Consider the following 220,000-nt stretch of genomic DNA (forward strand, 5'->3'; position numbering starts at 1 on the left):
AACAAAGTACAAATTTTCAAATCATACAGTAGCCATGCTGTTAAAGCTTTTAAACACTTTTAGGGTCAAACTTATAAAGATATATTCCAAGCTCAGCATGACAGACAATGAATAGGTTTGCATCGTGTTATTATTTGGATCTTACCCATTGTGCCAGTGAGTGATGCTGCTGAGGTCAAAGCTTGAAGAGGGGGTTCAGGTTTAAATAACACCATACGGTAGGCAGTAGCGACCAGTCCTGCAGACAACAGCAATATATAAATCAGGAAAGAGGTAAAGTTGATTTTATTTTCACACATTCAGACTTTCCTCTTAATAATATAATTTCATGAAAGTATTATTTGCAAACTATAAATAGCGAAATCAGGTTGGCAGCAAATGACTATCAAAGTACAACATTGTTTACAGTCAAATAAACAGTGTTAATGTTGTTTTCAATGCACACATGCATGGAAATTCCGCTTGAATATTTAAAGTAACATGGTAAACAATATAGAGACTTCTAAATAAACGAATGTGCGAATATAAAATCAACTTTACCTCTATTAAATCAGGCAAAATCTAATGACACCTCGAGAACCAGGACACAAACAACCGGTAAATTCATTAGCACAGGGGAATAGCCTGTAACCAATAAACCCGCACGATATAAAAAAACAAACACCTAATATATTTAAATAATGTGGGAAATATATAATTACCACATAACAGTACAGTAACATTACACTGTTATTTACTAAAGGGCTAATGCACATGCTAACAACATAGCATTTATACTGCATAAGCAACGCGCAGGTTCAAAACTAAGCTCAAATGATCCATCACAGTTTAGATATCTTTCAGACTAACCTACAACGGTGGCCACTTTCGTGGTGACCCATGTTTTGGCAACGCAGTCTTTGCCCTCTTCTAGATCCCAGTAGCCCATCTCTGCTAGCGCATCAAGGACACGAATGAGATGTCGCGAGAGTCTCTTCTCGACCTCTTCCTTCTCGCACTTCCTCTTCTTCTTTTGAGATTTGCGGCACACTAGACAGCTACATGTGTGATGTTGCCCTCCTCAGTTCATTTGAGGATTTACACATAATCATATTTAGCATTCCTTTAAAATGTAATACTTAGATAACATTAGGGAATCTTGTAGAAGCTCAGTGAACACGGGTGTCCACACTCCACACAACACATCAGTGTGTTTAATTTAAAGCTGAAGCTGTGTGAAATAGTGATGATATCTGTTTTTACTGAACAACACCTTTGAGTTAACAAATTCAAAAGTCCTTAATATTTATACAACAAAACAAATATACTTAAATATGCAGACAAAATCTTATATATAGGCCTATAAGAGCATGTGAATAAAATAAAAAACAAGTTTATATAATAAAACATATTCTTGGCGAAGCAGTGGCGCGGTAGGTAGTGCTGTCGCCTCACAGCAGGAAGGTCGCTGGTTCGAGCCTCGGCTCAGTCAGCGTTTCTGTGTGGAGTTTGCATGTTCTCCCTGCGTTCGCGTGGGTTTCCTCCGGGTGCTCCGGTTTCCCCCACAGTCCAAAGACATGCGGTACAGGTGAATTGGGTAGGTTAAATTGTCCGTAGTGTATGAGTGTGTGTGTGAATGTGTGTGTGGATGTTTCCCAGAGATGGGTTGCGGCTGGAAGGGCATCCGCTGCATAAAAACTTTTGGATGGCCACAGTCCTCCACTGTACCTTGCTCCCGCATTCATTTCAAAGGAGCGCTACCCTGTACCAAGATGGCGGCGCTATTGACGCATTCCGTCCAATAGACAACAATAGGCCAGGCGACATCTAATGTATATATCTATGAGCAAGAGAAACAGAGTTGAGACAATGTTGAGATTTTTTACAGTCATTGGTTGAGACATGATAGAAATTAGCAATCAAGAAACAAACAAATGAAATAAACAAAACAAAAATTTGTTTACTGTCTTAAATGGTATATTAACTACACAGTCAAATGAAGCTCATTTATTTTGGTACCTAAAGTGCAGTTTGATCAATGCTGTCTATCGTCTACTCTGATTGGTCAGTTGCTGTAAATATCATTTCCGGGTCAGCAGCTACAGGTTGCTATGAAGTTGGTGCAAATGACACGTCAGCTGGACGGAAAAACATACACAAACTGCATAACCCACGTTTATACGACACAATCATAAATGTACGAGCTGCGCCAAGCCCGCGTTGTCGACTGTCACTGTGTTGCAGACAGAGAATTACCGAAGACTACATCCATCCACGCATGCTGTAGCATAACGCATGCTGAGACTGAGGGAGAGTTCAGCCTCCGAGACGACCCGCAGAAGATGATCAGCCCGTACCGTGGATGAGAGTGTTTTTATCTTCCGCATCCCGGACATCATGTCGTCCCCGTCTCCGGTGCAGATCCGAGAGGCGAACGCGCATCTGGCCGCGCTGCACCGCCGGGTGTCGGAGCTGGAGCAGCGGCTGCGAGAGGCGGAGAGGACCGTGCGGGAGCAGGCGGAGAGTCTCATCCGCAAAGACGAGCAGCTCAGAGCCGCCACGCAGGAGATCACGGAGGCCAAGGACAAGTGAGGGAAAGAGGGTGTTACTTGCTCGTACTCAGCTGCGTCCTTCTGTAGATGCTCTATAGATTTGTTTGTTGACATTTGTGCTAAATCGAAAAGCTCCGGGCTGTAATAGACTCTTAAAAATAAGTAAAATGGGTTACGATTTGGTGGTTTACGAAGTCATTGTTTTTTTTATATATCTTTTGATGGTTTAAAGAGAAACGGTGACCACACTGCCAAGGAAAATATATATGAAGAGTTTAGATGCAAAACCCTCTAAATCCATCAGACCTCTTTTCTTGTAAATGACCATTTTCTAACAGGCTCATATAATTAGGTTTAGTAGTGTCATATTATATGTAATGAAAATGTTATTAGCTAGTAAATAAAATATTTTTTCCCAAAAATGTCACTTTAGACAATTCTTTGTTTTTTAACGAGGTAAATTTTGCGTCAAAATTCATCAGTGCTTTTATGCAAAGCCCTCTAAATCCACCTATTGGGACAAGTCAGTGTAATTAGTTGAAAATCACTAAAGATGTAATTAGAAATTATTTTAACAAACATAAAACACATATTACACAAACCACCAAAAATTATTACATAAATCTGTCAAGTAAGTGGCGGTTCATTCCACTGGGATAAACCAGGAAAAAAGCTGAAGGAAAATGAATGAATGAAATCTGTCAAATAAGTGCATTAATCAAGAACATTAAAACCTAACAATCTGTTGTCATTTCTGATATTTGGGATTTAGATTTATTGTAAGTAGAGCAATGTAAACATTGTAAACGAAGCTTGGTGAATTCAAATAATGTAGTGTAAAAACTGAAACGACAATATCTGTGCATTGTCCATGAATATAAAAAGCTTAGCAGACGTATAGGTATTATGAAGTAATATAATAATGTATAATTTTATACATTATATTTATCTTTTAAAAATAGCTTACATTAGCAAATAAAACACAAGGTAAGCCTACTGGGCAAAAGGGATGTCTCTCAGACAATTTTTGAAGCTGTCATTCATTCATTCATTCATTCATTCATTCAATCATTCATTCATTCATTCATTCAATCATTCATTCATTCATTCATTCATTCATTCATTCTCAACATACTTAAGGTCTTGGTCTCCTGTTTATCCTCATAGCATTCATGTGGGATAAAAGAACGGCATCTTAACTCGGTCTTTCGTGAAATGGAGTTGCTGTTCAATGTATGGTAAATCGGACTCATTCAAAGTAGCGCCGCTGCACAAAAAATTATTGTGAATGCATGCTACACTTCCGACTGTACATTGTTTTCTTTTTCTTATAATGCACAGAGTTTTGACTCCATCTTTTAAAATCGAAATCGCCTTCTGATTGGTTTTCAAGATATAGAGGCTTTTGCTGTCAAAGGCAGGTGGCATTTAGCAGCTTTTGCCAACAAACTGTTATTTCTGAAAGCATTCACTTAATGTCATTATTTCATTTTTGGCGGAAGTGGCATTTAGCAGCTTTTGCGTCTGAACTCAATATAACTATATATATATATATATATATATATATATATATATATATATATATATATATATATATATATATATATATATAACTATATATATATATATATATATATATATATATATATATATATATATATATATATATATATATAATAAAGAGTTCAGACGCAAAAGCTGCTAAACACCACTTCCGCCAAAAATAAAATAATGACATTAAGTGAATGCTTTCAGAAATAACAGTTTGTTATTTAAAATTTTATATATATATATATATATATATATATATATATATATATATATATATATATATATATATATATATATATATAATAGAGTTCAGACGCAAAAGCTGCTAAACACCACTTCCGCCAAAAATGAAATAATGACATTAAGTGAATGCTTTCAGAAATAACAGTTTGTTATTTAAAATTTTATATATATATATATATATATATATATATATATATATATATATATATATATATATATATATATATATATATATATATAATTTTATATATATATATATTTATTGGTGGGCAGTTATCGCGTTAACGTGCTGCGTTAGAAAATTACGTAGAAATTTACATTAGATGTCACCTACGCTGTTGTTTTCTATTGGAAGAAATGCGAATGGAATAGAGCTGCCATATTAGTACAGGGTAGCGCTCCTTTTAAATAAATGTGGAACCAAGGTGCAGCGGAGGACTGGCCATCTAGAGCCAGAGATATATACATATACATCTGATGTTTTCCCGGTGGTCAGTATGCAAAAACTTTTTTAAATTCCGAAAATTATCGTTTTACATCACATTTATACATCGATGGATAATTGACCACATTGCTGATAAAGATAAGAGCCAGTGTTTGTGTGCATGGAAATGTATTATTCACCCTACCGGTTAAGTTTGATGTAGTCCATGTCCTGAAACACAACCCCTCTCCTGCTTTTACTTCTAACTCTAACGAAGGGGAGCGATTCGTTTGTGAATGAATCCCCGTTATGATCGACTTGTTCACTTAGCCGACAGTAATACAAGTTTCTGACACCGCAGCGTCTCGTTGTCATATTTCACTCGCATTGTTTGGTTATTTTATTCAACAAAACTAGCATAAGCCAAGTATTTTGTGCAGTGGCGTAGCGCAAAATGCGGAGGCCCCCCTGCAGGGATCACTGAAGGGGCCCCCAGTGTCGGGTGAGGGGGAGGTGGTGGTGGTCAACGGGGGGAAGCGATCACAAACTGAGGAACGATCACAAACTGAGGAGCGGGAAAGGGGGCGGGGTGGAGCAACAACGCGGGAAATCCTTCAAAAACTGACGAGCGATCACAAACCGAAAGCAGCGAGAGCGTCAAAGTAGCCAGAAGTCATTAATTTTTAACGAGAACCTGCGGCGAGGAAGAGCGCGGCGCGTCTTCTCCTGTGTGGGCGTCGAGGAGAGTTAAAATCAAGTCAACTTTATGGTATGAGCTGAGAGGAATTTAGACTACACAGACCTGTGAACTTTGGTTCTGACCACAGTTGTTCCCAAGAGTTTGATTATTGCGGTTGCCGGATTTCAATTATTGAAAATCGCGACGACGTGGGGCCCCCTAATCACGCGGGGGTTCGATTCTTGTTTAGCACAAATTCGTAACGTACAAAAACATTAAAAAAAATCTCACCCATGTAATATTCTGCCTTTGTGCTTTGTTTTCTTTGTTTGCTCGTTACTACACCAGTACACAGTGCTGAAGTCCAGCATCTTCAGATTGGCCTTAGTCTTGACTAGTGCAGTTGAATGACATTTGTCCTGGAAGCACTGTACAAATATGGCGCACAGTAAGCTGATTAAAAATGTCATCTTTCTTTTTCATTTAGAGAGATCTTCTTCCTCCACGAGAAGCTCTGCCAATCAGAGGAATCCATTCATAAACTCAACCAAACCATTAAAGAGAAAGACTCTCTGATTGGACAGTTACAACACAGATGTCAACTACTGGACAACATTTGCAAAAGCCGTCCGCTGCTAGACAGCATGCTGGCCCAGATGGCTGAGGCAGAGAGAATGGGGCCGGTCAGTGACTTGGGGAAGCCCACCACCAACAGCTCGCTCACGGACGGAGAGTCCAACTGCAGCCCCAGCCGCCTCTCCAACCACAAAGACTTCTCACTCAGCGAGGACGACTCTGACGATCAGGAATTAGATGGGGTTGTGTTCGGGACCACTGTATGAGAGTCTCAGTTCAACTGCTCCTCGTCTCAGGTTTAGAAAAGCCTGTGTGTTGTTTCGATGGTAACAGCGTCTGGTCATCCTTTGATAAAATATCAATTGTATCATTAATATAAGTTGCTAAAGTGTGAATGGGAAATGGAAAGAGATTCTAGTGTGGTGTCTCTGGTCAGTTCTGGCTGAATCTGTGTGCAGAATCATACAAGTATGCCTCATCTCTTCTAAATTTGTCTCTATTTCAGTTAATAAGTGGATTAAAGCAGTGTTTCTCAACCATGTTCCTGTAGTACCACCAACACTGCATGTTTTGGAGGTCTGCTTTGTCTGTCACACTCATCACAGGTCTTTCAGTCTCTGCTAATGAGCTGATGATCTGAGCATGAACAATTTGCAGAGCTGTTGGTTCTCCAGAAACATGGTTGAGAAACACTGAATTAAACAGTACTTTTTAAAGGTCAGTTTAAATTGTAAGGATTTGTTATGGATAGTTATTTATTCACGCTCGCCTCACTCCAATCCCCTGAGACCTTCATCTTCGGAACACATATTAGGATATTTTGAAAACCCTTTCCTGCATAGACAGTGAGGGTGTCACGATTCCAATTCATGCTCAATGTCGATTATCGAATCAGAAATGGAATCGTCGGTGCTGCCACACCCTCATGTCATGTCAGCTTGGCTGAAAGACAGCATGGCAACTGCAGACGCAGGAAGTCACCGGTGTGGAAGTATTTTGGATTTCCAGTGAGTTATGTTGACAATAGGGTTGGGCCGATAGACGATGCCATTATCCATCGCCGATGGCCAATAGACAACACGATGCTGAGCTGACTTTGCAGATCCCCCGCCCCCGTCGCAAACCCGCTCGCGAAAAGTACTCACTTAGGCCCTGTTTACACTAATAAGTCTTAGGGCTCTATTTTGACGGTCCATGCACAGAGCGCAAACGCTTTCAGGGCATGTCAGAACGCGTTTTTGCTAATTTAAGGACGGAAAAACCTGCTTTGCTCCGTGGCGCATGGTCTAAAAGGGTTGAGTTTATTTTCTTAATGAGTTATAGGTGTGTTTTGAGACTAAACCAATTAGAGTCTCATCTCCCATTCCCTTTAAGAGCAGCTGCGTCGCACCATAATCGCATTTGCTATTTACAGGATGCAAAGTAAGTCTAAGTGGAAAAACTGAGCATTTCACTAGCAAACAGTTCACAGTTTTTTAACAGAAAACTGTTAAACAGAGCATCTACTGCGTGAGAATGAGAGATAATGGATCTACTTTCACTATCGCTCTTGGATAAAGAAACCTTTACGCACAGACATCAATTAGTCTATAAATAAATACTTTTGTTTGTTAAGCGCAAATATTCATTTCAAAACTATTTCTAATTTCAGTTCTAATTTCCAGCAAACGAATAAATGAATAATAATAACAACAAAATGTGCTCAAAAACCTGAGTTATATCCTAAAACACATGCTTTGCCCCATATGGTCTAAAACCTGACAGGTGGGCAAATTTAAGCTTGTTTTTAATAAAACAAATATAAATATGGATATAATAAATAATACTGCTAATAATAATAACATTATACAAAAGCAAATTGTTATGAATGAACTGAAAAAGCCTCCGAGATGAAGAAGACATAAAAGCAGTGATTTTTCATATTTATGTTGGCTAGAAAATAATATGTTTTGTAATATTTTAATCCTTTATATTTATATTCTATATCTATTCTTATTATATCCTATATATATCCTTAATATTTAAATTTTTTCATATGTAAAGATATTTGCCTATTGCTCTCTTGCTAGTATTAAGCAGTGCGTAAGCGAGGCGCAACTTTGCGCCGGAGTTTAGACCGGGTTTGTTTTGGTCTAATGAAAAATCTATTATAGTTTATCAAAATAGCAACGCGCCAGCGGTCCGCCTCAGAACGCCTTCCTTTTTAGACCAGAACATCTGAGCGCTAATGCATTTGCTATTTAAACAGCGTAGCGCAACGCCTCAAAACGACTCTTGCGCCAAGCTGAAACTAGCAAAAGACTATTGCGCCGCGCCGTGCACCACATTGCGCCGGGTGTATGATAGGGCCCTTAGTGTTAAAATGCCATTTTAGAACGAAAATGACCAACACACATTGTGTTTTATCTAGCATTTCTGAAAAGCCCTCTGTCCGCTGAAAGCACATCACGTGACCACACATACACACAGCCACACACTGTCATGAGCTCCTCTGAGCTCCAGAGCAGTGCACGTCAGAAAGTTTATCAAGGATGTACCGCTGGATCGCGTCTCACTATAGTTGTTGACTGTGATACTCGATTCAAACTCGATTCAAATCATGCCGTGTGAAATGAGTTTTGACTGAAAATAACATCCGCGATCGCCTACAGCTGATGAGAGAGCAGCATCCACGAGTGTGGGTACTTGCAGGCCAGCGAGAGGTTGGGGGAGAAGTTAAAAGCGTTCATTTTCAGTTTATTTGGACTCAAGAAATGGAGGAAAAACTAGTGGAAGTTTGGCAGGAGCAGCTGTGTCTGTTTGACGTGTGATCTGAGCAACCAGGTCAAAAAAAGAAAAACGTTGAGGAGAAATTGCAAATTCCCTTCAAACCCAGGTGAGTAAATATGTACATTTTTTACCCATCAAAGGGTTCTTTCTCGTTTTGTAGTTAATAATAAACGATATACTACATGTTTTTGGTTGTGAGATGTAGTTTGAACAAAGTTGTTGGCGATTCTTCCTATTGTAAAGTCATGCAATGTGAAACTCCCTGTTGCCGATCCAACTTGCAGTGTACATAAAGCAGCGACAAAACGTTAGCCCAGATAGTCATGCAGTGTGAAAACATCTGCGACACGACTACTTTGAAAATCATGCAGTCTGAACTCGGCATTACAGTAAGTCACATGGAATGTTTTGACAGTATTTTTATATTTGTCTGAACATCTCGAGATCATTGCGTCATTTGGAGGTTGAGGGAGCTCTCCAATTTCATCTAAAATATCCTTATTTGTGTTCTGAAGATGACTGAAGGTTCCTGGGTGTTGCAACTAGATGACGTTGAGTAATAACAACATTTTTTTTTTTTGGGCGAACTAACCCTGACACGCTGTTTTCAGTTGGTTCTTCTTTTTTATCTTTATATTTGCTTATACTGTGATATTTTGTTGGAATATCTATACCTGTATTTCAAAGTTTACATGAATATCATAATGTTTTTAAAAGTTACGCTCAAGTTCACATAAATTTGCTGTCTTCATAAAGTTTTATCTGTTAAATCCGATCCAGTCCTGTTTTAAAAAGGGCATTGCTTTGAACACTGCTCTGTCTGTGGATATTGCCTAAATGTGATCTGATCTCACCAGAAAGCATAAGTGTTTTACGTTTTGCCAATTTAGTGGCTAATTCGTATGAGTTCAGTCATAAGAAAATAAAAGATTTTAAAAAGGAGGTGTGGCACCCAACCCCGCCTCTAAACCCAACCATCATTAGGTGATGAGCAAATCGTACTAAATTGTACGAATGAGATCGAACAAATTTATATGAATTATCTACTAAATCAAAAAGTTGAGAAGAGATTGAGTTGGATATGCTGGGTTTGCCGTTTTGTTGGAGCTTCTCAGTGAACAATTTTAGCAGGTTATAATTTAGGCTGGATTTTATTTCTAGGCTGATTTAGTGTCATCTGTTGTGTTACGCACTGGGCACACATACATCGTTTTTAGATCACTAATTGGTCCTGGGGTCCGTTCTTTGTACGTGGATTACTCAGTCAGCTGGATTTGGATATTGACGATTTTACATGATCCAGGATCGTTTCGTTCTTCAAAGCTGATCCGAGAGTTGTAGTCATAGCAACAGTTCTGCTAGCTCAAACCTGATCGGGAGCAGGTTCAAATCATATAAACAGGATTAGATCGGCTCAGTTCAAGCAAAGATAATACAGAAAGTATGTATCGAAATCTGATATTTTCTTACAGTAGTAGTTACACTTGGGAAAATGGTACATATTTTTTAACTACATATATAAAGTTAAAGTTATTACTAAAATAAATAAAGTTATACATATTAAAAAAGCGTATGCAATCTGCACCCTCGAAATGAAAGTACAAAGACTGCCACCTGGTGGTGCAAAGAGAAAACTTATTGATATGAACTTTTTAGATCGCTTTAGTACAAATTTTGTATAATGCACAATATGTGACTTTTTATAAAAGCAATAATACATGCAGTCATAAAGAAGTTTTGATAGTTAATATGCCGGTGATTTGATGCTTCACAAAAGTTGCAGACGCCTTTACCAATATCAAAATGCTTTTGTAAACATCCAGTTATTCTTTACACCGATTAAAAAAACGGCTGCTATAATAAAGAAAATCTTTTCTAAATGTAGAACTAAATACATTGATTTGCATTGAAATACATGATGAATACTCTTGACACATGAAAGTGTAATGCATGCAGCTCACAACAAATGTGGAAGGTTATTGCGTATCATATTTAACAAACCGTTTACTGCTAATTTGATGTAATTTTGCTCACATGGATAATTGAATATTAATCAGATGATGTCATTAAGCTGCCGTCAGCCAATCGTTGCATCATGATTTTGAGGATCGATAGATCAGTCCTTCACACGCAGCAATCTCAGATTAGTTCATCCAGACATTCTAATCTGATTCGCGAACTTGTTTGAAGAACCAAATTAGCGATCAGTTATCAAGATGAAAAGATCCAGGATCTGCCAAATCATCTTAGATCATTTAAGTGAGGTACGAAGAACGGATCCCTGTTGTCAAGTTGAGGTGATTAGGGAAATGTGTTTGAAAACAGTAATTACAGGTTGGGCCAGTTATATGGATACACCTTAATCAAATGGGAATGGTTGGTTATGATAACGTCCTGTTTGTGGCACATTAGTATATGTGAGGGGGCAAACTTTTCAAGATGGGCAGTGACCATGGTGGCCATTTTGATGTCGGCCATCTTTTGTTTTTTCAATAGGAAGAGGGTCATTTGACACATTATTGGGAATTTCACAAGAAAAACAATGGTGTGCTTGGTTTTAACGTAACTTTATTCTTTCATGAGTTATTAACAATTTTCTGGCCACTTAAACTACGACCACTTAAACACCTGAAACTACGGATACTGGAAGCCTGTGCTGGCTTTTCTCCTGCAGTGTTGCTATCAGTGTGTGAAGAGCGGGAGAAGAGCGTTTCATTGACAATCCAACACAATGAGCAGCACATTGAACACATTTTATTAGTGGTCAGAAACTTGTAAATAACTCATAAAAGAATAAAGTTAAGTTAAAACACCATTGTTTTTCTTGTGAAATTCCCAATAAGTTTGATGTGTTAAATAACCCTTTTCCTATTGAAAAAAACAAAGATCCAAGATGGCCGACTTCAAAATGACCACCATGGTCACCACCCATCTTGAAAAGTTTGCCCTCTCACATATACCAATGTGCTACAAACAGGACGTTAATATCATCAACCATTCCCATTTTATTAAGGTGTATCCATATAAATTGCCCACCCTGTACAATAAATCTGTTTGGTTTTATTCCCAGCATTAGCACTTTCCTGCTACAACAGGTCTACTGTGGGTTTTGTTTTTATATGAAACAAGGTGTGTGGTTAGAAACAAAACTTAAAGGAATCGTTCACACAATTTGGTCAGGATCTCTTCTGTTACACTTAGGCGCTAAATATAGTGCAATTATTTATTTTTAAATTTGAACAACGGTAATAATTTACAGTAAGGTCTGACATTAGTTAATGCATGTACCCTGGACTAAAATTCTTTTTACAGCATTTTTTAATATAAGCTTGTAATATACTTTTGTTCATAGGTCATGTTAAATAATGCAAATAATAAAAAAAATGGATATGTAAAATATCTCTAAATAAATGCTGTAGAAATATATTGTCCTTTGCTATTGCATTTAAACTAATGCATACGAAATTATTATTCGTAGTGTTATTCTACGTATTATATGTAGTTGCTGGTTATTTCACATTTAAAGAGCTCTGCTGGAAACTCATAAGCAAGAGGACTGAACCATGGGAGTTTTGTGATACCTCACCACCATTATGTTGTTAAGCGAGGCTCTTAAGCTCAAGGCTCCTTTTAAGTGACAGTTTGACACCATCCTAGTGGTGCATACCAAACATACACTATAATTTAAGGTGCATTATGTGTAATTAAGTGGTTTGTGCAGTGAAGCTGTTCTCTGAGAGGCTCCCTTAATAAAACAGCAATGCACTTAAAATAGTGACCCAGCAGGAAAGCTGAGCATTTTCAGCCAAGTGGTTAGTTGTACAATTATAAGCACGAGCTAATGGTTGAGAGATGGTAAAAGACTGTAAAATGCTTGCTTTTGTTGGTTAAATATCTTGTATGTTTTCCTGGTTTGACTGATCATGTTACATATACAGTAAGGTCCATAAATATTTGGACCGACACAATTCTAATTTTTTTTGGCTCTATACACCAACACAATCAGTTTGAAATGAAACGAACAAGATATGCTTAAACTGCAGACTGTCATCTTTAATTTGAGGGTATTTACATCCAATTCAGATGAGCGCTGTAGGAATTACAACAGTTTGCATATGTGCCTCCCACTTGTTAAGAGTCCAAAATTATTTAGACAGGATAACAATCATAAAACTTTCACTTTTTAATACTTGGTTGCAAATGCTACAGCATTCCTACAGCGTTCACCTGTTCTGGATGTAAATACCCTCAAATTAAAGCTGACAGTCCGTAAAGCATGTCGTGTTCATTTCAAAACGATTATGTTAGTGTATAGAGCCAAACAAAGTATAGTATTGTGTCGGTCCAAATATTTATGGACCTAACTGTACACACACACACACACACATGGAAATCTTCTATATTTGACTTTATTTCAGTTGTGCAGATGAAATTGTTATACCAATTTAATACAAAGGTATGATGTTGTTCACTTGTTTTGCTGCTCTTTTTAATTCGGCCTAGAAAAATGAAGTCTATGCAAGCCTGTTATGTTTTGCCATATTTATACAGTCAGGCTCCGGAAAGCCAGATGGAGGGGAGCCATAATGTAGTGACTGAGTGTACTGATGACGCGGCATTATTCATGTACAGCGTGTCATTTGTCCTGTTAAGATGTGATGGTTATACAATATTTTTCCGTGTTCGCTTTAAGAGTTACCTATGGTACTGAACTACAGCATGGTAATGTTACATATTGGGGCATGTCATATGTGTCTTGCTAGTGCCCTGTACAGGAGTGTTTATTTTCTCTAGATAGACGGTAAAACAGTGCCTAAAAGACTCATGGTTACTTGTTAAATGGATTTATTCTGGAAAATTCTAATAAATTATTTTGGTATTCTTCAGTGCCTAATTGTGTGCTTTATTTTTCTCATCAGAAACACCTATAGCTATAGGCTACACAGTTGTTAGCCTGTTAGCTGTCTCTCTGTAAGAACATGTATGTGAAAATGATGAATACACATTTAAACTCATGGTGATGAAGCTTGGTTCAGATTGCTGATTGAATCGTTTCATAAGGGTTGGGGTAGCTAGCAACTTAGCTACTAGCTTAGCCACACTATTTAGTAGCATTACAGCAGCCTATGATACAATGTAGCTTTTGTAGTTGCTATTTTTCCAGCAAGCAGCAGAGTAGCTTGAAAACAGATACATTTCCATTTAGTGAAGCAGCGCAGCGTCATCTTATAAGATCACACACCACACTAGTGTGCGTAGCCATATATTGGTAATAACAATTTGATCTATAAAGTATTCTAACAGACTAACCTGAAGAACCTTTGTGTGAGGGCTTTAATCAAATATATCACCAAAAAGGAGACACAAATCATTATTATATATATATATATATTTACTTTTAGAAAATGCCATTGTGTGCTTAATAAAGGATAATTATTTTGTCATTGCAATGCTACTGCTGTTGTTTTGTACTTTGACTCTTAACAGCCTTGGAAATTTGAAAACATTTTGAAAAAAAAAAAAAGCTGCTTCAATGTAACTAGCTACTTTTTCCCAAGAGTTCACACTTTATTGATGATTGATTGCTTGGGATGCTGTTCCAGGAGAGAGCCCAGGGCTGCCTCCCATTGCAGTGGGAGAGGGGAGTTTGAGCTTTAGGTAGATCTCGAGAACTCCCCTGCTGTAGTAGCTAATGAACAGATAGTGATTGCTCTTAAGAAATAACTACTTACTACTTAGGAGTACCTCTATGGTGCCAATTTGGATTAGTCAATTAAGGAAACCGGGGGAAACCAACTTGAGTACTGGGAGAATGTGTTAACTCTGCACAGATTCGTCGATGGAACCAGTGACTATACCTGTGACGTTCTTGCTGTTAGGCAAGGCCCCCCTCCAACGTGTGCGCCCTATGAGCAGCCGTGACGCCTAGGTGGAGTAAATTCCACATGCATTGAGGTCCTTGCCTGCAGCACCTTCCCTCTCCAGGCCTTACCCACCCACACCCGGGGAAGCACGGTGGCTCAGTGGTTAACACAGTCACCTCAGTGCAAGAAGGTCGCTGGTTTAAACCCTGGCTGAATCAGTTGCCATTTCTATGTGGAGTTTGCATGTTCTCCCCGTGTTAGCGTGGGTTTGTCCGAATGCTTCGATTTACCCCAGTCCAAAGACATGCGCTTTAGGTAAATTGGCCGTGTGTATGTGTGTGAATGTGAGTGTGTATGGATGTTTCCCAATAATGGGTTGCGGCTGGAAGGGCATCCGCTGCATGAAACATAGGTGGTTCTTTCCGCCTGTGGCAACCCCTGAATAATAAAGGGGCTAAGCCAAAGGAAAATAAATGAATTAAGTTTCAGAACAGCTTCCCAATGCTACATTTCAAACCCCAAAAATTTTGGTTTGAGGTAAAAAAAAAAGTACTGTAATATTTTTACTGTTACTGTAAAGTATTTTACATCTGATTGCAATATAAAAAAAATCCACGCAAACCAGTTTTTTTTTCTGACAAAAGATATTTTGAAGAAAGCTGACCATTGCAACCTGCAACCAATGACATCCATAGTAGGGAAAACAAATATTATAGAAGTCAGTGGTTACAGTTGTCCAGCTTTCTTCAAAATACTTGTGTTTAACAGAAGAAACAAAGGTTTTAAACCTGTAAAAAGTGAGTAAATATTGACAATTTTAATATCTGAGTGAACTATACCTTTAAGCTTTTGAATGAGATCTAGCTGGGATAATAGCGATGTGAATGTGATAGTGAAGAGAAACACACACACACACACACACACACACACACACACACACAAGAACACCAACAGTACTGACAGTTAACATGTTTTATATCAATGGTCTCAAACTCAATTCCTGCAGGGCCGCAGCTCTGCATAGTTTATCTCTAACCACATTCAACTTACACCTGCTTAATAGTATCTAGTAGTCTTGACGCATTAATTAGTTGGATCAGCTGTGATTGACTAGCAAATATGTGCAGAGCTTCCCTCCAGGAATCGAGTTTGAGACCTATGGTTTAAATAGTTACTTACACAAAAAGATTGGAGTACAAATTCATCTTTATTTAACATTTAATTAGACATTTTTTTTACATTACTTATCTCCTTTTTCATGAATAGGAGAACATGACTGATTATGTTGCATTAAAAGTGCTTCTGCTGCACTGCACAAAGGCTCATACCATTTCTTCTAAGTGGATGTTTAACAGGGTCATTGGGGTAGCAGCACTTTCCCTCGACCGATGCAGTTGTGGAAACCTTTGGTCCCATCGGGGCCGACAGGCTGACGCACAACCAGCACACTTAAAGACTTGATTAGCTGACTGGGTGACATCGAGCTGGCCATCTCAGGCTGAATGACTTGAGCTGCATTTTTACGTCTCTGAACCCACGGGCTGCTTGTGAAGCCCAGATCATCTGGGGAGAGCTCACCTGAGGCCTTGTACTTGAAGGACGTGCCAGCTCCACTCGGCGTGCTGCTGAAAGGATGCGTAGCCAGAGGAGATGTCACATGACTGCAAGGAAAAAGCTTACGAGGCTGGAGCGGGCTTCCAACAGGACTGCCAAGAGGATTCCTGTAAGGGTCAGAGCGGAATGTGGATACCCGCGGGATGGCGAGAGGACTGCCGTAGAGGGCTTGAGGGCGGGAGACCCTGCGGTTGGGTCGGGGTGAGGCAGGGGCAAAATCAGACTCTGAAGAGCTGCAAACAGCTGAATCCTCCAGAGAATAAACAAACTGCCTGGCCTTTCTGTCGGGTCTTTTCAAAACATCGATGTCGATGCAGTCTTCTTGCTCCTCGTCCACTAGGCCTTGGCTGCATCCGGGCTTACGGGTTCCACGGCTGCCCAGCAGGACCACACAAATGCCCCGACCTCCCTGCTGCTCTTCCACCTTCAGGGCTTCAAAAGCTTTGCGAGCGCCCTCCAGATACTCGTACTCCACCACAGCACATACTTTGCGCCCCAGTTCCAGGTGTTTCTTAGTGTAGCGTTTCAACTCTGCAGGGATTTCTTTTCCAGGGCGCAGAATGCGAAGGGATGAAATGGTGCCGTAAGGGGAAAACACACGCATTGCGGCTTCCATGATGCCTAGCTGCTCCACACCAGGTGACTCGAACTTCTCCTTGACTGGACCAGCGCCATCTAGAAAGTTCCAGGCCAAGAGCAGCTTGCTTGTGGGAATGCATAAGAGCCAATCGGGTACTGGAGTCCGTCGTCGCACCTTGGTTCCCATCTCATTCACTTCCAGCTGCAGAGAGGTTCTTGCTGCCGCCAGTGTTGTGCGCCAGTCACGTGTGAGATCTCGAATCTATAGAAAGAATAAAATTAGTGTGCACATCTTAGAAAACCATTAGTCAAGTTAGTTAACAAACTCTACCTTGGATGACACGTTAAACCGAGGTCCTGACTCTCTATGGTCATTAAAAATCCTGTGGCACTTCTCATAAAGCAGGCATGTCCAAACTCGGTCCTAGAGGGCCGGTGTCCTGCAAAGTTTAGTTCCAACCCCAATGAGACACATCTGGGCTAGCTAATCAAGCTATTAATAGCCTTTCTAGAAACATCCTTGAAGGTGTGTTGAGGCAAGTTGGAGCTAAAATCTACAGGACACCGGCCCTCCAGGACAGAGTTTGGACACCCCTGTTGTAAAGAGTAGAGGTGTAACCTCGGTGTCCTGGCCAAATTCTCTCCATTGGTGCATAACTGTCATGGCCTCCCTATAATCCCTATTCACGGAATTGGCTGTATCCTTGTCTCTCAACTCCCCCAATAGCTGGTGTTGACGGATGGCAGGTGGATGCTACACAAGGGTGGTGGTGTTGAGAGACCCTCCTCATGATTGTGAAGCGCTTTGGGTGTATGGCCATACATGATAAATTTCCTATATAAATACACATTACATAACTAGTCCCCCCTAGGGAGATTTCATTTGCAGAACAGTGGTCCCTCGTTTATCGTGGGAGTTATGTTTTTAAATAAGCCCAGGTTAGGTGAAATCCAAGAAGTAATCAGCTTTATTTTTTAGAATTTTTATAGATTTTTTAAGGCTGTAAAACCCGACTACACAGTTTATACACATTTCTCAGACAGGCTTTTTATATTTATAAATATTATATATATATATATATATATATATATATATATATATATATATATAATAATATATATATATATATATATATATATATATATATATATATATATATATATATATATATATATATATATATATAATAAATCTCTGTAAAATCAATAACCATCTCTTTAGAAAAATCTAAGGTGCTCGATCAAAACAAAAACTATAGAAAAAGTAGAAAGACTTATGACAGTACAAGTCAAAGCACATTTCATGGCAACACTTCAACTCAGAAAGGCGATTAGGCATTTGGGCTCACCTTTTTGAAAGATGTCAGCAGCTTTAAACTAACGTAACCCATCTTGTTTCTCTGGACGTGTTTTAGGAGAAAAGCATCATCTGATAGGTTCTCATCAGAAAGGTAGTTCTCAAGCTGGGTGGCAATTTGCTGCGTCACATCATCGTTTGGAGGAATCCATAGCTCACCCTCACAGAAATCCTCCTCAAAAACATCGGTCAAATCAGTTGAACTCCTGAAAAAAAAAAGTGTTTATTCATTTAGAAGCATTTGGAATTATCCTACATCCTATTTGTTTGCAGTGGATAGTGGTCAAAGATGATGAATAGGGTTTCTCAAGAAGCAAAACAACAGAAGTGGAACACTTTAAACTAGGGATGTCCAGATCTGATCATGTGATCAGGAAATCAGGCCCGATCACACAGTCCCAGACTCGATCAGGATTTAAAATAATAATAATATTAAAAATATAGCAAACTCCTAGCAAACTGAGATGTAAACTTGAGATTGCCTACCAGGTATTTTAAGTCGAGGTGCTATTTGTTATTATATAAAAAAAATCTAATATATTTACTGTTGCGCTAAATTCCAAAAGTGAAGAATTTGTTATTTATTACTTGATTGTTCAAGCTACCTCACAGAAGTGCTCTGTTTGTTAATAGAGTTGTTGAATGTTACAATAAGGTGAACTAAACAAAAAATAAGGAACATTCTGGATCTGTTTCTTTGTTCTTTTTTGTTGTTTTTACGTTATATAGAAGTATCGGATCAGTTTTTGGTAGATACTCAAAATCAAATGACTTAGTCTCTGACTTAAGTGCAAAAAAAAACATGATCGGGACGTCCTTACTTTAAAAGTTATTTTCTGTTCATTGGAATGTTTTAGAAAATGTTGTTTTAACTATATTATTTTAAAGATTATTTTAAAGTCAGAATAGATATGCAGACTATATTGAGGTAAAGTTGGTTTAAATTCACACATTCTGACTTTCTCAATAATATACTTCAGAAAAGTATTCCTTCTAAATAGGGAAATTACATTATCAGTCAATGACCATCAAAGTACAACATTATTCACAGTCAAATAAACAGTGCTAATGTTGCTTTCAAATCAAACTTGCATGTGATTTCAGACCGAATATGCAAAGTACCATGGTAAACAAAGAGAATGTCAGAAAATATCACTGAATGAATGTGTAAATATAAAACCAACTTGACCTCAATTAGACACACAGACTTGTTTAAGGTAAAGTTTTATATTTCACACATTCAGACTTTCTGCTTTACAATATCATTTCATAAAAGTATTCTTTGCCAATTCTAAATAGTTACATCATATTAACAGCAACTGCCCATGTTCATTATTCAGTCAAATACATGGTGCTAATGTTGCTTTTAAGTCATACTTACATGTGATTCATGCCAAATATTTAAAGTACCATGGTAAACAATATAGGGAGCATGTCACAAGTTGTCATTGAACAAATTTACTAATTAAAACCAACTTTACCTCAATACAGATATTAATATTTTTGCCTGGGAGAAAAAACAACTCATTTCAACTTTATAATTTTTTTTTTAAATCTAAATAATGCTTCAACAACAAACACAACGTCTAACTAATCCGTATCTTACCCATCCAAACTATCATTTAGTCCGTCGTCAGTGTATGAGAACAGCCCCTTTGATTGTTGGGTGTCTTCACAATGGAAGATGTCAGTAAAACCGGGTGAGGACATGCTGTTGACAAATTATTATTATTATTTAGTTTTACTAATACTAAAGTTGCCTTTATATCATAAAACTTTTATAATTATCTAGATAAACTGCAGTGTAAACAGGATACCTGATGTTTTCCCTGTCTGCTTCCACGTGCACCGCCACACATCACCCGGGCACAGGTGATTCTGTTTACTATACTGATTTAAACCTCCCTACGTCACAATTGAATGAATATGTCCAATGGGTAAACAACTCTGAGAAAACTCATACTTACATGATAATTTCATGAAATTAACTTTAAAAACGCTTTAAAAATTTAAAACGACGAACGCGAAGTATATTACGAACTACGAAGAAAGAGTACATTTAAAATAAAATCGTAGCCTACTGCACATGCGCACTGAGTGCAAATCTTGAATACGAGAAATGTTTGTACAAATCAAATCTTTAAAAAGACGGAATAAAACTATACACGGCAATATTATTTATACTTAATCTTTATTAATTGCCCAATTAAGCTTCGGTTCCCAAGACCTTACTAAATGGTTAATGGATGTGTTTGTTGCTCTGTGACCCATGGACGTAGGAGACACTGTTGACTTTATGCAAATCGACCATAGACACGACTTGCCTGTGTGCTTTAAGGGGTGAGGTGTCAAGATTAAGCGCTAAGTGTATTCTAAATGAATAGATGCCACGGGGGATCCGTGAGACGGCCGTGCAGAACTATTGCTGAGCCCCCTACGAGGCTTCCTGTATATTAGGACTGTTGGCATCCCCCGTGTTAACATCATGTTTTTCTTCACATATGTGGCATTCTTCAAAGAATACGATAAAGGTAGACTGAAGTCCTGCTAATTATCTGACGCTATTCACAGCCAATAAACACGAAAGGTAATGTGTGCTCAACCATATTATAATTACAGTAACTGTTGCCTTGTAGACGTGATGGACTCGGTGTGACCGGAATTAGAGCCACTCCTGATTAATTCTAGTAGATGTGCACACAAGCATGTTCGCCTTTTCTATAGGCTAGAAACAGATTAATTGACCTTCATTTAGGTCAAAGCATATGCATTGTATTTGTTTTGTTGTTTGCATGACATTAAACGTACAAAAGCTATTTTATATTCATATAGAAGACATGTTTAATTAAATTTATAAATCTTCTATATGAATATAAAATTACTGTATATTATACTACTCTATTATACTATACTACTTATAGTCTGTAGCTTTAATGTTTCAGTTTTTTTTTTTTTTTTTTGTGAGATAATGATTGATTTAATCTAGGTTTTACATAATATATATTTATGTAAAAATTACACATTTGTGACCTGCAGTTTTTAAGCTGTATACAATAAAAAAACTATTTTATTAAATCTTATTGCTGACAAATGGGTAAAATTAATTGATGGGGTGATCAGATCAGGTGGGTGGGTTGAGATATATACACTATTAATATTATATTAACTATTGTTGCACTAAATGACATTTTAGAGAGTATCTTCTGTATGGTATAGGATAATTTATATGATAGTAATTATTTGTACTAATATATATATATATATATATATATATATATATATATATATATATATATATATAAGAGAAAATATGTATATTTATGATAGTAATTATTTTGGCCAGAAATCATAAACAGGCCATCCAATATGCAAAGATTACAAATTAAAGCGGTATTGTAGTTTTTAATGTCCTTTTTTGGTTGCTTAATTTGATATTATTATTTAACATATTTTTTTTACCATGACCTTGATACTCTTCCTATGGATTTGTATATACTGTATGATGGGACAAGCTTCTGGTAATGATGTGTAGTTGACATTTCAAACCTTTAGTAGAAAACAACTTAAGTCTTGGAGTTTTAATAACATGTTAGCAAACCAATATAGTCCATATTATATGGGGAACAGACGAAAATATATTATTATGTTATTATTATTTAATATTATAAGATATGTCGTAATATTATATTATATATTATAATATATTATTATAAAAAAAAAAATATATATATATATATATATATATATATATATATATATATATATATATATATATATATATATATATATATATATATATATATGTAATAGTAATTATTTTAGCTCAGAAATCATAAACAGGCCATCCAATATGCAAAGATTAAAAATTAAAGCTGTATTGCATGTTTAATGCCCTTTTTTAGCTTGCTTAATTTGTTGTTAATATTATTTTATTGTATTATTATACCATGACCTTGATACTCATCCTATGGATTTGTATATACTGTATGGGATAAGCTTCTGGTAATGATGTGTAGTTGACATTTCACACTTTTTGTAGAAAACAACTTAGGTCTTGGAGTTTTAATAACATGTTAGCAAACCATTATAGTCCATATTATATGTATAATGAAAATAAATTACCTGTTTTATTCAGACTGGGCGATGCCACAAACTCTCCTCATCCTCCAACAAAATCTACCATATCTATTTATACAAGAGTCTTCAAAAAACTTAAATGATTTTATGATTAAATACAATTCTTAAAAGACAAAGTTACAATTTAAACTACAATAAAACTACAATTGTAGTGCTAAAACATTACCAGTAGGCGGCAGTCGTTGATAGAGAATAGTTGTACTGAAATACTGATTGCTGGAATATTGGCTTGAATCTTATAACCTCACGCATAAATTTCACAATTTAAATAGCATTTTTTTTGCTGTTAATTCTAATTTATGCAATGCAAAGTTTATCAAAATACAGATTTCAGGCCGTTTTCCTACTAGTTGCATTGTGGTCATTTAATAAGGACAAACATTTAAACAAGCATTAAACAATTAAACAGCAGGTGGCGCAGTAGAACAGTAAATTCATTCAATTCGATTGCTTATTGATTAACTTGTCTGCTTTAAAAGACAATTTGCAATTCATCCAGGCTGCAGAAAAGATGCACTCTCAGGCAGATGCTCTCTCAGAATAAATGCATTAAAAATGTGAAACCCATATCTGAAAGTGTTGCTGCATGCCATACATGCAATGTGGTATTACGCTACTCTGAAGGCATTTTGATAGAGGAAATCAAATCGATGGAATAATCGGGTTCCCCTTAAGATGCTGACCCCAGTGTTTATGCAGTCCGACGGGTTTCGTAACTCGAGAACAACAAGGTCCCATGACAACATCAACAGCTCTGATCCTGTGACTGTACCGTCTATAATTAGCCGGTGGAACTGGAACAGCCTGGCTGAAAGTTCCAGGTAACAAGAAGACAGAAACTCTACAACCTTCTAGAGGCTCTGCAGACGACTTGTGTTTTGCAAAACAAAACCGTGATTTCCACATCAATTAGATGCATCTTTTTTCAATGCACATTGGATGCTTTGTGATGAGCAGTGGGAGTCATCAGCAAGTTTCGACCAAACACTCTTGCAATTTAAATATGTGCCCCAGCATTATATAGTGCATAATGCAATTATATAGTTTCCTTTATATATATATATATATATATATATATATATATATATATATATATATATATATATATATATATATATATATATTTTTTTTTTTTTTTTTTTTTTTTTTGTTAAATTTAATTAAAATTAGTTTTTTAAATTCTGAACATGATGCAAAAGTTTCAAATGTAACTGCAACACCATGCACATCGAAAGCATCTGGGAAACTCCATCATTTTCATAAGGAAATTCCATCGCTTTCGATAGAAACAAATTAAGCCACTAGGAGCATGTTGTACTGGCTGGAGCGAACCAACCCACGTGGGGTGTAGCAGGAGTTTCCCCCATGACCAATGGCTGAACGACCTCGAGACGCTGGTTGAACGTTTGTAACCAATAAGAAAGAGTAGCATTTTGTGAAGCCACGCCCCATTTACAGTGGTATATAAACTCGCGTTTCGCCGAGAATCGACAGAACCAACTTCTCAGGCACAGAGAAACGAGCAAAGGAATACTGCAACTCCTAGCGACTTTTGGATTATACTCCGAACACTATACACACTTTGACTGGATTTGAATATTTCCGAGTTTATCCGGAGACTTGTGGATTACCACTATTTGAAGCAAAATGACCCTGGAAGAAGTCGTTGGATGCAACATTACTGATACAAAGTAAGTTCCTTTTATTGCACGCATGCATGTCTTTTATAGTAGAGTCTAACTGAGCAGATGAGTGTACAGAAAGTATTGTCGCTGACCATAGCCGCGTTATTTCTACAGAATGGACACCGTGAGCCAAGCATTGGAAGAGCTGCTGGTAGCAGCGCAGAGGCAGGACTGTCTCACAGTCGGCGTTTATGAGTCTGCAAAACTAATGAATGTGTAAGTATACACTTGTGGTTCACTTTCATGCATCTTAATAATGCACAGTAATCGCTTTATCATCATAAACAAGATACTAATCGCAATAAAATCTGATTTACAGAGATCCAGACTGCGTTGTGCTGTGCATTCTGGCCACCGATGAGGAGGATCTGGACGACATTGCGCTGCAGATTCACTTCACGCTCCTGCAGGCGTTCTGCTGCGATAACGACATCAACATCCTGCGGGTGTCCGGACTGAGACGCCTGGCACAGGTGCTCGACGAGCCGGCCACCGTGGAAAACAGCGAGCCCAGAGATTTCCACTGCATCCTCGTCACTGTAAGTAGACATAAACAGCTTATCATATGCGGTTTTAAGAGGTGCATCTTTAATTTCGCACGACAGTTACTTACCTTTCGTTTTTATGTTTACGCAGAACTCTCAATGCCAGCCTCTCAAATGCCAGGCACTGAAGGACGTGGGCACCTACTGTGAGGAGAGCCGTTGCAAAAACCAATGGATTCCTTATCTGTCCCTGCAAGAACGCTGAACTATTCGCGATGCTGTTTGTGCAACGAAAGGATGAAAGAGTCATTCTCTGCGAATGAAAGCAAACGGGCTCTGCAACAGCCGCCGTTGACTGCTGCGTCATGGGGATGGAGCTGTGTGAGAGAAAGTGGAGCTCCTGGAACTGTGCGCATGGTACATTCCACCCTGCCCCTTCAGCTTGTCGTGTCCTCTGTGGGGGAAAAGAAGTGGTCGTTTTTGGTAGCGGAGGAACAAGTTGTGGGAACATGAGCTGTGAAAGCTGCCTGTCGGCGCAAGCTGTGCGAGAGAACTTGCACGCGGGCGGCGTGGGCGCGCGCCCAAGCCTCATATGTGCAATGGGGTTGGAAAGCGACGAGTGTATACGTCACTATCGCTGAATGCGGGACGAACATTTTGAAAGACTGAGCTAATAATCTGTGTATGTGCTGGATATTGTATCTGATAGTTGCCTATCAGTATCTGCAAATGGACTGAAATCGCTTCTGTTTGTCTGCACTGAAAAGGACAGTGTTTGTGGAAAACAAAATCTGTCGAGCTAATGAAAAATGCATACTATGAATTGATGATGTAAGTTATTCCTTGTAATTTAAACAGAGTAATATATACATTGCTGCTCATGTCAAATGCAATGCTGTTTCAATAAATTATTGATTGAGAATTTAAATCTCTGTCTGATGTCTTGCTTTGGGGATGGTGCACAAAGAAACATGATCATTATTGAATAGGGCATGGACATTCACTTATGTTTAAAGTAAACAACAACACTGACAAATGATTCACTAAAGGATTTAGGAAGTTAAATGGTTGTAAACCATTTAGTTAGGATGAATTTACACAAGTTCCTATATTTAATTCATTTGTTTAAATTCAAAACATATAAATTTTTTGCAACAATTTTGCAGACTTTTTTTTTTTTTCAGTGGAGTCATGCAAATCCTAAATGTCATGTCAAATTTAATCTGTAAACAGGTGTTATTAAAGGAAATTAGCCCACTGAGGTGTGAATCCATTCTGTGGAAAAGTATAAAGCCCTAAAGGTAACACACAAACCAATCAAACAGTTTGCCAAAGGATTGTTCGTATATCCTCCTGTCCTGGAATCGGCGTCATATCCTTGCTGATACAGTAAATTACGACACCACACTGACAGGAATGCAGGCTTTACAAGTTAGACTTCCGTCAGCTTTGGCAAGCTTAACTCCTCCATGAAGAAACTGTTGGCTACTTGGATATATGATCTTAAAACATATGATCTTAAAAGCCATTTGAGTTTATTAGCCTGGGGTGACAAGGTGGCTCAGTGGTTAGCACTGTCGTCTCACTGCAAGAAGGTCGCTAGTTTGAGTCCTAGCTGGGTCAGTTGGCATTTGTGTGGAGTTTGCATGTTCTCCCCGTGTTGGCGTGGGTTTACTTCAGGTGCTCCGGTTTCCCCCACAGTCCAAAGACATGCTCTATAGGTGAATTAAATAAACTTAATTGGCCATAGTGTATGATGGATAGGCATCCGCTGTGTAAAACATATGCTGGATAAGTTGGCGGTTCATTCCGCTGTGGTGAGCACTGATGAATAAAGGGACTAAGCCGAAGTAAAATTAATAAATACATTCGTTTACTAGCCTATATTACAGGTTTCTGCTTACACCTTTTTATTTATTTACAATCTAAAATAGTCTTGTTGCAGAAAACTTAGCAACAATATAGACATGACAACAGCAGCCCTACTGGATCTGGAACTGTCTTCCTCAAGGGCACTGTGATGCTATGCTTTATCCATTCACGGTCTGGGTTACTAGGCCAAAGGTGTCACCACCTCTCTGCAAAACTCTGGCACACATTTTTAATTAGGAGATTTGTTTTCAAGCTCCATCCAGTTGCTGTTTAAGTCAATGTTGCTGACTACATACTGTCATTTTAGAATTATACACATATTCTTATATATTAAAAAAACATCACATAATGTAAATGAGATCTCATTTAATGAGTCGTTTACATTTTAATACTTTTCATTTAAAAAAAAAAAGAAAAGAGGTTTTATGTGAAAAGTCGAACTCTAGCTTGGCTCTATAATGATCTTTCTGTGTCATTTTGCCAGACTGCTCTACTGACAGCGGGAAAGACCAGAAAGAAACACAAAATCATTGATTAAATAATGCTGCACTACACAAAATTGAGACGAAACCTGAAAACATGTGAAAAGACGTGCGTCAATGTAATGATTTAGAAGCATTTTTTGACATTAAGATGACATGACACATTTTACATTGTTGAAAAAGAACCAGTTATTTAAAAAAGTAATATATTTAATTTGTAAAGTATATTTTTATTTGTGTATATATGGTCAGTGAAACATTTTTCAGTGTTTGTTAAACACATTTGCTCATTGTCTGTTTCCTTTTAATATTAAGCCTTGAAGGGTGAAAACTTAGCTTAATTAATGGGGCATATAAATCAATAAACATCATTCAAATATTTATATAAAACATAGAATTCAATAAACATAAATCAATAGTTAATATAAAGCATCAAAATTCAATAAATATGACCATATTATTTCCATACAATTAACAGCTGCACTGGATCACTTATTTACTACGGCCTTGTGTGCTAAATTTGAACAAGAACAAATATTCATCCTAAAACATTAATTAAATGTTATAGAAAGCAAACATGGGCAAACAGTGGCGCAGTAGGTAGTGCTGTCGCCTCACAGCAAGAAGGTCGCTGGGTCGAGCCTCGGCTCAGTTGGTGTTTCTGTGTGGAGTTTGCATGTTCTCCTTGAGTTTGTGTGGGTTTCCTCTGGGTGCTCCGGTTTAAGTTAAGTTGGTGGTTCATTCCGCTGTGGCGACCCCAGATTATTAAAGGAACTAAGCTGACAAGAAAATGAATGAGAAAGCAACATTGTAACTTTCTCAAGCATCACCATATTGTTACAACATCAATTTATATTTTTGTGATTGTAGTTGTTGAAAAGCAAAGCTTCAATTAATGATCTGCCAGATAGAACCTTATAATTCTAAGCGGAAAATGACTTTTTAAGATTAGAAGGTTCTATCAGCATTTGCCCTGTTTGTTTTACCTAATTTGCAAATGTAAGAGAATTTTGATAATTTACTTTTAGAGATTAAGGGTCTCCATCATGTTAATGTATAAAAGAGAACTGTTACACACATAATGTTTACTATATGGAATGCAAAAACTTTAAAGCTCAACATCTCAAAATCATTCAGAACACAGATAGAACCTTATAATTCTAAGGCGACGATACAATCTACATACAAGCTAACAGCTTAACGTTGCATTAACATGTATCCTGCATCCCTTTCCAACAAAACAAATCTTACTGACACTATTCAAATAATTAATATTCCAAATATTCCTCTGGCAAAGCAACAGTATGTACAACTTGTAAATTTAGGTCGATGTTAAAAATAGAAATGATATCAACGGACAATTATAGAAGGATTCAGTTTCCAAATTTAGTTTCTCCTATGAGATAAAAGGTTTCGTGCATGTTTAGGGCATTCCCTGGGCTGGTTTGTGCGTCTGACGTAGGCCGTTTCTGATTACGCATTGGAACCCCGGAAACGTCATTGACCATTTAAGGGCAAATCTAGAAGCGCCGAGCCTGTTGATTCCACTCAACACGACGCAAAAAAATAACAATTTAAATGAAAATTGTAAGTGTTTAAAGATTCACATTATATACGTTTGTTTGGGGATGACATCTCCTGACCTCTTGACTGTGTTAATTGTGCCCAGCGTCTCTGCCAGCGGTATGTGGAGAATGCGGAAACGGTGTATCTGTTTCCATAGAAGTGCAGCGTGAGCGCGGAAGCACTTTCCCACAAGGTGCGTGAGTGAATCAGCCTGTTTTTTTTGTCTTATCGTGATCATAAGGAAGAGTCCGGAAAGAGCAGTCATGCCCATTATGCAATTGAACGATCCAAATGTCATATAATGTAATGAAATTTAGCTTATTTCCTCAGGATATATGCTTGTTTTTGAAAATGAGTCGATTCCAGCGTTATGGATGTGACATTTGCAGTACAAATTCACAACATAAACACACAGAGAAAGTATATATTAGCATTATATTGAAACACCTGTTTATAATTTCCAAAACAACCACAAAGTTATGGGATCAGACAAATATCAACCTGTAAACATGTTTTAGATTTTAAATGAGGTTAATAAACATGCGTTATGGATGTGATCAAAAAGTTTACAGTAAGAAATTCTGTGAATTAAACTGCACAAACACCAAAGAATTAATGCTAATCAAAAAGAAAAAGAGTTGCTCACTATAGAACAAAAATGACAGATTTTATTTTATTTACATTTTCACATTTCTAAGGGGATTTGCTTGATAGATGTGACATCTCACCTTTATGGATGTGACAGATGTAAAATTGTCACTTGTGTGACTTTGGTAAATCACATATATAGTAGTTTGAGTATTTTAAAGTAGTATAAAATACTTGCACAAAAAATGTTGAAATGGTTTCACTGTTTTGGTGAAAACTTTTTTGTGGCAAGGTTGACATTTGCATGGATTTGCCCTGCTGGATTATACTAAAACAACAACATACTAGCATATGCTGCTAACGAAAAGAATACCTAAAGGATAAATGACTTCTAAAATACTAATTAACCAAAATCAGTTGTTTTTAAAAAGACATCCTGCATATCTTACTCTTCAGCAATAATTTAACCGGTAAATGTGTTTTCTTTTGGGTTATCTCTAAACAGACATATTTATGATGCTTATTATGAACTCATTCATTCATGCATTCATTCATTCATTCATTCATTCATGCATTCATTCATTCATTCATTCATTCATTCATTCATTCATTCATTTTCTTTTCGGCTTAGTCCCTTTATTCATCAGGTGTCGCCACAGAGGAATAAACCGCCAACTTATCCAGCATCTATGTTTTATGCAGTGTATGGCTTTCCAGCTGCAATCCATCACTGGAAAACACCTATACACTCTCATTCACACACATACACTACAGACAATTTCACCTATCGCGCATGTCTTTGGACTCGTGGGGGAAACTGGAGCACCAGAAGGAAAATGCCAACTGACCTAGCCGAGGCTCAAACCAGTAACCTTCTTGCTTTGAGCTGATCACGCTACCCACTGTGCCACCGTGAAACCCAAAACATTTAATTTGCCCCAGCCACGCCCCCACCCCCACCAAAAAAATAAATAAATAACAAGAATTGTGTTGTTTCAGCTCAATTTAAATGAGTAGTTTGAAAAAACAGTAAATGCCATATTTTCAGTTCACCAACACCATCAAAAGCACTCCTCACACGGCAAAAAAAGCTTTTCTTGCTTAGATTTTTTGTCTTGCTTGTATTCCAAATATCTAAAAATTCTTGATTCAAGATGAATTTTCCAGACAAGCAAAACATTTTGCCTTGTTTTAAGAAATAATCTGCTAATATTAAGTGATTTTTACCCTAAAACAAGCAAAATAATCTGCCAATGGTGTAAGCAAAATAATCTTGTTTTTCCTTTTGACATAAGATTACTTTGCTAACCTTATTGGCAGATTATTTTGCTTGTTTTAGGGTAAAAAACACTTAATATTAGCAGATTATTTCTTAAAACAAGGCAACATTTTTTACTTGTCTAGAAAATTCTTCTCGAATTAAGAATTTTACATATTTGTACTACAAACAGAACAAAAAATCTAAGCAAGAAAAGCATTTTTTGCAGTGCACCACTTTCGCCTGAGCTTGCCGCTGGCTTCCATTCAAAATGAATGACTTCCTGCTACTTTAACTCTCTGGTCGGCGGCGGTGTAAACGCACCGTCAATATCCTGATAAATCAGTGACTAAGCCGAAGGAAAGTGAGTGAGTAAAATCAAAGTAATACAAAATATCCCAAGCAAACATGTCGTGTTCTGTGGTAGGATGCCAAATTCGAGTCCAAATAAGAAAACTTAAATTTTACTGTACACCACACTGCTTTTAATGCTAACCGCAGACATCTTTGGCGACTCTGCAGTTCTTATTTAATATCAGGTAAGTTGACACTATGCTGAATCATACACATTACTCGTTTTTGATTGCAGCAATGATTTCAGCAAAAACAGTAAATATGGTGAATTAAACTGCGGACACTGAATGCTTAGAATGAAAAGTAAAAATGTATGTTAACATACAATGCCGTTCTGGTGCAGTTCGCTGTCAGAATGCAGTTGTTTTGCTTGATGATTGCCCAGGCCTTGTACAGCTCCGTCTTCTTTCCTTGTCTTTGGCTGGGCAGTACTTCGGGTTTTAGCTCTACATAGTTTTGGATCTGGTAATCATGGAACATTATTTCTTGCACATGACCACACAGAACAACATTGTAAGTATCCAAAGACTTGTAAAAACACTTTCAAAGTTTCAATGAGATTGTATATTTCGGGCTGGACGCTTGGCCATTTCGTCTGATCCAATATCCATTTGGAGGGTGCCATCGAAAATGGACCTGTCAGACGAACGTCGCTCACTTTAACGTTAATTTTGCTGAATAACTGTGCTTATCACTTGTTGACAATCTGTTATGATACACTGAAAGTATTATGTAAATAATATATAAAATATTTACTCAATATAACATCTCTTTAATACAACAACAAACTCTTAATCGCATGAGATGTCATTTCCCTGCTGTAAATGCTAGCGCTCCTGTTTTTTTCAACCTTGCTTCTTGGCCATCCTGAATGTTTACAAAATGGTAATTTGTCTATACAGTACACTCAAAAAATGACGTTGCTGCTAGTTTAAACAACTTGAAGCATCACAATTCTTAGGTTTTATTTTGCAACCTAAATGTTTTATGTTCAACCTATTTAAATTGTAATAATGATTAAAGGTTCAGGACACCCCGGAGAACTTTTTTTTATATTAACAGATTTGTGTGTGTTGAGCATCAGTTAAGACAATGTTAGCACCTGTCAGCTTTAATTGTGGGGAAAACTGGATAATTTTGAGCTTTTGTCAGCAAATTTCAGCTTCCGGGTTTAAAAGGATTTTTGGGGCGGGATCAAAATCTGTGACGTAGCGCAAAACTGCAAGTGCAATGATGACGCGTAGGTTTCTCATTATTATTCATAGCGGAGTTTTCTTATCCTATGAGAAGAGCCGGCTGCTTAATTATTCATGAGACCCGCCAGAGTCAAGCCCGAGCTGTGAGACACGTCACGGGCACACAGTATTTAGCCGTTCATGAAGGCCCATATGCGTTTGTTTCCATGATCCACGCGGTTTGTTGCATGTTTTCCCCCGCGATTTTGTCAGGGCCGATCATACAGCAAAGCTGTGTGTGTGCTGCTAGCATTTTTGTCGGGAGAGCAGCACGAGAATTGAAGAATGGCGGACGCTGTCTTTTATCAGGAGTTCGTTCACATTCAGACACATCACTGTGCTGCTGTGTTTGCCTAAATCCTCCAGATTACCAGCAGTACTAACGGTTAAAATAGACAGGTCAGGAGACCTGCTGCACTGAGTCTGCTGGATACGGGGATTGAGGGAGAAGTCCTCATTTATAGGGTTTACATGAACACACATCTTTATAATGATATAAATTGTGGTTATGTGTATATGAAATTACGAATAACAAATGTAGCAGGGCATTAAATCACTGTTCATTTCTTTGCATTTTAACTTTGTAAACTATAAACTCATGCGTCTCCTCACGGTTTGTCTCATTTTGTGAGCTAGCTTCGTTCGCTCACGTTCTCCCCTGCTGGCCACGCCCACTCCTGCCCTATGCTCGCGGAGCTCCACGCCCATTAATCATGCATCTTTTGAAAAAATTCTGAAGTAGACTTTAACCGAAAGTGGGGGGTGTCATGGCCCTTTAAGTTTACTTAATCAATTTGTGTTGGCACACCCTGAAGGAACTGTGTGGAACCCAGCGTTTTTGTACAGTGTAATCAACATTTTAAGCTATCAAAACCTTTCATCAGTTCCTATAACTACTGAGTAATCCATTCTTTTCTTGGGGCAATTAAAAAAAAACTTTTTGCATCCACTTCAAATGCTGATTACTGTAAAGTTCCTATAACACAGAATGTTTCCTCGCAAGATCAGCTGAGTAAACAGAAGTGAAATGAATACACACTGTAAACGAAAAACAAACAATTCAAAGAACGCCAAATGCAAGAAAAAATTCACAGATACAAGATTCATCTTTCAACTTGAAGGAAACACGGCTGAAGTACAGGAATAGACTTGATCCACCCACACAAACGGACTCGAAAATGAAAAAAGACAAGGAAACTAGTTCACAATTATTTTTAAAAGCAGTCATAGGCAGAAACTCAGAGCCCCTGCTGAAATTTTCCCTTCCAATAAAGCCTTGATCTGCATGCGCGGCGTAATGACTGTGTGCCACCCAGTCTGTTTCTGTTTGACTCTTGCCTCCGAGGTCGTCAGGTACATTCAGGCTGGCAGCGGCGCTTCTTTCCACCCCCACCCGAACGAGCAGCCAAGACGAGACTCTGGCCAAGTTTATGACCCATCCTGCAGAGCCGACCAAATGAAATAGACAATAAAACCAGAGCTTGCGAATGCGCACGTTTTCATTGCACTGTAAGAGTCTTTAATCAGCACTTTATCTCACCACTATAAACACATTGCTCATGCTTAATTAAAGCTGCCAATTACTAGCTCATAGCAGATGTCGACAGACTTTTTGTTAGAGAGAAGGATTGTATGATTTAAAAAAAGGAGATTGTCTCAGGAAATTGTTGCATTGGGACAAATAAGCTTGCTTAATTTGAAAAGGGGTGGCACGGTGGCTCAGTGTGCACTATTTCCTCACAACAAGAAGGTCTCTGCAGTGCCAGGTGGCATTTCTGTGTGGAGTTTGCATGTTCTCCCTTTGTTGGCGTGGGTTTCCTCCAGGTGCTCTGGTTTCCCCCACAGTCCGAAGACGTGCTAAAGGCGGTGGTGGAAAGAGTACTGAAAAATCATGCTTAAGTTAAAGTACCATTACTTGCCTAAAAATGTAGTGCAAGTAGAATAAAAGTATCTGTTGTAAATATTACTCAAAGTATGAGTAAAAAGTAGACCTTTCAAATGTACTCGAGTAGCGAATAGTGAGTATTACGCTGTAAAAAGTTGATGCATTTACATGTCATTTGTGGATGTGTGTAAACGTAACATTCTGTAGTGCATTTAGTTATTGCCCAGCAGGCACACAATGTCATAAGATGTTAATATTAGGTTAGATTTAGGTTGTGATGTCGGGTGACCAAAATTCAATGTCTAACCAGCGTCTAAGGACAATGTTATTTTGGTATCCAATAATGGCCTCACATGGTTATAATGTTTAGTTGATTTTAGGATGTGTTGGAAATTGACCAAAAATCCAACGTTGAGCCAACATCTTAAACCAGAGGTAGGGAACCTATGGCTCTGGAGCCACATGTGGCTCTTTGACGTTGGATTGAAGCAGCTAATATTAATTTACAATGATGAAGTGCAGAGAGTTAAGCAGGTCGCACACCAGAAGCGACGCTCGGCGGCGCGCCGCGCAGCGCCGCGCAGCGCCATGTATTTTAGAATTCTAATCATAGGTTTCTATCAGGATACACACACCGGCGCCGGAAGTCGGCGGCTGTCGGCGGCGCCCGGCGACGGCTCAGGACGCAGTTCATTTTTCAGCCGCGCCACAGAGCGCCATCTGATTAGTTTCATGTTAAATATCATTCGAATGTGCGCGTCTGGTGTGCGATACTTTAATCTGTCATGTACGCGCCGTGTCGCTGGTTCGAACCTCGGCTCAGTTGGCGTTTCTGTGTGGAGTTTGCATGTTCTCCTTGCCTTCGCGTGGGTTTCCTCCGGGTGCTCCGGTTTCCCCCACAGTCCAAAGACATGCGGTACAGGTGAATTGGGTAGGCTAAATTGTTCGCAGTGTATGAGTGTGTGTGTGGATGTTTCCCAGAGATGAATTGCGGCTGGAAGGGCATCCACTGCGTAAAAACTTGCTGGATAAGTTGGCGAGTCATTCCGCTGTGGCGACCCCGGATTAATAAAGGGACTAAGCTGGCAAGAAAATGAATGAATGAATGAAGTGCAGAGGGTTGCTGAAGAACTCCTGAGAGATTTCTGCTGCTGTCTGGGCTTTCACTGCCTTTCTACACCTTCCTTTCTTCGTGTGTTCAATACTTTTTCCCTCTGTCATTTTTATTTTATTACACATAACTTTGTTCGTAAACTAATTAGATTTGTTTTCTTTTCATGTATGTATTTATTTGGTTGTTATAAACATCCGGAAAAAAATCCAAGTCAGCAGCACCTGAAGAAATATGTTTTCTGAAAAAAAAGGGTGACGTGTTGAATACTTATTTCCCCCACCGTAAATGTCTTGAGTTTTTGCTATGTTTACTAAACAGTTGGAATCCTAATTGGATTTGCATTTTAAACCTTAAAAGCAAATTGAAAAGCTATTCTTTTTTTAATTTCATGTTAAGTATTTAGTAACTATACTCCTAATAATTCACTCCTGCACAATTCCACAGATTTTCTATTATTATATTTGACAAAATTCTGTGCAGAAATAGCAAAAAAACGTCTATAGATTCTGTCTGGCCACGCTCATGAGGATTGAACTTGACTGCTGCAGGAATCAGCTGGTTAAGCAGTGTGTTTACGCTCTGGTGTGTCAGTCGCAGTCGGGGTGGAAACAGGGAGTGGGTGAGCTGCAAGAATACGTGCTATTGAACAGCAGCTGACCAGACAATAGCTAGCTGTGTGTTCCTCTCCAGACCGCTGGAAAAAAACATGCACGCGTGCTCAGCCCTCCAGGCGTCACACAGCAGCACAATGGCAGCACCCGTAAAGTGGCTTAAAGACTAAATTTGCCTGAGCGAGAGCGGTGACTGGAGTCGAGAGGGCTGACGTCAAGCTGAACGAGGGCGAGAGGAAGGGGGGGTCAGGAACTGAAACAGAGAGCCTTTTCTTCCCTTTGGCCAAAGCCCTGGCTGATTTAAAGTTGCTGACAGTATTTAGTTCAGGTTATTAATAGAAAGGCCTGCTGGGCTATTTTTAGCACAGCACAACTATATTTATATCTCAGGGAGTGGTGGCGTTGTAGATAAAATAAGGCGCTGCTTGATTCAGTAATGGACATTAAAAAACCCAAGACGGATTCTCCTGCCCCTCCTGTGGTTTCTTTTGAATTGCCCTTGATTGAGAGCACTGTGGAGCCTCTTTTTCTTTTCTTTTCCAGATTGTGTGTAGTGCTGGACTGTTGCAGGAGCGGTTGGGACACACAGTTGCCGTGCATCTTAGCCATAATTATAGACTTGGTTTAAGCCCCCTACCACCCAGTTCCAGCTGCAACCAACCGGTCGCACCATGCACCCCCTGCTCACCATATGAAGGCATATGTCAGTGATTCCCCAATCGAACCAAGTCTTTAATTAAATAAAGACACGCCCATTTCAGTGACATATGGGTGTCTAATATGAAAATGAAATCAATTAAGCATAAACAAATCAACCAGGTTCTGTTAACAGTATCATTGAAATAATTAATAAATCATTCTTAAAGAGACAGAAATATAAATCAGAGGTAAGACTTTCTCATACATTGCCATTGGCAGTGGTGGAAAGAGTACTGTTACTTGCCTGAAAACATAGTGCAAGTAGAGTAAAAGTATCTGTCGTAAATATTACCCAAAGTATGAGTAAAAAGTAGCCCTTTCAAAAGTACTCAAGAGTAGAGAGTATTACGCTGTAAAAAGCTGATGCATTTACATGTAAGTTGTGGATGTGTGTGTAAACGTAACATTCTGTAGTGCATTTAGTTACTGCTCAACAGGAACACAACATCATAAGATGTTAATACAGGGCTCGAAATTAACTTTTTTACTTGGTAGCACCGGTGCTCCCAACTTCAAAAATTTAGGAGCACCAGAAAAAATTTAGGAGCACCCACCAAAAATGATTGAGCACAGCTGCAAATTGTATTTTAAGGGAGATATTGTATTTTAAAACAACATCAATTAGGACTAACAAAAACCAGAAACAACTATAATTAATGCTGAGATGACATTGATATTTGTGTGCAATAATTCCAAAATGTGTATGTCTAATAATTCTAGAATATTAATGATGATGAAAATGACAGTAATAGTAACAATGAATTACATTTCTCATCATCATGCTGCCTTGAATGTGCTTGAATGTAAGTTATCTGCTATAAAAAGTCTGTTACTTTCTGAAAAATAAATGTATAGTTTGCATCAAACAAAAATGAAGCATTGCAGTAAGAAATGTTTATTTTGTACTGCTAAACAGCATATATATCCATGTCAGTTTAATAAATAATATTTCAGCTGCAAAACAAACAAAAGATTATAATAAAATATTAAATTCAAGGCTGAAAGCTGCAAAACAGTCATCAGTAACTAAATAAAAAAATATATACATCTCATGAAAGAATAGGCAAAAGAAAGTAAGTAAAGTCTCACTTCTATCACTCTTTAAAAGTTTTGGTTTCAGTTTGTGTCAATTTAAATGTTCTGTCTGAGCTGATTTTCATTTTTCTGTGTTTGTGGAAAAGCAGGCGAGTCAGCTGACCCAATTTATGAGCAGGTTGAGCACCAGCGCAATACCGCTGTTTGTTATGAGCCGCAGTTTCAGTGTAAACTTAGTAAAGGCAAGCTTCTTTGGCGATGATACAGTATTAGATTTAACTTTTAGCGGACATTTGCGCTGAACACGCAGTGAATGCAACGGATCGAGATTCGACCACCTTCTCCGAAAAGCACATACTCGATTGATCTCAGCTGGCGGATCAATATTCACCACGTGTCATGATCGCTCTCATCTGCGTCTCAACTTTAGGTGGGGTTTGCACTTTGCAAACCTGTTTGCATTTCCCGTGGACATAAAAGCTCCCTCCCTGTCATCTAACAGTGGATAGCCTTGAGTGATTGACAGCTAATATGAAATATAGCGGCAGGGAAGAGCGATTTAGCACGTTTTTAAAAAAAAATCAAAACAGGTCGCACTAATGCGCCCAAATATATTATGAAGTCGCATCGATTAATTTTCGGGCGCATATGCGACCAAAATGGTCGCAATTTCGAGCCCTGTAATATTAGGTTAGATTTAGGTTGCGATATCAGGTGACCAAAATTCAATGCTAACCAGCATCTAAGGACAACGTTATTTTGATGTCCAATAATGAAGTCAAATGATGTTGATATTTGGTTGATTTTAGGTTGTTATAAAGTTATAAAGTGACCAAAATTCACCGTAAAGCCAACATCCTAAACTATATCACATTGACGTCAAATACTGACATTTATTCATCAGGTACGGCAACCAAAATCCAACGTCTGATGGACGTCATTGTGGTAACGTCCACACAACGTCAAGCTGTAACGTCATTAGACGTTGATATTTGGTTGGGTTTAGGTTAGACATTGATGTTGCAATTATAAAGCGGCCATATCTTGAGGTAGTTCATTATGATTCGATTTACCTTATATGTGCATTGTATGTGTATTTTGATTGGACAGGAATCACAGGACTGATTTTTCTAATCCCCATAGACAAGAAAAAATAAAGTAGTGACTTCAGGTTGAAGGAAAGTAGTGGAGTAAAAGTACCAAAACGGCACTAATAATGTACTCAAGTGAAAGTAAAAGTAAATTTTTTTAAAACTACTTAGTAAATTACAATTCCTGAGAAAAACCCAATCACAGTAATTTGAGTATTTGTAATTAGTTACTTTACACCACCGGCTGTTGGCTAGAATTATGCATTAAAGGCTTTACATTATAGAGAGAAATAACAGATAAACCAAGACTGCAGGTCGGTCAGTTTTCCAAACGGATAAACAGCTCTCATTAATAGTTTAGCATCACTTTCGTATTTGACATGAAATGCACATTTACCGGTGGGAATGACATCATGTCTTACTCATCATTCTTTGTTCATATAGCCAAATATATGCCTATTACATATTCATAATACACTGTGATAAAACCGCGGTCAGATCGTTTTGCTTTCTCACTACAATCGATCAGCTTCAGAGTTCGTTTTAATCGAGACCTACTCATTTAGGTGATCCCGGACAGATTGTTTTCGCGAGGATCCGAGCGTGATTGCTGGATACACATATGCCAAACACTCTGCGCTAACTGGGGAAGCGTGCCAGGTTCTGAAACAAAAGTCTAGGTAGGAAAGCACCCTAAGATGCTGCCTCTGTTAGATTTTGGTCACTTTCCAACAACCAAACGTCAACATCACTTGATGTCATTATTGGACATCAACATAACATTGTCCTTAGACGTTGGCTAGATGTTTAATTTTGCATCGCAACCTAAATCTAACCTAATATTAACGTCTTATGATGTTGTGTTCCTGCTGGGCAGTAACTAAATGCACTACAGAATGTTACGTTTACACACACATTCTCCAATTACATGTAAATGCATCAGCTTTTTACAGCATAATGCTCAATACTCACTACTCTTGAGTACTTTTGAAAGGTCTACTTTTTACTCATACTTTGAGTAATGTTTACGACATATCATTTTACTCTACTTGCACTACATTTTTAGTCAAGTAATGGTACTTTTACTTGATTATAATTTTTCAGTACCCTTTCCACCACCACTGCTGTCATGTCAGCGCTCTTGGCTCAGTCTGCCTAGCTGTAATCTTTGTTGTAATCATTGACACTGATAAAGATGCGGCAAAACCTATTATTGCAAGCTTGCTCATCTGATGTGTTCGCTCTCAGAGAGCTGCTGCTAATTTGGTCTTGGATCCAGAAGCATCGGCAGACGTTTGACTCTGAGCGCTGGCCATCCTTCATGAGTCATGACCTCCTCCAGAGCTCAACAGACTCAGCCTTTACTGCCATTTGAAGTGTCAGACCTTCTGCAGTGAAGACAGCATAAGGAAAACACATGTGTTGCGTAAGATGTATAGTTTAAAACGTCCTCTTCCAGATCACTTTCAGAGATAGAAATTGGATCCAGCTGAGACATTTATAAGATAAGAAATGTAATCGGATCTGGAAAGAAGTGTGCGCACTGACTCAGACAAGACATCGCAAGTGTAAAGTCTGGCACAATCTCGCATCCGACAGAACTTTTCATTCAAACGACAGACCTATATATTACAGTCACAGACGTTTTTAGTAAGCGTGAATCAGAGAGCGATATCGTGGTAACAATTAAATGAACCTTGGATCACGGGTGGTCTCATTTAGTGTTATAGGAAAGTTGTACTCGAGAAGAAACGTGTTCTTTTAAAGTCCTTTACAGTTGGGAGATCAAGGGCAAAATCTCTCTCCTGGTGGAGATTTTATTCAAAGCCTTAACAAGCGCAACATGGCATTTTCTACTGGTAATTTAATTGCCTTTTACGACTTCGCACTCAACTCTTGTCTTAAATAATCAGTATGAGGTAGCTAGAATTTGAGTTTTTAAATATTTCCAAGTAGACTTTATTATGCTGACAAGGAAGACTAAAGCAATGCAACTTTAATTATTGAAGGGATAGTTTACCCAAAATCATATAAACACCCTCCGCTTATTCCAAACCTGTTTGAGTTTCTGTTAAACAAAAAATAAGATATTTCGAAGAATGTTGGTAAAAATAACCATTGACTTTTTTTCCATAATGCGTGTCAATAGCTGCTTTTTTGAAAGTTTTTTTCAAGATATTTTGTTTTGTGTTCAATGGAAGAAAAACTTGAGTAAATGGTGAGGATTTCTTTTCATTTTTTGGGGTGAACTGTCCCGTTAAGAACATACACTACCTGACAAAAGTCCTATTGCCTATGCAAGTTTTAAAAACTGCAAAAAAACCTGACTTCTAGTTGATCATTTGGTGTCAGAAGTGGCTTAAATGAAAGGCAAAGACCTCTAGATTATGCTTATTTGACCAAAATATAATATGATCATGCCTTTATTTTTAATGATTTCATTAGGACAGTAAGGTCTGACTTTGCTTAGACAAAAGTCTTGTCATTTACCAGCAATAATGTACAGTATAGAATATAAAGTCATGCTGCAGTGGATAAAGAATCAAAAGTGTGTATGACTCCCATGAGCTTGGAGGACTGCATCCATACATCTCTGCGATGACTCAAATAACTTATTTATAAAGTCATCTGGAATGGCAAAGAAAGCGTTCTTGCAGGACTCCCAGAGTTCATCAAGATTCTTTGGATTCATCTTCAATACCTTCTCCTTCATTTTACCCCAGACATGCTCAATAATGTTCATTTCTGGTGAATGGGCTGGCCAATCCTGGAGCACCTTCTTTGCTTTCAGGAGGCTGAAGTATGAAAAGGAGCGCCATCCTGCTGAAGAATTTGCCGTCTCCTGTGGTTTGTAATGTAATAGGCAGCACAAATCCCAAACCATGATTTTTCCTTCACCAAACTTGACTGATTTCTATAAGAATCTTGGGTTCATGTGGGTCTTTTGCAGTATTTGGGATGCAGCCTTCGACCTTCTGCCACTTTTCCAAATGATCAACTAGAAGTTAAGTTATAATTTGTTGCTCTTACAACTTGGATTGACAACAAGACTTTTGTCAGGTAGTGAACATGTATGCACTGCTTGGGAATTAGCAAAATCTCGGAATCTTGTTAAAAACTTCCCCCCTCCCCAACACAATAAACTCTTCAATCATCCCAAGCTTGCATGCAGAGTTACATCCAGTTTATTTTGTACAATATTAGTCTGTGCTGACATACTTAATGCTCTGTGATAAATTTGCATAATGGTTTAGTGCAGGAATGTCAAACTCAATTCCTGGAGCGCCGCAGATCTACACAGTTTAGTTCCAACTCTAATTAAACACACCTAATCCAACTAATTGAGTCCTTCAGGCTTGTTTGAAACCTACAGGTAAGTGTGTTGGAGCAGGGTTGAAACTAAACTGTGCAGGGCTTCGGCCCTCCATGAATTGAGTTTGACACCTCTGGTTCAGTGCGTTGCATGGTGTTAAAAAGAATAAACCCACACTCAAACGCAGAATACATTATTCAGTCATCCCAATACTTGTATGCATAACCTTTAAAGGTGTTAGGGAATGCATTGATATGATATATTAAACTGTTTACTGATTTGTAAATAGGTCATCTTTATTTGTATAGCACTTTTACAATGTAGAGTGTATCGAAGCAGCCTCACATAAAAGATCATAGCACAATGAAACAGTGTAATTCAGTATTTAGAGTTTAAGTTCAGCTCAGTTCAGTGTGGTTTATTAGTCACTATTGAGGGCCTAAACACTGAGCAGCAAATCCATCAATGCGTAGCTCTACTGATCTATCGATGTCATCATAGTATGTTTAGTTTCAATTTGCCTGTTATTCAATGGGTTTTTACACTCATGTGATTTACATACGAATGAGGAAACAGTGGTGTTTGAGGCTCATGGTATGCCATTTCCTTGTATTGAACTACTATAGAGGTATGCCTACTATTCAGGTATGCCTAGGTATACGCATATTTGTCTTGTACTTTCGAGTAAGTTCCTTGTTCATGCTCAAAAAGTCCACAGTCCTTGCCCTATATTCTTCAAACTTTGCAGCAATTGTCCATGTTACTGTATTATCATTTTCATGCTGTCGTTTTCTGTGGTAAAGGGTTGTGGCATTGCTCGGTGAGGTTTCTGTGTGTTTGTAAGTGATATATTTTGTCTATTCTGTCATAATCAAAATCATCTGAATAATTGCATGCTGTTGTGATGACTTGCACACATGCATTATGTTTAGCAAGGGATCCTTATTTTGCTACAGTTTGAGATTTATGCATTTCCAAGTCATGAGTATTGCTCATGTTGACGAAAACAACAGAAACAGTCAATAAACCTTTCATGCCATTCAATAGGGTCCGCATGTTTTTCTTTTTAAACATGCCTTTTTTGCAAGCACTTAATTCAGTATTGCATCCATCTCTGTAAATACGAGGATGAAATATTGTTAAAGAGCCATAGAACTTTATTGCGTGAAACGCCATGCATTTCCAAGCGATGGACTTTTTCCATACTAAAAATACATTAAATATACTGTTCATCCAAATACAGTTGAAGTCAAAATTATTTGTGATTTTTATTTTTTATATATTTCCCAAATGATTTTTAACAGAGCAATATTTTTTTTTCACAGTATATTTCTGTAATATTTTTTTTTCTTCTGAAGAAAGTCTGGTTTGTTTTATTTTGGCTAGAATAAAACCAGCTTTTATTTAAAAAAAAAAAAAAAATTAAGGTCAATAATATTAGCCCTCCTAAACAATATATATATATATTTTGACTGTCTACAGAACAAACCGTCGTTATACAACGACTTGCATTATTAATCTAAGCCTTTAAATGTCATTTTATGCTGAATACGAATATCTTTAAAAAATAAAAATATTATATGCACTACCTGACAAAGGTCTTATTGCCTATTCAAGTTTTAGGAACAGTTAATAACTTGACTTCTAGTTGATCATGTGGTATCAGAAGTGGCTTATATAAAAGGCAAATGCCTTTAGATTACGCTTATTTGACCAAAATAAAATATGATCATGCCTTGATTTTTAATGATTTAATTAGGACAGTAAGGTCTGACTTTGCTTAGACAAAAGTCTTGTCACCTAACAGAAATAATGTCCAGTACAGAATATAAAGTCATGCTGCAGTGGAAAAAAAAATTCTTATTGTGTATGACTCCCATGAGCTTGGACGGCTGCATCCATACATCTCTCCAATGACTGATGCAGAGAAATGACGGCAAAGAAAGCATTCCTGCAGGACTCCCAAAGTTGGTCAAGATTCTTTGGATTCATATTCAATGCCTATTACTTAATTGTACTCCAAACATCTTAATAATGTTCATGTTTTGTGACTGGGTTGGCCAATCCTTGAGCACCTTGTCCTTCTTTGCTTTCAGGAACTTCTCTCACACACCCCCATACTGAATATAACCTGAAACCAAGATTTTTCTTGGCTAATTTCTGCGAGATTCATGGGTCCATGCAGGCTCCAATAGGTCTTCTGTAGTATCTGTGATGATTGGGATGCAGCTCAACAGATGATTCATCTTTAAAATCTGCCACTTTTCCTCATGATTAGCTTGAAGTCAAGTTATTATTTGTCGTTTTTACAACTGGGGTCGACGACAAGACTTATGTCATGTAATGTACTCTCATCTTGGCAAAGATAAAAAAAAATCTGTAATTAGAAATTAGTTATTAAAACTATTATGTTTAGAAGATGTTGAACAAGTCTTTGTGTTTAACAGAATCTGGGGAAAAATAAACAGGGTGGCTAACAATTGAGGAGGGCAAATAATTCTTACAACTGTAAGCTTGTACATGCAGATTTGGATGTATTTATTTCAGATAGAAGAAATTGATTTGATTCCTTTGAAATCGCAGCATGAATTTCACTTAACCGACAGAAACAATGCACACTTAAAGCTTTCTCCGTGCTCTTTTGCCAGCTGAGGTTTAGTAAGTTCACTTAGAAAATGAACCAACGGTAAGAATTTCACCTCGGGGTTTGCTAACACAAGAGCAGCCATTGTTTGGCCCCTTGTGCATGTGTCTTTGTTTGAGGTGACAGTTAATTGAAAGGTATGTGCAAAAGTGGCAGGAAGCCTTTAATGACACGAGGCCTTCATGTGGACTCTTCAGAGTGAGGTTTACATTTACACCAAAAGGTCTGACTGACCCGAAAGGGTTGAAAGGAATCTTTAAGTGCAGCCCATTTGAACTTCACCCGTCCCGAGCCGCAGCCGCAGTGGAAAGCTGGTTGGAGGGGTTGGGTGGGCTGCTGTGGGATGGGGTTGAGAGAGGGGGGACAGTGGGAGTTGCAGGGTGTGGTGACTAAAGCTAAACTGCAGAAATGGGTCTTTGTGAAAGGAGGAGAAAGACACAGTTTCTGTTGGCAGTTCTTATTAATGTCACAGTGACATTTTCCTCTGGATCCAAGACTAATTGTTGATCACTTTGACAAGATGAAATAAACTTCAAAGAATGAGAATTTACTGTTTTTGTTTTATTGTGTATTTGAAATAAGTTCTTGCATAGCTCATTTAATATAGGTCAGTTGTACAAACAGCAAGAAACATTTTTTTTAGTAACTAGTTACACTGTAAAAAATAAATCCGTAAAATTTACTCATTCAAATCCGTAAAATTTACGGTAAAAAACCGGCAGCTGTGGTTGGCAGTACTTTACCATTAAAAACACGGTACAAACCGTAAAATTAATTTCTCATATTCACGGTAAATTACCGTATTTTATTAATTTATCGAGGTAATATGTCTGTATTTTGAATGGTCAACATCTACACATCTTTTGTTACACAGTTAGACACGTTAGCTCACCCACATGCAGGTGGTGATGAGGAAGTTATATATAGAGCCAAAGCTCATCACAATCAACTTTTCCCACAAGCAGAAAAGAGTATCAGCATATAGAAGGTGCTCAGTGTCATTCACACAGCTACTAAACACGCATAAAATAAAAGTCATGAAATAAACATTATTTATCAACATTTGATGTAACATAAATCTCTAATGTACATAACTGATGGGGAAACAACAAAAAAGATCCATATTAATGTCAACCAAATGCATAAAAAGTGATGTGCCATGCAGGGAATTTTGGGAAAGTCAATTTACGGTTATTCACCGTATATATTAAGGAAACATACCGTTAACCAGGTTACGGATTTGTACTGTATCATTTTTACAGTTTTTTACCGTTGAAATCACGGCCATTATAGTCACTATAGTATTACTAGCCTTCTAACTAACTTAATTCATTCATTTTCCTTTGGCTTAGCCTCTATTTTAGAGGTTGCCACAGCGGAATGAACCACTAACTTATCCAGTATATGTTTTACACAGTGGATGCCTATCCAGCTGCAACCCAGTATTGGGAAACAACCAATCTCACTCATTCTCTCTCACACACACACACACTCATATACTACGTACAATTTAGTTTATTCAGTTCACCTATAGCACATGTTTTTAGACTGTGTGGGAAACCGGAGCATGAAACCACATGAAAACGGGGAGAACATGCAAACTCCACTCGGAAATGCCAACTGGTCCACACTGTAAAAAATAAATCCGTAAAATTTACGGTAAAAAAACGGCAGCTGTGGTTGCCAGTACTTTACCGTTAAAAACACGGTACAAACCGTAAAAGTAATTTTTAATTTTTACAGTAAATTACCGTATTTTGAATGATCAACATCTACACATCTTTTGTTACGCAGTTAGACACGTTAGCACACCCACATGCAGGTGGTGATGAGGAAGTTACATAAAGAGCCAAAGCTCATCACAATCAACTTTTCCCACAAGCAGAAAAGAGTATCAGCATATAGAAGGTGCTCAGTGTCATTCACACAGCTACTAAACACCAGTATGGTAACACGCATAAAATTAAAGTCATGAAATAAACATTGTTTATCAACATTTGACGTAACATAAATCTCTAATGTACATAACTGAGGGTGAAACAACGAAAAAGATCCATATTAGTGTCAACCAAATGCATAAAAAGTGATGTGCCATGCAGGGAATTCTGGGAAAGTCAATTTACAGTTATTCGCCGTATATATTAAGGAAACATACCGTTAACCGTTACGAATTTGTACTGTAGCATTTTTTACAGTTTTTTACCGTTGAAATCACGGCCATTTTTTACAGTGCAGCTAGTACTCGATCCAGGGACCTTCTTGCTGCAAGGCGACAGTGATAACCCCTGAGCCGTCGCGCCGCCCTCATGCTAACTTGTATAATACTTTTTTTGTGGCTACACTTTTTAATCAGTGTGTAGAAGTTTAACCATAAAACGTGTGCTAACAATTATCCTGGTTCAGCGCTCTACCCTACAGACATCCACAGAAAGTGAGTTACTGTCAACGCACAGCAAATCCATTTTCTCCCACCACAACAAAGATGCAGCGTCTTGTAAGTTTGTGTGATTCCAGCAAACAAATCCTGGACTGTTACATTCATGCGCTCTGTATAATTTTCAATTGAAAGTTAAATGCAATGTAGTGAAACGCAAATAAAGCAGGACTGAGAGAAATGTCATGATGATCAAATTGCCGTTTATTTATAGATATCATGTGCTCTTGAATTGGTAGCTACGTGTCCAGAGTTTGTGGGTTATAATTACGATCAAAGAGATCGAGCCCCCAACCTCAAGCACAGGGCTGACTCAATGAGACGTACCGACACTAAAAATAGAAACGACCCCATTGCCATGCACACGCACACACACACACACCCTCTTGTTATCCCTATTTTCTGACCAACAAAAAGATGATGGGAGGGGCAGTGTGTGTATGGTTTTGCATAGGGGGGAGTATGGACGGTTAGCACTGGAAACTTGACTCATTCAATTGTCCCACAATTGCTGCCCTGAAACTCTAGCACCAAGATCCCCCCTTTACTTTTTCATTATGCATTTGACATTCTCAATAGCTCTAAAAAAAAGCTGGATTCCACACAATCGATTTGTGTTAGTACAACATGAAGGAATTAAGTTAACTTCTTAGTTTTTGACACATTTAAGCCCATCCATGATGGAAGTCCAGCAATCTCCAGCCTCATCGCCTAGACTGCAACTCTGCACAAGAACTTTGGCCAGAAGAGAAATGGTCATCCCCAGCTGAGCCTGGTTTCTCTTGAGGTTTTTTCCTTCACTTTCGTCAATTGGTGAAGTTTTGTTCCTCGCCACTGTCGGCACTGCCTTGCTTGGTTTTGGGACTTATGGAGCTGCGCATCGATGGATTTGCTCTTCAGTGTTTGGACTTTCAGCAGTGAAAATGAATCCACACTGAACTGAAATACACCGAACTTCAATTCTGAAAACTGAACCGACAGTTTCAATTAGAACTTCTATGTTAAGCTTCTTTGACACAATCTACATTGTAAACGCGCTATAGAAATAAAGACAAATTAAATTGAACAGTTTTTCCCTCCAAAATCTCAACTCAACTCATTTTAAACAAGTAGTTTTGACCGAGCAGCAAACAGTAAGTGCCATAAAGAGTGAGCATGTGCAAAACAGAAACGGCAGAACATTCCAGACAGGTTCCGTACAGTGGCTTTGACTAGGAAACATGTTAATCTACTTATTTATGGATGCTCAAACACACAGAAAGATCTCCGGCTGACTCACTCACTCATGCCACAGGCTGGGAAAATCGTCTGGACTGGAAGTCCTTCCACCCGACAATCATAGGAGCAATAACCACCTCACTACTGGAACTAAATAAACTTCACACATACACACCGAAGCTTGAAATGGAAACGGGCGCTTGGGTAGAGCAGCCACAACAACACAACCCTCCTCTCGGTGGTTGAAATGTGGTGAGAAGCTCCACATTTAAATCATTTTGTTCGTCTGCAGACTTTGGGTAAACCCAAATCGCCCTAATACGCCTATTTGGCCCATTCACAATCAAACCCTCCTCAAAAGGGCGCCGATCTGAATACGGGAATGTGCACAAGTCTGACCAGACAGCTTCTCCTTCATTATCCATGTAAAAATACGTGTCTAAGATTAAACGCTGATCCCACATAAATGTCACAGCCTTCTAAATTAGTACCGAGCTGAATGCTAAAACAATCATATCTGATATTGTGTTCACTGGGATATTTTTAGCCATAACAACCAAGGGTGCAGTATAACTGAAAAAAAAGGAGTGGAAGTTGTTTTTATAAAAAGAAGTACTTTTATAACTGAATGTAGTTTCACAAACTAATTTCGAGAGGAGCACGTGATATGATTGACTTCAGCTGGCCACTCATCTACACTCATTGGGTAGCCAATCGGATCGATCCAAAGTCACTATAAATAACCTAGCTAAGATATACTCCCTTATTTTCGTTTTCTGAAGAAACCGAGGGGAGCTCTCGAGAACACCTGACCTCGTACTCCCCTCACAGGCTTTATGGACCTGGCGGGAGCCCTGGGCTCAACTATCTCCGAGCTCAGGGTTCTCTCCCGGGACAGCATGCCAAACCTGCTAACTTGCTAACAAGTTGTCAAACAGTATCTAAGTGTAAACTCTTTAAATATTCTCATTAATATGACTGTTGTCTTGAGTTAAACTGATACCCATTCTGGGTTCTACACATACAGTTGAAGTCAGAATTATTCGCCCTCCTTTGATATTTTTTTTTTCTTTTTTAAATATTCAGAATATTAAATTATGTTTAACAGAACAAGGGCATTTTCACAATATGTCTGATAAAAAAAAATCAGAAGAAAGTTCTATTTGTTTTATTTTGGCTAGAATAAAAACAGTTTTTAAATTTTTAAAACTCCTTTTAAGGTCAAAATTATTAGCCCCCTTAAGCTATATAGATTGCAGTTTTGCGTTACGTCGCCGATTTTGATCCTGCCGCAAAAATCATTTTAAACCCAGAAGATGAAATTAGCCGACAAAAGCTTAAAATTCTCCAGTTTTCCCCACAGTTAAAGCTAACATTGTCCTAACAGATGCTCAGCACACACAAATCTGTTAAAATCTCAAAAAAAAAGTACCCGAGGGTTTCTTAAACCTTTAACAAAGAATGGAACTTCAAGGAAACTCGCATGATGTGTTTTTAAATTCGAAAGTACCTAAAACTAGTTTCATAGTATCAGAGCAACAACATAGTTTCCTCATCAACTTTCTCTGGGCATACACAGAAAACAGAGCTGAAAAAGAGAAACGTCTAAAGCATCTGCAGTGAGCCTACACTAATGGAAAGTTAGAACGTGTCATCAAAGAGTACGGGGCTGCCCGTCTATACAACAAAAGCAATTTGGGATGCTTAAAGGTTCAAGAAACCCTCAAGTACTTTTTTTTTTGTTTTTTTTTTGAGATTTTAACAGATTTGTGTGTGTTGAGCATCACTTAAGACAATGTTAGCACCTGTCAGCTTTAATTGTGGGAAAAACTGTATCATTTTGAGCTTTTGTCGGCTAATTTCATCTTCCGGGTTTAAAAGGATTTTTGGGGTGGAATCAAAATCTGTGACGTAGCGCAAAACTGCAAGTGCATAGCGGAGTTTTCTTATTTGAGAAGACCCTGCTTCTTAATTATTCAAGACTGCACATGCTTTCTGAAGGCAAGACAGACCTGCCAAGCTGTGAGACCTTATGTTGATGACTGGGTGAGACTGCGTAAACGGACTCTGCCGACGGCACACAGTGTTTAGCTGTTCATGAAGTCTTGTATGTGTTCCGTGATCCACTGGGTTTGTTGCTTGTTTTATCCCCGAGATCCTGTCATCGCCAAATTTTTTTCTGTAATCACAAGTTAATTTAATTTACTTAATTTTAAAATAGAAATAGAATTATGCAAAAGTATTTTAAAGACATATGCACAATGTTTGATTAGTTTTACAATGCTAAAATGTCTGCATGAACACTTTGCATATGCCGGACTTTTGCCCGCTCACGTGCGTATAGTGGAAAGCAAATGCAAAAATGTGTGGATATCAATAATGAATATGTGTTTATCAGAAAATGCTTACCAAATGTTTATTAAAAATTGCTTATTTAGTTGAGAATACCTATAGTTTTATGTTTTGCAAGTTGTTTTGTATTATAGAACTTAATAATTAATGTTTATGAGTTTCTTTAAACTTGCTTTTAGATGATAATTCATGTTTTAATATGGAAATTGTTTATAAAATCCCTCTGCCTTTTCCAGTTATATTTATAATATTTCCAGTAATATTTATAAAGAAGGATTTGTCTAATTGTGTACTTTCATTTCAGTTGTATCATAAAAGGTACAGAACAGTATCATAAGAGGTCTTTTCTGTACCATATAAGGTACAACTTTTACAAAGGTACAAAACTGTTCCTTAAGGAACATTGTTTGTACCACGTTGTACCTTTTTTTTTTTTTTAAAGGTGTGGAGTCTTTGTTATAACCCTGCTGAAAAACAACAACATCAAATGATAATACAGCTTTAACTTTGCATTTGCATACTAATGTGTAGTGAAATTCTTTTGAAAAGCCGATGTTATGAAGTGTGACGTACTACTCTTTATCTAAAACTACAAGAAAAAAATGTCACACTGCAGGAATTTCAAATGATCTAGTCAAGAATGAATCAACTATTTATTAAGGGGTGGCACTGTGGCTCAGTGGTTAGCACTGTTGCCTCACAGCAAGAAAGTCGCTGGTTCAAATCCCGGTTGGATCAGTTGGCATTTCTATGTGGAGTTTGCATGTTCTCCCTGTGTTCTTATAGGTTTCCTCAAGTCCAAAGACATGCGCTACAGGTGAATCGAATAAGCTAAATTAGCCGTAGTGTATGTGTGTGAATGTGAGAGTGTGGATGGGTGTTTCCTAGTGCTGGGTTCTGTCTGGAAGGGCATGTGCTGTGTAAAACATATGCTATATAAGTTGGCGGTTCATTCCGCTGTGGGAACCTCTGATAAAAAAAAGACTTAGCTGAAGGAAAAAAAATGAGAATTTGCTAACTTTTAATTCAAGTGAGCCAAACTTTAACAAAAGATTGCTCTCTGAAAAATACCCATATAAATCATTTTTAAAGTCTTTGTGTAACCTGCATACTAATCATACTTGTATGTGATAATGCGTTTAAAAAATGAAGCTGTCATGAGGTCAAGTCAAGGGGTAACTGTTTAGTTAGAAACAAGACAACCAGGTGCGACTGAATCTAGTAGCTCCCGTTTTTTAAAGAAGACATGCAGCTGTTGTCGTTTAACAGCGTCACTCTGCGAACACACCTGCTGCTGACCACACACACTCACTCACACACACTGATGTCACTGTGTAGGTCAGCAGAAACTCTCAGCTATGACATCATCATACAAGCTTCTCACAGCCTGCAGCACGCGCGTCACTGTAGAAATGCTTGTGAATGATGTCTTGACGCTTTACGTAGTAACTGTCACCAAGAGAGCCAAGAGAGTGACAATTAAAGTGCCATTAAAATAGCTTCCCATCCGGAGTTGTGCATTAATTACTTATCTGTGTGCGTATAGCCAGCCTTGGAGCAAATGTATTGACAATTAATGTATTGTGTACATAAAAAGATGTAATAAGCTTTTGTTTTATGAACATTTTAAAGTATAATCTTCTTAAAGATGTATTCTAGGCAATTTAATAGACATGCTGCTGATCAAACAGTCTCAAATGTCACCTTGATGTTTGAGTTGTATCAAGGTGTGTTCCTTAAATAAAACACACATACAGTATGAGAGGGTCATCATAGCATGTTGCTAAGCTAATATATTCTTATAACCCTGCTGAAACAACAACACAACAACAGAAAGCAAGATTCTGATAGTTTCCATTACAAAAACCAAGATTTTTAAGGTTCCATAGTACAAATCTGGCTATACCTAGATAGAGTTGAATAATAAGAGTTCAGTACATGCAAATGGGATACTGTGAACCTCAAACACCATTGTTTCCTCATTCTCATTTAAATCCTGTGAGTGTAAAACCCCAGTGAAAACATGCAAATTGGAACCAAACAGACTGTTATGTTGCACATGAAATCATTAATATGTACACACCTGACAAATGTTTTGTCGTTGATCACAGTTGTAAGAGAAACAAATAATAATTTAACTTCTAGTTGATCAGAAAAGTGGCAGAAGGCAGTTTTTTTGGATGGATCATCTGTTGAACTGCATCCCGATCATCACTAATACTGCAGAAGACCTACTGGAACCCGCATGAAGCCAAGATTCTTACAGAAATCAGTCAAGTTTGGTGGGTCATGGTTTGGGGTAACAATCAGTATGTGGGCATGCAAGATATCTGCTGAGTGGATGGCAACATCAATAGGCATTTGTGCTGCCCATTACATTACAAACCACAGAAAAGGGCAAATTCTTGAGCAGGATAGAGCTCCTTCTCATACTTCAGCCTCCACATGAAAGTTCCTGAAAGGAAAGAAAATACTTCAGGATTGGCCAGCCCAGTCACCAGATATGAAAATTATTAAACATGTCTGGGGTAAGATGAAGGAGGAAGCATTGAAGATGAGTTCAAAGAATGCTGATGTACTGGGAGTCCTGCAAGAACGCTTTCTTTGCCATTACAGATGACTTTAATATTAAGTTATGAGTCATTGCAGAGATGTATGGATGCAGTCCTCCAAGCTCATGGGAGTCATACACAATATTAATTCTTTTTGCCACTGCAGCATGACTTTATATTCTATAATATGCATTATTTCTGTTAAGTTCCAAGACTTTTGTCTAAGCAAAGTCAAACCTTACTGTCCTAATTAAATCATTAAAAATCAAGGCATGATCATGTTTTATTTTGGTAAAATAAGTGTAATCTAGAGGCCTTTGTCTTTCATATAAGCCACCTCTGATGCCAAATGATCAACTAGAAGTCAAGTTATTTTTTGTTGTTTCTAAAACCTGGATAAGGCAAGACTTTTGTCAGGTAGTGTATGCCATCAGCAGCGTTTGAATGGACTCAATGCTTTCTAGAGAGATTACAGCAGTTATTCCCCACCCTTTATTGTTTTTAAGTGGTTACAAGCTTATGCTAAATTGAGTTTATTTTACATTGTCTGTCTATATCACGTCTTGTGTGTATTGTATATAAGTTTGTTTGTGAAAGTCAGCCACTGACATGAGCTGGAGCATTAGAACAAAGCTTATTATTATTTTCGACCATTCCAAATAAGGTCAAAATGGATTTTCATTTGAAGGGGTCAAATCTGTGTTTATAATCGATCATATAAAATAGTTCTGGATATTTTACTTGCCTAAGCCACATACCTACTATGTAGATAATAGATATTTTTTTGCCACTCTGTGCTTCTTTAACTATTAAACCATTACATTTGAATGGTTTCTAATGTGTTTTGGGGCACAATCCTTAAGGATTCATTGGTTTTAGCATGCCATAAAAGAAGGCGGTATAGGCAATAGAAGGTATATCTTACAGCTTGTCTACACCGGATGTGAACATTGTTGATATAGCACTAAATCCAATGTAGACATTGCTGATCATAATGGCTTGTATTGTCCTTTGTTGTGTTTCACATGTCCGGTGTAGATACAGTGTTAGACAGGATAATCACGCTGCCAAATATTTAGGCCGGTCTTTGTGTCAGGAGCATGCATATGATACGTTGAAAATGCTTTCTAAGTATATGATCTCATTTCTAGCCAAAAAACAATCATATTGATCTTGTTTTAATAAAAAAATACTATGATAGATCATGTTGTGTATGATTATTATGTTTCAAGATAATCTATCTTTTTTCTCAGTTAGTAAAGAGACAATTTATGCCCAGCCTTGAATTTTTAGAAATTGGTTTTAACTTTAATAACTTGTGTTGTTGTAAGTGTGACTATCAAAAAGGCCCAATAATCACACTTATTCATATTTTAGCTGCAGCAAGCTGTTTAAATTTTGCCCATTAAAAATGCTCAGACACACTTATACTTGTTCTTTAGTGACTGAAAACTTTCTTTTATGTTTCGCTGCATTAAGCTTCAGTATATTTTGAGTAGCAGCAAGTAATAATTTTGCATTGTGGCTACTAATATTTGGTCAGATTTAGGTCATTACATGACCAAAATTCGTTGTCTAGCTAGCATCTAAGGACAACGTTATTTTGACGTCTAATAATGACGTCAAATTAAATTGATATTTGGTTGATTTTAGGTTGTGTTGGAAAGTGACCAAAATCCAACGTCTGATAGACATCATAGTGGTAACGTCCACACAAAGCCAAGGTGTAACATGATTAGACGTTGATGTTTGGTTTATTTTAGGTTGGACATTAAACACTGACGTTGGGTTCTGACGTCAACCTGATTTTTATTTCCAAACCAAACCTAACATCCTCACGACGTTGGGGTAAGCTAGGGTACAACGTCAATATGACGTCATGTTGACGTCCTGAGACTGCAGGGTACTGTCACAAGACAGAATGAGAGTTCTGTTTAGTAAATCAAGTTTTGAGACCTTTTCACACAAATAAGAAAATCATACAGTTTATAAAGCTAATAGCAAGTTAGTTTTAAGATAATTAGACTAAATACATTGCTTGGAATAAGTGTTCTAATACTTCCCCGTGTTCAAATTTACTTCCCTTTTTTATGTTCAGGGTAAAAAAACTGCAGTACAAATGCATCAGATCAAAATTTTTTTCCAAAATTTTCTTCATAAATCTGTTAATCAACCTCACTCCTGATCAAAACTATTAAATTGTTTAGAAAATTACTGGATTTTAACTCTTTAATTGCCAAATGCATAAATTATGTCACTGATTTGGTAAAAACAAAACAAACAAACAAAACACACAAAATGACGTATTTTTAATATAAAAAGCGATTTGTGTTTATCACAACCTTGGACATGTGAACGATAAGTAACAACATTGACTTTGAGGCATTGTAGGTTTTTTGTGCAGCATAAGATTTTCATTTTTTCTCACTAATTTACTGTTGGTGGCTGTTTTTGCCCCATTGACTTCCATTATAACCCCATTTTTATTACAAAACCATGACAACACCATATAATCATACATTTTTTTTTTATTGTTGGTGGTTTCCCTGTTTGCAAGAGGTAAAATTGTGACTTTTTACTATTGATAATCAGTTGGCACTATTACCCTTTTTGATAAGCCTGTGCAAAAAAAAATTGTTTTTGGATTTTTTATGAAGTATAACATCACATTAAAGTGTGTGTGTGTGTCTGTAAGAGTATGAAAATTTGGCCTTTGCGCACTTACCTTAATGTGTCTGAGAAAATCTAAATATGCACCTCAGCTCTCAGAACTACATGGAGTAAACAAAAACAAAGACTGTGTATTTATGCTCTGGCTGCCTTTAATGTTGAGAAGGACAGACTAAACAAAAACAAGGTAAATGGATTTGCATGCTATTATGCGAGTCATTTGCTGGTGAGAAGAGCAGCAAGCAACATAAGAAAGGGGCATACTTGTACTAAGCCTTTTCCCAAAATATGTTTCATTCTGCTAGTTATGGCCTAATTAAGACTCAAAACCACCCCAGAGTGGATGGAAACATCCCCAAATGTACATAAGGGTTAAGATGTTTTTTCTTTGCTAAAGCATTGATATATTTTCTTATTTCATATATACATATCTTACTGCACTTGCAGATAATTTGACTTGCTTGTATCTTCTTAAATCAATCATGCATTTCTCAAATGTATGGTTATTTTTGATGTGTATTAACCAAATTGAGTGTGAAATACAGACTCCACTTTAATCCAGTGCAAGCTAAATGTTTATTCTGCTGTTAAATCAGTTTACAGATTGTAGCACTCCTTTTGTTTAACAGATCAGCTATTCCACTAAAATCCTTCCAAAGTATAATCAAATTATCCTGGCGTGCAGGCAGATATTAATCAGAAACACAGTATTTCCCCTGAATGAAGTACAGACATTCTGTTCTAGGGTCAGCTGTGAGGAACATGGACTCCTGGTTATACAAACTACACAAATATGAATCTTACCGGAGGTAAGTCATGGTCTGCTTGCCCAGACGGGTGTGCTTAAGTGTGCAGGATGTTTCAGAACGATGATAAAGAGTGAAAGATGTTCAAATGACTTTTAACTGAGGTCTATGCCGTTTCTGAACCTCTGACTCAACTGGCAGGTCAACCGTTCCCTGTGGAAATAGTCTCACATAAGCCTCAAAGCTATGCATTCACTAGAAAGACCATTTGCAAAAATATTTGCATGGGTTTGCATGGTTTAAGACAGTCTGAAGGAAGCACCGCCCTTATGTGTAATTTTCTCAGTCTGTCTGTGTGTCTCCTTCCAGTCTCCCAGACTGTAGCTCAGCCCTGCGTCTTAGTTAACGTCTCTGTCTCTGTCTCTTCCGTGCTTGCACACGCCTGTCCGCTGAAAAAAAACAGTACGAGAGAAAAGTGAAAGAAGTGCTGGGTAGAGGGGAGAGAGAAAGTTCATCAGTCAGCAGTGACTCACTGAGGGAAAACCCTGACTTGTATGCCAAGACGTCTGACAGGCTAGACTTTCCAAATGGAGTAAACAGGTCTCGGTTAAAAAAAAAAAGGAACCCTGTTTAGATGCTAACGTTAATGGCTGTCTGATCTTTCTTCCTCATGGTCACGACCCTACAGGCAGACTGTTAATGAATTTCAGACATGACTTCCTGTATTTCAGACATCAGATCAGCATCTGTGTTGGCCTGTATTGATTTCAACTGTCCAGCAACACATAGTTGTTTTGCAATACAGTTGTCAAGTGCTAGATCATGGTGGTTTGTTGCATTTTCCACAATGTAGCACACTGAACCAGCATGCAAGCATGATTAAAAAAACTGAGACCAAAACCTGGACTAGTTGGATTAATTCACCTAAAAATGTAAATGTTGTTATTATCTCACCGACTTGTTCAAAACCACCTTCGCTCATCTTTGGAATAGCCTACAAATTAGGATATTTTAGGTGAAAGGTGATGATCTCCCTCATCCTCAATAGACAGCAGAGGTCCCAAAGTCCAGAAAGGTACCAAAAACATCAACAAAACAGTCCATGTATCTTCAGTAATACAATCGGATAATTTTAACACTACATTTATGCATACCTGCCAACACTAGCTTTTTTCCTGGGAGTATCCCGTATTTCAGACCCATATCTTCCGCCACCTTCCTGTTTTGTTATTTCTCCCAGAAAACTCCTGTAATTTCACTCTGCCCCTGGACCTCAGCTTATTTGGTACAGTCTGTAACACCCCCAGGTTGCCAACTTTGGTAGTATCTGATCGCAGCGGCTCCTGAAGCCCAGTCCACAGTACAGTTACTAACACCACAGTACGCCCCCCCCCCCCCCCCCTCCCCAACCCCTTCCTCCACAGGTCTCCCGGAATTTCTAAGATTAATGTTGGCAGGTATGCATTTATGCGCACATTAACCCAAAATAACAAATTTATTCGAAGAACAGAACAGTCTGTTCTTCTGTGTCCAAATATGGTGCACATTCACATATCGTGCTTAATCGCATCTCTGATATATTACTTTGTATACATCTGTGCACATAGTGCCCATGAAGGTGCGCAATATACTGACACTGAAGAGAATAAAAAACTGTTGAATAAAGTCATTCTTTTTTATGTGTACAGAAATGTGTTCTCATAGCTTGATTATATTTTAATTGATCCACGTTGTCCACTACGATATCATATTTTAAACTTTAGTTGATGTGTAATGTAGCTGTGCGAGCATAAACAATATCTCTGAATGTAATGCGCTCAAAGTTCAAAGCTTTTACAAAGTTAGCTTAGCAAAGTCTACAGCGAACAATGTTTGGGGACTACAAAAAGTACATCCGGGTTAGTGAGATCGAAAATGCTTCAGTTTACGCACATTCACCACGCACTTACATCCTGCGCAGCGAAGGGACGTGGCAAGAGGTGCTGTAATGCTGTAATGTAGCAGAGAAAGCTAAACTGCCATCCAAACGCTGCTATTTCCTTAGAGTTTCTTCTGTTTCTGTATTCGAGCTTCCAAAGGACACGACACAAAGAGAGAAGTACTTACAGTTTCATTTTAATTATTTTCCATAGAATTTAAAAAATATATATAGCTAGCATTTGACAAAAGACAGCTTCCAGAATCTCTCCCAGTTCAATGCTGCATTTGGCTAAAAACTTCTCCAACTGATAAAGTTGTGGATTGTGAGTAACAGCCTGTAAGCAGTTTTATTTGATAAAATTGATCAATTACTTGCAGTTTCTAGCGTTAACAGCAGGACTTAATTTGTGCTCGAACAACCTCTAAAATTCTGAATAGTTTTAACCCCCCCCCCTTAGCATTTTGGTACGTCTGTGAAACCCCTGGGTCGCCAACATTGGTATAGGATCCGATCACAGCAATCGCCTGAAACACGCTTCATAGTACAGTTACTATCACCACTGTAAACAGTGTCTCCCCGATTTTCTGGGACAAATGTTGGCAGGCATGCCCTCCCCGCTCTTCACTTTCGGCCGCAAAAACAACCAAACCTCTAGTACCTTTCAGACATGAAGTTAGGAACCTTGCTGTCTATGGAGCATAAGGGAGCTCTCAGATATCATCTAAAATATTTTATTCTGAGTTCTGAGGATTAACAAAGGTCTCAGGGGTTTGGAACAACATGAGGGTGAGTAATAATAGAATAATTAACAGAATTGAAACTTATATGTGAACTATGCTTTTAACTGATCTCCTAAGTCAGATTGGTATGCTGGTTTTAGAAGAATTATAATTATTTTTAAGCAGGAAAATTAGGAATTGTTGAGTAATTTATTTGCAAATGTTTGCACCACCATCTGATTTGAATGGTTCCTTTAGTTAAATGGGGTGGTAAATAACAGTATTGCACAGTCTGGGCAAATAAACTATCCTGGCACACTTTGTTTGTTGTGTAGCCCTCCTTTAGAAAACACACCAAAGGTCATCTTACTCTACCAAATGTCAGGAATTTGCACAGTAATTTTCGAAGGTAACCACCTGCAGCATTAAAAGAGAAAGCACATATTACAAGAGATTCATCACCTCTTACAAACAGAGCCAGCAGTTTGTGCTGGGGCACAGTGCTCTGAATAGTGACTCATCAGCTTTATTGCAGCTGTTTTCATCAAAGGAACATGCACTTTTGGCTCCACTCTTGTAATATTTGGAAATATTTGGCAATGCAAGCTGAGTTAAACAAGAATAAAAGCAAGCTTACTGTTTGTAATAACTGCTCAGAGCAATAAAATTAATCATTCGCACAGCACACAGCCACAAGCGAAAGTCACATTTCATGAGAGGTTTATGATATCATAAAGGAGTTATCGTAAAGGATGACACTCAACAACCAGGATTTCATGCCAGGATCTCTGGGTTTTACTTAAGATCATTCCCTAATGAGATCCTTTCATCTTGAAAGTGCAGACTTTGTGTTCTTAATTTGTGAAGATCTTTATCAAGAGTGATTAGGTAGGAATTATTGCTAATTTGCCCTCAGTCATTACATGCTATCAATTCATTATATTGTGCTTAAAACATTTTAGATCTGAATGCATCTCTATTGAACGTCGACCACATGTGATAAGACACGTCTTGATCTTCAAGAGTGACAAAAAGTGATCTCTTCTGCTGAGACTTTAAAGGATTTTCTGATGTGGTAAATGATAAGTGAGCGAATTATTTAATTGCACTTAATTCTTTACACTTCAAGGTGGCTAAAAAGTTCCTACTTTGGATTCTGTCCATAAAATTCACCCTTCCTGTCTATCTCAAATAAGTTCCAAATGTGAGACTTTGTTATATGCCGCACATAAACCTCTTTGCAAATGCAAGTTGTAGATTCCAGTACACAGCTGAGAAACTGCAAACCCTTGAGAGCCTACTTTAAATTGCAATTCATAAATCAGTCACTGAAATGCTCCTTCCGAGATCCAGATTCTGAAAGGATCTGACTAATAACGTGCACAGGGGACTCGTAGCTTCTTATCAAACTCCTCATCTAACTGTCTGCTGGTTACACCCAGCCTTGAAGTGCAGCCAGGACCCTCAAAGACTATTGCAAAACACTTACCAGCATGGGCTGTTTAGCTGGCAAATAATAAAAAAACAATCTCGTATTCTCAGTTCGGTTTCTAAGTAGACATCACAAGAACCCTTTGAAATGAAAGGAATGACAGATAGAAGTTGTCACTGAGTCATGTTTGTGAATATTCAGAGTGCAGCTGGTGCGCGTGAGTAATTTAGTGTCGGGCGAGACTATGCCTGTGAAGAGAATATGTTCAAAGAAGCATGAAAGGGAGACCCCGGTAAGTTTCCCTCTGGTTTCCTGTAAGCACCAGGTGTGAGTCACGTGAGAGTCACATGTCTGGGTTTGGATAGATCACAGAGGCATATTTAGCTTATTCGGACATGAATGATCAAAGAAGATGTGGGTGGTGCTTGCAAAATTTGTTCTTAGTTGTTGCCATGCGGTTAATAATGTTTTCTGTGTGGTTTTTGGAAACTGCTGTGAATTTGAAAGGGCTTTAGGTGCTTGCTTGGGTATTTCTGTGCAGTACCTTAGGCGATTCCAATAGTTGGTTGGGGAATTATTAGGCTGTTATAATTAGATGTAGTTTTGCTATGTGGGTGGCATGGTAGCACTGTTGCCTTTGAGCAAGAAAGTCACTGATTCAAATCCTTTCTGTGTTTCAGAGTTTTTTGTTCTCTCCATGCTCGCCAAGTATTGACCTTATTCTGTGATGCAGAAATGTGTTTGTTTTTGCGATTGTTTTGGAACTTCCAATTCAGTCGCCTATTTGAGAACTAGAAATAATAAATGTCAGAAAATGGACAAACTTATCCAGCATATGTTTTTTGCTGCAGATGCTGTTGCAGCTGCAACCCAGTACTGGGAAACACCTATACACTCTCATTCACATCACACACATACACTTTATTTAGCCCACCCAATTCACATATAGTGCATGTGTTTGGACTGTGGGAGGAACCGGAGCACCCAGAGAAACCCACCCAAACACGGGACAAACATGCAAACTCTACACAGAAATGGCAACCGACTCAGCCGAGGCGCGAACCAGTGACCTTCTTGCCATAAGACGTCAGCGCTGCCCACTGTGCCACCGCACCACCCATCGAGCAGCATAATGAGCTTTATTTAACGTCTAAAAATTTAAGTCTTGAGCCAAAAAAACTCCAATGGCTGCAGACGCTCATGAAGAATAAGGTCAGCAAGTGAATTGGATGTATTAAATTGGCCGTAGTGTGTATGTGTGTGTGAATGGGAGAGTGTGTGGGTGTTTCCCAGCACTGGGGGTTCATGAGTAAAATGTGCTAGAGTAACTGGTATCTGAATCCTCTGCAAATGAAGGGAATAAGCCAAAGACAATTAAGTGAGCGAGCTTTACTATGTAGGTGCTAAGATGCTCTGAGGGAATGTTATCAGTTTCTAGAGGTCAATTTGCGGAAAGAAACAAGCCAGTCAGAGTTATCTATGACCTGTTATCTATGTTGGTATCTGTTGTTGTTGGGCAGAGTTTGTTAGATCATGGGACGTCTGAGCAGTGGCGGATTTAGACATGGGCAATATGGGCGATTGCCTAGGGCGGCATCTTGCTGTGGGCAGCACGGGGAGATGGTGCAAAAAAAAGTGCCCCAGCAAAAGCTTTGAGATAAGATTTACTTTATGCAAGTGTATTAATTTAGAGTGGTTATCCCAAAATAAAGACGTTAGGGGATATTCACATTTCTTTTGCATGCACAAGTTTGTTATTCTCTATGTGCAACCGAAACAATGCTGGTGAAAAACAATTGACGCATATGCAAAGAGAGTAATTCCGACACACTAATCCCGGTTGTTTACATGCACGCCGATATGTGTCGTCATGCAAGTCAACAAAACTAAAGTTTATATAATATGATCATGGTAATTTTACTTTGACTAAGCATGGCTATGAAGCAGAAAGGAGGGATAATAAGTCATGGAGGTAACCAAGACTTCATAACATTATTTTCGGTCATGAGTCAGGTCTGAGACAACAGATAATTCTGTAAAACATATATTTTTTGCATTCTATAAAGCTATCATAATTAATATTCATGCAAAACTCTTAGAATGTTACAGTTGTGTCTTTGTGTCTTGAATATTTTTTGTTACATTTAGGATTAATTTATGTTATTTTATTTAGAATAATAATTGTATGATAATAATAATAATAATAATAATAATAATAATAATAAACAAATTGTTTTATTTATTGAAAATAAATAAATATATTTAAATGTATTTAAATTAATTAATTTAAACGTAAATATTTAAAATATATATTTAAATATTTTAAATATATATAAAGTCAACGTCATAGTGTCTTTATTTCTTGGGGGATGGGGAGGGTTTATGTTTGGGGTGCTTTCCCATTGTGCTATTTAAACTAAAACCGCCAGTGGGTCTGAGCGATATGATATGATTTTCCAGCCTGATCTCATGAGGAAACGTGAGTATTTTACGTATTGTCAGATTAATGGCAAATTCAGTGGTACGAAATTCCTATGCGTTCAGTCGTACGAAAATTTTCGAAAATTTAAAAAAAGTGGCATGGCACCCAACCCTGCCCCCAAACCCAACCATCATTGGAGGATAAGCAAATCCTACCAAACTGTACGAATGAGATCGTATAAATTCAAAAGAATTAGTCACTAAATCAAAAAGTTCCGAATTGCAGTGAGATGATGTTGGGTTTTCCAACAAACCGCAACACGTAATTTGATCAGGGACCAGATAGGCTTCACGTAAAATTTCTTTTTTGCCCTGAGAGGGATTAATTCATTCATTAATTCTCCTTTGGCTTAGCCCCTTTTTAATCAGGGGTCGCTACAGCAGAATGAACCAGCAACAACTGTGCCTTCCAGCCGCAACCGAGTACTGGGAAACACCCATAAACTTTCTTATTCACACACACTCATACACTACAGTCAATTTAGTTTTTTCAGTTTACTTATACCGCATGTGTTTGGACTTGCTGTGAGGCAACATTGCTAACTACTGAGCCACTGTGTGTTGATGTTTGCCTGTGCAATGTGAATTAGCCTTAGAATCCCACAATTTTGATATGCTATTTCTTAGGCTTTATTTGGCCGTTACAATGGGGTTCACAGGGTGTTGCCATGCAGTTACTGTAAGTGATTGAGTGTTTGTTCACTAGTGATACCAAGTGTGGTTATAAGCCTGTCTACATCAAAGAACTAGCGGCGATGAAACCATAGAGAGATTTGTAGAGCAAACATGTCTAGTAATCTGATAATCCAAATCATTTGCAAAAATTTAAGAGATGAGACAAAATGACAGCTTCTTCGTGTTCCCTATTGCTTGGTTTTCGTCATCCAAGTATTTACTCTAAATACTTAAAAAAGTAGCAGTCACACTTTATTTTAATGGTCCGTTTGTTGAATTTAAGCATTTACACACCAATTGCATCTACACGCCAACTAATTCTCATTAGATTATAAGTAGACTGTTAGGTTGGGGTTAGGGTTAGTGTAAGTTGACATGTACTTGCAAAGTTTCTTATAGTCAGTTAATTGTCTGTTGAAGGAGCAGTATCAATAGATATTAAGCAGACAGTCTACTAATACTCAAATTGACCGTCAAAATAAAGTGTTACCAAAGTAGCCCTTGTAAAATTACTCTAGAGAAGTAAGTAATGCATATTGCACTCTGAAAACCATTCCACATTATACCCTGCAAACTGAAACTGTAGCTTAAGGTTGATGTGTTTACATGTTAGCATAATCTGTGTAACCTAAGAGGCTAATTTCTGCCTGTGACAGTATGTTAATGCTTAATATGCAATTTGAACCTGACTAACAAGAGTTACCAGCAGTTGGTGCCGATGTCCTGACATTTTATCATACCCATCAGATTATGCAACCAAAACTGTATTTGTTTGGTTCTGAGATTGGGGTTATGGATTAGGTAGTTTAGAGCAGTACTACAGCTTCGTAACATTCTGTAGTGCATTTAGTGATTTTAATCACCATATAGTAGGCATCTTTCATCTTCTCATCAGTGACATGCAGTCTAAACAGTCTCTCAGTTGTTGTGTGTAACAATTGTGCAGTGTCTTTGGGTGCTTTCACACCTACACTTTTGTTTCGGAACGTGTCTCGTTTGCACAGTTATCGCGGTTCGTTTGGCATATGTGAACAGGGCAATCGCGCTCTGTTCCGCGCCAAAGTAATCGATCCAAGATCGCTTGAATGAGGTGGTCTCGGCTCAATTGAAACGAACCCTGGAGCGGATCGATTGCAGTGAGAAAGATCCGATCCGAGCGCGGTTATATCACAGTGCTTTATGGATATGTAATAGGCATACGGCTATATGAAAAGAGAATTATGAGTAGGGCGGGAAGTTTCGCGAGTCTCCGGATGCCCGCAAACAAGTGATGATCTCCCAGTAATCTCGCGTCTCTCTCCCGGTCCTCAAATAGGCATTGTGGCGCACCCTTCTCACCCCTCCCGACCGCATCTCTCCTCAGACACATCGTGCGCCCACACCCTGTCAATCACCACCAAACCACCACCTCTCATCAGAGCTGAGCGGGACGCTGCAATATAAACCCTGACACTCTCACCAATGTAAGGAGAGTTTACTCGCACGTGACTTGTTTCAGCTCTTTTGGTCCTATTAGAAACTTTGCAGTGTGAAAGCGAACCGCTCCAAGAGCAAAGAGCAACAATGTAACAATTGTAATCTCTGTCCGGAACAACTGAATCGATTCACAGGTGTGAAAGCACCCTTAGACACTTTTAAGGCTTCCATGCTGTACATGCTTGCTGCATTGATAAAGCATCCATGTCTTGAGGTCAATGCGATCTACAGTATGTGCGATTTGAATCAAGGGCATGATTATTCTACTTAGTCAGTCACCATAGACACACTCAAAAAAATGATATGTTGGCGTTAATTAACTTTTTTTTGTCCACTCGTTCCACGTAACCGAGTTAAGTTACCTTTAAGAAAGAATATTAATTTTAGTGAACTTAAGTTAGTTACATAAAGGTAATGTAATGTTGTTTAGTTCAATCAACGTAACATTTATAATTTAGCTTTAATCAATGTAGTTATTTAAGTTCAATTATTGTAAAATTAATATTGTTATGTTTAACCAAATAAAAAAAACTGTTTCTGTTTCATTGAGTTTATTCAATAGCATTTTTACAGTTTTACACATTTTCCAGCAATAAAATGATTATCAAAATCCAAATACTGTCTTTATCTGTATCTTCACTTATTACAATAAGTTAAAATATCAATACTATTAAAATAATAGTAATACAAGTATGAAGCAAATTGAAAACAATAAATGATTTTAAAAATATGCTTACAAAAACATCATAAAATACACCTATCAAAATAATACTTTTCATATATTACAAAAACATTCAAAAATAATATTCTGCCTTCAAATGATTTATCAAAAATATACTTAGAAAAATTAAGTCTTCTTTTGTAAACTATACTGTTCCTTCTATACACTGAAAATGCAGAGAACACTTCAGTTGTTCAAAGAAAGATTAACATTTTAAAGCAAAGTAACACGATCAGCACTACACCATAAATTAGACCAACCATCACAGATCATGCAATAGCTACACACATTCATCTCTCTGACACTTGCACCATTTCTGCACATTTGCACCAGACACTTTCTTACAACCACTCCCTATATCTAAAAAACAAAAAACAAAACATTGTGCATGAAGTCTGCTTCACATAGGTGTGTGGGCTTGACAAACCACATGTAGAAGCATTCTTAATTCTTAAATTTTTTTTGTATGATTAGCACATCTTGGGTGTATTGCCTCTTCTTGTTGATTTGCTGAATGTGTCCTCAATTGTAAGTCACTTTAGACAAAAGAGTCTGCGAAATGTTAATGTAACTACTGTAGATTCATAAGGTGGTGTTGCACATCAAGGTTTGTGCTTCATCATGTCCAGCATCCTAAAAATGTCAGGTAAAAAAATAAAACATTTACCAACAGATCAAAGGTGAAAGGAGGAATTGGTTCAAGAGGAAAATACAAAATGTTTAAAAAAATAAAATAAAATAGCTTACCATGTACTCCCTCACTTTGAGGGCTTTGAGGATGCATTCACACCTTTTTTTCCACTGGTGATGTTCTAAATGACATGAAATGACAATTAGTAATTTACTAAGTAATTAGTAGTTAAAATTACTAGTAATTTTTACTGTACATCATTTTAATGTGTATAGGCATCTAAAGGCATAGTACCTGGACGATCCACAGTCTCCTCAGCCAGATATGGGACTTTAGAGGTTGAGCTGTAAACCTGTGAGGGAGAAAATAGATGTGAGTGAGCAAAGATTTAAAATGATAAAATATAATAATATAAATAGCAAACTACTAAACTTAAAAAATTAAACGTGTTAGATGACCAAACAAATAAGCTTACATTAAATATGTCATCATGCTAGATGTTATACTACTTAAGTGTCACATATGCTTTTTTGCTGATTTTTTTTTTTAAGTTAACAGGCTTGAATAATACAATTAGATAATAAATAACAATGTGCCAACACCACATTTTAATAAATTTTATGTAAGTTATCAAAACTGGCATTCAAACTCGACAAACTGCTTGACACTCATTTAAAATAAAGACTATCAAATCAAATAAAAAATCAAATCACTTTTATTGTCACATTATCAGCAGCACGTGTGCTATGATGAGTGAAAAGCTTAGACTATTCTAACATGACTATTCCTTACTACCAACGTTTGCAACTTTAGTTTGGGGGAGTTAATATATACCAAGTATAAAATTTCACAGGAATGCAAAACAATCTATACATTTATCTGTCTATAATTTGGAAAAGACACAGGGAACATGGCAATTTCATAGCAATACTATACACAAACACAACATAGTATTACAAGAGAGTACATTTATGATTCAAATGTTGTCACAGCCTCAGTATAAATACATAAAAAGTTAAAAAAAAATCTCACCTGTGTGTCCACATTGGGAAAAGCTTTGTGCACGTTCTCAATTTGTACTGGGGCCTGTTTCAGTAAGGAGGTTCAAACAACTCAGAGTTTAAACTTGAACTCTGAGTTGATTTACCGAGAGATTAAAAACTCAGAGTTTTCGGTTTCAGAACAGCTGATCTGAGTTGGGTCAATCAACTTCGAGTAGACCAACTCAGAGTTAAGCGCGCACACCGTGACTATAAAAAGGCATTATCAATGGAGCGCAGACATTACGAGTGACTATGGCAATATCTTATAAAAGAGATCACCATTTCTTTCTCCGGCTGAACTTGATGTTCTCATGCAAAGTTATAGCAAATATGACTGTATATATTTGAAAAGAAGCAACCATCAGTGAAGAAGAGACAGTGAGCGTGGGAAAACAGCTGCTCAAGTTAATGCCTAATTTCACTTTTTAAGTATTTAAATATTTAAGTATAATAAAATAAGTAATGAAATTTGTGACGTTTATATTTTTTTTCTAAACTTTCTTTTATACATTTATTAGTTTTAAATGATTTAACAGTGCACTTGTGTCTGCCTTTTTTATTGATCAAGTGATAGAGGTTAATATAAAATTTAGAAGGTAAGCAGTACTAAAAATTATTTTTAGAAAGAATAATAATCCCATTAATCTAGTTACAGTGCATGTCGAAGGTGAATTTAATTTAATTATTTATTAAAAAAGGATAAGCCATTCTAGTACAGTTCTTCTGTGACAAAAATGTAGGCAATAGCTATTTTCCATCCAAATATATTACATATATTTATGTGCAAAACTGGAATATTGCATAGAAGATGCGAATAAAATTCCATCCAACGAGTCAAAGAGAAAAAAATGGTCACTTCCTGATTAAACTGGCACCAAATATCAACAGTAAAAACAGAATTTACTGTGGTAGAAGAAGCTGCGTCAATTAATTCTTTATTTAGCCTAATTAATGTACTTGCGCCTCGATGTCAGAAGACAATGCTGAAACACAATGAACACGTGGGGGCGTCTGAAGCCATGAGACGCAGAGACTCTTGACACACACTAGACGTTCGGAGGTAATTAATAATATACACTAATACTGAAACAGTTAAGGCATTTTAGAATGACTAACACAATATTTAAGACATGTTACAGTGTGCTCAGCCTGCTGTTTGTCCATTTACACACATTTTCATTATCATATGATCATGATCTTTTTTTTAATGTACATACTGTAATTTGTTCAGTAAAAGTGATTCCATCGTAGATTATGCGCACATTTTCGATCGAATAAAAGTTTATGCTACTCAGTTATGCGCGTTTTTTATACATATTTTAAAAAGTTATGTGCATCATGACGTTTCTATCAATCGTTTTTATGCACGTATCCAAAATAAGCATAAAAATAGGTGGGTGGAAACGTAAGGCTAAGGCGAGAAATACCGCTTCATCTTTAAAAAAGGGGAGGAGACCGACAGAAACTCTGAGTTTAGAGAATAAAACCTGCTTCTGACCAGGTTAGATTCACAGAGTAAGTTACCACAGTAACTGACTCTGAGTTAAAGTTACCTCTCTTTCAGAAACAGGCTTGACTTACCCTGCTTTCTCGAGTTTAACAAACCTGCCATTTTGAAACGGAAAACCCAGAGTTTCTCTCATTTCAGGGTTAAAATACTCTGAGTTTTCAGTTAACCTCCTTTCTGAAACAGGCCCCTGTAATCTTCATCTTTTGATTCCCATAATATGGCGCCGAGCTGAGAGTGATTGTTGTGGTTTGAATCTTCTTACTTCCTGTGTTGTTTTGAAATTGCGCATGTGCAGATATTACTCCACCTATTGACCAAAATGCAGTACTGCAGAAGCAACACAACTCCCTTTCATTCATGTTAATTAAGCGAGCTGTTTAAATGTGAAAACTTACTTTTTCTAATTTTTTCCAACACAACACTTTTATTTTTAATACACAAACATAAGCGAATTGTTTAATTTAAACATAGTTACATTCTTTGGACCAACTACAGCCATAATTCATTTTTTTGAGTGCAAGAAAAGGGAAAATAGTGGAGTAACAGCACTAAATCTATAGATAGACAGCACTACAAATGTACTCGAGTAAAAGTACACATTTTTAAAAACTACTTAGAAACGTACAATTCCAGAATAAACACTGTCAGCTTGGTGTGTTCTGGCCTTAAGTGTTGCTAAAAGGGCTCAGCTCAAGTTTTTTGTATCATATTATACAACTCTTGATTGATTTGGTTAATACTTGCCTTAGCAAACTATGTAATATGTTAAAATGGTTTGAAACGTGACTTACATTGAATTATAGCATTATAAAATAATTACAGTTATTTTGTCATTATGACTAATGACTTATTTATTTGTGTTCAAGGTTAAACAAAGATGCTAAGCACTGCTGCACATACTGTGCTTGGAAGTTTCTACAAGATGTCTATTGGTGACAGTTTACATGAAGTATTCAGGTGTGGTAGGAAGGAGTGTTTGGGTGAGGTACAGTCACTTATCCATATCGAAAATTGTGGATGAAGACACACCAAAGCCCAAACAATCCAGAGAATGCTTGTGCCATTATTAAAATGTTTACAGTAACTGAGAAGTATGTGGATACTTGACTTTTACAAAAGACATCTCTTGTTGCACAATAGTAAAGGCTGATCCTTTCTCAGAAAACTTGTCCAAATCACACTGCATATTCTGACATGGTAAGGACAGCTGCAGGTCCCAAAGGTTGAAAGGTGACAGGGTGCACTGGAGAACCACGAACAAAGCTGTTGTTTCCTGTCATGTCCTCCGTGAAGCAACTGCAGCAGAAAAGCAGAGAAGAGAGATTTTAGGGAAAGCTTTACTGCCTTTCAGGAGAGAAAGACTGGAGACTTGTTTCTGTTTCTGTAGGCACATTCCTGGTCCCAATATCAAGATCCCGGAACAGATATGTGAGTCATTGATCAGTCTTGGTACACCCGTGGCCGTGGGTGAGATTAATGGGTGGATCCTGAGTACATTATGGCCAAACATTTACACAGAAAGAGATGAGCCGTGAGATTCACACGCTCATTCATTTATTACTGATCTTGTCATTGGCAAAGTATGCAATCTATGTTTGGGTCCAAAGACTTTTTAAAAAAGCTGACGGCAACCAATGGCATCAAAATGTGTGCAAACACAATCCCACCATAGGTGTCTTAAGATTAAGATTCAACCTGTAAACACCTTTTGCAAATGTCAAGAAATCCTCTGACTCATTTTGTACTCATTGGCTGTGCTTCAATTCTGAGATCTTACAATTGGAGTCTTCACACATAGACATTTCTCAGGACTGGCCAGGCAAGATAGACCACCTCCAAATGTGGTCTCAACTACTGAGTTTAGGGGCTCATTTTAGACCCTATTTATCATTGCATCTCAGGTGGTAACACATGCCACTAGCAATGCAAGTGTGATGTGTTTGATTCTCAGGGAACTCGCTGACATGTAGTACTGTACTACTAACTAGCTACGTTATTATTCTGTTTTTCAGCCACTGACATCACGGTTTCTTAAGGCCAGGGTATACTTAAAGTGTTAGTTCCCAACATTAAAATTCTGTTATTAATTACTCACCCTTAATTTGTTCCAAACCACTGAGACCTTTGGTCTTCTTCAGAACATTAATTAAGATGTTTAAGATGAAATCGAAGAGTTCTGTGATCTTCTATAGACAGAAACAGTCCGGGATTAACCCTTCAAAGCAAAATCGAAGTGTACTTCAGCTGGTAAAAACTGGTCCATGGTGATGATATAATAGGTATGTGTAATTTTAGCAGTGTAGGATAATAATAATAATAATAATAATAATACATTTTATTTTAAGGTGCCTTTCTAGCAACTCAAGGACACCGTACAACAAACAAGAATAATAAAACAACAAGAGAAATAATGAAATATACACAGCAATAGTGCAAATAAAATTAAGTATTAAAAGCCAAGTATTAAAAGGATCAGTTTTCTAGAGTCGCCCACTTAAGCTAAGCAGGGCTGCACCCGGTCAGTACATGGACATGAGAACCCATGGAAAAGCTAGATTGCTGCAAGAAGTGGTGTTAGTGAGGCCAGCAGGGAGCGCTCAACCTGCGGTCTGTGTGGGTTCTAATGCCCCAGTATAGTGAAGGGGACTCTATGTGGCTCAGTGTGTGCTGTCTTTCCGATGAGGGGTTAAACCGAGGTCCTTGATCTCTGTGGGGATTAAAAATCCCAGGATGTCCTTCGAAAAAGAGTAGGGGTTTACCCCGGCATCCTGGCCAGATTTGCCCACTCCTCTCCAGCAATCCCCTGGTTCGTGGTGTGCAGTCTGGCGCAATATGGCTGCCTTCGCTGCCTCCAGGTGGATGATCCCCCCCAAAACTGTTAAAAGTGCTTTAAGTGTCCAGAAAAGCGCTATATAAATGTGAAGAATTTTATTATTATTATTATTATTATTAATAATAATAATAAAATTAATATTATTATAATAGTCAACATTTGAATTGGATCATCACCTTTCATTAAAGTTGTCCTAAAACTATTAAAAAACATTTATTCTTGTTCTAGGACAATTAAAAAAATAAGCATTTTGGATTCACCTCAAATGTTGACTACTGTCAAAGTCCCTTTAAGGCAAGTCATTTTGCTCGGTGGCCATCTTTGAAACACCTCTCAGGCAGCATGCTCGGGCATTCTGTTTGAATGGGGAGACCTCAAATTGTCTAAAATTGCTTGCCAAGCTCACGGTTAAATTTCATATTAGGAATCAACAATAAAATAAACAGCAACTGTCCCTTTAGTTTCATTTCTAATCGTTCGCATCCTGCAAAAAAATCTGCAGAAATTTACCTCTGGTTCGAGCCCAGTCTGTAGTTCGTCAGTCTATTGTGATCACTGATTGGCTCCTGTACTAGAAGGCGGGGCTTTCTTCGCCATACTGACCATTTAATTTTTCCCCATTCAAAACTTTAATGGGGGTTGCACACCGAATGCGCCGCTTGGCGACGGGGCATGCACATGACAAGTATCGGACACCAGACACGCACATGTTATTTAATATGAATGTTATTTAATATGAAATTATTCATATGGCACTCTGTGGCACAGCAGAAATATGAGCAGTGGCCTGAATCGTAGCTGGGCGCCATGGCCAGCTCCTGTGCATCAGCGGTGTGCAAACCCTGATAGAAATCTTTGGTTAGAAATTTAAAATGTGTGGCACGGTGTGACGCTGAGTGATGCATCCGGTGTGCAACCCCCTTAAAAGTGACATGTCTTATGTATTCTGTGGTCTTTACACAGTCTTTGTATAGTAAAATAGCTTGAATAAATCTATGTTGGTAATTATATTGTTGCTATGGTAATGCAACAACTTTAGTAATAGAAACAAATGATCAAATACTGCAGTTTCCTACTACTATATTTCATATTATGAACCACTACAAACCACAGTTTACTGCAAAAACACAGTATTTACTACAGTTCATCAGTTCACTAGAGTTAATACTACAGTATGCTGCAAAATTAATTAACAAAGAGTCGTCAATATTACAATATATACAGAACAATACACTTTTAAACACTTAGTAAACACTATGTTTTTTAACTGTATAGTATTTCTTTATGTGGGTTATTATTTTTTTTACCTCTAAACAAGTAACTCAGGCAACTTTTTTGAGTAAACTTGAGGAACGTTTCCAGATTAGCTTACAGACTCCATTGCAACAGTGGGCCGACAGCTGGGAGCAACTTAGCATGCACTGTATTTGCAGCAACAACGTGTGTTTTTTGTGTGTGTGTGAATATCATCAGGAGGACAGGAAAGACAGACACACAGGAACTAGGCCGGGGGATTGGATTCTCACTCCTCTGATCTGTCCTCCTCCTACTCACACTCTCCTCCACGTCCTGTGCTTTAATGAGCAGGAACAGGAAGACAGTAGTGACATGGGGCTCGTGAGGGTCACGGAGCAGAGCTGCTCACCTCGTCTTGAACCCTGAAGACTTTCACCACGTTGCAGAAATCTCTGCACGACAGGCAAATCAGACTAAATGCTAATGCTGGAACATTTTAACTCTTGTGTATTGTTCAAGATTACAACCCTTTTGTTATGTTTAAGGATGTTTTTGCCCTATTGACTTCCATTATAACAACATTTTTTGATTGCAAAGCCTCGACACCAAATCATGCATTCTTTCTTGTTGCTGGTTTTCTCTGTTGGGATGAAGTAAAACTTGTCATTTTACAGTTGTTCATCAATTGGCACCATAAACCCTTGAGATAGGCCTGTGCAAAAAAGTTTCAAGTTTTTATATAGAGTTTATGGAGTATAAAAACAAATTATAGCGTGTGAGCATAAATATACCTACTATGTGTACTATGATCTGAAAGATGAGCTGCTTATTTTGTCATGATAAAACATGTCATTATAATGGAAGTCAATGGGGCAAAAACAGCCTCTAACATAATGAAAGGGTAGTAAATTTGCCCAGAGTGTTGTTGATTTTTTTTTTTTTTAAATGTTCAAACAATTTTGCTAAAATATATGCCAAAATAAGATTTGTCACCAAACATCATTCCATTTGCTGAAATACTGGGAAAGTTGTGACCAAATTAAGACTCAAAATCAGCCCAGGCATGAAAACCTCCCCAACAGCACAAGGAAAGAGTACTGAATAATCATGCTCTATTGTAACAAATCGTCATTGTAAAAAAGAACCATTACTTGTCAAATGATGTAGTACAAGCAGATTAGAAGTAACTGTTGTAAATACTACTTAAACAGGGTATCCACGGGGTCTTAAAATGTCTAAAATCTCAAAAGCTAAATGTTAGGCCTTAAAAACTCCTAAATCTACTGAAATATTGTGTTGTAGGTCTTAAACCTTTTTTTTTTAACATGTCTTAATTTTCCTTTGTTCATGTTTAGCTACCCAATCTGGCCATTACAATCACCAACAATTTCAAACTTAATGAAACTTTTAACTTTCTATTTAAAAATAGCATTTGATTGCTGCTGAGCATACTGACCTGAACTATATTTTTTTTTATTAAATTGATATTATTATAGATTGAAACAATTAGCAGCTATGAATTGTTCTATTCCTGGTAAGGGTTATAGGGTTTGTTACTGGATATATTTGAAAATTAATTATTAAAAAAATATTTAAAAAATATTATTATTATTAAAAATGATTTAAAAATATTCAAACAAAATTGTTATTATTATAAAATAAAATGTATTGAATTAATTGATAATTTTTTGATAGGATTAGCGTATAACTTTTTTAACGGGGATATTTGACAAAAATCCTTAACATTTAGCCCTGTATAATTAAAAAATTTCACTCAGAATGGTCTTAAAATGTCTTTAATAGTCTTTAACTTAATGAAACCTGCAAAAACCCTGCTTAAAGTATAGGTAAACAGTAGACCTTCTAAAAGTACTCAAGAGTACTGAGCAGTGAGTGTTATGCTGTGAAAATGATTCCACCTTATACCATGCAAATTGAAAATGTAACTTAAGGTTGATGCGTTTACATGCCAAGAGATGTATTTCGATGAAAAAATGTAGCTCTGATGTTAAAACATTGACTAACAAGCTATGAGTGTCTAGTTAGTGTCGCAAACCAAGCTTGTGGAGCAATGATAGAACACATGCGATTTGTATACATGTGTTTGAAAACGTAACATTCTGTAGAGCATTTTAAGAGCTCACACTTAGATATTGCTTGATACGAATAGCAGGTTTGGCATGCTGTCCCGGGAGAGAACCCTGAGCTTGGAGATGATTACCTCCCGCCTGGTCATTTAGTATGAAAAGCAGGTCTGAGATCAGGTAGGTCTCGAGAGCTCCCCCTGGTAACGGAGGAAAATGAGGAGATGGGGTGGACGGGGGATTCTTCAAAAACAAAGATAAGGGAAGTAAGGTGAAAATGGGCTATTTATTGTAGGCTTGGATTGATCTGATTGGTTTATTGATGATTGGGGTTAAGAGACCAGCTGCAATCAATCATATCACATGCTCCTGAACTTCGCTTGGTTATTGTTTAAGACCAATTGGCAGGCATAAAGCAGCTGCCCTTCATCTTCTGTTCCTTCATCAGTCCAGTCTGTGTCTAGGTCGGTCTGTCTTTCTAATTCGTTTTTTTGTATTTGTGATTTGATTCGACTGCAATCAAGGAACTGATTATTCTACTTAGCCAATTACCTTAGACGGGAAAAAATAAGGTAGCGACGGCAGATTCAATGAAAATAATGGAGCAAAAATACTGAATATGTACTCAAGTAAAACATATTTAAAACGACTTAGTCAAGTACAGTTCCTGAGGCAAACTACTCCGTTACAGTATTTAGACTATTTGTACTGTAATTTAGTACTTTAAACCAGTGAGCACAATCAAATGAACTCATTTGAACTAGGCATTGGGATATTTAAAAACATGACACAGATTTAAACCCCAGAGGTGTGAAGGTCAAAACTTGGCTCCTGGGACACGTGCCGAACACAATAGCGATCAAAGGCAAGGCAATGAGACATACAATGTTATCAATTACACTCCAGGATTATACTGCATTATAATGCCAGCACAATAGAAAAGCGCGTGGGTAACAATCAACAGAAATCTCAGAGAATAAACCATTTTCCAATGGGGATAAAAGTACAGGGTGTGGGAGCCGCGTGCTGCAGGGAAAGGCTGGAATCTGCACATACTTTCCTCACGAGTATCACATGCCGACCTATGCAAACTCGGGGCATGTGAGTTTTGCATGATTTGTACAGAGTGCGTTTCATTATGAGAACAACAAGCATTAAATGTACAGATTATGCACTTTCCCACTGCACATGCCATTAATTTCAGCGGACACACACAGAACTCCCCCTCTCAGTTTCGCACACACTCTTTTCCAGCTGCTGTGAGAAGGGTAAGAGAAAGGAAGGGTTTCCCAGAGCTGTCAGCAGTTTTTCTTTCTCGGCTGAGATAAATCACTGTGTCTCCGACAAGATAACAGACAAACATGGACATGAGAGAGTAAGAGGTAATTCAGAATATGCTCACTTATTGGTACTGGCAGCAAAACAGGAAATCCTACTGTACTTTTTTCATCTAAAATTAATTATAGAAGAACAAATTTAAGGGGTGGCACGGTGGCTCAGTGGTTAGAACTGTCACCTCATGGCAAGAAGGTTGCTGGTTAAAGTCCCAGCTGGGTTAGTTGGCATTTCTGTGTGGAGTTTGCATGTTCTTCCCGTGTTCGCATGGGTTTCTTTCGGATGTTTCGGTTACCTCCACAGACCAAACACACGCAGTACAGGTGAATTGTACAAAATAGGCCGTAGTGTGTATACGTGTTAATAAGCATGTATGGGTGTTTCCCATTACTGGTTTGCAGCTTGAAGAGCATCCGCTGTGTTAAACATGCTGGATAAGTTGGCAGTTCATGAATGACCCCTGATGAATAAAGGGACTAAGCTGAAGGAAAATGAATGAACAAATTTAATGGTATACGATGACACTATAAACTTGATTTGTACTTATTTTAATGCAGAACCTGGTAAGGTGTTTTGGGTATTTGCTATTAATCTTGCTATTGTCTTGCTATTGTATTCGTTGTCTCATAACGGAACTATTTAATGTATTATTTGTTCTAATTCATACTATTTCATTCCTATGAAAAGATCTCTTTTATTTTTGGAGAGAGTGCAGTGTGATGAACATTGGAATCTGCTGTGTCTCTGTAAAGCATCATGGGCAATGTAGTCTCTGTCTGCACACGCTCCACTATTACACATCACTGTTTTGAAACTATGTTGAACCAATGTAAACTTGCATTATAACAACCTCTGAGCCAACCTGTTCTTACGAGGTAACATAACTATTTTTATTAATGTCAGAACCCCACCCCTCATTAGGGATGATTAAATCATACTAAAATATTTGAATAAGAGTTTTGAATTGTAGTGAGATTGCATTGCTAGAGCTGCTGACAACAGGTTTGTTAGGTGACAGAAAAAGTGTAAAAGAAAATTTGCAGAATAGAAAATTGTCAGCGTGTGTGCTGTCAACCCAATGAAGATGTTGTTCCACTTGCTGGTGTGTTTTTCTTAAGTTGCAGTGTGTTTTGCTCTCTGGGCCACTGTAAAGGTGTATCTGTTATTGTTAAAAAGCCATGAAACGCCCCTGTCTTAGCAGGGTGTTTTACACCTCTAGTTTAAAAGTCAGGAATGTGGGTGTGTCCAACTCTGTTTAGGTGGGAGTGTCAGGGGACAGAAAAGGGGGAAGATTTTGCATAAAAATAGGAGTTTCTGTTTGGGCACATGCTGATTTCCACAGAGGCAAAACAAACAGACGCAGGGGAGAAAGACAGTGACTGTGTTTACATGGACATCAGCAATTAAACTATTTGCCAAATTCTTAATTTGTCGAATTTAACTGCAGTTTGGCATTTTCACTTTCATGCATGCCCCCCATGACAAAGGAGAAATTGGATGCGAGGAACTGCTGGAAGAGTGTAGTTTAAATTAAATGTTTGATACTGCACAGCGAATGGGATAAAAAAAAACCTCCGCGTTGCTCTGTAACTTAGATGCACTTGGTAGGTAGTGTCAGAAAGCCATGTGTGTATAGACTATCCTGTCCCAAAATGCGGCGAAAATCCTACACGACGGTAACAGTTTAACGTGTTTACATTCAGAGAGGAGCATTTACAGCAGATCTTTCCGCCTATAATATTGTACTATATTATTGCAGTGATATTAACGTACATTAAACTTAGTAACAAAATCTAATTTTGACTAAATTACTGAAAGGAAAAGACTTCTAAGTTCTCGCAAGTACTATAATACTACAATTCTAAGGAAAGAGTACTGCTGATGATACGAACTAACTTTGCCATCTGAATAAACAAACAAAGAGCACTTATCACACACACTTACCAAATCTGTAGAGACAGGACAATCAACACTAACTGGAGCCGTGTCTTTATTAAAAGGAGATGAGCGGCAAATCTGGATTTCACCATTTTCAGATGCGAAAAGCTCTTGGGTTAAAAAATGTCCTTACAAACTTATTTCTGTCGCGTGCACTGTAATCCACACGTGAGTCCAGCTGTGCTCTCATAGCGGGGAAATGAAAGCAAAACCTTCGTTGCAGCACATTTATAAACAAAACATTGACGACCCCTGTCTCCAAATTCTTGTTCTTCCACTTGTTTTGGCAACACAACGTGGCATCTCTCTGCCGTCTGAACACTGTAACACTGTCTTCGAAGTGATCATGCATACTAACGAAGTTGCACCTTATTCACAATAGAGCGCGCCAATTGGTTTGAGACAAGTCTTTCTCATGAATTAATGCTGCACACTCAGAGGCGTCACAATATACTCAAACGTACAGACATCCAGTCTCTGCACTGAAATACACGCAAGCATCTAATCACTGTGACGCAGCTTAAAAAGTTAGTTTCAAACCAGAAGAACGAATTTGCTTAAAATAATGCAAAAACAACCAATTTTAACTTTCTTGTGAAACATGTGTCCTAATAGTGTTTTTAGCAGACATATATGACTGTCAACATCTACTACAACCTGACTGCTGTGCTTTATATTGTTAAATATGTTTGCTAGGCTGTGTATGAGTTTTGTTAGAAATGATATACGGCAACCTGATTTCGCCTAGTAGAACATCTTCCTGGATTAACATCTATGTTGATCCTGGAACAACATCCCAATCAGCCAATCAGCCAATCAGAATAAAGGGATGCATTTTCTATTATGTTAAGTTTAGGCTTACAGTTAGGTTTACGCACTTCTACATGATTGTTATTGTAACTATTATTCGTCTCTGATTTTGGGCATAATTTATGGTTGGGTTCAGAGGTAGGGAATAGGCATGGATTACATTTTACAACAAAACTGATGGCGAAGCAGTGGTGCAGTAGGTAGTGCTGTCGCCTCACAGCAAGAGGGTCGCTGGGTCGAGCCACGGCTCAGTTGGCGTTTCTGTGTGGAGTTTTGCATGTTCTCCCTGCATTCGCGTGGGTTTCCTCTGGTTTCCCCCACAGTCCAAAGACATGGGTAGGCTAAATTGTCTGTAGTGTGGATGTTTCCCAGAGATGGGTTGAGGCTGGAAGGGCATCCGCTGCGTAAAAACTTGCTGGATAAGTTGGCGGTTCATTCTGCTGTTTCGACTCCGGATTAATAAAGGGACTAAGCCGACAAGAAAATAAATGAATTAATTAAAAAAACTGATGTTCCATTATCAACATAATTGTTAATCCAGGATTGCATCTTACTTTGCAAAATCATGACGTGCGGATGATGTATGGTTTAAATTTGTGTGTTGTTGATTTACATGTAAGGTGTTTTGGTTGAGAATCCAGTGTCCCTAAACATCATGCCTGCCAGTCATTCAGTCAAATTCCCATGCAACAGGCTAAAAATAGAAGGGAGGGATTCCCTGAAAGTGAGAGAAGCGTGCGCACAATAATGCCTCGTTCCGCCCACTGTGACAGAGAGTGGTGACTTAAACAGGGCATTAACGCAGGTAGCAGCTCAAAGGGCAGATTCTTAACGTCACTGGTGTCAACCTTTGGCAAACAAGGCAGTGAAGCGATTCTGCAACGACAGAAATGATATTCAAACATCAGACATATGCTGTATGACTCACCAGACAAAATATTTGGAGAATCTTCAAATGGATGAAGCAGCAGAAAAAGCAGTTTGCTTTCGTCGAGTCATGGTGACAGAACTGAATGTACGAAACCACTATTTTGAACTGAAATGGTGTTTTGCTACACTAGATTCAGTCTACTTTTGCTGAATGGGTCTGAACAGTTCAATGAAACACTCAAAAGATTACTTTACTGTTTGTTCAAACAACTTAAGTAAAATTAGCTGAAACAACATAATTCTTGAGTTTTTTTGGAACAACGTAAACGTTTTATGCTCAATCCACTTACATTTTTTAAATAAGTTAACATAAGTTGTCCCAACACTAATCGATTCTATGGAACCCAGCTTTACACTGAAATGTCAACCTTGCCCTGAAAAAAAAAAAAGGTTTTCACCAAAATAACGAAAGTTGTGTGTAGGCTTTTATTCTACAGTAGTGTAATAATACTCTTGTCAACATTTTCAAACCAATATATTTGATTTAGTCACACAAGTGCCCTGAAAAAACAAACAAATGAAATGTAATAATGTTCAACTTAATTTGTTTGTTTAAATTCAACAAAAATAAATTGTTTACAACCACTTAACATAAAAAAATTTTGTAAATCCAAGGAATCATCTTTGAATAATTTTTGTTCAGTGTAACATCTGTCACGTTCCTAATGAACAGTTGTCACATCCATAACAAAGCTTTTTTCCTCATGAATGCAAAAATGTTAAGTAACATAAAACAAATCATATTTTTGTTTTATAAAAAGCCAACACTTTTAGTTTTTTGGGATGTCCAATTTAATTCACAGAAATTCTACAAGGTATGTTTTATAGTGAGAACTAGCATACTTTTTCGGTCACATTCATAACACGTTTATATTCCTCACAATCTAAATCACATTTAGAGCATATTTGCCAACAGTCCCGTTTTTCCAGGGAGTTACCCATCTCCTGCCACTCTCCCGTTTAAGTAGTTTTCCCTGGAAAACTCCCGTAATTCCCCCCAACGCCATCCACCCTCCCCCTACCCGGTACTCAAATTTTTGTTACAGTCCCCCGGTGTTCTGACATTTTATCCTACCCATCAGATTATGCAACCAACATTGTATTTGAAGGGTTCTGAGGTTGGAGTTAGGGATTAGGTAGGTTATGGTGCTATTATTTTACACTACTCCACGTTAAAATTTACACTGGTAGCAAAATCTTATGGGTAGCATATTTCGTCATCAAAATGTACTTATTACTATTTGAATGGGAGGTAGGACAATCTGGTCTTCCAGAATTTCGGAGACAAATGTTGGCAAGTATGATTTAAAAATTGATATTGATCTGATCCCTTAACTAACTTTCTGGTTAGGTGTTTTGCTAAAAGAAATTAACAGATGTTTTAATATACTTACGCCCCATTCACACGGGGTTGTCAGCGTCAACGATTCCCATTCACTTTGAATGGGTGACGTCAGGCGTTGCCGAACTGCATTGTGGATCCATCGGCGCCGCTTCAGAGGCTTTGCTCGCTGCAGAAGTTAAGAATAATTGCCCTGATGTAATTTTCCCTCATGCTGAATGAAAGCCAGCCAACATGAATTTCCTTCAGCTTAGTCCTTTATTCATCAGCGGTCTACACATTCAAGCACTCACCCACCCCTCTTCCCTGCCGGTCCCCAGGATATTCAGAGATAAATGTTGGCAGGTATGGTCAAAATAACATAAAAAACATCAAAAATGCAAATCGTTTGGTGTCAAAACCTTGACTTACATTTTAAATCCACACATGGATCCTTTATTGACCACCAAAATAATGACACAAAAAAAATTACACTATAAGAAAAGCTGTAACCATCTGAAATAGAATTCTATATTACAAATTTAAACTGGAGTTTGTTTCCCAATAATGCATGTAAACTACCTTACTGTCAAAAATCCTGGCTGGGTCAGTTGACATTTGTGTGTGTAGTGTGCATGTTCTTCTCGTGTTTTCCTCCGGGTGCTCTGGTTTTCCCCACAGTCCAAAGACATGCGCTATAAGTGTATTGAATGAACTAAATTGGCTTTAGCGTATGGATGCGTGTGTGAATGTGACAGTGTATGGGTGTTTCCCAGTAATGGGTTGCGGCTGGAAGGGCATCCGCTGTGTGATGCAAATGCTAGTATAGTTGGCGGTTCATACCACTGTGTAGACCGCTGATGAAAAAAGGACTAAGCTGAAGGAAATTCTTGTTGGCTTGCTTTCATTCAGCGTGAGGGAAAATCACATCAGGGCAAATATATGTGGAAACTGTTTCGGTTTCATTTGAGTTCAATTTGCCATTGTTTATTCTTTAACATGCAGGCAGAAGCAGATCTTTCAAAAAAAATCCCAGTGGAAATTTTACTTTTTATGGAGGGTTTGTTCATGTCAGCTTGTCCCTTTCATGCCTCCAGCTTTCCCCATCCAGAGTTTTTCCCAAACATATTTCTCTTTTTCTTCTGCATTCTTCATGTCTTCATTCTCATCTAAGCGTTTCTTTTCATGTCTCATACGCCCTCATTCCCTACTCTTTTCCCACGCAGCCCTACAGACGGTGAAACCCACGGCTTTGGCTGAGAGTTGTTCGAACCATATTTTAAAACAAAAAATTCCCACGAATGAGTACTGACACATCAGCATTGAACTTAGTAAAGGCCGTATCTTATAAACAGTTACACCCTCTTGACCAACAACCCACACATGCAAAAAAGCTGAGTGCGTCTGTTGCTGTGATGATTTGGCAGTGCAGAGTGCTAACTGTGCATCAGAAAATTGGCCAGATCTGATATTTGGCTTTGAGAGTTAATCTCAAAAGCGCTTTCAGGAGCAGAAAATGTCCTGTTTTCATCAGAACGCACAACCGCTATCAGCTGTGTATACAGTATTCCTCCAGCTGAGATTAGATTGAAACAGGGCATGGAAAAAAATCTCTTTAGATCAGAAAAAAATAGACAAATATTTTTTAAAAAGACTCTGCATTTATCATCTGGACTTACGGCATTGTTAAGTCATGCATTCTAAAGTGCTCTCTTGATAAGGTTACAGGTTTTGTAATTGCTTCATTGACCACTTTTTCTTTGTGGCAGCAATTTGCTGGTGTATTACTTAAAATAAGCAAAAGAAGTAACATTTAGGGTGCTACACTTGGTTTAATTGCCCGGACCATACCCAAGTTCGATTGTTCCCCCTTTCCACCTTCTCGGTTGGTTTGTGTTCAAACTGTCTGCTGCAAAAATATTATAAGCGTTCAGAACATCACACAGGGTCTGCAGAAGCTGTTTTTGGAGGAGACAAGCTGACATTATCACTGTGCTTGCCCTGGCTCAAATCCGCTTGTCACTAGGCTGGTTGGCTGGTTTTAGCTGGTCGACCAGGCTGGTTTTAGAGGGGTTTTGTCCATTTTCAGGCTGGTTTCCAGCCATTTCCAGCCTGGTCTTAGCTGGTCAGGCTGGGAGATGACCAGCTAAAACCAGCTATGTCCAGCTTAAACCAGGCTGACCAAGCTGGTTTTAGCTGGATTTAGCTGGTCATTTTCCAGCCTGACCAGCTAAGACCAGGCTGGAAATGGCTGGAAACCAGCCTGGAAATGGTCAAAACCCCTCTAAAACCAGCCTGGTCGACCAGCTAAAACAAGCCAACCAGCCTAGGCTGGTTTAAGCTGGATTTTTCAGCAGGAGTGTGATATACAGACACACGAATGAATGTTATGAAAAAGATAGTTTGTTGTACTGTTGGGGGTTCACTTATTACCGGACCCCAGACCACCTCTTTAAGGCGGACTCGAGTACGGTTCGTGGTCGCGCACTCGAGTTCAGAAGACATGATTACACTAGCTAAACGCATCATACTCTGACGTCAAACAAAATACTATTGTCGTTAAACCAATCTCCATTGAGTGTTGCTAGACAGGGTGTTATGAGGGGTTATTGGCATGTCGCTAGGATAATTCTAACATGATTAGCTTGTTACTAGCATGTGCCTAGCATGACTTAACCACAATTTTCATGTTGTTAGCATGTCAGTAGCACATTGCTAAAAGGTTATTATATTGCTAACATGTTACAAGCATGATTAGCACGTAGAATTATTAACACTTAGCTAATCACAGTTAGCTTGTAGCTATTTACGGATAGCATGCGTAGCATGTTGGAAGTCTTGTTTATCAATAGAGGTCGAACTCTATGTATCTAGGCCCTGCTGAAAAATCCAGCTTAAACCAGCCTATGCTGGTTGGCTGGTTTTAGCTGGTTGACCAGCCTGGTTTTAGAGGGGTTTTGGCCACTTCCAGGCTGGTTTCCAACCATTTCCAGCCTGGTCTTAGCTGGTCAGGCTGGGAGATGACCAGCTAAAACCAGCTTGACCAGCCTAGCCAAGCTGGGAGTCCAGGCTAAACCAGCTATGTCCAGCCTAAACCAGGCTGTACAAGCTGGTTTTATCTGGTTTTAGCTGGTCATTTTCCAGCTTGACCAGCCAAGACTAGGCTGGAAATGGCTGGAAACCAGCCTGGAAATGGTCAAAACCCCTCTAAAACCAGCCTGGTCGACCAGCTAAAACCAGCCAACCAGCCTAGGCTGGTTTAAGCTGGATTTTTCAGCAGGCAGATGTTTTGAGGCAGAGATATAATGCGTGTGCAATGGTTGTTAGGGTAGTCTGTTTTGTTGCTAGGGAGTGCCTTGGCAGCCTATGACAATAGCAAACCCCACGCCTGTATGGGATTCAGATTTGAAGATATGCTTTCTAGGTTTGTGTTGCTAGGGTAGTCTAAATGGTTGCTAGGGCATGACTAGATTGTTGCCAGGGTTTAAACACACCACACCATCACTGCTCTACAGTGTTCTTATGAAGAGATAGTGCCATATCAATCGTTTACTATGGAAGTCTGTGAGGCAGTTGCTAGGGTGCTGTACCTGGTTGCTAGGGTGTGGCTAGGAATTTACAATCTAGACTGCATTAAATGAGCACAGCCTAAAGTGCATACAACAGTCTGATGCAGAGTTATGAGTTTGCTTCAGTGTTGTCAGTACAAAGTCGCTCCAATGTTGTCATTTGCTTGCACTTTCACTAAAAAACAGAGCTCGTGATCTGCATACTTATTAGCATAAAGTTATTAAACTTATAACTAAATAATGAACTGCGCATACATGTTGTGCGAGAAAAAAAACTCTAAAGGAATGTTTTGCCGTTCTCTAACATGTAATGCCATTAACAGATGTGCTCTGAGGATCATAGATTAGTGAAATCAGCACATGTGTCCGTCATGAGGAGTTGTAAACACACCCTTATCTTTCCCTAAACAGGATCCCAGTGTCTCTCTAAACACCGTGTGCTGAGTTAAAGAGCAAAGTGCCAACTGACTATGATTTCCTGGAAGACAAGTATCAGGGAAGGGACACAAGAGAACGTTCCGCTGGAGCAACACAAGGTCTTCGAGTTCATTTAGATAAACCAACCACAAACTTTACTTGGAAACATGATCTGGTCTTCAATGGAGATTAATGTAACGCAGCAGGAGCATTCTGAGCACCTGCAAGTGCATAAGGGGGGGGATGATCTATCATTGTCTTCATAGTATCAATACCAGTAACTACTGCAGAGTTGGAAAAGACCAGTCTGATGAGTTCACACTGACACAGATGCATTGCAAACACAGTTGCATTTATACAAGTGAGAAGCAAATGCTTTTGGATCAACAATACGAGACTTACTGTGTGTGTCTTCATGACATGTTTATTTATTGTAAACAACAACTGACAAACAAATAACTGATCAAAATGGTTTCCTTAAATGCACTGTATGTCATGCTGGATAAAAGTGTTTGCAAAGTGCAAATTAAATACGTACAGTATAGGTTTTTTTTTTGAGAAGTGTTTATGAATGCATGGGCCATTCTTCAACTACGAGCACTTGTAGCCTGGTGAAGTTCAGTTAAAAAACTTGTTCAAAATTAAAAAACATAGCCACATGAGTTTAAAACTATTTTCTGTTTTTAAAATCTGTAAGAGAACAAACTTAGATAAAAAGAGAAAAAATTTTTCCATCGTGAACTGAACAAATGTTATTTCCACCACATCTCGATATACAGCTTTTATTTCAAAATGAAATAAATTTCGGCAGTCGAACATTGTCTAAGATCATTTTTGTATCTAGTTTAACCAATCTTTTCACTATATATATATATATATATATATATATATATATATATATATATATATATATATATATATATATATATATATATATATATATATAATTATACATCGGGCAATGAAATAAATTAGTTGTATGCTGTAAACTGTACACCTGTCACACACTAAAATTTGATATTATTTGGTTAAGAGCTTATTAGGAATTAAATTAACTGAATTTGTTTATTAAATAGAGCGTGAACTTAAACATTGTGAATACACTTTTAATGTGTGAGGAGAACTTTTTAAATATTTTTTAAATGTGTGTGGTGATGGAAATGACAGTGGTGGAAATGACATTTCAACAGTTTATTGTGAAAAAATGAAAAATAGCTTCACCGATTAGCTTTGAGTTGATACTAGCCTTTCATTTACACAAAACACTCTTATTTACCTTAATTTTGTTTGGTTTTCAAAAAAAACCTTTTTTTAGGTACAACATGTTTGGAAATGACGTAGAATAGATGTATTTCCTTATCAAGCAATATTTACCTTGATTTTTCTTCAAGTGTTGTTGATAGAAATTATAATTCCCTCCATCTTGAAGATGTGCTCAGATGACACTGTTCATTTTCATAGAAACCACCTGTATTGACCTTATTTTAAAATGCGGAAGTGAGCCTGTTTTCGCGATTGTCTTAGAACTTCCGATTCAGTCGCCTATGGGAGAAATGACTAGGAATAATAAACGGCAGAAAATGGTCAAACTACTTGCTCAACAAACAAATGTTTGCATGACTACACAGACCAAGTAGCATAATATAATAAGAAAATATTAAATTGCAACATCAAGCAGCGTAACGAGCAGTTGTTAACGTCAAAAAATGAATGGAAGTGAATGTGACCGGAAGTCGCGAGACAAAAAGATTCAAATGGCAGCGCCCACTTGCCAGCTGAGAATAAGGTGAATAATCTTTCACACAAACTTTTTAAAGCGACATTACAGTGTTGTGGTGAAAATGACACTGAAACTGTGCTACAGCTATGTTTTGTATAAAAAATAATATTGATAATGGTCTCACATTAATTACTATAAAACATTTAACTTATTTCACTATATTAGGATACATCAATAGATGCCAAAACAAATAAACGAATAATAAAAAAAAATATCATCATCATCATTAATATTAATATTATTATTATTAAAGTAGGATTTTTAAAAAATGTCCTAATGAATAATAAATATTAGATTTAATTTCTTAATAAATAGTCTCATTATTAATTTATTTATATGATTTATATATAATTTTAGAATACGTGTTAACTTTTGTAAGTGATTTTATGCTTTAGAATAGAAATGTTCTCAATATATTTGTAAAGGAAACACAGGCCATTTACATATATTACAATTAATAATATGGAAAGCGAGTGCATGTTTTTACCAAATCTAATATTGGATTTTTTAAAGGGTCACGAAACACCAAAACACATTTTTTGAGCTGTTGACAGTCGTATATGTGTCCCACACTGCTAAAAACACTATTAGGACACCTATATTTCACTAAAAAGTGTAAATTGGTTGTTTTTGCGTTATTTCAAGCAAATTCGTACTTCCTGTTTGAAACGAATTTTTGAAGCTGCGTCACGGTCATGACATAATAGCGTGTATTCCAGCGTGCAGACTGGGCGTCTGTGCCAGAGTGAGTCTTATTACGTCTTACAGTGTGTTGCATTAATGCATGAGTAAGGCTTGGTTCAAACCAATCAGCGCGCTCTATTGTGCAACTTCATTAATATTCATTAGTGTCACCGTGTTTACGCCACAGAGACGCCACGTTGTGTTGGCAAAACAAGCGTGAAGTGTTGCTTTTATAGTTTGCTGCAGTCAAGTTTTGTTTTCATTTTCTCTCTGTGAGAGCTTATCTGGATCACGTGTGGATTAACAGTGTACGCGACGCTCGACAACAATAACTTGCATGTCTAAGGAGGAACATTGTTTACCTGAGAGCTGTTCTTATCTGCAAACGCTGAGATCCGGATTCGCTTGTAACGTTAGTCTTCTCTTCATAATGATGCGGCTCTAGTTGCTGGTGATTGTCCTGTCTCTACAGATTTGGTAAGTGAGCGACCAGTGCTCTTTGTTTATTCAGTTTGTTCGTATCGAATTAAGTTAACTATTGCACTGAGTGCAAACATAGCACCGCAGTTTGTGACCGGAATAACACACGCGGCTTTCTGACGCTACCTGCCGTGTGCATCTAAGTTTCCGGGAAATGCAGAGTTTTTTTTCTCTCATTCGCCGTGCGGTATCAAACATTGCATGAAAAATACACGCTTAGAGCAGTTCCTCGAATCAAATATCGCGTTTGTCACGAGGGGCATGAATGAATTCCCTGAATGAAAGAGCCAAACTGCAGTTAAAGTCCACCATTTAGTAATTTGGCAAATAATTCGACTACAGATGTCCATGTAGGTTAAACACCATCACTTTCTCATGTGTGTGTATTTTGACTGAAACTCGCGCGTGCCCAAATAGACGCTCCCACACCATCCCACTTTAGTTCCTCCGACACTCCCCCCTAAACAGAGCTGGACACGCCCACTTTTCTGACTTTTTCCAAAGTAGAGGTGTGAAAACACCCTGCTGAAACGAGGGGGTTTCATGGCCCTTTAAAAATGTGTAAAACAATATAATTTGCAAAAAAAAAGTTTTGGGGTTCTCCTCTAAAGAAGTAGTTACTCTACACCATTTAGAGCATCATTATGAGCATTTCACGCTATTACTAACATGGTTCATACGATGGATCTGCGACAGAGAAACTATGGGTTTTGGGAAACAATCATCACTACATCGTTCTTTTCCCAAATGATACATCGTACAATGATAGTTCAGCCGTGAGTTACGTCATTGTTTGGAAAACTCATCCCTGGTCTAATGTTACAATTTTGAGCCGGTTGTAACAAAGCGTGACTGTTTTAATAATGGTATTGTACATGGTGTATAGGGCCTTAACATCATGAACAAGATGAACCATTATAAATCCAAAAATAAAAGTACTTGATTGATGACGATTTCTGACTCAACATTGTATTATATTCATGCATGTGAGCAGAGACAAGTCATATAATCAAATCATAACTCTGTTCTACCCTCCAGACACTCATCACACACTCTCAATGGAAACAAATGACTTTCTTTGTCTCCTCAAATCATAGGTGTGAACGGTTGGCACTAATCCTTTATGATGTCAGACCATGATCTCCATGCACCGATCTGTTGTGTGCCATTTTAACGCTATTGTTAAGTGGAAGCTGCGAGATATTTTTCGCATGGGAATTATTTGCCTCTGCTCTGGTCATACAGTGAGGCTGCGGGGCAGGAAGTGAACATGGCTCAAGTGACAAAGGTACATTGTCCCAGTGCCGACCCCACAGCCGAGGGCAAAGACCTGAGAACAAACCGGCCGGCCAGGACTCAGCATTGAACGGCATGACAATGAGCCGCACGGAGCCCACAGAGGCACCATAAAGAATAGAGAGCGGAGGCATAGCCAAGGCTAATGCACAACCTCTCTCTTCACTTCATTACGATCTCCTCATCCTACAGGAAAGAGGCACTTTCTGTTCTCAGAAACCCAAACGGGGAGGAAGGAGGAATAAAGCTTCCCCACATGCTGATCTAGCAGAGCGACGGCCGTAAATATCAAGTATAAAGAGGCTTTAAGGTGTGAACTTCCTACAAGACCTTGCCAGTGACCTTGGGTTTTGGTCTCAACGAGAACTGAAGTGTTAAAACAAGCATAATCACACACACACACACACACACACACAAATAATCGGATGCAATTTCAATGTGAAACTACTAGGTTAAAGCCATCAGTGGGCCCACATGGAATCTGTGCGTGCAGAAATTCGCAGATTTTTGCCCCGCATTGAGTATTTATTTAGTTGTGTAAATGTGTGTAAATTGATATTTATTCAGTTTTTAAATTAATTTCACGTATAATTTTGACTTATATTACAATTTTTATTTGATTTATTTACAATACAGTTTGTAAAGTACTATTTTTCTGTCTTTTAGTAGATATATTATTTGGGACACTTGCTTTGTTTACCAAATACGTGGATCTAATTGAATTTGTAGACAATAAATAAAAGTTAAAACAATATTATTCTTTATTTCATATATTAAGTTTTAGTTAAGATACTCCTAAAATCATTCAGCATAAATACGCAGAGTTTTTACAGAATTCTGTGCAGGAATAGCAAAACATTTCCGCAGATTCTGTCTGGCCTAGCCATCAGTCACTTTAACCCGAACATTAAGAGCTGCAGACCAGGGGTCTGTTCTTCATACGTGGATTACTCAATGAGCTGCATTTGGTTATTATTGATTTGACACGATCCAGGATCGTTTCCTTCTTCAAAACTCGAGAGTTGTTGTCATAGCAACAGGTCTGGTAGCTCAAACCTGCTGGGGAGCAGACTCATTTCATATAAACAGGATAATATCGGCTCATTTTAAGCAAAGGAGATACTGAAAGTATGTACCGAATGCTGATATTTCTGTACAGTAGTAACCCATTGGTTGTGATATATTTATCATTTATAATAATAATATTTAATATTAAATGATTAATAATATTTATGTTTATATACATATAAGTTAAAAATGATATATAAGTTAAAATATATACAGTTGAAGTCAGAATTATTAGCCCCCCTTTGAAATATTTCCCAAATGATGTTTAACAGAGCAAGGAAATTTTTTACAGTATGTCTGATAATATTTTTTTCTGCTGGAAAATTTGTCTTATTTGTTTTACTTCGACTAGAATAAAAGGAGTTTTTAATTTTTTAAAAGCCATTTCAAGGACAAAATTATTAGCCCCTTTAGGCATTTATTTATTTTTTTGGATAGTCTACAGAACAAACCATCGTTATACAATAACTTGCTGAACTGTTATCTGTCCCACACTTTAAGATGAAGTCATTTGGTGGCAGGGCTTTTAGTTGGACAGCACCAGAGTTATGGAATTCCCTGCCTTTGCACATTCGCCAGATGGACAGTATTCCCAATTTTAAATCTCAGATAAAAACCTTTTGGTCTAGGATAGCTTTTAATGATTTGCTGGTTTATTTTTATGCTGATTGTTATTATTACTGCTTGTATTTTTATGATGTTCTTGTGGTCTGCTGTAAGGTGCCCTTGAGTGTTTTGAAAGGCGCCTAAAAATAAAAGGTATTATTATTATTATTATTATTATTATTATTATTAGTATTAGTAGTAGTAGTAGTATTACTATTATTATTATTGCAGAGCAACACAAACAGCATGAAGAAGTATAAATACACAGCTACACGCAAGGAATGCACCCTGTGTCACGGCAATGACAGAAGTAAAAACCAGCCCTAATGGTCTAATCCGATTTAATGGTCTATGCTAAACTACGCTAAAAATGCTCCAGACCCAGATCGAATGGATTAAAAAATTGTAAAACTCAACTTTTAAGGGGAGATGTAAAATGATTTCCAAAACAAGTGGAATGTTCCTTTATAGAAATGAATACCTCTAACAATAATGATGATGATCATAATAATAACTATTATCTATTCTGTCTTTTGTGTATATATTTGTGTAAAATGACTTAAATTCTGTTTATTAAAGTAATCACGATCAATTGTATAATTGTGTTGCGCCATAGGACATAGGAGTCCAAGGGGCAAGGCAGTAATGTGCCATTTATGTACAGTAGATCTACAGAGGCTATAATTTATTGCTTGTTCCCATCCAATGTACAAAATGTAAATTAGATTTTAGGGTGCAGCTATTCTTGAACCCAGAGCAACTCATGATAGAAAGACTGCTGCCTTACATAACTGACTGCTGGTATCATGCCACGACTTTACTGCGAGAATCACATTCCAACCTCTGTGCTAATTGGAAGAGTGCAGCTCTGGCTTTAGAGTGGCACATGATATGCTAAAAACAGAAGTGTCCACGAGCAGACCAGATACTTTGCACCCAGTCATGCACGCTATTCTGTTATCAATTTTCTTTTACACAATAGTATGAACTTTTATTCACCATTAATAAAAATGATAATAAAAGTAAATAAATAATAATAAAAAAAAAGAAATAAGAGAAAATACATAATATTAGTCACACTTTAGGTTGGGAATAACAAACTAACAATACTACTACTTTCGCCTCATATAAATGTAATTTGTTTGTTTTTAAATCATTGTAAGGTGCTTTAAATAGGGTATCCACAGAGTCTTAAAGTTTTAGATGTCTTAAATCTCAAAAGTAAAATTTTAGGCCTTAAAAAGTCTTAAATCTACTGAAATGTTGTGTTGTAGGTCTTAAATCTTTTTTAAGGTCCTTATTTTCCTTTGTTCATGTCTACTGTAGCTACCCAATCTGGCCATTAACAACCATACAATCACCAACACTTCCAATCTTAATTAAAATGTACTTACTTTCCTTACAAACATTTGCTTAAAAGGTCTTTACAAAGATATTTGTAAAATTTATTTACTGCTCACACTCTACAAAACAAAATCACCATTTGTTTTGCACACTGTACTTTTTCTGTCATAAATACTAAGAGTTGTGAATACGAATTGATTACATAAAAATATATGTTATGTCAACAATATTCGCTAAAATGTAATATCTAGATGTTTAACTGAGTTTTGTGGACAAACATTTTTGTGTTGAACAGAAATGTTGATTTTTAAATAATTTGAAAGAGTGGTGACCCAGTGGCGCCGTTGGTAGCACAGTCGCCTCACAGCAAGAAGGTTGCTGGTTCGAGACCCGGCTGGGTCAGTTGGCATCCCTGTGTTCACGTGGGTTTTCTCAGGGTGCTCTGGTTTCCGCCTTCAAAGACATGAGGTACAGGTGTCTGAGTGTGAATGGGTGTTTGCCAGTACTGGGTTGCAGCTGGAAGGGCATATGCTGTAAAACATATGCTGAATAAGTTGGCAGTTCATTCAGCTGTGGTGACCCCTGATGAATAAAGCGACTAAGCCAAAAGAAAATGAATGGATGAAGTAGTAAGTTTGTGTTCATTTTTAAGTACAATGATTAAAAACAGGATCATATGCTAACTAGAACTAATTACTTCAAAATTTCAAAAAAAAAAAAAATCATCCACTAAACAGAAAAAAATATTGACTCAATAGCAGTAACTGTTGCTTCAGTTGATGTGACCAGAATATCTTCATTAGTAAAATACAATAATCAACATTGCATAAATAAACAAAATTATGCCATCTGAACAAAAACTAAAAAACAGTTGTTGAGACAACTCAAAGTTCTTACTGCATCAAGTTGCCTTATTTTTTTATGTTTTCTCAACAATTTATTTTTTACAGTGCAGAATGCAGTCTTGACCTATATTTCGTCTCGGTAATGTAAAAACAGTAGTTGTACGAGTATTATTTATGTTATTTATTATTATCCCATAAATTATATCTTTAATGCCTAACCCAACCCTAAACGCAACCGTCACAGACTAAAAATATAAATGATTGTTATGCACAAAAATGATGTTATATTGATATGCATTTCTGCAGCTGTATCCTATCTAGTCTTTACCCAATTTGTCTCAGTAAAACTTTTTTTTTTTTAAAAAGTGCGCTTCTTTTGTCCCACTTCTCAAGAATCAGTGCACTCCCTGTAATTAAAGCACTTTAGCTATCGCTCGGGCAGGTTTCATTTGTTTGTACTTTTAAAGGGCTCGTCTGGCGCCCAGGGCGGGTTTTGGGGGCTGATATGTGGGAAATGATGTCCGGTCACGACTCGCATATCACGATGCGAGGGGGAGTCTGATCTTAGCTCTGTGCAACCCCGAATATCCTTCACATGACAGTCAGTCACATTACAAAGCCACGTATTAGCGGCGTCCAAATGAATCTGTCTGGGGGATTAGTCTAATTTAATTGAGCTCTGATTAATATAGTCATCGTCGTGTTTGGGCGTCGAGTATAAGCAACGCGGTTTGCTGGGTGAAACAGCTGTGAAGGCGCTGCTCCACGCCGCAGACAGATGGATGATCCCGCTGCGTTCCCATGATCCTCCCGCCTCATCAGCTGCTGTCACCGCGCAGACTCGAGCATTCTCACGGCGCACTCCTCCTGCAGCTTCACCGCAAACAGCAGAGCTCCAGGCTGGATACAACAACTATGGCAATTACAGCAACACTTTTTGCTGCCATAATGATTTAAATAATGATATTTAGAAAGATTTTAGACCACAAAACTGTGCACTGGGAATAGCCCAAAATACACGTCGGTTATGAGCCAAAAGTAGGCTATTTTATACCAGTAATCATTCATTTATTAATTTTCTTTCGGCTTATACCTTTATACATCAGGGGTCGCCACAGCGGAATGAACCACCAACTTATCCAGCAAATGTTTAAAAACAGCAGATAATATTAGAATATTAAAAAAAATATCATCTTTCATGAAGACATTTTGTAAATTTCCTCCCATAAATAGCATATATCAAAACTCTGTTAATAATATGGATTGTTTAGACACATTTAAATGAGATTGTCTCTATATTTTCTGATTCCCAAACACAAATTTGGCCAAATTTTGTACCGTACGCTAAGCAGAGCTCCAGTTAAGTAAGAGCTAAATAAGGTTGTACCATAATATCTCTTTAAACATTTACAGCCACTCACAATAACTTATAATGCAATGTTGCTTCAGCACTTTCTGACATGTAACAATCCTTTTGATTAGTCTTTTTAAGGGGTATGGACTGGGTCAGTAAGGACATCATCAATAAGGGTTCTAAAGAAACTATAAGCAAGTTTAATAAAAATAAATAAATAAATAAAGGAAGTAGAAAGTAACTTAAAAAAGAAAGTAATTTTTTTTGTGAAAAAGGGCAATTTATATAGAAATGGCTAGTTCAGCTAAAATGGGCTGCAATTGTTTAGCGAAAATGGGCTGCATACACACATACTTTTTTTATATTTTCTGCCATTTAAATCATGATATTTAGATGGATTTTAGACCCCACAACATTTATGTTGCACTGGGAACAGTTAAATATATGTCAAAAGTAGGCTGTCTATTTTTATTTCATACCAATAATTATTAGAATATTAAGAAAATACCATCTTCCATAAAGACATTTTGTAAATTTCCTTCCATAATAGCCTATCAAAACTTACTTACGGTGATTAATTAATAATATTAATTATTGGGAAAATTAATATGTGATTTTAACCTTCAGACTCCAGATTTACAAATTATTGACCAATAATCTGATTTGATTATTGACAAACCATACAACAATGAAATAGCAATGTCTATTTATTCAGTTTTAAGTTCAGTTTTGATTTTTTAATCTCAATTTTCCAAATTTTCCTTGGAGTTCATGCATTTGTAAATAATGTGATTAATTCATATTTTTTTAATTGACTGACTGGTTGATTGGTTTGTTTGCTCTCTAATGATATTAACCTGTGGGAAAGACAGACATACAGAAAGAAAGGCTTTAAAGGCCTAACAAGGTTAACTAGGCAGGTTAGGGTATTTAGGCAAGTTATTGTATAACGATGGTTTGTTCTGTAGACTATCAGAAAAAAAAATTAGCTTAAAGGGGCTAATATTTTTTACCTTAAAATGGGTTTTAAAAAATTAAAAACTGCTTTTATTCTAGCCAAAATAAAACAAATAAGACTTTCTCCGGAAGAAAAAATATTATCAGACATACTGTGATAATTTCCTTGCTCTGTTAAACATCACTTGGGAAATATTAAAAAAAGAAAAAAAAGTGAAAGGGGGCTAATAATTCTGACTTCAACTGTATGTATATAATAATCTGCAAATAATATGTGGTATTTACAGAAAATGTAATGAAAATGATCACTAAGTTAGTTACAATAAATCATAACGTTCTTCTTATTATGAATTACAAAATGATCAAGATACAAAAAGACAGAAAGAAAGACTGAAAAAAAAAGTAATTTTATTATTTAATTTTTTCATTTAATTTTCATTTTTAATTTTTCATTTAATTTTTTCATTTTTCATAATTTTTTCATTTAATTTTTAACTAATTTTAATGCTAATACAATAATAATTTTTGCCTACTGTAAAACATTTTATTGACAAACTAATAAGGATCATTTATTTATTTATTCATTTATATATGCGTGGTATGCATTCATTAATGTGGTATTTGCAGAAAATTAAATAAAAAAGATCAATTAGTTACACTAAAACATAACATTCTTCTTATTATGGACTGCAAAATAATCAAGAGAGCAAAGAAAGAAAGAAAGTCTGAATACAACTACTAGCTTACTACTGCTAATATTAATAGTATATATTTTTAGCTTACTGTGAAAATATTTTGTTGACTTTAATCATTCATTCATTTTCTTTTCGGCTTACACCCTTTATTAATCTGGGGTCACAACAGCAGAATGAACCGCCAACTTATCCAGCATATATTTTACGCAGCAGATGCCCTTCCAGCTGCAACTCATCACTGGGTAACATTCATACACACTCATTCACACTCATACACTACAGGCAATTTAGCCTACCCAATTCACCTGTACCGCATATCTTTGGACTTGTGGGGGAGCACCCGGTGGAAACCCATGCAAACACGGGAAGAACATACAAACTCCACACAGAAATGCCAACTGACCCAGCCGAGGCTCAAACCAGTGACCTTCTTGCTGTGAGGCGACCGTGCTACTCATTATTTATTTATTTATGCATGGTATTTCATTAATGTGGTGTCTGCAGATAATATTATGAGCGTTAACAGTAGATTAAAGTCACAAAATAAAGCTCTTTTAATAATTGATTGCAATACGATCAAGATATTTTTCAAGATATTCCAGGATTTCAGATTCAAAATTCAGATATTTTTCTTTTTTCTTTTGCAAAGCATGACGCAGCTGCATTAACATGAGATCGAGCACCTTATAGGGGCATGTTCATAAATGTCGCCTTCATTCATCCAACAAGGTTAGTAGGGAAACAAGCTCTCAGTGTGTTTCTATTTTGAGGATGATGACACACTCCTGATCCAAGCCCTGTCTCTATTACGGTGAAGTCAGAATACAGGTATTCCAGACTGATCCCGCAGCAGTCATTAGAGGCGTCTCAACAGTCGCGTCTGGAATGCAGTGACAGAACAGCACAGGAATGCAGGATCCAGCAAGTGATCTCACCCCGCCGGCACATTCTGATCAGGGTTCAGTGCCTGGCAGCCGACCTCAGCATTTTGTGTGTGGACAGATCAATCTGTACTCTCTTAAAGCCCACACTGCCCTCTGCATAATGCAAATGGAACACGGGTCATTGTGACTGCTGTTAATAGTTTCCCCGGACACATGCAACATATTAAATCAAATGTCGCAGTGATCTGGCGTGCTAGTAAAGTTTTCCACTTCAGGCCTTTTCAAGTTGGAACACACTGTACTGGCTTCAAGTATTAAGGGCCATCGAGAAAAACAAGTAAAACAAAAAGGTTTGCATGAAGTGCATTGCATATTGCAGGGATTTGATTGTGTATTTTGATATTTGCACAAAATTGCAAAAATAGTAATGTACTGAGTTTAATCTGGGTATAACTGCAAAACAGTTGAGTGCATCTGCAATGTTGTTATGGCTTTTTATTTCCATTTCTTTATAAACTGCTTTGGCACAATCTATATTGTATAATGCAGTATAGAGATAGAGATGAATTTAATAGAATACAGAAATCCATTGTTTGCTTTTTTTTTTGCTTTTAGGCATGGCATGTGACTTTTTTTACGTGCAGGCAGAAGCATGTCAGTGTTCCGGAACACTCTTTGTGCAAAACAATGCAAGAAATGTATACTTGAAAATGCAAATCTATACCGAAATGACAGCACATCATGCAATTTTGCATTCCTCTTCTCTCTCTCGTCAATTATTGAGTGCATTTGCTCTATACACTCAACGGCCACTTTATTAGGTACACCTTACTAGTTCCGGGTTGAACCCCCTTTTGCATCCAGAACAGACTTAATCCCCTGTGGCGTAGATTTAACAAGGTACTGAAAATATTTCTCAAGAGATTCATGTTGACTTGATAGCATTAATGCGAATCTCCCATCCCACCACATCCCAAAGGTGCTCTATCGGATTGAGTTCTGGTGAGTGTGGAGGCCATTTGAGTACAGTAAACACATTGTCATGTTCAAGAAACCAGTCTGAGATGATTCACGCTTTATGACATGGCGTGTTATCCTGTTGGAATTAGCCATCAGAAGATGAGTACACTGTGGTTATAAAGGGATGGACATGGTCAGCCACCATACTCAAGTAGGCTGTGGCGTTGACGCAATGCTCATTTGGTACTAATAAGCCCAACGTGTGCCAAGAAAATATCCCCAACTTTTTTTTTTTTTTTTTTTAAATTAGAATATGCAAAAAGGTACATAAATTGGGATCATACAAATACAAAAAAAAAAAAAACATAACAAAACAACAATAAAAAACAAAAACAATATAGTCAGGTACTGTTAGGTGTGTGTCTGTGTCTGTGTGTGTGTGTGTGTGTGTGTTTATCCATGTAAAGGTAACTTGGTGGAAAGATCAGATTACATACATTAGGAACAATATCAGCCAATAAATTAAGCAAGTATCGCAGATACAAGTAAAACAGATAAAAAAAGAAACCAGTCAGAGTTAGGGAGTAACAACAATGCTTAGTAATGTATGATAGTAATAATGACAGTAAAAAGGAAGAAAGGACAACAGTAATAATGAATGACCATGATAATAAATCACAAGTACTACACCAACAACTACTACAGAAAGTTACTTATATTACAACTACTATTGCTGCTACTACAGTCACAACCACAACTATTAATGTCTACTAATACTGACACTACTACAACAATGACTACCACTACTGATACTACTACAGCGTCTGCTAAAACTAATACAACAACTTCTACTACTACTACTACTACTACCGCAATCACTGCTACAACAACATCTACATCAATGACATCTACTACTGGTACTACTACACCAACAACGATTACTACTGCTACAACGACACTTTTACTACTTCTGCTACCACTATACCAACGACATCAACTACTACAGGAACTAATACTTCAATAAATCAAAATTACAATTGATACTACTACAATGACTACTACTACAACACCAACAACGACAGTATCCCCAACTTAATTACACCACCAGCACCAGCCTGAACGTTTGTCATGAAGCTTTGAATTCAGCACGCCCCATGCAGCCAGTGGCACGGCAGGTATCAGGCGAAGCAGCATGTGAGGGAGGACCTTCCGCTCGACCACCCTTGTGTGTGCATAGATTACACAGCCTGTTGTGCAATGTCCTCCAAGTGGAAAAAAGGGTGACTATTGAACGTATTACTTGAAAACATTTATTTATTTATTTATTATTATTATTTATTTTTTTCTCCTGAAGAAAAAATATTATCAGACAAACTGTGAAAATTTCCTTGCTCTGTTAAACATCATTTGGAAAATTTTCAAAAATGAAAAAAATATTCAAAGGGGGGCTAATAATTCTGACTTCAACTGTATACTATATAAACAGATCAACTCTTATTGTATATCTGATTGCTGCACATACACACACACACACACACACACACACACACACACACACAACAAAAATAAATAAATAACAAGGGGGAGGTCAACCTAATTGTTTTACGTTCAATTCACTTAATTCCGCTGTGTTGTCCCAACAAAAATTCCTGCATACATATAAAAATGTTGCATTCCACACAATTCCTTCATGCTGTCCCATCACAAATCTATTAAGCGCAGTAGGTAGTGCTGTCGCCTCACAGCAAGAAGATCGCTGGGTCACTCGTTCGAATTCCGGCTCAGTCGGCGTTTCTGTGTGGAGTTTGCATGTTCTCCCTGCCTTCGCATGGGTTTCCTCCGGGTGCTCCGGTTTCCCCCACAGTCCAAAGACATGCTGTACAGGGGAATTGGGTAGGCTAAATTGTCCGTAGTGCATGAGTGTGTGTATGAACATGTGTGGATGTTTCCCAGAGATGGGTTGCGGCTGAAAGGGCATCCGCTGCGTAAAAACTTGCTGGATAAGTTGGCGGTTCGTTCCGCTGTGGCGACTCCGGATTAATAAAGGGACTAAGCTGACAAGAGAATGAATGAACATAAAACAATTTAATTGTTCCCCCCAAAAATGAAGAATTGTGTTCTTTCAACTCTTTTAAATAAGTAGCTTAAACAAGCAGCGAAAGCCATTTTTTGAGTGCACTGAACACTGACAAGCCATTCAGCAATCATTCTAAACAGCATAAATACACACAATTAGTAACATTCCTCTATTCCTAAACTGTACAGTGTTAAATCTAGGTCATAAATCTATTTTGCATGTGGCTTCAGTTATTGGCTGAGATGAACATATGAATGTGGAAATATCCGAGTCATTTTGAGTAGCAGAACACTCTGTATGTCTGGCGCCTGTGCAGAAGAACATAGTTCATCGGGATTAATCACAGACTGGCTGGTTTGACTTCATAAGATTTTTTTTTTCTTCCCCTCTGCAAAACCACCAAAAGAACAAGTCGCTCCTGCTCTCTTTCCCTCTGTCCTTTAACTCAGTGTCTGCATGCTTCTCCACCCCTCGCTCCAGTAAATAAACTTCATAGTTATACTGGAACGTTCTGTCTTCTCCTCTCTCTCTGTTCACATTTAAGGCTTCAGCACGCCCCATGCAGCCAGTGGCACGGCAGGTATCAGGCAAAACAACATGTGAGGGAGGACCTTCCGCCCGATCACCCTTGTGTGTGCATAGATCACAGCCTGTTGTGCAATGTCTTCCATGTGGAAAAAAAAGGGTGACTTACTTAAGAACATTTATTTATTTGGCTATGCACATGTAAACATCCGTGTGCATGCACATTGACATTTTTGCAGCCATTCTAGTTCCACCTATAATTTGCACTAATCTAAAATATTGTGAATCCAGTGAATGTCTTTTCTAATATTTAAAATGTTCACCTCAAAAATTAAAATGTATTTAGGAAATGTTTTTTTAGTACACAATATATATATATATATATATATATATATATATATATATATATATATATATATATATATATATATATATATATATATATATATATATATATATATATATTATTATTATTATTATTTTACAATTGATTAGACAGCACCAAAACTACAATTAGTCTAACAAAATAACATATAAGCTCATGGTGCAAAAATGAGTACTCCCTTAAATATGTTAATGAAAATTTTTTAATTGAATGTCAATTAATAGGAGAAGAAAGTAGGTCATGCAGATAATTTATTATTTATTTATTTATTTATTTATTTATTTATTTATAATGATTCATAACTAATATTTCTTTCTAATTTTAGGTTGCAATTGTTTTTGGGCAACACTATTTGAATTTAAACATTGTTTTTCTCATCCTAAAAATGCTGGGTCACCACAATCAATGACATTAATAATAACTGTTTAATAAAACTTTAAATAACAATTGTAAATAAATGCCAATATTGTTTACAGTCAATATTTTGTTTTACTTTTGCAAATAAAAAAAAAAACATGGTGTACACTACCTGACAAAAGTCTTGTCGTTGATCCCAGTTGTAAGAGCAACAAATAATAAATTCATTGAAAAGTTCCTGAAAGCAAAGAAGGTCAAGGTGCTCCAGGATTGGCCAACCCAGTCACCAGACATGAACATTATTGAGCATGTCTGGGATAAGATGAAGGAGAAGGTATTGAAGATGAATCCAAGGAAACTTGATGAACTCTGGGAGTCCTGTGAGAACGCTTTCTTTGCCGTTCCAGATGACTTTAATAATAAGTGATTTGAGTCATTGCAGAGATGTATGGATGCAGTCCTCCAAGCTCATGGGAGTCATACACAATATTAATTATTTTTCCACTGCACCATGACTTTATATTCTGTACTGTACACTATTTCTATTAAGTGACAAGACTTTTGTTTAAGCATAGTCAGACCTCACTGTCCTAATTAAATAATTAAAAATCAAGGCATGATCTTATTTTATTTTGTCAAAATAAGTGTAATCTAGAGGCCTTTGCCTTTCATAAAAGCCACTTCTGATACCAAATGATCTACTAGAAGTTAAGTTATTATTTGTTGCTCCTAAAACTTGGATAGGTGACAAGACTTTTGTCAGGTAGTGTATCCCAGAATAAAAACATATCTGTCCCATACACACACACGTACACACTCATAATTACCAATTCAATAACTACATGTATTACTATTCCAACTGCACTCAAATGAACTGACTTGAGGGCATTTCACTGTACAAAACCTATGTTGACAATCTAAACACATCCCTGGTTCTTCGAAAAACCTAAACAGGTGGATATAGTAACAACAAAGGCATGCATCAGGGGAAGGGCTACATTTTTGTCCCACCAATGGTATAGGGAGGAGTGGTGAACCTGTCTGCTTTGTCTTTGTAGTTCTGTTCTGTGCAATGGGGCTAAGAAACACACTTCACCTTTAAGAAATGCTAGGAAACTGAGACTTGGCATGACAAAGTGTTCTGGGAGGAGCTTCATTATCTTGTGTACACAACAAGTCCCGACCTTTTCCTAGAGAACATTTCTGCAGGGAAAACTAGCACAAGCACCCAATGCAATGAATGTCACTGTGTCACTTTTTCAAATCGATTTATCTTCATTATCATTTAGTTCTTATTAAGTCACTGCAAATTCAAATGCAAATCCAAATCTCTCCAGAAATGTATATAGCGGTGTGTTTCATAATGACCCTTGGTTGCCAAGTACAGTTCGTTTCACTGAAAAAAGTGATCAGAACAAATATTCATGTTATATATTCAATAATAATGGCCTTATGACAATCATGTTTATGACAGATTTATGACAAGTTATGTTGTTAATTTAATTCAATTAAAAAATATAAGACAAACACAATTTTTTGCAGTGTGCAGATCACAGTCTATTAATAGCAAGTGTAGACAGCAGTCATGGGTAGTGTGTGTTTGAACTTAGGCTCATTCTGAAAATGTAGCCCTGTATACAATTCTGAAGATCACAAATTATGTAACCAGAAGTACGTATGGCTGCATTTTGTTTTTAAAATGAACGCTACGGGTCAGTTGGAGCTTTTGAAAACATTTTTGGTTGGATTTAGGGAGGGAGGAGTGTGGGTTTTTTACAGTCAGTCAGTCGACATCGACATTTTGGTATATTTATGCAGGAACAGCAACGAATGGCACTCGTGAGAGAAATTTGAGAACTCAAATAGCGTACACAGTCGCCTCTTTGTAAAAACAAAACCTGCAAAAAAAAATAAAAAAACATACCTCCTGGGACGAATTTGGCGCTCTCCAGAAATGTATATAGCAGTATGCTTTCATAATGACCCTTGGTTGCCAGGTACAGTTCTTTTCACTGAAAAAAGTGATCAGAACAAATATTCATGTTATATTATATATTCAATTATAATGGCCTTATGACATTAATATTTATGTCAGATTTATGACATGTTGTTAATTTAATTCAATTAAAAAATATAAGACAAACACATTTTTTTTGCAGTGTGCATATCACAGTCTATTAATAGCAAGTGTAGACAGCAGTCATGGGTACTGTGTGTTTTAACATTGGCTCATTCTTAAAATGTAGCCCTGTACACAATTCTGGAGATCACAAATTATGTAACCAGAAGTACGTATGGCTGCATTTTGTTTTTAAAATGAATGCTACGGGTCAATTGGTGCTTTTGAAAACATTATTGGTTGGATTTAGGGAGGGTGGAGTGTGCGTTAGTCAGTCAGTCAGTCGACATTGTCATTTTGGTAGATTTACGCAGGAACAGCAACGAATGGTACTCGTGAGAGAAATTTGAGAACTCAAATAGCGTACACAGTCGCCTCTTTGTGAAAACAAAAACTGCAAAAAAAAAACAACATACCTCCTGGGACGAATTTGGCGCTCTCCAGAAATGTATATAGCAGTATGTTTTCATAATGACCCTTGGTTGCCAAGTACAGTTCTTTTCACTGAAAAAAGTGATCAGAACAAATATTCATGTTATATTATATATTCAATTATAATGGCCTTATGACAATCATGTTTATGACAGATTTATGACAAGCTATGTTGTTAATTTAATTCAATTAAAAAATATAAGACGAACACAATTTTTTGCATTCTGCAGATCACAGTCTATTAATAGCAAGTGTAGACAGCAGTCATGGGTAGTGTGTGTTTCAACATAGGCTCATTCTGAAAACGTAGCCCTGTATACAATTCTGGAGATCACAAATTATGTAACCAGAAGTACGTATGGCTGCATTTTGTTTTTAAAATAAATGCTAGGGGTCAATTGGTGCTTTTGAAAACAATATTGGTTGGATTTAGGGAGGGAGGAGTGTGGGTTAGTCAGTCAGTCAGTCGACATCGACATTTTGGTAGATTAACGCAGGAACAGCAACGAATGGTACTCGTGAGAGAAATTTGAGAACTCAAATAGCGTACACAGTCGCCTCTTTGTGAAAACAAAAACTGCAAAAAAAAAAAAAAAAAAAACATACCTCCTGGGACCAATTTGGCGCTCTCCAGAAATGTATATAGCGGTATGTTTTCATAATTGCCCTTGGTTGCCAAGTACAGTTCGTTTCACAAAAAAAAAGTGATCAGAACAAATATTCATGTTATATTATATATTCAATAATAATGGCCTTATGACAATCATGTTTATGACAGATTTATGACAAGCTATGTTGTTAGTTTAATTCAATTAAAAAATATAAGACAAACACAATTTTTTGCTCTCTGCAGATCACAGTCTATTAATAGCAAGTGTAGACAGCAGTCATGGGTAGTGTGTGTTTCAACATAGGCTCAATCTGAAAACGTAGCCCTGTATACAATTCTGGAGATCACAAATTATGTAACCAGAAGTACGTATGGCTGCATTTTGTTTTTAAAATGAACTCTACTGGTCAGTTGGTGCTTTTGAAAACACTATTGGTTGGATTTAGGGAGGGAGGAGTGTGGGTCAGTCAGTCAGTCAGTCGACATCGGCATTTTGGTAGATTTACACAGGAACAGCAATGAATGGTACTGGTGAGAGAAATTTGAGATCTCAAATAGCGTACACAGCCGCCTCTTTGTAAAAAAACAAAAACTGAAAAAAAAAACTGAAAAAAAAACAAAAAAACAACATACCTCCTGGGATGAATTTGGCGCTCTCCAGAAATGTATATAGCGGTATGTTTTCATAATGGCCCTTGGTTGCCAAGTACAGTTCGTTTCACTGAAAAAAGTGATCAGAACAAATATTCATGTTATATTATATATTCAATTATAATGGCCTTATGACAATCATGTTTATGACAGATTTATGACAAGTTATGTTGTTAATTAAATTAAATAAAAAAATATAAGACAAACAATTTTTTGCATTCTGCAGATCACAGTCTATTAATAGCAAGTGTAGACAGCAGTCATGGGTAGTGTGTGTTTCAACTTAGGCTCATTCTGAAAGCGTAGCCCTGTATACAATTCTGAAGATCACAAATTATGTAACCAGAAGTACGTATGGCTGCATTTTGTTTTTAAAATGAACTCTACGGGTCAATTGGTGCTTTTGAAAACAATATTGGTTGGATTTAGGGAGGGAGGAGTGTGGGTCAGTCAGTCAGTCAGTCGACATCGGCATTTTGGTAGATTTACGCAGGAACAGCAAGCACGAATGGCCCTCGTGAGAGAAATTTGAGATCTCAAAAAGCATATACAGCGGCCTCTGGTGGATTTGTGAAAACAAAAACTGCAAAAAAACGTACCTAGTAAGATCTATATGGCGCTCTCCAGAAATGTATACAGTGGTACATTTTCAGAACGAACCTGGGTTGCCAAATACAGTTTGTTCCACTAAAGCATTTAGAAAAATATTCGTAAATCAATTATAATGGCCTAATGACAATCATGTTTATGACAGATTTATGACAAGTTCGGTTGTTAATTTCATCCAATTAAAACATGTGAGACAAACACTGATCTTTATTGCAGGGTGCAGATCACAGTCTATTAATAGCAACTGTAGACAGCAGTCAAGGGTAGTGTGTGTTTGAGTCCACTGCAGCATTGTGGAAAATATCTGTAACACACTGAACCAAACAACACCAGCAAAAAAAAAAGTAGGGAAAGGCAAGAAAACAAGAGAGGGAGAGAGAGAGAGGGATGTGGGAAAAAACAGAGAAGGAGGGGTTTTGGGACCAGTTATTTTTCTTTTTCCAGTTATTTTTCCTCTCCAGATATGGAGCAGCGTATGAGCCTTTGTTTTGGAAGTCTGTGAGTGGAAAGAACCAGAAAACATTGTGTTTCTGCTTCATGAATTTATCACACACGCATGCAAAGAACATCAAAGAAAACTTTCTGTACTTTCGGTTCAACTAATGAACCAATCAAACCACTATCCAGAGAACATCTTCAGACATTCCATTCTCCTGTCAGTGATTTCATAGTGTGCTCTGCAGCTTATACAGAACACGCTGCAGGCTGTATGATCACTATGTTTGGCGTCAACATGGCTTCTTGATATTTTTACATTTCGAGGTGTGGTGGGTGTTTTTTTTTCTGTATAGGTATGTGCTGAAGACACTTGGAGAACTATGTAATCAATGCATGGATCAAAGCGTGTGTTTAAAGGATGGGGTCGAGATGACAGGGTGTGCAAAGTGTACAACTTAATGTGTCTGCAGGATGTAATGGTGCATTCTGTTTCAAGTTTACTAGGACGTTTTTCATATGCACAGTCTGAAGTTTTAGAAGGCGGTGCATGATCAAGTCAAATGCCAATGCTAATGATTTTGTGCAGGCGTTCCATTTTAAGCCAAACGGCAATCGTGAAGGGTACATTTTGTGCAACAGAGACCAGCTAGTATGGCTTGTGCTAGTAAAACTGAACAACTTGTGACTGATAATATAGGGCTTGTTAAATATACATAACATGGAGCGTTAGAGCTCCATGTTATGAGCGATTCTGCTACCCAGGTCAGCCCAGCTCTAATGCTCCATGTTATGTATATTTTGAAGTCAGGTATGCATCTTTTAATCTTGGATTTATCTTTGATAATTTGATGTCTTGTATTGATCTTTTATGAATTGACTAAATTAATTGGCATAATACACATTTACCTGGCTAATAATTTTTTATGTTTTGAATTATTCAGTTCAGAGTTATTATCTCTAGTAGATTACATTAAGTCCATAGCACCAAAAGCCTCTGTACAGGTTAGTAACGGACTAAAACACGGTAGACGGAGCAGCGTGGCATGCTCAACCCGGGCTCATTGTGGAAACGTAGCCCTGCGGACGTTTCTGCAGACCGCGATTTACGTCCCGGGAGGTACGTATTCGAGCGTTTTTTGTTTTCGCAGATCCGCGAGAGGCCGCTGTGCGCGCTTTTTCGCGTCTCGGGCACCTCTCGGGAGCGTGCGATGTTCGCGCCCGCGCTGTTCTCGCGCGAAAAGCCGCCGGATCAGCCGACCCGGCCGCCCTCCTCTTCCTCCTCCTTCCCTAAACCCAAGCGACAGTTTGCAAAAGCCATCCAGAAAAAAAAAAAGCAAAAGCCCTCGTCTTCGATTTCGACCGCGTTTTCGGATCCTGCCGCGTTCTCGCCCTTATTTTTCGGATTCTGTTTTTCATCTTACCTGATTTCCAGAACCGCTCTTCCCCGGACTCGATCCCGGTCGTCGTCCCCGCGGCTGGCTCCTCCTCCTCCTTCTCAGGGGCCTCCGCTCCGCCGATGCAACGCTGCGAGCTAAGCGGACAAACTGATTGCATCGGGAAAGCCCTCCACTCGGAGGCGAGCGCGTAGAGGAGGAGCGCTTTTTTTAGCTCGAAAAAAACTAAACGCGGCCTTACGTACCTCCGGCCACGTAAATCGCATTCTCCAGAAACGTCCGCGGGGCTACGTTTCCAGAATGAGCTTGGGTTGGGCATGCTATACGATGTTTTTAGAGCTCCGACTAACACATTGGCATTAATTCATGTATACTTAGACTGTAAAAAGCTATAAGGGGATAGACCTTCATCTTTTAAACTTGTAATACTATTTTGATTGTATATTGATTACTAATAGTTTAAGTATGACTGGTCTGCTTAATTCTATAGTATTGATCATTATATGACTGAATAGCTCTGTTTGATTTAGGAGATAGCAGCTCCATGGGGACCGCATAAAAAATATCCTATTCTGAGCAAGTAGGGTTCTGCCTTTATAGGATAGCGGTCAATTGACACTGTTTAGTGACCAAGACTGACATGCTTGTGCTTAAGAGATTGTATATACTCGGCCGGTACAAGACTCAGGATGTTATAGGAATCCGAATGAACAAGAATAACATACAATAATGACTCTAAGAGAATATGCAATCATAATCTGAAATAATATTAAAAGAAACTAAATAATCTTATCAATGTTTTATAATTGGAGTCAGATGAAATGAGAATAAATATAGCAATATTCTAAACCACCTCATACTGTAATTGGAGTCAGATATGAGTTACATTTAAAGGAAATCAACATTGTGCACTGGAAAGACCGAACATGCAGTGAACTTTCATCCACCAGCAGACACCGTCATTGGACTAGCTGGGTGGACGTTACAGGCTGTACATTTTAAAGGGTTAGTTGACACAAAATGCAAGTTCTGTTATTAATTACTCATGTTATTTTAATTCCCTGAGAAATTATTTCATCCTCAGAACCCAAATTAAGGTCACACTTTATTTTAATGGTCCGTTTGTTGAATTTAAGTTACATTGCATCTACATGCCAACTAATTCACATTAGATTATAAGTAGACTGTTAGGTTGGGGTTAGGGTTAGTGTAAGTTGACATGTACTTGCAAAGTTTCTTATAGTCTGTTTAGCAGCAGTATTAACAGATATTAAGCAGACAGTCTACTAATACTCAAATGGACCATCAAAATAAAGTGTTACCCAAATTAATATATTTACAGTTAAATTATTGACAGCAATGGTCTTGATGTTCTAAGTCCAGAAAAGGAAACAAAAACATTGTTAAAGCACTCCATGTGGCTTCAATGGTTCATCTGTATTCCTGCAAAGCTCTAAGAACACTTTCGTGCACCAAAATAAACCCCTTTAAAATGACTTTGTTTGCCTATGTCTTCCACATCAGATCTGGGTGTGTGTTTATTATGGACTATACAATGCTCCAGTGTTGTGCTGCTAATCCTAATGGCAGTACATCAAACTGCCCGTAGTAAATAAGCACCCTGATCTGTCGCAGAAGAGAAAACAAACACACAAAGTGGTGCACCAAGTGTTTTTAGAGCTTTGTAGGATTAGAATTGAAGCACTGAAGTCACATGACATGTTTTGAAAACGTTTTTGGTTCTTTTGGAGGTCTCAAATTTGATCTGAAATGCCTTAATTTTACTGTTCTGAAGATGGATGGAGTTCTCAGGGGTGTGAAATGACATGAGAGTGAGTAATTAATTCTTGAAGTTATTTATTTATTTTTTTGGATGAACAAACTCTTTAAAGTATTGCAGAGCATGCCGAAAAGTCAAGGGAATCATCAACAGAGACCTGCTAGTATGGGTTGTGCTAGTAAAACTGAACAACTTGTGACCAATATTATAGGGCTGTGCACTTCAATGGGTTAGTTGACACAAAATGCAAGTTCTGTTATTAATTACTCATGTTATTTTAATCGCCTGAGAAATTATTTCATCTTCAGAACCCAAATTAAGGTCACACTTTATTTTGATGGTGCGTTTGTTAAATATAAGTTACATTGCATCTACATGCCAACTAATTCTCATTACATTATAAGTAGACTATTAGGTTGGGTGGGCGAGGCGCAGTAGGTAGTGCTGTCACCTCACAGCAAGAAGGTCGCTAGGTCGCTGGTTCGAACCTCGGCTCAGTTGGCGTTTCTGTGTGGAGTTTGCATGTTCTCCCTGCCTTCGAGTGGGTTTCCTCCGGGTGCTTCGGTTTCCCCCACAGTCCAAAGACATGCGGTACAAGTGAATTGGGTAGGCTAAATTGTCCGTAGTGTATGAGTGTGCGTGTGAATGTGTGTGTGGATGTTTCCCAGAGATGGGTTGCGGCTGAAAGGGCATCCGCTGCGTAAAAACTTGCTGGATAAGTTGGCGGTTCATTCCGCTGTGGCGACCCCGGATTAATAAAGGGACTAAGCTGACAAGAAAATGACTGAATGAATGTATTAGGTTGGGTTTAGGTTTGGTGTAAGTTGACATGTACTTGCTAAGTTTCTTATAGTCAGTTGAACTATATAAACAAACTCTAAAGAATTGCAGAGCATGGCGAAAAGTCATGCATGAACACATTTGTAGAGGGCAATATAATTTTGTGGATAGAATCTGTCAATGCATTTAATGTAAAATACTAAGTGTCCAAGTTTGAAGACAGACTTCAAGTGGAATACTACTGTGCTGCTGTTAGAAGTTTCAGTCTGGAAAGGAACACTGCGTAAACATTTCCATGTCTCCCTGAACTGCATCCACTGCAGTTGCAGTGTCTATCAGGAAGCTAAAAACAGTTCAGGATGACAGACCTCAGGGCTTGATTTATTCATTCTGACACAGAGAGTCTTTAATGGTCACTTCTGTTAATTGCAACATCCATGTTGTTGAGGTAAACTCTCTGAACTTAAGCCTAAGGCGATGCTTACATGACAATGATAAAGCCAAAGACTAAAGAAATACAAAAAAATATATATTTTCTGCAAATGAAATGGTAACTATGTGTGCTGTTAAATAAATAGGCGTATATGTGTATAAATACTGTTTGTACACATGCAAATTTTGGTTAAATTAGATTAAATGTGTTTTATTCAATGCACTGCAACCTTGCAAGAAACATCCCTTAATTATGTCTTATATAATTACATGCAGTAACTTGGATCTCAGTGTTGTTCATCAGAATATTACAGATTAACCTCTCAAACTCAGCGGACCCGGTACCTTGATGTCATCGACTTTCGCTTTAAAGGGCTAGCATTGCACCAGCCCCCCTTAAGTGGTTTCGTTTGAAAGTGTAGAATCTATATTTTATGCACATATGCATCACTTTGTTTATTTTTCTACTGTACAAAAGTTATTTACACTTAAACACACAGTATTTTGGATACCCGAGCTCGATATTAAACATTGGTTCAGTTTTCATATTTTTCATATGGTACATATATGACACATGTACAAGTTATAGCTCAAATGAAAGCTCTTGCTGGTGCTCATACGGTTCATAGCATTCTTTTTACAGAATTATCTTCACATATCAAACAGCTGTCGAATGAATCGCGGTGTTTCCATGGCGCAGAAGTGAAAACAATACATTTATGATCAATAAGCAGCCCCAGATAGCACAGACAGCTGTCATCTCTTCCCTTATGCTGTGTGCTTCAGGGCCATTCTCCTCTGTTTTTGAGGTGATGTGCATAAGTAATCCTTTTATATGTCTGATGTGGTCCAAACACAGTGAATTATGTTTCATCAAACAAAAGAATAGTGAAATAAGAAACATTGATCGATCCCTGTGGCTGGTATAGCACCATCAGTTGGAATTCAATAACTTTTGCATAGATTATGATAGAGACATTTCTCTTTTTTCCTATGATTACAGACATGTGCAGGAACCACCAAAATTAATTACAGCAACCTAGACCACACACCTAAAAAGGTACACATTTCAAATTTGAGTTTATGAAAATAAAAATACAAAAAGCGCCTCTTTTTTAGGTGTTTATTATATCGCAGACAACATATGCAGTTATTTTAAACACTTTCAATAGTGTTTTATAAAAATTCAAAGAGTTTTCTTTAAAACGATACCAAATTTTTGCATTTCTGCATGTGGATTTGGGAAGCTTTAAAATTTGGGTTGGCAAAATCCAGACGGAAATCCCAAAATAGCATTAACTAACTAGTAATAATGCTGGCTGATGGCCTAAACAAAAGCATATGCCTCTGATTAACAACCTTAAATTTAATTCATCTTTATTTCATTGGCGCTTTTACAATGTGAATAGTGTCAAAGCAGCTTCACATAGAAGATTATAGTGAATTGAAACAGTGTCAGTTCAGTATTTAGTGTTTAAGTTCAGTTCAGTTCAGTTAAACTCAGTTCAGTTGAGTGTGGGTTAATATTCACTGCTGAGAGTCCAATCACTGAACAGTAATCCACCCATGTGCAGATCTGTATATCTCTTTATAAATTATAAACAACAAAAACTACTTTTTTCCCTTAGTTTTTGAGTGCCTTGGACTTATGAGTTTGTTATTTATCTTCATGAATCGCTTTCCCAAAGAACATTGATTGATTAATTACCCCTGAAGCAGTTTTTGCTTAATTTTGATCTTTATAAATCAGTTTGCATATGATTTTTTTAGTTCCAAAACCAAACTATTGCATTCCATAATTACATAATCCTAATTTGCATGCAGTATTTAGTTCACTTTTCCGTGCAATATTTAAATGCATGCATGGCAAGTTCCATTAGGCATGAAAAAATGGAGCAAAATTAAACAATAGATATGAATCTTTCATTGCAGGAAATGCTAAGTCATTCACCATGAAACCAATTACATACTAGCATCAAGGGACATCCATAGAGAACAGGAGTATCTAGCAACATCAAAACAAACACACCCACTTCTAGAATACAAAACAGCTCTCCTCTTGCTATTATGCTTTTCTTCTGCTTGATATTTATAGCCCAATAGCAAGACGTACTGTACTGTACCTCACAGGCTACTGGCTGCCGCCCAAAGAGTCTAATGTCCCGTCTCTTCTCTTATTCTCCCATATGCACATACTCTCACTTTCACACACACACACACACACACGCACACACACACACACACACACACACACACACACACACACACACACACACACACACACACACACACACACACACACACACACACACACACACACACACGCTACCAAATATATCTCAAGGCAGCTGGTTATTATTAGAGCCTAATGTTTGTTTTTTGGCATAGTTCAAATTATGGAACTGTTTCGGCAGAGGAAGCCGTGTGAACTTATGAATCCCACAGCTGCTCAATGCTAATGGTATTTTCATCTCTGCTGGATCAGTTCCAGTAAATATTTGCAATGTAATCTACCGAATTCTTAACATTCTTACAACTCTTTAAGATAGGCACATTGTGATGTACTTTTTAAAACTGAAAGTGTGTAAAAACCCTGTAAAGACATGTAAAGGAAAGAACAGTTGGGACATGTGGCCAGTGATGACCCATATAATTTGTGGCTGCCGTCGCATCATCCAAGTGGATGCTGCACACTGGTGGTGGTGTGAAGAGATCCACCCTCATGATTGTGAAGTGCTTTGGGTGTATGGCCATACACAATAAATGCGGTATATAAATTCACATTACATTACATTACAATGCTACATTATTTTCAATATCGATAAAATTAAATATTTCTTCAAGAGTTCACACTTAGCTGATGATTGATAATAAGGCTAGTTTGGTGTGCTGTCCCGGGAGAGAGCCCTGAGCTTAAAAGATCCTCGAGCCCTGGGCTCCATCCTGTTGCAAGGCGAGAGGGGAGTTTGAGCTCAGGTAGATCTCGATGACCCCCCCCCTTGCTTATTGTAGCTAAGTGTCAGATATGGATGTTGCAGGTGTACTCAAATTTTAGCTAAAATGTTTGGATTAATTGTTTAGAGTGCTTGTTTTTGAACTGTGGGAGGAAACCGGAGGACCCGGGGAAAACCCACAGGGAGAACGAGCAAAACTCTGCACAGAAATGTTGCATGGTTTGGAAAGGAATTAAACCAGAGGCATTCTTGCTGTGAGGCAACAGCGCTAATCGCTGGCCACCGTGACGCCCGTTTGAAGGGAGGGAAAGTAGGGTTGGGTGGGGGGGTTTCTTCGAGAAGAAGATATTGAGATGAGAAAATTCTGGTTATTTATAGTGAGATAAGGATCGTCTGATAGGATAATCAGTTATTAGCTAAAGTTGGAACAGCTGTGAACAATCATAAGCACGTGATCCTCTCGAAATTTGTTTATAAATAAACTTCACTTAAAGGGCACCTAGGTTACCCCTTTTTTCAGATTTAATATAAGTCTTTTGCGTCTCTAGAATGTGTATATCAAGTTTCAGATCAAAATACCCATCAGATTTTTCATTATACCTTTTACAAGATGCTGTTTTATACTGATTTCCAGCAGGGGGTGGTTTTGTCGTACTGCGCCTTTAAGCTTTTTCTTTCCCGCCCACTGTTTCTACATGCCTCCTCCCTCAGCTGCGTCAGACAACAGACAGACTTAAAGGAAGAAGGTCTCACGTAGCGTTTGTGAGATACTACAGTAAGAACTAACCTTTACTACTCAGTATTGTGAAGTTGCATTGATGAGTCACACACAATATCGTTACAAAGTAAACGCGCGCTAGTTAAGGCTAGTTAAGGCTAACCTCAAGTGTGGGTATCTGTTATGCTAATGTACAAAATAAACCTGATTTAACTTCCACAAACCGGGATTGAAGCGTCTTCTTTTATAATTGTTCTGACACGCGGCTGTGCTGATGAAGTAAAGCTGGAGTAAAACGCTGTAATTAATTACACACATACTCTGTTTTAAAACACTTTAAACATGTGAAACTTACTCTTAATCACATTTGATGATGATTGCTGATCCTAGCGAACAGAACAGACCTTTTATTCCCGGTTGCTTTGCGTATGTCTGCCTGGTCTTGTTGACATATACACGTGACTACCGGAACATGTTAATGCTCGCAGCTGTCAATCAATTGGGTGGGCGGGGGAATCGCACACCTACATAATGGTGCGATCGATTTGAAAACAGCTCCAATTGGCCGACCCTTTTTTTTGTCGTTAAATTGAAAAAAAAGGACTCCCAGTATGACGGTCTATACACTATACCAACACACAGATCTGTCCAAATAGCTTGAAAAGTCGATTTTTTACTATAGGTGCCCTTTAAGCAGCAGATCAGCTTATTAGGATGGTTTCTGAAAGATCATGTGACAAATACAACTGCAGTGATGATTATTACTTAAGTAATTCCAAAATTCAACTTCATTTTAAATAGTATACTTTGAAATTGTAATAAATATCACAAAATTGCTGTTTTGAATGTTTTGAAACCCACCTTTATTGGCCATCTAAAAAACTTAAAAATCATACATCTGAATGGGACTGTATGTACACCACCTGACAAAGTCTTGTCATCAATCCCAGTTGGTAGAGCAACTTCTAGTTGATCATTTGGAAAAGTGTGAGTAGGTAGATTTATCTGATGAATCATCTGTTGAACTGCTTCCCAACCATCAGAAATACTGCTGAAGACCTACTGGAAACTGCATGGAGGTAAGGTTCTCACAGAAATCAGTCAAGTTTGGTGAAGGAAAAATGATGGTTTGGGTTTACATTCATGCGAATGCAGATGGCAACATCAACAGCCTGAAGTATCAAGACATTTGTGCGGCCCTTTACATTACAAACCACAGGAGAGGGCACATTCTTCAGCAGGATAGCGCTCCTTCTCATACTTCAGCCTCCACATCGAAGTTCCTGAAAGTAAAGAAGGTCAAGATGCTCCAGGATTTGCCAGCCCAGTCACCAATATTAAGCATTTCTAGGGTAAGAGGAAGGAGCCATTGAAGATGAATCCAAAGAATCCTGATGAACTCTGGGAGTCCCGTAAGAACGCTTTCTTTGCCATTCCAGATGACTTTATTAATAAGTTATTTGAGTCATTACAGAGATGTATGGATGCAGTCGACCAAGCTCGTATACAATATTAACTCTTTCTCCATTGCACCATGACTATATATTATATACTTTACACTATTTCAATTAAGTGACAAGACTTTTGTCTAAGCAAAGTCAGACCTTACTCTCCTAATTAAATCATTAAAAATCAAGGCATGATCATGTTTTATTTTGGTAAAATAAGCGTAATCTAGAGGCCTTTGCCTTTCATATAAGCCACTTCTGATACCAAATGATCAACTAGAAGTTAAGTTATTATTTGTTGTTCCTAAAACTTGGATAAGCAGCAAGACTTTTGGCAGGCAGTGTCTTAAAAACTAAAAAACTCCTTATGAATTTTTTCCAGAACCTAATCATAAACGTCAGGTTTCACTAGAACGGCTCATTCTGTTTTTAAAGGAAGTTCTGATAAATTTATTCCAAGGAACTAGAGTAAGTCACAGAGGAGTATTCCCTCATAACACTTGTGTCTGTAGCCATGGAAATACATAAAGGAGATGTTTTTACTTCATAAGGTTGATTTTGGAAGTCTTTAAAGGCTTTATGTTAGCATATTTCAAACCAAGCCCTGTTTGTTATCAGACAGCCTGACACAACGGTTTGCGAGTTGCTATGAGAGAGAGCCCTGGCAACAGTATTGTTTGGGTACAGTTGACTGACGGAGGGGGCGATTGGTATTGTTTTACTACAGCGGGGTTCCCTCTTGGCAAAGACTGCAGGCTATTATGGGTCATGGTTTGAGCAGTGGATTGAGGTGAGCAGGACTGTAAACCGTGGGTCTCTGGTGGGATCTCTGAGTCAGCATTTTTCCTAGACAGACCACTCCAGTCTCTCCACTACTACTGTTGACTAGTAACCGCAGAAACCACACATACAATAGTAATTCACATGATGACCAAGAGTAGCAGCCGTGGTTTCTAAGGAAACAGTCACAATTGTAGGACTTATTTTAACCTTTTAATTTTAGCCCAGAGTCATGTGAGGGAATTACAGTTCATGAGATTGTGACAGAAATAATGCAGTTTAAAGTGAACAATTAAAGTTAAAAAGGTATCTATAAGCTGCTATGGTGTTTCAGTGGTTGCCAGGGTGTTGCTATCAGATTGTTGTAGATTGTTGCTAGGGTGTTCTGATCGTTTTAAAGGCATGGATTTACATTTTCAAGGTGTTCTGAATAGTTTCAATAGGCTGAATAGGATGGCTATATCATTGCTAGGATGTTTTGTTTGAGTGATTCTAGGAGATTGCTAAGGCTAGTTAACCCTGCTGAAAAATCCAGCTTAAACCAGCCTAAGCTGGTTGGCTGGTTTTAGCTGGTCGACCAGGCTGGTTTTAGAGGGGTTTTGGCCACTTCCAGCCATTTCCAGCCTGGTCTTAGCTGGTCGGGCTGGGAGATGACCAGCTAAAACCAGCTTGACCAGCCTAGCCAAGTTGGGAGTCCAGCCAAAATCAGCTATATCCAGCTTAAACCAGGCTGGTCAAGCTGGTTTTAGCTGGATTTGGCTGGTCATTTTCCAGCCTGACCAGCTAAGATCAGGCTGGAAATGGCTGGAAACCAGCCTGGAAATGGCCAAAACCCCTCTAAAACCAGGCTGTTCGACCAGCTAAAACCAGCCGACCAGCCTAGACTGGTTTAAGGATTTTTTTTTAGCAGGGAAGATAGTTAGTTATAGAGTTAAGGCTGATTTCTAGAACTTTGCCAGAGTGTCAGTGCTACAGATTTGAAGTTGGTTTTACAGTGCTACTAGGTATGCGGTTGCTAGGGTGTTCATTATTGTACATTATTGCTATGGTGTTGCTTTAAGACTGCTATAGTGTTCAGGGTGGTTTCTATAACATTGCTTTAGTTTTCTCATTGTTGTCAGGGCAGATTTATAGTGTTTTAAGGTGTTCTGAGAGGCTTTTGTGTTAATACATGGTTGCTAAGGTGTTCTAGCTAATTGCAAACATGTTTCTAGGGTGTTGCTTTAAGCTTGTTATAGTTTTCAGGCAGGTTTCCAGAACATTACCAGGGCATTCTGATTGCTGTCAGGGCATTGTAACAGAATTGAAGATGCTCTGAATGGTGTTAGTGTTCCATGGTTGCTAGGGAGTTTAAGCTAGTTCCTACAGCGTTGCTAGGGTGTTGCTTAAAGATTGCTATAGTGTTCAGGGTGGTTTCTAGAACATTGCTATAATTTTCTCATTGTTGTTAGGGCATTGGTACTAATTTATAGTGTTTAAAGGTGTTCTTAGAGGCTTTTGTATTTATACATGGTTGCTAGGGTGTTGCTTTAAGCTTGCTATAGTTTTCAGGCTTGTCTCTAGAACAGTACTAGGGTGCTCTGATTGTTGACAGGGCATTGCTGCAGATTGTAAGGTTTTCTGAATGGTTTTAGTGTGTTTCAATGTTGTTGCTAGGGCATTCTAGCTAGTTGCTACAGCGTTGCTAGATGTTGCTACATATTTATGGTGTTTTAAGGTGTTCTGAAAGGCTTTATCATATTTGTACGTGGTTGCTAGGGTGTTCCAGCTAGTTGCTACAGCGTTGTTCATGGTGGTTGGTTTCTAGAACACTGCTATCTTGTTCTGATTGTTGTCAGGGCATTGCTATACATTTCTGGTGTTTTAAGATGTTCTGCGAGGCTTTTGTATTTATTCGTGGTTGCTAGGGTGTTCTAGCTAATTGCAAGATCTAGCTAGGTCCTCAGCTAGTTGTGGTTGAAGTCAAGGCATTGCTACAGCTTTAAAGTTGTTCTAAATGTGGATTTCATTGAGTTCCTATGAGGTTGCTGTGGTGTTCAAACTAGTTGCTAGAATGTTGCTAGTGTGTTTATTTAAGCTATAGCGCTCTATTTTGACGGTCCATGCGCAGAGCGCAAAACACAGGGCGCAAACGCTTTCAGGGCGAGTCAGAATGCATTTTTGCTAATTTAAGGATGGGAAAATGTGCTTTGCGCCGTGGCGCATGGTCTAAAAGGGTTGAGATTATTTTCTTAATGAGTTATAGGTGTGTTTTGAGAATAAACCAATCAGAGACTCATCTCCCATTCACTTTAAGACCCAGCTGCGTCGCGCCATAAGCGCATTTGCTATTAACATGACGTAAAGTAAGTTTACTTTCGCTTTTGCTCTCGTGGATTGGGAAACCTTACCGCACAGATATCAATTAGCCTATAAATAATTAATTTCGTTAGTTAAGCGCAAAGATTTGTTTCAAAACTATTTCTAATTTCAGTTTTAATTTCCAGAAAATGAATAAATGAACAATAATAACAAAGTGTGGTCAAAATACTGAGTTATTTCCAAATACACCTGCTATGCCCCATATGGTCTAAAACCTGACAGGTGGACAAATCTAAGCTTGTTTTTAATAAAACAAATATAAATATTGATATAATAAATAATACTGCTAATAATAATAACATTATACAAAAGCAAATTGAATGATCTGAAAAAGCCTCCCGAGATGAAGAAAGTAAGGCAGTGGTTTTTAAATTCATGTAGGCCAGAAATTAATATGTTTTGTAATATTTTTATCATTTATATTTATATCCTATATATATCCTTATTATATATATATATATATATATATATATATATATATATATATATATATATATATATATATATATATATATATATATATATATGCTTAATATATTATATCTTTTTCAGATGTAAAGATATTTGCGTATTGCTCTACACCTTGTGTGTTGTGTGTAAGCCAGGCGCACTTTGCGCCAGACAATAGACCGACTTTGTTCTGGTCTAAAGAACAGACTATTTAAAGTTTCTCAAAATAGCAACGCGCCAAAACATGCCTGCTTTTTTAGATCAGAACGCCTATGGGCGCACATTTGAGCGCAAATGCATTTGCTATTTAAACAGTGTGGTGCAACACCTCAAAATGACCCTTGCGCCGAGCTGAAAGTAGCAAAAGAGTATTGCGCCGCGTCTTGCGCCACATTGCGCCGGGTGTATGATAGGGCCCAAAGTGTTCAGGGTGGTTTCTGTAACATTTCAAAGATATTCTAATTGTTTTAAGGCATTGCCACATGTTTTAAGGTATTATGACTGGTTTATGTGTAGTTACTAGCATGTTTTAGCTAGTTGTTAAATCATTGCTAGTGGGCTTGCATGTTTAAGATGGCTGCCTAGTGCTACAAATGTCCTGCATGGTTCCTAACTTGTTGTAAAGATATCAATAGGATAATCTGGTCATCTATTTGTTAGAACTGACAGTAACAACATGATAAACAGAGAAGAGCTTGGTTAGTGCTGTACTGTACAATATTTTATTTTCCAACAAAACCTCATTTACTCTGCATAAAAAAAGGTCGAACAGGACTGTGAGATCTCCTCACAGATCATCCTGAAGCAGCTCCTCAGATGAGGAACACACAGTTTCTGTGTGTTTATCTCAAGAGGTCACAAAGCTCTAGTGTGACACTCGCTGTGACATTTATGAGCAAGCTTAAGAGAACATTATCATGGGAGCATGAGATGGGGTCACTTTATCACTCACTCAGTGCAGGCTTACTGCTATTCAAGCAGCTCCCATTATGTTTGTATGAGTGTGAGTAATAGTCATGTCAAAAGAGCCCAAGACCAAGCTTTAATTCACTGGTTGGCAATAGCAGCCGTGTCTCAGTGCAAAGGATTGGTTGTCTACAGGCCTTGATTTACATATTTAGATAACAAAGTTGCTATCTGCTGTGCAGTGATCAAGGTGTTCAATTACAGTATATTGCTGTTCAGATATTACAGATTTCCTTTTTTTACTCCAATCTGAAGAACAAAATGTGACTTTGTTGTGTTTGCCATAACTCTTTATTTTTTCCCAGCAAGTCACACACACATCTAATTTAATCAAGTCTAAAAATGAACTCCTGGCTGATTGCGTAACTTTGTTTAATAACACGTCCCTGTGTCATCTGAGGGCACAGCAAATTGTATTGATTACGTTAATTAGAATTAATTATGACCAAAATTCGAACTATTTTTATTCCTTTTTCTTTAACTCACTAAAGAGTAGATAATGGTCACTTTGATATAATGTAAATAAATTATAATACATGCATATAAAAAAATACTACAAGAAAATATTATAATTTAAAAATTTCTAAATTAAATACAATAACTGAAAAAAACAAATGAACATGTAAAAATTAAATCAAACTTTCGTGTATATATGTGTGTGTGTGTGTGTGTGTGTGTGTGTACTCACCGGCCCCTTAATAGGTACACCTTACTATTACCAGGTTGAACCCACTTTTGCCTTCAGAACTGCCTTAATCCTTCATGGCATAGATTCAACAATGTACTGGAAAAATTCCTGAGATTTTGGTCCATATTGACATGATAGCATGACGCAGTTGTCATGTTCAAGAAACCAATCTGAGATGATTCGCGCTCTATGACATGGCGCTTTATCTTGCTGGAAGTAGCCATCAGAAGATGAGTACACTGTAGTCATTGTAACGAAGGGGCTGACACAGAGGGATCCATTTGCAGTAGATTTATCAAACACAATCGTGTTACGTTGAAGCATAAACAGCAGGTAATCACGGTATTAATGTTCAGGCTAGAGTTCAAGGCAGGCGGCTAGAATCAGAGTCGGTAATCAGGCTGGAGTACAAGGCAGGCGACTGGCAGGATGAGGTCGGAGAACAAGGCAGTGTAAGCAACGGGAAAGCAGGCAGAGTAGAGAAACGCTCAGTAGTACGCTCAGTAGTGTGAGCCGGGGCAGAACAAGACTTCGCAATGACTGAGTGTGTGAGTGCTGCTTATAAGCATGAGCGATTAGGTGGATGCGCTTCAGGTGTGTAGGCTATCAGTGTATATGGATGATGTAATGGTTAGAAGTCCGGGGATGGTGACCTCTGCTGGCCAGAGAGGGGAATGACTGGGACCGAGTCGGTGACAGTCATAAAGGTATGGACATGGTCAGCAACAATACTCAGGTAGGCTGTGGCCACACCCGGTGTGGTCTTCTGCTGCTGTAGCCCATCCACCTCAAGGTTGGTCGTGTTGTGCATTGAGAGATGCTCTTCTGCATACCTCGGTTGTAATGAGTGGTTATTTGAGTTACTGTTGCCTTTCTATCAGCTCAAACCAGTCTGGCCATTCTCCTCTGACCTCTGGCATCAACAAGTTTAAGTTCAATTTATTTATATAGCACGTTTCCAACTGCCACAAGGCTGCACAAAGTGCTTTACAGAGAGAAAATAAACAAATGATATGAGCATAAAAAACAGTACCAGCAATAGCACATAATAGGAAAGAGCATAGAGAGCCTAACAATAAAAGAGCAAACAAATAAAATAGAAATTTTGCTTAATTAAAAGATGCTACCACAGTTGACCAACACTAAACACGATTAAGAACAAGACCGATTTGATCCCCCTCCCCATTCACAACCCCCTCTTGAAACTTATGCTTCAAAAGACCTAGAAAATAAATAAGTTTCATTTAGACTTAAAAATAGGCAGCGACAAAGTGTTTTTTAATTCTAATGGCAGGGCGTTCCAGAGGCGAGGACCTGCTATGGCAAAAGTACATTCACCTCTACTTTTGAGGTGGGCCTTTGGAACTTTTATTAAAAAATCAACAAGGCATTTGCGGTCACAGTCACTCACTGGAGATTTTCTCTTTTTCTGACCATTCTCTGTAAACCCTAGAGATGGTTGTGCGTGAAAATCCCAGCAGATGAGCAGTTTCTGAAATACTCAGGCACCGTTTACACTAATGCGTTAAGTTTTGCTATGGTTACACCATCCGTCCACACTATACCGGTGTTCATTCTGAAAGGCTGCTGCTCCGTCCCAGTGTGGATGAAGGAAACGAAGACATCTGAAAACGGATGCTGAGATTCGCTACCTGATTGGGGCTTCTGTGTTATTGCGTATTCTTCCCTTATTTGTCAAGCCCCTATCACATGACTATAACACATGGCTTTAACGCTAGCGGAAGACGGCAGACCAGCCTTCACTGTAAACAACAACACGGACACAGAAATGGGGGCGTTGTTTGCAGTATTGTCTGTTTTAGGCGACATTGTGCAGTTATTTATTTATTACGTTTAGTAACAACTCGACCTCGTCGTCAGTCCTCAAAAATACCTCTCTTGCTTTCTTTGCCATCGTGTTCATTGTTCAGCCGGCGTTTGTTGACTAATAATAAACAAACGCCGAAAGAGACGCATGCTTTCTGTTTATACTGGAACGCGCATGCCCAGAGTGCGCGAAAAGTCATGTGATATACATTTTTGGTGGCGTAGTGTGGACGGAGATATGTTCAGAAACGTTAGGTGAACCGCTAGTGTGGATCGTTTTTGATCTAAAACGCTGTTTTACAACTAAAACGCACTAGTGTAAACGGGGCCTCAGACCAGCCCTTCTGGCACCAACAACCATGCCACCTTCAGTGTGAACTGCAGCAGATTGTATTGGTGATGCCTAAATGCATCGAGTTGCTGCCATGTGATTGGCTGACTAGAAATTAGCATTAACAAGCAGTTGGAGTGTACCTAATACCTAATGTGTACATAATAAAGTATAAAGTTTTTTTTTAATATGTTCATTTTTATTATTTCAATTAATGTAGTTAATTTCTTCTTATTTGCTATTTATTTTAATCTTTTATGTTTTTTGTCATTGCATTGCATTGCATTGCTTAAATCTTCAGTCTTGCATAATAAAAAAAGTCTTTAGTAAACTGATCCCACAGGAACCAAGGTGACCCAAACAGCGCTCACACTGGGCAACAGCAGCACAGTGTCACCTAATGCCAGCGAGCACAAGTCAGGTGAAATCCCTCACCTGTCCTATTCATGTAACCCAAAGTGACCTGCAAACAACAAACAACAACAAATAAAAGTAGCATGGAGACTGTCCCCTCAGATACCCATCAGGACATTCACAAAAGGAAATAAAACGAGCTCAGTTACTGCAGACGCTGCTGAAATGTTGATATTGCACTGAATGAGGTTTGCAGTGTGCAGATATGTAGGGAAGTGGGCACATAACTAGTCATTATGAACAGATGAGAACTGCAAAATGGGTACTGGGGTTTTGATTATGGGTGTGAAAGACTTAAAATAGAGTGTATAATTATGCAAGTTAATTTCTCAAGATCTGACTGTGCAAGACTATTTTAATATAGACCTACTGCAATTATACACCCAGTACAGGCAGTCATACACCTAAATCGTCATATTTCAATAATAATCGTCATATTTCAATAATAATCGTCATATTTGCAATTATACACCCAGTACAGGCAGTCATACACCTAAATCGTCATATTTCAATAATAATCGTCATATTTCAATAATAATCGTCATATTTGCAAGTATACACCCAGTACAGGCAGTCATACACCTAAATCGTCATATTTCAATAATAATCGTCATATTTGCAATTTTACACCCAGTACAGGCAGTCATACACCTAAATCGTCATATTTCAATAATAATCGTCATATTTCAATAATAATCGTCATATTTGCAATTTTACACCCAGTACAGGCAGTCCTACACCTAAATCGTCATATTTCAATAATAATCGTCATATTTCAATAATAATCGTCATATTTGCAATTTTACACCCAGTACATGCAGTCATACACCTAAATCGTCATATTTCAATAATAATCGTCATATTTGCAATTTTACACCCAGTACAGGCAGTCATACACCTAAATCGTCATATTTCAATAATAATCGTCATATTTCAATAATAATCGTCATATTTGCAATTATACACCCAGAACAGGCAGTCATACACCTAAATCGTCATATTTCAATAATAATCGTCATATTTGCAATTTTACACCCAGTACAGGCAGTCATACACCTAAATCGTCATATTTCAATAATAATCGTCATATTTCAATAATAATCGTCATATTTGCAATTATACACTCAGTACAGGCAGTCATACACCTAAATCGTCATATTTCAATAATAATCGTCATATTTGCAATTATACACCCAGTACAGGCAGTCATACACCTAAATCGTCATATTTCAATAATAATCGTCATATTTCAATAATAATCGTCATATTTGCAAGTATACACCCAGTACAGGCAGTCATACACCTAAATCGTCATATTTCAATTGCGGTGCCGAGCGGCGCTTCTGGTGTGCGACCTTCTTTAGAGGTCAGAGGAGTGAGGTTTACTGGCACAGCACTTCACTAGCTGGCCTCCAATACACTCACCCCTCTAAACCTCACTCCCATTCAGGTCATGGCACCAATGTAACCCCCGTCGGTCCTACATCAACCCGACACGCTCCAAGCTGGGATCGATTTAAAGCTAAAAACCATGACCTCTAGTGTCTGTCACTAGAACACTTTAGAGGTGAGAGGAGTGAGGTTTAACGCACATAATCAGTACCTGAGGGAGATCTTTGTCATAGCAATATATGCTGTTGTTCTGCAGCGAAGTCGCAGAAATAGAAGGCATTTCTAAAGTAAAACATGTCACAGGCCACCATCACAAATGGTTAGGACAAAATCTCCTTTTAAAATGAAAAAGATACCTTTCATTCTGAGTCACGGTGCCATGTGTTGACATGGTGTTACAATAAACTGGTACATTCAAGTACAATTTTTGTTCTAAAACATTTTAGTTGAAACAATCAAAGAGAGTTTTATCTTCTATATCAGGATGGAATAGTGTGTATTCATGTTCAAATACTGTACTAGGAAAAGTGTCCTCCTGTTCTGCTCCATCTGTACTGGATGTACCAACCAATTAGCAGCACATACTGTAAAAAAGCCTCTCGTATTCATCCCGAGTGTGTAAGGAGAGCAGAAGGGGACAGCTGAAGAAAGGGACAGCATGCTTCCTGCAGAGAAAAGAAAAGAGTCAGAAATCCTCATATCATATCTTAGATGAGTGCAAAAGCTGGAGTGGTCAGATATCCTGCAGGGTTACGCCAGAGTTTGGGGGTGATTTCAGTTCGAGGGCTGAATGAACAGAAAGAATATTTTGAAAAGATCAAAGCACCTGAGGCTTTCAGATTATCCCAAGAATACGACTATAAGGCATGTCTGTACATGTGTCAAGCTGACCAAGGTGGAAGGGTTGGTTTGAGTGCAGGAAAGTTTAAGAGAGATTGCGAGCGTGTCTGTGCTAAATGCATGTAATTGGGCCAATGCTCGACTGGCCTCATTTACAGGCACTATAGATAAAGATGTATAATCAGTGCAGCCAGACCTCTGTTCCACAAAGATAGACCCCTAGCAAACAGTTTTGTGTTTAATAGACCTCGAATAGACATCTAAACGTAGACAGCTTGGCTAAAGCAAGGCTAAACTTGGGCTGTCAGTGAAAATCTAATAGACATCTAAGAATAGCACAAAACGTCACATAGACAGACTTTATATGTGTAGTCATGCATTTCTGTTTATTTGATGACTCGTCTAGTTTTGGCCTAATCTTAGAGGTCTATTAGATTTTCACTGACTGCCCTAATTTAGCCTTGTTTTAGACGTCTATTTGATGTTTGAACATCTATTTGAGATCTTTAAAAAAATAAAAATCCTTGCTGGGACTTAAATTAATCAAGCAAACCAATAGCTTCAAAGCATTTAAAATAAAATAATTCAAATACTGTAAAAACACAAACTTATAAAATGTTACATTAGCAAAATATCTCAAATATTAACCCATTTTGTTTAAACTAAGGTGTTATATTAAGGCCATGTCCACACTAACACGTTTTCATTTAATAACGCTTTTTTTTTTTACGTTTCTGCCTTTCATCCACACTTAGGGCCCTATCATACACCCGGCGCGATGTGGCACAAGGCCCGGCGCAATAGTCTTTTGCTAGTTTCAGCTTGGCGCAAGAGTCGTTTTGAGGCGTTGCGCTACGCTGTTTAAATAGCAAATGCATTAGCGCTCATTTGTGCGCCCATAGGCGTTCTGATTTTTCATTAGACCAAAACAAACCCAGTCTAAACTCCAGCGCAGAGTTGCGCCTCGCTTACACACTGCTTAATACGCACAAGAGAGCAATAGGCAAATATCTTTACATATGAAAAAATGTAAATATAAAGGATATATATAGGATATAATAGGAATAGATATAAGATATATATATATATATATATATATATATATATATATATATATATATATATATATATATATATATATATATATATATATATATATATATATAAAGGATTAAAATATTACAAAACATATTATTTTCTAGCCAACATAAATATGAAAAATCACTGCTTTTATTTCTTCATCTCGGAAGGCTTTTTCAGTTCATTCATAACAATTTGCTTTTGTATAATGTTGTTATTATCAGCAGTATTGTTTATTATATCCATATTTATATTTGTTTTATTAAAAACAAGCATAGATTTGCCCACCTGTCAGGTTTTAGACCATATGGGGCATGGCATGTGTATTTGGAAATAACTCAGTATTTTGACCACACTTGGTCATTATTGTTTATTTATTCGTTTGCTGGAAATTAGAACTGAATTTAGAAATAGTTTTGAAACAAATATTTGCGCTTAACAAACAAAATTCTTTATTTATAGACTAATTGATGTCTGTGCGTAAAGGTTTCCCTATGCAAGAGCGAATGTGAAAGTAGATCCATTATCTCTCATTCTCACGCAGTAGATGCTCTGTTTAACAGTTTTCTGTTAAAAAACTGAACTGTTTGCTTGTGAAATGCTCATTTTTTCCACTTAGACTTACTTTGCGTCCTGTAAATAGCGAATGCGCTCTTGGCGCGACACAGCTGGCTCTTAAAGGGAATGGGAGATGAGACTCTAATTAGTTTATTCTCAAAACACACCTATAACTCATGAAGAAAATAAACTCAACCCTTTTAGACCATGCGCCATGGCGCAAAGCAGGTTTTCCTGTCCTTAAATTAGCAAAAATGCGTCCTGACACGCCCTGAAAGCGTTTGCGCCCTGCGCTTTGCGCTCTGCCCATGGACCGTCAAAATAGAGCCCTTAAGTAGAAAATGTAAAGTGAAACGCTGTCTAAAGTGAGTAAACTTGAGAATGACATTTACTGTACATGTTGCATTGTGTACTGTGAAAACGGAGGCTTTCGAAAGGGATGATGCAGTTTAGTCATGTGAGCTAGCATGGTGGACGACATTGTAAAGCAGATGTTTTGGATGTTACAGATCATATCAGTTTTGTTACAGATCAGATTTTGGATGAGATAACTCGACATTTTGTCGTGACGTTTCAAAGAGACAGAAAGTAAATAAATGCAAGGTGGAAATGATGCAGGTAAAAGTGTCTTAAGTCTGTAGACAGTACATAAACTAAATCGTTTTCAGTCATTTTAGTATGGATGATAGGGTTGGGTTAATAGACGATGCCATTGTCCATTGCCGATAGCCATTATGATGCTGAGCCGGCATCACGATCGTCTGCCCTGCCTCCATCGCACCAGCAACCCGCTCGCTAAAAATACACACCCCGTTAAAACTGATACATCTTAGTTTTAAAATGGCATTTTAGAACAAAAATGATCCACGTCCACAATGGCGTTTCACCTAGCATTTCTGAACAGCCGTCCTTCCACACTATACCACTAAAAAACGCACATCACGTGACTACACACACAAAAACACTCTGTCATGCGCTGCAACAGACAGATACTGTTGGTTGGTTCCTGTTGGTTGTGCACGTTTTCTCGACGCCATTATAACGACACAAATCACTTTGCCTATTCATGCCAGAGTCCTGCGTAAAAAAGTGATTGACAGATGGTAATTTGTGTGTAACTTATCTTTATTTATTTACGATTTGGTTATAGGTTAAACACAGACCATGCGGGGTAGGCTACAAATGATCAATTTGTTATGAATAAATTAATTTATTTATAAATAATAAATATAAGGTGATGATGCCATCGTCCATTGCGATGTTTTACATTAGACAAATTGGTCACATCGCCCAACCGTAGTGGATGACCTATTTTTTTCGAATTAATTGAAAACAAATGGAAAACCTTTTCAAATTTCCGGGTTAATCTGCAGCAATTGTTTTACAATTCTATTTGCTGAAATAATAAAAGAAAAAACAACACGGTGGTATTATCAAGAAAGGACAAAGTAGTAGTGGACCACCCCTTTAGGGGGAAAACTCACTTAATATTGGCACATTATTTCTGAAAACAAGACATTATGTTTTGCTTGTCTAGAAAACTCATCTTGATGTAAGATTTTATTTTATTTTATTTTTTTGGACTAGAAGAAAGACAAAAAGAAAAGAAGAAAAGCATTTTTGCAGTGAACCATCATTGGGGATGAGCAAATCATACTAAATTGTATGAATGAGATTGTACAAATTCATACGAATTAGCTACTTTAACATAAGAAGTTACGAATTGCCATGAGATAGCGTTTGTAATTCACCTGCAAAATACTATAGAGAATGAACCCTACATGTAACCAGAACACCATTTATTAATACTTTCATACAACAAATCTTAAATCACATGCAAGTAACTCCACCCCCTGGAGTTACTACAAGAACACTGTGTCATTATAAAACAATAGCCATGACAATGTAAACACAAAATCAATCTGGTCTCAGCTAAAAATGAATAGCGCAGACAGTTGGTGACCTTTCCTTTAGGGGTTTGCACATTGGAAACTATTATTAGAGTTATCGGTAAGAGAGATTATCTTTCCTGGCCATTGCAGAAAACAATGGAATAAAAAAAAAACAGGTCTCAGAACAGTCAAACAAACTTTGCATAACAATTTCAATGCCTTAAAACTGCTTTTCAAAATGTCTGATAAATTGTCTGCCCTCATGAACAGGTACAATATGTCAGCGAAAAGATGTTTGGACATGCCTTTCCCACAGAAACCTTTTCCAGGTAAAACCGTGCAATGGTTCACAGTACTACCGCACTGATTCCTAGAAATCGCCCCTATCTTGAGACACTGTTCAATCACACATATAAACACACACGCATCCATAAAGCGCTCGCTCACACAGATTGCATACACTGCAGGACAAGTGTATATCTAAACTTGATCTATGGCTCCAACAACTCCAGCACATGGCCATTTGGAGATTTGCCAGCATTGCATAAGGAAGCACATGCCTCCATTAGCCCGGGATACTCTCTGTCCACTGCGCTCACCCTCCTGAACCTTGTTTCGGATTAAAGGGAAAGTTCATACTGGATCAGGAAAACTGTACATGTTGTGCAAAACTGTGCCGATTATGTTGTACTGCTATAATTGTTGTCCTTAAACCAACCTGGTCTATTGATTGGACTTTCCCTCCCTCGTTTTTATTCTCTAAGAACAGGATATCACTTCATAATGTCTCCATTATGCAAAGGAAGGACATGTGCTGGTATCGGTGCAGAATGGCATGCAGGGAGTGGCTGGGCAGGACACGACAGCGTGCATACTGTCATTGGGTCATTTTTGAGAGGTCACTTAGGACATGTACTTTTGCACACATGGCCAATGACTGTGTGTAAAGAGGGCGGAGAGGAGTGATAAAGCTCTTATTTTGGGGGCAGACCGGGAGAAGACAGCTTGAGGTCCAATTCACAGTTGCAGCCACACCTGTTTGTTGATGGGGTTTAGCATGCTTGCACCATCAAATCCCTGTTTCTAGTGAGCCTCATGACTCAGAAGTAGAAACAGCCAACAATTGGGTTATGGAGGAAGGTGGTACTACATTGCAGGAACAACAAATCTTATTTTAACCCAGTATTAACATCCGTTCAAATGTTTTTATTTTTTTATTTTTTATGACCACTCTCTAATATTAAGGCACAAAGCTGTCAGTGGATGTAAAATGACATTTTAATGATTATTAATATGCATGCCCCATTTATTTGGCTAATATTATAGCCGAGCAAGCTAACATGCCGTCCAAATGCTGCTATTTTCACTGAGCTTCTTCTGTTTCTGTATTTGAGCTGTAAAGGAAACCTGTAAAGGAAAAGAAGTGCTTACAGTTTAATTTTAATTTTGTTCCAGAGAATTAAAAAAATATATCGCTAGCATTTGACAAAGGAAACTTCCAGAATCTCTCTGTTCAGTGCTGGATTTGGCTAAAACTCCTCAAAGGAGCAGCTCTAACAAGCAGAAGCTGTGGATTGTGAACCACAACCTGTAAATGTTTTTAATTTGATCAAATTGATCTATGACATGCACAGTGTCTAGCATTAAAGGTATGTTGTAGGATGCAAACAACGGGAAATGCTGTTTGGCACCGCTAACAATTAAGCTACAAATTCATATTTATCAGTCAAACCGATGTAAACAGCCACAATCTTCAGCAGCGCTGCAGTGTCTCACTATGCATGTATTTCTCTATGTGGCCGCATTCACTGCATTCTACATATTAAAATTGCAAAAGATACAGCTGATCTCAGAATTATTAGCCCCCTTTTGGTTTTTTTATTCTTTTTTAAATATTCCCTAAATTATGTTTAACAGTGCAAGGAACTTTTCACAGTATGTCTGATAATAATTTGTCTTCTGGAGAAAGCCTTATTTGTTTAGTTTTTTCGCTAAAATAAAAGCAGTTTTAAATTTTTTAAAAAACATTTTAGAAACAAAATTATTATCCTCTTTTAGCTATTTTTTTTTCCAATAGTCTACAGAACAAACCATCATTATTCAATAACTTGCCTAATTACCCTAACCTGCCTAGTTAACCTAATTAACTTAGTTAAGCATTTAAATGTCACATTAGGCTGTATGGAAGTGTCTTGAAAAATATCTAGTCAAATATTATTTACTGTCATCATGGCATAGATAAAATAAATCATTTATTAGAGATGAGTTATTAAAACTATTAGGTTTGGAAATGTGTTGATTTTTCCCCCTATCCGTTAAGCAGAAATTGGGGGAAAACAGGAGGGTTAATAATTCAGGGGGGCTAATAATACTGACTTCAACTGTAGCTTCTTTGGCATGCTGTCCATGGAGAGAGCCCTGAGCTCACGGGATCCTCAGGCCAAGGCTCCCTCCTTTTCACAGGGTGAAAGGAGATTGGTTGATCTCAAAACTCCCCCACTGCTGTGGCTAAGGCAAACTTCCTGAGAGTAATGCTGTGTTCACACCAGCGAGTGATTTACATGTTAAGTCAATGCAAATGTGCGAATAGACATCCTGCGGCATGATACACGCAGATGGTGCGGCGCGAATTGAGTATTTTGCGCGTTTGATGCACTTAACGCGCATTTCTCGGGAATCGATCGAGTTCAAAAATCTGAACTTAAGCGAACATTCGCAACCATGTTAACCAATTAGGAGCTTGCTCTTGTGGGGGCATGATTGTGATGTAGGGCCTGTTGTTGGTGTCCCGGGGGAAATCCTCCAGCCGACACCGACAACAGTTCATCAAACTGGGCTCGGCTCAGTCAGAAGCACCGCTGAAAGCCTCCATCATCCAGGTTAAGTTTCTGGAGAAGTTTATGAGCTCACAGAGTTGGATGAATCTCTGAAAGGATCTAGTAGACTTAGACACGGCCCAAAACGTATCGACACTGTTTTTCAGCCTTCATAAAGCACATAAACATTATTATTATTTTCTTCTTAAAACACATGTTAGCCATTTAGCAATATAAACAAAAAATACATCGAAAAACGCAATTTATCCGCACCTTTTGTGAACACAGCATAAGACATTTATAAAACAGACTTAGGCTTATTTTGTGTATAATATAGAGCATATTTGGAGGGTGGGAGGAAACCGGGGAACCAGGGAAAAACCCACTCAAATAGGAAGAACATGCAAACTTCACACAGAAATACCAGATGGCCCAGCGAGGACCCAGAGCCATTGATATTGTTGCTGTGAGGCAACAATGTTGGTCACTGGGCCACTGTGCTGCCCATTCAGGATAAAGGTGGAAGAAGGGGAGGAGGGGGGTTTCTTTCAGATGAAGATTGTAGGAAAGAACGATATATGGAGAGACTTAGGATCCTTTGATTTAGGATCGTGTAGCTAATGTGGGCCAGCTGGGTCAATCATGAGCACGTGCTCCTCTTGAAATTAGTTTAATATTAAACCCAAAAATTACGCCCATATAAACTGTCCAGTGTGCTGTTGTTCGTCACTTTTAAATTTCATCCTGTGTCAGAAAATGAATGAGATGATTGGCAGCCAATCTTGCTTTGTACTAGAACACCCTAGCTGCTGGTTGTTCTTAAATCTGAGGTGTTTTGTATACTCCACTAGTATCTCGAAGCTCATCCATGAAAGGATGTTCCTGAGACTGGATGTATTCAAATGTATTCCACCAACATCAGGTGCTCGGTTCATCCCTACAATGTGAATTATTCAAGCACAAGACTGCACCGTGAGCATGCATGTGATTTGTGACTGTCACACACACATACATACGCAGTGGCTCTGGGCAGAGTGACATTATACACATGGAGTTCACAATGACTTAAATTAGCAATGTCACCGTGACTGGTCTGCTATCTCTCTTGTGACACTGGCTTACTTTCCAATACAGGAAGCAGTGGATATGTGTGTCTCTGGGTCCACATGTCTATCACGGGTAGAAAAAAAAAGAAATCACAAACTCCCCTAGAAGTGCATGTTTCAAAGAAAGAGGAAGTTTCATCACCCGTTTGCAGCAGTTCTGTCATTTCTGCAATGCACGAGTTCTTAAAGAGACAGTTCACCCAAAAAAAATGAAAATTCTGTCATCATTAGATTTGCTCCAAATAAGTTCGATTTTTTATTGTTCTGTTGAACGCAAAAGAAGATATACATGAAGACAGAATTATTAGCCCTACTGAATTACTAGCCCCCTTTTATATTTTTTCTCCCAATTCTTGTTTAAAGGAAAGAAGATTTTAAACATAAGTTTTAGTAACTAATTACTAATATCTGATTGCTTTTATTTTTGCCATGATGACGGTACATAATATTTTACTAGATATTTTTAGGTTGACTAAAGGTAGTTTAGGGTAATATTGATCGTGAACTTAATTGGCACTCTCAGGTGTCAAGTCTTTGTGCACGAATTCATTAGTGATTACACTTGACATATTTGCATATTAAACTTATCTTTATTTATTTATGATTTGGTTATGGGTTAAATAAAGACCTTGCGGGTCAGGTAGTTATGGTATGCTACAAATGGTGAATTCATTATGAATTAATTATTTATAAATAATTAATTCACCGCCACCTACGATGAGGATGCCATCACATTAGACATCATATGATGCCAAATTGGTTGACATCACCCAACACTATTCTGTACACAATCAGAGGAAAAATGCTTAAGGGCTAATAATATTGACCTTATTTTTTTATTCTAGCCAAAATAAAACATAAGACTTTCTCCAAAAAAAGGAAACATTGTGAAAATGCTTTGCTCTGTTAAACACCATTTGAGAAATATTTGAAAAAGTAAAAGAAATTCACAGGAGGACTTAACATTTTGATTTCAATTGTATATCAAAACTGCTGGAAACCTGTAACCATTGACTTCCATACTATTTGTTTTTCATACTATCCACGTCAGTAGTTGCAAGTCTCCAAAATTCCTTCCAAAAGGCGATGAGAACTGAATATGCAATTATGTCTAATAATCTCAGATGTAATATTGTTTGCTAGTATTTAAAAAATGCAACAGAATGAAAGTCAGCTCCTTCTTTGTGTTTCCTTTTGACTTGCATTATTTGCATAGTTTCATCACTTCTTCATCGTTTACATTTTTACAGTAACTGCATACTTGTCATGCAATTGTGAACTAATTCAATGACCTAGTTTTAGTTAAACATGGTAAGGAAGTCTATAACAATATCTTTAATCTATTTTGGTCTATAATAGTGGAGGCACAGCAAGAAGGTTGCCGGTACAATTTCCGGCTAGGGGTGTGTTTCCCAAAACCATGATTAGATAATCTAAGGTCGCAAACTCTGTTGTTACATACATAGTTTATTATTTGCGTTTTCCAAATGCATCGTTCCAACAAACATTCGCAAACAGCGTCGCAGACTTTTAGTTTAACTTCTTTTTAGTTTATTTTCTTTTTTTTATCTTTTAGTATATCTTCGAATCTTTTAAACTTGGAATGATTCAAAAACAAATATTAAAGTCAACTCTCTTAGGTCTAATTTGCTTTCAATGTGTTTTTTTACAGTTCAGTTTTAGCGTTCTTCATACTGACAATAGCGTTTTCTTCGTAGTGCACTTTGAAAACATTTATGCCATTTTGACTGCAGCCGTGGCTCATGATAAAAGCTATAGGTGACCTATTATTTAAATGTGGAATTTACGTTACATCTCCAAAGCTTGTGAAAACAACAATATACATCATACGTTAATGGTATTAATTTATAGCAGGCTGTTTATTAAGAAATGTGTCTATAGCATACTTTATATGACTTGGGCCTGTTGGTTAGAACCGTTAGTTCTAGTAATAGTTTGAATGTGTCAAAGTTGTAAAAGTAGACTTTAAAAAAATATATTATTATTATTATTATAGAATAGGTGTTAGCTAAGTTGTTTTTATGTTTTAGCATGGAATATTCTGCATAATAATTGTAAAGGAAACAGGCCCTAGGCATCGTGGTGGTGCAGTGGATAGTGCAATCGCCTCACAGCAAGAGCCTTAGCAGGTTCGAGCCTCGGCTGGGTCAGTTGGCATTTCTGTGTGAAGTTTGCATGTTCTCCCTGTGTTTACTTGCATTGCCTCCTGGTGCTCTTCCCCCACAGTCCAAAGACATGGGGTATAGGTGAACTGAATAAACTAAATTGGCCATAGTGAAAGAGTGTGTATAGATGTTTGCTAGTGATGGGTTGCTGCTGGAAGGGCATCCACTGTTTAAACATATGCTGGATAAGTTGGGGGTTTATTCTGCTGTGGTGACCATTAATAAATAAAGGGACTAAGCCAAAAAAAAAAAAATTAATGAATGAATGCTCTTTAATACAGTATTTTTTTTCCACATTGGTTTCTACAAACAAGCACTAAATAGTCAAATAAATAAATAATAATAATAGTAAAATTATTTGTTCATTGTTGCATTTGGACATTCTGATTGTAAATACTTTTGCAACTACATCTCATTATTAGTACAGACGTTACAGAGTTCACAGACATTACGCAGACAATAATTTATTTCTAATATTCTAATGACAAGAAGTTCAAATGCAGAAGCAAAGCTTCTTATGGTAAATATAAGTGTAAAGAAGACCATCAAAAATGTCTGATGTACCAGTTTGTCAATCTACTTGAAATAATTAAAAACTAAAGTAATAATATTTCGGAATGGTCTAAGAAAGGGGTGTCCACACTCGGTCCTGGAGGGCCGGTGTCCAACCCCAAAGTTTAGCTCCAACCCCAATCAGACACACCTGGGCTATAATCAAGCATTTATGCTGCGGTCACACTAGTGTTTGATAATGTGAAATTCTGTTGTGTGGTGGTGTGAAAAGGGGCGACATTAAACCAGATGATCAGACATTTAAAAAAGCGAGTGATTGGTCCATGTTTTAAATTTCTTTCCAGAGAGGTCATGTTTTGATCCTCCATTTGTCTCATGCAGTCAAGTGATGCCATTTTGCAGGTCAGAGTTCACCAAGCTTGAACTTTGCTTTGCAGCGATCTGCGAAACTTGACGCATGACCTTGCGTTTCCGGTCTGTTGCATTCGTGTGTGTATGAATAAAAGTCTATTGACCTTATTCTAAAATGCGTAAGTGCATCTGTTTTTGCGATTGTTTTAGAACTTCCGGTTCAGTCGCCTATTGGTGGCAGGGTTGGCGCGTCCATAGAGGCAACCTAGGCGGCCGCCTATGGCGGCAGTATAGAAAGGGCGGCGTCCTCGACACCTCCCTTACCACCCACGTCCTCAATTATGTCCGCGACACCTCCCTCACCACCTGCGCCCTCAGATGTATTCGCACATAGGCGACAGAATAGAGAGGGCGGCGTCAGCAACACCTCCATCAGCACCCGCGTGTCCTCAGTTATATCCGCGCATTGGGCGGCAGAATAGAGGTCTGCGACATCCACGCGTCCTCAGTTATATCCGCGCATTGGGCGGCAGAATAGAGGTCTGCGACATCCGCGCGTCCTCAGTTATATCCGCGCATTGGGTGGCAGAATAGAGGTCTGCGACATCCGCGCGTCCTCAGTTATATCCGCGCATTGGGTGGCAGAATAGAGGTCTGCGACACTCGCGCGTCCTCAGTTATATCCGCGCATTGGGTGGCAGAATAGAGGTCTGCGACATCCGTGCGTCCTCAGTTATATCCGTGCATTGGGCGGCAGAATAGAGGTCTGCGACATCCGCGCGTCCTCAGTTATATCCGCGCATTGGGTGGCAGAATAGAGGTCTGCGACATCCGCGCGTCCTCAGTTATATCCGCGCATTGGGTGGCAGAATAGAGGTCTGCGACATCCGCGCGTCCTCAGTTATATCCGCGCATTGGGTGGCAGAATAGAGGTCTGCGACATCCGCGCGTCCTCAGTTATATCCGCGCAAAGGGCGGCAGAATAGAGAGGGTGGCGTCCGTGACACCTCCTTCCTCAGCACCTGCGCGTCCTCAGTTATATTCGCGCATGGGGCGGCAGAAAAGAGGTCCGCGACACCTCACTTCATTTTCATATCCGTTTTCACATTGGGGTCGAGGGCAGCGTGATCGTCCTCTGCCTAAAGCGGCAGTTCAGCTTGCTCCGGCCCTGATGGGAGGAATGACTAGGAATAATAAACGGCAGAAAACGGTCAAACTACTTGCCCTACAAACAAATGTTTGCATGACTATACAGACCAAGTAGAATAATGTAATGAGAGAATATAAGTTTACAACATCAAACAGCGAAACGAGCACTTTTTAATGTCTAAAAATGAATGGAAGTGAATGAGACTGGAAGTCTCGATCCAAAAAGATTAAAATGGCTGCGCCCGCTCGTCGTCGAAGAATAAGGTGAATAAGAGAGAAAAGTGCAGTGTGACCGCAGCTTTACTAGGCTTTCTAGAAACCTCCTTGCAGGTGTTTTGAGGCAAGTTGGAGCTAAAATATGCGAGACATCGTGTCAGGGTTCTGCCACTCTGGTCTTGTGAATTCTTGTTTTGGTGGCAGAATCCGAACACTGGCCCTGTCTTGTCCTGTTTCTGTTATTGTGTGTGTCTCTGTGTGCGCTTTTGTTCTAGTGTTTGTGTTTGTTCTGTCAGCATCGCGCTGCTTCATTCTCGGCGCCTCCGTCTAGTTGGTTTCAGTTTTGGTTGGCGCTGAGATGAAGCATGCGCGTTGCATATGTGTGAGCGCACGGTAAGGTGTTTATCGATCGTGTGCTCGTGTCTTGCATCTCTTGTCAAAGCAAGTGGCTCTGTGTTTACATTGTGGTCGCGTGCTTTTGTTGTGTGCTTCAGTGTTGTTTGTCTTGTCATAAGAACACGTGGTTAATAAGTTCTCCCATTGGCTGCGTGTTCAGTCTTGTTTTATGTGAGCTCATGGCTTGTGTTGTCTCTCTGTGTCATGCGCTCTCTCGTCTATTGTCTAGTCCCACCCTCCTTGTTGACTCATTATTAGTTTCTAATGTTCACCTGTTTGTGTCAGTTTACTTCTGCTTTATAATCCCCTCATGTCTGCAGTCCTGTGCCAGTTCGTCGTCTAAACTCCCCATGTGTTCCAGCTCTTGTTCTTGTCTTGCCAACCCAGCCAAGTTTGTTAGTCTGTTTGTGTTATAGTTATGTTTTTCCCCCTCGGGGTGTTTTTTGTTGTTCTTTTGTTTTATATGTATTATCAATAAATCATCCTGTGTTTGCATTTGAGTCCTTGCTCCCTCATCCTTTCCAACCGTGACAAATCGACCCTCCAGGACCGAGTTTGGACACCCCTGGTCTGGGATATCATAAGTTAATAATGAAGAAAAATGCAAAAATGTGAACTATCAATAAAATGTTCCTTGTCCAGATTTTCAGAAATTATTTTCCTGTCATTTAATGCATTCCCATAACGTAGCTAAAGTCTGATTCTGCAGTAGAGATTACTAACCCCTAGCTTTAGCTCTTTCCAGTAAATGACATCAGCATAAATGTGATGAAAAAGCTCAGCAAGCCCAGCATGTGGCTATAAAGTTCAAACATCTGGAGAGATAGAGTATGTGCAAGTCAGGTGCTTTGTTTTTCATGAGCTCATCTTGACTCAGCATCACATGACAGCAGCTTCTGCCAGCTCCCAACAACTCTGATGTCACAAGCTCCTTGCAGAGTCTTTGTGTTTTGTGTTGGAAAGCCCCTCCGTTTGGTCATCTTTTCACAAAGTGCTGCAGCAAATGACCATAAATGGAAAACAAGCAAGCGTGTGATAATGAGCTACAGTAGTAGCAGCAGTCCAATGAAGCTGACAATAGGTCCACGCATACAAACACACACTCTTACTCTTTGACTCACTTGGCTCATGCCGCCAACTTTTCCAGCACTGAGATCAGCAACACAAAATGTAGTCTGATCTCATGCAGGAAAAAGAGGGAATTGACGCTCTTACACACATACACACACACATCTCAATCTCTGCTCCCTCTCTCTTTCCCGGAAGAGCCGACTCTATGTTATTGGAAACGGAGAGAGCAAAAGCAGGAAAGGGAGGGGTGAAAACAGATGAGGAGTTCTTTTTAAATCATGTGATTGGTGAGTCAGTGCATGAGCTCAGAGAAACACAAGATCCCCTGTGATTGGTGGACGGTGATGTGCTGATCCGATCAGCATACTGGAGGACAGGGATGAAGTAAGCCAATAAGAAATAGCTGCAAAAAAAAAAAGGCACTAGCAAAAACAGAAAGCAAAGTTTGTGTGCTATTTGATAGGGGAATTACGTTTTCATATTTCCCAAAAGACATGTGATGTGATATACAGTAAATATCGGCACCAGCTTAAATAGTGGAATATGAGTGTTCTGTTTTGAGAAGACTTTTATGCCATTGCATGAACAAACTAGATGAGATGGGAATCAGCACCTCCAAGTCCGAGGCCATGGTGGTTTGCCATCTCCAGGTTGGAGGAAAGTCCTTACCCCAGGTGGAGGAGTTTAAGTGTCTCTGGGTTTTGTTCACGAGTGAGGGAAGGTAACGTGAGATTGACTGGCGGATCGGTGCAGCGGCAGCAGTAATGCGGTCGATGTACCGGTCCGTTGTGGTGAAGAAGGAGCTGAGCCGAAAGGCAAAGCTCTCGATTTACCAGTCAATCTACGTTCCTACTCTCACCTATGGTCATGAGCTTTGGATCATGACCGAAAGGACAAGATCTCGGATACAAGCGGCCGAAATGAGTTCCCTTCGAAGGGTGGCAGGGCGCACTCTTATGGATAGGGGGAGGAGCTCTGACACCCGGGAGGAGCTCGGAGTAGAGTCGCTGCTCCTCCACATCGAGAGAAGTCAGCTGAGATGGCTCGGGCATCTGTTTCGGATGCCTCCTGGACGCCTACCTAGGGAGGTGTTCCAGGCATGTCCCACCGGGAGGCAGCCTCGGGGAAAACCCAGGACATGCTGGAGGGACTATGTCTCTCGGCTGGCCTGGGAAAGCCTCGGGATCCCCCCGGAGGAGCTGGAGGAAGTGTCTGGGGATAGGGAAGTCTGGGGTTCTCTCCTAAGACTGCTCCCCCCGCGACCCGGCCCCGCAAAAGCGGCAGAAGATGAATGAATGAATGAACAAACTAGATGTGATATTTTCTTTTATGATTCGGTTTTGTATTTTCATCAATAATTTAACAGTACCATCAGTTTGGACATTTTTATATCCCTTTTACATCCCCTTTCCCTCACCCCTCCAACAGTGGCAGTTACAGTAATTCTGTTATGAACTCTCTGAATTTACTATGGTATTGAGTATGTATATGGCAATGTTGATGGATTGGGTCTTGGCGGTATAGATCTGCTACACTGCTGCTGCATGGATTATTTTGGCAGAGTAAATACCAAGACCTGCTACTGACAGTGAGTACACACACATGATGTCTAAGAACATAACATATAAGTAACACATAATATATATATGTAACCCAGAGGTCTCGTTAGACTTTCTCATTGTCTGTCATTTTGACGGAGAGGGTTGTAAAAATTTCGTCATAACCTATTATTGATCTTTATTTAATTTGCATATTTTCTAATCGCTTTTATCCTTTATATTTTAATAATGAACTTGCACTACGATATGTATATAGGCTAAATTATTCATTTATATATTTGTGTTAAACTGCATTGCTTTAATGCACTCCTGCATTGGGCGCATACATACAATCTGCACTCTTACTACTTTAACAATGTTGATTAGGCGTTGTGGGCATTTCTCTCTGTCTCGGGCTAAACGCAGTCGACCAATCACAACAGACTGGACCATCGGACCAATTAGCACAGATTAGCATCATGCTCAGGAGGGGTTTGAGAACAAATGAATAGCTGACCAAATCATATGAGAGTCACTGGGATAATTAGGTAAAAATAAATGCATATTATAAGACAATGAAAGTGTTTTTTTGACCTTCCATGCATATCAGGCTGTTGTTGAAGACCCCCAAAACCAAAATATGACTTTTAATAATGCATAACAGGGGCTCTTTATCACAATGTTTGGGTTAATCAGCTTTCAGCCACTATGCCCCCCGCTGCTGGAATCAGCTTCCAGAAATGATCAGATGTGCTCCAACATTAGGCACGTTCAAATCAAGACTAAAAACACATCTGTTTAGCTGTGCACTGTGAGCACTGTGCTGCGTCCGACAGATTGCGCTATTATGTTTTTTTCTTCTTCATTCTTTTATATCACATTTTACCTGTTTTTATGTTTTTTAATCAGTTTTATTATTATTTTTTTTTTACTTGTTTCTTTTATTCTTGTTTATGTAAAGCACTTTGAACTGCTACTGTGTATGAAATGTGCTATATAAATAAACTTGCCTTGCCTTGCCTTAATCCATATTTTACCCAATTTAGGTTTAAATAGCCCAGCATTTCTTAGAGTGTTTACAGATGCTAAGTACTCACCAAGCAATTTTGTTTTTAATAGACATCTCATATATGTCTTAACATAGACGTCAGGGCTAAAGCAAAGCTAAATTTGGGCTGTCTAATAGACGCCTAAAAATAGTCATAAAATAGACCAGTCATCAAATAGAAGGACTACATGTGTAGTCATCCATTCCTGTCTATTTGATGACTAGTTGGATTATTGTTAGATGTCTGTTGTTAGACTATTATTAGATTTTTTATTATTAGATTGTTTAAAGATGTCTATGTTCAGATGTCTATTAGTTGTCTATTAAACAAAACAAATGCTTGTTGGGTAGTTTGGATGTTTTCCAATGCTAGTTTTTTTTTATTAATTTTTTTTTATAAAATATAGTACCTTTTACCTTAAAAAAATTGCCAAACAATCCCTGTGCAAACCAATTATATCAAACCAAATCACTCTCTGTAAAAAAATGCTGGGTTCCACACAAGTCCTTCATGTTATACCAACACAAATCAATTAAGTTAACATAATTGTTTTTACAAATTTAAATGGATTGACTACAAAATAATTAAGTTGTCCCAAATAAACCCTTAAGAATAGTGCTGATTCAGCTCATTTTAAATAAGTAGCTTGAACGTCAAAATATATATTTTTGAGTGCTTCTGGTCATTTTGAACAATGCAAATCTTTTTTATATTTGAATTCTTTGTAGAAATTTGTTTGAAATTTCAAAGCTCTCTCCAAAATATGTGTCTTACCACTATAATAACAGATTTTTCACCAAAAGTGATGGCCAATAGCCAGTATTTTGAGTAATTTATGATTTGAATGTAATTTTTCAGTTTCTTCTTGGCATCAACTCTGTGCACGTCATGTTCAATACCATGTTTACACAACTGATTATCTGCACATTACGTCTTTAGCAGACGTCACAAACAAAACACAAACATTGGCAGAAGCCTTCGCAACCACTCCACTGTGGGAAAAGAGCTGGAAACAAAGATGGTACACCACCATCATTAATATTCCATCTCACTTACACCGTGATAGTCAGGTCACAGTATAACAGCTCTCTGAAGTGCTGTGTCATTAGAAGTAGAGCCTGGATGATATTTCAGCCGACTGCACAGATTCTCCTTCGAAACAAACAATAGGGATTCAGCAGCATGCGCATGGCAAAACTGTCAAGTGCCAGCCGAAGTAAATACTAAAAAAGAGTTTTGTGGGGGAAATAAGTATTGAACACGTCACCATTTTTCTCAGAAAGCATATTTCTAAAGGTGCTGTTGACTTAGATTTTTCATTAGATGTTGGTGACGATCAAAGAAATCCATATATGCAAAGGAAACAAAACTACTTAGTTTACAAATTAAGCTGTGCATAGTAAAATGAAATGACACAGGGAAAAAGTATTGAACACATGAAGAAAGAGAGGTGTAGAAAGGCATGGAAAGTCCAGACTGGAGCTGAAATCTCTCAGTAGTTCTTCAGCAACCCTCTGCCCTTCATCATTGTATATTAATATCACTCCTTCAGTCCAGCATCTTCATTATCAGGATGATGAAGATGAAACCAGTGTGGGCATTTCAGCAAGACAAGGATCCCAAACACAGCTGAGGAAACTCTCAAATGCTTTCAGAGAAAGAAAATCAAGCTTTAGAATGGCCCAGCCAATCACCTGATCTGAATCCAATTGAAATCACAAAATCAGATTTGATTCCCAGGACAAAAAACATGGCATGTTCAATACTAATTCCCCCCACTGTATACCAACCCAATTTAATAAAGTCTTCACGTGCCATCACAGACCATCATAGTAATCAAAGCTGAAGGTCAGTCCTAGAGGAACATCTATGACCTCAAATAGATGCATCGCGTGATGAAATCAGATCACAGTCTCATTCTCATAACAGAGCCTTCAGGTTTTAAGTAAATAAACACTCTGTCCTTCTTAAGATTTAAGAGTCAACTAAGGACATCGCTGCCACATCAAAGATGAGCATGAGGAAAATGGAAAAGAGGTATTTCTGATGTTGAGCAGGAAAGACTCCTGTGGAGATTATCAGCAAGTGAAAAGCTGTGTTGAGATTTATATTTCCAGCAGGCTAAAATGAGTGGGTCGAGCCAGGACACTGATTCAGATGGACACGAGCACTGCACAAACTATTAAGTCAAACCAGGTTACAAGAGATGTTGTGTGTAATTATAAGAGTTCACTCTTAGATATTGCTTGATGCTATTAGCATGTTTGGCATGCTGTCCTGGGAGAGAAGCTCTGAGCTCGGAAATAATTGAGCCCAGGGCTCTCGCCTGGTCGATAGAGCATGTAAGGTGAGTACGAGATCAAGTGGTGGGGGTTCTTCAGAAAATGAAGATAAGGGAGTAATTTTTCCTTGGCTACTTATAGTGAGTTTGGATTAATCTGATTGGCTAACTAATGATTGTAGATGAGAGACCGGCTGCAGTCAATCATATCACATGCTCCTCTCGAAATTAGTTTGTGAAATTTCACTTAATACAACGTGATGAGTTACTGCAATTTAATTACTTTCCTGTTAAAAAAGTAAAGAAAGATATTTTCATTTTTAGATAATTAAAATTAATAATGTACTTAATATAATATAATATAATATAATATAATATAATATAATATAATATAATATAATATAATATAGTTACATAGTTAATAATATACTTAATATACTTGTCCTTAATACTGTGTATAATTTCAACAGTTCTATATAAATCAATTAAAAGAAGCAGAGTAATATATTAAGGTTATATTAACCTAAAAAATTATGGTTTTGTATGCTCATTCTGAAAACGTAGCCCTATATACATTAGTGGAGATTGCAAATTATGTTAGATAGTCCTCGCTGCAGCCCGCAGCTTGATGATATTCTGGACCAGACACAATATATAATGGACGATCGCTTACATCTCCCCCTACCTTAAACCTAACCATCACAGTAGCATAGGCGTTACCTTAGTGGGCGGTACAATGTTCACTGCATAATGGACCTGCTCCAGTACATCATAGTGGTTACAAACTGCAGTGAGGATATTTTAAATTGTGTAGCTTCTTGCAATCGAACGCTACAGTATGACACTGTTCCTTTTTTTGCTTACCAGCAGACCGCTTACCCTGGTATGGATGGTTTTTCTGCTGTTACCAGTTTGTCCAGTGGCTCGCCGTGTGCGTCAGCAAACTTGTGACGTGGAGCAGAGTTCACTTCGATGATAGGGTTTGAGTCCAATGAAGAATGGTTCCGGAAAGCAGGTAAGACAAAAACCAAAGCCAAACAAAAAAAAAAAAAAAAACAAGTAAACAACAGGGTGACAATGTGGTAAATTCTGAAAACATGGCAAACAATCAGGCAACCTCAAACGCTTTTCTTTTTCTGGATTGTTTTAAAAAACACTGTAATTTGGGTTTAGGAAAGGAGGGTGGGTCAGTTGATCAGTCAGTTAATAGCGGCCTCTGGTGGATTTACACAAGCAGAGCGGGCGCGAATTTGAGATCTCAAAAAGCATACACAGTGCCCTCTGGTGGAAACAAAGACTGCAAAACGACGTATCTCCTGTGACGTATTTGGCGCTGTCCAGAAATGTATATAGGGTATGTATTCAGAATGAATAGTTGTAATAGTAATAGTTGTATTAACAATATAGGGTATACATGACAATATAGGGTATGCATTTATTGAAGCAGAGAGTAAAGTGTAAGTGTAAAAGTATTTATTTTTTTGTTATTCAGAGGTTTTGCATTTTTTGTAAATATTTTGCAAGTTTTAATTGTCCGAAAACAAAAGTAACACAAAAGTAGTGCAACCCTCTTGCCCATGCCATCTTGATTTCTTGACGTCACTGACTTGCTAAACTGAACATTCAGATAGAGCAATGACCTTTGGCTGACCAGAGTTGACGTGTAGATCAAGCCACAAAAACTGACCCAGCATTTGGTTTACGGCTGACCGTCAGCTGGTGGGATGTGGGAAGCCTCTCGTGGCCTTGGCAGTTACTACAAAGGGGAGTTTAGCAAAGAATCCACAAACCAACAATGGTGTTTTGGTCCAAAGTTTCTGATGCCTCACTATCTACATTTGCTCAGCAAATGCTAAAACACATTTATGCTAACTCTACAGAAAGTATTTCTGAGAAATGTCAGAGGCCATTCCAATGTATGAACTGAAAAAATAAATCAATAAAAATTTTGCATGTTTGGACTGGGGCGAAGCAGTGGCGCAGTGGGCAGTGCTGTCACCTCACAGCAAGAAGGTCGCTGGTTCGAGCCTCGGTTCAGTTGGCGTTTCTGTGTGGATTTGCATGTTCTCCCTGCATCACGTGGGTTTCCACTGGGTGCTCCGGTTTCCCCCACAGTCCAAAGACATGCGGTACAGGTAAATTGGGTAGGCTAAATTGACCGTAGTGTATGAGTGTGAGTGTGTGTGGATGTTTCCCAGAGATGAGTTGTGGCTGGAAGGGCATCCGCTGCATAAAAACTTGCTGGATAAGTTGGCGGTTCATTCCGCTGTGGCAACCCCAAATTAATAAAGGGACTGAGCCGACAAGAAAATGAATAATTGAATGTTTGGACTGTTTGCTACTCACCAGGAGCGCTGGAAGAGCAGTACAGGCCCACTCCCACCTATAAGGTCACCAAGAACTAGACCTGGCTAATTTTTATATAAAAAAATAAATAGTTCCGTGATTTTTTTTTTTTTTTAATGTACATCCCTTACTCACAGCAGCTTTCAGATGCAGGCTGAGTAAAGTGGAATCATGCTGAGGCATTTGGCTCCTGAAGGCGGGACTTTATTCGCTATATTGACTGTTAAGCCTTGTTTATACTTCTGTGTCGAGTGATTAGCGTAACCCATGGCACCTGATTGTTGCTAGATCAGATATGTTTGCGGCCGGAAGTTAACGAGAATTATTTATATTATTGATTAAATTAACCAATAAATTGTATTTTTAACGCCAACCCCCACCCCAACCCTAAACCCAACCGTCACAGTACTGTAAAAATATGAATTATTGTTATACATTGTCATAAAAAAATGCTGCTATATTAATGTGCATATCGCACTTCCGGCCGGACGAGTATACGATCTAGACCACAGGTGTCAAACTCAGTTCCAAAAGGGCCTCTGCACAGTTTAGTTCCAACCCTAATTAAGCACACCTGATCAAACTAATTGAGTCCTTCAGGCTTGTTTGAAACCTACAGGTAAGTGTGTTGGAGCAGGGTTGGAACTAAACTGTGCAGGGCTTCGGCCCTCCAGGAATTGAGTTTGACACCCCTGATCTAGACGGTTGTTGCTAGATCGAATACGTTTGCAGCCAGAAGTTAACAGGATTTATTTTATTTAATATATTTCCCGTTTATTGTATTTTATTAACGTCTACCCCACGACAACCTTAAACCCAACTGTCACAGTAACGTAATAACAGTATTATTATTATACAGAGTAATTAACAGTATTATTATTATACAGAGTATTATTTATGTTATTTATTAAATTACCCAATAAATTGTATTTTTAAAGACTACTCCTACTCCTTTTGATGTTGCTTTGCTGATGAACCATTCTCAACCAAAATAGAAATCATGCTTGATTTTTCAACAGTGAAAAGCAGGCAACACTGCTCCTGCATGGTTACTGTACCATGCAGAGTTCAGCCTCAATCTCAACCAAATATACATGACCTACAGCAGGGATGCCCAAACTCGGTCCTGGAGGACTGGTGTCCTGCAAATTTTACTTCCCACCCCAATCAGACACACCTGGCCTAGCTAATCTCTTACAAGGCTTTCTAGAAACATCCGTGCCGGTGTGTTGAAGCAAGTTAGAGCTAAAATCTGCAGGACACCAGCCCTCCAGAACCAAGTCTGGACACCCCTGACCTACAGGATTACTTAGAAATGTTGGAGGAGGCTTGTATCTGAACTCTGCAGGTAGGCAGTCCCGACCTTCATCGTGGACACAACTCACTCATTCAATTTGTTCCTTTATTTATGACAGTGGAATGAACCGCCAATTACTCTGGAATATGTTTTGTGCAGCAGATACCCTTCCAGGTACAATCCAACACTGAAAGCACAACTCATAAACCCCTAGTGCTGGGAAACACCCACAAACTCACTCATTACTGTAAAAACATGCAGAGTGCCACACTATAGACCATTTCAATTTGGTGATGTCATTGGTCCATGCACATTTCTTGCTTGTTGTAAACTATTACCTAACTGTGACAAGAGAGAATTCAATCGTAACTGGACGTTTAAACAGCTATCATAGCATTATTTATTAATATGAGGACAGTTTTGGATTCTCGGAAGCTCTGGAAATTAAAAATGTAAAACAGGAAATACGTTAGGACCATTGTTATTGTTTACCTCCCTAAAAAGGGTCTATTCCTTTATGGTTTCCCAACACAAATAGATTAAGTTAACTTTATTGTTTTTACAAATTTAAGTGGATTGAACCTAAAGCAATTAAGTTGTCCCCAAATACCCCTAAGAATTGTGTTGTTTCCATTCATTAAAATAAGTAAGTTTGAACAAGCAGCAAACGCCATATTTTGAGTGCACACGCATACGGCCAATTTTAGTTAATCCACTTCAGATACTGCATTTATTTGGACTGTGGGAGAAACCGGTGCACCTAGAGGAAACCTACAAGACACGCGACGAACATGCAAACACAGAAATGACACCTTCCCGAGATGGAACTCACACCAGCAACATTTTTGCAGTGAGCCGACAGTGCTAACCACTACAACTACAAGTAAGTGATCAAGTTTTGTCCGAATACTGTATTGTGAGGCCTGCGCTTGTTTCCTACAGCACTCTCACAACTCTCTAATATTGTTTGCACACAGTCTCATGCACCAGCAAACTCAGGAAAGACCCCCCCAAAAAAACCTTGAGCCTGTATATTTGTGTTTGGTTCTGGGGCTTTGCGTGCTAATTCATTGTTCTCCCACATAACCGCCGCAGATGTTTTTGCTTCTGCAGAGTTTTCTGAGGGGCACAAAGTGAGTGAGGAGTGTGAGAATAAGATTTCCCACCACCTGCAAACGCAGCACAGCCTGACTCAAAACAGGAAACACAGATGAAAGAGAGTGATTCAGAAAAAAAGACGCCTGGACAGCACCGACCTTAAGCCAGAAATTACTTTTTTTTTCTCATCTGTTTTTGCTATTTTGAACTGAGTGTATAGATTTCTTGCTTTCTCAAAGAGAAACTTGTACAAAGAAAGACTGAATGTTTCACCTGCTGTTGATGACACAAGAGCAATAATATGTTGAGTGGCTTTACTCCAGTCCTTTGATCAGATACATCAGTTTCTAACCTTGAACCACTTACATCATTCAATTCAATTTAATACATCTTTATATCTACAGCGTTTTTACAAAGTAGATTGTGTCAAAGCAGCTTAACATAGAAGTTCTAGTAAATTGAATCTGTGTCAGTTCAGTTTTTAGAGTTGAAGTTCAGTTTAGTTCAGTTCAACGTGGTTTAATTTTGACTGCTGAATGTCCAAACACTGAAGAGCAAATCCATCAACTCCACAAGTCCCAGACCAAGAAAGCCAGTGGTGACAGCCAGTGGCTGTTGGTTTAAAAGGCGCCCTGGGCGAACCACACCAAAAACACCCCCTCCCCAATCCCCTGAGAAATAAAGACGATATGTGGTTGACTTTATATATGTTTATTTTAAATATATATATATATATATATATATATATATATATATATATATATATATATATATATATATATATTTATTTATTTATTTATTTATTTATTTAAATATATATATATATATATATATATATATATATATATATATATATATATATATATATATTTAAATTTATACATTTTAAATGTATATTTTAAATACATTTAAATATATTTAATTATTTTCAGTAAATAAAACAATTTCTTTATATTATTACAAAAAACATTATCATTATTACAATTATTTATTGTAATTATTAATTAATTAGAATTAGTATTGTAAATAAATAGCAGAAGTAAATCCTAAGCGTCGCAGTAGTGCAGTAGGTAGTGCTGTCACCTCACAACAAGAGCGTCGCTGGTTTGAGCCTCGGCTGGGGCAGCTGGCATTTCTGTATGGAGTTTGCATGTTCTCCCTGCGTTCGTGTGGGTTTCCTGCGGGTGTTCCGGTTTCCCCAACAGCCCAAAGACATGCTGTACAGGTGAATTGGGTAAGCTAAAATTGTCTGTTGTGCGAATTTTGTAAATTAAACAGTATTTATCTGTAATATGATATGCCCTGATTTACTGTAGGGTAGTTATGTGGTATGTTACTGTATGTTAAAGTTGAATTACTCTATATTTTACAGTAGACGTATACATACAATTCTGTAAATACATATACAGCAAGATAAATGGTGTTGTAAATGTAAATACAGCATATTTTTTAATTGGTTTTGCAGTAAGCTACTGGCAAACTGCTCCCAGTAAGTTACTGTAGATTCTACAGGAAATTGTTAACAGTGTAGTTGGAACACTATTTGATGGTTTTCTATGGAGTTTAACAGTATTCAGGTACATAAATTGAATGATCACAATAAGACATGCTTTTCTTACTTTGCTTTTGTCTCGTTTTTAGTCCAAATATCTAAAAATACTTGGATCAAGTAAAAAATATTGTCTTGTTTTCAACTTTTAAAATGTTTTATTTACTTTCAAGTTTTTTTTTAAATCAAACAAAACTCTGTGAGTGGGCCAAGCAAAATAAAATAAAAAGCTTTGAAATGTCGATGTTTGGACTAGAAACAAGACAAATTGTTTTTGCATAGATAATATATATTCCGCATGAATGCAGTAATTAAATACAATTCTGTAGCTCCTGGTCAACTATTATTCATACTCAACATTACATATCTTGCGATGTGACTATTGCGAATGCGCACGTTGCAATATCAATGCTGAGATGATATCTTGTGCAGCCCTATTTGAAACCTGTGACCATTGACATCCGTAGAAAAACAGATGGAAGTCAATGGTTACAGGTTTCCAACATTTGGCAAAATATCATGTATACACACAGAAGTTTCTATGTACTGTATACAAGCCTCCATGCTTTCAATAGTTGTGTGAGCTCATACATTAATTTCAACAGAAATTTGCACAATTGGGAATTTCATTTGAGAATGAAACATTTCCCTTTCCAGATGTCGAATTAGGTTTGAATTTTGCTCCGAAACACTTTGAAGACAGCTAAACTGAAAATTTTGAGGGATGTAAACAATGTAAAACAATGGTCCCAACTTCCGATTTTACATTTTTTATTTCTGTAGCTTCCGAGAATCCAAAAAGAGCCATGTATTGATAAATAATGGTTTGATAGCTGTTTTAACATTATGTTATGATTGAATTGCCTCTTGTTACAGTTTGATAACAAGCCGGAAATGTTTATGGGCCAATGACATGACCACATTAAAATGGTCTATGCAAAACACCTTTACAAATATACCAATCAAACTATAACACCCTCATGCACTTGACATTGAGAAAGCCATATTAATGGGTCAGTATATCCTAGAGACTTAATGGCCCTTCTGACGTGAGCATTCGCTTTACAACCACAACACCCAAGCAATGTGGTCTCAACTTTTGCACTGGTAAGCAGCACTCACAGTTTCCATAAACAGCATTCCATGAAAGACATAAACCACAAGAGCGAAACATTTACAGAAACTCCACCTGAACTGTACATTGTGGTATTGTGTGCTGGACAGAGATATGAATTCCAAGCATAACTAAGCACTTATATGCTTTCAAAACAATAGTTTTGTTTAAAGATGGCTCACAGAACAGGCCTGCTCAGTTAAACCCACAATAGCACTTTCTGTCCGTTACAGCAGGAATGAGTTTCATTTTTTATTCTATTATCTACATTCATGCACGAGTCCTCAGATCCTTAAAGTCAGACTGGTTAACAGGAACAGAAACCTGTTTCTCCGGGACTCCAGCAGGAGAAACGGGTCAAGCAAGCCAGGCAGAGAAAGAACTCTAGCCTGCAGGCAGAAACTGCATGTACCCACCTAAAGAGAATACTGGGATTCAGGAAAAGCTTTGTTCCCTATGGAGGAAAAAAAAAAAAAAGCGCGTGTGAAAATGTACTTCCCACAAAAGTGTGAGAACAGAGACTGGAAGGACGTGCTGGTACAGGCAATTCCCAGGATGATTTTTAACAGACTGCATTATCTTGATGAGTTATGCTGCATTCATGAAATATGGATGAATCCAAGAGACAGCTCTGTATTGAGCCAGATCAGTCTCAAATAATAGATTTACTAAATAAAATTAATACATCCACGGCACAATTAACTTTTGCAAAATCTAATTTGTAGACTCAAAACATGATTCAAGAATACACAAATCCAATTTGTAAATTTAAAACATGATTCAAAAGTATGCAAATCGAATTCATAAAATTAAAAAAAACACAATTCAAAAATACACAAATCCATGTGTAAATTCAAAACACAATTGAAAAACAAGCAAATGCAATTCCTAAATTCAAAATACGATTCAAAACTATGTAAATCCAATTTGTAAAAATTCAAAACACGATTCAAAAGTACCCAAATCCAATTCATAAACTTAAAACACGATTTAAAAGTTTGCAAATACAATTTGTGAAATTAAAAACACAATTAAAAAATACACAAATCCATGTGTAAATTCTAAACAAGATTGAAAAAAAGCAAATCCAATTTGTAAATTCAAAACTTGAATTTGAATCCAATTCATAAATTCAAAACACGATTCAAAAATACACAAATCCAATTCGTAAACTTAAAATACGATTCAAAAAGACAAAAATCCAAGTGTTATTTCAAAACAGGATTCAAAAATACACAAATCCAAATCGTAAATTCAACACACAACTCAAACATATGGAAATTCAATTCATTTGGTGAAAATATTTATGATTTTTGCTTGTGAATTCACGAATATTGTGTTTACAATTGACAAATTGGATTTTGTAAATGTGAATTGCGTTGTGCATGTAGGAATTTTATTTTTTAAATGTATTATTTTTGCTAATAATGATTCACGATGTGAAGGTGTTGTAAGTATCTGCTCTGATAAAAGTATGATTATACTTATTTTGTAAATAATGCTGTTAATCTTGAAATTATCCAGTGGGTCATGACTCAGAGTTTTAGAATGATTGCTTTTTCAAAAGATACAAGTTTAGCAGCAATTTAAGAGTGATTAGTTCACACACTTAAAAACGTGAGTGAAGCTGCTGTCTTAAAACCGACAAGTTGGCACTTCAAAAAGTGCGTGTGACTTGGAACTAAGTTGACTTAACTTAATTTTTATAAGTGTGCACAGATCATTTATTTAATCATTTTAAGGCAAGGAGTTTACTCAACTATTAGCTTTTAATATATTATTTTTTATTGACATTATTTAATTTATTTAAAAATTATCATCCAATGTGCACCAATGAACTGCAAAACATTCTATATGCAAATAACCATGGCAGATTTTTATGCAAATAGCTATCCTTTGGGATGAACTTTGCTCACTTGTTGAGGAAGAAAACTTCCCTTGAGCCGGGAATTTGCATATGCACTGCAGCCCAGTATCTATTCCCCCGCCACCCCCCCTCACTCTTTCATTTGAGAAATGTTCAAGAAAGAAAAGCCAGTAGGTTAAATGTTAGTGGTTTTAGTTTAGATCATGTTATGGCTTTTCTAGGCAAATCTTTGCAAAGCATCAAAACTGACCTCAGCTGTGGTGCATAAGGGCATATAATCCCTTAAACAGGCTCGTGCAGACAGATCTAGCATACAGCAGTTATCTGAGCTGCACTCTGGGAACACAAAGTGTTGACCCGGGCATAGTGCCCAGGGATCCTGGCAGACTCCAGATGCTCAGCACAGGTGGATGGGAGGAGGTGAGAGGGAGCGAATGTCTTAGAAATAAAGATGCCAACTGGGCATAACTATGAAACCTGTATAAATAATGCAAAATAATAACTGATAATAATAATATGAGGTTGAGCTTAACTTCAAGTTATTTACTTCCTTAACCTCTTTACACAAGCATAACAGCATTATAACCTATGAAAGCCTTAGAAATGTTTTACTATAAAAGTTATTGTACTGCATCAATTATTAAATGGCTATTTTCCATATGGATTATGTGATAAATATAATATGCATGTCTATAATATACTTTTGCTGTACTATGGGGGTTTTAGGCGGGAACTCGTTATCACATGATGTGCAGAATAAATCTTGACCAATTTTTTAGGCAGGCTTTAATGCAGAGATGCTAAAAGTAGGGCCCGTTGGCCAAAGTTGGTCAATTGTAAGCTTTGATTTGGCCCACAATCCCTGATTGATAATGATGTTGGGGCGAATGCTTTTAACACCTTGATCGTCATGCATAACCTCTATTGTTTTACTGCGGAGCTACAAAAAAGCAAACTGAAATTCAAACACTGTCAATTGACAAAAACTACTGTAATTCTGCTATAAGTGAGATTGTTGTTTTTACTGTATTAGGTTCATTATAAAATGTAAAAAATACTGTATTAGCTAAAATATAGCAATGTTTTCTAGTCGTTTTTAAATTTTATTAAATAAATTAGGAAATTGCTAATGGCAACTACATTTGCATTTGGTTCACTAGCCTCAATCAAGTTTGGTTTTTGGCCCTTCATAACATTTTTTTTTTTTTTCAGATGTTTTTTGCTGTATATTACATGTCTTACTGGAATATTTGATTGATTTGAATTTTGATTGATTGATTGACATTACAAGGTATGCAACCTAGGCTTATTATCGACACGTACCCCTATATACATTTCTGGAGATTGCGAAATACGTTCCAGGAGGTATGTTGTTGTTTTTTTTTTTTTTTTGCTGCTTTTGTTTTTCGTGAAACAGCATTTGCCAATATCTCATCACAGGTCACAATCTCCAGAGGCCTTGGGATAAGTATCCTCAGGTGGAAAAAGGAACAAAGAAAAAAAAAATTGCGTAGCCGCTGGTCATAGTGTATTTAAACATTGTATTTGGAACATTGAGCTTAGCATTAAATTAAAGAGTTCAGCTCTGCTCAATGTTTTGTGCTTAATAGTTTAATTTTGTGGCAAGCAACCATGTAATAATCAGAATAATGTACATGTAGGTGGTTGTTATCCCTAGGAACACTTATTATTATTATTATTATTTAAAAATAGCCTTATTTCCCCAGTAGAGTTTAGTTTTACCATTTTTTTTTTATCCATTCAGCCGGCCTCCAGATCTGGCGGGAGCACTTTTAGCTTAGCTTAGCATAGATCATTGCCTTGGATTAGACCATTAGCTTCTTATTGAAAAATGACTAAAAAGTTGTAATAATTTTCCTATTTAAAGTTTGACTGCAGTTTCTGTAGTTAAATCATGTACTAAGGCCAATGGAAAAAAAAATAAGTTGCTTTTTTCAAGGCCAATATAGTTAGGAACTTTACTCTCACTCTGACGTAATAATGTCTTACATGTTGCTGTTGTAACATAGTTGCAGCAAGCACATTAATATTATGAAGCATCTAAGAATAGTCCCCAGAACCAAGCCCAATTGCAACAGCAGTTAGAATCATCATAATATCAGACAGTGTTTCTTTAATGCTGATTGTTTTCTTTTAATGTGTCCTTGGGTGTCATTTAAGGCTCCTATGAATAATAATAATACAATCCTTCATTCATTCATTTTCTTGTCGGCTTAGTCCCTTTATTAATCCGGGGTCGCCACAGCGGAATGAACCGCCAACTTATCTAGCAAGTTTTTACGCAGCGGATGCCCTTCCAGCCGCAACCCATCTCTGGGAAAATAATAGTAATAATATATCAAGGCTATTTAAAGTATCAACAAAAGATATGAACAGCATCAGTTTCTTACACTCTAAAAAATAACTCAAGAGGTCTGTTACCACTACATAGTTTAATACAGTATTGTAGCTTAAAAATTCTAAAATGCTGATTAGATCAAGACTTTTAAATTGCCAGAATAATTTTATTAAGTTTTCAAAACAGGAAAATATTGAAAATTACATCAATTTAAAAATTCGGCTAATTTAAAAGTTAACAAAGATGTCACTTACTTTTAAACAATATTTAACTTGTAGCAACCAAAAGAAATTGGGTTGATAACTCAATTTTTCCACACTAATGGAGTTGTTTTTTATTTTTTCACTGATGTTTTTTGCTGGTTTTTATACTGATAATATGGAACACTACATGTTTTTGTTTTGTAAAACAATAAAAACCTGTTTTATATAAAAAAAAAATTACTGAAAAACAAAAATGCTGTTGTTAAATGTATTTCAAACAAGCATGAACAGTAAATTTGCTTAAAAAAATTGAACAATTACAGCTACTCTAGGTTCTAAACTTAAAACCATGCAATTACGCACAAAACACTGGATTTGTTTTCAATTTTAATTTAAAAAACTATTTGAAACAACTTATTTTTTTGAGTTCTCAACTTAAAAAATGGAGTTTATGCTAAGTAAAAATGCATCTGATTGAAGAGGAAAAGATTTGGCTAACAATAAAGTTTGTTGTCTGAACCTCATTTTGTCAGATGTTGTCGTAACTTAAATATATTAATGCAAACTGTTGCGTTAATTTTTTTTTGTTTTGTCTAAACAATATTTTTTAGAGTGTATGTTTTTATATTCTCGTAGCATAGACCGTAGGGTAAACCGAAGGGTAATTGTTGACTGCACACTGAAAGGTCAGTAAATAGGGTAAAAGATGACTCTGTGTGAACTTTGCACATTGTGCTAGACTGTGCAACGCAGCACCAGGGGTAACACAGTAGCTTGATGCTTCTAAAGTTCAGCGCTGTTGATGTGAGTCCGGTTAAAGGGCGTTAATCCACACATACACATTTTTTTCTGTTTCTCTGCAAGCTCCAGAGGTGAATAACAAGTCTAAAACAACCCGACCAAACACCTCATTCATGCCTTTTCCTCTTGCATATCATTTTCATATTTGTCCAGGCATTCCCTTTTATCTGATTTGAATGTGAAAGCAAACATTATAGAGGTGCAAATAAGAGTTGTGCATGTGTTTGCATGCATGTGGGCTTTTTAAAGGTCTCCCATACAAAAACCACCAGAGCCATCCTAGGCCCACTCAGTAAGTGGGCGATGCTGACGGGCAGTGCAAGTGAGTGTTTACAATCAAGTTACACACAAAAAAACAAAGCATCCCTGTATGCGTACTATGACGTGGCAGCCTGAAAATTCACCATCATGTCACAGTCATAAGCATTAATCTACATCTATGGTTTTCTAGAAAAACTCTCACTTTAAAAAGAAAGCCGCAGCTGGAAAACACAAGTGACAGATTACAGAACTCACGTTTTCAATGACTCGTCGTAAATACCATGACTTACTCATCTCATTTTCATTTCTTTGCTCTTGAAGGTAATTATATACATGACTAACGCAACACTAGTTTAGATATTTTAATCAGTAGTCATTATAATGCACATTGGCCAGTTTCATAGATGATTAACATGTTTTTCATTGTCAAATTGATTAAGTCAATGGATTATGCACTACTTTACTTAATTGCATTACTCAGACAATGCGTTAGGGGTATTGCACAAAAGTGCAATCAAGAAAGTCAGGATAACAGAAAAAGTGCAGCTTGATCTAATTTAATCAGGTCCTCCTGGCTTAGTACCTTGTACGTTTGCTGATCCAGGATGAGAACAAGCCACTATGTCAAGTCTGATGTAGATAGCCAGGATAGGAGCACATTGGCGGTATTTGTTAACAGACCACAGGATCGATCACAGAATCAATGATGCAGAGTTGGATAAAACCAGGTAACGAGTTGAAAAACACCACTCTCGCCCACCAATCTGGGAACTCCTATTACTTTTAATTCAGTGTATTAACAGGAACATATGAGGTGAGACGTTTTAACAAATTAAATCATTCACTTTGTCTTAAATGTGACGAGTAGACGTTCATGTTTCTAATGAAATTATCGTGAAGATTACATCAAACACAACACAATCTCACGGCAATTCGTAACTTTTTCATTTAGTGGCTAATTCGTATGAATTCGTATGATCTAATTCGTACAATTTAGTACAATTTGCTCATCCCCCAATGAGGGTTGGGGTTAGGGGATGGGGTTAGGTGCCACGCCTCCTTTTTAAAATCGTACCATTTCGTACGACTGAACTCGTACGAATTCATACGAATTAGCCACTGAACTGGCAAAATGTAAAATACTTACGTTTTCTCGTGAGATCAGGCTGTCAAACACTATTCTATTTTTATCTGCTTATTTTATCAAGTTTATTTAATCTTCATCTATAGGTGTCCAAATTCGGTCCTGGAGGGCCGGTGTCCTGCAGATTTTAGCTCTAACTTGCCTTAACACACCTGCACGGATGTTTCTAGAAAGCCTAGTAAGAGCTTGATCAGCTAGACCAGGTGCGTCTGAGAGAAATACTGGGAAATGTCTCTAGACTCATGGCATTTCATGCCGTTCAGCCATATAATCTTTTAAAAATGTGAGCAAATCCATCTATTTTGTCATCACTTTAGACATTATGCTAGAGAATCATTATCACACTAGCTCTTAAGTGACATTTGTGAATGTGCAATGATTTATGCAGTTCTGACGTCAGCTGCAGATGTAAATAAATGGCAGAAGAAAGTAGTTCCTTGTACACAATGATTTTTAGACTCTCTGTGTTTGATTTTCTGTTTTAAATACACAATTATGCCGTCGAACTGTTGTATAAATGCAATATCACACTCGTGGCATTGAGATATGAATGTATACTGTCACATGTGGGACCCTAAGGCACTCTGTTAGTGGCCTTGTGCCAACTCAAGCCTCCCAACCAGTGCCACTTGTGTGATATTGCTCATATATATATATATATATATATATATATATATATATATATATATATATATATATATATATATATATATATTTTATATATATATATATATATATATATATATATATATATATATATATATATATATATATATATATATATATATAAAGCATTAAAAATACAATTGTTGATATTTACTAGTTTTTTTTTTTTTTTTTGCAATATCCCTATCAAATTTAAATGTATTATCATTCTATGTTTAAAGTTGTTAGTTAAAAAAAGTCTTATTTTGATAAATAATAATAAATAACTGTTAAATAAAATGATTTTGTTTAAATGCACAACATATTATTGTCTATATTCACTGAGAAATAGATTAAAAAAATATATTTTTAAAAGGGGCCATTTACATTTATGTGAGCACTGCATATATGTCTATTTTTTCTCTAATCATTCATCTTTTTTTCATCTTTCTTATCTATATCTCTGTTATATTTAAATCTGAAACGGATATATATGAACATACTATATAAAATATCTGCTAATAAAATTAAAAATACTTGTTTTTTATTATAATAGTTAGAAATTATATGTAAATACCCAAGAGCATGGAGTGACTGTAGAGCACATTAATTTCTAGCAGCATTGACAACGGAACTAACAAATAAACCACTAGAATTAATCTTAGCCTGTTGTCAGCCTGCGCTGGAGCAGGCGCAAAGAATAAATCTAGATACTAGCCTAACTTAATTTAGCCTGCTTTCATGCAACTGAGTCGAGGCTAAAATCAGCCTCAGAATCCCATGTTAATCCCTTATCTTACTTCTGTGCAATACCCTTCTTGTGTGCAACAATATTATTTAATGCACACATTGCAACAATGTGTTTGCAAGATTTTTATTTCAATAACAGAAGATGCAAGTTCAATATTTATAGTGTCCTAGCAATACATTTGCCAGAATGTGTCAAATAATATGCAAGGGCAGGACGAACTGTACAAAAGAACAAGCAGCTGCTTGTAAAGGCAGTGCTTGAGAGAACAGCCAGACACTCAGAGAGCAAAAACAGTGTGGATAGGCGATGGGGAGGGGATGAGAAAGAAAGAACTGCATAATTTCAGTCGTGACGCAATGTGGATTCTACTCTCAAAAGACACCATATTAGGGCATAGGCGGAGCTTCAGCAGAAACCAGGAAGTAGTGGGTCCTCTAGTGGAAATACCACGTGACTTCCAGTACTATCTGTAAATATCTCTCTACTGCTCACCCCTCCTTTCTCTGCTGTTTTTCTCTAGCCAACAGAATGCACCTCCTGCTGTGTCATTTGGGCATTTATTGATCAATGTAAAGCAATCTGGAGTAACATGAAGTGCTGAGGTGCAATCTCTATGCTAACAAATGGTGTCATCTGATTTACTGCAAAAACATTGTGCAAGAGAGTGCAATCGCACACAGGTTCATAATACACGTTCTGGTAAATGAGACTGATGCAGGGGGGAAAAGAGGAAAACTGAACTGCTCCTGAGTTTAAAATTGTAGATATTTTTAAGTGAAGTTGAATTTTAAACTAATTTCGAGAGGAGCATGTGCTCATGATTGACCCAGCTGGTCCACATTAACTAATCATGATCCTCCAATCAGAGGATCCCAAGTCATTATATATATATATATATATATATATATATATATATATATATATATATATATATATATATATATATATATATATATATATATATATATATATATATATCCTCATTTCCTTTCTACAGCTATCTTCTTCTGGAAGAAACCCCCCTCCTCCCCTTCTTCCACCTTTATCCAAAATGGGCGGCACGGTGGCTCAGTGACTAGCACTGTTGCCTCACAGCAAGAATACCAATGTCATTGGCTCCTCGCTGGGCCACCTGGTATTTCTGTGTGGAGTTTGCATATTCTCCCCGTGTCTGTGTGGGTTTCCCCCGGGTTCCCTCGTTTCCTCCCACCATTCAAATGTGCTCTAAATTATAGATAAAATAAGCCTAAATCTTTTTTCTAATGTCTTACTCTCAGGAAGTTCGCCTTGGCCTCAGCAGCGGGGGAGTTTAAGATCGACCTGAGCTCAATCTCCCCTCACCCTGCAAAAGGGGGAAGCTCTGGGCTCGAGGATGTCTTGAGCTCAGGGCTATCTCCCGGGACAGCATGCCAAACAAACTATATATAAATCATGAGCTAAGTGTGAACTCCTGAAAGCATGTTCAGAGATCACTGGTTTTTAAACAGCTTTTTTTTTTTTTTTTGCAAAGGTCAAGCCAAATTAAATATGCTACACATAATAATAATAATAATGATATCTGAAATCAGGCAGTTAACAGTAATTCAGCAATTAATGTAGAAAAGCTCACTTTGAAACTGTAGTTCAGTGTCAGATTTAGGGAATTAAGAAGTTGCACCTTCATTACAAAACTGAAAGTGAGCTGCAAGTTTTGCCAAAAAATGTATATAAAAGTTTTGTGGTACAAAATTAAACACATACATTTAGCTATATTGGTCTGTTTATTAGGTCAAAACTATTCAGATATGTGAACACAAATGCTAGCTGCTCATGATTATGCGTTTATGATGTTTTGTATCCTTTATTGTTAGCTTTGAATAAAAGTGTCTGCTAAATGAATATTGTAAATATAGAGTATTAAATGTTTCAATATAAAACACTTCTGAAATAATGCTGTACTATTGAATTATCTTGATGAATGTTGAGTTTGGAAGTTGAAATGTTTGTATTTTAGCATTTGACTACAAAATCTATTAAATAAAAATACTTTGTATGGGTCCAAATGATTGATTTTCCTTTTATTTAAAAATTATTGGAATATTAGGCAAGGATCATGTTATGTAAATACATTGTATTTAATTTACATACTGTAATTCATCTAAAAAAATATTAGTAATGTGCATTGCTAAGGACTACATTTGTACTTCTTACTACATATTTAAAGTCAATTTTCTCCATTTCGATTAGTTTTTCTTTTGCACTCTCAGATTCTAAATTATTAAATATTTCTGCCAAATATTTGCCCATTATACAACAAAAAAACATGTTTTTAGCTTTCTGATGAGTTATAAATCTTGACAAATTGGCACTTATGAGTGGTTTTGTGGTCCAGGGTCACAATTGTCAGCTGTTTAAAATCATAATTAGCGACAACAAATAATTACTCTTTCAATTAGTTAAGATGGGTTTGCATAAAGTTTCAAATGACATGGTTGCATTTCAGTGGTCAAAATAATATCAAGATCTCTGTATTAAAAACAAAATAATAGTATAATAGTAATAAAAATTGTTTTATTATTATTATTATTATTAATAGACTCTGCTTAAAAGGATAGCTTGCTCAAAATTAAAAATTTACGCACTATAACTCACCTTCAAGTGGTTCCAAACTGGAATAAGTTTCATTTTTTCTGTTTAACACAAAAAAGATATTCTGAAGGATGTTAGAAAGCTGTATCCAGTAACTTTCATATTGGGAAAAAAACATACAACGGAAGTCAATGATTACAGATGCACGATTTTAAAAAATGACTTAGGGTTTCTGCAGGATTCACCAAATTTAAGACATTTTAAGTCATTTTTAAGACCATTGCAAATGAAATTTTTGACTCATACAGGGCTAAATGCCAAGGATTTTTTTTCGTATATCCCAGTTGGAAAAGATTTTCACTTGCCCAATAAAATTTTTTATATAATTTAGATCATTTATTAAAACAACAGTAATAATTTAATAATAAAAAAAAAATCTAGTTCAGGTCAGTATCTTCAGCAGTAAATAAATTGAGAACTTTTAAACAAATGTTACTGTAAGGAAAGTAATTAAATGCTATTTTAAAATTAAAAAGTTATTTTTTTATTGATATTGGGGTGATAATGGCTAGATTAGGTAGCTACACACAAACAAAGGAAAATTAAGACCTGTAAAAAAAGATTTAAGACATTTTAAAAATTTGTAAGACCCTGCAGATACCATGTATTTAGTGTTCAATAAAAAAGAAACTTAAACGGGTTTGCAACAACTGAATTATGAGTAAATAATGGTGGTATTTTCAGTTTTGTGTGATTATCCCTTTAATGTCTGCTGACACTGCTCAACCATTAGACATATACTGACTAAAATAATTAGCAAACAGGCTACAAGTCAACTTATAAGTATACATTAACCCTAACTCCAACATAAGTTTACTTATACTCAAATTAGTGGCCATGTTGTTGCAAGTGATACCAAAAACTACATAAATAAATTAAGACAGCAACAACAAGCATGACTGACAGCAAAGCCCTCGAGAAATGTCCAGAGACCTCAGAAACACTGTCATCAATCATGTGTCAGGTATAGCAGCTGTAAAGTATATGTCAGAGGACAGCACAACATAAAGATCTCTTAAACCACATCTACTGCCCTCGCATCCACAACAAAGACATACACAAACCTCTGGAATCACTCAGTTTACCTCAAAAAAATACCAAGACAGAGGTAAAAACTGCGAGAAAGGGCGGGATTCACCCACTATCGGCGTCATGGTAACCGCACGACAACGTTCCACTAGACGGAGAGCGCGCTTCTCTGCTTACTTTTTCGCGGTCTCAGTTTCCCGCCCACTCTCGAGGCAATCCCCCTCAGCAGTGATCAAGCGTCACTGTCACAGCTACGCCTACGCCACAGCTCAACTCAACGCAGTGAGATTCTCCGCTACGCACAAGGTGGGCTGAACGGTGAACTTGACACACAGACACACAACTTAACAGAGTCTTTACGACAATGTAATGCTGCTGACCATAGCTACGCTCACTTCACAGGCTCCCTACGCAGTGGTCACGGCTCCCTGATCGTGAAAAAATCTAGAATTCATCTAAATGTGTTCATTTGGAACGCATATTGTGGCAAAAAGTGACCATGTTTGCAATTACATTTTAGGCCTACATCATTTATACAAGTGTATAAAGCCTGTACAATAAATTAGGCTTCATAACTGCAAGTCCATGGTGATTTATATTAAGTAGTTATGTCTTTTACCCTGTTAAAGAAACCCTTTTTTAAGGAGATATTGAAATTATTAAACAAAGTTATACTAATAAATATATTAGAAATATGATAGCAGGTGATACAGTTATATATTTTAAAATGCAACAATGTATTATAAATATAAATTGGAAACAAGCTCAGTGTTCTTATGAAATATATTGTATAAGAGCAATTCCAGCGTTACGATGTGACATTTGCAGTAAAAACTCAAAACATAAATTCACAAAGAAAGTAGATGTTAACATGATATTGAAACATCTTTCAAAACAGCTAACCACAGAGTTATGGGAGCAGAAAAATCTGTAAAAAAAAAATTTTGTACTTTAAATGAGGAAAATAAACATGCATTATGGATGTGACCAAAAAAGTGTGCAAGTTTAGAGCAGGTTTGTATAAATTCTGTGAGTTAAACTAAACAGATCGGAAAAAAGATCATCAAAAGGGTAAGAGTTGGATTACTATAGAACAAGCATGATTGATTTTATTTAATATTTTTGAGGAAAATTTTTGAGGAAAAAGCTTTGCTATGGATGTGATAGATGTAAAATGGCCATTCGTGTGATTTTTGTAAATCAAATAAAATTGTTTAAACATGTTGACAGAGACATTTTGAGTATTTTTAAAATACTGCAAAATACTTGCTTAGACACACACACACACACACACACACACACACACACACACACACACACACACACACACACACACACACACACACACACAAAAAAAACAACAACATAGAAACAGTTTTGTAAGTTTGGTTAAAATGTTACATTTAAAATTTTACATAAATATCCAGCAAAGGAGATTTTAGAGATTTAATTTGGATATTGATCATTTCTTGTGATTTTTGTTGCTTGGACAATGTCCATATGTTTTGTGATTAAATATACACAAGGACTTTCTGGTTGGATGTGAACAATTTTCTTAGAAGGAAAACAAATATTGTATTCAAGCTACAACATTTTTTAATTAGTACACATTATGTCAATACATAGAAAAAAAAACTAATAAAAAAAACCCTTTCTAGTACAACTTTTTGTTATTTTGGGAACATTTCATATAGCCTACAAAAAAAAAGGTCTGGGTCCAAGCCAAATTTTGTTTATTTCCTTCAAGAGACTAACACCCCATTCACATGGGACGTTAACGCTTCCCATTCACTTTGAATGGGTGGACTGCATTGTGGATTGTCGGCACCAATTTAGCGGCATTGCTCGCTGCAGAAGTTGAATAATTCTCAACTTTTTAAGCTCCAACGAAACTGTCAGCCAATCAGATCGCTTTATGCAAATACCTCAGCTCAGACAAGAGCAGATTGCGGACTAAACTCATTGGCTGACGCTGCAATGACGATCACGTCAGTCCTATCTTCAGACACGCCATCGGTCAAATGTTGACGCTAAAGCCCCGTGTGAATGCACGGTATGGACTATTGCACAAGTTTGGAGAACATTGTTAATAAAAAAAGCAAAGAAGACTTGTAATATTCTTAAGGAATATAAGATTTTTGAGTACTGAATGTTTTTTATGTACACTCTGGCATATATTGTTGTATATACTGTGTAATTCTGTACTTGTTATTAAAAAAATGTATTTTATTTACATAATAAGTGATTAATAAAAATGTATTTTAACGATTGTATTGTACACCAATCATCTAAACGTTTGCATATAATTCATTAATATTACTCAAATTAAAATTAAAAACTGAATAAATCTATATTTACACACATTTACAAAAGTAAATAGATTGAAGACAGTCTCAACAACCTGTGGAAATCTGCAGTTGTCTGTGGGTGCAGATTCTGTGTGGGCCTGAAAGTAATGTAGGACAAATGACATAAATGTTATTGATATTGTAAACAAATACACAAGTTCTACATCATAAATATCGTCAGTTGACAATACACACTGTTACTTTAGCTCTGCTTGTTCCATGCTTACTGTTAAAATCAGTAACCATACATATTGTGGAGCCAACACTGACGTCTCAGCCTTTTTAGGTTATCAATCTGAAATATCTGAATAATCTGAAACTAGCTATTTACATTTACATTTAGTCATATAGCCGACACTTTTATCCAAAGCGACTTACAAATGAGGACAAGGAAGCAATTTACACAACTATAAGAGCAACAATGAATAGGTATTTTCCTTGTATATATATATAATACACCTCTATCCCACTCCACAAATTCTACACACTTGTATGCAACCATTATTTTTTTGTGTGTATATGCTGCATCAAATTGAAACACAAACATGTATACATATGCAGCAGAAGGAGATCGGGTTTAAGTCTGTTATTAAGTTACTTATTGACATTGTAAACAGTCTAGTATTTGTTTATAGCAGCGGTTAAAATATTAATATAGTGCTGTTGCCTATTTTTTTTATTTTTTTTGTAGGAATTTTTACATTTCTTATTAGTTATCTGGGATTAACTAAAAAACTAGTTACTGAATAGTTAACTAACAGTGTCAAGTTGAGTCTTTCTACATGGCTTTTACTGATGAAAAAAAAAAAATAAAAAGCCATAATAGTTTAGCATATCAGGCAGTGAGTACAGTTGTTGTAGAATGCTAGTGTAGTTTTAGGTAAATACAATTGATTCACTTTAGTTGAATACAAATGTTGAAGGATGAACCGTTAAAGGATGATTCACAAGAGAGTGGCTAATAAGAGAGAACAGTGGAAGGAATCAAAACTGCCGCAGTTGACAAAAATGCAAAATAAACCTTGGGAGAAAACAGGCTCATTCGGGGCAACCAGTTCTCTGGCCTAACAGAAAAGATCCTGAGATGTAGTCTAAAAGACCCTGGAGGGCTTGTGAAAATCAACCATCAGCCATGGACAAGGTGTGGGTCAAAATATGGGTGTTCAGACTAGCTGAAGGAATCTATACAGTCTCATATGTGTATTCCTTACTACTTCTTTAATCAGAGATTCTTATTTATTAACACTTATTAAAAAATTAAGTGTGTTTACATGTCTGTACTGCACTTCAATAACGCCACTAAAATCAGCATACTCCACATGTCTTAATTTGATTTTTCTTTTAGTTCGATTATGTCCTTAATCTGATTAAATTACTCTAAAATTGCTGTTTACATTGTAGACTCTTAATCAGAGTATTGTCTTAATTGCATTAGAAACGAGTTATTGGTGTCCATGTAAACGTAGTCAATGACAGAAAATGAGTGCTCGAAGCAAGAAAACTTGAGCAGAGCACTACATACAGGACAAGACAGAACTAGTGTCTGGACTTTGCCACCAAAACAAGAATTTACTGGACCAGAGTGGCAGAATCCTGAGTCTGGTGTAAATGTGCAAAACTGATGCAAGTGTCCATTAAAGTGTCAGAGAGATGAAAGGGTGTGTTTTTAAAGGTGGTTTGTCAAGCCCACTCACCTGTGTGAGGCACACTCACAAATAGCAACCATAGGTTGTTCTTTAAACTTGATCTCTACTTTTACTGTTATTGGGTGGGTCATTTTAGTCGAAGTGGTTTAGAACAGTGTAATCATTGTAATCAATTTCTGTTCATGTATAGTTATGAAATAGCATTTTGGGCCCTTTTTCTCTGCTCTGTTGACTTTTGATGTTGGAAAGTCTACTGTACAGTAGTTTTGAACCCAAGCTCATTCTGAAAACGTTGTCCCGCGGACGTTTCTGGCGACAGCGGAATACGTCCGGGGAGGAATGTACGGCTGCATTTATTTTTTTCAAGCGAACGCTACGGGGCGGTGTGACGCTGTTCCCTTTTGCGCTTGCCGACCGGCCAACTGCTTACCTCCTCGTGGAGGGCTTTCCCGCTGCAATCTGTTTGTCCACTCAGCTCATCCTGTATGTCGGCAGACTTGAAATGCAGAGAGGAGTTGACCACAGTGATTGGTTTCGAGTCCAGGGAAGAGCAGTTCCAGAAATCAGGTAAGACAAAAACAGAATCCCAAAAATTAAGTGAACGAGTTTAATAACAGGGTGAGTACGTGGTGAAATCCGAAAACAAAACAAATGAGGGCATTTCTTTTTTTGGACGGCTTTTGTAAATTGTTGCTCGGGTTTAGGGAAGTGAGTTGGCGCACAAGTCAATCGGTAATATTGGTTGGGTTTAGGGTAGGAGGAGGGCGGGTCAGCCGATTGTCAGGTCGCGCAGTCAATCATCCGGTCAGTCGGACAGCGTTCTCTGGTGGGTTCACGCGAGAACAGCGCGGGCATGAACTGCACTCGCGGATTCGCAAAAACAAAAACTGCAGCGTACTTACCTGCCGGGACGTATTCCGCGGTCTCCAGAAACGTCCAAGAGACTACGTTTTCAGAATGACCCAGGGTTGGTAGTTTTTTAATAAATTAAAACAATACATTATGTAGGAAATAACAAAGAATGCGTTCAATAACAGAAAAAGCACTGGCAATTTATTTCTAGATGTTTGTACCATATTTATAACACTAACCCAGGGATATCACTTCAAACTATTAAAAATATAAATAAAAGTAACTTTTTCAAACTTTTCAGCATCAAAAGTGCAAGGTACAAAGATTAAGGTCCCATAATGTAATTCAATTTACATGTAAACAACAAAGACAGGAATCACAAAATACGAAAAACGTCTCCTAATTTACATTTTTTTTACAATGTATGTGAACACAGAATTCCCATTGAGCCTACATCATTTAGAAAGTGAAGTAATGGATGACTGTTAAAGCTCTTAAAGATAGTTTATTCTTTTAAAATGGAGCTAAATATCCATGAACATGTATGAGCGATCGATTGTGCATATTTAAAAAACAACTTGTGTGTAAAGTTTTGTGTACATTTGTGATGCATGTACAGAGAACGCACACATTTCAATGGAGAATCCATATTGACAGGACGTGTCTGCAAGTGTGCTGCCGATTGAATAGCCACCGTTATCCCTGCAAGTTTTACTGAACACAGCCTATGCACAATATCAACAAAGCACAGGGAGGGCTGTTGCCATGGTAACCACACCAGGTTTTGTTCTCTTTTTATTGTCAGGGTTACAGGGAGAATTTAACCTCGGTCTGTTATCACAGTTCAGTCAGCTGTGCCATTAACATACTGATTAAAGCTCGTTTACTACCAATGTGGCAAATCAAAGAACTTACTTGACCGAATTGGAGGGCTGAGGCCCCTTTGCCATGAAAAACCTGCCGTGAAATATCCCAGTCATTACAGCGCACACTGGTGCAATTTACATAATTGTCAGTAGTATAACTTTGTTACACTGCAATTAGCCAGGCACCAAGGTTCTGTGCTATCTACATTTAAACCCTGAGATTTAAATAGTATTCTTTTATGCAACAGCATATCAATAATTTGTCAGTTTGTGTAAACAGTGATGCACTTGAACTAAACACTTGATAGCTCTTTATAACCACTGAATCCCAATCCTCCAAGGGTTGGGTAGCATATTGTACACTCTCCTCCACCTCCATGTTAATGCCAGAATCAATCACTGACCTCCTCCGTTGAGATTTGCTTTGATGAGGTCAGCAGGAGAGCTCTGATGTCATCACAGCATCATTGCATGTGTGATTGCTTTTGAGTGTTGCATTATTGTTCGCCTGCAGTGAGTATGACTCACATCTGTGAGACCACTTGCGCACCCAAAAAGGCCAACATGTAAGGCAGAAACAGCAAAACAATAATGTGAAATGAACACATAATGGTCTGGAAAAAAATATCATCAGAAAATTATTGGATTGTGAAAATGGATCAATCATGCAAAATTAAATATATAAAATTTCTAATAACGGATTTCTTTTATCTTTGCCATGATGACAGCACTTAATATGTTGCAAAACGTAGCCGTATATATATTTCTGGAGATCACAAATTATGTAGCCAGAAGTACAAATGGCTGCATTTTATGGTGGCCGAGAGAGCTTAATGCACTGCAATTTAAGAAAGCACATGCAATTACAAAAAACATTAGCAAATAAAGAAACGATCTTCATCGATTTGACAGCATACGTGTTGCAAATTGGTCACTACACAAATAACTGAAGAAACTGGCAGCCAATTGGTCACAACACTTGCAAATATCAACACGTTGGAAAGTTTCTAGGGAACCCAAAAAACATGACAGACCCTATTAATATATGGATGTAGCTGTGTCCCAAATTGCATACTTATTCTACACCATTTTGTAGTATAAATAGTGTAAGTTGTGTAATGATAAGTGCACTATAATTACCCGAAAGATGCACTTATTCAGCCGCTAAAATGAAGTGTGTAATGATGGACACTTTACGCACTCAACAACCGCAGGTTTGCTCACGTAGCGGAAGGGGCGGAGCTATCGGGCGCACATGTTGGATAACTTTATTTATTTTGGACGGTAAAATCAAAATTCTCCTACGAGAGTGATTATAGCGCCTCCTGATGGTGAATGCGGTTATACTCACGGCAGGTATTATTTGATAATTCGGTCGTTTATTTCACTAATTTGGCAACCGTCAAACATCATCAAGGAAACGGTTTGAATTTCCGCTTAGTAAAAAAACAAGTGCATAAGTACATGCATGAGTGCATGGTGTATAGTGTACCATTTGGGACGCTGCTAGTGTTTTTTTTTATGTCATGTAATCAGGATATTAAAATAAATGAAAAACAACTCGCCTTTCAAAGGTCACCAATCACTTCACTGAGCAATAGTCACGGCATAATAACACATCCATATCTCAGCAGAGTCTGTCATGCTTTTGGGTGCGCTAGAAACATTTCCGTTCTTTTACATGGATATTTGCAAGTGTTTAATCAGTTGTTTGTGTTGTGACCAATTTGCTGAACATTTCCTCAATTGTTTGTGTTGTGAGAATGTGCAACACGTGTGTTGTCAAATTGATGAAGATCGTTTCTTTATTTTTATTTGCTTGTGTTTTTTGTGTATGTGCTTCCTTAAATTGCAGCTCGTTAAGCTCTCTCCGCCACTAGCATTCCTCTTTAAAACTAATGCTACTTATGACGTTGTTCTTTTTCACGTTTACCAGCTCACTGCTTACCTCCATATGAACAGCTTTCCCGCTGCTACCAGTTTGTCTAGTGGTTTGCAGCATATGTCGATGGACGGGGTGACGGGGATGACGGGGTTTGAGTCCTGTGAAGAGCGATTCCAGAAAGCAGGTAAGACAAAAAATAAAATGAACAAATAACAGGGTGAGAATGTGGTGATATCTTAAAATGTGGTAAAAAGTCAGGGGGCATTTCTTTTTTTTGGATTGCTTTTCAAAACATTGTCGGTTGGGTTTAGAGATGCGGGTGGGTGCTGTCAATCGGTGCCTTTTAAAACACTATCGGTTGGGTTTAGGGAAGGGGGTGGGTGGGGTCATTGGTCGGTAAGTTAGTCAGTCAGCCGACTGTGGCCTCTGGTGTATTTATGCAAGAAGAGCAGGCACGAATGGCACTCGCAAGAAAATTTGACATCTCAAAAAGCGTACATTGTGGCTTTTGGTAGAATCGTGAAAACAAAAATTGGAAAAAAACGTAGCTCCTGGGACGAATTTGGACGCTCTCCAGAAATGTTTATATAGATTTTCCTAGGTATTTCCTAGGTATTTTTTTGACTTGACCAAGCAAGTCATTGTATAACGGTTATATAACGGTTTAATGGTTTGTCCTGTAGACAATCAAAAATATTTACATTGCTTAAGGCTAATGATATTGAATTTAAAATGTTTAAAAAAAATAAAAACTGCTTTTATACTAGCAGATACAAAACAAACAAGTCTTTCTCCAGAAGAAAAAAAACATTATAAAAATTACTGTCACAATTCCTTGCTCTGTTAAACATATTTTGGGAAATGTTTGAAAAAGACAAAAAAATCACCAGAAGGCTAATAATTTTACCTTCAACTGTATATGGCAGTTGCATTAAAGATTAAAATAGTGAATACAGATTGCTGTCATTGCATATTGAGGGCATTTACAGGTCAAAACAATGACGTTTCAAATCATTTCATAACCATATGGCAGAAAACATAAATATAGTCTTCCCCTGATGCTCTCAAAACAAAATGAAAATTACAATCCTTAAAATACATCACTGAAATGAGCTACACAAGCCGTTTCAGCTTCATTATGACATTAATATGCAAATGTTAGTCAAAGTGAAATGATCACTCGGATGAATTGCTCTGCAAATTACAAACATGGGGAGAAATAATTGCACATTAAGGCAACACTTCAAAGATAAACTTTATTAATTCCTAAAGCGAGCGTCAGTCTGAACTGCTCTTCTCCACTGAATCATCACCAACTGCACTCTGAAAAGACGTCACTGAGGGGCAGACAAGTTCCCAATTAAAAGTTCCCAGTTAGCAATAATTTAACAGTGAATCATCAATGATACTGTTCTGCTGAGTGCACCTGCTGTCATGAATTGAGTTTACTAATATTGGCGGTTCCAAGAGATATTTCCCCATCTGATAAATGGCTCTGAAGGAAACAGCGTGGTGAAAAGATGTTTAACTTCTGTAACCTGAACTGTGGAGGGAAAACGAGAAAAATAGAGGGAAGCAGATGGACAGAAGGAGGTGTGCGCTCTTTCCTTTAGCCCTTAACCATTAGTTGGCAGGTGGTGGGAAATAGTGAGGGAAAATAACAATAAGGAAGAAAGTGAAAATCACCTGTTAGCCTGTAAGGCAAACGCAAGAGATTATCTGCTCATGTAAATGTCGAAATTTGGCTGCTTTAACTGCGCTAGGCAACCGGTGATAAAAAAGTGTGAACTTAAAAACAAACTGTCAAGTTCAGATATACAGCCGTGGATGTGGGACACTAGGTCGGTGGGTTTGAGTTGATTGTGTGAACAGGTGCCTGTTCTGAACATTTTTGGTGCATTTTCACGTCTTTTGTTTTGACTTCCAATGCTGATAACATCTTGCTGTTAAACTATTTACCCTGAAGTCAGTGGAATGTTGTGACATTCAATGAGAAGAGGTAAAACGAGAATTTAAAACCTATGCAATAAGTCAATTGACTGAATAGTGATGCCAAAAACAAATGAAGAGTTCAGATGCAAAAGCCGCTTAACGCCACTTCCGGCAAAAATGAGATGTTGACATTGAGTGAATGCTTTAGGCATGTTCTACACTATCAACAAATAGATTTGCTTCAAATCATCCAAATTCCAGCGTCAGAGTGTTCAGAAACAACAATTTTTTTGGCAAAAGCCTCTAAATGCTACTTGCCTTTGACAACAAAAGCCGATATATCCCGAGAACCAATCAGAAGGCGCAAATTAAATCATATGTTTTCAGTGTAACAGCACGCTGATACACCGACTTTTATGAGGAGACTGTTTTAGGCTATTCCACTTTCAATTTAGATTTTAAAAGACATTTGATGAGCTGGATGAGCCTGTCCGACTTTTACTGAATGGCAAATGAAAACGTGTCTTTCCTCAAAACTCTGTGCATTACAAGACAAAGAAAACACAATGTTCAGTTGGAAGAGTAACATGCATTTATAACGTGTTCTTGCACAGCTACTTTAAATGAGTCGGATTTACTATACAATAAACGGCAACTGTGTTTTACAAAAAACAGAGTTAAGATGCCGTTCTTTTATCCAACGTGGATGCTGTAAGGATAAAAAAGAGACGAAAAAGAGACCAAGACTTAGGGTGCTTTCACACCTGTGAATCGATTCAGTTGTTCCGAAACAGAGATTACAATTGTTACATTGTTGCTCTTTGGTCTTGGAGCAGTTCGCTTTCACACTGCAAAGTTTCTAATCGGACCAAAAGAGCTAAAACAAGTCACGTGCGAGTAAACTCTCCTCACATTGGTCTGAGTGTCAGGGTTTATTTTGCAGCGTCCTGCTAAGCTGTCAGGAGAGGTGCTGGTTTGGTGGTGATTGACAGGGTGCGCGCGTGACGTGTCTGAGGAGAGACACGGTGGGGAGGGGTGAGAAGGGTGCGCGACGATGCCTATTTGAGGACTGGGAGAGAGACGCGAGATTACCGGGAGATCATCACTCGTTTGCGGGCATCCGGAGACTCGCGAAACTTCCCGCCCTACTCATAATTCTCTCTTCATATAGCCGTAAGCCTATTACATATCCATAAAACACTGTGATATAACCGCGCTCGGATCGGATCGCTTTCTCACTGCAATCGAACCGCTCCAGGGTTCGTTTCAATCGAGCCGAGACCACCCCATTCAAGCGATCTCGGAGCGATTACTTTGGCGTGGAACAGAGCGCGATTGCCCTGTTCACATATGCCAATCGAACCGCGCTAAATGGGCAAACGAGATACGTTACGAAACAAAAGTGTAGGTGTGAAAGCACCCTTAGATTATGGTGAGAATGAATGTATGACAGCTTCTTAAATTGTCTAAGAGGCATCCCCTTTTTGCCAAGTAGACCTTGCGTTTTATTTGCTAATTTAAGCTATTTTTAAAAGATAAATTTAATGTATAAAACTGTACATTATTATATTAATTCATAATACATATATGCCTGATAAGCTTTTTATAATAATAAACAAAGCACAGATAATGATGTTTCATAATGTTTTACACTGCACTATTTGAATCTACCAGGCTTACAATGTTTGCAATGTTTACATTGCTCTATTTACATTAAATCTAAATCCCAAATATCATAAATGAAGACAGATTGTTAAGATTTAATTAATGTCAGTTTTAATGTTATTGATTAATGCACTTGACAGATTTAATTAATTCATTTTCCTTCTGCTTTTTCCCTGGTTTATCCAACACAATCTCACGGCAATTCGTAACTTTTTCATTTAGTGGCTAATTCGCATGAGTTTGTACGATCTAATTCGTACAATTTGCTTTTCCCCCAATGACGGTTGGGGTTAGGGGTGGGGTTAGGTGCCACGCCTCCTTTTTAAAAATCGTATCATTTAGTACGACTGAAATGTACGAATTCGTACGAATTAGCCACTAAACTGGCAAAACGTAAAATACTTACGTTTTCTCATGAGATCAGGCTGGTTTATCACAGCGGAATGAACTGACACTTACTTGACAGATTTATATATTTTTATATAATAGTTTGTGTAACGTGTTTTAATTTTGGTAAAATAATTTCTAATTGCATCTTTAGTGATTTTCAACTAATTAAACTGTTTTGTTCCCATAGATTTAGAGGGTTTTGCATTAAAAGCACTGGTGGATTTAGCTGGTTTTGACGCAAAAGCAAATCTCCCTTGTTAAAAACCAAAGAATTGTCTAAAGTGACATTTTTAATAAAAAGGGTATTTTATTTACTAGCTAATAACCTTATAATTACATATAAAATAAAACTTCTGAACCTAATTAGAGGATCCTGATTAAAAAATGCTCATTTACAAGAAAAGAGGTCAGATGGATTTAGAGGGTTTTGCATTGAACTCTTCAAAATGTAATTGTTTAGTCAGTATCGTTAAAGAATTTAAAAAAGCAAAAGAGCTTATTGAGTAGTCATAACCCATCAGATGTTATAAGACGTTAATATTAGGTTAGATTTAAGTCGTGATGTCAGGTAACCAAAATTCAACGACTAGCCAGCATCAAATGATGTTGATATTTTGTTGATTTTAGGTTTTGTTGGAAAGTGACCAAAACCCAACGACGAGCCAACATCTTAAATCAAAGTCATATTGACGTCAAATACTGACATTTATTTGTCAAGTATGGCAGCCAAAATCCAACATCTGATAGACGTCATAGTGGTAACAACCACACAATGTCAAGCTGTAACATCATTAGACACTGATATTTAGTTGTTTTGAGGTTCTGTTGGAAAGTGACCAAAATCCGAAGTCTGACGTTGGGTTCTGAAGTCAACCTGATTTTCATTTACAACATACAACGTCAATATGAAGTCATGTTGACATCCTGTGCCTCCTGGGTAGTGTTGTGCAACTCCTTATCCCCTGTAATGTGACATCATTTTGTGTCCAAAAGAATTTTCAGCAAAACATATACAACGATGAACATACATTTACTGCGCATGCACTGTAAAAAATGCAGGGTTCCACACAATTCATTCAAGTTGTCCCAACACAAATCGATTAAGTTAACACTTAACAAACTTATGTGGATTGAACATAAAAAAATAAGTTGTCCCAATGAAATTGTGCAGTTTCAGCTCAAGTTTGAACAAGTATATATATATATATATATATATATATATATATATATATATATATATATATATATATATATATATATATATATATATATATACATATATATATATATATATATATATATTTATTTTTTGTGTGTGTATCCAGAAAAGTAGACTTTATTTACTAGGATGAAGTCATGTGATTGAGGGGGAGGGGCTTATAAATAACATCATGGTATAAAACCAGGATTAATGTTTTTATAAGTAAACAGGGTTATATTATAATATTTGAAATTACTTTTAACTACATTTGTAGAAAAGTTTTTTTTAATAGCATAATTAATACAGCATGGCACACACAGTCTGTACATTGATGTGTGTATAAGACAAATAATAACAATATTTTATGTGAATCATCCAATGAGATGTCCAGTTTTATCTTTGAATATGCAACACAGGTTTATAAAACAAATTGAATCTTCAGTGTAAAAAAAAATTGGCCCAAAAAATGTCCTCACACAAATCTATAAAGTTAATCTAACCATTTTACAAATGTAAGTGGATTGAAAATAACATAATTAAGTTGTCCCTAAAAAACTTAAGAATTGTGTTGTTTCAGCTCATTTTGAAGAAGATTAAATAAGCAGCAAAAGTCATGCTTTGAGTGTGTCTGTCTGAAAAAGTTTCCCTTTACTTGTGATGAAAGTTAAAACAGGAGTCCTCCAAGATAAAGAAAAGCCCCTGAGCACATCACATAATGGACATTTAGCTGTCACCAGGCTTTTTGATGTGTAAGACTGAAAATTCAATTAGTTTCCATTCTTGATTTACTCTTGATATGAGCTGTTTCAATTGACCAGGCCCCCAAGTTTCCAGTAATCATGAACATGTCATCTCTGATGTTCAAGCAGTGAATGTCAGGAAAAAACAACTTCAGAAACTTTAGAAGTGAGAGCCACTCAGCTTGGTTCAGGTATTTTCAAGCAATTTCTGGGATGGTTGACTTCATCTTCTTTTAACAGCTTCTGAGGCCTGCAGTCAGTTCCTCTAAAAGTAAACTGTGCCTAATAAGGCGGTCCACTTGCTTTGAAAGTCTATGGGGTTAGACTTTCCAGGAGATGGAAATGCAGAAATGTTCATTTAGCCTTTGTTTACATGTAGTTACATTAGTTATAGAATAAAAGTGTTCTTTGAATTTTCATTTTGATGTGGAAGCACTTTTCCAGGCTGTATTACTTCTGGTAACGCATTAACCTAATTTCTCTGTATGGAGTTTTATGGACAAACGTGAATATGGTACAGGTATATACATTGTCGCTTTCTTATATAACCTTATTTGTGCCTTTTCTTGTTTTATTTCTTTCCATCAGTTTTTAAATAAAATAAACTGAATTGCAATTGCGAAATAAAATCTCTCACAACTGTGACTATATTGCGATTTTCCAACTTTATCTCACGGCATTTCTTAACATTTTTATTTAAAGGCTAATTCATATCTTATTCGTACAATTTAATACGATTTGCTTATCTCAAATAACTATTGGGTTTAGGGGCGGGGTTGGGTGCCAACTGAATTTGTACGAATTAGCCACTAAACTGACAAAACATAAAATAGTTACGTTTTTCCGTGAGATCAGGCTGGATTTTCAGTTTTATTACTTGTAATGGCATTTTATATTTTACAATGTGGCATTATGTCTTGCAGTTTGACTTTATATATCATATATAAATCTCACTCATTTTAAAATTAAGATTTTTCAGCACCCTGTTTCATTTAAAGGGTCATGAGACATTTTCTAACATAACAAACTGTAAAAAGCAAATAGTTGATCGTACTGAAAAAGTGAGTAAACCTGTTGCACTAAAATTATGAAGTAAAAAGAAAAAAACTATGTGCATAATTATGTTTATAATTACAAAAATTAGGTCAGTTTATTTCCTAGTTACAATGGGTACCTTTAAAGTTACTAACTTTAAAGGTAAAGTAACTGATCACTTTTGCATGGCTGCCAAGCAAAAAAGTTGACCAAAAAATGTAAGCATTTTTTAAATATATTAATTTCTTTTTAAAATCAAATATTAATTTGTTTTATGTTACTTTATACTTTTCTTCAGATAAACAAATCACATTAAAATGGATTGCATGATTGGTGAACTGACAGCAGTTCATGTAAGAAATCATTTCAACTCAGGCTCATTCTGAGAACGTAGTCTGGCAGACGTTTCTGGAGGCCGCGAAATACGTCCCGGGAGGTACGTATTTGTGCAGTTTTTGTTTTTGCGAATCCACAAGAGGCAGATGTGAGTGCTTTTTCGCATCTTGAACGTCTCTCGAACGCTGTTCTCGCGTAAACCCACCAGAGGCCGCTGTCGAACGACCATCTGTCTGCCTGTCTGAATGACAGAATGATTGTCCGTGCGACTGGCCAATCGGCTGACCCACTCTTCTCCTAACCTAAACCCAAGCAACGATTTACAAAAGCCATCCAGAAAAAGAAAATACCTCATCTTATTTTTACCACATTTTTGTTTTTTTCCACATTCTTGTTTTCTTACCTGATTTCTGGAACCGCTTTTCCCCATACTCAAACCCAGTCGTCGTCGACGAGCTAACTGGACACACTGGTTGCGACAGGAAAGCCCTCCACATGGATGGCTAAAGGGAACGCCATCACACTGCTACGTATTGTTCACTTAAAAAATGAAATGCAGCCATAAGTACCTCTGGCTGCATAATTCCCGGTCTCCAGAAACATCCGCTGGACTATGTTTTCAGAATGAGCCTGGGTTGAATAATTTGCTTCTCTTCGTCGCACATTGCAATTGCTGTTTTCTTGTGTTTACATGTATAAATATTTGAACACATTGATGTAAGCTAACAGTGCGTGCACTTGTCTTGGGGCAAGTGGGAGCACCTACTGTACAATTCCGCTATAATGTCCTTTTTGAACTTTATCTCAATTGCCATTTAATTTTTTTGTCTGAAGTAACATGCTTGCATACTTCCTAGAACACTGGCATTTGGCATTTCTGAAAATATCTCATGCAGAAATTTGCATCTTTAAACTCCTGTATAGACTTTAAATACTATAGATGGTGTCAATAAAACCGAGCAATGTATTTTCTCTGAACATTGTTTGAAAAAATCCAGATGTGCAGATTGTCTGCTAGTGGTCTTGTTTATGAGAAAGGAGGGTAAGTAATGAGTGCAAGTGAGAGAAGGGGGTAGAGGAGAGGGGCTGGTGGTTTTTGTAGCATTCTGCACTCATGTGGGTGCAGAGAAGAGGGCTTTGAGCGCAGGGTTAGTGCATGCTGTGGTGTTGTGTGTGTGTGTGTCACTCCGGAATAAAAGCAAGGCTGAGTCACCGTGGAGACCGCAACCATGGAGATGAGTGTACAAGCAGATCAGTGGATTGTCTTCACCTCGCTACTGTACACATACGGCCTACCCACTGACGCCCCTGCCCACACTTACACACGTCTGCCCACATGCCCGCTGTCCATACCACTCACAATCCCTCTTTCTTTGTTTCTTTCTCAGGACTGGAGCTGAGGTGAGCTGCCCAAATGCATCGTGAGCCAACTGTGGTTGCAAGTTCCATTATCAGTACAGTTGTTTAAACATGCAGCATTTTCCAAAGCCATATTTCCAAAAAAAAAAAAAAAACAATATTCTATTATGCCTCTGTGGTCGGCGGTTCATTCCGCTGTGGTGACCCCAGATTAATATAGGGACTAAGCCGAACTAAAAATGAATGAATGTCTCTGTGTGACTAGAGATGCACTTATGTATTGGCCAATGCAAGTAATTATCAGACATTGGCTATGCTTCCATCACCTATTTTCATTGCATTTTGGACTATTGCTTAATGGAAACGCCAACACCAGCTTAGTTTTAAAAATGCACATATAAAACCTATGAGCACAACTAAGAAGAATTGACTTTTTGTTCAATTCAATTAATCTTTATTTCTTTATAGCGCTTTTACAATGTAGATCAAAGCAGCTTAATGTAGAAGTTCCAGTAAATTGAAACTGTGTCAGTCCAGTTTTCAGAGTTGAAGTTTAGTTTAGTTCTGTTCAGTGGACTGCAAAAAAAAAAAAAAATGCTTTTTTTTTAATTTTTTTTATTATAGTCCAAATATCTACAAATTCTTAAATCAAGAAGTATTTGATGATTGGGTTTATGTTTGGAGAAGGTGTAGATGTTAATAACTATGGTGGTTGGGTTTAGGGTTGGGAAAGGTGTAGACGTAAATAACTGTGATGTTTGGATTTAGGGTTGGGGAAGGTGTAGACGCTAATAACTGATGGTTGGGTTTAGGGTTGGGGTAGGTGTAGACGTTAATAACTCTGAATGTTTGGATTCAGGGTTGGGGTAGGTGTAGACGTTAATAACTGATGGTTGGGTTTAGGGTTGGGGTAGGTGTAGATGTTAATAACTGATGGTTTGGTTTAGGGTTGGGCAAGGTGTAGATGTTAATAACTGATGGTTTGGTTTAGGGTTGGGGTAGGTGTAGACGTTAATAACTCTGAATGTTTGGGTTCAGGGTTGGGGAAGGTGTAGACGTTAATAACTGATGGTTGGGTTCAGGGTTGGGGAAGGTGTAGACGTTAATAACTGATGGTTGGGTTCAGGGTTGGGCAAGGTGTAGATGTTAATAACTGATGGTTGGGTTTAGGGTTGGGGTAGGTGTAGATGTTAATAACTGATGGTTTGGTTTAGGGTTGGGCAAGGTGTAGATGTTAATAACTGATGGTTTGGTTCAGGGTTGGGGAAGGTGTAGACGTTAATAACTGATGGTTGGGTTCAGGGTTGGGGAAGGTGTTGACGTTAATAACTGATGGTTGGGTTCAGGGTTGGGGAAGGTGTAGACGTTAATAACTGATGGTTGGGTTCAGGGTTGGGGAAGGTGTTGACGTTAATAACTGATGGTTGGGTTTAGGGTTGGGGAAGGTGTTGACGTTAATAACTGATGGTTGGGTTCAGGGTTGGGGAAGGTGTAGACGTTAATAACTGATGGTTGGGTTCAGGGTTGGGCAAGGTGTAGACGTTAATAACTGATGGTTGGATTCAGGGTTGAGCAAGGTGTAGATGTTAATAACTGATGGTTGGGTTTAGGGTTGGGGAAGGTGTAGACGTTAATAACTCTGAATGTTTGGGTTCAGGGTTGGGGAAGGTGTAGACGTTAATAACTGATGGTTGGATTTAGGGTTGGGGTAGGTGTGGACGTTAATAACTCTGAATGTTTGGGTTCAGGGTTGGGGAAGGTGTAGACGTTAATAACTGATGGTTGGGTTTAGGGTTGGGGAAGGTGTAGACGTTAATAACTGATGGTTGGGTTTAGGGTTGGGCAAGGTGTAGACGTTAATAACTGATGGTTGGGTTTAGGGTTGGGCAAGGTGTAGACGTTAATAACTGATGGTTGGGTTTAGGGTTGGGGTAGGTGTGGACGTTAATAACTCTGATGGTTGGGTTTAGGGTTGGGGTAGGTGTGGACGTTAATAACTGAAAGTTGGGTTTAGGTTTGGGGAAGGTGTAGACGTTAATAACTGTGATGGTTGGGTTTAGGGTTGGGGTAGGTGTAGCCATTAATAACAATGGTGGTTGGGTTTAGGTTTGGGGAAGGTGTGGATGTTAATAACGATGATGGTTGGGTTTAGGGTTGTGGTAGGCAAGGACGTATTAACTGTGATTACTGGGTTTAGGTTTGGAATAGGTGTAGACGTTAATAACTGATGTACAGTGCCGTCTTGGCGATGCAGTGGCGCAGTAGGTAGTGCTGTCGCCTCACAGCAAGAAGGTCGCTGGGTCGATCCTCGGCTCAGTCGGCGTTTCTGTGTGGAGTTTGCATGTTCTCCCTGCGTTCGCGTGGATTTCCTCCGGGTGCTCCGGTTTCCCCCACAGTCCAAAGACATGCGGTACAGGTGAATTGGATAGGCTAAATTGTCCGTAGAGTATGAATGTGTGTGTGAATGTGTGTGGATGTTTCCCAGAGATGGGTTGCGGGTGGAAGGTGCATCCGCTGCATAAAAAATGTGCTGGATAAGTTGGCGGTTCATTCCGCTGTGACGACCCCGGATAAATAAAACGACTAAGCCAAAAAGAAAATGAATGAATGAATGAATGAATGAATAACGGTGCCATCTTGCTGACAATGTAATTTTGCCACTTGGGTCTCCATAACTTGAAGTTACGCCTCTAACGTACTGATGAACTGCTCCAAGTAATATGAAAAAAGGAGGTATTTTGTAGGCCCATGAGAAATGTCTTCCCATGAGAAACAGTTCTTCTCAGGCCAGTCAGTTCTCAGGGTCTCCAGATTAAAGGAACACACTCCCACCATCAGACGTTTATTTGGCTGTCATTAGGACACCTCTGACCTCCTGCCCCCCCTAAGGTCACTCAGCTGCAGAAGTGTGAAGTCTCCTCTCCCGGGGTGCAGGACTCACCTCTCCTCCTTGAACACACAGTGCAAAAACATTGAAGGGTGAGGTTACACATCGCTGTTTTCAAGCAGAATATGTGAAAATAAAATGTTGGCCATTCCTTTGCAAGACCACAGCATTTGAAAATACAGCAGGTGGGCTAAATGCATAGTTTTAGCGTATTAAAAAATTCACTTTTTAGTTCACTTTTGCATCAAAATAGTAAACAAGAGTAATGGAGACTTATTTTGTCTACATATTTTTCTTTCACTGTAAATGCTGGGTTTCACATAATCAGTTTGTGTTGCGACAACATGAAGGAATTAAGTTTACTCTTTTACTTTTACAAATTTGATTCACTTTTACAAGTTGATTGAACATTAAACAATTAAGTTGTCTCAAAAAACTTCAAGAATTGTGCTGTTTTAGCTCATTTTAAATAAGTAGTTTGAACAAACAGCATTTCCCAGTTCTGGGTTGCAGCTGAAAGGGCATCCGCAGTGTAAAACATATGCTGGAATAATTGGCGGTTCATTCTGCAGTGGCGACCTCTGATTCTCCAAAAGAAATGGAATGAATGAGTGGACAAACAGCAAACGTCATTTTTTAGTGTTGTTATGCAAATTAATTAATTATGTTTTTAATGTATTTAAGAATTTCCAAATTCTTGATTGGACAATACCAACATGACATGCTTCTTTCTTTCATTTTTTTAATTTTAACTCAATTCATTCTGATTTATTAGTAAGTTGTCATGAACTGAACAAGATATCCTTTAAATTAAGGATATTTAATTAATTAATTTTTTTTAAGGTAGGTAGTTGCAAACAACGTATATGGGCTTAAATTAAATTCAATTTAGTAATGTTCACTGTAATATAACTTGTTTGCAACCACTTACCTTAAAAAAAATTAGTAAATCCAATGTTTAGTTTTTTTTTAGTGCATTATGCTTCTGATAACAGTGTCCGGTGGAATTCAGTGCATTGCAAAATACTGGAAATGTCTTGTGAAACTCCTTATGCGTAGATAAATCCATAACCGGAAGACATGAAGCATCAATTATACTTCAAACCTAATCAAAACATTAAATACATGCATGTCTAAATGACATTTAATAGGAACACAATGAAGACATTTGGATGAGATGTCAGTAAAATAGTCTAAAGCTTTGCTGTGAATGATCTCACCTCTGACTCCTGTAAAGGAGAGCCATTTCTCTCACCTCTCACGTTAAGAGATTAACTGAGAAGGTCAGACGGTGTATATTTCAACACTGCTACACATAGACTGTGGCATATGACACTTCTTCCCATTAACGTCTGCCTTTAGGATGAAATATTGCTCTGAGAAACCTGGATTTTGCCTGTCAGATTCAGCCTGAATAGAACACTAAGTACATGAGCTTAGATTTCCCCTTTACGTGTAGTGTTAAATGAGTGGCTTGTTAGATTAATCAAGAGTTCAAGAGTTGTTATATTTTCAACTGAACAGCATTAAAGCAAGCATGCATGGTTAAAAGAACACTTCACTTTTTTTGTGGAAAGGCTCATTCAGCGGCACCCCTTAAGTTAAAATGTTGAGTTTCAACATTTTTTAATCCATTGAGTTGATCTTTGGGTCTGGTGAGAGAATTTTTAGATTAGCTTAGCATAAGTCATGAAATCGGATTAGACCATTAGCATCACGCTGAATTTGTAAATATTATTTTGATAATTTTCTTATTTCAAGCTATAGTTGTTCCATCATTTACTATGTAATACTTTCTTATGGTGTAACTACAAAATAGTCAAGCTTTAAATATGATTTTTATTTTATAAGATGTTAATGGTCTAATCAGATATAATGATATATGCTAAGCTAATTATGCTATACCCTGAGATCAGCGGATTTGATTAAAAAAATGGTAAAACTCAGCTGTTTAACTCTTGGGGAGTTGTTAAATGAAATTTTCTAAATATTTTGAGTGTTTACTTAAACATAAAACTGTCTTTAGCAGAATATAAGTCGAAAGTAATAATTTAGAATTTTAATGAATTCAATTATACTTGATTATTCAATTTTAAGTGATTAATTCGTGATTTTCTCCAGCTGGATGATAAATAATGTGACTTATTTGGCAATCATAGAAATTAGTTTCCAGCAGAATGGCTCACGTTCTGGAGCCAGAACCTGTTCTTGGCCAGATAAACGGGAGCCTGTTGAGAATTGGCCATGTGTTTCCACAGACTAGGGAATGAATCTTCACTCTAATGTGCTGTATGCTGGACCATGCTCGATATTTTTAGACATACAGAGGAATAGCGAATGAACTTGGGAAAACTATTTGAGAATGGACACAGAACTATGCCAAGGGAAAAGGTGTAATGGAGATCCTGAGGTGAATGCTTTCATGAGTTAATCAGCTTGCCACAGAATCTCATTATAATTTCATCACAATATTAAGACACTCATAATACCTTAACAAAAACACAGTAACACCCTTTTAAAAGAGGGAAGCATCTTGTTTTTTTTTTTCAGAAATGTAAAAATCTGGCTAACTCTTCAGAGCTCTAGCAGGATTCATCATAAGTCATGCAAATGAGCTTATGTAAGACTTTCGATTTCCAAACATTCTGCAGAACATTTTACTCATTTTATTTCTTTGAAACCTGCACCTCATTTCAAATCATACAGATAGTATTTTTGGCAAGAGGAGAAAATACCCTTTTTTTGCAGCGTAACTTTCATCTTTTCTGTTCAGAAAGCATTTTGGATGTCGTTTTTTATGCTGTGGTGTAGCAACCGGACATGTCTCTACAGAACTGCGTGCATGTGTGAGTGAGAGAGTTACTGGAAGGAGGGGATATGTGAAAACATTCACTGTTAAAGTCTGAAAGTTGTGCAAGAAGGTAAAACAAGAAAGCAACAAAATGTTCCATTTCATTGTTGAACAGAACAATTATGCAGAAATGTGACAAACATACTGTGCAAATATTCATTTCAGCATAACAGATACAAACTAATAGAGGTACTGTAGTCTCATGAAATATGATCTTTTCAAGTAATAGGTTCACGTTAAAATGTGAATTCTGTTATAAACTCAACATTATATCATCTTAAATTTGTATGCTTTTACTTTTTTTTGTAGAGCGCACTCACTTTTTTCATGAAGAATCCCCATGTATGTAATTTTTTTCACACAGTGCTAGCATAATGCCAACCCAGACTCATTCTGAATACATACCCCTATATACATTGCTGGAGAGCGCCAAATACGTCTAAAGAGGTACGTTTTTTTTGCAGTTTTTGTTTTCCAGAATCCACCAGAGGCTCCTGGCTGCAGGTGTACGCTTTTTAGATCTCAAATTTATCTCTTAAGTGCCTTTTGCACCTGCTTACATAAATACACCAGAGGCCGATGTCGACTGACTGACTGACAGATCAACTGACCCACCCTCCTCCTTTCCAAAACCAAACCAATAATGTTTTCAAAAGTACCGATTGAACCACCTACCCACTTTCCTGAATCCAACCGATAGTGTTTTCAAAAGCATCGATTAAATCACCTACCCACTTCCTTAAACCCAACCAATAGTGTTTTCCAAAGCACAAATTGACTCGCCTACCAACTTCTCTACATCCAACCAATAGTGTTTTCAAAAGTACAGATTGACCCGCCTACTCACTTCCCTAAACCCAATCAATACTGTTTTTAAAATTACTGATTGAGCCGCCTACCCACTTCCCTAAACCCAACTGAAGCTACGGTCATACTAGAGTTTGTGTGTGCGAAATTCTGTCGTACGGCGCTGCAAAAATGGGGCGAATTAAACAAGCTTATTAGACATTTTAAAAAGTGAGCGATTGCTCCATGTTTTAAACTTTCGTCCAGAGAGGTCATGTTTTGATCCTCGATTGGTCTCACGCAGTCAAGTGATGCGTTTTGCAGGTCAGAGTTTACCAAGCTTGAAACGACCCCGCGTTTCCGGTCTGACGCGTTCGCGTGCGTATGAATGGAAGTCTATGGGAGGAAAAGCCCAGTGTGACTGCAGCTTGATAGTGTGTCAAAAGAATCGATTAAATCACCTACCCACTTCCTTAAACCCAACCAATAGTGTTTTCCAAAGCACAAATTGACTCGCCTACCAACTTCCCTACATCCAACCAATAGTGTTTACAAAAGTACAGATTGACCCGACTACCCACTTCCCTAAACCCAACTGACAGTGTTTTTTAAAAGCGGTCCAGAAAAAGAAAACCCTTTACGACAGCCTGATTTTACCAAGTTTTCAGATTTAACCACATTTTCACCCTGTTACGTAATTATTTATTTTATGGCTTTTGTTTTTGTCTTATCTGCTTTCTAGAACCATTCTTCACCAGACTCTAACCCGTTCATCGCAGTCAACTCCACTCCATGTCAAAAATCCGTCGACGTACACGGCGAGCCACTGGACAATCAGGTAACAGCACGAAACAGCGTCATATACTGCCGCGTAGCATTTGTTACCGCCCTCTGGCTACATAATTCACGATCTTCAGAAATGTATATATACAGCTATGTTTTCAGAATGAGCTCTGTGTTGCATAATGGCTTCAGGTTGATGAAGACTTTTGTAATCATAGAGTAGCTAGTGTGAGGAACCGCTAACAGGTTAGCAAATGTTAGCAAAGAAAGCCACATGCTCTATCAAACAGTAGTCTTCAACAACAACAACAACAACAACAAAGTTAACCTGAACGTTCTTATTAAAAGTAATAAGATATTCAAAAGCAATTCTGTAGTTTTAAATGCTGTTGTTGTGTTTATCACAATGCTGTTTTGGGTTATAGCTGCTAGCAAAGGCTACAAATCAAGTAAATAAAGCAAATAGGAATGTAGCACGAATGACCTTAATGCTACATGCAAAGTAGTAGGCTATGTTTTGTTTCTTTATCTCTCTCTACAGGGATTCTCTTCATTTAGAGCTGGTAAAGGGAGGCGTTATGTCATTACAGTCTTCGCACCTTAGCCAGTGTGTCTTGTCACTCTTACTGGCAGCCAGGGATCAGTGTATTGGTCAGAGCTGAAGGTGGCGGTGGGTGTGTGTGTGGAAGGGTGTTAGATCTATCAGGTCTGTCTGAGGGGGAAGACGCCTCTTCGTGGGGGTCCAGATCCCGAGCTGTTGACACCTCCGCTGCAGGTCATGGGAGAGGCTCTGGAGTGCAGGATATGTTGATTAATGAAGGTGCATTTGCAGAAAAGCTGCAGAATTTTTCATTTAGGAGTAAACTTTGTTTAAAGACACATTAGCCCACAGGGTTTTTGAAGAACAACTCTACAGTTTAAATACAGTGTCCATAAATTAGCAGTTTTTCATATTTTATGATTCATGTTTTTTCATTTTTGCCAGTTTGTTCATGCTTTTGAAACGCATTATGGGGCATTGATCTATCTTCTAACAACTTTTAACCTTAAAAAGTTCAAACAAGTAACTTTTATTGACATTTTTAATAGTTTAAATTGATATATTGTCTGGGTTAGTGCTCTATATTAAGCTACAAATCACCATGTAATAAACTGCCAGTACATTTTCTGTTATTTTACACTCTTACTTCTCTATATATTATTTCAAACTACTGAAATGTCAATAAAAGTCACTTTGATAAACTGTAGAGTTGAATTTTCAACATTAAAAGTCAACAGAGCAGAGATTAACATTCCATAATGCAATTCACAACTGTAAATAAATCGAAAACACTTGTTAATTACAAAATACTGTTGAACTTGCTCAAACTACTAATATTTAAAATAATTATTAATGATTCTAATATTAAAATGAGGGTTTTTTGAGACAACTTAATTGTTTTGTGTTCAACCTACTTAAATTTGATTTGTTTTCAGGACAATATGAATTAATTATGAGAAACCCAGAATTTTTTACCAGTCTGTGTGTGCCAGTCTTATGCACAAAAACTCTCAAGAACTCTGACTGAGTGAAACTGAGAGACAGCAGGAGGAAGAGGTTGAGCGTTTGGAGAGGTGACAGAGGCTCAGCGAGAAGTGTGGGAATGTTTGCCCTGACTCTGCTAGGGAATAACGCGCTGGCCTGAGAACAGCCACAGCCGAGAGACACAGAGTTTATGAGGCTGTGATGATCAAACCAGAGCCAGTGACCCGGAGACACTAAAAACGAGCGTTCTTCAATCTCCATAAAGAGAGGCAGAAACTGGACGGAGGCCCGGGAATTTGTTCTGTTTAGATTTACATGAGATTTACATGCCTGCCTGGTGGTGAGATGGAGGAGGAGGAAAAATGCTGCTGGTCATGACACATCTCGTTGTTAGTCACTGAAATTTGCAACACAGTAATGTTATCTAACGGATGAGTTGAACTGACCAATGCTTTAACTCTCTGCAAGTGCAAACATGACATTACTCCGTGTAGACCTGCTCATTTTATAGATTGAAATATTGTAGATTCAATACTAATTAAATTTTACAAGCATCCGCTGTTAATGGATGAGTTACACTGACCCATGCTTTTAGCAACGCTTTTTGCTGGGGTGCCGGGAAAAAACATAAAATAACGGCTTGTTAAATTACCGAAATTTACTGTAAAATAACAGAGGTTAAATAACAGAATTTACCAGAAATTTAAATTTAAGGAAATTTCTGTAATTTAATGTCCGGTATTTTACAGTTTGGGCTGAATTTAAACAAACAAATTAAGTGTAACATTACTAAATTTAAGGTGTTTGTTTCAATTCAGCTCATATACATAGTTTGCAACCACTTAACTACCACTTAAATTTCGTAAATCTAATGAATCATTTTTTACAGACCTCCACATTCAACGCCTCCCCGAGTATTGTTGCTGACCATGCCCATCTCTTTATGACCACAGTGTACCCATCTTCTGATGGCTGCTTCCAGCAGGATAATGTCATAAATCGCGAATCATCTCAGACTGGTTTCTTGAACATGACAATGAGTTCACTGTACACAAATGGCCTCCACAGTCACCAGAACTCAATCCAATAGAGCATATTTGGCATGTGGTGGAACGGGAGATTACATCATGAATGTGCAGCCGACAAATTTGCTGCAACTGCATGATGCAATCATGCCAATATAGACCAGCATCTCTGAGGAGTATTACCAGTACCTTGTTGAATCTATGCTATGAAGGATCAAGGCAGTTCTGAAGGCAAAAGGGGGACCAACCTGATACTAGTAAGGCATACCTAGCAAGTGGCCAGTGAGTATATTTTCATCATTCAATTTGTAACACTAAACAAATATGTGTATTACACAAACAATTTATTTTTTTTAATCATTTTTGCTCACCCCAAACTCACGATTCAGTCAGTTTTGGGTAAAATATGCACAAACCCAACAATGGGTTTATTTATTTTTTAATAACATTTCAAGAGCTCACACTTAGCTGATGATTGATTATAAAGCTTGTTTGGCATGCTGTCCCGGGAGAGAGTCCTGAGCTCAGAAGATCCTCGAGCCCGGGGCTCCCTCCTGTTTTGTAGTAATTCTCATTCTTTCAGCCTGTTCTTTGTTTATTAGAGTTTGTGCATTAAAAGCTTAGTACTAAATGCGCATATACGGTGCCAATCTGGTTTATTCTATTCACTTATACTGCATGTCTTTGGACTGTGGGAGGAAACCAGAGTACCCGGAGGAAACCCACACGAGCATGCAAACTCCATACAGAAACGCCAAGTGGCCCATCTGGAACTTGAACCGGTTATGTCCTTGCTGTGGGGCAACAGTGCTAACCACTAAGCCACATATGCCGCCCTGTCCTGGATTAATCTAAGGCCCCGTTTACACTAGTGCGTTTTAGTTTTAAAACAGTGTTTTAAAATGAAAACGATCCGCGTCCACACTCGCGTTTTACCCAGCGTTTCTGAACTGCTCTCCGTCCACACCAAAACGCTGAAAACGCATATCACGTGACCACACAGACACTCTCGGGTAATGATTAAATCACACTGAACTGAGCTAAACTGAACTGAACTGAACGTAAACACTAAAACCTGAACCACACTGTTCCAGTTACTATGACCATTTATGTGAAGCTGCTTTGACACAATCTACATTGTAAAAGCGCTATACAAATAAAGCTGAATTGAATTGAATTGAATCTCGGGCAAGCGCTGCAGCCCATCTACCCAGATGAGAGCTGTGCTAGTCGGACTTCTCATCAAGCATCTCCCGCTGGATCTAATCTCACTATATTTATTAAATGGGATATTTCATTCATCTTGTTGTCTTTATCTAATGACATATTACCTGAGAGATGCAGGACTGAACTGTGTGTGGGCTACTTAATATTGAGGAAAAGCCCCAATCAGAGAGGCGAATGTCTGCAGCCCCGCCTCCGTTTTCAGATGTCTCCGTTTTCCATCATCCACACTGCGTCTCAGCAGCGTTTCAGAATGAAAATGGCCTCTCCAGCGTTTTCGAAACGCTCCGTTTTCTGCGTTCGAGAACTCCGGCGTAGTGTGGACGGTTGGCGTAACCGTAGCAAAACTTATGCGTTTTCAAACTAAAACGCATTAGTGTAAACGGGGCCTAAGAAAGAGGGGGAGGAGAAGGGCTGGATGGGCAATTCTTCAAGAAAAGAGATAATTAAGGTAAGAAAATCTAATTATTATTGAGTTTGGATTTAGCTGATTGGTAAATCATGTGATAGGGGACCAGCCGTGGTCAATCGTAAGCATGTGATCCTATCTAAATTAGTTTATGGATAAACTTTACTTAAATTACATTTTTTAACCCAACAGTTGATTTTGTCCATAGTCGGACCCAACATTAGGTTACGAAAACCCAGCATCTTTTAGAGTGTGGTGTTCTGATCATCAAGCCTGCTTTTTCTTTTCTTTTTTTTCTTTGAACCACTACAAGGAAAATTAATCATCCATCTAATGGCAGTGAGTAACAAACATTAAGCTTTTAGAAAACACAAAGTACTACTGAGTGACGTTAGGGTGAAACACAATAGGGGTTGGTGGAAAAAACTAAATGTGTTTCTTGTTTTGTTTATTCTGTTTATAAATTACTGCACATTCATGACCTTAACCAATGATTTACACTATCCATGAAACTCTATTATAGAGTCCGTTCACTCGACATTCCTACCCTGAAAAAAAAATCTCGATAATTACACCTTTTTCTTTTTAAGTTGTTGTAAACAATTTATTTGGGCTGAATTTAAACAAATTAAGTTGAACATTACATTTAATTGAACATTACATTGAACATTAAATTAAATTTGTTTGTTTAAATTCAACACAAAGTGTTTGTCACAATTTTGCAAACGTAATTTTTTTTTGGTGTGATATCAAAGACTAGAAATTCCTACAGAGCATCTGTTGTTCCTTCATTGAGTTGTTACATCACAGTCAGAATGACACTTGACAGAACAACACAACATCTTACCTCGGAAAAAAGCAAATACGTGGATTTTATTTTGAGTCAAATCTTTCATGAATGTGCAGTATGTAATAAAGTAAAAAGCAAAACCAAATACAACACTTAAAATATGAGTCACCGAGGACCAACAATGCATTATTTGCCTATCTAACAGAATGAGGAGTATAATGTATCTTTTTTTGTAGCAAGTTACTGCAACCGTCATCGTTTCTGTTGATTATCTTGAGATTAACAGGCTTTGGACTTGGAATTTTCCTTTAATAAGTGACAATTCACCTGCAAGTCTGAGTAATCTGGAATTCATCATTGTTCCAAAGAAGCAAAATGCCAGGCAGAGGAGCAAAACTCTGCTATGCTGCATAGGGTTGGTTCTCAGTAAAGTGAGACATTCCTCTTAAAACATCTTACAGAGTAATCGCTAAACCGTCTTCTAGAGAGCAAGAAGTTGCCTCTTAGGGCGTACTCACACTATACAGTTGCCTTGAACCAGGCCAAAGTATGCTTGTCCCCCCTCCTGTCTCCCCCGATGGCCCGCACTCACATTACATTGGGGCCTGGGCACGCTTACATCCTCGATGATGCGCTGGTCAGAAGCGCTCTCGCTCAGCAAAGTGGAGATTGCTTTAGTTATGTCGTTTGACATGCAGTGACATACAGTTAAAAAATCCGCCGAACAGATCAGACACTTTTGACTCTCATAAACAATCATAAAGTGCTTATGCTGCAGAAATTAGGAGATTTGCTGAGGGTGCGCAGCTTTCGTGCCTAATGAGGGCTTTGCGTCTTTAATTATCTATGACAGTTTGCGTTCATTGAACAGTAAGAATGATTAATAAATCCATTTGAAACAGTCCCTTTAAAGTCTTGTCATACTTTCAGGCCGTACTCACACTAGGTACAGTTGCCTTGAACCAGGCCAAAGCACGATTGTCCCCCCTCCCGTCTCCCCCGACGGCCTGCGCTTACACCCAAAACGGGCTTCGGCGCGCTTACGTCATCGCTGCTGCGCTGTTCAGTAAGAAGCACTCTCTCACTCAGCAGCACAGTGGAGATTTCTCTAGTTATAACGTTTCAGTCGTTTGATATGCCGTCAAATATTTCGCCAAACAGTCCTTAGGGATGCGGGGACACGCAGTCAGATATTTCGCCGAACAGATCCGCCACTTTTGGCGCTTATAAACAATCATTAAGCTCTCGTGCTGCAGGAATGAGGAGGTCTGCTGAAGGCGCGCAGCTGTCGTGCAGTGAGGAGTTTGCGTCTTCAATAAACAACGGCAGTTTGCGTTCACTGAACAGTAAGAATTATTAATAAATCCATATGAAACAGTGCCTTAAAAGTCACGTCTCGCTTTCAGTTTCGGGCTTTGGCGCGTTTGAACCGTGCTTGAGGCCAATTCAGCGCACTCACACTTCTCAAACGATCCGGGAAACAGGCCTGGGCACGGTACGGATGACATAGTGTGAGTAGGCCCTCAGTTTTGGGATCTGGGGCATTTTGCACTCACACACAAGCGTACTGCGCCAAAGCCCAAGTGAACCGCGCTCTGGCCCACCTCTTCCAACCGGGCCAGGGCCGGCCAATTGAATCGTGCCTGAGCCCAATTCAGCACATTCACACTTCTAAAACGATCCGGGAAATGGGCCTGGGCACGGTTCGTATAACATGGTGTGAGTAGACCCTTATTGTCACAATGGGATTAATAAAATTTTAACTTGCATGTGATTTCTATTGGCATGTAGTAAAATGTGAGTGTAATACAACTCTAATATTGCAACCAATTAGCTATGTTACTTAAAATAGTGAGTAAACCTGGTATCCTGGGGTTAAGTCTACACTAATCCGTAAATATGTAAGTCTAAAAAACACTCCATGTTCACGCTATGCTTTTCAATTCTATCCATCATCCACACTAAAACAACTGAAAAAGATTTTGGTCTTTTAATGCATGACATTTTTACCTGCATCATATCCGCCTGATGTTTCTTTATTGTAGTGGCAAAACATTGCAACTTTCATCTGCCACTGAACAAAAGCTCCCTGTAAACATTCCGAGTCCTTTGAAGAAAGGAAATATGAAGCATGAACAAACTGACATTAATCTTTAACAAAGCTTTCAAAATGGACAGTATTCAAAACATTTGCTTTACAACGTTGTCCACCATGATAGCTGAATTAATCACATGACTGCGTCACATGACTAAAGTGCAACACGAAAACATCATTTTCAAATTATTTCTACTTTGGACATTCATTCATTTTCTTGTGAGCTTAGTCCTCTATTAATCTGGGGTCTTATCCAGCAAATGTTTTTACCTTTAAAGTTTATTAAAATATTAATGGCAACAGAACATGAGTTGCTCTACAAATATATATTTATTATGGCAAGAATAAAAGCAAAAAAAAAAAAAATACACTTACTAAAAAATGCAGATGTTTTATTTAGATTTAGCTCACAGTTCACACATTACTGTCTGGCTAGTTTCTGTCCTCTACTAATGCTAAAAAGGCAATAATGGTCCAACATTCCCAACCATTATCACCAATAAAGAAACAGGGCATCAGTATATTGTAAACCAATAGGTTTAAATATTCCTTCCCAGTTATCAAAGAAATAATTCTGTGACTTCATTATAGTTTTGTAACTAATAAATAGTTTTAAATTCAAAAATGCAATATATGAATCAGTGTTAAACCTATGAATGGTGGAAAAACAATTCTGTAATTGTGTACCCGGGTCTCTACTTTTGCCATGGCCTCTTTTGGTTTTAACAAACTTATCTTTCAGGTTTTTACAAACCTTTTAACAAATATTTTCCCCTTTCCCATGGCTGTTGCAATTTCTAGCCAAGAATTATTGATCATCTGGTTATCTCTATGATCACGGATCATAAAGATGGCTGTACAGTCGTACTGTTTCAGACTGTTTCAGTCGTACTGCGCGCACTGTTAGCTTGAGTCTCAAAAAAAACCTGCGCACCGCCAGCCGAAATCATGTTGCGCGCACCTAAATCGAACACTCGCAAACTCCGCGATGACGTCACATTCGCTGCACACTCAAATGAACAAGCGTATGCGTCGAGTATAAACCAGGCTTTACGCACAGCGGATGCCTTTCCAGCCGCAACCCATCACTGGGAAACCATACACACTCATTAACACACACTCGTACACTACGGTCAATTTTAGCATACTCAGTTTACCTGTACCATGTATTTGGACTTGTGGGAGAACATGCAAACTCCACACAGAAATGCCAACTGGCCCAGGCTCGAACCAGCAACCTTCTAGCTGTGAGGCGAACATGCTACTTACTGCACCACCAAGTCCCCCCAATTTGGACAACGTTTTGAACAATATACGTTTTCGTTTCCTAAAAACGCCGTCTCGGAAAGCCAAAATGGAGAGAAAAATATTAGTTTTTATGTAAAAACGTGTTAGTGTGGAAAAGTGAGTAAACCCATGAACTGTCTTCATGTTTATAATTATGCACCATTCATTTACTTAATTGTAAGGCAAAAGGTTCACTCACTTTTTAAAGTAAAGTCAACTAATCGCTTTAAAATCATATTCTTATGGTTAAAAATGCTTATTATCCAAAAAAAAACCTTTGTCTGCAAAATGAAATTACATTTTTAGATCAATGCCTGCATTTTTAGGTGTTTACTTTTGTTAATTTAATGCACTTTTGCTCACAATTAATCAACGAATCAATCAATAATAATCTACATAAATAACCAAGCACTTTTTAGAAGTAAACAAATGCACAGTAAAACATTGTGAACAAGTGCCTCCATTTTCCTTTAAATCTGACCCAGCACCAGCACCACGTACTATTTTTTGTAAAGCCTTATTTTTTATTTCCTTGTTTCTGCTTGTGTCATCATTCAAGGGAAGCTTGATTTTCATGAGAAACAGGAAGGGCTGAAAGGAAAACATGCAGATCCAAGTTCAGCCTTTTCTGGTTAGAGTAACTGCATGCATGGATAGACACACACTAACACAAGGGCAGATGTGAACGGATCCCACCCAGTGTGCATGATTGTACAGACAATGCGTCTCATGCCTTGTTCTCATTTCTGCCGCTTCATCGGATTGTTACATTCCCAGTCGCCTCTCCTTAAAACAAACAAACAAAAAAAAGTCTAGACTGAAATCTTTCACTGAGACAATCATAAAAACTCCAGTTTCATTTCCAACATTCAACTTTTTTCTATTGTACATTCTTTCCATAACTATTTCTCAGAAACAATCCCATGCATTTCTCGAAATTCCCCACATTTTTATTAAGGGAGGATGCTGCATTCCCAAACTATTAGTGCGCATTTCCACAGCTAACAATAACCCGGTGTGTTCGCTGGAGGGGGAGAGCAGAGCGTTCACTGACTTGTTGGGAAGGGTTAGAGAGCCAGTTGAGCAGAGTGTTCCCTAACTGAAATACATTACGAGGAGGAATTTCAGTAATGTGCCTGTACCTTCCTGAGCCTTTGTTTCACATACGCCTCCCTACATGGACAATTTGAACCTGTTTCTGCATACAAAGCATCAAAACAAATTGTTTTGTTCAGAAATGTAAGAGAACTGCTTGTGAAGGTTAAGTCAAATTTATTAACCCTTGTGCATTTTTCAAATTGACCACACTTTTTGTTATAGTATGTTAGTGGCTGGTTTTGCCCCATTGACTTCCATTATAACCATGTTTTTGATTGCAAAGCTATGCCAGGATATGATCATGCATTGATTGTTGGCGTTTTTTCCTGTTGGGAGGAGGTAAAGTTTGTCATTTTTACTGTTGATCATCAGTTGGCACCATTAACCCTTTAGATAGGCCTGTTCAAAAAGGTTTCTGGCTTTTATATGGAGTAAAACAGCTGATTATAGTGTGTGTGTGTGTGTGTGTGCATAAATACACTTACTTTCCTTGTTGTGTTCTGAGAGCTGAGCTGCCTATTTTGATTTTCTCAGATGTATAAAAGGTAGGTTCGCAAAAATCACTCTGGGACTCACTCACCCACAGGAAGAAAGGAAACCGGGGAACCCAGGGGAAACCCATGACAGCACGGGGAGAACAAGTAAACTCCACCCAGAAATTTAGGCTGGCTTGGTAAGGACTAGAACAAGTGACGTTCTTGCTGTGAGGCAACAGTGCTAACCACTGGGCCACCCTGCCACTTATCTACACTCTCAGAAATAAAGGTACGCGAGCTGTCACTGGGGTGGTACCTTTTCAATAGGTCAAAATTTGTACCTAAAAGGTCCAAATAATTACATCAAGGGTACATTTTAGTACTTAAAAAGTACAAAAGTGTTCCTCTTAAAATGTTTAGGTACTAATATAAACTTTTAAAGTACCAATAGGGACCCTTTAAGTACAAATGTGTACCTTTTGAAAAGGTACCAGCTAGCGTACCTTTATTTCTGAGAGTGTAGGAAAGGAGGAGGAGTAGGGGTGGAAGCAGGGATTCTTCAAAACGAAGATGGCTGTGATTTGGAACTTATAGTATTTATAGTGGCTTAGGAATCGTCTTATTGGTAAATCATAAATTGAATAATGCTGGACCAGCCACAAGCAATCATAAGCATGTCATCCTCTTGAAATGAGTTTATAAATGAACTTTAAGGCTTTGCAATCAAAAAATACGGGTAGAATGGAAGTCAATGGGGCAAAAACAACTCTAACAAAATGAACAGGTAGTAAATTTGTCCAGAGTGTATTGTTGAGTTTTTAAAAACTTTCAAAGCATTTTCCCAAAATGTGTGTCAAATTAAGAAATCACCAAAAGTAATTCTGCTAGCTGAAACGTGAAACACAGAGAAAGTTGTGGCCAAATTAGGACTCAAAATCACCCCAGAGTGGATGAAAACAACCCCAACACCACATATACGTTAAAATGTCAATATTATGAATTGTGAAAAGTCCATGTTTAGGATTTAGGAGTCCCCATGAACTGGTTGACATGCATGCAAGGCTTTATTGTCTCATAACAAGATTTTTTTTTTTACCTTTTTTTGCTCTACGACTCTCAAATGATTCAAACCCCCTCATTTGTGTGACGCTAATCTGCTGTGATTGGTCCGATGACCCTGTTTTGGTTGGTCTACTGCGTGCAGCACATGTTGGAAAGAGAACAGCCATCACAATTATTGGATCATGGCTTATCAAGTGTTTATATACAGTGTATGAACAGACAACGTGGCTTCGATTTTAGCTCGATCAATTTGAACAAGAATTCTTCAAGGAAACATACAAAATTACTGATGTGAAAGTAAAAGTCGTGACATGTGGCCAGGCATGGGGACCCATACTTGGAATTTGTGCTCTGCATTTAATCCATCCAAGTGCACACACACACACACACACACACACCGTGACCACACACAGAGCAGTTTTAGCACCATGGGATTAGTGTGGGATTGGTGCCTTGCTCAAGGGACTCACCTCAACCGTATTCATTCGTTCATTATCCCTGCCGTTACTGGGACTCAAACCTTTCAATCACAAGTCCAATCCTCTAATCATTATGCCACAGCTGACCTCCAATGATGAACCCTCCTTCAATAAAAACTAGCTAGTGAATCCCACACTGTACATTTAGGTTGTTGTATTGTAACTGTCATTATTAAAATGACGAAGACACCATGCAAGGTTGAGGCTTTGCTGCTGTGGCAGTGGTGCAAAAATGAACTTTAATGATTGATTCTTCACAGTCTTGTCTTTTGAGTGTTCAAATATAGATTGACCCTCACACTGCAGAGCACTCAGGTTGACATCAATATGAATTTGCGTTTTGAAGATGACTCATTTGAACGATTGTTGAGTCGACTTTTTTTTTTTTGAGACAGAGAGAAAGAGACAATTACTTTGGCCTAATCCCAATTCTAATTTTGTTCCCCTACCCCTTCCCCCTTCCCCTTGGCCCTTAAAACCGAGGGTGAAGGGGAAGGGCATCAAAATTTACCCTAAAAAATTGGGACACCACAACAGCACATGCACACGTATTATATGAGATCAGACGATTGTTACTGCTGTAGTGATTCCAGTTGAGTTATTTATTGGTATATTTCTTCAGGAAATCAGTGATGGCATAAATTATGTTATTATAACGATCTAATTTGACAATAAGACCTTAATACTGTGCTTTTAACACAGTGGCCATATTCATCTATGTAAACACATCAAAAACAACATTAATAATATAGCAGATATTGTAAAAAGCCCAGTCCCAGCCTCTACACAGGGCGTCGAGTGTCAGAATGTTGTGGAACTGCTATACAGGAGTTATTATTATGGATTATAGATCGCAAAATTCAACGGTTGTTATTTTAGCATCTTTTAAAAGCATGATGGTAAAACACGAACGCGGTTATGAATATATTAAAACATGTGTTTGTTTGTTGTAAAAATTCATAATACTGACAAAAAAAATACTAATTTGTGGATCTCCTTACTTCTGGGTTCAGCTATACTACCGTTGTGGCTGATGTTTTCTGGGAAATTTTCGTGCCCCTTGGTTTCGAGTGTGGTCTTGAAAAATCTTCATTCGAAGGGCTATTCTCCCTTCCCCTTAGCCCTACGCCTTCAAGCTAAAAAGAGTAGGGACACCCCTACCTCTTGACGTGAACGCGCAAAACGAGGGGTAAAGGGAAGGGTTAAGGGGTAGAATTAGGATTGGGCCTTTAAACGATGCGCTTTCAAAACTTGTTGTTTTCATTCACTTAGAGCTTGTTTACACACAGCATAAGAGGAACTTTTCAAAAGTCTAGAATGGAGCACTTTAATGCATTTTAAGTACTTTTAAATGTCTAATAGTGCGTTCACACCAAATGCAGAGAAGGCGTCAAGCGTGAGTGATTTACAATGCAAAGACACAAATAGACATACTGCGGTGCGATTCGTGTGAATGAGGTGCCGTGAGTTCAGCGTTTTACGTTTGTTATGTGAATCGCAAGATTCGCGTTGAGTTGGAAAATCTGAAATACGAACAATTGTGCTGAGTGTTTCCCGGTGTTGGGTTGCAGCTGGAACATATGCTGAATAATTTGGAAGTTCATTCCGCTGTGGTGACCCTGATTAATAAAGGGACTAAGCTGAAAAGAAAATGAATGAGAAGTCTGAAATGGTCCATGATGAAGCAAAAGCTTAATTTCCTATCACTGTGACCGCTACTTTTGCTCGTGTTGAGAAAAACCCTGGAAAATTGTAAGAATTCATAAGAAATCTTCAATTAGAAGGTGACAAAGTACAAAAAACCCTGCAGTTTCAAGAAATTTGAGATAGATGACTGAGGGAAACCCACTGCTTTACTTCAAAAAATCTGATTTAAAGGGGAAATTTCTCAATTTCTGTGCAATTGCAAAGCAAAACGTGTCGTGTCAGTGACTACACAGCTCTGAATTATGATTCAGATTGTTTTATTCTAGAGATGCTAATGTGACATTTCCAATCTGTTTTACTGCGATGGTGATTTGAAGATGAGCATGGCTCATGCAAGAAAGAATAAATGATATTTTTAAATAAGAGGTGAGATGAAGCAGCTCAATCCAGGCGATCAGAGCAGCTCTGGAGTAACTTATCAAGATGATGATTCACATGCTGTCAGCAGTGAAAGGTCAAACCAGTAATCTCCCATTCCTTCCTCATAGAAGCAGAGACCTCACTAAAGGTTAGGCCACAAACATCCATCACACACACACACGCAGACACACACATACACACGTGGGTCGCAGTGTGGGAGGGGGAGCACTTGGGTACGAGACACTGTGATGCAGAAGTGAAAATGAAAGTGCGAGGACAGATCACGCCTCCTTCAGATGAGAAAGATCACAAGAAAACCTGCAAAGTGAAATGAGGCGTCTGAGCAATAAATCTAAATGAAATGTTTTGGAGTTATTAGCAAAGCAGAGAAAGAGAATAAATGAAATGGAGATTTTATTAATAAAAGAATCTTAATTGTAAGAATGTCATAGTTTATTGTTCAGGTTAATTATCATATTTTTTTGTGTTCCGACTGATTTGTACTTTATAGTTCAGGTTTGTTTTATACTGCGCATGTGTAGTATGCAACTGTAGTATGCATGTTTCAAGAGTTCACACTTAGCTGATGATTGATTATAAAGGGTGTTTGGCATGCTGTCCTGGAAGACAGCTCAGAGCTCATAAGTTCCTTGAGCCTTAGGCTCCCTCACATTTGCAGGACGAGAGGGGAGTTTGAGCTTAAGTAGGTCTCGAGAACTCCCTGCTATTTATGGCTTATGACAAATTAGGGATTGCTGCAGAGATATACTGCTGATTAAGAGCTCATCTATGGTGCTAATTTTGTTTGGTTAATTCACCTATGTCATAAGTTTTTGGATTGTGGGAGGAAACCGGATAACCCCGGGGAAACCCACACAATCATGGGAAGAACATGTAAACTCCGCACAGAAAGGTTGACTGGCCTGTTAGAGATTTGGATCAGTGACGTTTTTGCTGTGAGGCAGCAGTGCTAACCACTGGGCCGCTGTGCCACTCTATCGAGAAAATGAAAGGAAGTAGGGGTGGAAGGGGGCATTCTTCAAGTCGAAGATGACTGAGGCAAGGAACTCTGGTTATTTATAATGAGTTAGGAATCATCTTATTGGTGAATCATGCATTAGCTAATGCAGGACCAGCTGCGGTCAATCATAAACAAGTGATCCGCTCGAAATAAGTTTATAAGTAAACTTCACTTAGTGTGGCGCACGCGAGCGAGTTTGATGAGAAGGTTTGGAGGAGCGCAGGTTTTCGACGGTAAAGGTAGTAAAATTGGACTCAGATTTTGTCAAATAAGTTTTAATCTAAGTGCACTGTGACAAAATTGACAGGTGTAGACATGTGTGTCATGTCATTTTCATCTACTTATCCATGGCCGGGTCGCGGGGGCAGCAGTCTTAGGAGAGAACTCCAGACTTCCCTCTCCCCAGACACTTTTTCCAGCTCCTCCGGGGGGATCCCAAGGCGTTCCCAGGCCAGCTGAGAGACATAGTCCCTTCAGCGCGTCCTGGGTTTCCTGAGGTGGGACATGCCTGAAACACCTCCCTAGGTAGGCGTCCTGGAGGCATCCAAAACAGATGCCAGAGCCACCTCAGCTGACTTCTCTCGATGTGGAGGAGCACCGGCTCTACTCCGAGCTCCTCACCCTATCTATAAGGTTGCGCCCTGCCACCCTGAGAAGGAAACTCATTTCGGCCGCTTGTATCCGAGATCTTGTCCTTTCAGTCATGACCATAACTGAGAGTAGGAATGTAGATTGATCGGTAAATCGAAAGCTTTGCCTTTCGGCTCAGCTCCTTCTTTACCACCATGGACCGGTACATCGACCGAATTACTACTGCCGCTGCACCAATCTGCCTGTCACGTTCCATCCTTCTCTCACTCAAGAACAAAACCCCAAGATACTTGAACTCCTCCACCTGGGGTAAGGACTTTCCTCCAACCTGGAGTTGGCAAACCACCTTTTTCTAGTGAAGCACCATGGCCTCAGACTTGGAGGTGTGGACATGTTATGTAAAAATAAATGAAGATACAAAGAACTTGATGGACTGTTGTAAGCAAGCACAAATATGCATCAAAACTTGTGAAAAATATAAATAAAATGAATATAAATAAAAAGCTCTTATGTTCCATATATGATTTTTTAGATTATAATGCATTAATGCAAGTTTTTTTCCATGTTTTTCCAAGTTTTTTTTTATAATTGTTTTGTATTGTGGCAAACTATTATCTTATTCAAAGTTTAAGGTGCATTAAAATGCTCTATTGATGGATGTTTTAATACTTTTCCACATTACACTACCAGACAAAACTGGCAGAAGGTAAATTTTTCCCATGAATCATCTGTTGAGCTGCATCCCAATCATCACGAATACTGCAGAAGACCTACTGGAACCCGCATGGACCCAAGATTCTCAGAGAAATAAGTCAAGCTTGGTGAAGGAAAATCGTGGTTTGGGGTTACATTCAATATGTACTCCAAAATTGGCCAGCCCAGTCACCTGACTCCAACATTATTGATTATATAGGGTAAGATGGAGGAGGACGCATTGAAGATTAATACATAGAATCTTGACGAACTCTGGGAGTCCTACAAGAACGCTTTCTTTGCCATTCCAGTTGACTTTATTAAAAAGTTATTTGAGTCATTGCAGAGATGTATGGATGCAGTCCTCCAAGCTCATGGGAGTCATACACAATATTAACTCTTTTTCCACTACACCATGACTTTATATTATATACTGTACATTATTTTTGTTAAGTGACTAGACTTTTGTCTCAGCAAAGTCAGACCTTACTGTGCTCTTTATATAATTAAAAATCAAGTCATGATCATATTTAATTTTAATAATTAATAAATAATAAATAAATAAGCGTAATCTAGAGGCCTTTGCCTTTCATATAAGATATTTCTGATACCAAATGATCAAAAGTTATTATTTGTTGTTCCTAAAACTTGGATAGGCGACAAGACTTTCGTCTGGTAGTTTACATTTCCTTACAAAATTATTAGGGTGATACAATAATTATCATTAAAAAATCCCACAAAATCAAACAAAAATAAATAAATAATGAAATTATTATTAATGAAATTAACAGGACTCTTGTAGAACCTCATGATTACTTCTCAAGGGCAAATAAATCTAACTATTGACAATATTAAAATAACTTTAAGTTAAACATGTATAGATTTTTGTTTGTTGTATACCTAAAGAGATAAAACTAAAATATTTGTCCTTTTGAGAAATGAAAACAAACTGACAAAACAACCAGTGATCACATGCATGTGCCCACAAAAATAACTAAACATGTAACAGAGTGGATAGTGATGTCACTCCAGGAGAAACATTACATAACTGCACACATATGGATCATTCACAGACAAATAGTCCTGTTGTTGTGTTTTTAAATACGTGGATGCATCTATAGACTGAATATGTAACTCATATGTACTTTAGCAATCTGTTTTCAAAAGTTAGTATTTTTAGCCAATGTTGTTGCAGTCTAAACACATAACCATAAACAGGGTATCACCTTACTGTGATCAAACATCTGCATCCTCACAAACACCTATTATGGCATTTAATCTGTCATGAATAAAACCCATGTTTCGTCTTACACATTTATCTCCTTGAAAATCTAGTTTCAGTAACACTGGCAACTAAAATGTCAACATGTTTGTGTCCAGAACTGTGGGAACATCGCTAACAGAATCATATTTTGTTTATTGTGGTCTTGGGTCTGGCTCAACTAGAGCAGCGCACTGCAGAGAGCAGGTGACAGATTGTGACTTTTTGTGGGGAAAGCACCACATGAGGCAACTCTACTGCAATCCTCCATGTGCACAGAAAAAAACATCCCTCCAACAAAACATCTCTGGCCATTCTCCAAATGTCCTCCCCTTTTCGCGCAAGCCCCCCTCCCCTTCCCTTGTGCCTGGACGGTTTGTTTTTGAGAAGCCCACATGTGATAGAGTGGGAGGGGGTCTCGCTGTATGATGAAAACAGGAATGACTTCCCAGCTCAGCTGCATCCATCAAAACAAGTTCAAAAACATGAAAACATATCGGCCGTTGCTTTCGAAGAAGAGTAGAGGGGAGGCAGTATGTTGCTGTTGCTGTTTTTATCATTGTTGTTTTCAACTTTCTCAATACAGGGTAAAAGGAAATGCCATGCAGTCACTGTGTATGTAAAGTAAACAAGGAACGCTGAGTCATGGAGAGTACCGGGAGAAACAATGACTGAGCAAACTCTCTCTTCCAGCGTGGAATTAAATGCCACTCGAAGGATACAGTTTCGAAAGCACATAGAAGCTATTATGTATGTTTTCTAAATGTTTCATCATGTTTTTGCACGATTTTTATGGATGGCACCCTAACAATTAAATTTAATATTTATAAAAAATAACATACATTAGTTTCTGTTCATTATTTAAAGGGATAGTTCAGCCTAAAATGAGCATTTACTTAATTTTTACCCACCCGTAAGTGGTTCTAAACTTGTATTAGTGTCTTCTGATGAAACAAAAGATTTTACGGAGAAAGCCTGTAACCATTGACTTGCATATTAGGAAAAACAGATACTACAGAAGTCAAAGCTTTTTGAAAATATTGTCTACTGTGTTTAAAAGAAAGAATTAGCTCAAACAAGAGTGAGAAAATTATGACCTTTACGTTTTTTAAGGCAAACTGACCCTTTAAAATATGCTAATCGTAGTAAACGTTTAGTAAATGTTCAAGTACGTAAATGTAGTATACATTGCATTTTTTCTGAACAATTCAGTTGATAAAACATCACATCTCAGTCAGTCTGATCTCCTGCAAACGTTTGATGCAACACGAATGCAACAGCAACATACCAACCCCGGTTATTGTGTCGCTGTAGTAAAAATAGACGCCAGCTACAACTCAACACATATTTGATCAGATTTGGGGATAGACGCATACATCAGTGTGTTGGGAAACTAGACAGTAGTCAGCCGTCTGGTTTCCTGCAGAAGCTCCTAGACAAGATCCTGAAAATCTCCGACCGCTCGGATGAGTCAAGTCTACTGGCGACCTGATGTAACAGCAGAGGAATTTACCTCAGCCACCCTGGCCGTCTGCCCTGCACAGCAGACTAAACAACAAGAGACAGCCACAGAAATAGCAAACACTGGTCTTGTATCGCCACCTGCTGGTGAACTATTACAGGATTCGCATTGGTCAACTTTTATAACTTTTATGGACGATGCTCTGTCTGAAAATGGTATTTTTGTAAACGAATCATGTCTAAATGTTAAACATTAAATATTTAACCGGAAATGACAGAACCTGGAAGAATAATTTGAAGTGGATTCCCTCTAATTTGGTTTTGGTTGTGGAAAATAACTTGAGAATACTTACAGCATAAAAATAGTGAGATTTATAAGTGAATTTGTCTATTTTAGAAAAATCATGTTTCTAAAAGTTATTAGGTAGGCCTAAGACTGTTGGTACAGATGCTGTACCATTAGGTTATTTTACTTATTAATATAAAAGGCATTACAAAACAACCTTATGTTGATGAACATAATGTTGTACAATGAGGTAAATAGTCACAAGGACTTTTAATTTTTAATAAGCCGCCTTAAACACCTCTGGTGCTAATGCACAGCTAGTGTTTTCCAGCCAACAATAAACTTCCGGTGAATGGTTAATGTGACTATTTTCCATTTCATAAGGTTCTTTTTACTGCATCAATGTTGAAATGTAATTAAAATACATTCAGTTAAATATATTTAAGCATTCATTTATTTGTTGAAGCTTAAAACAAGATGAAAGATTGAGTAGCCTCTAACGCCGTCAGGATCAGCAGGCTAGCGCCGCAAATCAATTGATAATACTTGACAATAACTGATAATAATTGATAATAACCGGTTTTAAGGTTTACTGTGGTTTGGAAAAGGTTTTTAAACCGCTCAATTTTTCTGTTATACCATTCCTACAGTACCTGTACTTGTTTTTTTATTTATTTTCATATGCTTTTTCTGACTTTTTTTGTTTTGTTTTGTTTTACAGCAACAAGGACCATTCACATCAAAAACTACTGGTTTGTATGATTCTTATGGTCAGGCTTAGGTAGCAACATCCAAGCATGCTATAAACCCGAACAGTGCAGTGACTTACTTTATGTCCAAAGAAAAGAAAGATATGCAAACATGACTTATCAAGTTGTAAAGAAATCCGTTTTTGAAACTAATAAAGATAGCAGAAGTCAATTATTTATTTTAATTATTTAGCCTGACGTTTGTTTAATGCATTTAACCATGTAGACATGGTCAAGACAATCTGCGGCAGTTCAAACTGTGCATCAGAATAGGGAAGAAAGGAGATTTAAGTTATCAATAGTACCATTCAGCATCTTGTCAACACCACAGACTACCTGAGTATTGTTCTGACCATGTCCATCCCTTTATGACAACAGTGTACACATCTTCTGATGGCTACTTCCAGCAGGTTTGTTGAACATGACAATGAGTTCACTGTACTCAAATGGCCTCCACAGTCACCACTTAATCCAATAGAGCACCTTTGGGATGTGGTGGAACGGGAGATTCGCATCATGAATGTGCAGCCGACAAATCTGCAGCAACTGTGTGATGCTATCATGTCAATATGGACCAAAATCTCTGAGAAGTATTCCCAGTACATTGTTGAATCAATGCCACAAAGCATTAAGGCAGTTCTGAAGGCAAAAAGGGTGTACCTAATAAAGTGGCCGGTGAGTGTATATTAAAGCACTGATCACAATACTGTGTATCCGAGGTACAGTATGTTTATCCAAGATTATCACACTGTCAGAATCTTATTAAATGTCTTTCTTGTGTTTTAGAGAAAAAACTGACAAAGCTGAGCTGGAGCAGACCAGTTGGCTAAGTCTATACAACAATTCCAGTGTTCTGGCTGTCCAAAGAACAGAGTCCAAGCATGTTTTATTAACAGGAAGTGGAGGGTGGCACAGAGTACATGCGGTTGATGCACTGCCATTCTGGAATTCTCTTGAGCTTCCCAGCATCGCACAGACCATAAGTAGATCTCTCAGCAAATCCCAGTCACAGAGCAACGGCGGCATGGCCAATCAGAGAATTTGTCCCCCTCAGCCAATCAGCTGACTTGACCCCTAAGGTTCTGGAAAAATATTCAAGGGATGTGAACCAATGCTGCTGTGCTGTACACAGTGTGCTACTGGTGTGTGAAAGCAACATCAGATCAATATCGAGAGTGGGTGTGTGTGTGTTTGTGTTTATGCAGTCACAGTGATGTCACTGGATCAGGGCCAAATGTTGTATTATTGTTTATTATAACATTTTAACAGTACAAAAATATACATGCCAGTGGGTAAGCATAAATCAAAATACAAACATACATATGTAATAATCAAATAAATACATTGTAGAGTTCACAAAGTTTTAAAGCGCATTTTTATTTAGAGAGTCTCTGATACTACTAATATATAAGCATAATTCAGTCATCAACACCTTAAAGTTGGGTTTCCTATTGGTAAATTTACATATATGACTGTAAAATTTTGTTAGCAAAATAATTAAATTAATTAAATAAAAACAGTTTTCCTCTTGAATAGTGTACATAGAAATGGATCAGGGCCTAATGTTTGTGCAAAGCTACGTCTCTGAGGGGAGTTTTTGTTTGCATTCGATGACATTTGCAAAAACAGAACAGATTTGCTTACTTTGTATATGCAGGGCGGTGTTTTGTTTTGTCCACAAGATGTCGCTATGACACTGGTGTATTTGTGGTATTTTGATTTCTTTTGTGTTGTTTGAGCCTCTTGACATGCTAAAGTGTTGAAAAATGCGCAGTGCACCATATTTTCCTCAGTTTGTGTTATCAACACTGATAGGTAAGACGCGTTCATGATTGTGGGATCCTTATCTAAAATACATCTTTGTTGTTAATGCTCAAAAGTTCTGTTTAACGAGATATTCTGTGTACTAAACTGTTAAAGATCAAATGCAGAGTTATATGAAAAGTAAAAGGTTGTTTTATTTTTTATTTTTGTTATAAAGCGATTAAGGAGCGGTACGTACGGTGGCCGGGAAGTGCAAAACAACATTACAAAGTGTGAAACAGTTTTACAAGGCTCGAGACAAATTAACATTTTGAAAAACATTTTTACTTATCATCAGACATAATTACATAGGAAAAACAATTTTACCAAGGACAAAACAAATTTACATTTTAGAAAAAAATAACAATCTCCCTCGGATTGGAGTTCGGTGCGCAGTAAAGCCTGGTTTATACTTCTGCGTCAAGTGACCGGCGCAACTCACGGCGCAGGCATCGCGCGCAACTGTGCATTTATACTTCTGCGCGCTGTCTCCGTTGGTCTGCATTAACACTTCCGAAACGCTAGTGGGCAGTGAGGTGTAAATGTTCCTCTGTGTCGAGTTTCTTCGCTTCTTTTTGCTATTCTGAACACTTCCTGGATGTACAAGTGACTCAAACTCGCTCATTTTGAGGCAGGAACCGGCGGACGTGCAACAACTTTAACCATGAGGTAAACACAGAACAAAACTTTCCATCCGGAGCTCCTTCACGGGACTCCACACTTGTAAACAATCGCTCGCGCCATTCGCGCAGGCTTTCGGTCCCGCCCAGACTCGTCGGCGCTAGCAAGCCGACCAATCACAGAGCTTGTGCTACGCATTGTTGCGACGTGTAGTTACAATTTTTGAGAGGTGCACGTCAGTGACGGCGATGGCCACGGCGAAGGGCTATGCGTCAGCGCCGTAGCCTACGCCGGTGTTTGACGCAGAAGTATAAATCAGCCTTTAGACCGCTATCTACCAACACCACCCTGTACGTTTACACACTGCATAGACTGTAGGTCCACACCATAGACTGTAAAAACACACACACGTGGTATGAATTACATGTTTTAAATGACAGCGAGACATGCTACGTTTAGTTTTTATTGTAAAATATACATTATAACCAAGTACACAGTAAAATAATATGTTTTGAAACACATTAATACAAACTGGCCACCATTTGATTTTTTTTCGTTTATGTATATTTTTATCAAACAAAAAATGCAATGAATTTTTTATTTTGGTTTTCATTATATTTGAATTAATATAATTAATAGGCTACACAACTCCTAACATTGGCTCCAGTTGCATTTTTACAGATATCCTGCAAATAGACTTTTTTTGGCTCAAAGACATTTATGCCTGTTAATTTCAGTGCTGTGTTTTGACATATTTCGCAAAGGCTTCAGCTATTCTACCTGTCAGCTGCACCAGCCTAAGTTTTGCAACTTGACTTGTGTGCGTGTCGATGTCTGAATGACAGAGAGAGAGAGAGAGAGCGATCAGACCTCAGATTCGATGTGTGGCCGCACGTCTCAGTTACTTTATTGCAATTTTTAATATTGGCTCATCTAAATGAACTTTTCATTCCATTAAAATATCCGAAATATTGCCAGACAGACGAAGCAACTTTCGTTTTTTGAAGAGAGCAGCCTCAGTTATAAAAGATGCGCGCACACACAGGATGCACTCTTGTCGGCCTATTCATTATTGATTTTTTTTTAACATTAAACACATGATCAAGTGCAAAAAAGAACAGCTGAACTTCGGAAAAAGTGCTCACGGCTGTTGTCGCGATGTTGTTTCTCTCCAGTTGGATTGTCAATGGTGCGGCATTGCTAAATCACTAGTTTTAATAAAAAAATAAGATTAAATTATTATTATTTTAAATTATTAAATATTGTGAGATGATGGTCGCGTGATTTCGAAAATGAGAATATGCCTTGCGTATTTATGGCCATTGATCTATCCGTGACCCACCCATAGTTAAACATAAAGGTGCGTTAAAGGTGCGTGTATAAATTAGTTATGTTTCCTCTAGATGCTGCCACCTGCAAAGCTTGCAGATTGCCTTATTAACGTCTTCAGGTTCTCTTTTTGCATTTGGTTTGAACCCAAAATATTGCCAAACAAACGCTTTTGCATTGCGTTTTGACACTAAATCGTCCGCCATCCTCTTTCTGTAAATTCGACTCCTCTTTTCTCCTCACGTGATAAATGAAATATGACGCATTGTAGCTATGTTCAGATTTTAATTATAGAGCAGGCTCTCGTCTTAAGTCAATTATTTATAATTATATTTTCCATTTAATTCAAATAAATAAAATAAAAAAACAACAACAAATACTTAAAAAAAATAAAAATGTGGGGACGGTGTCACGGTGGAAAAGTGATGTCACCGGTGTTGCGTCTTAAAACCGTTATCACCGTCAACACCGTCTATCGTGGCAAGCCTAGTAAGGACTAGAACCAGTGATGTTCTTACTGTGAGGCAACAGTGCTAACCACTGGGCCACACTGCCACCCATGTAAAAAAGGAGGAGGAGTAGAGGTTGAAGGGGGGATTCTTAAAAACGAACATGGCTGTTATATGGAACGTAGAGTATTTATAGTGGCTTAGGAATTGTCTGATTGGTGTATCATAGATTTAACAATGCGGGGCCAGCTGCAAGCAATCATAAGCACGCGATCCTCTCGAAATTAGTTTATAAATAAACTTCACTAAGTTTTGTGTTCTGAAAGCAAATGTAGGTTTCAGGGAACTGGAACAATAAAATGAATGAAATGTGTTGAATTTTTAAATGTACGGTTAAAGAGGTTGAAACCAAATGGAACAAAATACAAACTAGCTCCTACTCAAAAAAAAAAATAAATAAATAAATAAATAAATATATATATATATATATATATATATATATATATATATATATATATATATATATATATATATATATATATATATATATATATATATATATATATATATATATATATATATATATATATATATATATAATATTTATTTGCTGCTTGTTCAAACTATTTCTTTATAATGAGCTGAAACAACACTTCTTTCAAGTCTTTAGTTTTTAGGGACAACTTGGTTGTTTTAAGTTCAAACAACTTAAAGTTGTAAAAACCATAAAGTTAACTTAATCGATTTTGATGAGATGAAGGGATTGTGTGGAACACAGCTTTTTTATAAACTATGCACTGATTAATATGTACCCATTGTTTTTAAGTCACTGGAAACAATTTGTACTACGACATTAAAAATCTAGAGGTAACAGCACTCATCTGTTGAGTGAAAAACAATCAGTGGGGCCGGGCTCGTTTGAAAATGGCCTGTGTCCAGATGGGGCTCTCCTGTGGTCTCAGTATCTGACGATTGTTTGGCCGCACACAGCACAGGTCTGAGAGGAGAGCACACAGCAGGCAGACAGGGCTTTCCGGCAGGCTATTGTTGAATGGAAAAAAGAATGAAAGTTTAAAAGATTTTCCAGGCTGGGCTGAACTTTCAAGATTGATTTTCGAGTCCATCATCAGCTGCATGTTGTCATGTGGGTGTTGATGTCTGGCTCTACAGGGAAATCAGTTTAGACAATACAATAAATAACACGCAATATTGTTTTCACTGAATATAATAAAATATATTTAGTAGACAAAAAAAGCTGAAATATCGTTGTGAACTAAAATGAGTTGTAGCTTAAAATGTGGATATTTTGATCAAATTATCATGTATGAAATAACATTTCAAATAGCAAATGTATTTTTAATGCAATTTGAATGTCTTAATGTACACAAAGGAAAAAACTGTTCATTGCATGTCCTGCATTGTAAACTTGGTACAGATGGGAAATGGTGAGAATGGTGGGCAACCAAACACAACAGAATGGTGAGAAAAGCAAAGATAAAAAAAAACTTTTGTGACAGTAAAATGCACAAAGAACATTGCATGAGACAGATAAAGGGCCCTATCATACACCCGGCGCAGTGTGGCGCAGGACGTGGCGCAATAGTCTTTTGGTAGTTTCAGCTTGGCGCAAGAGTCGTTTTGAGGCGTTGCGCTACGCTGTTTAAATAGCAAATGCATTAGCGCTCATTTGTGCGCCCATAGGCATTCTGGTCTAAAAAGGGAGGCGTTCTGTGGCGGACCGCTGGCGCATTGCTATTTAGAGAATCTATAATAGATTTTTCATTAGACCAAAACAAACCCGGTCTAAACTCCAGCGCAGAGTTGTGCCTCACTTACGCACTGCTTAATACACACAAGAGAGCAATAGGCAAATATCTTTACATATAAAAAAATTTAAATATTAAGGATATATATAGTATATATTAAGAATATATATAGGATATAAATATAAAGGATTAAAATATTACAAAACATATTATTTTCTAGCCTACATAAATATGAAAAATCACTGCTTTTATTTCTTCATCTCGGGAGGCTTTTTCAGTTCATTCATAACAATTTGCTTTTGTATAATGTTATTATTATTAGCAGTATTGTTTATTATATCCATATTTATATTTGTTTTATTAAAAACAAGCTTAGATTTGCCCACCTGTCAGGTTTTAGACCATATGGGGCACAGCATGTGTTTTAGGATATAACTCAGGTTTTTGAGCACATTTTGTTATTATTGTTCATTTATTCGTTTGCTGGAAATTAGAACTGAATTTAGAAACAGTTTTGAAACAAATATTTGCGCTTAACAAACAAAGGTATTTATTTATAGACTAATTGATGTTTGTGCGTAAAGGTTTCCCTATCCAAGAGCGAATGTGAAAGTAGATCCATTATCTCTCATTCTCACGCAGTAGATGCTCTGTTTAACAGTTTTCTGTTAAAAAACTGTTAACTGTTTGCTAGTGAAATGCTCATTTTTTCCACTTAGACTTACTTTGTGTCCTGTAAATAGCGAATGCGCTCTTGGCGCGACGCAGCTGTCTCTTAAAGGGAATGGGAGATGAGATTCTAATTGGTTTATTCTCAAAACACACCTATAACTCATTAAGAAAATAAACTCAACCCTTTTAGAACATGCGCCGCAGCGCAAGGCAAATTTCCCGTCCTTAAATTAGCAAAAACGCGTCCTGACTCGCCCTGAAAGCGTTTGCGCCCTGCGTATTGCGCTCTGCGCATGGACCGTCAAAATAGAGCCCAAAAGGTCAGGACAGGCAGCAAACAATAATTAATGCCAAAACAATAAGGCTAGACTAGGAAACATGCTAAAACCACCTTTTAACTGCACACGACAACCGACAGACCGGAAGTCATTCATTTCCAATGAAGAGTAGTCCGGGAGCTGTGTGGAATTCCGATCATCTTTGTATGCAGAAAATTCGGATCTGATTTGAGCTGCGGATCCGTTAAAATATTCAAACTCCTGCGATTAGACCTTATGCGACCGGATGAAATGTATTCCCGTGTTGTCCAAACAGGTCCATGCACACGAGATGAGCGATATAATTTTTACATAATTTTTTAAACATTTCTATTCATAAATGAGTAATAAACTTTTTATTTTTTAATTTTGTCGCCACATTTCCTCCAAAATTTTTAATAGTCTATGAGTTTCTAGTTTTCATTCATTCATTCATTCATTCATTCATTCATTCAACCATGGTAAACGGACAGAGAATAATTTTATAATAGAATATTTTTGTGCAAATCTCCCATCCCTTTTACACAGGTTGGAAATAACTATAGCTGTATGCATTATCTATCATGAACCGTCTACATTTACTTGTAAAGTTGCTCTCAGGGAACACTGAGTAGTGATACATGGGCCAAAGCTATCTCTTGTTACAAAACAGGAAATGAGGTCAAGTTTTATCTACAGCTCCTGCAACATTATCTCCAGAGAACAATAAAGCAGATCACAAATGACCAGTGGTCAATGCATTGCCTTCTGCAGAGCAGATTAAATGGGTGTGAAATAATAAACGGTACGGTTGTTTGTGTTGAAGAGTGATTATGGCCTAAATGTGCATTTCACTTTAGGCTCAGGGACAAAGCGCTCAGACAAAGGAGGCAGGTCATGTCTTGACAGTCACATGATCAGAGGCGTCCGGCCCCTTGAGAAGTAGGCCATGGGATTACAGCAGGCACATTCACGTCTCAGCCGGAGACATCTGAACCACACAGGCCACGGACACATCCAATACAAACAGGCATGTTTACAGCCAAAAGCAATAGATTCCCTAAATCTGCTGAGAGGTTTTGATTTCCAGGCAACATTGAACATCTATTAGGTGTTCAGATCAACTGTACAAAAACATACTGTAAATAAGCAAGCACCGCCTTCCTAGTCCAGCGTCATATATCGCTGCTGGAGCATTCAAGTTATATTGGGAAGTAGAATTATTAACCCCTTACATGTCACCGTCCCGATAGCTTAAATTTTACTCACTATATTGCAATTAAACCCTAATCTGATCAGGACAAATTACATATTATCCGAATATATTGAATATTTGAAAGGTCTTCTGAATACTTAACCGTTACTTTGTTGTTGTTTTTTAGGAATGTATGTTGGAATTATGTAAGAGATCAATATCTATTTACTGTCACCCTGTGGAATCGTCTGCAGATATATTTTGAAACCTTATTATTGTACCCTAAACATAAAACTATCATGGCAAAATATATATCATATGAAAGCTTAAATTGTCTAGTTTCCATATCCCGTGACTTGATTTTTTGCAGATATCACTAAGCAACAGTTATTCATTTGCGACAAGGAGTTTTACTTATCAGAGTTGTAAATCATTGCTTTGCTACAACAATCCACATGTAAAAATGACAAATATTGTCAAAGTATGAAAAAATATGGTTAATATTCCACAAAACACAAAGAAATAAGATTTGCCCTCATATGGCCACCAATGGAAATAAAATGTCAACTGGTGGTGATTTCTGGTACTACGACCAAACAAATTTTTACCGTAAGCTCTTTTTTTTTGTGAGATATCAACTTCAAATTTGGAAAATACTTTGTTCTGATATTTAGCTTAGATTATCTGTCCAATTTGGTCTAGAACTGGTTTTGAAAAATACATAATTATGTAATATAATAATTTTATATATATATATATATATATATATATATATATATATATATATATATATATATATATATATATATATATATATATATATATATATATATTTATTTATTTATTTATTATTTTCATAAACTTTTTAAACTTTTAATATATATATTTAAGACAAAAACGTTAGCCCTCCTGAGATATTTTAATAATTTTTTCATTTAATTAGTTATATATACAGTTGAAGTCAGACTTATTAGCCCCCCGTTGATTTTTTTCTTATTTTTTTAATATTTCACAAGTGATAACAGTGCAAGGAAATTTTCACAGTATGTCTGACAATATTTTTCTTCTAGAGACATTCCTGTTTTTTTATTTCGACTAGAATAAAAGCAGTTTTTATTTTTTTATGAACTATTTTAAGGACAAAATCATTAGCCCCTTTAACCTATATTTTTATTTGATAGCTATCATTATACAATAACATGCATAATTACCCTAACCTGCCTAGTTAACCTAATTAACCTCGTTAAGCCTTTAAATGTCACTTTAAGCTGTGTAGAAGTGTCTTGAAAAATATCTAGTAAAATATTATCTTCTTTCATCATGACAAAGATAAAATAAATCAGTTATTAGAAATGAGTTATTAAAACGTCTTAATGTAACCCGTTATAATTAACCAATTATTAGTTATAATTTAAAGCATACAGTACAACTTATATTGCTTTAAAACATTCATAGTAGAGTATTATTTTTCTCAAGAAAAAGCAAATCTTTAACTACGATGTAGCTTGTAAATCCACATAAGCACTTCAAGCCTCTTCTCGTTTGGTTTTGCATGTAGCTCTGCTTTAATGTTTATATTCAGCATTTCACTCTTTTGACGTAAACCCTCAATGTAGCCTTGGTCAGATGACGTGGCCTTTGCGTCACGAAGACCCAGATCAGCATGGACTAAACGGACAAGCTGCTTCTCAAAGCCTTTGGTTTATCAATGTCATGCATCTGGACAGCATGTTTCCCAGCAAATAAACACAAGCAACTTCTTTTCCAGATGTTGTCTTATAATCAGAGCTGACATGCAGAGCGGTCATGAAACAGTCCGTTAAGTACTTTGTGTAACTGAACTTTGCATGGAACAGAGAACTGGCAGTGATGTAGCTTAGAGAACACAGATGAGAAAAATGTGGTATTACAATGAATTTACTATCATGGAAAAATAGAGCTTCATTAACTGCTAACAACATGTTAAAGAACATTAAAAAATAACCAAAGAAACCTAACGGCTGAAAATAATTCATTTATTCATTTTATTTTCAGATTAGTTCCTTTATTTATTTGGGGTCTCCACCGCGAAATGAACCCCAAACTTATCCTGCATATGTTTTACGCAGCGGATGCCCTTTAAGCTGCAACCCATCACTGGGAAAGCCTGAAAACAATTAATAATAATATTCATATTTAACTTATAAGTAGATTCAAGACTTTCTTAGCTTCATACAATTTCTCCTGAGTTGTGTTGTGGATGAAATATTGCCTAAACTATACTTTTACTTCACAAAAGGGGCTAATGTAACTTATACAGTACAAAAACACAAGCAGGAATTAATTATGCATAAGGTTCTTGAAGTTTATTGCCAGTCTTTCACTCCAGAAAAATCACAAAAAGAGCTGAGTGATATGACACCATGCATAAACTTGCATTAAACTCTTCAATTCAGCATTTTACATGTGTTTGTTGCCTCATTACAAGCATGCATGACAAATTTCATAATATACACGAGAATGTAGCAAAGCACATTAAAACAGACCTTTTTTTTTTGGGGGGGGGGGGGGGGGGGGGTTTGCTGAATGAATTTATAATCTCTATATTACACATTTTAATTACATCCAAAGAAGTATAAAGTACTAGAGACTCAGACTTAAGTAAAAGTACAAGTGCTCTATCAAAAATTGACTTGAGTAGAAGTTGAAGTGCTCTTTAGGCACCATACTTAAGTGGAAATGCTACAGTGTTCAACATTTTTTGTACTTAAGTATTGCAAGTAGTTTATTTAAAAATTTACTATTCAAGTACTGAAAGTAAAAGTACAAGTATTGTGTAATGTAGTTATTAAAGAAAGCAGTCAAAAGACATTTTTTCAAAGTTGTGTGCCACAAAAACACTCCGTAATCCACTCAAAACGCTATTGAACCCATTTTCGGATAGCAAACTACCGGTTGTAAATGCTGTAAACGGAAGTTCTAAACATTCCAACGAAAGACATTTGTCGCTACGGTGCCCTCCATGCAGCAGCCAAGAAAAAGGTCTATAATTGTTACGATGTAGGGGTGTGAATCTACACTGCACGGTTTGGTTCGGTTACGATTATCATGCCATCCATTCGGTTCAATTTGAAAATCTCGGTGCATTCACGATGCTCTCCATACATAATTAGATTTTTATTTCACAACACAAGAATTTTTTTTATTAAAATCTATAAATATATTATATTACAATGTTATTTCTAATACAATTTTGTTCTTTAATAACCCTACTGAAACAAATAGCTTAAACCAGCCTAGGCTGGTTGGCTGGTTTTAGCTGGTTGACCAGGCTGGTTTTAGAGGGGTTTAGGCCATTTCAAGGCTGGTTTCCAGCCATTTCCAGCCTGGTCTTAGCTGGTCAGGCTGGGAGGTGATTAGCTAAAACCAGCTTGACCAGCCTAGCCAGGCTGGGAGCCCAGTAAAAACCAGCTATGTCCAGCTTAAACCTGGTCAAGCTGGTTATAGCTGGATTTAGTTGGTAATTTTCCAGGAGTGCTGTCCTGCTAAAGATTTTGCCCTCTCCTGTGGTTTGTAATGTAATGGCAGCACATTAGGTCTTGATACCTCAGGCTGTTGATGTTGCCATCCACTCTGCAGATCTTTCACACGCCGCCATACTGAATGTAACCCCAAACCATGATTTTTCCTTTACCAAACTTTACTGATTTCTATCATTAGTATGTATACTACATATACAGTATGATTAACTAACTGCTAGGGAAGACAAAGGTTTACCCAGTGGATTGGTTGATTAAACGTATATGGGGTAACCCGGAGGGAACCACGCGTATAGGAGGCACCAATCCCCAAAACACAGGTTGACCAACCAGGTTTACAGCAGAACATAGTTAGCCAGCATCCAACTCATATGTACATAATAAGTATACACAGTGCACACACAAATGTCAAAATAACATTTTATACATGATACACTTTTGCCTGCCATATAATATACACATTTTACAAATCTATGTTGTTGTTGTTGGTTCTCAAGAAGAACTTGCTGTATAATTGCTAGAGAAGGGATTAGCACTATGCACATTCACCAGCTGTATCAGCACTATCCAGTGTAAACTAGACTGCTGCTGCATGTGTTGAGAACAGTATCCGAGTTTCAGGCTGCCCATTCAGACCCTGAGTGAACCGGAGGGTTAATCCATTTACCGGCTCAGAGATCTGCTGTGTCACGCTGACACATAGCCTGTGCACAAGGGATAAAACACGTACATAAACAAGGGATTTCTTGTCATGACACATGCTGAATTGTCACGTCATCATAAAGGCTACATATTTTTGTCAGGAGGTTAACGCTCACTTTAAAGGGGGATTACTTTTTAATTGTTGTTATAATTTATGATTTCTAATGGCATGTTAAAACAATACACACTTCTCATGTTGTTCCAAACCCTCTAATGATGTTATATATAATTTTCTGGTCTTTAATACAATTAGCAACACAGGCTCAATCTAAAAATGTAGCCCTATATACATTTCTGGAGATCGCAAAATACATCCCAGGAGGTATGTTTTTTTTATTTATTTTGCAGTTTTTGTTTTCGCGAATCCTCCAGAGGCTGCTGTGTATGCATTTGAGGTCTCCTATTTCTCATGCGAGTGCCACTCGTGCCTGCTCTTCTCATGTAAATCCACCAGAGGCCGCTGTCGACTGACTGACTGACCGATCGACCGATCCCAGAACCACACCCTTCCCTAAACCCAACCCATAGTGTTTTAAAAACTACAGGTTGACCAGCTCATACCCACTTCCCTAAACCCAACCAACAGTGTTTTAAAAAAACAACCCAGAAAAAGAAAAGCCCACCGATTTTTTTTTTACCACATTTTCAGATTTTACCACATTCCTGTCCTGTCCAAATTCCTTCCATTGACACTTACCTATCATGCCCTCCCAGTGATCCCCATCCACAGAATTGGCTCCATCACTGTCTCTCCACTGCCCCTATAGCTGGTGTGTGGTGAGTACACTGGCGCCGTTGTCCTGTGGCTGCCGTCGCATCATCCAAGTAGATGCTGCACACTGGTGGTGGTGTGGAGATATTAGATAAATGCCCTATATAAATACACACTACTTACTAATACTTACAACATTATTACCCAGTTATTTACTTGATTATTATTATGTTTGCTTTTGTTTTTGTCTTAGCTGCTTTTTGGAATCATTCTTCACCAGACTCTAACCCCATCGTCGAAAGGAAAAACAAGATTATTTTGCCTACCTCATTGGCTGATTACTTAGCTTGTTTTAAGGAGAAACACTTAATTTTGATATATTATTTCTTAACACAAGGCAATATGTTTTGCTTGTCTATGCTTATTGATTTAAGAATTTTTAGATTTTTGGACTAGATACCAGACAAAAAAATCTA

At 37.7% G+C, this 220,000-nt stretch overlaps 4 protein-coding genes and 5 long non-coding RNA genes across 10 annotated transcripts in view; 3 read left to right on the forward strand and 6 right to left on the reverse strand.

Annotated features, from left to right (window-relative positions):
* The window catches only part of ndufa11 (NADH:ubiquinone oxidoreductase subunit A11), a 6,215-nt gene extending 5,258 nt beyond the window's left edge, over positions 1-957 (reverse strand). Inside the window, 2 exon segments of the mRNA NM_200525.2 lie at positions 146-238; positions 850-957. Of these exon segments, the coding sequence (NP_956819.1) occupies positions 146-238; positions 850-928 (172 nt within the window). The 5' untranslated portion in view covers positions 929-957.
* Positions 1-13,659, forward strand: part of LOC141376522 (uncharacterized) — a 195,428-nt gene extending 181,769 nt beyond the window's left edge. Inside the window, exon 2 of the long non-coding RNA XR_012386961.1 lies at positions 12,927-13,659. This is a non-coding gene — a long non-coding RNA (uncharacterized lncRNA). The remainder of the gene's footprint in view (positions 1-12,926) is intronic.
* On the forward strand, positions 2,069-9,713 carry vmac (vimentin type intermediate filament associated coiled-coil protein). Its single transcript, XM_694468.10, has 2 exons — positions 2,069-2,567; positions 5,916-9,713. Exons 1-2 carry the CDS (start codon positions 2,377-2,379, stop codon positions 6,268-6,270), a joined length of 546 nt encoding a protein of 181 aa, XP_699560.1. The 5' UTR covers positions 2,069-2,376; the 3' UTR covers positions 6,271-9,713.
* A 2,166-nt stretch (positions 13,660-15,825) lies between the features above and the next one.
* Positions 15,826-20,057, reverse strand: larp6b (La ribonucleoprotein 6, translational regulator b). Its single transcript, NM_001089408.1, is given in 4 exon segments — positions 15,826-17,092; positions 18,180-18,393; positions 19,794-19,898; positions 20,005-20,057. Coding segments are annotated over 3 exon segments (1,416 nt in total). The 5' UTR covers position 19,898; positions 20,005-20,057; the 3' UTR covers positions 15,826-15,994.
* Positions 20,058-23,816: 3,759 nt separating this feature from the next.
* On the forward strand, positions 23,817-25,422 carry gadd45ba (growth arrest and DNA-damage-inducible, beta a). The gene is given in 4 exon segments (NM_213031.3): positions 23,817-24,015; positions 24,124-24,225; positions 24,329-24,548; positions 24,646-25,422. Coding segments are annotated over 4 exon segments (480 nt in total). The 5' UTR covers positions 23,817-23,971; the 3' UTR covers positions 24,760-25,422.
* A 23,547-nt stretch (positions 25,423-48,969) lies between these two features.
* On the reverse strand, positions 48,970-57,626 carry LOC141376524 (uncharacterized). The gene is made up of 4 exons (XR_012386963.1): positions 57,368-57,626; positions 56,272-56,662; positions 55,523-55,568; positions 48,970-52,700 (listed from the first exon to the last, which is right to left on the reverse strand). It is a non-coding gene; the product is annotated as an uncharacterized lncRNA (long non-coding RNA).
* An 8,097-nt stretch (positions 57,627-65,723) lies between these two features.
* On the reverse strand, positions 65,724-69,058 carry LOC141376517 (uncharacterized). The gene is made up of 4 exons (XR_012386955.1): positions 67,302-69,058; positions 66,564-66,621; positions 66,386-66,450; positions 65,724-66,271 (listed from the first exon to the last, which is right to left on the reverse strand). It is a non-coding gene; the product is annotated as an uncharacterized lncRNA (long non-coding RNA).
* Positions 69,059-69,232: 174 nt separating this feature from the next.
* On the reverse strand, positions 69,233-179,920 carry LOC141376523 (uncharacterized). The gene is made up of 4 exons (XR_012386962.1): positions 178,600-179,920; positions 170,961-171,055; positions 169,417-169,553; positions 69,233-70,118 (listed from the first exon to the last, which is right to left on the reverse strand). It is a non-coding gene; the product is annotated as an uncharacterized lncRNA (long non-coding RNA).
* LOC141376518 (uncharacterized) lies at positions 74,673-113,178 on the reverse strand. Of its 2 annotated transcripts, XR_012386957.1 has the most exons (6): positions 112,961-113,164; positions 105,387-105,474; positions 104,128-104,215; positions 103,517-103,604; positions 81,383-81,499; positions 74,673-79,934 (listed from the first exon to the last, which is right to left on the reverse strand). It is a non-coding gene; the product is annotated as an uncharacterized lncRNA (long non-coding RNA). The 2 variants fall into 2 exon arrangements; XR_012386956.1 differs by lacking the exon at positions 104,128-104,215 and having other exon boundaries at positions 112,961-113,178.
* Positions 179,921-220,000: the final 40,080 nt, after the last annotated feature.

Source organism: Danio rerio, chromosome 11, assembly GCF_049306965.1.
Source record: "Danio rerio strain Tuebingen ecotype United States chromosome 11, GRCz12tu, whole genome shotgun sequence".
In the NCBI taxonomy this organism is placed as follows: Eukaryota; Metazoa; Chordata; class Actinopteri; order Cypriniformes; family Danionidae; genus Danio; species Danio rerio.

What these genes read in the sequence shown, in the direction of transcription:
- vmac (XM_694468.10), top strand. Translation starts at nt 2,377, where the DNA reads ATGTCGTCCCCGTCTCCGGTGCAGATCCGAGAGGCGAACGCGCATCTG. An exon ending in ATCACGGAGGCCAAGGACAA is followed by an intron (nt 2,568 to 5,915) that starts GTGAGGGAAAGA and finishes TTTTTCATTTAG; the next exon opens with AGAGATCTTCTTCCTCCACG.